Raw genomic sequence first — 288,358 nt, 5'->3', positions numbered from 1 at the left:
AAAAGTACCTGTTACGGAATAAATTTTATACATTGAAGGATTACTTAGCTAAAACAGAGTAGGGGTTTGATAAAAAAAATGTTATACAAATAAATAATAATAATGATTATAAAATATCCAAAATTAGACTTTATATTTTTTTCCTTCTGTTTTCCTTTCTAGAAACACTTATCCCCAAGCTATGCATAGCACAATACTAACACCTCTTTCTGCATTCAACATCTCACTCATTATGGAGAGATGTTGACTCAGTTCTTCAGGATAGCAAATGGAAAGATGCGGTACAGAAAATGTGTGTGTGTGTGTGTGACTGTAGTGAGCGAAGTCTTATGAAACAATGAGTGTATAGTGCATGCAGTGACTGATAATGAGATATGAGTGAACAGTATGGCATTACATTATTTAATAAGTTATTTGTAAAAACGTTTTGTATACCAGGAGTAAATCTAATTATTGTCTCTAACTAGAAGTCTTTAAATACATGTGTATAAAAATAGCTTATTTTAAATTGATCTAAATTTTTAAATACTATGACATGCTGCATGTCTTTGTAAAAAGAGATCTACGGATGAATAAACCTGCTACTACTATAACTACTGCTACTACTACTACTCTTATTCTATTGCAACCGTGCAAAAGAAACGGGAACACAACGTTGTGAACGAAACTTAACGGGAAAAAATTATTTAGCAAGATATACGGCACGTAGTGCGTTTTTCAAATAGGTAAATAGTCGATACCGGTCTTAAAAGAAGATATTAGTAATAAATCGCTGAAAAGACTTAAATAAATACAGTTTTAGTGAAAAAAATTCTGCCTTCATGAATGCAATAACCACTATGAAGAAGATTATTTTTAACGCTCTACGAAAAACGGTAGCATTTTCTCCTTTCCCAGACTCAAAATTTCTTTTAGACACTTGTTTCAGCTATTGGCTGCAGTCGCAATTTGGAGAGACGCACTAGAATTTCGGTCACACGAGGTGGAGACGGAATTACTTATTCACAGCATTTTAAGCGTTTTTCTTGGAAAATGTACCAACTATGCCTCAGTGATTTTGCGAGGCGTATCACAAATATTTTGGTGTAAATTCAGCATCACCCTACTCACTCACCAAAGATCTTTGCCAACTGTGTGGGAATTCCACATTTCTCCATTTATCATTTGCTTATGAACTATACTCCTTCTTTCAATCTTCGAAACCCTAGTCATAATCTTTTGTGTAAATCTTCCTCCAGTTTCCGCACTTCTAAGCTATTCTATGTGCCATTCAGTTTTTCATTCTAATTTTTCCATTCACTAGTAGTTCCTCGTTTTCCTGTAGCTTTCTTCTCATTTTTTTCTTCTGTTCACCATATTGTATTAGAACTGTCCTGCTGACAATCCACTTGATTTACTCCACGCTTCAATAAATGATATTGCTTCTTTCTTTCTACTTCTACCTATCTCTCACATCATATATCTTTGAAATCCAAGCAGTTTTCCTTTACATGTTTGTTTCCTAACTTGGTTATGAAGAGTTTAAAATATTCTCTGCCCTACTTCCATGATTAAATTTTTCCTACTCCAGTTTCTTCCGTATTCTCAACATTCTTAAAATAACCTACTGACGCCAACTGCACTCTACAGCATAACAATAAGGTCAATAATAACGGATAGAAATGTCGATAACATTAGAAATCGATTCAAAAACCAAGAATGTTGGAATATAATGTTACATGACTCACGAACTCCAAAAAGTCAAACATAACACGCATTTGAAGTGGCCCACGGTTTGTGATAAACAAATTATTCACAAATTGAATAATAACTGGAGGTGTAACTGAAAAGGGAGCTCTATGGTAGTTTCGAGTGTAAACTTGTTATTGAAATTAAAACTGAGATCGCAAAAGTTAGTGTTGTATCCTTTCATCTGTGCTTTAAGATCCTTCCTCAGTGTGTCAACATGGCAACAGTACATGACTTATGTTGTGTGGCCGAAGAATTGTACCACGTGAAGAAGTAGACATTACATCCTATTTATTTAGTCACTCGTGCTTTCATCCATCTTTCAAACACGATGCAAATGGTTATACAAAGAATTAAACCTTTACTTTTCTTAACTCGTCATCATTGTTAGATGATATCTGAGGTTTCACGCACTGTGACTTAAGGTTAAGTGGCAGCTTTTCCACACAAATCTTCACACAACATACCTCATAACTCGTAACCTTTGGTTCAGGGTGTTCGATCTCTTGCATTGTGTCATAACTGCAAACAATACTCAGTACTTCTAGTGACTGGCCAACTAACTGCTTCTTTTCTTCCTTTCTTTTATTCTGGCGAGAGCATTGTTATTTCTCTGCAGAGTTTAAAGCCTCCAAGCTGACTGAGGCGACATAAAAGTTTACCTAGCGGGGCCAGGAGAGGCCATAACTATGTTCAATGTTAAGGGCTGACTTTCAGTGCAGGTAATCCAAAGTGAAATTCACTTGCCCAGATCTCCTTTTAGGAGAGATGAAAATGTAAGCTAAGTGCAGCCTTTCAGAGATGCCGCAACGCGACAATCACTGTTTGCCTCAGCAGCAATAGCACAGAAAAACGTTCGTTTTAAATCCATCTTCTGATGGGTTCACAGTGTTTGTTTTTTTGGAGCGCATCCTTTCTTGTGTGCGTCTGTATGAAAGCCATCGGTTTGTCACGTTCATAATTGGCCTAAGCAATAAGAGAGGTTTTCTGGTTCCTTCCTCATACCGTGACACGTTCGTTAATAATAGCAAAATACACAGGAGTAGAAGCTTGTCTGATTTATTTACAAAATTATTATTGAATGGGAGTCGCAATGGCTGCTGCTATTGACCCGCCAAATTCCTACTGTGGCAGAAATAAAGAAGTTTCAGAGTTCTGTGACTGAGAACACATGCCGCTGGGAATTGATTAGTGAACACACACCTTGCGGGATCCGGTGTTTGAAGATTAAAGACTTGCCGCCATCGAGACTTGCTATTATATAGAAGGACGTCTTCACTTTAATACTGTGTATAGAGGGTGAGCTCAACTTCAAATTTACAGCCATTACTGCTCCTGTCTTCCACTTTCACATTGTATGAGTGTACTAAGAATGTACCTGTGTCACAACTACTGCTTAAGTAGGGAATCAGTGTTAGTTAACTCCCATCAGGGGCTAACTGCAAAATTTTAACCTTATGCAGCCATCTGGTTGTTTCCATCGTGCCTTTAGGCTATCTTATTGGTATTCATACTTATTTTTATGAGTTCCTCCTTTAATCCACTAATCACTGTTGCAGTCATTGGCCATATCCAAGATTTATTCTCATAATTACATTTTTATCTTGTGTACCCTTCTGTACCAAGGTTAGTTTTCACAATTACAATCCTTTGACTATTTAATAATAGTGAATTTGATTACCCCAGAGAGTAATTTATATGCTGAAGGTTTTGATAATAAACCTGATTTTTATAGTTACCACTTGTTCCTCTCATAGATAGATGATCCCTCCTCTCATTAGTAATGGGTGGCTGTAATTCATGTACAGCTATTCATCGAAATCCAATCTGGGCTATAATTATCACATGACAATGAAACTTGGTCGATAAGCTAATGCATTAATGCAGAACCAATTTATAATGGAAAATATTATTTCCAATTTTGGCTACCAGGTGCAAATCTGGTGCCGTACAGCATCTTTTCGATCTCTCCGGTGCTTATATTGTACAAACTGTGTAAGCAGTGCTTAATAATAAAATCACTTTTATGCCTAGAGCTTCTGTAAAGTTTGAAAGGTTGGAGACGGATACTGGCAGAAGTAAAGCTGTGAGTACCGGGCGTGAGTCGTGCTTCGGTCGCTCAGTTGGTAGAGCACTTGCCCGCGAAAGGCAAAGGCCCCGAGTTCGAGTCTCGGTCGGGCACACAGTTTTAATCTGCCGGGAAGTTTCATATCAGCGCACACTCCGCTGCAGAGTGAAGGTCTCATTCTGGCACTTTTATGCCTTTCTCACTTGTTTGATCCATTCTGTCAACGTCTTGTTCCTAATTCATTGCATATGGAAACATCTCTATAGATCTTTCTTGCATTCACAGAGCCAGATTTTCACCTTGTGGCCAAAAACTGAATAATGTTTTTCATCTTGAATCGGTTCTGCATTAACACGTTATATGTCTACCATGTTTCGCTGCCATACGATAATTACAACCTACACTGGATCTCTGTGAGTAGCTGCACTTTAATTATAACCACCTCGTCTACAGAAGTATGGTGTTTCATATTTTCATGCTTGACTGGGCCAACCCCATTAATTATCATGCCATAAAATGTTTCCATTTGTGTGACATTGTCGTATCCAAATATTTTCATGATATTATGGAAACCTTCCCTTCTCAGTAGGTGACAGGAATCAGACTGTAGCAACTTACGGGTAAAATAAACGGATCAAATGGCACCTCACATTACCCTTATTATTTCAAAGATCCACATTAGTTGGCAGTGTACTAGGTGGCCTATTCCCTGGTAGTATATGTAACTAGACAGAGGTAGTATAAAACTAGGACATACTGAAATGAAGTGGCTGATTGGACCATATGCATCCAGAATGTATGTGTGTATAGTTTTAATCAGGTCATAAACTATTTGAGCTGATCGTGCATTGCAAAACTCGTGCTTAGCCATTACCAATGAAGAATTGATAGCAGAGAGGGCTTTGCCTCCACGGAATGAGATTTTTGACCATTTAAACGGTTTGACTTGATGACTGCATGACACAAAGCTTTACGCCTCGTCTAGGCCCGTCAGCACCGACATTGGACTGTTGATGACTGGAAACATTTTGCCTGGTCGGACGAGACTCGTTTCAAATTGCGTCGAACGGATGGCCGTGTACGGGTATGGAGACAACCTCATAAATCCACGGACCCTGTATGTGAAGCTGGTGGACCCTCTGTAATGGTGTGGGGTGTGTGCAGTTGGAGTGATATGGGATCTTTGATACGTCTAGATACTACACTGACAGGTGACACTTAACATACGCATCCTGTCTGATCACCTGCATCCATTTATGTCCATTGTGTATTCAGACGGATTTGGAAAATTCCAGCAGGATAATTCGACACCCACACGTCCAGAATTGCTACAGAGTGGCTCGAGGAACACTCTTCTGAGTTTAAACACTTTCGCTGACCACCAAGCTCCCCAGGCATAAACATTATTGAGCATACCTGTCACGCCTTGCAACGTGCTGTTCAGAGGAGATTCCACCTCCTCGTACACTTGTGAATTTATGGATAGCCCTGAAGGATTCAAAGGCTCAGTTCCATTCAGCATTACTTAGACTTCTGCGTGCCCACGGGGACCCTACTAGGTAGGCCTACAAGTTTTTTGACTTTTCAGTTGTATATTTCAAGCCACATTTACAAACCAAAGCAACATCAGCTCTGCGGCTGAAATATTAATCTTACACTTCATAAAAAGTCAAAATCGGTGAATTTGTAACAGCACGGAGATGAAAGCAATCACTGACGCAATAACCGTCTTCGGCGCATTTAGTGATAGCAACTATTGTGTGCCTGTTCCACTCTGCGGAACCATGCGGTTGGCTACCTACATGCGGAGTTATGTAAGTAACCACTCTCAAAGAAATCTCGCTACGTAAACGTAATCTTCATAACAGGAAATAAACTGAGTTGATCCAACCCTCCCCTTATGCACTGCAGCATGTGCTGAGTAGCGTGGAACTCTACGAAACACAATCAGCTTTATCAGGTTACCTTCCATTCAGAAAACTGTTACACTCAAAGACTGTTGTTGACTTGTAAATTATAGATTGCAGCGATCAGTCGTACTTTTTAAATTTTATTGCGCAGATCTAGATTTCAACTAGAAGCTAGCCATTCTCAATGCACTTATTTTCGCTCAACCGACCAACATGCATTACATGCACTGAGCGAAAATAATACTGCACTGAGAACGGCCAGCTTCTAGCCGGAATCTAGATCTGCACAATAAAATTTGAAAAGGATGACTGATCGCTCAAATCTATAATTTACAGTCATATTTCTTGTCAGAGGCAGAATCACAGCTAAAGTGTCTTTATCTATACCGCATCAAATCGAGACAAGGAATGTCTACGAGTAATGGCGAACTATTGTCGAACTAGCAAGACCGATGTTCCTCATGCGCGAACGAGTACAGACTGTCGAGAGCAAAACTCACTCGCCAGAAACTGAAGTTTGTCACAGTACAAGAGGTTGCTAAAGAACTGTTATCGAAATATGGAAACTACAGCGGGTAAGATCTCATGGATTATGGCAAATATAAACAAAAAGAGAAAATCTACTGTGGAGAAATGAAAGTTGTAACAGACGTCTCTTAATATGTAAGGGTAACAGAAAATATGGCAACATGTATAGGTACATTAGCATTACACCAACAGTGGGAACGCTGTGTGATGGAAATACAATCCTGGAAATGGAAAAAAGAACACATTGACACCGGTGTGTCAGATCCACCATACTTGCTCCGGACACTGCGAGAGGGCTGTACAAGCAATGATCACACGCACGGCACAGCGGACACACCAGGAACCGCGGTGTTGGCCGTCGAACGGCGCTAGCTGCGCAGCATTTGTGCACCGCCGCCGTCAGTGTCAGCCAGTTTGCCATGGCATACGGAGCTCCATCGCAGTCTTTAACACTGGTAGCATGCCGCGACAGCGTGGACGTGAACCGTATGTGCAGTTGACGGACTTTGAGCGAGGGCGTATAGTGGGCATGCGGGAGGCCGGGTGGACGTACCGCCGAATTGCTCAACACGTGGGGCGTGAGGTCTCCACAGTACATCGATGTTGTCGCCAGTGGTCGGCGGAAGGTACATGTGCCCGTCGACTTGGGACCGGACCGCAGCGACGCACGGATGCACGCCAAGACCGTAGGATACTACGCAGTGCCATAGGGGACCGCACGGCCACTTCCCAGCAAATTAGGGACACTGTTGCTCCTGGGGTATCGGCGAGGACCATTCGCAACCGTCTCCGTGAAGCTGGGCTACGGTCCCGCACACCGTTAGGCCGTCTTTCGCTCACGCCCCAACATCGTGCAGCCCGCCTCCAGTGGTGTCGCGACAGGCGTGAATGGAGGGACGAATGGAGACGTGTCGTCTTCAGCGATGAGAGTCGCTTCTGCCTTGGTGCCAATGATGGTCGTATGCGTGTTTGCCGCCGTGCAGGTGAGCGCCACAATCAGGACTGCATACGATCGAGGCACACAGGGCCAACACCCGGCATCATGGTGTGGGGAGCGATCCCCTACACTGGCCGTACACCTCTGGTGATCGTCGAGGGGACACTGAATAGTGCACGGTACATCCAAACCGTCATCGAGCCCATCGTTCTATCATTCCTAAACCGGCAATGGAACTTGCTGTTCCAACAGGACAATGCACGTCCGCATGTATCCCGTGCCACCCAACGTGCTCTAGAAGGTGTAAGTCAACTACCCTGGCCAGCAAGATCTCCGGATCTGTCCCACATTGAGCATGTTTGGGACTGGATGAAGCGTCGTCTCACGCGGTCTGCACGTCCAGCACGAACGCTGGTCCAACTGAGGCGCCAGGTGGAAATGGCATGACAAGCTGTTCCACAGGACTACATCCAGCATCTCTACGATCGTCTCCATGGGAGAATAGCAGCCCGCATTGCTGCGAAAGGTGGATATACACTGCACTTGTGCCGACATTGTGCATGCTCTGTTGCCTGTGTCTATGTGCCTGTGGTTTTGTCAGTGTGATCATGTGATGTATCTGACCCCAGGAATGTGTCAATAAAGTTTCCCCTTCCTGGGACAATGAATTCACGGTGTTCTTATTTCAATTTCCTGGAGTGTATAAAAGATAATTTGAGGAATGAAATTATAACAGGGGAGAACAGAGTGACTTCACAACAGGTCGACAGTTTGTAGATAACACATTTACTATAAAAGAGGCAACTAAAAAAAGAGCCAATCCAGGAATCGCACGTATTACTTTCGTAGGATCACAAAAATCGTGACACCGCACCAATAAAGAATGTATTTTTACATCCTGAAAATAGCACCTCCCCTCTCTCCTCTAAAGAAGACGTATTTTAGTGCTGTCAAAAATAATTAAGAGTGGTTAGAGACAAGAATTAAAAAAACAAAGCCGCGCGGGATTACCCGAGCGATCTAGGGTGCTACAGTCATGGACTGTGCGGCTGGTCCGGCAGAGGTTCGAGTCCTCCCTCGGGCATGGGTGTGTGTGTTTGTCCTTAGGATAATTTAGGTTAATTAGTGTGTAAGGGACTGATGACCTTATCGGTTAAGTTCCATAAGATTTCACACACATTTGAACATTTTTTGTGAGAAAGAAAAATCACCTGACTAATAAGACTAACCAAAGGCCTTAAGATGGTTATGTATAACACCTATGTTTACATATTATCTAAACAAAATTCTTAAGCACGGATGGAAAGATGTGGAGGAATGAGCCTAGATATAGATGAGGGGTAAATATTAAGTTTTCTATTCATCGACGATCAAATAATCTTGGCTGCAGATGACCTACAGGAGGTGCATAATGGCTAAGCAGGGATGGCTAGAGGAAAGGGGTAAGATAGATACTACCTTCAGGAAAATTAAAGAGACCTTTCGTGAAAAGAGAACCACTTGTACGAATATTAAGAGCTCAGATGGAAACTCAGTTCTAAGCAAAGAAGGGAAAGCAGAAAGGTGGAACGAGTATATAGAGGGTCTATTCAAGGGCGATGTACTTGAGGACAATATTATGGAAAGGGAAGACTATGTAGATTAAGATGAAATGGGAGATACGATACTGCGTGAAGAGTTTGACAGAGCACTGAAAGACCTAAGTCGAAACAAGGCCCCGGGAGTAGACAACATTCCATTAGAACTACTGAAGGCCTTGGAAGAGCAAGTCGTGACAAAACTCTACCATCTGGTGAGCAAGATGTGTGAGACAGGCGAAATACCCTCAGACTTCAAGAACAATGTAATAATTCCAATCCTAAACAAAGCAGGTGTTGACAGATGTGAAAATTACTGAACTATCAGTTTAATAAGTCACGGCTGCAAAATACTAACGCGAATTCTTTACAGACGAATAGAAAAACTAGCAGAAGCCGACCTCGGGGAAGATCAGTTTGGATACCGTAGGAATATTGGAACACGTGAGGCAATACTCACCCTACGACTTACTTAGAAACTAGATTAAGGAAAGGCAAACCTACGTTTCTAGCATTTGTAGACTTAGAGAAAGCTTTTGACAATGTTGACTGGAATACTCTCTTTCGAATTCTGAAGGTGGTAGGGGTAAAATACAGGGAGCGAAAGGCTATTTACAGTATGTATAGAAACCAAATGGCAATCATAAGAGTTGAGGGGCATGAAACGGAAGCAGTGTTTGGGAAGGGAGTGAGACAGGGTTGTAGCGTATCCCCGATGTTATTCAATATCTATATTGAGCAAGAAGTGAAGAAAACAAAAGAAAATTTCGGAGTAGGTATTAAAATCCATGGAGAAGAAATAAAAACTTTGAGGTTCGCCGATGACATCGTAATTCAGTCAGAGACATCAAAGGACTTGGAAGAGCAGTTGAACGGAATGGACAGTGTCTTGAAAGGAGGGTATAAGATGAACATCAACAAAAGCAAAACGAGGATAATGGAATGAAGTCGAATTAGGTCGGGTCATGCTGAGGGAATTATATTAGGAAATGAGACACTTAAAGTAGTAAAGGAGATTTGCTATTTGGGTAGCAAAATAACTGATGATGGTCGAAGTAGAGAGGATATAAAATGTAGACTGGCAATGGCAAGGAAAGCGTTTCTGAAGAAGAGAAATTTGTTAACATCGAGTATAGATTTAAGTGTCAGGAAGTCATTTCTGAAAGTATTTGTATGGAGTGTTGCCATGTATGGAAGTGAAACATGGACGATAAATAGTTTGGACAAGAAGAGAATAGAAGCTTTCGAAATGTGGTGCTACAGAAGAATGCTGAAGATTAGATGGGTAGATCACATAACTAATGAGGAGGTATTGACTAGAGTTGGGGAGAAGAGGAGCTTGTGGCACAACTTGACTAGAAGAAGGGATCGGTTGGTAGGACATGTTCTGAGGCATCAAGGGATCACCAATTTAGTAATGGAAGGCAGCGTAGAGGGTAAAAATCGTTAGGGAGACCAAGAGATGAATACACCAAGCAGGTTCAGAAGGATGTAGGTTGTAGTAGGTACTGGGAGATGAAGAAGCTTGCACAGGATAGAGTAACATGGAGAGCTGCATCAAACCAGTCTCAGGACTGAAGAGCGCAACAACAACAACAACAACATGATTATCATATAGAATACGTGATGTAAAATGTCTTAGAAACATATAGTAAGGCCGAACCAACAATAAATTTGTTTCTGAAACATGTAATTATGAAAAATGGACAAATTACTGATGCATGACGAAAATATAAATATTTGGGAGTCAGAATCCCAGATCAGAATTGTAGTAAAAAAGAAATATGGCAGAGGACAACACAAGGTAAACAATGAATAAGGTTGATTTCTTTCTTTGGTCAGATAAAATCGACAAAATGACAAAAAATATTATGTGAGACAATAACATAAAGCATTTCTTTGTTTGGAGGGAAACCTAGAAAATGACATAACAAGATGGAAGAATACCTAAGACCACTGTGCCGCGAACAACCTATGTAACGGCGCACTCGATTCCCCGCTTCACCCAGTACTTCGTGCAAGAACGGGTCATGGGTCCCAGTCTCTCCAGAGACCCGAGTCTTGAAGGAAGATCGACAGAGCCGCCTGGAAACGGAACGGATAGCTTCGAGGCAGCAAGGCAGTGGGGTTACCGGCATTAATACTAGGTGAGGCCTGCTGTTAGCGTGACGCATTGATTGGCTGGAGAAGCAGACGGAGTCTGCCTTTTTACGTCCAGAAGGTACGTCAGCTGGGAATCGGAAGCGTTTGCGGAAGAATGATTTTCCTACAGATGAGTGGAAGGCTCTGCCTAGCACTGAACTGTACCATTCCGTTCTGTTGATGTCTGGGTCTGTGTCTACATAATTGCCAAGGTTCTGAAGTGACGAAACACAGTAGGGCCGCTGTTTGGCTCGTAATCTGCGGAGCAGCGTTTTGTGTAGGCGTGCTGTGTTTTGAAGAAACGATGCAAGGCCCTGAGGGTAAGCGATAATGAGGATTGTTTAAGAACTGCCCTTAGTGATAATCTCATTCACGTTGCTTTTCCTTCTAATTTAATGATAACTGATGAGAGTTTGGTTATGGTGTAACTTTATATATATTGCAACGTGGGACGCACGCTTAAGAATACTTCAACTCAATAAAAACAATGCAATCATTACCAATGAAACAAAAACTCTGGCTTTTAATTTCCAACAGATTTTATTTAATAACTGCATGACAACAGCAAACAGCTGTTACCCAAAAAAATATTTATATATAATTGCCCTAGAATTTAAAACATTGCTACGGGCGTCAAAGCCCCCCCCCCCCCCCCATCCTCCAAACAATAAGTAAATTTAAAACCCTCTTTACATAACTCTTAAGAACCATGCAAATAATAAATGGTTTACTGAGAAAAACTCCCATAAAGGCAGGACACCTTTCAAAATATATCAGCAGAAACAACTCACAATTTCTCTTTCTGAATAAGATATTAAAAGCCCAGTACGATGAAAGGCATCGTTCAGGTATTACAAAACTTCAGTGACAAGTAATGGCACATCAGAAGTACGGGAAAACTACAACTCATATCAAGCCTAAATGAAAGCTGAGAGGAACGGTAAAGAAAGCAAGACTGCCGCCACGGCGTCACCAGGAACAAATAATAAGATATTCAGTTTAAATTCACCGATGAACTGGAATCTACTAATAAACTCAGCGACCCCGCTATCGGTTGCAATTCAAACTGGCCTCCGCCAAGACGTCGTTCCTTAATTAAACGACCAGCTAGAACGGAAGACGCGCATCATCGATTATACCACTGAAACACCAATATGAAACCACACAGAAACTGGGCACTAGCCAGTTCGAAAGAAGAATAAAATTACTCTTTGCAGCCACATTAAATTTCCTGCAGTCACTGTCTACAACAACAGTACACACTCCCTTTACACACGAACCAAGATACATAATGGTTCAAATGGCTCTGAGCACTATGGGACTCAACATCTGAGGTCGTCAGTCCCATAGAACTTAGAACTACTTAAACCTAACTAACCTAAGGACATCACACACATCCATGCCCGAGGCAGGATTCGAACCTGTGACCGTTGCGGTCTCGCGGTTCCCAAGATACATAAAAGTTCACCATGCGAACACTGCAGAATGTGCAGAAAGAGAACACGTACTCTGATTTACAATCCTAAAAAATAATTACATGCAAGAAGAAAAACAATGTCATAATCTCTTAATTTTACCAAAGAATGCCACCATAGGTAACCAGTGTCCAATAAGTTCTGCACCAGTGGTCAATACGAAACAGATAACACGGACATCCAAACACTATGATAGTCTTGAACTGCAAACAGCACGAAATTCAGTGAACATATATCCAGCAGAACTTTAAGAACCTGAATAATTCCAAACGTTTGATTCTGTAGCGTATACGCTTGCAGGCTGAGCCACTTTCACATGTTCACATCGTTTACCAACACAGGCTAGACCACCGCCCTCTCACAAGACCCAGTACACACTCACCGACCGCATGCAACTCTCCTTCTGCAGCTCCACTGCCTACCTGACGGAAAGACGCAGAGCACACGCGAAGAACGCCTGCCGACAGACAACACAGCCGTGGGCCAACCAATCGACCGAAACCAGCCCTCACCACAGCGTCGTGCGGTTAAGTTGCCGAAAAGCCACCAAAGAGGAAAACAACGTTCACGCGATACAGAGTCGATCGCAGAGATCTTAAATGAATACAGAGAAGCGACTGGCTCCAACGGCGCCCCGTATCATATTAGGTAAAGATCTTCCCTTTATGTAATCGCTTGTGCTCTCTTAAGGTTTTCATTATTCTTTCGGGGCGAGAGCTTATTTTCCTGAATTTATCTCTTTAAATCAGGTGTTAAGTCATTTTAAAATCTGAGCCCAAAACTCATAGTTTTTCCTCTTTTAAGCGTGCAATCTGGTAGGTGCATGGTTCATCATTGTTCACAAATTGAACTACAGTTGGTCCACGCTTGCACAACACCTAGCCGAACTTCACTCTCACCCAAATTCTGGGCCACATGGCACAAATTGATTTTTTGACAGTAAATTGTAGAGTTTTCAGGCGATCGAAGTCCCTAAATAGAGAAATCAGGAAGTTGATGAAAACTCCCAAGTACACCACCGAGGAGCGGTAAGGACACGTGATGAGTTTACGGGATGAACGATGGTTGAAAAAAGCATTGTGTAGGCAACTCCGTACAAGGAAAAAGATGAACACCCTCTGCAAAATGGAAACGTCGAGGATATTCAAAAGAATAAATTTGAAAGATAGTTTTTAGAAGGATCGAGAGCACTGAGTACGAGATTTCAAGAGCCGTCTACGAGAGGACTGCGGAACTGGATCAGAGATGGGTCGCGTCTTCTGCATAAACGGCCTTGCGCACTAACAGTTGGGAGGATGAACCCCTCCCTCCCCCCCCCCTTCCCCCGAAGAAGGACAGAAGGACTCACAGAAAAGTGCTACCTCTATGTCTGCTGTTTACGTGAAGCGATAAACGCCAATTTCCTGTGCCGCGAAATCGATATTCAAGGCTCTTTTTAGCTGAACATCAAGTAATTTGTCCACCATAAATTATGTCTCAACGATGTGTATTTTTTTTGTTTTCTTCTGCTTTTGCCATGCATTATCTGACATGACTAACACATATAGTCAGCCCATTTTGCTGCACATTGCTCTCCAGCTGACTTTCATTATTCAATTATGTGTCTTTTTAATTTTTTATTCTTTTTTGTTTTTGCCCTAAACTCACTGATATGAGTTAGACAAAGACCCATTTTCTTGTTTACTAGTGTCATATTTATTCTCTCATTATAGTTAGTTTTCATATGATATTCATCACTTCCTTTTACATACAATTTTGCTTAATGTTGATTCTACTTATTTGTGCAATCATGAGATATTTAAATTTCATTCCTCTGGTAAATGTCTTCTTGTTTTGTCAATCAAATTCAGTTTTCAGTTTTAAAATAAGATTGACTTAAACTCTGGGACCTGGCTCACAGAAACAAATGCTTAACTTGTAAACTGTCAGCCGTAAGTTACTAATGGTGGTTGTTTGTTTGATCGTTTGCCTACTTGCTTGTTTGCCCATTTGTCTACTTGCTTGTTAGCTTATTCTTGTATTGTTTGCTCTTTTTTCTTTGAATGTCGATCATAGTTAGCTCTGTCTATGTTCTTTTTCTGCAAAAATTTTACAGATTCTGCGTCGGCATCGTGGTTAAAGACTGCTTGGATGTGTCCTTGCATGGCAAAACCACTCCCTGCACAGCCTTTTCTCCGAGATGTGTATGTGATGAAGGGTCTCTATATGAGCCTCTTCATCATTTTGTTTATCATTTAACTTAATGAACCCCCCCCCCCCTCTGGCACCTCAATTCTGGGCGCAAACTGTAAAATACATAAATTAGAGACTCAGCAGCTGAGTGTGTGTAGAGTGGCCACAAGCTATATTACCTTTATTTCACATCACAATTTACTAAGATTTTTGGTAATTATCGGAGCCCCGCACGCATATTCAATACATCTATGTGCAGTATGTCAGTACACACACCTGATGAATAAAAAACATGAATGAGGCTGTACAAGGTAAACTTCAGAATCTAGATCTGTGGGAGTAAAAGTAGTCTGCTACTGTGGCAGAATACTCAACCCAATAAAGCCGGCCGGAGTGGCCAAGCGGTTCTAGACGCTTCAGTCTGGAACCGCGCACCCGCTGCGGTCGTAGGTTCGAATCCTGCCTCGGGCATGGATGTATGTGATGTCCTTAGGTGAGTTAGGTTTAAGTAGTTCTGAGTTCTAGGGGACTGGTGACCTCAGGTGTTAAGTCCCATAGTGCTCAGAGCCATTTGAAACCAACCTTATAAAGCACGTCTCAGGTAGCAAAGAGGTTTCTTTTTGCGTTGGACGAAGCGCTTAAACAGGTTGGCACCAAACAATAGGGAGCTCTCCAGGCACCTCCGTAAGAACGGAGCACGTGGGTTCCAAAACTGTTCGCTGAGCAGTGTTCTGGGAGACGCGAGATGGGCGACATCGACTAAATGTGCCTATTCATAGTTGAGTAATTACCTAATTTTTGTAGAATTCAGCTCGAGTCAAAATTAGCATCCTACTCTCATCGCTCATGGCTCGTTGACCGGAATACGGAATTTTTCAGGTTAATTTCGGAACGATATAACCAGCTGCTCTTGGCCACGCATGCAAGCCATTGTTCTGCTCTACCTCTGTTCATATATACGGGATCGTGATGAATCTTCTTAGTTCAGTCTGATTTACTCCGTTCTTGATCTCACGAGTACAGTATAATTGAACAATTTTCTGAAACTTCGCTAACTTAGATCTCGGTTCATAATCTAGTTTCCACGAATCTTTGTCGTCTCAGCACTAATTAAATACGGATCTGACTGCCGTAAGTCATCAGATCGTTTCTCACAATAGTATATCCCGTCCAACTGCTTAGTTATTCTGAATTTTAGCACTCACTTTACTCATAATTTCTGTTTGTGACGATCAAGCGTTTGCGGATTGCGAGAGTCGTTACAAGTCACAGTTACTGATTCTCGGTGTACAACTTGCAAATTAGTTTCAAATCCTCTTCTATGGTGCAACGATTGACAACTTATTGTTATCGTTCTATTCTTGTTCACTTGTTTCGTGCACTCAATCTAAGGGAACCGTTTGCCAACTACGTGCACGCTGGCGAAGTTTTTCTTCATTATTATGTATGTCCTGAATTTCTATTATACGTATGTGTATATGTGCGTGAATGTCGCGATTGAAAGATTCCTCTGACCTTTCCATAATTAATAACTGATGATAAGTCGTGATGGGGTCTCCAAGATGCAGTTAGTTTTAAATGTGACTTAGTAATTCAGCCTAGAGTGTTATGAACAACAGTAACCGTCACTAATTTATTAGTTGTTTAGGTTATTATTTTGTTCAGTTGTCCTTGAATAAATGAAATATATTTACCACAGCGCATGCTTACGTTTTGCCAAGCAAACGTCCATTTTATGTTCTACTGTCCATTGTGCAACAGATAAATATGGACAAGTTATTTATTTAATATTTATTCAGCTATCTTCACTGTGCAGATTATTCACCGACAGATACTCTTCAGAAGGTCGCTGTTTTGTCTTGATCTTCAGTCTGAAGACTGTTTTGATGCAACTCTCCTGTACAAGTCCCTTTATCCCTGTATAACTACTGCAAACTGAACCTGTTTACTGTAGTCACGAATTCAGTATTTCTTCATTAGTTATACGATATACTCTCATAATCTGCGGCATTCTTCTGTAGCACACACTCCCAAATTTTCTCTTCTCTTCTTGTCTGTACTGTTTATTGTGTGTATTTCGTTCTTGTACCAGGCGACACTACAGACAAATACTTTCAGAGAAGATTCTCTAACATTTAACCCTGGTAGTACCAACATATTTTCCATAACAAGTACTTTCAAGTGGTGAGGTACTTTATTACCACCTCAAAAAATATAAAAATTGCGGAGTTCTTTAATTATAGCTAAATTTTATTCACAACATATTTTTTAAAAAGTATATCGGTGTGAAATAATGGTCCTAAGCTTGAGTAATTAGAGTACGAAAATTGGTGTGAAAAGCCACGTCTACTTCTAAGACTCAATTTTTAAATTATGTTTAGCTGAAAAATCAGAACAGTTGCGGAATCTGGTATAAGGAATCACTAAAAACAACTTTTTTTCAACATTTATAAATATAAAGTACATGAGTAGATTACGATATTGGTACTGAGAGCGTTAAATTTGTATTCAGTGTTAACGAACTTATCATGCTTTATCTTGCTATTGGGTGTTTGCATCGTATATTTTCGTCGATTGTTTTTCTACTCCAGGGGCAACCTTAATGTACTACTTTCAGCGTCTTATTTCTTAATCTACGAATATTTCCCTCAGCTTCGCCTGATATGAGTCGACTACAGTCCATTGCCCTTGTTTTACAGTTGTTGATATTGATTTTGTAAGGTTAAAGTTCTTATTTCTTCTCACTGAACTCCAATTCCATTTTTAAATTTCTCTTCCATTCTTATTGCTTCTCTTTCTGTAGATTAAGTAAGTTGCAGAAACGCATCTCTATACTGAATTCTCCTTTCATGTCCTCCGACTACAGTCTGTTGTAAGTATAAGTTACCAAAATATTTTCGTTCTCTGTATCTTATACTTGATGTCTTCAGAATTTCAAACAATGCATTCCAGTCAATATTGTAAAACTCTTTGCCGTCCGCGGTGGCCGAGCGGTTCAAGGCGCTTCAGTCCGGAACCGCGCGACTGCTACGGTCGCAGGTTCGAATCCTGCCTGGGGCATGGATGTGTGTGATGTTCTTAGGTTGGTTAGGTTTCTGTAGTTCTAAGTTCTTGGGGACTGATTACCTTAGAAGTTAAGTCCCATAGTGCTCAGAGCCTATCATTTTTGTTAAAAGCTTTCTTGCACTCTACATTACTCAACGTATGTAGTCTTTCCTAGAGCGTAAAACCCGGCGCCATGTTTCAAATAGCATCAAACTGGCAGGAACCAATAATGTATTAACAGTCGTTCCTTAGGTGTTGCTACTGCTTTAATAGCACAGTGTTTGCTATTTTGTAATCGCTGACGTAGTAGCTAAGACACTGTCTTGATATAGTTGACAGACAATGTGCTATCATAGTAATCTCTAAATGAAATTTATTTGTTTTGCTACGTACGAAAGGAGGATAATTGTTCTCAACAGAACGAAGGGATTTGGCGCATACTGAAGAGAGCTGAATCACCGTTCAAGTACAAAACTCCTGGCATAATAGCGAAACACGGAATCAGCGTTCTTTACCAGTAACGCAGGGTCCCGTAACTGCCGTCAATGGGCGGTAGCAAACTGCGTGCTTTTTTAGGTGGTAGGGAGGGGGTGGATGGGGGCAGGGGGAGGCGACCGCATTCATTACAGAGGACCCGGTGCGGTAGCCTTTCACATCCGGTAGCTTTATTTGGAACAGCACGCGTTTTAAACGCAACCAGTTAATGTTTGGCAAATATCGCTCTTCTAAATAAATGAGCGTTAATCTGCGTAGCGAACAATCGATTCGAGCCACAATCACGATCAAGGCGAGTGCCTGATTAGCTGCCTATTAGTTGCTCGTTGACAAATACGTCGCGGCCCCTCATCACACAACCCGATTACCCCCTGATTACCTGTTTGTTTCCGAGGGGCCTTGACAGAGGGTATTCTCGAAATTGAAGCCGTCCATTCATTCAGAACAGAAAGGAAGCATTCGGTTAGAGTGTTAGAGAATCTCGAATCCAATAGGTGTTCCAAATTATTGGAAAATCCCATTCATGTAGCACCGAGAGATTTTACTGTTCCAGATGAACCTAGGCGCTATCGCAGTTGTGACAGGAATAGGGTTACCAAAATACACGTCTCACAGCGAACATCAGTGTGACAGTGCAATACGGATATTAACAGTGTCTTATCTTCCTCGTTCTAACTATAAATTAGTCATTTGTTACAAGTCTCTTTATTCGTTTTATAGCTTTACACACCTGTTTCGCCCTTTACATTGCAAAAATCTCCAGTGAGGTTAAATGGATATTCCCTTATAAAGTTTATAGCCCGTTAAAGGATGTATTAGGTTCAACTAAGAATTATCACGTGTTCAAATCTTCTTTTGGGCGTCCTTGATTCTGTTTTGTTTGTGGCTGTATATCAAATATTACGAATGCAAAACACATGAGACACGTTCAATATACTACGATATGTTTTATTCAAGTAGCTGGTTTTTGGCTGTCAGGCAATTTTTGTGTAGAAAGATGTTCTTGAATATAGATAAATAGACCTGTCTACGAATTTTGTGAGACAGATTTTAAACTAGGTATATCCATCGGGTATCTCATTTTGGTTGTCAAGGATGACACTTATTAACTTTCTGTGTAAATTAAAGTGAGAAGAATTATTTTGTGAAAAATGTAAAGTACAAACTATCTGTCTCAAATAAAATTTATGACCAGTGATTGAATGAACTCGACAAATTGCAACAGTTCCTCGGAGAAGAGCAAGTAAATTGAGCAAAAACTACAGTAAACACGTTTCAAGAGCCTGACTGAAAAACGTAATTACTCTCCTAAGAAGTGTAATCTGTAGCTAAACACGCGATGAGACAAAAGTGTTCAATGACACAACTGTAATGATGGAAAGTAAAACTATAAGGGAAGTGAATCCACAGTAACTCAAATGAGTAAAGTATGGGACAGACATATAAGTAAGATGGGCAATTTTAAAAAAGCGTTTCAGAATTTGAGCAGATAGTTGGTCTTCAAAAGGTTGGGTACAAAATGAGTTGCCACAAAATGGAGGCAAATTTCAGACTTAAAAAGAAATATCTACAACACAAAATGCTTTTCGAGATACCCAAAATAGAGGCACTGAAATGCATTAATCAAACGAGAGTGTCTTTCTGGTACTGAAACACTAATTTGAACACAGAGACGTTGAAAAATCGAAAAAAGGGATAACAAAAATAGTCAGGAAACTTTTAGGTCCAAATTACAGTACAGAAGGAATATACACATTAAGAGCAAATAAAGAAACTGAAAAGTATGCCAACATTTATTCAGATATGACAGACACAGGCTAAAATTCTATTGGCATATTAAAAAGAACGAAACCAACCATTTGACAGCCCTGGAATTCTACGACAATCGCAGTGAAGCGGAAATTGAAACTATAAAATGGGCCCGTGCTGGAAATCAAGACCTGAAAGCGGCTGCAATAACACAAGTTCATATGAAAGACAGAAAAATGTTCGGTCAGGAGATTCACGACTGGACAATTGCACTGGCAGAAAAATGCGAACATGTAACAACTTGTTCTTACGAGCGGGAAAGAAATCATTCCGCGAGAGTGAAAATAGTATGGAAAAAAAGAAAAAAACAAAAGGTAACTCTGAAAAATGCCCGTTGCTCTACAACGCGTGGTACAGTAAGATCCAACGGTGAATGGTAGTAACTATAAAAATAATCGATACAAATATAAATGTAAATAATTATGGAATATTCCGTCAGTTCTTGGAGGAACACAGACATATTAATAACTGGAATACAAATTATCAATGCTACAAAATAATATTTGTTTAATAGTTCGTTATGAAGCGGGTTTCGGCTTCTTAGGCCATTGTCAGATAACTTAATACTAAACGGAGTGTCCAACAATTTCAGCGAGAACTCACACTGTACAAAGATATGTGACATTTTGTGATTATGTCGATACAAAACACAAGCATAAATACCTAAATAGACAGTGAACAAATAAATCTTATACTACAATATATTCAAATATTAAAAATACGTGAATGTACAAACCAAGAATGTTTTGCAAGGGAGTAATGTCATAGGCTGCTATGTCACACGGAAATACTGGTGAATGTGACGAACAGACCGCATTAAGGGAGGAAGAGAAGTCTATGGAATGTCAGTGTGGAACAACTACAACAACCTTATTACCTAACGATGAGAGAATTAGTAACTGGCTGCTACTTTCATAGGGGTGAGTAATGGAACTATGTTTGGTCATTAAGGACTAGGTCAGGATTCTTTGATTGATGTTTACTAACAGCCAGAATTTCAAGAACTGTTAGTTTCTTTCCTTTAGTTCCTTTATGGCAAGCATCACATTTGACATAATACAAAAGACATTCATTCGCAGCATGTCAGCAAATGTGGAATTTTTCTATATATCCCAATCAGTTCTTGAGATGGAATCTTACCTTTACTGTTGAACGGAAGGTGGGCAGCAGTATTCGTAGCGTAAAAAGCTGGACTAAATTTCCTAAGATTTAGTTTCCTGGCAAGAACCCGCGAAGTCGTACCCACATGCAGCATGGGGTCCTCACAATCTCTAAGTGAACCATACATAGGGGGAGGGGGGGGGGGGTTGTAGTATATTCCCAGAGTCATCATTTAACACCGCTGCTTGAAACTTTGTTAGTATTCTCGGAATACTTTATGTCTCTCTTCAAGAGTCTTCCAGTTCAGTTCCTTCAGTATCTCTGTGACACTCTACCATGGATCAAACAAGCCTGAGATCATTCGTGCTGTCCTTGTCTATATGCGTTCAATACTCCCTGTTACTCCTATTTGGTAACCGTTCCATTCGCTTGAGCAGTATTCTAGAACCGGTCGCTGGAGTGATTTGCAAGCAATCCCCTGTACTTCCCAGTATTCTACCAATAAACAGATAAACCGAAGTCTACCACCGGCTTTAGTCATAACTCAGCCTATATTCCTACAACGTGTTAGATCCAGGTATTTGTGTGAGTTGCCCTATTCCAACAGCGACTCATTAATATTATAGTCACAGAATACTACGTTTTTTTGTCTTGTGAAGTGCACAGTTTTACATGTCTGACAATTTAAAGCAAATTGTCAGTCTTTGCAGCACTTCGAAATCTTACCAGGATCTGACTGAATATTTATGCAGCTTCTTTCAGGCGGTACTTCATCATAGATACCTGCATCGTCTGCAGTAAGCTGGATATTACTATTAATATTGTACAAGGTAATTGACATACAACATGAAAAGCAAGAGAATTTCCCTGGGACATACCTGAAGTTATCTCTACGCACATCAAAAAAAAGTTTTGCATCACCCCAGTTGCCAAAAGTCCTGAAGAAAGATGGTGACTGTGGATATTGTATTACAGATACAGTCCCTTTGACTGTTCAGAGATGTCACTAAACCCGCCCAAACCTGTAAACAACCATGAATGAGCAGAGTCTATTAGACGGAAGGAGTCCGACAGCCGATCAGTTACAGTCATTCCATCAGGAAGGAGGTACACGGTTCGTGTTGTCTGTAGTTCAACCACGCCTAAACGGCCAATATGGTGGGTAGATCGCGTCCGCATTGTTACTTTGTGCCAGCAACGGCTCTCAACACGGAAAGACCGTCCACGGTGGCCGTGCGGTTCTAGGCGCTGCTGTCCGGAACCGCGGGACTGCTACATCTACATCTACATGACTACTCTGCAATTCACATTTAAGTGCTTGGCAGAGGGTTCATCGAACCACAATCATACTATCTCTCTACTATTCCACTCTCGAACAGCGAGCGGGAAAAACGAACACCTAAACCTTTCTGTTCGAGCTCTGATTTCTCTTATTTTATTTTGATGATCATTCCTACCTATGTAGGTTGGGCTCAACAAAATATTTTCGCATTCGGAAGAGAAAGTTGGTGACTGAAATTTCGTAAAAAGGTCTCGCCGCGAAGAAAAACGTCTATGCTGTAATGACTTCCATCCCAACTCGTGTATCATATCTGCCGCACTCTCTCCCCTATAACGCGATAATACAAAACGAGCTGCCCTTTTTTGCACCCTTTCGATATCCTCCGTCAATACCACCTGGTAAGGACGAACGAGTGTAGCGTAAGCTGTCTCTTTAGTGGACTTGTTACATCTTCTAAGTGTCCTGCCAATGAAACGCAACCTTTGGCTCGCCTTCCCGACAATATTATCTATGTGGTCCTTCCAACTGAAGTTATTCGTAATTTTAACACCCAGGTACTTAGTTGAATTGACAGCCTTGAGAATTGTACTATTTATCGAGTAATCGAATTCCAACGGATTTCTTTTGGAACTCATGTGGATCATCTCACACTTTTCGTTATTTAGCGTCAACTGCCACCTGACACACCATACAGCAATCTTTTCTAAATCGCTTTGCAACTGATACTGGTCTTCGGATGACCTTACTAGACGGTAAATTACAGCATCATCTGCGAACAATCTAAGAGAACTGCTCAGATTGTCACCCAGGTCATTTATATAGATCAGGAACAGTAGAGGTTCCAGGACGCTTCCCTGGGGAACACCTGATATCACTTCAGTTTTACTCGATGATTTGCCGTCTATTACTACGAACTGCGACCTTCCTGACAGGAAATCACGAATCCAGTCGCACAACTGAGACGATACCCCATAGCTCCGCAGCTTGATTAGAAGTCGCTTGTGAGGAACGGTGTCAAAAGCTTTCCGGAAATCTAGAAATACGGAATCAACTTGAGATCCCCTGTCGATAGCGGCCATTACTTCGTACGAATAAAGAGCTAGCTGCGTTGCACAAGAGCGATGTTTTCTGAAGCCATGCTGATTACGTGTCAATAGATCGTTCCCTTCGAGGTGATTCATAGTGTTTGAATACAGTATATGCTCCAAAACCCTACTGCAAACCGACGTCAATGATATAGGTCTGTAGTTAAATGAATTACTCCTACTACCCTTCTTGAACACTAGTGCGACCTGCGCAATTTTCCAATCTGTAGGTACAGATCTATCGGTGAGCGAGCGGTTGTATATGAGTGCTAAGTAGGGAGCTATAGTATCAGCGTAATCTGAAAGGAACCCAATCGGTATAAAATCTGGACCTGAAGACTTGCCCGTATCAAGCGATTTGAGTTGCTTCGCAACCCCTAAGGTATCTACTTCTAAGAAACTCATGCTAGCAGATGTTCGTGTTTCAAATTCTGGAATATTCCATTCGTCTTCCCTGGTGAAGGAATTACGGAAAACTGCGTTCAATAACTCCGCTTTAGCGGCACAGTCGTCGATAACAGTACCATCGGCACTGCGCAGCGAAGGTATTGACTGCGTCTTGCCGCTTGTGTACTTTACATACGACCAGAATTTCTTCGGATTTTCTACCAAATTTCGAGACAATGTTTCGTTGTGGAACCTATTAAAGGCATCTCGCATCGAAGTACGTGCCAAATTTCGCGCGTCTGTAAATTTTAGCCCATCTTCGGGATTTCGCGTTCTTCTGAACTTCGCATGCTTTTTCCGTTGCCTCTGCAACAGCGTTCGGACCTTTTTTGTGTACCACGGGGGATCCGTTCCATCTCTTACCAATTTATGAGGTATGAATATCTCAATTGCTGTTGCTACTATATCTGTGAATTTGAGCCACATCTCGTCTACATTCGCATAGTCAGTTCGGAAGGAATGGAAATTGTCTTTTAGGAAGGCTTCTAGTGGCACTTTATCCGCTTTTTTAAATAAAATTATTTTGCGTTTGTTTCTGATGGATTTGGAAGAAATGGTATTGAGCCTAGCTACAATGACCTTGTGATCACTAATCCCTGTATCAGTCATGATGCTCTCTATCAGCTCTGGATTGTTTGTGGCCAAGAGGTCAAGTGTGTTTTCGCAACCATTTACAATTCGCGTGGGTTCGTGGACTAACTGCTCGAAATAATTTTCGGAGAATGCATTTAGGACAATCTCGGAAGACGTTTTCTGCCTACCACCGGTTTTGAACAAGTATTTTTGCCAACATACCGAGGGTAGGTTGAAGTCCCCACCAACTATAACCGTATGAGTGGGGTATTTATTTGTTACGAGACTCAAACTTTCTCTGAACTGTTCCGCAACTGTATGATCGGAGTCTGGGGGTTGGTAGAAGGAGCCAGTTATTAACTTAATTCGGCTGTTAAGTATAACCTCCACCCACACCAATTCGCACGGAGTATCTACTTCGACTTCACTACAAGATAAACCACTACTGACAGACACAAACACTCCACCACCAATTCTGCCTAATCTATCTCTCCTGAACACCGTCTGAGACTTCGTAAAAATTTCTGCAGAACTTATTTCAGTCGCAGGTTCGAATCCTGCCTCGGACATGGATGTGTGTGATGTCCTTAGGTTACTTAGGTTTAAGTAGTTCTAAGTTCTAGGGGACTGATGACCTCAGATGTTAAGTCCCATAATGCTCAGAGCCATTTTTTGAACAAGGAAAGTGTCCAGGTGTCTCCGAGTGAACCAAAGCGATGTTGTTCGGACATGGAGGAGATACAGAGAGATTATGTAGGAAAGTTAATGTAACTGCAATAGAGAGTTTTTTAAACCTTGTCCAGGAACAAGATTGGCAGGATGTTTATATTTCCTGTAGAATATGGTTCAAATGGCTCTGAACACTATGGGACTTAACAGCTGTTTTCATCAGTCCCCTGGAACTTAGAACTACTTAAACCTAACTAACCTAATGACATAACACACACCCATGCCCGAGGCAGGATTCGAACCTGCGACTGTAGCAGTTGCGCGGTTCCGGACTGGGTGTGTAGAACCGCTGGGCCACGGCGGCCGGCAAACAAACTAAGAGCCTACGGAATACCAGACCAGCTGTGTGACTGGATTGAAGAGTTTTTAGCAAACAGAACCCAGCATGTTTTCCTCAATGGAGAGATGTGTACAGACGTTAAAGTAGAGTCTTATGGGACCATTGCTTTTCACAGTATATATAAATGGCCTAGTGTCAGAAGTTCCATGCGGTTTTCGCGGATGGTGCTGTACTATACAGAGAAGTTGCAGCATTAGAAAATTGCAGCGAAATGCAGGAAGATCTGCAGCGGACAGGCACTTGGTGCAGGGAGTGGCAACTGACCCTTAACATAGACAAATGTAATGTTTTGCGAATACATAGAAAGAAAGATCCTTTATTGTATGATTATATGATTGCGGAACAGACACTGGTAGCAGTTACTTCTGTAAAATATCTGAGAGTAAGCGTGCGGAACGATTTGAATTTGAATGATCATACATAATTAATTGTTGGTAAGGCCGGTACCATGTTGAGATTCATTGGGAGAGTCCGTAGAAAATGTAGTCCATCAACAAAGGAGGTTGCTTACAAAACACTCGTTCGACCTGTACTTGAGTATTGCTCATCAGTGTGGAATCCATACCAGGTGGGGTTACCAGAGGAGATAGAGAATATTCAAAGAAAAGCGGCGCGTTTCGTCACATGGTTATTTGGTAAGCGTGATATCGTTACGAAGATGTTTAGCAACCTCAAGTGGCAGAATCTGCAAGAGAGGCGGTCTGCATCGCGGTGTAGCTTGCTGTCCATGTTTCGAAAGGGTGCGTTTCTGGATGAGGTATCGGATATATTTCTTCCCCCTACTTATATCTCCTTAGGAGATCACGAATGTAAAATTAGAGGGATTCGAGTGCGCACGGAGGCTTTCCGGCAGTCGTTCTTTCCGCGAACCATACAGGAAAGGGAGGTAATGACAGTGGCACGTAAAGTGCCCTCGGCCACACACCGTTGGGTGGCTTGCGGAGTATAAATGAAGATGTAGATGTAGATGTCGAACAAAGCGGGGATGATATCAAAATGTTAGAAGTAGCCACAATAAAGTTACAGTAGCCCATTACAAACAGTATTGTAAGGCGCTTAAAATGTTATTAGGAAGGCAAAGAGTATGTGGTATGTAAATATAATAGCTGATTCACAGGATAAAATTAAAACCATATGGTCATTTGTTAAGGAAGTGTCTGGTCAGCAGCACAAGGTCGACGATATAGTCAGTTCGTCTGAACATTGCTGGTGAAGTAAATAAAAATTTAGTTTCTACAGGGAATCAAATAATTCTCTTGGCAAATGCCGTTTCGAGATTGATGTCTCAAACACTCCTCTGTGATACAGACAAGGGAGAGATTGAGTCAATAATTAAATAACTGAAGACTGAGGAATCTCATGGATATGTTGGCGTGCCCAGAAGAATATTAAAACACTGGTCTGCACATGTTAACCCTGTATTTAGCCGTATTTGTAAGTTTTTCTTTTAGGAATGGCCAGATTCCTGAACGAGTAGAGTACTCAGTAGTAAAGGCGCTTTATAGAAAGGGAGAAAGGGTTAATGTAGACAATTCTATACCTATTTCTACGCCGACAGTGTTTTCTAATATTATTGAAAAGGATGTGTATGTCAGGATAATTTCTCATTTTATATCACACGATTTGGTATCAAATGTACAGTTCAGCTTTAGAAGTTGTTTAACAACTCAAAATGCTATTCTATTTTTGGATGGTTTAAACAAAAGGTTTCGAACCCTAGGCATATTTTTTTATTTAACTAAGATGTTTGAATTTGCTGATCACAAAATATTACTTCAGACGTTGGACCATTAAGGAATACAGAGGGCAGCTCACAATTGGTTCACCTCTTACTTTACCTACAGACAGCAAAAGGTCATTATTCACAGTGTTGAGAATGGCTGTGATGTGGGGTCTGAATGCGGTACAGCAAAATGGTGAGTGCCCCAGGGATCAGTGTTGGGCCCACTCCTGTTCCTTATTTATACAAACGATATGCTCTCTAGTATTACGTGTAACTCTCAAATATTTCTGTTTGCTGATGACACTAGCTTGGTAGTAAAGGATGTTGTGTGCAACAATGGCTCAGTTTCACATAGTGCTTTTCATCACGTAATAAGTTCATGGCCTGAAGAAAATAAACTAACGCTAAATCACAGTAAGACGTCTGTTTACAGTTTCTAACACACAATTCAACAAAACGTGGCGTTTTAATTTCAAAGAATGGGCATATGATTAGTGAAACTGAACAGTTCGAATTTCTAGGTGTTCAGATAGAATGTAAACTGTCGCGGAATGCCTATGTTCAGGATCTTGTTCAAAGACTCAATGCTGCCATTTTCACTGTTATAAAGGTATCTGAAGTGAGTGATCGAGACGAAAATTAGTCTACTTTGTTTATTTTCATTCGCTTATGTCGTTTGGTGTTTTATTTTGGGTTACCTCTTCCCATTCTAAAAGGATATTTTTGCGGTTCGGGCAATAAGTGGTGTAACCTCTTGTCGACACCTGTTCGCGAGTCTGAGTGATTTAAGATTGGCCTCGCAATGTGTATATTCCTTAGTGTCATGTCTTGTTTACAGTATTAGTTTATTCCTAAGATAAGCAACTTTCACTCAGTTAGTACTCGGCAGAAATCAAACCTGTATTTGGATCGGACTTCCTTAACTCTTGTGCAGAAAGTGTACGGTATACTGCAGCATCCTATTTTAATAAGCTACCACTCGAATTCTAAAACCTTAGCAGCAATCCACGCACATTCAAATCGAAACTAAAGAGTTTCCTCATGGGTCACTTCTTCTATTCTGTCGAAGATGTCCTTGAAAAATGAAGCTGATTCTTGTTGTTTTATTGATTGCGTTTACTTAGACTTGTGGATTGACTTTTTTCGGATTTGAAATTTTTTTTATCTGTTATTACTTTTATGTTATAACTTCATGTACTGACACCTTCCATGACCTTGGAGATTTTCTCTTAAATTTGGTCCGACGGAACTTCACGTGTAAATAAATTTAAAAAAAAGGGACTGTCGATGACATGCCTCGCTCTGACCGCCCAAGGGCTATTACTGCAGTGGATGACCGCTACCTACGGATTATGGCTCCGAGGAACCCTGACAGCACCGCCGCCATATTGAATAATGCTTTTGGTGCAGCCTCAGGACGTCGTGTTAAGACTCAAACTGTGCGCAATAGGCTGCATGACGACTTAACTTCACTCCCGACGTCCATGTCTAGGTCCATTTTTGCAACCCCGACGCTATGCAGCACGGTACAGAAGGCCCCAACAACATGCCGAATAGACAGCTCTGGATCGGAATCACTTTTCCACCAATGAGTGTCGCATATGCATTCAACCAGAAAATCGTCGGAGACGTGTTTGGAGGAAACCGGTCAAGCTGAACGTCTTAGACATACTGTCCAGCGATGAAGCAAGATGGAGGTTCCTTGCTGTTTTGGGGGGACATTGTGTGGGGCCGACGTACGCCGCTGGTAGTCATGGAAGGCACCGTAACGGCTGTACGATACGTGAATGCCATCGTCTGACCGATAGTGCAACCATATCGGTAGCATATTGACGAAGCATTCGTCTTCATGGACAACAATTCGCGCCCCCATCGTTCTCATCTTATGAATGACTTGCTTCATGATAAGGACATCGCTCGAATAGAGTAGCGAGCATGTACTCCAGAGAAGGACAATATCGAACATGCCCGCGATAGATTGAAAAAGTCTGTTTATGGACGACGTGACCTACCAACCACTCTGAGAGGTCTACGCCGTATCGCCTTTGAGGAGTGAGACAATGTGGACCAACAGTGCCTTGTTGAACTTGTGGATAGCATGGCACGACGCATACAGGTGCATCAATGCAAGAGGACGTGCTACTTGGTATTAGAGGTTCCGTTGTGTACAGCAATCTGGACCACCCCCTCTGAAGGTCTCGCTGTATAATGGTACAACATGTTGTGTGTGATTTTCATGAGCACTAAAAAGGGCGGAAATGATGTTTGTGTTGATCACTATTCCAGTTTTCTGTACAGGTTCAGGAACTCTCAGAACTGAGGTGATGCAAAACATTTTTTGATTTGTGTGCATATGAAGATGGCTCTTCATCCAAGATAACATGGTGCGTGCTCCCTGTAAAAATTCCTCAATCCAGTCGCAAATTCCCTTGAGTCCCCATATGATTATATTTTTGATAATAAGCGCAGGTGTGGTACCGAGTCAAATGCGTTTCGGAAATCGAGGAACTCTGCATCTACCTGACTCCCTTGATCCAAGGCTTTTAGTATGTCATGTGAGAAAAGTGCGAGTTGGGTTTCTCATTATCGATATTTTTGGAACCCATGCTGGTTGAAACTGAGGAGGTCATTCTGTTCATGGTACCCCATTATGACTGAGCTCAGAATATGTTCTCAGATTCTACAACAAATAGATGTCAAGGATAGTGGACGGTAGTTTTGTGCATCACCCTGTTAGAGGGGTGTGACATGTGCTTTTTTCCGAATGAATGGGCCGATTTTGTTGTTCTAGGCGACTCTTGTCAAAAAAAGTTAGAAAAGTAGCAAACTCAGCCACAAATTCAGTATAGAAACTGATAGGGATTCCATCAAACCCTGGAGCTTTGTTCAATTTCAACGATTTCAGCTGTTTCTTAACATCACTGACACTAGTAGTTATTTCACTCATCTTTTAAGTCACACGACGATTAAATTGGGACAATTCTCCTGGGTTTTCCTTTGTAAAGGAATGTATGAAAACGAAGTTAAGAATTTCAGCTTTTGCTTTTCTACCCTCAATTTCAGTTCTTGTCTCACTCGCTAACGCATTTCATTTGGAATCTCGCTATCTGTATTCCTATGCTTTGTTTTACAGCTATTTTGCAGCAGTCTTTGTTTCTTTACAAGCTTCTTTACAGTTGCATCCCATGGAGGTTCCCTCCCATTATGAACTGTTTTTCTGGGTACATATCTAACTAGCGGGTGGTCAACTGTTTTTATAGACTGGAGCCGTTGTTCCTTTACATACTTTGCCCTCTGCTGAAAGTTTCCAGTTCCTCATTGAGATATATCACACTACTGATTTTCATGTAGTTTACTGAACATCTATATCTTTTAGCTTGTTTTAGTTGTTCTCTGTACATTGGTAAGACTTTTTACCACAACCGCATCATGGTCACTGATACCAGTATCGATATGGACATCTTCAAAGAGGTCAGGTCATTAGATCCAATCTATTTCCATTATGGGTAGAGTTCCTGACTACCTGTTCTAGGTAGTTTTCAGAGAAAGCAGTTCGTAATGTTTCACTGGAAGTCGTACCACACCCACCACTAAAAAAATTGTAATTTTGCCAAATAATTGTTGGATGATTAAAATATCGATTACATACAGCCGAACTGAGGTTTTTCTCTAAGGTTTTTGCTTACATCAGGAGATGGGTCTATTGGGCGATAGAAGGGTCCAATTACCATTTTATGCCCACCCTTGATACTGAATCTCACATGCAGCTTCAACATTTCTATCTCGGATAGGAGGATTTGAGTTTTTTGCCTTCTGCGATAAATACACCACCTCCATTCCCATTTGCCTGCCATTTCGATATACATGTAGTTTCCCCAAAACGTCACTGCTATCAATTTTAGGTTTCAACCAGCTGTCTGTACCTAATATTATGTGAGCTTCAATGCTGTTCAAGGGCGCTTTCTAACTCTGGCACTTCGTTGTGAATGCTTTGCCAGTTAACCAATAATATTTTAACACTGTCAACTTTGGGGGCATTTCTTTCGATCTTACAGTGATACTTCTGGGTTTCCTACAGCTATCGTTATCCGGATTGGATGGACAGTCGTCTAAGCTTCACAGCCTTTGTGTGCACCCAAACTCACTCAGCTACCTGAATAGCAGTCTCTGACGTGTAGTGCACATTCATGGGGACCATATAGTTCTCAACCCCATGGAGCAAGTCCGGGATGTTGCAGCCTAATTTGACACAGAACCTTTTAAGTCTCTGATTCAGTCCCTCCAATCGTCTCAGATCGAAAGGGCCACCATCGTTTCTGGCGGCATTGCCACCAATAGTGAGCTTCGTTGAAACTCCATGCAGAAGACTGGTCTTTTAAACTTTCTCTGCCAGTCGCTGGAATGACCTTAGTATGACCTCGGAGCCCAGACGACAGGCATCATTTGTTCCAACGTGCCCCGCAATCAGCAACTTGTTCCACTCTGTTCCCTCAATGGCTGCTGGAATAGCCTTTTCAAGACGTTGAATGAGGCCTCTGGGTATACACACTGAGTGCACTGCTGTCCTTTCTTCTCCCTTGCTGCCATTTCCCTAAGGGCTACCATAATTCGCTCTACGTTTGAACTGTCGCCTACTAATAGACCCTACCCTTTTGCATGTTCCTCCTCTTGACACCGGACGAATAGGTTTCCCCAAAACAGCTGACGTGAGTACCACTAGATAAGTTTCATTTGGGTCCCACTGGTTAAGTTTCATTTTCAATGAAAGGCAGCACCTCAAACTTGTTGGCTAGGGGTCGGTGCTACCCACTGAGTCCTCCGTGACCGCCGTCCACTCAGTACAGGACGGCTAGATTTACCGTTGAGACGCCACTCACAGTCAAGTGGACGAGTAATGACAGATCCTGTACCTTCTACAGGGGAAACAGGATCCACAGCAGAGGACAGTGCTTGAGTTATCTCTGGCGCGGGTCGCAGGTACACGACTGTAGGGAGCTCTTCCATCACGGCGATTCGCAGGAGCTTCCAATCGTTTGACAATACTCAGGGCGATTTCCAGCTGCTTACGAACGTCAACCAACTCATCCCGTGTTCGAGGACATCTTTCACAGTGGGGCTGCATTTTGTGTGGTGCAATGTAGTACAATGTAGTGAACAAATAGCTTTAAGTCCGCTGATTATGCTTTAATCGGTTAAGCTAGAAATTTGCTAATTCCCTAACAAGATTTCTATTAACGTAACACGAAAATTTGTTGTAAAATTATCGGTTCCCAAAAACTTTTTGAGATTAATTATAGTTGTTAGCAAACTCAAGAACAGAGTAGTTTATGATTAGTGTAAATAATACATATAGGGCTACCTCTCTTTATGGGAAAACCAGATGTAACACAATATGTCAGATACATTATCTACTACAGAATCTAAACCACTAACTCTGATTTACGGCAAATTATTCGTAGATTGTGTAAAGAAGAATGGTAACTTCCAAAGATTCTCAAAAACGCGCGTTTATTTGCGGTGATATACAACGAAATTCAGGGGTGAAGGATTCCTTTACAGTAAATGTGAACGACGAACGCTGATTTTCTACAAAGTTAGTTTCGTATCCAAAACACTCCTACAGGTAACTTGCAAAGCATAGTTTTGTAAGCGTCCGAAAGTAATCAAAAATAAAGTGCTTCTTTATTAAATATACAATGAAATTAGAGAACGGTTGTTTTGAACGAGGGTAGACCTACTGTTCTCAAAAATTTTAAAAGAGCGCAACTAAGTTCAAGCCTACAATTGACGATAACAGTAGTCGCGAATGTTCGAAATTTCACAATATAACACAATAGAAACTGGTATTGATACAGTTAATGAAAGACTGAGTGAAAGCAACGCGATCAGTAAAATATGTTCGAATCTAGAACTTCAAATTGGCACACGAATCTTGTACATACGGTCTCACAGAAAGGAAAATTCCGAAGTCGGCTTTTATACTTAAATAAACGTGCGTATATGGTAGGGATGTTTTACTTCGCTGTTTCTGTGCATGCTTATATACTGGCATGCCGAAGAAGAACACTGCAGCGTGAGTTTATCTCGCTCAAAATCGATAAAATGTGCACAGCGCCAACGAAGGACATTTACTGCCTCTTGCAGCTACCAATGCAGTCTTCTTTCAGCTGAGTACGTTGTCAACTGGTGTAGGACTATAACCATCGCTGCACGCTATTTCGTTAATTAGCTTCAATTCATTTTCAAAATCTGATTTGGTTTGTGGTATAGATAGTAGGCGGTGAACAACCGAGTGGAAGACTGTGTGTTTGTGTGTAATGGGATACTGAGGACTGGCTGGTGTTACTGTGTCTGATTAGGATACTTTCCTGCGTATTTTAAACAAATGCTGTTGCTTACAGAAGTCATTGGGGGATTTGATAATCTCCTCCCAACTCCACTGTAAACTTGATTTCACTGTGGTATGAATTCAAATGTCGAACAAATTTATTTATTTCTCTGGTGGTACCCTTACACAAGCACTGTACAATATACACATACTTAGTCCAATGTTGTATTTTCGAACATAGAGGCTCTTTATCTGTAAATCTTTAATCAAAATCATCCATGAACATTTCAGCTAATAAGGGCTCAGTGGGGACCCAATTGCTGACTGACTAACTGACTGACTGACTGTATAGGACCTGTTTCCAACCTCATATTTTCTGTTAAAAAATGGTTCAAATGTCTCTGAGCACTATGGGACTTAACTTCTGGGGTCATCAGTCCCCTACAACTTAGAACTACTTAAACTGAACTAACCTAAGTACATCACAAACATCCATTCCTGAGGCAGGATTCGAAACTGCGACCGTAGCGGTCTCGCGATTCCAGGCTGTAGCGCCTAGAACCGCTCGGCCACTCCAGCCGGCTACATTGTCTGTCTCCACTGGATTTGTTCTTGTATTATGTAACCAGTCTGTTAAAATTTCCATTGCATCTGCCACCGGAATATTAGAAAATAGGCTGATGACACCAAACGATACTAGTTTTGCACTAAGTGGAATGGGTACATCTTTAGTTTTTCGCTAATGCAAGTGATTAGGTATTCCCAGTCTTAGCCTACCCCCATGAACAATGGACCTTGCCGTTAGTGGGGAGGCTTGCGTGCCTCAGCGATACAGATGGCCGTACCGTGGGTGCAATCACAACGGAGGGGTATCTGTTGAGAGGCCAGACAAACATGTGGTTCCTGAAGAGGGGAAGCAGCCTTTTCAGTAGTTTCAGGGGCAACAGTTTGGATGACTGACTGACCTGGCCTTGCAACATTAACCAAAACGGCCTTGCTGTGCTGGTACTGCGAACGGCTGAAAGCAAGGGGAAACTACAGCCGTAATTTTTCCCGAGGGCATGCAGATTTACTGTATGGATAAATGATGATGGGGTCCTCTTGGGTAAAATATTCCGGAAGTAAAATAGTCCCCCATTCGGATCTCCGGGCGGGGACTACACAAGAGGACGTCGATATCAGGAGAAAGAAAACTGGCGTTGTACGGATCGGAGCGTGGAATGTAAGATCCCTTAATCGGGGAGGTAGGCTACAAAATTTAAAAAGGGAAATGGATATGTTGAAGTTAGATATAGTGGAAATTAGTGAAGTTCGGTGGCAGGAGGAACAAGACTTTTCGTTAGATGAATACAGGGTTATAAATACAAAATCAAATAGCGGTACTGTAGGAGTAGCTTTAATAATGAATAGGAAAATAGGAGTGCGGGTAAGCTACTACAAACTGCTTAGTGAACGCATTATTGTGGCCAAGATAGACGCGAAGCCCACGCCTACTACAGTAGTAGAAGTTTATATGTCATCTAGTTCTGCAGATGATGAAGAAATTGATGAAATGTATGATGAGATAAAAGACATTATTCATGTAGTGAAGGGAGACGAAAATTTAATAGTCATGGGTGACTGGAATTCTAGAGTAGGAAAAGGGAGAGCAGGAAATATAGTGGGTGAATATGGATTGGGGAACAGAAATGGAAGAGGGAGCCGTCTGGTAGAATTTTGCACAGAACATAACTTAATAATAGTTAACACTTGGTTCAAGAAGGTTGTATACATGGGAGAATCCTGGAGATACTAGAAGCTATCAGATAGGTTATATAATGGTAAGACAGAGATTTAGGAACCAGGTTTTAAATAGTAAGACATTTCCAGCGGCAGATGTGGACTATGACTACAATCTATTGGTTATGAACTGTAGATTAAAACTGAAGAAACAGCAAAAAGGTGGGAATTTAAGGAGATGGGACCTGGATAAACTGAAAGAACCAAAGGTTGTACAGAATTTCTGGGAGAGCATAAGGGAACAATTGACAGGAATGGGGGAAAGAAATACAATAGAAGAAGAATGGGTAGCTCTGAGAGATGAAGTAGTGAAGGCAGCAGAGGATCAAGTAGGTAAAAAGACGAAAGCTAGTAGAAATCCTTGGGTAACAGAAGAAATACTGAATTTAATTGATAAAAGGCAAAAATACAAAAACGCTGTGAATGAAGGAGGCAAAAAGGAATACAAACGTCTTTGAAATGAGATCGACAGGAAGCGCAAAATGGCCAAGCAGGGATGGCTAGAGGACAAATGTAAGGATGTAGAGGCTTATCTCACTAGGGGTAAGATAGATACTGCCTACAGGAAAATTAGAGAGACCTTTGGAGAAAAGAGAACCACTTGTACGAACATCAAGAGCTGAGAGGAAACCCAGTTCTAAGCAAAGAAGGGAAAGCACAAAGGTGGAAGGAGTATATAGAGGGTCTATACAAGGGCGATGTACTTGAGGACAATATTATGGAAAGGGAAGAGGATGTAGATGAAGATGAATGGGAGATACGATACTGCGTGAAGAGTTTGACAGAACACTGAATGACCTGAGTCGAAACAAGGTCCCGGGAGCAGACAACATTCCATTAGAACTACTGACGGTCTTGGGAGAGCCAGCCCTGACAAGATGAGCAAGATGTATGAGACAGGCGAAATACCCTAAGACTTCAAGAAGAATATAATAATTCCATTCTCAAAGAAAGCAGGTGTTGAAAGATGTGAAAATTACCGAACTATCAGTTTAATAAGTCACAGATGCAAAATACTAACGCGAATTCTTTACAGACGAATGGAAAAACCTGTAGAAGCCGACCTCGGGGAAGATCAGTTCGGATTCCGCAGAAATGTTGGAACACGTGCGGCAATACTGACCCTATGACTTATCTTGGAAAATAGATTAAGGAAAGGCAAACCTACTTTTCTAGCATTTGTAGACTTAGAGAAAGCTTTTGACAATGTTGACTGGAATATTCTCTTTCAAATTATAAAGGTGACAGGGGTAAAATACAGGGAGCGAAAGGCTATTTACAATTTGTACAGAAAGCAGATGGCAGTCGAGGGGCATGAAAGGGAAGCAGCGGTTGGGAAGGGAGTGAGACATGGTTGTAGCCTGTGCCCGATGTTATTCAATTAAAGGAAACAAAAGAAAAAATCGGAGTAGGTATTAAAGTCCACGGAGAAGAAATAAAAACGTTGAGGTTCGCCGAGGACATTGTAATTCTGTCAGAGACAGCAAAGGGCTTGGAAGAGCTGTTGAACGGAATGGACAGTGTCTTGAAAGGAGGATATAAGATGAACATCCAACAAAAGCAAAACCAGGATAATGGAATGTAGTCGAATTAAGTCGGCTGATGCTGAGGGAATTAGATTCGGAAATGAGACACTTACAGTAGTAAAGTAGTTTGGCTATTTGGGGAGCAAAATAACTGATGATCGTCGAAGTAGAGAGGATATAAAATGTAGACAGGCAATGGCAAGGAAAGCGTTTCTGAAGAAGAGAAATTTGTTAACATCGAGTATAGATTTAAGTGTCAGGAAGTCGTTTCTGAAAGTATTTGTATGAAGTGTTGCCATGTATGGAAGTGAAACATGGACGATAAATATTTTGGACAATAAGAGAATAGAAGCATTCGAAATGTGGTGCTACAGAAGAATGCTGTAGATTAGATGGGTAGATCACATAATTAATGAGGAGGTATTGAATAGACTTGGGGAGAAGAGGGGTTTGTGGCACAGCTTGACTAGAAGACAGGATCGGTTGGTAGGACATGTTCTGAAGCATCAAGGGATCACCAATTTAGTATTGGAGGGCAGCGTGGAGGGTAAAAATTGTAGAGGGAGACCAAGTGATGAATACAGTAAACAGACTCAGAAGGATGTAGGTTGCAGTAAATAGTAAGTATGGGGAGATGAAGAAGCTTGCACATGATAGAGTAGCATGGAGAGCTGCATCAAACCAGTCTCAGGACTGAAGACAACAACAAAAACAGATGAAATTTAGTGTTTGCTTTAATTAGTGAATTCAACTCTTCTGCACGTTTATGGCGATGTGCTGAAATTGAAGGCATTACAGGTCTTATTGGAACACCTATTTTGTGAAGCTTAGGTAACCCATACAATTTATGTTCCGGTTCACAACGAACTATTATTGTGGACCATTAATAGCATTTATATAAATGAATTTTTCACATATAAATTTGAAAAGCTATTACCGAAAATCACCAAAAGGTCTTGATCTACTTCATATTTTTACACAATATTTAAATGAACATTCGGGCGGACATGGGCTTTCAAATTGGATTCAAAAACAAAGAACAGATTTCAGTTCTTTATTACAGAAAATTATGAGAGGTAGACACACACTGCGCATATTACTGGATAGAGGAAGGTTCAAAGATTCTCGTTCTCACAGACACTATACTGTACACTCAACATGAGCACTATGTGTTTCTCGAGAAACATCGATACGGCAGTCCTCTCTTTCCACACAAGAAATCAATAGGCCCTTTTTTGTTGAATCGACGGCTTCAACAATTAGAATTCTCAGTTCTTTAAGAAAGGTGGGACAAAGACTCTGTCTTTTATGTTCCCTCAGAAAAGTGTGAGGTCTGCTGACCTGGGAGGCCAAAACCAATGAACAAGCTCTTGTTGTTCACCTCTTCCAGTGTTGTAAAGATGTCACTGTACCTCACCGTGAAAGCGTGGCTGGGCGTATCGTGCGTCAAAATGAAATTATTGGAGTCTTAGGGAATTCGAGGAAACAACCAGTTTTGCAGCATGTTGAAGTATATCGCTTTTGTCACCGTTTCCTTCGCAAAAAGGAATGTGTATGAACTCTGAATAGAAACGGTACAAAAAACATTCATTTTCGATTAGTCTCCATAATTCGTCCGGGAAAATGAGTCGTTAGGAAAAAGTGTCCACTGCCACATCCCTGAGAGCTGAAATGCAAAATGCTACCTTCTCCTATGGCAGCGAGGAAGCAATTGATGCACTAACGGTGAGGCTTCATATGCAGGAGTCGTTTTAGAACACGCCACACCGTTCTCTGACGAGATTGCAGTTCTTGGCCAACCCGTCTTGCCGAGTTCCTAGGATTCCTAGGATTCAGATACTCTCGACCTTTTCATCAGAAGTAGGTGGCCGACAAGTGCTCTTCTCTTTGCATATGCAGCCACGTTCCAAGAATTTTGTATACGTCATAAAACTTCTTGTGCACGAACGGCTTCTTGTTGAATCGCAGGCGGAATGCACGTTGCAATTGAACAGTGGTTTGACTTCGTGCAAATTGCAACACATAAAATGATTTTTCTTGTGGTGTAGTCGCCATGTTGCTACAAACAAACTGGGTCAGAACTTTGAAACTTCCTCTATGCAGTGACGCGGGCAATTTGTTTCTATCTTTTATGGTTTACCTCTAACAAACAACTGAAATCTGTTCTTTCTTTTTGAATCACCCAGTATATGTTAGTAGGAATGTTATATCTATGGCTAGTCGGATTATGATTAGAATACTACTGTAGAAACTGAATTTACAATAACAATAAACAACGCTTAACATCAGCAACGGGGGGGGGGGGGGGGGGGGGGTAGAGGAGATCGACAGAGGGGTGCGAGAAAATAGACAGAAACGGAAAAGGAGGAGATGGAGAGAGAGGAGGTGGAGGCTGGACATTGAACGGGGAGAGGAGGTGATGGACAGAGAGGGGAGGGGAGGTGGCAGGGGAGAAGGAGAGAGGGGGAGAGGAATATGACAGAGAAAGAGGAGGAGGAGAAGATGGATGGAGTAACGAGGAGAAAGAGGGGGTAATAAGAGATGGAAAAAGTGAGACAGAGAGGGGGAGAGAGAGAGAGAGAGAGAGAGAGAGAGAGAGGAGAAAATGGACGAGAGAGTAGAGAAGAAGAGGTGACGAATAGAGGGAAGATGGAGAAGATGAAGAAAGAGAAGGGGAGGAGAAATTCCCAAACATATCATAAACATCGACATTCTAACATCGACTTCTAATAAATCCCGAGAACAGGAACGCCTGGAGACTGGTTGAAGCAGTCAATTGGTTTGAAAGGCTCTGAGCACTATGGGACTTAACAGCTGAGGTCATCAGTCCCATAGAACCTAACTAACCCAAGGACATCACGCACATCCATGCCCGAGGCAGGATTCGAACCTGCGACCATAGCGGTCGCGCGGTTCCACACTGAAGCGCCTAGAACCGCTCGGCCACCACGGCCGACTTGAAGCAGTCTTATAAATAGTGAAACTAGAGTATTCGTGGTAGTACATAAGAGTAAAGCTTAATAGGAAAAAAGAAAGTAATTACATTTTTTTTGAGAGATATTTACCTGACTGAGGGCATAGATATTCTTTCGGTAACCGCTTATTCTTCTCCAGAAATATTAAATGAACATCTGCAGTCAATTAAAATGTTTAATCATTTTAAGCGCAGTAACTTTTCCGTTCTGGGTGTCCAAAGATTGTCGATTCCATAATGAATTGTTAAAGTGGTCAGTGTTTCCTGTGTACGAAAATAAAGAGGAAGCGGGATTTTTTTCCGTTCTAGAAGTGGAGCACAGCACAGATCGAGTAGTGGCCGGCTATACAGAGAAACGCAATCATCTGCAAAGAGAAAGCGTTCGTTCGCTGGCCAGCGTCAGCGCAGAGAGAAGCCCACGGGCAGTGTTATTTGCTTTCAATATTTTGGCATTAAATTACGCAAAAACGGAAGACTTGTCCGTCGGAATTATTGGTATTTCGTGTCCCTGCACTCAAATTTTCCTTTTGATATCCAATATTCCTTCTGTTTATTGGGGGGGGGGGGTTATTTTGATGCGGCAGAGTCAATGGCCTGCGGTTTAACACGAGAACAGACTGAAATATTAATTTAACTCGCAGTGGTAGTTGAATAACGTTCTGATTTTCAGTACGATTATAAAGGGACAGCAGCTGGTATCGAGACTGCTTTCGCCCCCACGCCATAATGCTTCACGTGAAAATCTATCATTTGTGCTTCGGTCCGATTTGGGTACCTAATTATCTTAACCTTTAGGTAAATTTCGCCAGGAAAGAGATGTTCTATCAAGATTCGCATAAATCCACATATAAATGTGCTCTAGTCTGAATGAAAGGCCGTGATTTAGAGACGCCGTCTCCAAGGCGCTCTCGAGAAAGCAATTTCGTCTCGGCAGCAGTGAGCTGCGTCTTATCTAAAGACCCCAAGTCCGTTTCATTAAATCGCCTCATCGCCGACTCAACGGCAAATGCTTTCAACCCTTATTAAGCTGATTCTCCCTTTCAGATAGCGTCAGGAGGTACATTAGTATTTTTATCGAGATTGGATCAGGTATAGAATGAACGACTTTGCGACCCATTCAGCGCGCTACATAACGAAAGCTGCCTGTCATTTGAATACGATAAGCAAGTTATTTAGCGACTTTTTTCATTCATGCAAAGAACATCGTCCACCATCAAACTAGTGTGATCCCTTTTTAGTTTGATTTTCGTAATTGATTAGTGTCGAGTTCGTAAAACTATTAGGTTGGTGCGTAAGTTCATAACTTTTCTGTTTTGCATTTTGGTATTCCAATTGCTATGGGTTTATTCATCGATTGTAATTTTTTTCTATTTCACTATTGCTATTTGAGTTTACGGGTTATCATTTTGTTGTTTGGAGAAAGTGAGTGAAGCTGTGGACGCTAGAAAATGGAGTGCCAAGTAGAGAAATCTAAACATTTCCGACATATTCTTCTGAGTCCAGTAGAGGGGTGACAGCTGCACAGGCAGCCAGAAGCATTTGCACCATGCATGGGTATTATGCCAATGGGTAGAGCACGGTAAGAAAATGGTTTGACGTCAGTGACTCTCCACGTTCAGGAAGACCTTCGGGATTTGATGAAGATCTTTTAAACGCATTAATCCACAATTACCTGCTCAGTGTACTTGGTAATTGGCAAATGTGATGAACTGTGATGATTCCACCATCGTACGACATTTGCATGCAATGTGGAGGGTTCAAAAATCGATTGTAGGAGTACCACATGTCGTAAGCAAATATTACAAAAAGTCAATGTGCATCTCTGCTTGCTCGTCATCAGTTGACTCGTGAACAAAGCCGACCATTCCTATCCTATAGCGTTACTGGCGACGGGGTATGCTAGCTTCATGCTAACATAAGGAAAAGAAACTAGTGGGTGAGACCAAAAGAAGCAGAAACTCCCTTAACAAAGACCTGCGGGCATCCACGAAACATGTTATACATCTGTTCGAACAGCCAGTGTAGTGTACTAAGAACTGCTTTCCCGAGGTGTAACCATCGCTGCTGACACTCAACAACAAATGAGACGTCTTGCAGACGCAGTGCAAGAGCAACAAGCAGGAAGAATGGCTGAAGTGATTTTACACTACGATAACGCCCACCCGCAGTCTGCTAGACTAACAAAAACCACTATACAAGAGATGGGCTGAGGAGTCATTTTGCATCCACCTTAGTCACTTGATCTTGCGCCCTCAGATTTTCACCTTCCGCTCTCTATAGAACAACCTTCAAGGAAAATGTGCTCCTAAGGTGGCTCGATGATTTCTTCGCCTCGGAACCACGAGACTTCTACAGTCACGGAATCGGAAAGTTACCCCAGTCTATTTAATGTGTACTTGTTGTGTTCATGATACCTGCAGAAAAACGCTACGAACTTGCGCACCAATCCAAAATAAAACCAATTATTTGAAGCTAACCACAGCAGAATCGTAGCAACTCCCTCAAAAGCGTACACTGGAGGATTTGTAACGCTATACATGGTATAGAACTGGTGCCCGGTTGTCATATGTATATGAGATAATCAGCTCTACAAGAAATGCAATAAGATCGATCTACACGGGGACGTGAGAGAAAGATAGGTGTTTGTGCGCGTCTATGACCACACCGTGAATGAGATTGCCCAGTTTGGTGTCGTATGAACACGAACTATCCGACGTGTCTAGAAGGAATGATGTACCACACTGAGTCATATAATACACTCTTGGAAATGGAAAAAAGAACACATTGACACCGGTGTGTCAGACCCACCATACTTGCTCCGGACACTGCGAGAGGGCTGTACAAGCAATGATCACACGCACGGCACAGCGGACACACCAGGAACCGCGGTGTTGGCTGTCGAATGGCGCTAGCTGCGCAGCATTTGTGCACCGCCGCCGTCAGTGTCAGCCAGTTTGCCGTGGCATACGGAGCTCCATCGCAGTCTTTAACACTGGTAGCATGCCGCGACAGCGTGGACGTGAACCGTATGTGCAGTTGACGGACTTTGAGCGAGGGCGTATAGTGGGCATGCGGGAGGCCGGGTGGACGTACCGCCGAATTGCTCAACACGTGGGGCGTGAGGTCTCCACAGTACATCGATGTTGTCGCCAGTGGTCGGCGGAAGGTGCACGCGCCCGTCGACGTGTGACCAGACCGCAGCGACGCACGGATGCACGCCAAGACCGTAGGATCCTACGCAGTGCCGTAGGGGACCGCACCGCCACTTCCCAGCAAATTAGGGACACTGTTGCTCCTGGGGTATCGGCGAGGACCATTCGCAACCGTTTCCATGAAGCTGGGCTACGGTCCCGCACACCGTTAGGCCGTCTTCCGCTCACGCCCCAACATCGTGTAGCCAGCCTCCAGTGGTGTCGCGACAGGCGTGAATAGAGGGACGAATGGAGACGTTTCGTCTTCAGCGATGAGAGTCGCTTCTGCCTTGGTGCCAATGATGGTCGTATGGGTGTTTATCGCCGTGCAGGTGAGCGCCACAATCAGGACTGCATACGACCGAGGCACACAGGGCCAACACCCGGCATCATGGTGTGGGGAGCGATCTCCTACACTGGCCGTACACCTCTGGTGATCGTCGAGGGGACACTGAATAGTGCACGGTACATCCAAACCGTCATCGAACCCATCGTTCTACCATTCCTAGACCGGCAAGGGAACTTGCTGTTCCATCAGGACAATGCACGTCCGCATGTATCCCGTGCCATCCAACGTGCTCTAGAAGGTGTAAGTCAACTACCCTGGCCAGCAAGATCTCCGGATCTGTCCCCCATTGAGCATGTTTGGGACTGGATGAAGCGTCGTCTCACGCGGTCTGCACGTCCAGCACGAACGCTGGTCCAACTGAGGCACCAGGTGGAAATGACATGGCAAGTCGTTCCACAGGACTACATCCAGCATCTCTACGATCGTCTCCATGGGAGAATAGCAGCCTGCATTGCTGCGAAAGGTGGATATACACTGTACTAGTGCTGACATTGTGCATGCTCTGTTGCCTGTGTCTATGTGCCTGTGGTTCTGTCAGTGTGATCATGTGATGTATCTGACCCCAGGAATGTGTCAATAAAGTTTCCCCTTCCTGGGACAATGAATTCACGGTGTTCTTATTTCAATTTCCAGGAGTGTATGTCGTAAGGTCAGTGGTCGTAGACAGATCCTAAGTGACAGACAACACAGACAGGGTCACACGTTATCAATAACATCCAGTTTTAATCCCGACCGGAACTGTGATTGAATACAGGTCCATTTCAAATGAATTTTCGGGCCAACTTTGCGAAGGGAACGGCATGCATAATTATATACAGTCCAGTGACCACTACCTGTGTCCGACGTCAAAGTGAAATAATCATTCACTGATGGCAGCTGGCAGAACTATCAGTGGAAGATACATAGGCTGGAAACGTGTCGGGGTGGGGTGGTGGGGGGTTGGGGGGGGGGGGGGCGGAGGAACAGTGCAGTCGTTATGTGGAAATGGGGCGATTTATCTGACCTCTGAAGGGGTATTGTGGTACTGTCCTGAGATTATGGTGCCACACTATAATCGGCAATGCACATCGACATAACAAACATTAGCGACAGTTAGCAATGACGTCTGCAAAGACTTATGAGAGGCGCCTCTGAAAACCACACCTCCCCTCTCAGTACTGCATCATCCTTTTACTGAGGTCAGTATAGAGCTGAAAGAGCTCTGTCTCAGTTCCTGACGTAGTCTGGAAGAATCAGCCTCACAGTGTAGGACCAAGGTGTTGTTAAAGTTTTTGATGAACATGTACTTTAGTAAATGTTGAATGTTATATCTCAAGAGAACAGTTCGTTGACAGTGCATCAAGCGATGCCTTTCTAGTCAGTTACAGCTGTAAATTATCCAATAATCCTGTGGTAAAGAAGTGTGTCAGAACGTGAGTAATGCTTTTATTCATCAGTGTAATAAACTGAACAAATAATTCGCTCCTTCTGGTTTGATGAGCCTTCTCCCAGAGAAGTGTTAGACTTCACAATTACGGTAAAACGAAATTAGTTTCGCTAGGTCACAACAAATGGCGACGACGACTGGAACTTCATCTATTCCATCTTCCTGCCTATACATGAGTTGCACACGTTTTTCTTGCTATTCCTGCCGCACGTTCTCTTGTATTTGTGTATGTACTATTTTACATCAAGTCAGAGCAGCCACGGGGAAGGTCTCCAACCGAAACTGCACAGTTGAGTCGCAGCAGAATGAGCACCTGCTGCTCACTGTCAGCCATTTGACGTCACTTTTCAACAAAGAAGCAGCATCGATGCCGGTAGCTGCTCCACAATCTCGCCTATACCATAACCCGGTCTTAGAATGGGCGGACTAAAGGCCGCAATTAGAGGAACACTCTACCACTTACAAAATACTACTTATGGAGCACAGTTTACACTTTTTTTCCCGCGTTGGTCCTGCGGTTTCTCATCTCTGTTTGAAACTGTGCAAACTGTTCTTGAAAAAAGTCATGTACGATGATCTTGTGAACTTGCTAAGCGAATACCGTGACAATGAAGTTAATGTAGAAGCCGCACAGTTAAAATTTTTTCGTCTGAAGCGGGAGCCTGCTCAGACAGTCAGACGTCTCGCCAGACCAAACAAGAGCAGTTAAAGTGTTCACGTGGAAGTAATATAGTGAAATCATGTTACTTGATGGTATCACTCAAAATGTATCACATGCATACGTTCATACTGTAATTCTCATATTGACAGTCACTAATTTAAAAACGATGGGCAAGAAATTCTAGTCCTTGGCACGTCTAGTTCGCCAGAAACGTTCCAGGAAGTGACAAAGTGTGTACCATTCCATGTACTCATTTCCAAAAACTGTGCAGACATATTTGGGATAGTTTCACTTGATTTTTTCAACTTCATTCAGAGCTATGTGTTACAAATCAGTGCTTCTGTGCCTGAGCCAGCGTTTCAGACTTGTGTAGTAAGTACAAGGAACTTTTAGAACCAAGCAGAGGTGAGAAGAACGACTTTGAAGCGCACCTCACTCTGAAGAACAATGTACAATTTTTTCGCGGATGACTTGTCATTAATGCAATATATGAGCAAGTCATTCAGGAATTACAAAGACGGCTAGACAAAGGGGTTATGCAGCCTATTTCTGGGAAGCAATGGGCATCATCCTTGGTCATTCTGAAGAAGCCTTCAGGTACTTTTGCGTAGGTATGTTGACTTTAAGGCAACAGTAAACACTCAAACAGTAGTGAATTCTCTTCCTCCTGCACGTCCAGAGGAACTGATGGAGAGACTGGGATAGCTTTCGGAGAGACATTACGTACAGTTACCACTGGACAAACAGTTCAAGCAATACTTTGCGATAAACAATCACTTTGGTTTGTTCCAGTTTCAAAGACTACCTTTTGGAAGTGCTTCAGCTCCTCGAATTTTTCGGCGATTCCTGCAATGGCGGAAGCCCCTTCTTGCGCTAACTATCGGATGATATTTTCGTCACAGGCTGCGGAACGTTTAGGAAAATTAGACTCTTTATTTCAGTTTGTTTCTGCAGCTGGCTTAAAGTCCAACAAGGAAAACTCCTTCTTCCAGGGAGACCTGAACTATTTAGGTCACGTAACAAATGCTCAGGGTATACACACCTACACACATCAAAAACAGTTTTGCATCACCCCGGTTCCCAGAACTACCGAAGACAGACGTTGACTGTGGATATTGTATCACAGACACAATCCCTCTGACTGTTCAGAGATGTCATAACACCAGCCCAAACATGTCAACAACCACAACCGAAAGTTCAACCATATCGGCAGCATATTGGCATTCGTCTTCGTGGACGACAATTCCTTCTCCTAACTTGCGCATCTTACGAATGACTTCCTTCCGGATAAGGACATCGCTCGTGGCCAGCATGTTCTCCCGACATGAACACTATCGAACATGCCTGGGATAGATTGAAAAGTGGTGTTTATGGACGACGTGACCTACCAACCACTCTGAGCGATCCACGCCGAATCGCCGTTGAGGAGTGTCAGAATTTGGACCAACAGTGCCTTGATTAACTAGTAGATAGTATGCCACGACCAATACAGATATGCATCAATGCAGGAGGACGTGCTACTGTGCGTTAGAGGTACCGGTGTGTACAGCAATCTGGAACACAACCTCTGAAGGTCTCGGTGTATGGCAGTGTAACATGCAGTGCGTGGTTTTCATGAGCAATAGAAAGGGCGGAAACGATGTTTATGTTGATCTCCATTCCAATTTTCTGTACAGGTTTAGGAATTCTCGGAACCCAGCTGATGCTAAAATTTTTTTGATATGTGCACATTGCACTTGACTGTGATCACACACCTGCAGGTGCCTCGAATCAGTCATGGGTAAGCTGACCAATAACATAAAATTTATTCCTAACGCTACTTAGACTGCTGCTCTTCTTAAGCGACTGCACTGGAAAAATGTTCTCTTTCTGTGGTGCAAAGGATACCCGAACGCATTTCACTAACTGAAAGAAGCATTGATAAGACGTTAGTATTTGATTCACCTTGAGCCAGTTAAGCCTGTCGTATTAGCTGTTGATGTATCTTCACATGGGTTTGGAGCAGTGATCTCCCTTAGAATTGGTTCTTATGAGAGACCTACATCTGTCTCCTCAACAACCTTTAACAAACTACAATATAACTACAGTCATCTTGAGGAAGAGACGCTAGTAGTTATTTATGGTGTTGAAATTCCACTAGCCTTAGTGTGGTCAGAATTTCTATTTGCAGACAGATTATTCGCCACTCACGATCTTGTTCAATCTTTGCAAGCCTATTCTACCGCAGACAACACAACAATTACAACTGATGTTGTCTAATTATCAGTATGTGTTGTTGTACAAGCCACTGCCCACCATTCGAAAGCTGATATGTTGCGTTGGTTGCCTGTCGGTACCGATAAAGCGTTCGATATGTCTGAAGAATCACGTTTACAAAGCGATTTCAAGACACTGAATGTCTTAAAAATTTTCCTCTTGACTTTCAGTACGTTGCCACAGCAACTGCTTCTGATGCAGCTCTTCAGGTTGTTTTGCAATATGTGCACTACGGGTGGCTAGGCAGTTGGTGTGACGCAATTTTTCGCATCATCATGTGTTTTCTACGTGGTTGTGTATTCTGCTATTGCATAGAAAGAAGAATGATGGATGGCCTGCGGTTCCTTAACCCCTGCAGCAGAAAGTTATACCTTTATTACACCACTACACCACAGTCACTGGGGCAAAGTTTGCACAAAGCACTCTCCCGCCATGATTGTACTCGGCAGGGCATGGATGCTCAGAGTGAATAAATGACAGCTCACTGCAATGTCTGTGCTGCTTTCTAAGTGGCCACGGCCATCTGGACCAAAATTCACGTCAGCCGATTTCCAACACTTCTGTGCTGCCAGCGGTGTGCACCATGTGACCACTACACCTTTCCATTCAGAGTCTACTGGTGAAGGTGAATGGTTTGTTCCACCAATAAAATGTCGCACGTAGAACCTCCGTTCCTCGTAGACATGGGACCAGGCATTGAAATTTTTTCTGGCAGAATTGTTACACAGTGGAATGTATCATTTTCTGTTATCTCCTCCTTGGAAACAATTCATTCCGCAGGTTCGGAGCAAATTTCAACTGCAGGATGAAATCTTTTACAAAATCTTTGGCAACAAACAGGCCTAGGAACGAGCAGTCATTACCAAAGCGATCGAACACTTGTAAGAGGTCCATAATTAAAGAATTTATTGCTAGCGCAGTCGAGCAGATGTAATTTCGATGGATTGCTCACGCGCTGCCTGCGACATGTAAGCTATAAGAGAATCTGAGACCAAAGAGCAGTGTTGACTGCAGTAGGAACTGTGTGGCAGTAGCAGTAAGTAGTTGCTAGCAGTCTGGTGTATCGTGTTGGCTGGGCCGGTCGTGTGGAGCGATGGCGGAGCCTGAGCGTTGTAGGATAAGGTAAAAGCAGTCTCGCGCATATGTAGTATTGTTATATCAAGTCCCATGTAAATGTTTTTAAAAAAAATCGTTTAATAAGAATATTTCTGATAAAAAGTAACTTTTGACAATCATTCATTTCAATTTAAAGAATTTACTAATTTCTCCGATCCTTGGTCATCCCGATTATTGAAAAGAAAAATCAGTTCTTTCCTTTTATATAAGACAAATCTATCGGCCAGCATTGCACTTAGCTGCAATTTCTTATAGGAGCAGATATATACGCGTTATTCGGCGACCTAATTAAGGTAAGATTTTTCAGTTTATTCAGAATGATGTATCAGGGCCATAACGCAGCACTGCTGACGTCCAAAATTTACCAGGTTAAATTTACTATCAATTATTGAAAGGTTATAAGTGAGCGACAATTTTATTGAGAGGTTTGTCACATTATATTATTGGTAGGTTACGGAATTTATCTGTGAGAGGTTACGCTGAATGCTATAAATAATTATAATTCTTACTGTTGGGAGGTTACGGAAATTATTTTTGTGTGGAGGTTACACAATTCTCATCTGTCGTTCATTGTTCTCCTAGGTTACTGGGGCTCTATCAGAACCAGCTACACCTCACGTACGAGTATGTCAGTGACTCTACCGAGGAATTGTTTTCCACAGATTCAGCACATGGCTGGTGCCCTCATTTGAGTTTCAGCCATCGCTCCACCACTCGCAGCCCCTGTGGTGCCCATGCTGCCACCGCCACTGAAGGCAACCATGTCAACGGTGTCCGCTTTCGTCCGCTACCCAAACAAATGCGCCGCCCACAGATAGTCAACGCACCATTTCGGAAGATCCTCTGGCCGTCCAGCCGACTCGACCACAGTGTCTTCGTTTCTAGATGTGGGTGTGCATTATGCGGCAGGCTTTTTATGCTGGTGCTCCCGGTAGCCCTCGTGGTGGATACCATGGGATGGGCTTGGCCATGTTATCCTCCCCCCCCACTCATCTACAATGTGCATTCAGCCTCCCTCCCCTCTCCTACCCCCACCATAATCATTTGATTTGCATCCACCTTACACGATGTCAGTGCGGTGGTATGACGAGGGAGGGGGGGGGGGGTGGTGGTGGATTTGGTACCATCCTGTGAACGCAGAGCTCACCAGACTCGGGAACCAGGAACACACTTCGATACCGCAGACATTAGCGAGGGATCGCTGCAAACCGTAGCAACATACGACATCTTCACTCTGAACACTGCAGCAACCTTGTACTGAGATCAACATAGAGCCATGCACACAAAACTCTTCCCCAAATCGGGACCTCAACTGAAGGAGTCAACATGATAGTGCAGGGCCAACAAGTTGTTCAAGCTTCTGATGGACTTCTACTTTAGCAAGTGTTGACCACAATGCGTCAGGAGAACAGACTGTGAATTATTGCATCAGGTGATGCTTCACAGTTGTAAATCATCCAACATTTCCTTGGAAAAGAAATACTTCAGAGTTAAGTAAATTCTTTGTTCATTAACGTAATACAGTATAGTATTTCAGATGCTCTGGTTCGATGAGTCTTCACCCATAAAGAACCAACAGTTATGGCCAGACTAAAATAGGTTTGTCAGGTCACAACAGACATTATTATTGGCTTTCAGGCCAAAGATGGAAGCATTTCCAAAACCACGAAATTTGCGACCTGTTCATCTGCTGCTGTGGTCGAAGTACACTATGCGTGGCAAAATGGGTTTATCGGAGACTGACGCCGAGACAACTGGTGCATCATAGGCCATAGATAAAGAGAGGTGAACGACGGTTGCAGACATGTATACGGACGAACAGATGGGCAACTGCTGAGCAACTGACCCCTGAGATGAACCAAGGGGCTACTAACACCGTCTCCTCAACAACCATTCAACGAAAGCTGCTGTACATGGGTCCCCAGAGAAAGCTGCTACTTCATGTACTTTTAACGACTGCTGTTCATCGGCAACGAAAGCTGGAAAGTACACGCCCATACCGCAACTGGACGTCCACTAAGAGGCGACAGGTGGCCTTTTCAGATGAATCACGTATCACGTTCCATCGGCCTGAATCGTTTCAAGGCAGACGTCCTATAATAACTGTCCAATGGTCAAACCGGGGGAGGGACCGTTATGGTCTTATGGTCTGGGGAATGTTTTATTGGCATTCAGTGGGTGATCTCGCAATTGTGGAAGGCACAATGGATCAACACAAGCATTCCTTTACCCTTGGGGACCATTTCCACCCCAATATGCAGTTCGTTTCCCCTCAGCACGATGGGATCTACCAACAGAACAATGAAACGTGTCAAATAGCTCGCCACGTATGAGAGTGATTTGAAGAGCACCATGATCTGTTGAGCGTACTCCCCTGGCCAATACCCGAATTTAAGCCCAGTCGAAAATCTGTAGGACCACCTCTATCGGGCTACTCGCACCATGGACCCTCAACTGAGAAACCTACCGCTGCTGCCTATGGCACTGTAGTCAGCATGGCACCACATCACTGTCATTACCTTCGAGAACATCAATGATTCTCTTCCTACATGTCTCGAAACGGTTCGCGCTGCAAGAGGTGGTTATTAAGGCTTTTGGTTTATGAGTGTAATGCATGTAGTCTAGCGTCTCACAAGAGTTCATTGCTCACAGTACCACACAAACTACACCTCTTCTAGTAGCCACACAACTCAGAAACTGGACAGTGACTCACAGGGTGTAATGTAGTCTCACTATTCGCAGTTCTGCCTTTTCTTCAACGATGCAAAGAGTTGAGTGCCTTGACAATCTAATGAGAAGTTTAGCTCGCAATGTGTAATGAGGTAATTGAGGATGAGTTTGTAATGTTTTGTTGGTATTATTCGCAGTGTGACTTGGACCCACTCATTCAGGTTGCAATGATGATGAGTATGCTCGGGACACTCGCGCTTTCCAAGATAACTACAGCTGTTCTTATATGTCTACATGCTTACGACCCATATTTGACGAAACCTTAGTCACTCTTCTGCTCCAACTGGCCCATTAAGTCGTAGATTTTAAATCCACGAAAGTATCTCGGACTACCGGGAACTGCGGGTGAAACGTAGCAGCCGACAGACCTGCAATTTGGTAGATCTATAGCATCTAATAACCAAAAATTGGCTCCAACTTGCTATGTACACCTGCAGAAGATAGCGTGCATCCATACTCACCAAACTGAGGCGATATTTCATGATGGATCAGGTGCTGGATAGTATTAACGTGACGCCACTTTGGCGGTTCTGATTCATTGGGCTCTTGTGCGCATCTGCTAGCAGTATTTTCTAATATTTCGTTCACGCTTAGTTTTTTTGTTGTTGGAAACAGCTGATACCTTCTTCTGTCATATGTCCTATACCAGTGTCGTTTCGTTTTAAGTAAAAATTATTCCGTGATTTCCTATATGTTTTAACTAGTCTTGGGACATAAGTCTTCTGACTGATTTGAAGCTGCTTGCTTCAAGCTCAGCTGTACCACCCTCTCATCGCAGCGTAGTACTTCTACCGAACTTCCTCAGCTGCATGTGGGCTGTATTCCAGTTTGTTTACTACAGCCGGCCGGTGTGGCCGAGCGGTTCTGGGCGCTACAGTCTGGAACCGCGCGACCACTACGGTCGCAGGTTCGAATCCTGCCTCGGGCATGGGTGTGTGTGATGTCCTTAGGTTAGTTAGGTTGAAGTAGTTCTAAGTTCTAGGGGACTGGTGACCTCAGATGTTATGTCCCATAGTGCTGAAAGCCATTTGAACAATTTTGTTTACTACAGTCTTTACCCTTTACAGTAACCTCGATTCCCAACGATTCCCTGATAATTAACTAGCCTTGTATTATCTTCTCCTTCTCTAGCTCAGTGGTCAGAGCGACTGAATGCCACGCTGGGCCAGAGTGCGATTCGCAGCTGTGCGGAGATTTTATCCGCTTGGGGACTGGCTGTTGTTTTGTGCTGATTATCATCTCATCATCACTGACACGTAAGTCGCCAAATTAACATCAAATAAAAATACTTGCACTAGGCGGTCTAGCAAGTCCATGTTGTTTCTCCTGGTCAGTAACGTCATACAATCATTTAATTTCATTCTTTGCATTTTTCTTATGAGGGTGCTCAGTATGTTTACTTCATAGCCGATTCTGCTGCAAGACGTCTAGTTTCTTATCAGTCCATCTGACTGTCAAATCCTACTACAGTGTAACAATGGTCTTGGGGTAGTGTCTTTGATAAGTAATCAAAACGTTATTGATCCCAGGTTTGAAACACGCCATCGCTTAAATTTTCATTAATAATCATCATTGGCGGTCACAAACTTCCATCATAAGAAGTCACCATCATTCTGCCTATGGCCACGTCAAAGAGGGCGGAGGGGCGGACAAAGGTTCAGGGCACTCTCTTGTCCTTGGGGTGGGAAACTGCCACTAAAGACGGAAGAATCAGCACTGATCAACGGCATGAGGATGTAGAAGGCAATGGAAACCACTGCATTAAAGACAATGTAGTGGGTGGAGACGCTAAATGTAGAGAATGGGTTGCCAGGAGGTGTCGAACTTGACGATAACTTTCGAAGACATTTAACATTTTGGCTACAGTGCCCTCATTCCTCTTGGTCTGCGTCACAGTGCCCCTCAATGCTGAGGAAGCACCATAGCAGCCCATGTAATGCAATGCTGTGTCGAGCCAGCCTTGTGCAGCCATAGAATTGTGACGGCATCAGGATGCCGCAGTTGACTCGGCGGACTGCGTCCCTGCCGACTCAGCTATCCCATCCTTGTTGCCTACGCACCGCTTCGAGGAGCCACCAAGTGACCCACTGACAACTGCATGATGGTCCACGCCATGTTCCCTCGCCAGCGTGGCTTACGACACGGTGATGACAAGCACGTGTGATCCGCAGCCGAATCTGCGATCTTCTCCTCGGGATGTCTCAGCCGTGTGTTGGAAGCCAGGACGACTGCCTGTGGTAGTTGAGCTGTGGAAAGGCCCCCTGCCGGCTGGCTGGCTATGGACCCCATGTCTGCCTCAGGGGGTCGGACCAACGACCCACCGTAGACTGGAACGCTGGCGCCCCATCTGCTGCTGTGTGTAGCCAGTGGTGTGAGACGCCCTGCCGTCCAAGACAGCTGCTACACTTGAATGAATCTCGTTAGAAAACGGCACCTATTTATACTCCGCTGTGCACCTCTGTTTTGCCAAGTACGCCGCTTCCTGTCGCGTACACATAACACGCTAAATTGGCCAGTGGTCCCTTCTGCCTGTGACTTGCGCCATGCAAACTGCTGTGTGTGCCATCTCCAACAGTTCTACGCCCCTCTGGCCTCTATTTGCCTTCACATCTGCTGATATGCGTAACTCACTCCAATCCGGCCCGCACGTGGGTGTAACTTTCCCTATCCTAAACGGTGGTGCCACTACATTACTCCCATCTTCAGAAAGACTCAGTCAACGTGTTGACCCTTAACTAGCTCTTAACTTGTTTGGGTCGGCACCTATGGCATATTTCCTTACTACTGGAAACCTTAAATGGGGTTTAGTGCCCTCTTAAAGCCATGACATGAACCCAAACGTAAAAATTCCTTACTGAACGACCACTGCTCGATCAACCCCTTACCTACACATCTCACGCCCTTGGTATCAAATCCACTGGGACTCGGACTACCCTCGGATCCCTCTGGGAATTGGCTCTCCACCTGATCAGAAAGAAAACAATACATAGCAAAGTTAAGGCTGCGATGACACTGGCACAGAGGTGCTCAAATTATTTGTTTTTTGCCGTTGCCTTTCCCTACACTCAGCGACATGTTGAACGAGCTGTTTGGCTGACATGCACCCCCTTGCTCTAAAATGAACTGGTTTACAGATCTCAACAGACCTGGCTACAGAGTCTGATACAACAAGGTCAGATTCTGCCTTTGAAGAACTCTAAAGTGGCTTCTGGCCTGTACAGCTGTGGCTGCGTAACACTCAATTTCGTGACTCCTGAAATTGACGCTGGCAGTTGGAAAGTTGGTCCTGTTATGTTACACTTAGTTCCATTGATTAAAATTCCACTCCCATCGAGCTTTGTACGTTTCACTTATGCAAATACTCCCCGCTCAAAACAACTTGCTACTATTACCAAATTATCGTAGGTGGAGAAGATCCAATGCATTCCGACCGGTTTAAAGCTCAATTTTGGCTCCACGTTGTCCCTTGGACAGTCTATTCCTTTCCTCCTGGCTAAAATAACTGCACCGTGCATGTGTCCCATATTTGTAGCGTCACAGATTTTCCTCCAACATTCACTATTTTTGATACAAACTCAACACCGATTGTGTGACTACTTTCTTCCTTAAATTTACGAAGAACTGGTGCAATAAAGACAACTTCCCTGACTAAGCACTGTTGATAACTAAAATTTAAACAGGAAATCGTACGACTCTGACATCGTTCAACACCTATTTATTACGTCTTTGCGTCAAAATGTATTCATACGCACCTATTTCTCCAGAACTGCATTCAATTTCTCCTCCAACAACACCCCACATACGTCAGACGCTACACTTCCCTTTTCAGTGACCTGAGGACAGGGATCACCGTCACTCTTCCCACCTCTTTAAAGAAACTGTTGCCCTTAGCAGGCTCACAATACTCGAAAACACATACAACACATAAATACACAATGCCTAATGAATCTACTCAAACCCAATGATACATAACAAGAAAAAAAACTACAAATACTCTACTTCCTAGATCACAAAGCATACGGTAGTTCATGCTGTACTCTATCATCCTGGTTTTCTCTGCGCTTAGCGCCTCTCTTCACTCTCCCTTTCTTCCTCTTTCCTTCCTGTGACACGCCTGGAATCACAGCCAGGCAACCCTTAAATGGCCGTAACATCCCAATGTGTACTGTCGTCGTTCTAGTTGCCAGCTGAAGCTTAAAATTAAGGAAGGGATGTGGTTTCAACTACTTGGTATGGCCCTTGATACCTAGTAACGAGCTTCTTCGTTTTCCCTTTTGGTGTATAGGGGCTAGATAATATTACCCAATGTCCCACTTTATACTGCGGTAAAATTCCTTTTCGCCTTACTGCGTCTTCCTGCCTTTCCAAAGCCTTTGTATTCGGCTTTTGTACCCGTTTGCAAACATCCCGAATTGTCCTTCCGGATTGACGTACAGATTCATCAGTCCTTCCTTTCTGTAGCTTCACTAATTCAAACGGTGACGGCATTTCATATGGAGACAAACCGGTATTTGTATGGACTTTTGAATTGTATGCGCATACAATATGCCTCAAATACTCGTCCCACTGATGGTGATAAGAATCCATATAAAAACTCAGCATCTTCCAGATTGTTCTGTGTACCTGTTCTGTCGATCCGTTCGCCTGTGGATGCAACGTGATCGTCCTCAACTTCTTTGCGTTCAACAATCTACTCATTTCTTTCATTAAATCCGACATGAAGTTGGTCCCTTGGTCAGTAATTATTGTCTCCGGTAGACCAAACTTCAAAATCCCGTTGTTTACTAACGCTTGCGCGGCCATTGCTGCCTGTTGATTTGGCATAGCCACCATCTCCACATACCTAGAAAAATGATGTATTACTGTGAGAACGAATCTGTTCCCCATGGTGGTCACGTAAAAGGTCCTAAGACATCAATCCCCAGCATAGAGAATGGACATGTCGCTTCTGGCAATCGTTGTAGCTGTATCTGTTTCCGAGTCAAATCTGCTCTCTGCGCACATGGTATACAATTCTTGACATACTGATCCACATCTCCTTTCCTACCTCTCCACCAATACCTCACTGCCACTCTCTTATTCGTCGCTCTACACCCTCCATGCCCAGATAACACGTGATCATGTGCTTCGTTTGAAACCTCATCCTTCAACTTCGCTGGCACTACTACCCATGGCCCTGACTTCGTTTCCCTGCACGGAAGACCGTAGTACATATTAAATTGTGGCTGTGTCCGATACAATTTACAATCTTTGTCCGCGTCCTGTAATTTTCCATATTGTTAAGTCATAACCTGTGGCTTCTACTACTGCCACTGTCCTGCTTAGTGCTTCCGCATTACTGGTTTCCTTCCCAGGTTTGTGCACCACCTCGTAGGCGAATTCACTAAGCTCACAGTCCATCGAGCAAGTTTAGTGGACGGATCCTTGAACCCCAACAACCACTTCAATGCAGGCTGATATGTCATTACCCGAAATCTTCTTCCATATAAATAACATTTAAAATATATGATTCCATAGATTACGCTAAGCATCTCCCTCTCAGCTGTTCAGTAATTCCTCTCTGCTGCCTAGACGCATAGGCTACAGGATGTTCTTTCCCATCAGTTTCTTGACTAAGAACAAACCCTAATGCTTGATTCGATGCATCGCAAGCTAGTATAAACTCCTTTTCAATATCAGAAAACACAAGAACTGTAGTTGATGTTAACACTTCTTTCAGCTTGTCAAACGCTTTCTCACACTCTTCTGTCCACTCAAATTTCACACCCTTCCGTAACAATCGCGTCAACGGCTGTGCTAATTCTGCAAAACCCTTCACGAACTTTTTATAGAAATTGCAAATTCCGATGAATGACTGCACTTCCTTGACTGTTTTCGGTTCGTGAAAATCCCTTACAGCTTGTACCAACCTCGGATCTGCTGCCACTCCGTCCTTACTGATAATATGATCCAAATATTTTACTTCTTCTAATGCGAAATGACACTTCTCCAGACTCAACATCAAACAAGCTGCTCTTAACCTCATAAAGACTTCCCTTAACTGCTGTTTGTGTTGCGCCATACTACCTGAAAACACTTTAATGTGATCCAAAAAGTCCAGACACTGCTGTGGGTTCAAACCCCTCACGACACTGCCTAGCAACGTTTCCGGAGCTTTTTCCAAACCGAATGGCATTCTGATGTACTGGTAATGGCTTCCAGGAGTAGAGAACGCAGTTTTTGGACGATCCTTTGGAGCCACCTCTAACAGATGATAACCACTTGTCAAATCGATCGTAGAAAAGTACTGGCACTGTCCTAAGTGTTCCAAAGTCTCCGATATGTTTGGAATGGGGTATGCGTCCGTTACTGTCTTATTATTGACGTATCGGTAGTCACAACAGAATCCGTATTTCTTAGTTACATTCGTAGACTTTCCAGGCACAACGACAATGCCCGCTCCCCAGCAACTATTACTATGCTGTATAATGACGTCTGCTAGTTGCTGATCAATGAAATCCTTCACAATCGGCTGCAATACCTCGGTATTCTGTGTGGTTTACGGTAAACAGGTGCTTCATTCCCTGTTGGTATCCTATGTTGAACTAATTCAGTTGCTGGTAACGGCGCTTGTGGAAACAACAATAATTCTTCCATATGCTCGATTTCTCCTCCTGCCAATTGCTTAATTTTGTCACGCAATGCTGTTCTACCAGCAGTTAGTGGTTGATCGCTTTACCTACCTCTCTAACACCAGTCTTCGTCATCTGGCACATCCAAATTTGCTACTAAAACTCCTTTCCTCAAATTCGCGTCTATAGCGCTAAAATTATCCACGTTCACGGTAACTACTCGCCCGTCGTTCCGCTCCGCTACGCGTACAACACAACGTTTCACAAAACAGCCCAACGGACGCAAAACTTCATTACCCTCCAATGGTTCAATAACATATTCTGTGCCCACAGCTAGATTTGGCTCCACACTTACCCAAAGCGACTTTCTGGTGCTACTAGACACACACTAAAGCGAATTAAGCCTTAATGCTAATGTACGCAGTTCAATTGGTTTGTTCATAACATTGAACGTCCCTCGCGACAGCTCTGCATTGACAACAGTTTTCCCTAGCTGAAATAACATTCCACGAAGTTCCACAGTTCGTTGTCCAAGGTCAATTTTGACATGATGTTGATGCAAGAAATCCACTCCTAGGATTATGTCGTAACCCTCGCTTACCCATGGTAGTACCTCCATGCATGCGTTAAATCGGACTTTTTCTATTCTAAGTTCAACTTTCACCGACCCCAAAGACGTAACCTCTGCATCCCCCACTCCACGCATCCTATAACGTGGTGGGTCTAACTTCCTTCGTCCCCATTATATTCCTAGTAGACATTGACACAAGCGCCCCCGTGTCCGACAAAATCTTAAGCCTTTTAGTTGCTACAGATACTACCACTGAACATTCATCCTCTGCATATGTATTTGTAGCATTGAAATTAAACGGGAGCTCCCTTAGATGGGTCTTGGCCCCCCCCTCTTCCGTTTAACGATTGTCCAGCTCTCCTATTTCCACTTCACCATCCTCCACGCTGCAGATTTTCACAACTTCCTCTATTCCTTGGTGAATGAGTACATCGCCTCTGCACATGTCCCGTATGACCATATTTATAACATTTTTTACTCGCTGTAAACAGTGTTTGCCTCTCGCGTACACCTGTTCAAATGGTTCAAATGGCTCTGAGCACATGGGACTTAACATCTGAGGTCATCAGTCCCCTAGAACTTGGAACTACCTAAACCTAACTAGCCTAAGGACATCACACACACCCATGCCCGAAGCAGTATTCGAACCTGCGACCGTAGCAGTCGCGTGGTACCAGACTGAAGCACGTAGAACCGCTCAGCCACTCCGGCCGGAGTGCCACTGTTGCCATGTCTATTTCCTCATATTGAGTTGCCATCTGAATGGCTGAACACAAATCTTTCAGAGCCCCTTCACGCACTTTCCGTGACATACGCACCGGTAACCCTCTCTAAAATAAATCAAGTGCCATTTTCTCGGGATCCTGCAACAGAACACAGTTCGCCTCATCGCTCTGACCCAACTCGTAAGGATATTCATTAATTTCCCTTATCCTGTCCTCAAATTTCTCTATCGTCCCCCATGTCTCTTTGACATTGTGCTTAACTTCTCTCTAAAGTACCGAGAGCTATTCTTTTTTTGTACCTTTCTAAAAGCCCTTCCTTTAACTGCTTAAACTGTCCTGCCTTCCTAAAGGCCTTAGAAAGCCTTACATATGTCTTCACTTCACCCGTTAATCTGATCTTGGCTACATGTAACAACTGCTCATCAGACCAACTATTCACCATAGCTGAAATCTTGAAGTCCTCCACAAACGAACGCACATCCTCAGATGCAATGCCAGAAAACGGAATAATCAAACTCTTGGCAGCTGTATCAATTTGCTGCACCCTAGGCAACAGCTGATCAGATGAGGTTACTGCCCAAATACACTAACACTTACTCTGACAACAACAATACTATGGCCACACAGAACATCTACAATGTGGCTTGCCAGGAGACGTACACACACACACAAAAAGGCAAGAAAACATACAATACTCAAAAGAAAACTAGTAAAAACTCACCACATCTTGCGACCTACCATTCACCACAGCTGAAATTTCGAAGTCCTCCACAAACGAACGCACATCCTCAGATGCCAGGCCAGAAAACGGAATAATCAAAGGTCGTACTGTACAAACGACGTCTGCTATTCTGACACCAAATGTAGTGGGTGGAGACACCAAATGTAGTGGATGGGTTGCCAGCAGGTGCCGTATTAACACTCGGCGAGAACTTTCCAAGAGATCTATTGTTCGTTAGCTACAGTGCCCTCGTTCCTCTTGATCTATGTCAAAGGGCCTCACAATGCTGAGGAAGCACCCCAGCGGCCTGTGTAATGCAATGCTGTGTCGAGCCGGCCTTGTACAGCCGTGGAATTGTGACGGCTGCAGTTGAATCGGCAGTCTGCATCCCTGATGACTCAGATGTCATTGTCCTCGTTACCTCCGCACCGCTCTGAGGAGCCACCAAGCGGCCAGTTGGCAACTGCAAGATGGTCTGTACCTCTGTTGCACTGTGTGCTTGGTACTGAGATAGAATCTGTTACAGATACTGTTCGTTAGAGTGAGAAATATCTAGCAGTGGCAAGAGGGAATTGTAGGTATTGGCTTAATACCATAATCCTTAGTCACATCACTTTCTAAATTCGGTGATAAGGTAGATTTTATTAAGAGCTCACCTCCAGTTTCTGTCTGTTAATATACACCTCTTAATCACTGTCTGTATTCAATGTCGCAGTATTTGTGTTGAAGACCATTTCATTTAGAGACGTAACCATACAAGGATTTATAAAGCGTCTATAGTTTCTAACATAGATATTGTTAGCGATACTTGTGTGCACCTGTAGAAACAAGACAGCATTTTGTGGAAGGATGACAGCAACATGGTCGTTGCCATCGAATTTACGGTCGCTCATAAGACGATCACATCTCTCTTCCCAAGACACAGGTAACACTGGCAAGAAACATAAATTAGCCATTTCCATCCGTCATGGACTTTCACTCACTATTGTTTGGTACCACCAGCATTCAGTTACTGGTAAAGTCTCCTACCTAGCAGGAGATGTGTGGTAGATTCCCTGTGATTGGCAGGCTTATAAAGATTGTGTTTGGGTGTTAAGTTACTGTGATCATTGTTCCCAAATGTGCAAAGAAAATGACTATATCCAATTGTAAGGGATTTATGAATTTGCCGTGAGAGATTGCGATTTCAATGCACCGATAACTATAAAGGGGAGCGAAGGATTGTATGTGGAAAATTATGTCCAGTCACAACAGGGGAATAGATATCGATATTTCCAGAGCCGCAGCCAGCAGGAGGCGGTATTTCCGATACTTTGCTCAATGTTGAATGTCATCGGATTGGGGATGCAATCGTAATATTTAATTATTACAGCGATATATAAGTCGCTTCCTAGACCTTTTGATGTGCAGGGCAGATGGTGAAGGTAGCATGTGGCCACAACAAATGGGCATTTCCAGTGTAAGGATCTCGCGAGTGGTGGGTACAAAGGAAAGCTCCACCTGGCCGGCAGTCAGTTCTTGCCAGCAGCTGCAGGGGCAAGTCCCGGCAGTGGAACCTTCTGGACAGCTGAATGGCGAGATAATACTTAGTACGTGCTGGCCTGTCTCTGCAGTCGCGTGTGTTGCTTGTATTTTCTGTGGAAAATTGAGCGTTTCAGTATCTAGTGTTGGTGCTAAACGTGTTGATAAAATCTGTACTCTCACCAGTCGAATCATCTCTGGAGTGGTGCACTGTGCATACAAGCTATCCACAACTGTGGCTGTTTTCTCTGAGTGTTGACACCAGTGATGCACGAGGAAGAAGAAGCCCGATTAAGGACTGTTATAGACACGGTCAGCAGATAAATATTCATGGCGGAAGAAGATGATTATAACCAAGGACATCAGAAGTAAGTTTAAGTTAAACGGACTCAAAGGAAAGAAACTATAAAAATCGAAAATTTGGGCATTAATTTAAAATAATTGAGTTCTATTAATCTCTTTATTTATTTACCCTTCATTATTATTGCTATTTATATGTATATCTACATAAATTTGCCACTTGTGGAACTGACATTGAGATGAAGCACGGAAGAAAAGAAAACTGCCGTGGTTTTGCACAAATAATAATTGTTAATCAAACAACACAATTGGCTACCTCACACAAATTACAAAAATACGTCCTCTCTACTCGAGAACTAAAGAGAGAGTCTCTCTATTAAACGACAAAAAAATTGAATGGAATTTTCATCTTTTGTTATTCGCCTTCCGGCGTAGCAAATTATATCTTCATCGGTGGCTACAGCGGCCGCGCTAATGATTATTACCATTGGTTTTAAACTTTTTTCTTAGCTTGTTGGGCATTTTCCGTAAGTACCTATACACGTCCTACCGCTTAACATGGTAATGCGGACGCACTTTGATGTCTTCCGATTGTCCGTGATACAGACTTTGACGTTTCTGCTGCATATTGTTGTCACATCGATGCTCACGATTCTGAATTGCTTGAATCTTTTCCTCTGAACTATAAGACAATTGCCCGGATCACGGAAGCTGATTCAGATTTGAAAATTTTGGTAAAATACTTTCGCACATCTTGGCTCGCTCAACGCATAGCATAAAGAACTCTGTAGTGTGTCGATATTTTGCACCTCGGCATAGCCTCGCTTTACAGCAAAATGTGATTCTTGTTCAAAATGACAGTGGACACTCTGATGTGTTGATCTCCAAAGCAAAAATAAGTGTTGCAGTTATTTCACCCAGGATACTGGGGGATTGTCCGTACGAAACAGTTTGCGCGTCGACACTGTACCTGGCGGGGTATGGACACCCGAATAGAACAAATGGCGTCACAGTGTCCCTCACGCGCGGAAAATCAGTCCTCTTCGCCACAAAAATTTTCTGCTTGGCCTACGTCGCAATCACCACGGCAATGTGTGCACATAGACTTCGCGGACCTCTTTGGATCATTCGTTGACTGATTGTGGCAAATTCTTATAGCAAGTTTCCTTTTTCTGTGCTAGTGAACAAAACTACGCCACGTAGCACAGTTCAGGCGTTGTCCCCTATCTTTTGCTTCGAATGTTTGCCTAAAGTCACAGTATCGGGCAACGGCCCTCAGTTCAAGTCAAATGAATCTGAAGCATTCTGTAAACGCAGTGGCACACCGCATCTTACTAGTTCACCGTTCCATTCACAGTCAAACGGCGAAGTGGAACGTTTCGTCACAACCTTCAAGCTGCAGATGGCCAAACTTCGCACCGCCCACACCAGGGTTTAAACATTGTAACTGTTTCTCGCCTCGTATCGTTCACATCCAGAAGATGGACCATCGCCGGTGGAATTGTTTCACGGTCGCTGTCATCGAATACTGCTCCACCCTCCTCGGGATCCGGCACCGCATGATATTGTGTTTTTCAGGTTTTTAGCGGCAGCAGACGATGATCGCAACGTGAGATCTTTCGTCGAATTTTCGCTTGCATGTATCTCATGTCAGGCCCAGACAGATTGCAGCGCCGACATCACAGTCAAATTCGTCACTGTCATGTGCACGGCAATCCTTCTGTATCTCTTCTCACAGATTTATGGACCCCGAGTACAGAGCGGCCACAGCAGCCGCCAGAGGGTGTCATCACAACACCACGGAATGACCCCATGGAGACGGAGCCTTAGCCTCCTCCGCCTCCCCTCGTCCTACCGATGGAGCTGGATCCGCCCACGCCACAGCAGCCGACGCCTTCTACATCTTGGTATGGACCTCAGGAGGTGAACGTATACCCTTCGGGCGTTTTCCGGGGACGTTTCCACCAGAGCAAAGGCCCGGCGGTGGAGTACGACCAGAAGACTGACGTCCCTTGTGGCCACAGCTTCACGGTCCATCAGAGTATCCACGCTCGTGCCTCTGCTCTCCCCCCACCCCTCCCCCGCGCAATATACGACGACGGTCCGTTGCTTGGATGGTGGTGGGGAGGGGAGAAGGGGGGAGGGGGGAGGAGGGAGAGGAAAGGGAGGAGGGGGGATTTTTACGATGTAAAGCCAGCGCGGCACGCCAGTCGGGAACGACAGAGAGGAGATGGTTGTGAGGTCAGCCAATCGTACGCTGACCGACCTCCCTCCAGGACAACTACGCGACAGCAGCGGCCCCTATGTGAAAACGACATAAGCGCCGTCCCCGACTGGTGGCAGCCAGTTTGATAGCAGCTTCAACGTTAGCCACTTCGTTAGCTGACGCATCGCAGCTTTTTCATTTGCGATCTCTATGTAGCACAGTCAGAGATTAGCAGTCACTGCAGTTCAGTTGACAGACTCTCTGCGTAATTGCACTTTTGGATGATCATGTATAAAGGACTACAAGAATTCGCAGATCAAAATTGTAATAAAACTCATTAATACGAGTTGTTTGATTGTTTTTGTAGCGAACCGAGTCTGCAGGATTCCTAGACACAACAATTCTTCATTCGGTTCTGTTTCACCTGTAGAGGGTGGTCCACGAGTAATGATCAGTATTCAGAGATATGACAAGAACGCTAAATTGAAGCAAAAAAATTCATGCTGATGTATGCCTTACTCAGAACGATTTCCGAGATAGAACGCATTTAATGTAGAACGGTATTTTTTTCTGTATTATTCAGTACACTGTAAGATTCACACAAGAGCAAATGTGCAACATTTACTGAACATCATAGCGTAGGTTTGAACCACTATCAATAGAAACATATGCGTTTTGACAGTTTCTGCTCTCAGTAATATCGTACACTTCACAGTGCAGCTGTTGTACAATTCGCAACAAATATTCGAATATCACACCATCAACATTTCATTTCTGCGCCCGCATCTCGTGGTCGTGCGGTAGCGTTCTCGCTTTCCACGCCCGGGTTCCCGGGTTCGATTCCCGGCGGGGTCAGTGATTTTCTCTGCCTCGTGATGGCTGGATGTTGTGTGATGTCCTTAGGTTAGTTAGGTTTAAGTAGTTCTAAGTTCTAGGGGACTGATGACCATAGATGTTAAGTCCCATAGTGCTCAGAGTCATTCATTTCTGCGCTCTTGGGAGAACACGTTGTATCACTTGTGTGAGTGCCTCTGCACGTTCCCTAATAAGGACAGCAGAGTGCATTATAAGGCCAAGCAGTTCCTCTCGTTTCCTTTGTAGATTTCAGACTTCATCCAACCCTATAAACTAAAATCTAATGCCATAAGGTTTGGCGATCTTGGTGATGTATTACCGTGACCAACTCAGCGATTTGGTTAACTGAAGTTGAGATTTTCCCTCACACACCTGGTAAACTGAGGAGGGACTCGGCATGCTCGAAGTGCATTGCAGTCTCCGTGGCAAAAAGAAAATCCTCAAGGTATTCTAGGAATGAATTTATGAATTACCGAAAAAATTCAAGCAAATCTGTAGAGACATTCGTTCGTGTGAAACAAATAGACCTATCAACATGTTACCGATCATGCGACATCAAACTTTGATTAAAAAACGAACTCGGAAATTGGTGTCATTGTATGGTGTGGATTTTTCCAGCGACCGTGGTTGATTGTGACATGTGTTGTTGTTCCATTCTGTGTAAACTTAACCTCATGCGTGAATAGTACGGTGGATTGTCATTAAACCAGTGGCAAAAGTCTTGTGGCATTGACCAAGATGAAAATTGTTAACACGCTATAACTGAAATGGTAACAAGTTTTCCGCGTGTAATGTTCGCCATGCACGTGTTTGTGGGACTATGATACGTGCAGGAAGTCGCCGTAAGCTGCTACTAGGATTACGCTGCACCATTTCAACAATGTGTTGGTGTTTCTGCACAGGTTGTTGAACTATACGTTCAGAAGAAAAATGGGAACATGGAAGAATGCCTGTTTCACACAGTGTAATGAAAACTCTGGTAAACAACCTATATCCAGGAATTCGAAGTGTCGCAAATCGCCGATGACATTCTTCGGCAGCAGCAGGACTGCCATCGCAGAAGATGTAAACAGCACCATATCAGCATATCCTACATCAGTGAAGATTTGTGGAATTGTAGCCACCGCGTGTACAAACACAGTTTAAAAATACTTCTCAGATACTCTCACAGTCCCTCGCACTATTTCACTTAGAACACACCATAGACAATGGCGAGTTCAAGAAGCTAATTTAGTGGCAGAAAGACATGCGTTGGGTTAGAAAAGAACGTCAAAGACGCCGGGTGGGTATGACAGTAGCCCAAAAACAAATACACGTTATATGTATTCTGGCTCGGAAACAATTCTGAGTAGGGCATTTGTCCATATGACATTTTAATGCAATCACGCGTTCCGGTTGTATTCCTAAATATTGACTATACCTCCTGGGACACCCCGTATACTTTTCCTACAACGCCGCGGGTCCGTAACGAGACCAGGCGGTGTTCAGTCTCGCGATCGACAGCTGTCATGATAGCTGAGACTATCAGTCTCTGTGCGGTACTGACAAACCGTTCACTTACAGAAAGCTAATAAATTCAATCCATACATAAATACTGCAAAATGAGATTTCGGAATTTGTCTGGTGCAAATGTTTCTCAAATTAGCAAACGCTACGACACTACTCGGGCAACGGCCTCGCCGCAGTGGCAACACCGACTGCCTCCACATTATCAAAGTTATGCGCAGCCCGGCTGGGCTAGCACTTGGATGGGTGACCATCCAGTCTGACGAGCGCTGATGGCAACCTGAGTGCACTCAGCGCTTGTGAGGCAAACTGAGGAGCTACTTGATTGAGAAGTAGAGGCTCCAGTCTTGTAAACCGACATACGGCCGTGAGAGCGGTGTGCGGACCACATCCCCCTCCATCTGCGCAGCCAATGACACCTGTGGGCTGAGGATGACAGAGCAACCGGTTGGTATCGTTGGGCCTTCATGGCTTCTTCGAGCGGAGTTAACTCCGACACAAATATGGTTGAATTTACGGTCAGTGAGTTCGTGGTCTAAAGCTCGTTCCTTACATAGTTGCCAAGACACACTAAACCCTGTGAAAAATGTGTGTGTGGAGGTGTGTGTGTGTGTGTGTGTGTGTGTGTGTGTGTGTGTGTGTGTGTGTGTGTGTGTGTGTGTATTATAATGTACTTTATCATCGTTCTGGTCTTGGAAATACGGAACCACTTTCTGCTATTTTCTTGCTAAATCTATCCATAACTGTGTTTTCACCAATAAATGTTATTTTTTCATAGATACGCTCATATTCAATTCATCATCAAGATAATGACAGTTATGAGAGATAATTCTTTCTGTCTTCTTAGAGGAAACTACAGTACTTCACCTATCTGTTAGGTCATGTTGACTTGAGTTTTCGGGATTTCCTTAAATCCCTTCAGCATAACAATTTATTAAACAACTTCGTATTCCATACGCTGACCTTCGTCATTCAGCTTGTGTTTCATCTCTCGAAACAGCGACTGAAGTCCAGGCACCAATTTTAATCCCTTCTTAATGAAGCTATGTATTGAGATGCACATTTTTGTTGTTTATTTCATGTATACACCGTAATGAACATTTTATGACAAATTAAAACTTTGTGCCGGCCCGGGACTCTAACCTTTACCCTTGCCTTTGACAGAAAATGTTTTTACAGCCACTAATAAATACGCTACTGCACTCGTATTCAGGAGCAGAGGGGTTGAAATACCCAACCGGGTATCCAAGATTCGATTTTTTGTTGGTTAGTTAAAATGATTAAAGCAGCTTTTGACCGATTCAAGATTGTGCTCTATTTATAATGGTTCAAATGGCTCCAAGCAATATGAGACTTAACATCTGAGGTCATCGGTTCCCTAGACTTGGAGAACTACTTTAACCAAACTAACGTAAGGACAGCAGACACATCCAAGCCCGAGGCAGGATTCGAACCTGCGACCGTAGCACGCTCACGTTTCAGACTGATCTATTTCTTATGATTTCATCGCAAAACAGAACTGTAGACCCTGAGATGCATATGTCACAGCGAGGAAATAGTGACCTGCTACTAAGACATAAGCACTTTCTACTAGGTCATAACCGCACATGCGTGATCAAAAACATTGCATTTCATGTGAAGTGAGAAGTTAACATTATGTCCAAGAGCAACATTTTAGGACAATTAATACAGAATCATCTGATTTACAACCTAAAAATTTATTTAAAGTGTTGTATGTAATGAAGATGCTCTAATAATAATGTATGATAGACTGAGTATTTCTTCTACTGTGATGAAAACAAACATTAATTATAAAGCACTAATGTATGTATATACAAAACACAATTAGGAAATAATCAGACATCTTGTATTAAACTTACAGATACAACATTGTTATAACGTGGAAAAGACATTTGTAACTAATTTTGTAATAAAGTAGCATTTTCAGGTGAGTGTTCAAAAACTGTGTAGCTATATTCAGCGGAGGCCACTTGGTGCTTTATCTGTCAATGCTCGTATGTTTGGTCACGATCTGAACTGTTCTTGCGTACAATAAATTTCAATGGAGCAATAGTTGAGTAGAACCTAATTTCCTCCGATACAGAGACACTTGTTTTCTGCTGTATTAAGAATATATTTTAAGTTTATTATATTATGTTTTTATTTTTGCACTTTGTGTCGGTCGACAATGAAGCTATGAAAAAAAGTTACGACTACGACTGCGTGATTCCCATATTTTAAATTGTGTACCGAAAAAAAAATATTGAATTGCGAACTTTTACTTCAATTGTGAAGTGATGTTCGTGTCAATAAGTGGATGAAATGCAATGAAGATTACATAAAAACTGGATGATGCCAGGGAGAAAGTTTGTGTTTGTTTAGGGGGAGGGGAGGACACGGGATGAGTACCAGTGATGCTTCTTACGCCATTGAGACAATCCCTGGTGTGGAAAGAAATTTTAACTTGTCATACATTTTGAAAACATTTAGCGCTTTTCAATGGCAAACAGACTTGGCGAGGTTGCTGAGTTCACCTGACTGACAGGACGAAGCATATAGAATATTTAATTCACCAGCAGAAGGCGCCAGTGGGTTGAACTTGCATTAGAGGGTGAAATGACACACACACACACACACACACACACACACACACACACACACAGGAAGGACATCTGCAAGGAGCGTAGCATGGCGAGGCGCGACGCGCCGGGCTAACGTAATTAAGGCGTTAAATGAACGGTGACAAATACGATCGGTGCCGGCAATTCCAATTACGGCGATAATTAACTTTGGGCGATAAGCACAGTGAAGGCGCGTGTTTAGTCTGCTAATGGAATTAGGCGCTGGCGCGGCGGCGGCAGTGTACTGCCTGCAGTGGCTGCCCCGGCGCTCTTTGTGTCCTGCGGGTCCCACCCTCTGGCCGTTCTCTTCTGGCACTCCTCGGCCGCTGCTGGTGTTTTTAATCCGGAATCAGCCAGAAGGACGCCCTCTGGGCGTGACTGAATCTGGGGATCGGTTTTCAGTCCTATTATGGGACCAATTCTTAACACAGCCTGTTGTTTGAACAAATCACAAAATGTAGCAAGCATGCACATTGTGTGGAAAACACATCGTGTTCGCATCCCGACCCACACACTGCGGCACCTCCTCTTCTGATGAAAGAGTGACGTCAGCCACAACAGGGAATCCAAATAATTCGATGACGACAATCAAAAATGTTTGCCGGACCAGGACTCATACCCGAATTTCCCATTTTATGAGAGCGTTTGCCTCAACCACTTCAGCTATCCGAGCATGCTTCTCATTAAACTCAAATTCCCAGCTTGTCTCGTCACACAAGATCTGTAGCGCCCCATTGTCCAGTGTCTAAATTTCTCGCAGTATTAGGCGCGATTATCGCAAGAGGTTGGAATTATTTCAATGCCCTCATGTAGTTAACATTGTTATTTCTCGTTAATCATGTGGAATCTTAAATGTAGCAACTACCTCTATCTCAACAAAAAAACGTGACACTTAGGTAGCATTTTTGAGATGCAAAGCTTGTCAAAAATGGTTCAAATGGCTCTGAGCACTATGGGATTTAATTGCTAAGATCATCAGTCCCCTAGAACTTAAAACTACTTAAACCTAACTAACCTAAGGACATCACACACATCCATGCCCGAGGCAGGATCGAACCTGCCACCGTAGCGGCCGCACGGTTCCAGACTGTAGCGCCTAGAACCGCTCAGCCACTCCTCAGAGCTTGTCACATGCTCCCGTGTGATAGTACCTCCATGTACATAGATATTCTGCTAGTTGCTGGCAAGCTTCCGCGTGAGTTCGAAACGCTCTAATTTTACCTTCATGGTTTGACTGATTGTTGGAGGAACGTACGCCCTCGCAATTTCAACAGTGTTCCACAGAGCGATACTCTATATCTGTCTTCTAGCTTCTGTTACTGTAGGTGGATAAGCATTTCGGCGACGGTTTCGTCCTTGCTAAACGAAGCTGTGACGAAACGCTCTGATCTTCTTCAGATTTTCTGTTTCCTCTATCGATCGTATGTGATAGAATGTCTGTTACTGGGTGACGAGTGTTACATGAGACTCGATGTACCCATGCAACGGTCTGAACAGGAAAAAGACTTCTCGAAATGCCTTTTAGGTACCAGATGTAGTCTCTAATACCGTTAAACGCGAGAGGGAGGAATAGATTAAAATGCAGGTCTTATTTCTAGTAATTCATCAACCTTCTGACTGGCCTGATGTTGTCTTGGATCGTTTCCTTTCTTATGATTCTTTTCATCTCTTCGTAACTACTTCAGGAAGTAAAAATAAGGTTAATTACAAGGTAAAATCTTTGACATGCAGCCACTGACCGGTCTCTACGTAACTACTACAAACATTAAAAAGGAAAAGGTAAAACATGAATTCTGTGACACGCAGCCTGTGACCAGGCTTTTGGCCTGATTGTGTGTAGAGAACAGCTTTTCCTTGATGCTGTACTGGGAAAGTACTAACCTATCGTTCCAGGTGAATTTTACACTCAGGAAGGATCCCCCATGTTCATTTGCCTACAGGACTACATGGGATCTGCTGTCTTCCTGGCAAGACTGAAACGAGTCAAATCTTAGTCCATACCTGGGATTATAGCTGGAACGTATAGAGCCAGTGCCAATTGCAAAATCCCACTGCAAAACAAGCCCACAATACACACAGTGTCCTCTATAGGATGTGTCAGAAATGCTGTGGCAAACATCGAGGGGTTGTAGAGGGTGTCCTGATGGACAAATCAAGGACAGGAACTCGTGTCCAGAAATATCATCCAGCGGCACTACGGATCGTCGAAGTTATAGGCAACAGCGCCTGTCACTATTCCACCCCTCCAGCAGCAAAACTTTTTTTTCAGTGATCGCGACTGTCACGATCGCCAGTGGAGTAGATATCGCTAGGCTTGTGTTGAAAGGCCTTTCCCATAAATGCGATACTCTGTCGCCTTGATTGATGACAGTTTTGGATACAGGTTTCCATTGGCAGTTTATTTTTCTCATGTATATCGAAAGACGTTGGACATTTTATAAGGTTCCAGGAATGAGATAAACGGAGGGTGGAATCACGTGCCTGAATTCGTCATCCACTGAGGCAACAAAGCATAGCATTTTCTGGAGACAAGGCCTTTCTACACAGCGCTAGTGACATCTTCTTCACTGGCGGTCGTGGCAGTGAGTCGCAGTCATTGGCTAACAAACAACATTCTGAGGCGTTCCGCCTATGGCCCGCCACGTACAAAGCCACATTCGCTGCCGAAGGGGTAGCCCAGTGACAGGCTCCGGCGCCTATAACTCCGACAATGTTGGATGATATTTGCTGAAGCGGGTTCTTGCCCTCAATTTAGCCTCAAGAAATTCTCTACGACCAGTCGAAGACTGTCGCCACATTTCTGCAACACAGTGTATACTTGTATTGTTTTTCATTTCTAGTCTCTGTCTACCTTCACTACTTTATCGCTATAGTACTCCTTATAGCGCCAAGTTAATTTCTCCTGCATACCGTATCAAATGTGCCACCAATACATCTCTACTCTGACAAATAGTTGTTCAGTTACATGGAGTGTCTGAAATAGGCTTTTATAGAAAAGATGTGAAACAAGTCATTCATACTCAGTCACAGTGGTTTCTAGTCCTGTTACACAACCAAAGACAAACTAAAATCGTCTTCTTTGTACAGGCTACCATTTCTTAAATAAATATTCGTCCATAGATTAAAAGGAGTTGTCCAGGAGGACTTATTTTTCATTAAATTTCAAACTTACTTTCCTACCTGTCAAATATTTTATGCTTAAGGGCTAATCGCCAAAAACATTTGTTGATGCACATTGAACTCTTTTCTGAGCCTCTGACAGCCTTAGTAATGGGCAATGAAGGTCATATTCTCCTCTAGTGTTATGCACATGGACTTCGCTATTCTTCTCAAACTGTGGTGCAATATTTAACACGAATTTCACAAGCGAATATGCGCCACCACATATTATATTAACTTTCCCTTTTGTGCAATAAATACTTCTTTGTAACTCATTAATTACCCCAGAAAATTATTCCATAAGACGTTATTGAGTAGATAAATGTAAAACACGTCCGAAGGATGATTCGTTTGTTTAAAAAAAATGGCAATTATGCAAAGAACAAAAGCAGATGAACTTGACAGTCTGAGAATTTTAATGGTATGTGACAGTGTGAGAATCTTAGTGGTATGTATCTTCCAGCTGAAGTTTTCATCAGTGCGAACGCCCAAAATTTGGAGCATTCTACCTCGTTTACTGAGTCCTGTTCATGTGGGACATCAGTTGTTGGAATTACTATTTGTTGCACAGACCTGAGTATAGCATGTTTTCTCATAAAACAGGGAGAGTTTAATTTTGACGTCTTCTGTTTGTGTGGAGTTGTGTCTCATTGTTTATTATCATTGACACAACACTGGCATCAATTTCTGGCCAACTACTGCCCCCTCCCTCCAAGTATACAAACAGTTCCTCCAGCAGCAAACAGTAAACAAAAAGTCCTATATTAATCTATACTAATCTATTTATTTTATTGTAATAATTTTCTGCGTGCATAAACGCATAAAGATGCCCAGAAAATGCTCGAAACATGCTGAGTTATTTTAAATTAGACGTAAGGCAAAGAAAAATCGCAGCAAAAACACAAATAAATAATTAATAAATAACTTTCATTGCTTTCTCTCGGATGGGATTTATTAGGACCCAAAATTAAAACTTTGTGATTTATCCCCATTTATCCCCATTTTTCTCCTTCCCACATTGTTCGAATTATTCAGCACGACTTTTGTATTCTGTTCGTTAAGTATGATTCAAATCAGTTTTGTTTAAAACTATTAGTTCATAAGAAAGTAACAGACGCCCTTAAAGGTCTCAAAAAGTACCAACTGACGACATTTTATTATTTAAGGGTTGTAATGTCTGGTGAGTTAATGTATCAATAGCATTCCGAGTTGAGATACGCTTTTGGAATCGAACCGGTGACAAGCTAAATAAATTGTTTCCACTTAATTGTAAAACTACTTTTGAATACTACCGAGACTGCTACCCAGCAGCAGGACTCTTATCTTTCTACTTGATTTTTTTTTTTTACTAACGTAGCTTCATAGAAGTTCCTATGCATCAGTTTTGTTTACAGCTGATTGAGACTCTTCTCCTATTCCGGATAACAATTCAAACTGCTAACAGGAATTCCAAAAGTGATTTCTGAGGTTTTCACCTATTGCTTCTTACTTGTTGTCTTTTCCCAGTTCCCAGTGTCTCTTTCCCCCGCCAACCTATCTAATTCAAACAACCCCATTTGTAACTCTGCCTGAAGGTTACACATCTCTCTTGCCTGTTTCATGATTCTCTTGTCTCTCTTGGGAGAAGCTTACATGATACTTAACTGGCCTCTCTGCTGCTTTCGTCTCAGCCTACTGTCCCGTTCTTCCCGTGCCAAATAACCTACGGCAAAGATTCACATTCATCATAAATGAGGCTAGTTTTACAATAAACAATACAACATTAAAACACACTTAAAATGCGATACAGTAAGAACTAGTGAAGATTTATTCTCCCATGAGCTGTGCAGGCAAATATTACACTGCAGATGGAAATGAATATGGGGAGGTAAATACCACACAGATATTCACTCAATGTAAGTTTTAAATCGCAAAGTACACGAAAGGAATGAAAATTTTTTAAAAAAGCACTGTATTTTTAACAACGTTAGACACCATCCGGAAATTATGAGTTCCGCACTGCCGATGAAAATGTCAGGGCGCTTAGAGAGTGCGAACGAGCGCCACAACGTACTTTTCGTGTTGAGCACTTTTTCGTTTCGTACTTCAGCTAGTTCTTTTAAATTTTAACGTTCTCCGACAGCGCTACATTTCTGATTTGCAGTGGCCCACGTTTCACTTGCATCTGCTTCTGTCGGACGCTTCGGGAACTTCCATCTGAGGTGCAAATCAATATATAAACCAATAGTACTATTGTATTGAATTTTTTCCTCTTCCGGAAGTCTAATTCTTTCGTTTCTTCCTTTACCGTATAGTTAAAACATACTAGTCATCGCATTGGTCTTCGACGTATTTACCATGTTCTGTGCTACGTGTGCTATGTGCTGTGCATTCTTTTCAACATGTCTTCCTTTTCTTTGCTATCCTTTGCTTTTGTGCTTTATTTCTCTCTCAAATTTTCCTCTCACTTCCTTCATAGCTTCTTCTATCAACAAGTTGAACAGTGATGCTAAGAGGCTATCGCCTTGCTTGTAATACCATTGTTGTTACTCCGACCTGGATTTTGTTGATGGTGTAGATCACACTCTACTTAAATCTTCTAAGAGATGTTAAAACGATCATATCTGTCTCCCTGATGTTGGTACCACGACTCGGTTTATGTTTGTTTTATGAGAGTATGTTGCGTCTGCAAACATCTGGTGTGCTCTACAATATGCTCTCACTGTAAAGAAGAAATATGTGTGTAATCTCTACTTTTTCCACAATGGATATAAACGTAAATTATATGAACACACCGTGCTGCCACTAACATGTAATAACTCAGCAGAGAATGTGTACCCCACAAAAACTTGTTGACTAAATATAAATTGAGACGCCACATCTGTTCTGTCAAATTCGACTTAACACGGAAAGCGTCCAATCCGAGAGGATGCATTCACTCAAATATCTGTCAGCTAGCTTATTTCCTTTCACCTGACTGATATAAATCACAAGATAAACAGCCACCACTCACTAATACTCACTGACACACACACAAAAAAAAAGAATAGACCGATATATATATATATATATATATATATATATATATATATATATATATATATATATAAGTAGATGTATCACTTTTTCTGTAACCAGAAAAAGCGAACTGGATAAGTTTGCTGATGTTTGTTGACAGATTAATGTAGCAAAAGCTCAAATCATTTGTAACAACGAAATATCAATTATTGTGTGTAATAGTGGCGCCCAACGATCTGAATCCTAACTGAAGTTAGGTTAATATTAATACTCATTAGCACTTGAATACAGGAAGATTATTGGCACCTACATATGTAGTCTAACTCATAGTAACTGTGAACCAAACGAAATCTTCTGTTACGTTTCCAAATAAGATCTAGCTTTAATTTTGTTTATTTGAGTACATTGCAATCTTCTTTAATCTATGTGTGGAGGCAAAGAAAGGAAAGGAAGAGAAATGCGCAGTAGAATTACGCAGTACGTTCCTTTGAAACCAGAGTGGGTGGGGCATGTCGCCATCTAAAACAGCCCAAAACATTAGCAGACTACAGTTAACGTTTGCTTCTTGTACATTGGGTATGTCGTGTGCACGTAGGAACTGTTTTAAATATTGAAAATTACAGTGCTTACACGAATTACCTAGCGACATGAAGACAATTTGGTACGATTTTCTATTCCTTAATGCGCATATGCTCCATTAATACAAAATATTTGGCCTCATTAATGTAACTTGTTTTTGTTGATATATTTCGAATAACCAAGAAGAGAAGGAACTGATGTGAAAAGCATGCTTTCGTAATCCATTTCATTTCATTTTTACCTGACAGGTAATCGACATCAAACGAAACCAATCCTTGTTTGATTACTACTACTGCTTCTTGTTCGTTATATTTCAGCTTTCAACTCGCATACATAATATTTTAATGTACACATTTGCACAAAGAAAAAAAAAACTTACCCACTTGTTCAAATGGTTCAAATGGCTCTGAGCACTATGGGACTCAACTGCTGTGGTCATTAGTCCCCTAGAACTTAGAACTACTTAAACCTAACTAACCTAAGGACATCACACACATCCACGCCCGAGGCAGGATTCGAACCTGCGACCGTAGCAGTCGCACGGTTCCGGACTGCGCGCCTAGAACCGCGAGACCACCGCGGCCGGCTTACCCACTTGTCCTTTGCTAGCCGATAAACGTGCGCTGTAAGTGAAGACACAAGGCATTCTGTAGTAACTTTTGCATGTCAACGAAGTGAACAATTATTCAAATGTCAAAATAAAAAAGGACTGCATAGAGGTGAACCTCCATGAAGAATAGAGTTCTTGTTTACTTAGGCAGTCACTCCATTAGTTTCACTGTAATTTACAAAGCCTCTTACTTTGAAATTTTGCTTATAATGCGTTATTCAATGTGGAACCAGTAGTAGAAATTTAAAGGGTAAAAAACTATAGAATATTTTAACCATTTTCCAGCTTTGTGGAACACTACAAATGTGATTAAGGGAATGGTATCAAAAGCTTATACCGCATAAAATGAATGTTTTGCTTTAACATATACATATGTCTTTCTTTTTTTAGTAGTGATAGCCAAATCTGTGAAATATTTAGGCTTACATTTCCATCAGTAGCCTGTTTACTTCTTTTCCAGGAATATTTTTCGCTAATAATCCTGTCCCTCAGGAACAACCAAACATAGCACAACTGGAATGTAGGTCTACTTCCATCATCTGCTTGATTTTCCCTTAGAATTAAAGTTGTATGTTTTCAGAATATAGAAACCTAGACCATGCTTTATGACATACAAATAGTTAATTGGTTAGCCAGTTTCATGTTGCATGCATTATTTGCATGATAAAACGTAAATATGTGGAACGAGTTGTTATATATTGACATTGATTTCTTTTTTTGTAAATATGGCCTATTGCTGATCATTTATAAGTTTTTTTTCATTTCTTAATTAAAGGAAAACACATGTTACTTAGTAATTCATACCTATCACCCTTTACACAATACAGTAACACGTAATCTTCTGTAGAACAGAAGGAGTTATCAAACAGAAACATTTTCAGTTTAGTTTCAAATTTTATTTGTCAGGTATTTTATATCAGGGGTTAGTGATTAAAACTTTTGGTTGGAGCATTATTAACCCCTGTTTGAGCTACAGACACCCTGCATGTTTCATAATGAACAATGAATGTCTTTTTTTCTTCAGATATTGTAATTACATACATCATTGTTCCCAAGAAAGTGGAGTGAACTATTTACAACAAACTTCTTAAGGGAATAACTATACTGTAAAATGGATGGATTGCTACTCAACACACTGAGCAGGAGGCAGGCATGACGAAATGAGTGTTCATATAAGTTATCAGCCATATTCTTCTTTAGAGAGAGAGAGAGAGAGAGAGAGAGAGAGAGAGAGAGAAGCATACATACACATTCATACAATCATACTCACAAAACTCACACATTATGATCTGTGTCTCCATCTGTTCTAGCCAGAGTTATTTTTTAATGGTAATGAAATGTGAAAAATAAATAATTATCGGCAGGAGAAATTTAGAGTGTGGTTACATAGCCATGTATTCTGCAGAAACGACACTGTTGGCACAGTGGGGCTCGTCTGTTGGAGCGTTTGCAATTTGGAAGGCAATGAAAAAATACAAGGAAGAAGGGAAAGAATGGACTATAAATAAGGTAAGGAAAACGTAAAGTTAAATGATAGAAATAAAACCACTACAATTAAAGTAAGCAGTGCAACCATAATTCATGTACCTGAAAGACAATATTGCTTGAACCACTCCTCCTACAAATGAAATGTTATTCCTTTAAAGTGTAAAGTGTAAAGAAGTGTAAAAAATGTGAAGTAGAGAAGACAATAGTTAATTTTTATCCACACATATATACAAAGGATATCCATTCACATATTTGTTAAGTGCAGGATAAAACATACCATAAAATCTGTATGAAACTAATAGAATTCTTTGTGTTTGTGGAAAATATATTACAGCTAAATATCATAATAATCATTTAAAATAAATTTGAAGTGATGATTATTCTAAAATATTGTTACCTATGAATAATGATGAATTGGTTAATTCAACAAAAAATGTATTGGTTGTCAAAAAATTTAAGAATGTAGTTGTTTTTATTGAAATCCTCCACCTAGGAGCAAGCACTCAAGCAGATGTAAGACTTCTCTTCAGCATTATTATAAGCAACAATGAAAGTTAAATAAAATTAATAGAAGTACGAATGATGAACAATAAACAGGATGTGAAAACGTATAGGCTGTCCAAAAATTGAAGACTTTCGTTGGTATTACTTTGACCGTACATGTAGGTACAAGCTCCCAAGTAGATGCAAGAGTTTCAAGTAGAAGATAGGCAAAAAGGATAGTATGTAAGTATGGAAAAGAAATAGTTAAAATGTGCTCAAAAACATTTACTGACAGTGAAGCACATAAAATTGACTGAAAAATAAATTATGTATACTCTCATTTATTCAAAAGTCTAATGTATTTAATTCTTAATAAGTGGTGGAGAGTTTGACAGAATTCATGGTCACTCAACTTTGTGATTTTGGAGAAGGAATAATTTACAAGTATATATCAGATTTAAAAACGATGATTTAATTAATATTGCTTTGGTACAAGTAAAAGTAGCTGGAGCAAAACAAATACTGTTTAATGATGTCATAGTTGTCTTTGACGTGGTTGTAAAAAAAAAAAAGGTTTGAAAAGTGAGGTGATTAACAATATGAATGAAAAATGGATGACCTTTATCAAAAGTCTTTAACAATAAGTCCAGAAACATCTAATATGGGATGTAATTTAGTAGAGATGAGAGAATGCAGTTGGCTAAGCTCAGCAGAGTATAAAAAATTTAATAAATTGAAACGGTTACCTGAAACTGTTGAATCATTGAATGCAAGAGATGCTTTTTGTGGAGGCTGAACAAATGCCATAAAATTAAGAGCTATTGCTGATGGTGTTAACACAACATTAAGACATGATGATGTATGCAGTATTTATTCAACTGTACTATATTATGAGTATTATCCCAAGTAACATGAAACCAAGATATATAGGCCAGAATATTATAATAAAGTGGAATGGATTTATAAAAAATAAAGTATTGGCAACTAGTACGATTTAGTTTTACCAGTAAAAATGAATACTGATAAAAATGAAAAACTGTTGTTTCCTTTGGGTACGAAATGTGCAGATTTTATAAATTGAGCGAGACTCTATGAAAATAAAATTAGAAGCCAGTCGACATAATTTTGAAACTGATGAAGAGTATATCAATACAGTTAAAGAAAAATCGGATATTGGCTGAAATCCTGATAGAAAAAGGAAAATCCAGGAAAATGAGCTATTGTTAAGATATGTCTTAATTCATGATGGGGGAATTTTGGGCAGTGGGAAAATTGGAGTGAAACTGAATATGTTATAAGTTTACAACAATTTTGTGAGATACTATTGGATGACTATTTAGATAACATTCATATTAATTTTATTAATGATAATATAGTTCAAATGAAACATACTTTCAAGGATTATTACATGGGAAACAACACAGCTACAAATATTTTTATAGCTGCATTCACCATATCGAATGTTAGGCTAGAGGGACGTCAGGGGGAAGTATCGCCACGGAGAACCTTGAGGTATTAATGTGGTGACCCTAAAGTTTTGGGCTACTTCAGATGGCTGCTGTCGACTTCAAGTTTGTGACATAATGACAACTCCCTTTTCCCTTTACCTCTATTAATTTATGTCTCCAATACGTGAAGCGTGTACTCTGTATCTGACGCTCATCGCAGATCTGCAAGATGGCGGTAGCAAACATCATTATTATGAAAACAATGACCAAACCGTAAATAAAAATTTACGGCTGCCTCATCACATCGATTAAAGGGAGAACTCACAAAAGAAACAAACTTTAACTGTTTTTCTGACTGGATACTGAACTGTATCTAATCTAGAAACGTATGCAATTATATTTCACCTTAACAATGGTGACAGGCTAAGATATCTAGCTGAAGGATTATTATGCCACTCCAAACCAAACGATGGAAGTTCGGCCCTCACACTTCTGAACACAGTATAAATATAAACGTTAGTTCAGTGTTCAGAATGAGTTCAGTAAAATTTCCATTCATCACTAATTTGAAACAACAGAGCTTGCATTTTGTACCATGAAGAAGAAGCACAGTTGGGGGTGCACTGTAAATGACAATGAAACAATGTTCTCCAAATTTTTCTTCTTTTAAAAACTTCTAAAATAACTGTTGTTTTCACAAACCGACCGACTTCTGCGAAAATTGCAACACACTCGCAACTTCCCACCTTCATTCATCTTGCTCATCAGTTATCTCGTCGTTCATATAACTTTTACAAAGACATAATTTTTTGCTGCTGGACCTAAGCGACCAGAATATACAGCTACATGGCAGGTGATATTATAGCTCAAAATAGTAATACTAATTGACATAACACTTTCTCGGGAGAAGAAAGATACGTCACTATTGGCAGTGTGGCCTGTTGATTTGTGACAATACAGCAGTATGCATAATGGAGTAACACTGGCTCAGTATGCTTTATAAGAAAGAAGTGTACTAAAGAGGCTCGTGCAAACTGCAAAACAGGCCATTTCGGCAGATTCCACATTCAAATGACAATCACAAATCGCATTGATGTTAAGATGATACAGTACAGAAGCAGGCATGACATTATCTGCTCTAGGGTTGCCATCTTCAATTGGAGCCAAAACTTGACAAGTTTATTATTATTATTACTAATACTATATTACTGTTATTATTATTATCATCATTATTGTATTACTGCTATTATTATTATCATTCAGAACACATTACACAATATTTACATTATATCTGCTGCAATAGGAAGCATGCATTTATTTAAATGGCCGCGGTCAGCCGTCTTCAGGCTGCTGCCTCGGAGTGTAGCGGCAGTGGGGAGTCTGGTGCGTCGCAAGGTACACCCCAGGTGTTACATGCTTCACCCACTGTCCCTGCTGTCGAGACATCTTCGCGGGTACCGGGCGCGGTTGGGCCACCCTCTCCCCAAGGGGAATGGCGGATTCAGCGGCGTTCGCGGCGCACGAGGCGGAGGGTCAATGTGGAGGCTGGCCGTGCGGCATCGCCCGCTCTGCCTGTGAGTGGACATGTGGCTGCTCCTTCAGCAAGGTCCGAGCAGGCACACGGGGGGAGGTGTTTATTAGTTATTGGCAGCTCCAACGTTAGGCGGGTGATGGAGCCCCTTAGGGAAATAGCGAAAAGGTCGGGGAAGAAGGCCAGTGTTCACTCTGTCTGCTTGCCGGGGGGTCTCATCCGAGATGTGGAGGAGGCCCTACCGGCGGCGATAGAGAGCACTGGGTGCACCCGACTGCAAATTGTTGCTCATGTCAGCACCAGTGACTCCTGCCGTCTGGGTTCAGAGGTCATCCTCAGTTCGTACAGGCGGTTGGCGGAGTTGGTGAAGGCGGAAAGCCTCGCTCGCGGGGTGGAATCAGAGCTAACTATTTGTAGTATCGTTCCCAGAACCGATCGCGGTCCTCTGGTTTGGAGCCGAGTGGAAGGCTTAAACCAGAGGCTCAGACGATTCTGCGGAGAGCTGGGGTGCAAATTTCTCGACCTCCGCTATCGGGTGGAGAAATGTAGGGTCCCCCTGAATAGGTCAGGCGTGCACTACACGCCGGAAGCGGCTACGAGGGTAGCGGAGTACGTGTGGGGTGCACATGGGGTTTTTTTAGGTAAGAGAATTCCCTCCCTAGGCCCGACAAGACGCCTCCTGAGACGCGGCAAACAATATTAATGTGCTAATAGTAAACTGCAGGAGCGTCTATAGAACGGTCCCAGAACTGCTCTCATTAATAAACGGTCACAACGCCCATATAGTACTAGGGACAGAAATTTGGCTGAAACCACATGTAAACAGTAATGAAATCCTAAACTCAGATTGGAATGTATACCGCAGAGACAGGCTGGACAGTGAAGGGGGAGGCGTGTTTATAGCGATAAGAAGCGCAATAGTATCGAAGGAAATTGACGGAGATTCGAATTGTGAAATGATTTGGGTGAAGGTCACGGTTAAAGCAGGCTCAGACATGGTAATTGGATGTATCTATAGGCCCCCGGACTCAGCAGCTGTTGTGGCTCAGAACCTAAAGAATAATTTGGAAAATATTTCGAGTACATTTCCCCACCACGTTATAGTTCTGGGTGGAGATTTTAATTTGCCGGATATAGACTGGGAGACTCAGACGTTCATAACGGGTGGCAGGGACAAAGAATCCAGTGAAATATTTTTAAGTGCTTTATCTGAAAACTACCTTGAGCAGTTAAACAGAGAACCGACTCGTGGCGATTACATATTAGACCTTCTGGTGACAAACAGACCCGAACTATTTGAATCAGTTAATGCAGAACAGGGAATCAGCGATCATACTGCATCGATGATTTCAGCCGTAAATAGAAATATTAAAAAAGGTATGAAGATTTTTCTGTTTAGCAAAAGTGACGAAAAGCAGATCACAGAGTACCTGACGACTCAACACAAAAGTTTTGTCTCAAGCACAGATAGTGTTGAGGATCAGTGGACAAAGTTCAAAACCATCGTTCAATATGCGTTAGATGAGTATGTGCCAAGCAAGATCGTAAGAGATGGGAAAGAGCCACCGTGGTACAACAACCGAGTTAGAAAACTGCTGCGGAAGCAAAGGGAACTTCACAGCAAACATAAACATAGCCAAAGCCTTGCAGACAAACAAAAAATACGCGAAGCGAAATGTAGTGTGAGGAGGGCTATGCGAGAGGCTTTCAATGAATTCGAAAGTAAAGTTCTATGTACTGACTTGGCAGAAAATCCTAAGAAATTTTGGTCCTATGTCACAGCGGTAGGTGGATCAAAACAAAATGTCCAGACACTCTGTGACCAAAATGGTACTGAAACAGAGGATGACAGACTAAAGGCCGAAATACTAAATGTCTTCTTCCAAAGCTGTTTCACAGAGGAAGACTGCAGTGTGCTTCCTTCTCTAGATTGTCGCACAGTTGAAAAAATGGTAGATATTGAAATAGACGACAGAGGGATAGAGAAACAATTAAAATCGCTCAAAAGAGGAAAGGCCGCTGGTCCTGATGGAATACCAGTTCGATTTTACACAGAGTACGCGAAGGAACTTGCCCCCCTTCTTGCAGCGGTGTACCGTAGGTCTCTAGAAGAGCGTAGCGTTCCAAAGGATTGGAAAAGGGCACAGGTCATCCCCGTTTTCAAGAAGGGACGTCGAACAGATGTGCAGAACTATAGACCTATATCTCTAACGTCGATCAGTTGTAGAATTTTGGAACACGTATTATGTTCGAGTATAATGTCTTTTCTGGAGACTAGAAATCTTCTCTGTAGGAATCAGCATGGGTTTCGAAAAAGACGGTCGTGTGAAACCCAACTCTCGCTATTCGTCCACGAGACTCAGAGGGCCTTAGACACGGGTTCACAGGTAGATGCCGTGTTTCTTGACTTCCGCAAGGCGTTTGACACATTTCCCCACAGTCGTTTAATGAACAAAGTAAGAGCATACGGACTATCAGATCAATTGTGTGATTGGATTGAAGAGTTCCTAGATAACAGAACGCAGCATGTCATTCTCAATGGAGAGAAGTCTTCCGAAGTAAGAGTGATTTCAGGTGTGCCGCAGGGGAGTGTCATAGGAACGTTGCTATTCACAGTATACATAAATGACCTGGTGGATGACATCGGAAGTTCACTGAGGCTTTTTGCAGATGATGCTGTGGTGTATCGAGAGGTTGCAACAATGGAAAATTGTACTGAAATGCAGGTGGATCTGCAGCGAATTGACGCATGGTGCACGGAATGGCAATTGAATCTCAATGTAGATAAGTGTAATGTGATGAGAATACATAGAAAGATAGGTCCCTTATCATTTAGCTACAGAATAGCAGGTGAGCAACTGGAAGCAGTTAATTCCATAAATTATCTGGGAGTACGCATTAGGAGTGATATAAAATGGAATGAACATATAAAGTTGATCGTCGGTAAAGCAGATGCCAGACTGAGATTCATTGGAAGAATCCTAAGGAAATGCAATCCGACAACAAAGGAAGTAGGTTACAGTACGCTTGTGCGCCCACTGCTTGAATACTGCTCAGCAGTGTGGGATCCGCTCCACACAGGATTGATAGAAGAGATAGAGAAGATCCAACGGAGAGCAGCGCGCTTCGTTACAGGATCATTTAGTAATCGCGAAAGCGTTACGGAGATGATAGATAAACTCCAGTGGAAGGCTCTGCAGGAGAGACGCTCAGTAGCTCGGTACGGGCTTTTGTTAAAGTTTTGAGAACATATCTTCACCGAAGAATCAAGCAGTATATTGCTCCCTCCTACGTATATCTCGCGAAGAGACCATGAGGATAAAATCAGAGAGATTAGAGCCCACACAGAAGCATACCTACAATCCTTCTTTCCACGTACAATACAAGACTGGAATAGAAGGGAGAACCGATAGAGGTACTCAGGGTACCCTCCGCCACACACTGTCAGGTGGCTTGCGGGGTATGGATGTAGATGTAGCTGTAGATGTAACATAATACTCATTGTTAATATTGCGAATCCAGTCATTTCTGCAAGCGTCTAGTTTCTTTGGTAGTTATATCTTGATGTTATATTTCTTTTCTGACTTCATTATTTTAATTTCTTTCCTGTATGCAGTGATTAAAATTCATAAATAGTTTGGATTTCACCTAATTCAGTTTCAGCCCATTTCTTTCATTGCTCCAGATATCTATGACACTGAAAATCCGCTCTACAAACGCCTTGGACGGTGGCACTGCTAGCACATATTGAACAAGTTTCAGCAAATTACGCGCTTTGCATCTTTTAAAAAATGTCATGAATTTGTTTGGAATGTTTGAGTTTGGTAAGTCCTTAATGAATGGCAAGATGTCATTCAGTACACATGTTTCTGAAAATGATTCATCGTCGATATTTTTGTTGAAATAATCTATAACTTTCATTATGTTCTTCATTTTAAGGGGATCTTCAAGATTTAACTCAAAGCCTAGGTTGAAAATTGAATCTTCATTGAAGTCAAACCATTTTTCTCGATATTCCAGAATCTTAGTATTGACTTGCTGAACTTATCTGACAAATGTTCCTTGTTGATATTGCGGACACTCTTCAGTTCTTGGAATACATTGAATGTAAAGAAATTTTTTTTTGGTTATTAATAATTTCTGTTTGCAACTTCAGCAATACAGAATATATTTCTTTTATCGGTATATAATGGCTTTCTGCGTGTTTTGTGGTTGAATTAAATAAATGTAGAACATTGTGTACAAAATAAATTTAAATCTCTGGGTGTGTTACTTCATCGTCCACTTCACTGTCGTTTTCGTGGGCTACAAAAGTCCAAATAAGTTTTTGCAGTATTGTCTTCACTGTGGCTTAGAAAACAGGACTTCAGCAACCGCCAGTTCTGGAGAAATCTATCCACAATAGAAAAAAAAGAGTCGAAAAGCGTGTAGGATCACGCTGGAATAGTGCAGAGTACTCCGTAGAAACTCAAAGAAGTTCTCCAGTTTATTCATTCTCTTCACACACGAAGAAAACTCGTTAAATACCTTAACCACTAACGATTCAACATCGAATGACAGTAGATTTAATCCTTGTTTCGCAGGATTGTGCAAAATATGCAGATGACAAAGTCCTGCAATGAGATGTGGTGCTTCAAACATTTTTATCAATTCCACGAAAACAGACTGGTATTTCCCATAATTGACGGAACATTGTCCGCAACGTAAGCAGCTACTTTCGATCCTGAAAGACCAGTCTTAATTGTGTTCTCTTTAAGCTTCTTGTCTATAGAAGCTGATGTTTCATCAGCGTCTTTGTAAAGATCTATGAAAGCCGAAGCCGTTCCCAGTTTTTGGTCGAAGTACCGGATAGCAACTCGAAATAATTTCATATTTCTTTTATTTGATGCATCAAATTCAATTGAGATTGGATTTGTAATAACTTTTTTCAGACTTCGTTGCAGATAATGTGGAGCCAATTCATTCTGTACTGTAGTTTCATTTTTAGTCCGTCCAGAGCGAATTTTGGATAATAGTTTCGAATCTTGAAGCAAAAAGTGAGATAGGAGAGCATTTCCACAGTCTTGTGAACGGTATCTGTGGTGATATTTCACTGCATAATATTGTGCTGTGCACCGAAACCATCAGGAGATTTGGTATGTTTAGAGCTCGTGCCTTGTGGTATCTAGTGTAGTACCTCTTTGCCAGAGAGGCTTCTGATGCGAATGTGATCCTCGAGCAAGCGTACGACGGGCAACGACCGGAGTCTTGAGTTAGCAGCAGCACGAGAGAGGTGTCGAGGGCGCCATCTGCTGCGAACTGTCCGTGTGTGTTGTGGAAAACGACTTGGCCACACCTGGGGTGACAATGCGGCCTGGTTGTAGTTGAGAGCCGTTGTTTGAGAAGCTGTAATTTGGAAAGGAGCTACCCTTTTGTATGCAAGAGCGCTTCGGTTGCAAAATACTGGTGTTACCCGAAGGAGATCGGCGGTTAAAGCAACGGCTGACGGATTGTGCAGCCGTCACTGTACTGGCCCTCCTCCCTGATTGCACTGACACACGAGTATTGGGTAACTCCATGTGAAGCCGAGTAACCTTGTTTCTGAGTACTTGCCTGTCTGCGTGTATTACTTGTTCATCTCGCAAAACTGAGTCTGCTCTTGTGGTGCGCCATTATTTCCACTATTTCGTGCAGTCGTTCATTTGTTTGTAATTGTTCATGTTACAAGGTTGTCATTGAGTGGGCCTTGGTGGGGACCATTATTGTACAATGTGTGGGACCAGTTGTAAAGGATTAATTTTTAAGGTCTTATCATGCCAATTTTAGGATGTGTGCAATGAATTGCCAAGAAGTGTGTGCAAGACTGACGTGTGAAATAAAATAAGAAGGCAAAATTGCGGTTTTGGAAACCCACGTAGGCAGCGGATGAATTCTAATGCTGCATGTTTGTTCTTGAGTTGCGTTATTACCTTTTGTAACTGAATAATTCACACCTCTAAATTTGGCGTTCATCTGAAGAAGCAAATTTTAAACTGTTGCACAGAAAGAGGAGTGTAGAAAACTCGTGATAAGGAGGTACAGCGCAATTTTTTGTGCATTTCAGGTGCTTTGGTTGAACGTGATTTACCATAATTTCGTTTTTAGGTTTAATTGCTGTTAGCTTGTTATAAATTTGTTTGAAGCTTCTTACATGCATTTTGAAATAGCCTTGGGCATTTTAAAGTTCAATCACAAATGGGTATCGAGCTTGAGTTGAAATTTTTAATTGATTTTATAATTGCTTTGGGCTCAAAGATAATGTTTTATAATAACTGTCTAGTAAGAAATTTGTTTTAAAGGATGTCTGAATTCATGTTAGCCCAGCATCTTACCCTTCCTTCACAGCTACTACCATATCACATATGTTAATACTAGCTTCGTTCCTGGCACTTCCTCTTCCTGACTAGTTCGCACTGACAAAATTAAAACTTTGAAGATTGATTTTATTTTAAAAAAGAAAAAAATCTTAAAATTCGTTATTTCTTAAATTGTTCGTAATTCAGGCCCTAAACCGTTAGTTGTTCGATGTGTCGTTTGGCTTTCAGCCGAGGATTCAGGTGAAGCCCGTTTAATAATGCTTTCAGTCATGTTTATTATTTAAAGGATAATTTTTTATAATAAGGAAGGGGTTTACTTTAAATTGTTTGTCTGACTTGTTGTTCAGAGCTTCAGCCGTTGTTTCAAATTTGTTTGTGGCCTTCAGCTGTGCAGTAAGTTAATACTTCTTTAATTGGGCTTTCGGCAGTTCTGTTGTAAGTTTAAAAAGACATTTCTTGGTTGAAAAAATTTATTAATGTGTTTTAACAGTAGTTGTCCTTCAGACGTTTAGTCCAGGACTTCAGTCGCAAATTGTTTTAAATTGCATGTTTTTTTGTAAAGGAAAACAAATTTTACCTTTTTTTAAATTGCTTCTGATTTATAAGTCAGGCCTTCAGCTGTTCTTGTTTTTGGTGTGGTTTTGGGCCTTCAGCCCAAAAAGCAACTCAGGTTCTTTAACTATGCCTTCAGCCATATTGTTTAGTTGTGATCTTTAAAAAAATCAATATGTAAATGACTAGCTCTCAGAAAAATAAAGTTATTTGTTTGACTGGGGAAGACACAGTAACTGTTTACGGCCCCATCAACAATCATAACCTCTCCTGTGCGCTCTCATAGTGCCTACGGACCTGATTTCAAAATTAAATGCAGAAGACACGTGCCTGCTTCTGGAAACCTTTGCTATACAGTCTCTCTATACAGATTATGCTTACTTCGAGGTGCAGAATATCTGTCCTCGGGGTAGTTCTTAGCAGTATCTTTTTCGTGCTTTTAGACTCTCTTATTTCGCTGTATTTAGGGCTTTCTGCCCTGCCTCAATATTTCAGACCTTATTATATGCCACACGAGTTTTACCACCCTCCTCTCGAGATATTCAATGCAAGCACTTGGAAATGTTTAGTGCATAAATGTTTATCTAGTTGGATAAAATTAACGCTTTTGTGCTGTGAATAGATTTTTTTATACTATCTCCTGGTACACAAGAGAGTATATCCCACTGCCCTTGACGTCCTCCTTGCTCTTCCACCACTTCCCAACCCCCTCCCTCTCTCCCTTTTTCTGCAGTTGTGATAAAATACATGTCTTCTGTAGATTCTCCCTGTTCGGATTCACTAAGGCCATTACTTTTGTGTTTTCTCAGTGTTCACAAATGGCGTAACCAGGCCTTTAGAGAATTAAATGTCTTTTTTTAATAGTTAAAGGCCAGTCTCTTTACAAAGCACCAAGTACTTTAACGTCCGTATGGACAATACGGGAGACTGAAGATTATTTATCTGAATTGAAACCACAAATTTCTGTAATCAGAAACATTTATTATATATTACACATCGCATTTCATTCGAATTCATGTTAATGAAGAAGACATGACTAAAGGTCTTGCCGAAGTTGTAACACCGGTTCCCGTCAGATGACCGAAGTTAAAGCCTGTCGGGCTTTATTAGCACTTGGTTGGGTAACCATCAGGGTCTTTCGAGCGCTGTTGACAAGCGGGTTGCATTCAGCCCTTGTGAGGCCCACTGAGGAGCTACCTGACTGCTTAATAGCTGCTCCGGTCAGGAAAACAGACAACGGATTGGAGGGCGGTGTGCTGACCACATGCACCTAATTATCCGCATCCAGTGATGTTTATTGGCTGAGGGTGACACAGCAGTTAGTCGGTACCACTGGGCCTTCCGAGGCCTGTTCGGACAAAGTAATAAGACATATATGTAAAGTAGGCAGAACTTTTAGGTAACACGTGGTACTGTATTTCACTGGTCAGAAGCTGCTTTTCTAGTCACACTTACATCACCTACACAATTTTTACCGTGAACTAAGCACAGATACTGTATAGCGGTGCCCAGCTGAATGCGAATAGGGCATATTGGCCATGGAGGCGCGGATCACTAGTTGAAAGCTTTGAGGAGTCCAAGGCAGTATGAATGTGACTCGTGTTGCTGCTTGAATGGTCCAGACATTTGTGTGGTAATGAGTTGAGCGTGTGTATTACTGGAACACATGGATGACTCAAGCGATTGATGAGATGGATGCATATGATTTGTACAGGTTTCCGACTGTGGCGTGCCTGGAACAGCTTTTTTACTCCTATGGTAAACGTGATACAGTGTACACATGAAAATAACTACTTGTGTCGATAGAACGAATGAATTAACTGTTGAAGAGAAAGAAAGAAATTAGACGTACTTAAAAATTTTTTAGCTTCGGGTCTAGCATACATCTTCATCGATACTGAGAGAAATGAGGCTTCTGTTTTGAATCATGAATTTCTGACATCTAAATGCCTCTAGTTTCATATTTACAGAATGCTACTACGAGAATGTGTCATAATAATTAATTATTAACATCTATTTTATAATCAAACATGGTTGTTTCCGCTTGTGGATGTTAAACAATTATGTATTTTGGTTTATTGTGATTGTAGTTTCGAACATCACTCCGTATCTTCAGGCAGCAGTCTCCAGTCTCAAATGAAATTCACGCGGGCATAAATACAGCCACTAGTTCAAACATGAAGCGCCTACGAACGATGTAGAGATCATCAGGCACAACAATAATCATAAAACTATATAAAAATCTCGACAATAAATATATGTTACCTTAATGTGGTCCCGCTCGACAGCTGGGCAACAAACGTGACTTAAGGTACTCTCAGCAAGCGTTGGTTCCTAGATGCTATGAAAAAAGATATTTCCAGTGATCTATTTGTTAACTATTACGAAAGAAGATGGTGTTCCAGTGATCCAAACAAGCCGATGAACTCGCATTATTCCTTGTCTTGTGTGAACATTAAACTCATGACGTTTAATATATTGTGGTAGTTACTCGTACCCGTAGACTGTTATCTTGCAAAATCGAGATTATTATAGTATAACTGTAAAGTTCTGATGAATTTCTGTGCTCAGGAAAACAAAAATTTTCTGTCACGATCAAAAATAAAATGAATATTTCGTAGAGTGGCTTTTGGTGTTTTAGGTCCTAACAGTGTTCCTTTGAAAGCAGCCACGCGCTGAACTGCGAAACAAATATTTGTCTTGTGATTTACGGGCAGCAGTTGCGATTAAACTGATGAAAAAGTTAGTGACAAATAGAGAGACGATCTTGCACAGCTGAAGAAAGACCATTCATCAGAGTACGCCGATGACATTCTAGAGGTTTAAATCACATGTTTTCCGTGGGAAGCTTCGACTATTCGAACGGCGTATGTCGAAGGACGGCGTTTTAGGCCGTATATCACGGCTGGGCTATTTTTTACTGTCGTGTTTTGACAAATGTTTAAGTCTCCCTTCAAATTTTGCCCTCTCTCTCTTGTCATGGCTTTGTCTGGAACATGGAGGTATCCACTTTCTCGAACTGCCCTTTAATATGTAACGAAGAAGTTACTCAAGTTACAAATAAGGATAATTTTTGTCATTATTTAATTTTTGTTATAGTTCTTTTTTAAATCTCCACTGTATTTTCTTTTACCTCATGAATGACATATTTCCGTGAAACGACACCCATGGCGGTACTTCTCGTCGTCTCTCTCTAAAATCTTCGTGGCTAGCAGGATGTGCAAACAGAATTAATTGCAATTCTATTCTTGAAACTGAGGGTAACTAAATGAGTTAGAGGAATAGCAACACCTTGGAATAGAATACGAACCGTGGTGAAATTCTTAGTTTTCTCTTACGTAAAGCGCTGCAAGAAGTATTTTCTAAATAATTGACAGAAACAACCGGACCAACAGGGAAAGAGCTCACAGCATTTTAAATCTACGTTTTCATTACTTGAAAACAACTTGCAAGTCGTAATTACAAGAATAACCATACAAGAAGGTATTGTATTAAATGTGAGATCTCAAATGTTTACTGTAGTAAGCAATCGTGTCGGAAAGAAAATACTGTGATGCAGTCTTTAAGGAACTGATCGGTCATAAAATCACTTTCCGGAAAGACTTATTCAGATCTTACTTATGTTTCTTAAATTACTTAACATTAGTGATAAAGACCTCATATTCTCTTTCCCAGACTCATCGGAACGAGTAGCCGTTGGTAATGGCGATGAATTGTGGTTTATTTGATTTATGCCTATATTATACGCCAACGATCATATGCAGAACTCTATAACCACTGACGAACTAGCGCATTCACAACTTCCCTGTAGAGGTTGAAACAGCAAATTCAATTCACTCAAAATACATCCAGCATGACTAAATAAATCAAGGTGCTGTTTTTGTTAGGGTACAACAGATAACACAAAGAATTTTATAACGTACCCTAGAAGACGCCGCCCGTGTTACCGAGCGGTTCTAGGCACTTCAGTCCGGAACCGCGCTACTGTTACGGTTGCAGGTTCGAATCCTGCCTCGGGCGTGGATGTGTGTGATGTCCTTAGGGTAGTTAGGTTTAAGCAGTTCTAAGTTCTAGGGGACTGATGACCTCAGATGTCAGATGTTAAGTCCCATAGTGCTCAGAGCCATATGACCCATATGAACCCTAGCAGACGAACTTTTAGAATGTTTTCCTAAAAACCCATGTCACTGAGCTGCATTAGCTGGCTTTTATTACTACTACAGTCTTTCGGCCGAACGCTATCATCTGGTACAGGAATGACTTAAAATATTTTATTTGTCATGAATATTTCTAGATGATGGCTTACGGCCGAAACCGGTAGTACCAATAAAATCCAGATCATGCAGTTCAGTGTCATGAGTTTTTCGAAACATATATCGACTGCTGAAAATTGCTCGAAAAGAAAAATACGAATATTTTTCTAATAGTTGGGAAATATGGAATACAGTATTTTTCATCCGCCGAGAGGTCGTCCTAAGCGTGGGGCGCCTGATCAGAATGTTCCCATGATGCTTTGTAGCGAGTCAAGTTCGTCTCCAGACATCGTGTGAGTTACGACCCAGAAAAATTGTTGCATAGTCCGACAAAATTTTTGGAGATAAGTTTTCAAAAATATGAAATAATTATTGTAAATGTACAGTACCAGTTAAAAGTGTGTGATTTATTAAGCAAAATAGCAGATCGTACCGTAATCGTAATGTAAGATTTTTTCTGTGAATACAGCGCGTTCTTTTGGCGTGGTGTGAAGTCCACGATGACGTGCCGGACGATGAGGAATACTTGGTACTCCATAAAACACACCTTCACCATCTTGGTACTGGAAACGCAGATTCGATTTGTGACTTACGAGAAAAGATGAAATTGAAAGGAATCACCTCTAATACATAAACAATTGTTTCAGACCCTAGTTTTGAAATTAATAAACTTAACAGATATGCTGCATGTTATCGAATCAAATTACATTTTTCTGATGCTGGTAAGTAATTCTTGGAACATTGTATATTTATATCAAGCTCAGAATCGTATTTTACGCACATAAAATACATTCCTTCCAGAAATATACACGACTATCTGCGTTCTTCATATATCTCAACTATTCCATATTAGCCTCCAATAACAACGTTTTTTTAAAGCTTTAGCTCGTAAATTTTTAATATCAATAAGATAAATACAAAAACACATATTGCCAAATAATTGCAGTTTTTTACAAAATGTGTTCCAGCTCCAACAATGCCTTAGATTTGTAGATGCAACTACAACAGTAAATGGCTTTCCGTAATACCAGAATTTCAACCATTTTTTAAACGTTTATAGCCACGCGAATTATGACACTGCCTTACTTTTTTTCGTTGTCATTTTGTGGTCTAACTGGCCGGTCGCGGTGGTCTCGCGGTTCAGGCTCTCAGTCCGGAACCGCGTGACTGCTACGGTCGCAGGTTCGAATCCTGCCTCGGGCATGGATGTGTGTGATGTCCTTAGGTTAGTTAGGTTTAAGTAGTTCTAAGTTCTAGGGGACTGATGACCACAGATGTTAAGTCCCATAGTGCTCAGAGCCATTTGAACCATTTTTTTTTTTGGTGATCTAACTGCATACTTTTCTGTGACACTGAAGACTCATCGAAGAGGGCTGTGGGTATAAAAACATGTGAAACTGGATGAAATAGTAACGAGATAGTCGTCTTCCACGCCATCGTCCCATCTTCAGCAGAAGACGTCCAGAACATCTGTACGGCTGTATTAAATGTAAACAAACGCATAACTCAGGTACGATGTGCGTGTTTACTTGTGCTTTAAAAAACTGAAGGAACACTAGGGTTTAGCTTCGTTTTGACATCGAGGTCATTAAAAACGGAGCACAAGCTTGGATTATTGCAAGGATGGGGAGAGAAATCGGTCGTGCCTTTTCAATAGCAATTTGTCTACAATGAAATAGGAAAACCACGGAAAGCCTAAATCTGGACGGTGGGAGGCGGATCTGAACCATAGGCCTCCCGAATGCGAGACCAGTCTGCTAACGATTGCGCGAACTCGCTCCGTTCATGCGTTTGAAGTACATTCGCGTGTGTCTTACTGTTGTAACCATCAGACAGCTTGTTTGTGAAGGTATTAAAACTTCTAGGGTATTAGAAAAATTAAACATGGTTTACGTTTACGGAGGATGTCACTGACTGTTGAAGCAGCGGTGCGGTTGTATTCTGATAGCAGTCTGCATCTACATCATACTCTGCAAGCCACCTAATGGTGTGTGGCAAAGGGCACTTTCTGTACCACTGAGTCCAACCCTGTTCCAATGTTGCGGGTGGGAAGAACGATTGTCAGTAAGCATCTGTATTGGTTTTAACTTCTCAAATTTTTTCCTCATTGTCATTACGCGAGACATATATGGCGGAAGTAATATGTTATCCGACTCTTCCGCGAAAGTGCTCTCTCTAAATTTCAGTAGTAAATCTCTCTGCAATACACAACACTTCTATTGCAACGTCTGCTAATGGAGTTTGTTGAGCATCTCCGTAACGTTCTCGCGACGACTTAACGATCCTCTGACGAAACGTGCCGCTCTTCGTTGGATCTCTCCATCTCTTCTATCAGTCCTACCAGGTAGGAAAGCCAGGTGGATAAACAACACTCACGAATGGGTCGAACAAGTGCTTTATAAGCCATTTGCTTCCATCTGTCCTGATAGTGCCTAGTCCATGCGATCTGTCTTTGCGAACCACACAATGGCTCTGAGTACTGTGGGATTTAACATCTGTGGTCATCAGTCCCCTAAAGCTTAGACCTACTTAAACCTAACCAACCTAAGAACATCACACTCATCCATGCCCGAGGCAGGATCGAACCTGCGACCGTAGCGGCCGCACGGTTCCAGACTGTAGCGCATAGAACCGCTCAGTCACCGCTGCCGGCCAAAATAATTCAATAAACTGGAAGTGTGAAGATTAAATACTGTCAGCGAAATAGGTCGGCAACTGATGAAGGAAACGAAGCTGACATTTAAGCAGCGGTGAATCACAATCCACATAACACTACGAAACAGCTTGAAAATGCATGAGGGTGAACCAAAGGAATGTTCTGTGAATATTATGTTCCAACGTATATCAGACTTTCTGCAATCCATTCCATCGACAGCTTCTTGTCAGAGTCTTTACGTGTAATTATAGGCCATATAAACAGCACATTTTCGAAATTCTTGAAGTCATCGCTTGGAAAATAAAGAATAGCTGACATGCTGACCAGACGCAACATGCCTGGACACTTCTTATTTTATTTCCTGGAAACAGGACTACGAAAGAAGAACAAAACTACATATTCTAATTGCCGTGAAGCCTACCAAGGAATACAAGATATCAATCAAGCGTTAGACTGACAGTTAAAAGAATGTTCAACAGGTTCAGCACAAATTATTCTCTCTTAGCCCGCAGCATAGCATATGCCTTGCAAGTGTACCACAATTATAATTGCTAATTTCCACACGTTTTATACACTCCTGGAAATTGAAATAAGAACACCGTGAATTCATTGTCCCAGGAAGGGGAAACTTTATGGACACATTCCTGGGGTCAGATACATCACATGATCACACTGACAGAACCACAGGCACATAGACACAGGCAACAGAGCATGCACAATGTCGGCACTAGTATAGTGTATATCCACCTTTCGCAGCAATTCAGGCTGCTATTCTCCCATGGAGACGATCGTAGAGATGCTGGATGTAGTCCTGTGGAACGGCTTGCCATGCCATTTCCACCTGGCGCCTCAGTTGGACCAGCGTTCGTGCTGGACGTGCAGACCGCGTGAGACGACGCTTCATCCGGTCCCAAACATGCTCAATGGGGGACAGATCCGGAGATCTTGCTGGCCAGGGTAGTTGACTTACACCTTCTAGAGCACGTAGGGTGGCACGGGATTCATATGGACGTGCATTGTCCTGTTGGAACAGCAAGTTCCCTTGCCGGTCTAGGAATGGTAGAACGATGGGTTCGATGACGGTTTGGATGTACCGTGCACTATTCAGTGTCCCCTCGACGATCACCAGAGGTGTACGGCCAGTGTAGGAGATCGCTCCCCACACCATGATGGCGGGTGTTGGCCCTGTGTGCCTCGGTCGTATGCAGTCCTGATTGTGGCGCTCACCTGCACGGCGCCAAACACGCATACGACCATCATTGGCACCAAGGCAGAAGCGACTCTCATCGCTGAAGACGACACGTCTCTATTCGTCCCTCCATTCACGCCTGTCGCGACACCACTGGAGGCGGGCTGCACGATGTTGGCGCGTGAGCGGAAGACGGCCTAACGGTGTGCGGGACCGTAGCCCAGCTTCATGGAGCCGGTTGCGAATGGTCCTCGCCGATACCCCAGGAGCAACCGTGTCCCTAATTTGCTGGGAAGTGGCGGTGCGGTCCCCTACGGCACTGCGTAGGATCCTACGGTCTTGGCGTGCATCTGTGCGCCGCTGCGGTCCGGTCCCAGGTCGACGGGCACGTGCACCTTCCGCCGACCACTGGCGACAACATCGATGTACTGTGGAGACCTCACGCCCCACGTGTTGAGCAATTCGGCGGTACGTCCACCAGGCCTCCCGCATGCCCACTATACGCACTCGCTCAAAGTCCGTCAACTGCACATACGGTTCACGTCCACGCTGTCGCGGCATGCTACCAGTGTTAAAGACTGCGATGGAGCTCCGTATGCCACGGCAAACTGGCTGACACTGACGGCGGCGGTGCACAAATGCCGCGCAGCTAGCGCCATTCGACGGCCAACACCGCGGTTCCTGGTGTGTCCGCTGTGCCGTGCGTGTGATCATTGCTTGTACAGCCCTCTCGCAGTGTCCGGAGCAAGTATGGTGGGTCTGACACAGCGGTGTCAATGTGTTCTTTTTTCCATTTCCAGGAGTGTATTAGCAATAGGCCTATTTCGGCATTATTGTCATCTTCAGACTACCTGCAACCAAATACGCTTTGCTAAAAGTTCCAACATTATAATATTCCCACATAGCAAATTAATTACTGCCTCAAAAAGTACTACAACTATAACAAACAGTTCACAATAAAAAATTCATGCCCTCTAGGAAATAAAATTAAAAGCATTAAAATACAACAGAATGATAAATTTGTTTCCTCTGACATTAATAATTTATGTACAAACATTCGATGACAACGTACTACAATAGAGGAAGCTGCCTGTGACAGGTATACAAGAAATTATGTAGGAACTATAGCTGACATCTTCCTAAACACTTTAGAGGCAAAATTCTACAAAGAAAACAATATACTATTTCATGTATGTTGATGATACTCTGTAACTAATAGACGGATCCAACACTCACATACAACAGTTACTTAAAATGCCGAATGAAGCACACGCAAAAATAAAATACGCATTGAAACCTGAAACCAATAAAACTACAAACGTTTTTGGCTCGACTATCAAAAATAGTAATAGTAACGGTGAGCACGGATTTGGAATATACTGGAAACACACAACGTCAGACAACATTATTAACTCAAAGTCTTGCCAACCAATAGCACACAAATACGCTCAATTATTAACAGAATCTATCCTTAGAACATACAGTCATAAAAAAGCAACTGGCAGTCCTCACATACGTAGCTCAACAAAACAACTTTGTTCCAGCATAGTGATAAAACTATACGACAAACGCCATAAGTAACGTAAAATTATCGAAAGAAATACCGTCAGAACAAAAGTTCAAATACATGCTACAAACTTCAATTGGACAAATATCCAATGCACTGAACTCATTACTAAAGAAGGCAATAGTTAAATTCGCGTACAGAAACAAACACAACCTCAAAACACTAGTCCATTCCGATAAAGCAAAAAGACCCAACCAGGCATATATAAAATAAACTATGAAAACCGTACTAAATTCTACACAGGACATACAGGCAGAAACTTAGAAATTAGGTGCAGAGAATACACAAGAATTAGGGAGACAAACTAATCCATGTTCTTCAACCATTTAAAAATAGAAAATCATTTAGCTGATCACACGACTAACGAAATGAAAATCTCACTTATAACACGAAAGGGATTTAAAATGAACGTTCCGGAAGGAATCTAAATCTCTGTACACTCACAGACAGACCATGATAAAATATTAAACGAAGAAACGGACCTAAAAGAAAAATTTTCTACCTAACGTTCTTGAAATTATGCAGCTCGGTTCAGGTTAGTCGTAATAAAATAGAGCCACACACACACACACACACACACACACACACACACACACACACACACACACACACATATATATATATATATATATATATATATATATATATATATATATATATACATAAACCATGGAGGTAAAGAAAAGGGAGGTGGCACTACAGACTTGCGCTGTACGTTGTTTTGAAGGGAGAGTGGGAAGGACGTGCCACCATTTTAAGTAGCCCAAACAGTAGCAAACTGTTATTTGCGATTGCTTCTTGTTGATTATTTCTGTCATGTAGGCGCCACAAGTATTTTGAATACTAAAATTTATAGATCTTACATGAATAACATTGTCAGGAAGGCAATTTCGTAAATTTTTCTGTTCTTGAGTGCGTATTTGCTCTAGCAATATGACACATTTGGGCTCGTTGACGTAACGTGTTTTTTGCTGCTATAATTCGGATAGCAACAAAGAGAGGGAAGTGATGTGAAAATCGTGCTTCTGCAAACTATTTCATTCCCCTTCTACTATATTTGCATCGATAGCAAATGAAACTCGAACTCCAAAACCAGCGCTTCTTTGTTTACTGGTATCGGTACTGCTCCTTGTTCTTTACATTTTCTGTCTTCAACTCATATGCAAAATATTTTTAGTGTTCACAAAAAACTTACCTACAAGTTCTTTGTTAACCCATAAAAGACTGCAGTGAGAAAAGAAGTAGGGCATCGTATCTTCTGCATGTCAACAAAGTGAATGAAACGTCAAAAAAAGGAAAAAAATAAAGAAAAAGAAACCAGAATTGCATATAGGTATACCTCCATGCAGACTAGATTTCTTGTTTTATTAGACTGTCAGTGCATTACTCTCATAGTAGTTTACCCAACTTCTCACTTTGAAATCTTACCTATTATGCATCATTCAGTATGTGGTCGATAATAGCAACTTACGCTATTAAAAAAAAGAAAAAATTAAAATCATCCAGTATTGTGGAATGCTATAAATGAGTTGAAGGCAATGGTCTCAAAGGCTTAAGACCCCTGAAAATAAATATTTTGCTTTAACACGTATCTGATTTACTTTTTAGTAATGACAGCCTAATCTGTGTAAAATGTAATCCTACCTTTCCAACAATAGATTGTTGCTTCTTTTCCTGGAATACTTCTCGCCAGTAACTCAATCAGTTTTTCAGGAATAACCAAACATATCACAACTGAAATGTAAGACTACTTTGATTATCAGCTTGATTTTACTTTCAGACTTGATTCTGAGATTTTCAAAATATATAAGTATCTACCACACTTTGTGATATACCTATAGTTAGTTACTTAGTTCCATGTAAATCATAATGATCTGGAACGAGTCGTTGTATACTCACATCATTTTCTTTTGTAAATATGCCTAAATCTAGATAATTTTTTTAGTTTTAACGTTTTTTTAATTAAAAAGAGACATGTAATTCCTACCCATTACCACTTACACATTACAGTAATAGATCATCTTCCACGGAATGGGAGGACGTATCAAAAACAAACGTTTTCAGTTTAGTTTTACATTTTACTTTGATGTGTGTCAGGGATTTTATGTCAATGTGTAAGTGATAAAAAAATTTTGGTTACAGCGTTATGAAGCCCTGTTCGTGGTACAGACAACCTTAATGTGACGTAATGAATGTCATTTTTTTCTTCTGGTGTTGTAATTAGGTACATCGTCCGCCCCAATAGCTGAACGGTCAGCGCATTGGTATGCCACGCACAGGGGCCCGGGTTCGATTCCCGGCTGGGGTGGGAGATTTTCTCTCCTCACACGCCTGGGAACTCCTGACCACTGACGCCATGCCATCATTTCATTTCATTATGTACATCTTTGCTCTTATTGGAGTGCAGTGGCTTATTTACAACAAAATTCATGAGGGAATAACTATACTGTGAAACGGATAGATTGCTACTCATACGCTAAGCACAAGGCAGGCAGGACGAAAAGAAAGTGTTCACATAACTTCTCAGCCACAGCCTTCTTCATGAACACGAAACTCACACGCACATGACTGCTGTCTCCGTCTGTTCTAGCCATAATCTTTTTTTTTAAAGCGGAGGAAATGTGAATAATGAATAATATTTATCGGCGAGAGGAATTCAGTGAACGAGGTGAGCCCCAAAAACCAGCGCGGTTACGCCCTAGTCGTGTGTTGTGCTGGGACGAGACCGTAGAAACAGTGTGGCTCGGATGCCGGAGTGTGTGCGATTTGGAAGGCAATGAAGACACAAGAGAGAAGAGAAACAACGGACACTGAGTAAGATAACGAAAATCTAAAGTCAAATGACAGTAATAAAATCACTACAATAAAAGTAAACAGTGCAACGATAATTAACGAATACAAAAGAAAATATTGCTTGAACTGCTCCAGTTACGAATGAAATGTGATTCCATTAAACTTTAGGTTACGTTCGGATTGATTAGTACACCTGTAAACAACGCAGGCTGGCATTTTTTATGGAAAAACTACTTCCACACACAATCAAAGCACCCAACACGATCGAATCTGGACACGAGCACGTCAAAGTGACGTCAGGGGGAAGTGTCCCCGCGATGAACTATGGAGGTATGAATACGATGAACCTAATGTTTTGGGCTAGTTAAGATGGCGGACATCGGTTTCAAGTTTGTGGCGTAGTTACACCACCTTTTTTATCTCCGTGGCAAAAACAAAGATAATTACGATTACACAGAAAAAATGAATAAACAAATTTTAACCATACGACATCGCTGAGTTAGCTGTCAATCGTAATTGTTAAAACCATAACAGTATTTACAAGCGCTGAAAGATATAGCTTACGTTAGGGAACAACAGATACTAATAGAGAAAATTAAGTGAAATATTTAAACATCTGGTTGCAGTTGGAAACTCCATATATAAGACAAAGACAGCGCCAGGATGCAGTATAGAAGTAACTAAGAACTAGCACACAGTAAAACGAAATTGCAGTTAAAATGTTGCAACTGTTAACGAAGCGTAATTGGTTGCAGAAAGCTTGAAGATGGCGATAATGCCGAAATAGGCATATTGATAACGTAAAGCGTCTAGCAGTTAGCGATTATAACAACATTCTAGTACATTACCGTTTTCGCAAGTTTTAACGTAGGTTATCTACAATAAGAAGCCTCCCGCTGTCATACTTTGCCTGCCACACTTGACAATTTCACGCTGTAAGATGGCGCTAAAAGCCAGCTGCAGTATCCAAAAGGTAGTTCTCGTTAAACATAGGATAAAAATTCACAATAATAAAAATAGCTGAACAGATAATTTCAGATTTAACACAGGACATGTAAAACGGCAAAATTTTCAGACCTATGAATAAATATTTACAAAAATCCGTAATTATCCAGTAAAAGCTAGTTTTAATAACCATTGAACAGTGCAGAAATCAGATTACCATAAAATACAAACTAATTATAGTAGACACGTATTAAACGCAATGGCAGTGATTTTCGTCTCTAAAAATCACATCAAGTACGCAACTACAGTTAGACCGCACTAGCATTTGCAGGTTCGAAACCTAAATTTAGCCAAGGTTTATCTTCTGCACCAAGACACCGGCAGTAAATGAGCAAAAAGCTGAAAGTGAATGTTTCAGCCGTCTCCTTACCAAATTGTTTGTCTTCAGTGGTGCAATGGACGAAGCCGCCAGCAGCCAGTTTCTCAGACGCGCCTCGCCTATGTTACCAGCCCGACCCTTCAGGTTACAGTCATTTCTTCTGAAAATGCAGCGCAGCCTGCGAGCCTCTTCCAACGAGCAGGTCCGAACAGCTGGTCTCAACGCAGACGATCGCAGTGTGGCCGCCTGTACTGGTCAACTGCAGCACGAGCACTCGCATGCACTTTCAGGGGGAACACAGACTGACAAGTGATCCCAAGACGGCACAAACTTGCGCAGACTTGCCCACTCCAGAGGGACACCATAACAGTTGTTACTAGTTTATAGAGTCCGAGATATGATGCGGGTAAAATCTCTATCGACAGTAGCCGATACACGGATCAAAGCTGTGTAAAACGAAACACTGATAACAGCTGAAGGCATGAAATACCGTATTATTGCGTATCGATATGCTCAGATGAAATCCAACGTCAGTATGGTCAACGTGGAATCAGTTTATAATATCAGTACGAAGGTCAACATTTTAAGCACTTCATACGACAGTCATATTAATAAAAACGTATCTGCTTTTGTTTGTTGCAGTATGAGTAGATCTTTGTGAAAACTCTTCTCCTGCTGGTAGGACAGTGCTTTACATGTTGTTGTCTCCGACGGCTTTTTCAATGCTACGGTTAAAAGTTGTCATTGTCATAATTCTGCAGCTATAAACGCCACAACTACTTTCGTACGTCAATAATTTGCCATATTGTATTGCTATAATGAGATAAAAGTAATTATTTAGAAAGTGAAGGGAGACAAAGTTTCATAGTTGGGGGGGGGGGCTGGAATTCGATAGTAGGAAAAGGAAGAGATGGAAACGTAGTAGGTGAATATGGAATGGGGGTAAGAAATGAAAGAGGAAGTCGCGTGGTAGAATTTTGCACAGAGCACAACTTAATCATAGCTGACAAACTGCTTATTTGCTTCTGTCTCGGGTTCTTCGGCCGACGTTCGTGTGATGTCAGCAAAATCATCACACGAACGTCGGCCGAAGAACCCGAGACAGAAGCAAATAAGCAGTTTGTCAACAAGTGGCCACGAAAGTCTTAACAATTTTAATCATAGCTAACACTTGGTTCAAGAATCATGGAAGAAGGTTATATACATGGACGAGGCCTGGAGATACTGGAAAGTTTCAGATAGGTTATGTAATGGTAAGACAGAGATTTAGGAACCACGTTTTAGAATTGTAAGACATTTTCAGGGGCAGTTGTGGACTCTGACCACAATCTATTAGTTATGAACTGTAGATTAAAATTGAAGAAACTGGAGAAAGGTGGGAATTTAGGGTGATGGGATCTGGATAAACTGACAGAACCAGAGTTTTAGGGAGATCATTAGAGAACGATTGACAGGAACTTGCAGTAAACATCTTATACATTACGGGTATCTTGTACATCACAAGCAGAAGTTTGTAAAATAGAAGAATCAAAGCATTGTTCAAATTAATGACAGCTGTTGCCCCCACAGACGTTTGTAAGATAATTTATAAGTTTCCTTTGAAATAAATTTTCATCTTCTTTAACTATTTGTATTCACATTCTGTCAAATCCGTGAGCTTTAGTTTCTTCTTTCCTTAAAACTCTGTAGGCAATAAATCTGAAATTATTTCCAAAATGCCTTTACTTTCCTTATCAGCTGTCAGCGTTACCGATTCATCATGTGAGTCATAGATACATTTCAGGAAATATTTTATCATTCGTACAGTTTTCCTTCTCTGGTCTGTTACTCTACCATGTATTGTCCTAACTGGTGAAATGTGGTCTTTTGTATTTTTCGTACTATTTACCTTTCGTACACGTTTCTTATCATACTGTTATTGTGTCTCCTCCTGTCTTTCGCTGTGTAACTTCCATTTTCCTAACTGCTGAACTTGTCGCTTAATTTACTGTATTACTCTTTCTCGTAATGCTTTTCACAGCTTTTCCTGAAATATTATTATCTGATATCACTTCAAGTCGCTTACTCTATCATTTTTGCGACGGGCTCCTGTGAGTCAAAGGTAAGTGTAACAACTTATTTCAATTTTTTTAATGGTATGTTTCCTTTATGTAATTCTACCGAATTTATTCGTGTAATACGATTCATTTTAACCACCTTATACTCAAAACCTACTGAAGATTTTACGTTCGAGGAACTGGAAATCTTTTACTTATCGTTTAGGATACTAGTACCTAAATCAATAAACAGGGATCTGGTAATCCAAAAATAGTTCAAATGCCTCTGAGCACTATGGGTCTTAACTTCTGAGGTCATCAGTTCCCTAGAATTTAGAACTACTTAAACCTAACTAACTTAAGGACATCACACACATCCATGCCCGAGGCAGGATTCGAACCTGCGACCGTAGCGGTCGCGCGGTGCCAGACTGAAGCGCCTGGAACCGCTCGGCCACTACGGCCGGCACTGGTAAGCCTTTGGTTGACATTACATAATAGCTTACTGCTCCAGTTAAGAAAAGTTGTTGATAAAATTCTTTCCTGGTCATTACTGTTGAACATAAACACTAGTGATCGTTTCACAGAGCATAAATGATAATGCTTGTCTGGGGATAAACTACACAAATAACGTACTGCTTTCTGCCTCGCAGCGTTTCAAATGTTGTAGCTTTATTGATTTAGAGTCGGAGAAAAATGAGCATCTTTTTATCCTTCTGCTCTCTGCTGTCCACGCAATTTAAGGCACCGTTTGTGGATGCCGTATTTCTACTAAATACTGTCGAAGTTTTTTGAATCAGCAGCGGTTCCTTTCAGAACCATGAATTTTCGTATCCTCATTACGGTAAGGTGAGAAACGATGTTTTTGTTTTCGTGATCAGTGTTGATCACGTACACTCAGGTATATCAGAGTTTCTCTCACAATACATAAATTGTAGCACGATGCAAACTAACATTCTGCTCAGTATTTCGCCACATAAAATAACTGCACTTCAGCAGAATGTACTCATATTAATAGCAAGATAGCAAACTCACATTTTTATGAAAAAGCAGAAAATAGGTAATTTTTTTTAGCATTTCGTGCTTCATTCGCTTGAAACGGACCCTTTATTAGAGTATTTTGTTGTCGGTCTGTCTGTCTGTGCGACTGTTAAAAACCCTTTCTCTCAGGAATGGGCAGACGTATCAAGTTGAAATTTGTATCAGGTATTAAGGTCTGCGGCCGCTTGGAGGTTTAATCAAAAGATATGGCATTTATGTCATATACTTTGATACACGCAGACTCACTCATTATAACCTGAAAGGTGCTTCCCGTTGAACTAGAATCATGCAATTTGGCAAGAAGCAAGGTTTCACAGTACAAATAACGCTTTAGGAATTATTTTCTTATTCACAATTAGTGGATTAACACGTCCAGTACTTGAAAACTAAAGGGAAATACCCACAAATTGTTAATCTGTAATGACAATACATTAACAAAATTCTAATTTGTTATTCGACTGTCGGGCCTATTGTTAAGACCACTTTTTCTCAAGAACGGTTTGACGTAGCATGTTCAAATTTATGTTTAATACTAAGGCTACTGTCCCTTGGCGGGGCAAAAATTTAATCTTATAAGTCAGTGCAATTTAAAGATACGGCCACTTAATTCATATATTTTGTACACGCGAAGTCATTCACCAAAACCTATATTCTGCGTTGACCTGGGATCATGATATTTGGCGAGAACCAAGGTTTCACTGTAAAAGCAAAGGAAAATATACGATAATTGTTAATAGGGAATTAAATTGCATCGTTCTGCCTGTATTTTTGTTAGACACCTTTTTCTCAGGAATCGATAGATGAATACCTTGCTTGTATCGATATCGATAACAGGCAAAAATCTTCAAGATTCTCGATCGCCGAGCTGGACGAACCATCTACACACATAATTAGGTTCGTGCGGTTCGGGAGTCCTACTCGCACTTATCTAGGTATTTTTTAATGAATTGAGGTTTTGGTTCAATAGCATAGAAGCTTAAAAATGTGAGGACGCAAGTTTTTTTTATTGATCCAATAGTTTCCGTGAAATTAAAGCGAGAAATACATGAAAGTCAATTTTTATATAAAAAAAATTAAACAAGGTCTGCTTCAGTGTTCGGGACGATCTTCGCATGAGAATACGGCAGATCTGTTGGCGACCCAGAAGACGTCGTCACCTCAGGCGTCCACGTCCTCGCTGACTTCCACAAGTATTTGGTAGCAGCCCACCAGCTCTTCAGTCCCCTGCTTCAGCTGGATGATTAAGCGGTAGGTGCCGTATGGGAGCGACGGCATATTGTCCAACTCCAGCAGGGGCTTCCACTCGTTCACTGTGTAGTTGCCCTGGAAGTCGCAAGTGCTGGTTAGGCGCCGCTGCTAACTGAAGAAGTTTATACAGGCTGAACTAATGAACTTCCGTCCCTGAGCACCTGAATTGTAAGTGTGCGCTGCTTAATGTGGTAATTATCGATTAAGCGAAGGAAGGGATTCTACGCATAAGATTCCTTCTTGCTAGTTATATCTACTTATTGCATCACGACCATCGTATTCACTCACTTTCTCTTATTCAGAATTCGGTTTTCCATAATGAATATGAGCCAAGAGCAATGAATGCATATCCATATTAGCTCCTATAAGAAATCATCGTAACTTAACGCCAAAGACTTAATTGTACTGAAAAATGTGGAATTTCGTTCTTCTACTGTTTTACAACACCAAAATCGATACAGAACTCACTCTTGTTCTCCTTCGTGTTAGAGTTTCCAAATGGAAAGGTACTATACCTTTTGCTATCATAAGTTTTAACGAAATAAACTAACTGCTTAGAAATGTAGCATATTTTATTTAAATTTTTGTAATCAGCACCACACTCCGCTAATCTGTAAACCTGAATGTATTTCAGTCTGTCAATTACTGGAAGTGATCGGTCTGGTTTCAACGTACATCATCCTTGTCCATGGTTTATAATTTTAAGAAAGTCTGAGCATTATTGCTATTACCAGGCAAGTCATATTTTGCCCTGAAACTAAGCACAAAACGGTGTTTTGTGACGCCATGTTTTCCGCTCTCCAACAACGAATTCTGTGCCTAAGGATTCAGTTTCATAAAGATAACAGGTATTTAATCAGTTCAAGATAACTTATTAAGCAGGAGAATTTTATTTCAAGTAATTAACTATAAAACCTACATTTTAATGATTTTGTTACTCTCTTGGTATCGTAGATATGATGCTAACTTGTTTCGTGACCATTTTACTTCTGATTCTAAAGCATGTTTAGAAACCCCAGCTACCCTCAGTTGCTTATACATAACCAATTCTGTTGTCTTACGACATAAAATAATTATGAATTTGCCACTTGTGAGGCAATGTTTCGAAATAACTCAGAGGGAATATGTATGTGGCCAACATCTTAGGATCTTAAGAGTTTTGATGGTTTTTCGTGAAGGTTCAGAGAAGTATGTATAGTGGCTTGTTTCAATAAACAATTAGGTTCGAAGACTTTTCTTGTAAAATGACCACACCAAGTTGTTTAATGTTATTATTCCATTATTTTGCAACTAGGGTCGACATAAACAATTATTTTCAAGCATGACTCAAAATTTTTTAAGTTTTTTAACTGTCAAAATTTTTATTTGTTTTTAAATTTTTTATAGTGAATACCACATGACTTTTTAGACACACAGGCATGTGATATTCACTACAAAAATTTCAAAGATCTTAAAAGCTCTACCAGAAGACTATCTTCAGAGTGAAGCTAATTGAAGAATGATAAAATAATAAATTTTGACTGCTTCAACAAGAATATGTCTTTTATACAAGCTGTGTCGTACAATATTGATTTGATAGGTATGAAGAGTTTCGTGGGAATTACATGATTTTTAATTTTGAGCTGCGACACTTGAACCGCTGACCATTATAATCGCAGCACCAGGAAATATAACAAATAACGAAATTATCTTTCTTATACTCACTCTGTAAGAAAGACAACCTAATGGATCCGAACAAGTAGAATGGGATCCACATGTTATCAGATGCTTATCAGCTACTCCCTAAAGCCCTGTTGAGGAGAGCTGAAGAACAGTCGGATCATCTCATTGAAGAATGTCGAGCTCCTTTCCGTAAAAGCAGTCTTGAGTAGAACGGAAGATATTCAACCTCAAGAGCATTCTGAGAACTAGAGCTATAACAAGCCCGAATACAGCACTAATTCTCATCGATTTGAAAAAAGTATGTGACTAAAGGGGCGAACAAACTTTATTTACGGTTGTAAAGGAATTAGGAACAGATAGAGAAACGAAGGAAATCATAAAACAAAACCTGAGATACCATACCTAAATTAGGTTTTCCTGGGAAATCTCTGAGCCCGTTGAAATATAGACAGCAGGCAGACAAGGAGACGAATTATTCCAGTTCTCTTCACCATTGGAGCGGAGCAAACAATGAAAATCTGGAAAGATATTCTGAAACTGGAAGGAACAAAAAGAATATGTTTTGAAAGAAAGGAAATATCTTAGAAAACAGGTGTCACTTTTGAAGATGACCTGGCCTTTTGAGCCAGAAATTTAAAGGATGAGCGAAGATTGCTGGACATCTTGCATGAAATCGCAGGAAAAACGTGTCTCAATGCCTCAAGGAAGCGCCATAAAATTAGTCTGACACAAAACACTCTGACACGGAACAGCTGCAAAAACCGAGCGATTTCCTTCAGAACCAAAACGAGGCACAGTAATTCAGTTTTGAAAAAGGAAGAACTCTATGCTTCCAAGCGTGCAGGCTAAAATGAAAACGAAGAGATGGAAGAACTTTAAAAACATGAAAGTAAGATTTTCAGGAAAATTATGGGCTCCAAAAAAATAGTGACGTGTAAATATATGGTCTCTGTTCTTTTGGACATGTCCACAAATCAGACACCACATATACAGGCTGAAGAAAAATTCGCTCACCCGGACTTGGCAGCGCGATTCCTCACATACACGCAATACAAAAACGTCTGTCACAAAATTTCGTCTTGCGCATATTTCTGGTAGTAAATGGACGTTAAAGACTGGTAGTCGGGGAAAACTGTAATCACATTTAGGATAACTACCTCTGTCAACAGATAGAGCAGTGCTGTGCACTGGACGCAGTGAAGAGCGTTTTGGGTTAGAACGCAGGAGGTCAAGGGTTCTATTCTTGGTCGAGGTTATTTTGTAGTAACTCTTAACTGATGAAAGGAGAAAATACAAAAATCCAGGAAACACAGGAAAAAGGGAATACTGACGTTTAAAAATGAGATGGAAGTAAAATCCAAAATAGCAAAGGCGGAATGACTGAAAGAGAAATGTAAAGCTATTGAAGCATGCATGACTTTGGGAAACATGGATCCCAGGTCCAAAGAAATTAAACAGACATTTGGAGGAGAGAGAAGGAACTGTATGAACGTCAAAAGCTCGATGACAAACCAGTCCTAAGCAACAAGATTGAGAGGAGGGTGATGGTGGCAAGAGAAGAATTTGAGATATTCCTTGGAACAGAGATCCCTGGCAGAGCCTGCCATGAAGAAATATTCGACCCGATGTCCTAGATATATTTGATAGCGAAATACCCTCAGACTTCAAGAAATCGAATTGAAAGAGTGCAGGTGCTGAATGAGTGAATATTATTGGACCATCAGTTCAGTAAGCCATAGATGCAAAAACAATAACACTAACTCTTTAAAGAATAGTCCGAAACAATTGGCTAAAGCGTAACACTGATTTTATTCAATCTCTACACTGAGCAATCTAAGAAGGACAGCAAGCAGAAATTTTAAAAGGGAACTGATGTTGAGCGAGAAGAAATTAAAATATGGAGGTTTGCTGATGACACCTAATGCTGTCTGGAAGGGATTAGGTAGAAGAATTGAACGTAATGCATAACCTCTAGAAATGAGGTTGTAAGATGAACATGAATAAAAGTAAAACAAGGACAATGAAGTGTAGTCGAATAAAATCAGGCGGTTCTGACGGAATTATATTATGAAATGAGATGCTAAAAGCAGTAATCATTTTTGTTACGCTGGTGTGCAAAACGTATGGATTGAAGTAACTATCACATGAAGTGTCCCAGACAAGCAACATAACTGGATCAAACTTGGAACATATAGAGAAAGAATTGCTAACAATAGTACATAAGTGAACTGAAAGAAATATTCAGTGACACGAACAGAAATATCACTTTTATAAATAGAAATTAATCACACAGGAATCCCCATGATTTATTATGATCCCGTGAGAATTTAAAATATCGGGAGATGGTTCTCAGTTGGGTGTGTGATCACCACTGACGCCAGTGAGTGCTCCACAACGTCTCCCGTGCTGGTCGCAAGTTGGTAAAGAGTTCTGGTGGTGGGTCGTTCTAGTCTTCCGCCAGCGCAATAGACATTTGCTGGATGGTCGTTGGTGCATGTACACGTGATGCAGTACCTCTGCTACAAGCATTCCACAAGTGTTCGATGGGATTTAATTTGGGGAGCTGACAGGCCACTTTATATCCCATCGTCTCCAGTGCTTCTCCATTTGCGCTGTTCGATGCGGTCAAGCATCCCCTTTTACGTCTAAATCTACGTCTACATTTATATCGATACTTCACAATCCACCTAACGACGTGTGGCGGAGGGTAACCCGTACTATTACAAGTCATTGTCTTTCCTTTTCCATTCTCAAACAGAACGAGGGAACAGTACCGTTTATATGCATCCATATGGGCCCTAATTTCTCATATCTTATCTTCCCCATGAGCCATGTACCATGCCGTTGGTGGGGAGGCTTGCGTGCCTCAGCGATACAGATGGCAGTACCGTAGGTGCAACCACAACGGAGGGGTATGTGTTGAGAGGCCAGACAAATGTGTGGTTCCTGAAGAGGGGCAGCAGCCTTTTCAGTAGTTGCAGGGGCAACTGTCTGGATGACTGACTGACCTGGCCTTGCAACATTAACCAAAACCACCTTGCTGTGCTGGTACTGCAAACGGCTGAAAGCAAGAGGAAACTACGGCAGTAATTTTTCCGGAGGGCATGAAGCTCTACTGTATGGATAAATGATGATGGTGTCCTCTTGGGTAAAATATTCCGGAGGTAAAATAGTCCCCCATTCGGATCTCCGGGCAGGGACTATTCAAGAGGACGTCGTTATCAGGAAAAAGAAAACTGGCGTTCTACGGATCGGAGCGTGGAACGTCAGATCCCTTAACTGGGGAGGTAGTTTAGAAAATTTAAAAAGGGAAGTGGATAGGTTAAAGTTAGATATAGTGTTGATTAGCGAAGTTCGATGGCAGGAGGAACAAGTCTTTTGGCGAGGTGAATATAGGGTTATAAACACGAAATCAAATAGGGGTAATGCAGGAGTAGGATTAATAATGAATAAAAAAATATGTTTGTGGGTAAACTACTACAAACAGCATAGTGAACGCATTATTGTGGCGCAGATAGACACGAAACCCACGCCTACTACAGTAGTAGAAGTTTATATGCCAACTAGCTCTGCAGATGATGAAGAAATTGAAGAAATGTATGATGAGATAAAAGAAATTATTCAGGTAGTGAAGGGAGACAAAAAATTTTATAGTCATGGATGACTGGAATTCGAGAGTAGGAAAAGGAAGAGAAGGAAACATAGTAGGTGACTATGGATTGGGGCTAAGAAATGAAAGAGGAAGTCGCCTGGTAGAGTTTTGCACAGAGCATACCTTAATCATAGCTAACACTTGGTTCAAGAATCATGAAAGAAGGTTGTGTACAAAGAAGAATTCTGGAGATACTAAAATGTATCAGATAGATTATATAATGGTAAGACAGAGATTTAGGAACCAGGTTTTAAATTGTAAGACATTTCCAGGGGAAGATGTGGACTCTGACCACAATATATTGGTTATGAACTGTAGATTAAAACTGAAGAAACTGCAAAAACGTGGGAATTTAAGGAGATGGGACCTGGATAAACTGAAAGAACCAGGGGTTGTACAGAGTTTCAGGGAGAGCATAAGGGAACAATTGACAGGAATGGGAGAAAGAAGTACAGTAGAAGAAGAATGGGTAGTTCTGAGGCATGAAGAAGTGAAGGCAGCAGAGGATAATGTAGGTAAAACGACGAGGGCTAGTAGAACCTCTTGGGTAACATAATAAATATTGAATTTAACTGATGAAAGGAGAAAATATAAAAATGCAGTAAATGAAGCAGGCAAAAAGTAATACAAACGTCTCAAAAATGAGATCGACAGGAGTGCAAAATGTCTAAGCAGGGATGGATAGAGTACAAATGTAAGGATGTAGAGGTGCATGTCACTAGGGGTAAGATAGATCCTGCCTACAGGAAAATTAAAGAGACCTTTGGATAAAAGAGAACCACTTGTATGAATATCAAGAGCTCAGATGGAAACTCAGTTCTAAGCAAAGAAGGGAAAGCAGAAAGGTGGGAGGAGTATATAGAGGGTCTATATAAGGGCGATGTACTTGGGGACAATATTATGGAAATGGAAGAGGATGTAGATGAATGTGAAATGGGAGATACGATACTACGTGAAGAGTTTGACAAAGCACTGCAAGACCTGAGTAGACAATATTCCATTAGGACTACTGACGGCCTTCGCAGAGCCAGTCATGACAAAACTCTACCATCTGGTGAGCAAGATGTATGAGACGGACGAAATACCCTCAGACTTCAAGAAGAATATAATAATCCCTATGCCAAAGAAAGCAGGTGTAGACAGATGTGAAAATTACCGAACCATCAGTTTAGTAAGTCACAGCTGTAAAATACCAACGCGAATTCTTTACAGGCGAATGGAAAAACTGGTAGAAGCCGACCTCGGGGCAGATCAGTTTGGATTCCGTAGAAATGTTAGAACACGTGAGGCAATACTGACCTTACGACTTATCTTAGAGACCGAGCGAGGTGGCGCAGTGGTTAGCACACTGGACTCGCATTCGGGAGGACGACGGTTCAATCCCGTCTCCGGCCATCCTGATTTAGGTTTTCCGTGATTTCCCGAAATCGTTTCAGCAAATGCCGGGATGGTTCCTTTGAAAAGGGCACCACCGATTTCCTTCCCAATCCTTCCCTAACCCGAGCTTGGACTCCGTCTCTAATGACCTCGTTGTCGACGGGACGTTAAACACTAACCACCACCACCACTTATCCTAGAAGAAAGATTAAGGAAAGGCAAACCTACGTTTCTAGCATTTGTAAACTTAGAGAAAGGTTTTGACAATGTTGACTGGAATACTTTCTTTCAAATTCTAAAGGTGACAGGGGTAAAATACAGGGAGCAAAAGAATATTTACAATTTGTACAGAAACCAATTGGCAGTTATAAGAGTCGAGGGGCATGAAAGGGAGGCATTGGTTGGGAAGGGAGTTAGACAGCGTTGTAGCCTCTCCCCGATGTTATTCAATATCTATATTGAGCAAGTAGTAAAGGAAACAAAAGAAAAAGTCGGAGTAGGTATTAAAATCCACGGAGGAGAAATAAAAAACTTTGAGGTTCGCCGATGACATTGTAATTCTATCACAGACAGCATGGGACTTGGAAGAGCAGTTGAACGGAATGGACCATGAAAGGAGGATATAAGATGAACATCAACAAAAGCAAAACGAGTATAATGGGATGTGGTCAAATAAAGTCGGATGATGCTGAGGGAATTAGATTAGGAAATGAGACACTTAAAGTAGTAAAGGAGTTTTGCTATTTGGGAAACAAAATAACTGATGATGGTCGAAGTAGAGAAGATATAAAAAGTAGATTGGCAATGCCAAGGAAAGCGTTTCTGAAGAAGAGAAATTTGTTGACATTGGGTATAGATTTAAGTGTCAGGAAGTCGTTTCAGAAAGTATTTGTATGGAGTGTACCCATGTATGGAAGTGAAACATGGACGATAAATAATTTGGAGAATAAGAGAATAGAAGCATTCGAAATGTGGTGCTACAGAAGAATGCTGAACATTAGATGGGTAGATCACGTAACTAATGAGGAGGTATTGAATAGAATTGGGGAGAAGAGGATTATGTGACACAAGTTGACAAAAAGGAGGGACCGGTTACTAGGACGTATTCTGAGGCATCAAGGGATCACAAATTTAGCATCGGAGGGCAGCGTGGAGGGTAAAAATCGTAGAGGGAGACCAAGAGATGAATACACTAAGCAGATTAAAAAGGATGTGGGTTGCAGTAGGTACTGGGAGATGAAGAAGCTTGCACAGGATAGTGTAGCTTGGAGAGCTGCATCAAACCAGTCTCAGGACTGAAGACCACAACATCAATCTTCGTGGACGCGCAATACATGTTGGAAGCAACAGAATCGGCCTGCAGTCAGCTTCAAATGCCAGTTCTCCACATTTTCTCAACGTTGTTCTTTGAAAATAATGTCGCCTTGCTTCCAGGGATTCCCATTTGAGTTCCCTATGCATCTCCGTTACACTAGCGTGTTGATCGAACCTACTAGTAATAAATCTAGCAGCCCGCCTCTGAATTGTTTCGATGGCTTCCTTTAATCTGACCTGATAAGGATCTCAAACACTCGAGCAGTACTCTAGAACAGGTCGCACTAGCGTCCTACATGCGGTCTGCTTTACAGATGAACCATACTTTCACAGAATTCTCCCAATAAACCGAGGTCGACCGTTCGCATTTCCTGCCACCATTCTCACATGCTGGTTCCGTTTCATATCGCTTTGGAACGTTACCCCCAGGTATTTAAATGATTGTGTCAAGGAGGACACTACTAATGCTGTGCCCTACTCATTCGCATTAACTTACATTTTTATACATTTAGTGCTAGATGTCATTCATCACACCGGCAAGAAATTTTCTCTAAGCCGCCCTGTATCCTCCTACAGTAACTCAGTTTCGACATCTTTCCGTACAGCACAGCATTATCAGCACTGCTGGCCGCCCTTTCCGCCAAATCATTTATGTGTGTAGAGAATAACAGTGGTCCTCTCGCACTTCCCTGAGGCACTCCTGACGATACCCTTCTCTCTGATGAACACTCGCAGTCGAGAACAACATACTGGATTCTATAACTTAACAAGGTCTTCGAGCAACTTATATATCTATGAATCTATTCCAGGATCGTAGTATTTTTAACAACCTGCAATGGGGCACCGTGTCAACGCTCTCCGGAAACTTAGAAATACAGAATCTACCTGATGCCCTGCAACCATAGTTTTGAAGTATATCACGTGAGAAAAGGGCAAACTGAGTTTCGCACAAGCGGTGCTTTCTAAACCCATATTGATTGGTGCCGATAAACTTCTGGGCCTCAAGAAAATTACATTTGAACTGAGAATATTTCAAGGATTCTTCAGCGAACCCAAATTACGGATGGTGGTCTTTAATTTCTGGGGTCCGTGCTTCTGCCTTGCTTATACACAGTAGCCACTTGCGCTTTGTATCAGTCGTTTGGGGCTTTTCGCTGGGCAAGAGATTCGCGATAAATGCAAGCTAAGTATGGGTCCATTACCGTAGAGTTGTCTTTGAAAAACCGAATTGAAATTCCTGTCGTACGTTTTTCTTCCATTAAAATGAATTTACGGTCGAATGCACCCTGAAAAGGCGCAAATTGGGAAGGAGTACAATGTCACAGTAAGGCAGACTGGTGAGTGTATTCTGAGATTTGGAGGTCAGTACGTCCTTGCAACATTATGCCTGTCCAGTCCATAACTCATGGGCCATCAAAACAATCATATTAGACAATGTTCCTGGATGCATTATGTATCAATCTATGGCGAGAGGTTACGACACACATTCATAAGAAACGTACCGTAAGCTTTCCCTCAGAACATTCGTGAATGGAACAGGACAGGAAACTGCTAATATTGGTACCAATTACCTTCCACCATGCACTGTACTTTGGTTGTGGAATACATACCTAGTCCCAAAAGTTGTTGGAAAGTAACGGCTAGTGTTTTCTGGAATTTTCTACAATCGTGAGAATGTCAGCAGAGAATATTACGCTTCACTACTTACGATAGTGAAGCAATATGTTTCCCTCTTACATAAATGACTTCAGAGGGGATAATGCTCTTCCCTCACCCATCTTTCAGGATTGCGATGGTTATCTTCCATCACAAGTCTCGATGAGTTGTGGCAAAACTGCATTATCTTTGCTTCGTAGCGCTTCCACATCCGTCGCATACACCGGAATTTGCTCCCACTGATTAATTTTTGATAATGGCTTTGAAGAAATGGGAAGGTGAATAGAGGTGTGTATTGATTCACAATACGACTATACTAAAGTAGATTAGATAGCAACATATTAGTTAAGTGACTAGTGCGACAGAATGTTGATCCTAAGGGCCGGAGTTCGATTCTCGTCCGGGGGGGTGGGGGTGGGGAGATTTTATACGCTTAGAGAGTGGGTGTTGTGTTGTAATAATCATCATTATTTCATCCCCATCGACGCGCAAGTCACCGAAGTGGCGTCAACTCGAAAGACTTACACCCGGCGGTCTAACCGACGGGAGGCCCTAGTCACACGACATTTTTAATCATATCTTATACCTTGTGGTTTCTTTATCAAACAGTGGACCTGTTGACTGCCCCTCGTACATTTACTATACATATTCTTATCTCAGGAATTGTAAATGCGTTAATTATCCTGCCCTGGGCCCCATTGTGATGGTAATGCTTGTGTCCATCTAATTCTTACCATTACCGATGTAGACCGCAATTCAGGTATTTCCTTACTGACTCCTTAAAGCTCGCTCCGATGAGGATTGCTACCTGACTCCTTCTTATACGGAAGGAATTTTTTTATATTGAAGGAAAGTAAATCCTTTATGCCTTTAAAGCCTTCATTGTCCTACGGAACGCACACTCTTCGTCTGGGTCTTCGATTGCACCAACATCTACTCCTCTCTCCTCCCGAACAGGCCATGAAGGCTCAACGGTACCGACCGGCCGCCGTATCATCCATAGTCCAGAGGCATCACTGGATGCAGATACGGAGGGGAATGTGGTCAGCACACCGCTGTCCCGGCCGTTTGGCAGTTTCAGAGACCGGAGCCGCTACTTCTCAATCAAGTAGCTCCTCAGTTTGCCTCACAAGGGCTGAGTGCACCCCGCTTGCCAAGAGCACTCGGCAGGCCGGATGGTCACCCATCCAAGTGATAGCCCAGACCGACAGCGCTTAACTGCGGTGATCTAACGGGAACCCGTGTTACCACTACGGCAAGGCCGTTGGCACTAACCACAACGCAGCCGCCGATTCGGACGCAGAATACAATTGGTAAGGCAATCTCTGCTAAGGAATTACACTCACATTCTCTGTTTTTGTTTGGTTTACCATCGGTCTCTCCCACGTATGCGTTTAGGAGCGGTGGGGGTAGGGGTGGTGGGGTGGTGGGTGGGGGTAGAGGGACAGGTGTTGTGGCTATCAGTGACACAAAGCGACACATTATAATTAAAAAGAATGAACATTTACATATGGCACTTTATGTATAACCGCCGCAAAGGTGTTAAAACCTTATTGCCCTGGAACTACTTTCTTAAGTATGTCACTATTGGGAGACTTCAGAAATTTAAATGGGTTTGCACCACAAGGTCATAATTTTAACAATATCAGTGTACGTCAGTGAAGTGCTGTCAAAGGGTAAGGCACGAATAATAAATACAGAACCCAGCTATTGGTTGAATTTGTGCCAATAATTTGTAGCTCTGATAATCGTATGAAATCAAAGAGAAAGAAAATAAAGTACCACGGAAGAGAATGATTTATCTGTGTGGTGCGGGCAGGATTTTGGTACTATAATCACGTAAGTAATTTTAATGTAGACAATGTTTCTCTAATCGAGGAATTTTACTAACATAGGAAATACATAATTAATTGTTGGTGTTCATGTTTTTGTATCTTGAGCTCAGAATGTTCTGTTGCGTTTAAATAAAAGTCAGACCCTGTACCAAGTTAAGTAGATTATTTGCTATTCATTGTCTTGTACGAGTATTTAAAGCTCAGAATGTTCTATAGTGTTTAAATGAAGGCCAGACCATGCAAGACTTCAAGAATCCTCATTCTGTACTTACAGGCTGTATGGGACATTCATCTGGTACTCCAGCCGCTTTCATTAGGGACTTCCAAAATTCTGGGCTGAAGCTTTTGATGGCATGGCAGATGTCGTCATTTGAATAACTGTACACGTTGCTCCAGCCCATGCTGCCTTGTCTGAGGACCTCTGTTTCTGCCTGAAAGAGATTAATTACCGATCAGTGTCCTCTGCCACCACAATAAATTTCTAGGAAATCTGAAACTGTAGACAAATCTTGTGCAGGAAGTCTCTGGACAAAGGAGAAATATTAATGTAATTCTGTCCAGATAAATTCGTTCCTTGTGTTTCATACTGATAAACAACCAGGTGTATTTTGATATAAATTGCTTCTAAACCGCCTACTTTCGTTAGTACTTAAGAAAGAAACGATTACTCTTACATGATTTTCTCACTCTAAAAAGTTAGTGCTGCAAACCATTGTTTCGTGTTTCCGCAGACTCTCTGAACTTATGAGGCAACTACGCTGACGGAAACGATGACTCGGCCTCCCGCGCTAAGTCTTCATTGCTGTTGTTGTGGTCTTCAGTCCTGAGACTCTTTGAACTTAGGAGGCAACTACGCTGACGGAAACGATGACTCGGCCTCCCGCGCTAAGTCTTCATTGCTGTTGTTGTGGTCTTCAGTCCTGAGACTGGTTTGATGCAGCTCTCCATGTTACTCTATCCTGTGCAAGCTTCTTCACATCACAGTACTTACTGCAACCTACATCCTTATGAACCTGCTTTGTGTATTCCTCTCTTGGTCTCCCTCTACGATTTTTACCCTCCACGCTGCCCTCCAATACTAAATTGGTGACCCATTGATGCCTCAGAACATGTTCTACCAACCGATCCTGTCTTATAGTCAAGTTGTGCCACAAACTCCTCTTCTCCCCAATTCTGTTCAATACCTCCTCATTAGTTATGTGATCTACCCATCTTAATCTTCAGCATTCTTCTGTAGAACCATATTTCCAAAGCTTCTATTCTCTTCTTGTCAAAACTATTTATCGTCCATGTTTCACTTCCATACATGGCTACATTCCATACAAATACTTTCAGAAACTACTTCCTGACACTTAAATCTATACTCAATGTTAACAAATTTCTCTTCTTCAGAAACGCTTTCCTTGCCATTGTCAGACTACATTTTACAATCATCAGTTATTTTGCTCCCCAAATAGCAAAATTCCTTTACTACTTTAAGTGTCTCATTTCCTAATCGAATTCCTTTAACATCACCCGACTTAAATCGACTACATTCCTTTATCCTAGTTTTGCTTATGTTGATGTTCATCTTATATCCTCCTTTCAAGACACTGTTCATTCCGTTCAACTGCTCTTCCAGGTCCCTTGCTGTCTCTGATAGAATTACAATGTCATCAGCAAACCTCAAAGTTTTTATTTCTTCTCCATGGATTTTAATACCGACTCAGAATTTTCCTTTTGTTTCCTTTTCTGCTTGTTCAATATACAGATTGAATAACATTGGGGAAAGGCTACAACCCTGTCAGACTCCCTTTCCAACCACTGCTTCCCTTTCATGTCATTCGACTCTTATAACTGCCGTCTGGTTTCTGTACAAATTGTAAATAGCTTTCGCTCCCTGTTTTACCCTTGTCACCTTCAGAATTTGAAATAGAGTCTTCATTATATTTATTAAAACTGTACATAATTCATCTTATGTCTTTGTTACTTGCTCGTATTTGCTTTCGTCTTGCTTTTGTTACATTTACAGCCAATACACTTCCGTGAACTGCCGAACAAACTGGAAATATTATTGTTGGTGGTCTGTTTTTAAGTGTAACTTTTCTAAATCAAGCGAAGACAAGATTACCGAACATAAGAAAGGTCTGTGCTCCTTATCAGATTTCTCTTTTATAAGGTGCATTTACAGTGATTTAATTCCTTATACTCTGTTCTGATATCACGGCGAATGTAGGCCGCAAAATTTATGATTTTGTACGGCAGATGGGATAACTGTTGTTGTGGGATCTGCTTAACATAGTAAGCGATGTAGAGAAGCAATAAGAGAATGGTGCATTAAGAGGACCAGAACCCGGAACTTCTGAAAGAAAAGAAAAAATTTAATGAAATAAACAAAAGTAAGAGAAATCCAATAAAAATTATTAATGGGAACGTAATTCTAACAACTTGTTGTTTAGGAGATGCTGAACTTTGAAACGTAAGCCCTATTGCTGGCGCCATTCTCTAAATATTATCTTTGTCTTAACGCCTAGATCTGATTCTGAATGTCACACGTTTAAAAATCAGATAATATAGATCGAGTCTTTAACGTCGCTGGGAGAAGTAACACGGTACTATTTGAGGTAATAGAAAGCAAATGGATATTGAGAAGATCACATAGCCCTTGAACAGTTGTAACTGATTATTCTGATCCGTATGATGGTGCAACAAAATGAGGTGCGACAAGAGGCTGAAGTATCAGGAAGTAGTGACTCAAAGTGAAAGTCACCGTTTTAGTTACTCATTTGGGAAAATTTTAGGTTGTACGACAAAATGTTGGTGTAAATTGAACCTTCACCTTGTAATTGAACAGTTAGCGGCTGAGTAATGCGTTAGACCTATTGTACCCTTCCTCAGTTACAAGCATTTCCTGACATGACACTGGACCTCATCTGTGATCCAGAGCTTATCCACAAATACGTTGTTGTCAGTGATGTCCGTCTTTGTCAGTAAGAAGAAACTAATCCTATGTTGTTCTTATTCTTTTGCAGTACTCGTATAATTGGCAACATGATCGTCGGGTACGGCTGAACCGATACCAAAAATTCGTCGGCCATCAAACTGAACGAAGGGCTCAGGAGCAATGAAAAGGGTCTACTACCTTCAAGATTTTGTACGGAGCGTCAACCTCTTGCTGAAATACATCAGTTTCTATTTCAGAGTCGTGTGTGTTTTCAGAACTTGAGATTTCATTGTGCGTTTCGAAAGTACCGAATCATGCCAGATCATTAAAAATGTCAAACGTTTCTCATTTATATGCGTATTTCTATTACACTCACCTCTACGCCTACATTTCCAGAAGATTTCACGACAATATGTATGACTCATCTCACTGGCAGTCAGTTACTGCTTTCATTTAATGCCCTTAGTAAAATAATTTCCAATAGACGTTTCAGAAGAAGGACAGGCTGAGATTGTATGTCTTGTTCCTGTCTATCGTTCCTCTGCTCGCTTCTCCGTTTTATCAGAGGAGCGTTATTTTCCTCAGATGCGTTAATTATTTAAGAGATGTTATTAAATGCAAGTTAAATGTCTTGTTGCTGAAATGCTAGATAGATATTTTACCTTCTTGTTGCCCATAAGATGGAAATGAAAGCTACAGAACAGGTTTTAGAGATAATTAGAAAAAACTTAAATATTTCACGAAGAAATAAGGTAAAGCATTCCATTACGAAATTTCGACACTCTTCATGTCGGCAGAGATACAAACGATAAAGAAGTCTTTTTAGAGCTTCAAGAATTTTGGCACATTTGTCGCCAGGCTCAACCATACACATTATTCACCGGCTGTTTTACGGTCACTATATGTTTAGAAATTAGTAAGTCCGGTATTTCAGAATATTTTCACAGTAGCACGTTTTGAACGTATTGAAGACATTTGTACCACAACGTAAGCATATCATTTGATATCATGCAGTCATATCTTACGAAAGGACGTTTCTTACTATCATTTTTCTTTTGAACTTTTCACTTACAGAAATCTTTAGCTTCCTCTTTAGCCATGGAACTTACCATGTAGTTAGCAAGATTTAGCTGTTTCAGGCATGAAATCAATCTGTGCATCGCACGAAGTTTGCTGGAGGAAAATATAGTCTGTCAGTGAGACGAAAAGTTCTTAGGTCCTAATTCCATATTCGAAAAAAGTGACGACTCTCTAAGCAGTTAGTCTCATATAAATCCTGACTATCTTTCTCTTGCATCCATAAAAACTGACAGTCAAACGTCTCTTGATTGTTTAAAAGATATGCGTTGTATTCAAATATTCAATTACAACAAACGACTGAAGTTCATTTTAAGCAATTAACCAATTTACTCACTGTTAATCCTACTCCGAAAGGGTACTTGAAGAACAGGTGTCCTTCGAACAACATGTCGGATGCGTCTCGGCGACGATAGACGTCAAACACCATCTCTGCGGTTCCTTGTTCTTCGCAGCTGCCCACTTCTTTGACGTCAATTGAGTAAGATCCCTGCAGAAAGATAATGGATTGTCAGTAAATACAATTGGAAAAAGAGTATTAAGGCATCATTTATTAAACAAAAAGCCAGCCGTTGTGGCCGAACGGTTCTAGGCGCTTCAGTCCGGAACCGCGCTGCTGCTACGGTCGCAAGTTTGAATCGTGCCTCGGGCATGGATGTGTGTGCTGTCGCTACGTTAGTTAGGTTTAAGTAGTTTTAAGTCTAGGGGACTCATGACCTCAGATTTTGAGTCCCATAGTGCTCAGAGACATTTGAAACATTTATTAAACTAAACAATGAACTAAAATGTTGCAGGACGAAATAAAGTGCATAAGCAGTTGATATTTTCGGTTTATGATTGTGCTAACCCCTGGAGAACAACGACATGGTAACAAAAGTAATCTTCAGTCTAAGGCGGGATTAGAAGCCAGAACTGGTAAGGCCTGCTGTAAGTCCAAACTATGAGTGCTATGATTATCTCTGATTAGGGCTAACAGTCAAAACTGCAGCCTTAGTTCTAGGTTGGTTGGTTGTTTGGGAAAGGAGACCAGACAGCGTGGTCATCGGTCTCATCGGATTAGGGAAGGATGGGGAAGGAAGTCGGCCGTGCCCGTTCAGAGGAACCATCCCGGTATTTGCCTGGAGTGATTTGGGGAAATCACGGAAAACCTAAATCAGGATGGCCGGACGCGGGATTTAACCGTCGTCCTCCCGAATGAGAGTCCAGTGTCTAACCACTGCGCCACCTCGCTCGGTCGTTTGTTCTAGGAGGTCAGAAATGGAGCAGTGAAGCTGAAAAATCGCAAGAAGGGGCGGTGGTCAAAAATCAGTGCAATGGGAACGCTTCTGAAGCACATATGACTTGTTAACACCGGAGTGCTTAAATGGCTTGATATTTGGAAGTAGTTGTTTTGAACTAAAAATCCTTAGAAGCGTATGCGCTGGGACTTCGTGACGTGCTTCTGTATAACACGACAGCACTGTGAGAACATCCAAAATGATGAATGTAGCAAAAATAAGGTGTTGAATTCATATGAAGAGCATACGTCATGGCACTTTAAGAAGTGATGCCATAAACATTGGACATCTGTTGACACTATGAGAGTACAGACAAATGGAAAGCTGGCTTTACGGAGTTTGTTCAGTGATGTTACAGTCGAGTTAACATCCGGGATGGTATCGAAAGAATAGCCAATATCGCTGAGTAGTACTTTAAGTAGGTATTGTTGAGAATTGCTGGAAGATTCCGTATGGTTATTTGATCAATTTATTCGGTATACATCATACTTTCAGAGAGTATTTCCTCATGATAGAGAAGCTGAAAATATGATCTCGCTACATCGGTTTCTGAGAACAACTGTCTTGCGGTAGAACAGCTCTTTCGGGAAAGTCAAGAGATATATAACGACGCTGTATTACATATTGACAGTTGTCTTGAAATCTCAGCAGAATATGCAGCACAGAAACAAATGGAACTGTTCCACAACTGGAAGGTGTACCTCGCTGTACAAGTAATCTCGATTATCACTAACTATGTCAGCGTGTGGAATATAAAGTGCCTTACTAAATCCTGGATGTCTCCGGAACGAAAAGAACATGTGAGCCGTGAATCTTCAGTGTTTCCAGTGTACCAACAGATCACTGTCACGTAGACATAAATTAATGAAAATCACGATATCTCGTATCAAATCAATATCTCAAAAATCTCAATTCATCAAATAAGTATGTGCGAAAATGTTGAGAGCATCACTTTCAAACACCACTTACAACTTGATGCGGCACCTGACCGGTTTTATGGGGAACATGGCTTCCACACAAGTGTGATCAAAATTAATAACCGGTACGACTCTAGTTTTGTGGATTTTCAGCTGATATAACCATTGTTTCTTAACGATGCTTCGTACGTAAACAAAATCTTCCATGAAACGGCTGCAACAGTTTGCAGTTTTTGTAAACACTATTCGGATAGTTGTAAATATTTTAAAAGCCGTTGGCATAAAGCTACAGTATTAATCGAGCCTATAACGGTTGAAATGCGCAGCGTTGTAGTATTCGCAGAACGCGTGCACGTTCAAATTGCATCGTAGTCGCATGTGGATAGTGGTTTATCGCTGCTGAGGTATGAGTTGCGTTTCTCTCACCAGTAGCTGCTCTTTTTCTTGGAATATTATATTATTCACACTTACAGTTTCGAAAGACAGTATTGAAAATAACTTAAAAGCAAACGTCGTATGGCATTATTGGTTGGGATATCCCACTGGGTGGTTACAGCCGCCTGTCGGAAAGCTTGATGTTGCTCACCACACATCCGCCTCTTTTCTTGCGGACGTGTGATGGATGTGTTGAATGTGTAGTTGTAGAGTGTAGGTGAGTATAATAGGTAAGTGCATCGTGTAGTTTTATGTTTATGTTACACGATGAAGTGAGCAGGCAGAGGATGGAATCCGCTGGCAGCACGTAGTGTATTCCTGTCGAATAGCATCTAGGGGACTACCGAACTTAGCGTTTCATGCAGCGGACGGACCACCGTCAACAGTTCCATATGCCATCACTTTAAGAGACGCTCCGAGATGCCTGGAATCAGGAACTTTACGCCAACAGCTCTTCTCCCCTTGCAGACCTCTGTGGTGAATTGTTAAATGAGGGTCGCTTGTTTAAGTACCCTTCCAGCTTTTGGACGTGGGTGTTAATTCGAAGTGGTATCCAAAAAAACCCAAAATTTGTATGTTGCTCCAAAATGTTTACGGATTCAGTGAAATACCGTTAGGCGCCTCTCCATACAGCAGTGTGGTAAGTCGTTACGAGCTAAGTGATTTGGTTAGCTGTTGGTGAGCATGTTTCAACAGTATAGTGTCCATGATTTGCGTTTTTGCAACAGCTCATATGAAAAAGTAGAGTGTTGGTATAAAGTTTCGATTTACACCTGCGAAAACCGCTGCATAAAATCTTCAACAAGCTTGTGAAGACAACACACTACGTTTTATACAGACGTACCACTGGGATGACTGCTATAATATTTTCGAAAACGGTCGAATGCGACTGACGATGGTGGCCGTTCCAGCCCGTAGTCAAATGGTATCAAACCAGAAAATATTTAGAAAGTGAGGGATCTGATTGTACTAGATCGCAGACACAGGGTCCAAGATGTCTGCACTGCATTGGTGATGAGTTATGGTACATTTTAACATGAAAGGGATTTCAGTGAAGATGTACTACGACTAATTCAAGATGTCCAGAAGCAACATCGCTTGGAAGCCTGTAGATATAGTGATTCAAGGCAATATAGACGTACTTTCAAAGGTACTCACGGTTGACGAAAGGGGGTACTACGGCTACGACACTGAAACCAAGCAGCAATCGTTATAGTGAAAGAATCCACTTTTACGTCGGTCAGAAGAAGCTATACAAGAGTAACATTAAGTCCTTATTAACCCTAGAACCACCAAGGTATTTTAGGTTACACGGAGCACCAACCAAGGGCAAATTTTGCCCGTGTTACAATAAGTTGTAAATCTTGTAATTCGTTGTAACATGTATTTATTTTATGTAATTCTGTTTCCATTGAGATATTAGTTTAACAGGAAATAGTGGCAACATAATTGAAAGCTTAATTTTAACACTCATAGGGTGAATATAACAACGAAGAATGGTAAAATCGTGGTCAATGAAAGTTCGTGTAAACAAGATAAGAAGGTTTGTAATTGAATACGAAGGTTGTCTAAAGTTTCTATGCACTCTTTGACCTATTAACTGTATAATACAACTTTGTCATGGAGAGAAAGTTTCAAATAAAGAAATGAAAACACTTGCTAAAATACATGTTATTGTACATTGAAAACTCCTTCCATTTAGGGACATTCATCTTGATCAGTGTGTATGAGTTAACTGCAGCTATTTCAAGTATGTTGTAGAACATTGACAATGGCCATCTTCTCGTACACCTTTTCGTAGAGTATGTCCTAACCATTTGATCTACTGCATCCACTCCGCCCTTAATGGAATTATAGTAGAGGATTATGTATGTTTTCTTTTTTGGTGTATCAACTTCTACTCCTGCGTGACGATGTTGTGTAGGCAACATCAACAGATTTGTCTTTGGTTTTTACTTTGTGATGCAAGAGACAATTGTTACTGGCGGCTTCTTGGAAGATGAGTTTGTGAATGCGTATTTGGAGGAATACAGCTCTCTGCCTGCTGTCGTCTTTGGTTCCTGCGGTAAATGTTTTCTGTTTGATTTGAGTATCCCAACCAATGTCAGTTTGTAGTCTTGATAGAGAATGTCCGCCAACTCCACAGAAGTGTAGAAGCTTGTCAGTTGTGACATTGTAGCCTGTATTGTTTATTGGCTCCACCAGTCTCTTCAGAATCTCAAAAGGACCTCGTTCACTGGCAGGTCTACTGTATTTTCTAGCATACATTTTTATTTTTATTATGTATCGTTCAGTTACACTACAAAGCATTCTGGCTAATACTCCATATTATCCAGGTTTGTCTTTGAGGAAAACTTTGAAAGGACAACAACGACCTCTGAAAAGACACAACATTTCATCAATTGTATTGTCAGGTCCACTTCTGAAGTACCGTAGAAATATTCCATTCATTACTTCACGCGGCGGCGCAAATTTGTCACGTACACGTCTTCCTGACTGGTGCCTTTATCATCAAAGCGAATAATTTTCAATAGTTGAAATTCTCTTGTCTTACTCATAGCTCCTCTATAAATCGCTCTTTCCACTAAATTTGACCATAAATCAGATAAAGAAATATTGGTGTCCTGGTAAACTTCCATTACAGCTAAAATTCCCATCAATGCATATATTTCAGAATCGCTAACGGGAGAAACGATTTGTCTTCCAGCTTCTTCATTTGTATGGTCAAGTATTTTCCGTACTAATTCAGGAGTGAAATTTTTTTAAAAAGTTTCGCATATGCTTGTTACTTTCCCAGCACTGGGTATTCCTAGACATTCACGGACTATGTTACCAAAATACCTTTTACTATGTCTCAGAGCTTCTGCAAGATACACTCTGCCAAAACTTGTAACATATATATTTGGAGCGTTACCTGCATGGTTTGTTTCTTCTACATTGTCGTCCGCTTCTTCACTGGAATCCTTTTCTACTTCTGTATGAACTGACTCAAAATCACTTAAATCTGATAATTCGTCGTCGAGTAACAGTTCTTTAAGAACTTCTGCGTCGTTCAAGCCTCTATAAGTCATCCTACAAATTCGACTTTACAATAAAGGCGTCGCTCTACTGTGACAAACTGCTAATAGTAATAATGACAAGTCTAAAATCAACAATGAAAGTGAAACTGAAGAATTAGATGTTCAACAAACCACTCATGTTCGAGGTTTGCAACTCAATAAAAGAAAGAAAAACGTACTGGCAAATTTTGCCCATGCTTGGTGGCTGTAGAGAAGATAATAAGAATTATGGTCGCGTGGAGTACCAACCCCGGGCAAAATGTGCCCTACGGCGTAAAATTTCCATTTTGTTCTTGCTGTTATAAAAATTTAACCATAGAAACGTACAGCATAGTGTATTATAAGGTAACAGACAAATAGAAAAAGACCCAAAAACATAGAAGAATATTTGCCATGACATTTAAAAAAATAAAAATCTACGGGTAATTTTTGCCTGTGCTTGGTGTTTATAGTGTTAATCTATTCTTTTACAATGACGGGATTGTTGGTAAAGATTTTGTCCCTTCTAGTCTACATCTACATCTACAAGGATACTCTGCCAATCACACTCAAATTCCTGGGAGAGGGTTCATCGAACCATCTTCAGAATAATTCTTTTTTATTCCACCCTACGACATTCGCGGAAAAAACGAACACGTATGTCTTTCTGTGCGAGCTCTGATTTTCCTTATTTTATTATGATGATCGTTTCTCCCTACTTATGTCGGCTTCAACAAAATATTTTCACATTCGGAGAAGGTTGGCGACTGGAAGAAGGAAGATTCCACCGCATCGCGAAACGCTTTTTTTTATAAAGACGTCCACCTCAAATTCTGTATCATGTCTGTGACACCATCTCCTCAATTTCTCGAAAATACAAAACGTGCTGCACTTCTCTGAACTTTCTCGGTGTATTCCGTTAATACTGTCTGGTAAGAACCCATACCGCGCAGCAATACTCCAACAGAGGACGGACAAGTGTAGTGTAGCCAGTCCGTTTAGTAGACCTGTCGCATCACCTAAGTGTTGTGCCAATAAAAAGCAGTCTCTCTTTCATCTTCCCTAAACACATTCTGTGGGTTCTTTCCCATTTCAGATGTTCTTTATTGTAATTCCTAGGTATTTAGTTGAATTGATTTATCGTGTAGGCGAAGTTTATCGGACTCCTTTTAGCACTCATATAAATGACCTTACACATGTCATTACTTAGGGTCAATTGCTAATTTTCGCACCATATAGACACCTTTTCTAAATCTTTTCGCAACTTATTTGATCTTCTGATAACTCTGCTAGACTTAAACGACAGCAGAAGCTGCAAACAACTTAAGGCAGCGCTCCGATTTTCTAATAAAATCGTTAAATGAAGTGATTGTAATTAAAGTTAAACTTTCAAAACGATGTAGAAATAACACCACTGGTCAGAATAACGTCAAATTGCAACGGAACATTATCGGAGACGGGGGAACCGTACGGCCGAAGAAAAAAATAGTGTGAAAATCGATCAATAGATGGTGCTTTGTGCGTCAGAACACATAAATAGCCGGCCGCGGTGGCCGTGCGGTGCTAGGCGCTGCAGTCCGGAACCGCGGGACTGCTACGGTCGCAGGTTCGAATCCTGCCTAGGGCATGGATGTGTGTGATGTCCTTAGGTTAGTTAGGTTTAAGTAGTTCTAAGTTTTGGGGACTAATGACCTAAGATGTTAGGTCCCATAGTGCTCAGAGCCATTTGAACCATTTTTTTGAACACATAAATAAAAACACCTTTCATGCGCACTACGCACTGAAGTTGGTATAAATACGCCATATACAAGGCTTTTCCTCCTTTCACGGTTGCGACGTTCGACATGACTGTCTCAATGCAGGATCGCGCTCTGCTTGTAAAGCTGTATTAGAAGAACGATGACTGTGCACACGTCACTCTGCTGACGCTCCACACACTGAAGGATTTTAAAAAAAGGCGTTGGTCCGATGGCTGCAGCGTATCTGGAGAAAATGATTCGGAAATTCGAAAAGACAGGTTCTTTTGGTGTGCAAGCTCGTAGAGAGAGGAAACGAATTGATTCCACGTCAGTAGAAGCAATGACCACAGCAATGCTGGAGGAGCCGAGTGGTGGTGTGCAAACGTGTAGTGCACGGAGAATTGCCCAAGCATTGGACATACCCAGGAGCACGGTGCGTAAAATCCTACGAAACATCCTTCTTTGTTATCCATTCAAAATTACGCACGTGCAAGAGTTGCTTCCTGTTCATGTGCCCGCAAGAGAGACCTTTCCTTTAGAATTTCTTCCCCGCATGAAAGTGGACAGTGATTGGCCGTGGAAGATTTTGTGGACAGACGAAGCCCACTCCAATCTGACAGGACATGTCAATAAACAAAATTGTCGGATACGGGCAACGGAAAACCCACCATTTCATCCTGAAATGGTCACTGTGTGGTACGGGTTTACGGCATCATTTATCATAGGGCCGTATTTTTTCGAAGAGATAGGTGATTCCGGTCCTGTTACCTGTACCGTCACTGGTAAGCGCTATGAGTGTCATTTGCGCTACCATGTCATTTTAACTCTTCAAAAGCGTGGATGTGTGGGGGGATCATTTTTATGCTTGATGGCGCACCTCCGCACATTGGAAATCCAGTTAAGCATTTGCTGAAGCATCACTCGGAATTATCAGCCACCATTTCCCTACAGCCTGGCCGTCCCGATCACATGATCTTAATCCGTGTGACTTGTGGCTGTGGGGCTATCTGAAAGATGTTGTGTTCTGTGTTCCGATAGTAAACTTAGCTGCACTGAAGACACGCATTGCGCAACATGTTCTGAACGTGACCCCGGAAACACTTCGATCGGTTAAGGAACATGCTTTTTCTCGATTTCAACTTGTTGCAGAAAACGGTGGACAACATATCGAATATATTTTGCATCAGTCACACGGAAATTAATAATCCGATTCGATTTTGATTCATGCTTTTATGCGGTTTTTGGCCTCGGGATAATTAAAACCGATTTTTCCCATCCGATGTGAAATTACCTTGCCGTGGTGGATGGGCTTACGCAACTAACAGTATCACATCTTTACGCCCATGGAAAGTGAATAGTACAATTTTTTTTAACGTCAAACGTTCACCACAGGCATTGTTGTATGATTCATTTGTCATTTTGAGTCGACCACTGTTAAATTATGATGCTTACAGTGCCATCTATTGCTAAATTTTATAACTATTTACTTTTATTCTGCCATACGTTTTCCCCCTTCTCTGATAATATTCCGTTGCAATTTGACGTCATTCTGACCAGTGATGTTCTTTTTATAGCAGTTTGAAAGTTTCATTATAATCACCCTGTAGATAAGGAACAGCAGAGGCCCTATAACACAACCTTGGCGAACGCCGGAAATCATTTATGTTTTATTCGATGACCTCCAGTCAGTTGCTACGAACTGTGAACTCTCTGGCAGGAAATCATGCATCCAATTGCGTAACTGTGATGATATTCCACAAGCAGATTATTTGACTGCAAGCCACTTGTGAAATATAGTGTTAAATGCATTCTGGAAATATAAAAATAACGATATCCATTGTCGGTGGCACTCGAAACTTCGTGATAATCAATTTGCATTAGGGAAGTTAAATTCTACCACAGAGTCAGTTCTGTAATGTGATTGAGAATACAAATAAGACAAAAATATCAAGAGTTGCATGTGGTTAGATGTAATCAGCTGTACCACTACGGTTTAAGGCGTCTGACAGAGGACACGAGGAGAAAATACTTTCACAGATGCGATAAATGATATTTTATATACAAGACAATGTACGACTTCATATACGCGCAACATTATTAGTAATTGTTTTAATTAAAAACATAATGACAATTATTATCACAAGACTTGGTCCCATGTGAATTCTTCGCCTTATCCGTGATGAAGATCAAAACTCTTCATCTCAGAGTAGCATATGCAACCTACGTTTTCAATTATTTGCTGAATGTATTCCAATTTCTGCTTTCAACAACAGTTTTCGACCTCTATAGCTCCCCCTAATAACGTGTAAGTCATTCCCTTGTGTTTTAACAGATGTGCTGCTATCCAGTCACTTCTCCATGTCAATGTTTTCCTCATGCTCAGTTCCTTTCCAATTTTGGACAGAACATCTTGTTCCTTACCTTATCAGTCCACTAAGCTTCAACATTCGCCTGTAGCACCACATCTCAAATGCTTCGATTATCTTCTCTTCCGGTTTTCCTACAGTCCGTGTTCCACTGCCGTACAACGCTGTACTCCAAACGTACATTCTCAGAAATTTCTTCCCCAAATTAGGGCCTATATTTAATAATAATATATTTCTCTTGGCCAGGAATGCCCTATTTGCCAGTGCTAGTCTGCTTTTGATGTCCTCCTTGCTCCTTCCGGCCGGCCGAGGTGGCCGAGCGGTTCTAGGCGCTACTGTCTGGCACCGTGCGACCTCTACGGTCGCAAGTTCGAATCGTGCCTCAGGCATGGATGTGTGGATGTCCTTACGTTAGTTAGGTTTATGTAGTCCTAAGTTCTATGGTACTGATGACTTCAGAAGTTAAGTCCCATAGTGCTCAGAGCCATTTGAACCATTTTTGCTCCTTCCGTCATTGGTTATTTAGCTGCCTATATAGACTACTTAAAATCTTCTACTTCGAGACCATCAATCCTGACGTTACGTTTGTTGCAGTTCTCATTTCTGCTACTTCTAATTACTTTCGCCTTTCTTCGACTTACTCTCACTCTGTGTTCTGTACCCGTTACATTGTTCGTTCTATTTAGCAGATCATGTAATTCTTCTTCACTTTCACTCAGGATAGCAATGTCATCAACTAATCGTATCATTGATATCCTTTCACCTTGAATTATAATTCCACTCCTGAACCTTTCTTTAATTGAAACTTCGATGTAGAGACCGAGCAGTAGGGGAGAAAGACTACATCCCCGTCTTACGCCCTTTTTAATTCGAGTACTTTGATCTTGGTCGTCCATTCTTATTACTCCCTCTTAGCTCTTGTGCATATTGTATATTATCCGCCTCTCCCTGTAGCTTACCCCTATTTTGGTCAGAAGTCCGGAAGTCTTGCATCATTTTACATTCTCGAACCCTTTTTTCCAGATCGATGAACACATTTTTTTGTCTTGCTTCAATTATCAAGGGCAACGACCTTCCCACAGTGGACACACCGGTTCCCATCAGATCACCGAATTTAAGTGCTTTCGGGTGTGGCCGGCACGTGGATGGGTGACCACCCGGGCTGCCATGCCCTGTTGCCATTTTTCGGGGTGCACTCAGCCTCGTGATGCCAATTGAGGAGCTACCTATCCGCATCCTCAGCTGAAGATGATACGGCGGTCGGATGGTCCCGATGGGCTACTTGTAGCCTGAAGACGGCGTGCTCTCCATAATCAGCCGCAACAGTTGGATTGTTCTCTGGTGTCTTTATCTTTCCTTAAGCCAAACTGATAGTCATCTAACACATCCTCACTTTTCTTTTCCATTTTTCTGTAAATTATTTTTGTAGGTAATTTTGATGCATGATCTGTTAAGTTGATTGTGCGTTAGTTCTCGCACTTGTCAGTTCGTTCAGTCTACAGAATTTTTTGTTTGATATTTTTCTGAAAGTCAGATGGTATGTCGCCAGAGGCATACATTCTACACACCAACGGAATATTGGAAATTATGACGGAATATCATCTATCTCTTCTATCTTATATAATCTTCCGCCCTCCAAAGCTCTTTTAAATTCTGGTTCTAATACTTGATCGACTCTCTCTTCTAAATCGACTCCTGTTTCTTCTTCTACTACATGAGACAAATCTTCCCCCTCAAAGAGGCCTTCAGTGTACTCTTTCTACCTATTCGCTCTGCATTTAACAGTGGAATTGCCGTTGCACTCTTAATGTTACCACCCTTGCTTTTAATTTCACAGAATGTTGGCTTAACTTTCCTATATTCTGGGTCAGTCTCTCCGACAACCACTTCTTTTTTTGATTTATTCACATTTTTCATGCAGCAATTTCGTCCTAGCTTCCTTGCACTTCCCATTGATTTCATTCCTCAGTATCTTTTATTTCTGTATTGCTGATTTTTCCTGAACATTTTTTACTTTCTTCTTTCATCGATAAACTGAAGTACTTCTTCTGTTATGCAAGGTTTCTTCATAGTTACCTTCCAGATTGATGAATCCTATTTTTTTGTCTTGTACAAAGGTACCTATATTTTTCTTCCTAACTTCAGTGATTTTCTCTTTTTAGAAATGTCACTTCTCTTCAACTGTACTGTCTACTGAGCAATTTTTTGTTGCTGTATCTATATCTTTATTCTTTGATACTTCTCTATCCAACTTCTTTCCATATTGATTCTTCTGACTAATCTCTTAAACTTCAGTCTACTGCTCTCCTGCAGTCTACTACATAATGATCTGACTATTTATCTGCTCCTGGGTACAACTTACAGCCCAGTATCTGATTTCCAATCTCTGTCTGGCTATGATGTAATCTGACTGAAATTTTGCCGTATCACTCGCCCACTTCCAAGTATACCCCGTCCTCTTGTGATTCTTGAACAGAGTATTCGCTACTACAACTGAAATTTATTACAGAACTCAGTTAGCCATTCTCCTCCCTCTTTTTCCTTGTCCTGAGCCAGTATTCTCCTGTAACCTGTTCTTCTGCTTCTTCCCCTACAACTGCATTCTAGTCTCCCATGAGTATTAGATTTCCATCTCCGTTTGTGTACTGTATTACTCTTTCAAGATCATCGTGTACTTTCCCTATCTCCTCATCTTCAGCTTGCGACGTCGGCATGTATATCTGAACTATGTTGTCGGTGTTGGTTTGCTTTCGATTCCGATGAGAACAGCCCTATCACTGAACTGTTCATAGTAACACATTCTTTGCACTATCTTACTATTCATAATGATTCCCACTCCGGTTATGGCATTTTCTGCTGCGTTGATATTACTCTGTACTCATCTGACCAGAAATCCTATTCGTCTTTCCATTTCACTTCACTGAGCCTTTGAATCTGACTTTTCAGTTTTTCTAGCTTCCCTACTACGCTCAAGCTTCGCACATTCCACGCCCCGACTCATAGAATGTTATCCTTTCGTTGGTTATTCAATCTTGATTTCATCGTCACCGCCCCTTTGGCTGTTCCGCAACGGAGATCAGTATAGGGGACTATTTCGGAATTATTTACAAATGGAGAGATTACAGGCAACATGCGCTGTGGATACACATTATGTGTCTTCAGTGCAATGATTTCCATTGTCTTCTGCAGCATTATGCCATTGACCATTGCTAATTCTTTCCCACCCCAAGGACAAGAGAGTGCTCTGAACCTCTGTCCGCTCCTCTGCTCTCTTTAACAAGGCCATTGGCAGAATGAGGGAACGTCTTATGCTGGAAGTCTTCGGCCTCAAATGCTTATTATTAATAAAAATTTAAGTCGTTGTAATTCGAACCCGGGACCGAGAACATTTTGATTATCAATCAAAGACGCTACCTCAAGAACATAGGTGCAACTTGATACACTATATGGTACTAAATAGCTTATCAAAGAAATACTTCCTATATGAATTTCGGAAGTGATAGAAACGTTGGGATCAGTGCATTCGCTATCAGGGGGATTACTTCAAATATGATGGTGCAGAATAATCTATGACAGTTGACACATATCGTCAGACTTTCGGAAAAATATCGTCCACACAATCCCGAAGACAGGAAGTGAAAATAAATGCGAGAATTAGGCATCCATTGCTCAGAATAATTATATACCACATAATGTGGCATGAAACGGGAATGTGTCAGATGACAATCAATTTCGCACTAGGAAAGACAAAAGTCACCAGATAGGCAGTTCTGATGTTGCACTTAACAATACAAACAAGATTCAAGAAAAATAAAGAATTTTATCGATCCATAAAATGCATTCTATGTGTCGAAGAAGCAATTACGGAAATACGAGGTTAAAGGTGAAAGGATACTATAATCAGGTTTGCTGATGGAACTGCTTTTTTCAGTGGAAGTGAGGACGGTTGTAATGAAATAAAAAGTTTTACGTGTGTAGAATATGAATTGCTATTAAACTGTAGAAATACGAAAATAATGGGGGTTAGCACAAGAGGGAGCACTGATAAATTTAACGTAAAAATTATGCACCAGTAAGTAGATGAAGTGAAAGAGTTCTAGTACCTTGGAAGCAAAATTGCACATGATGGACGGAGCAAGAATGACATGAAAAGGACACTACCACAGGGAAAAAGGCATTTCTGGCTAAAAGAAATCTATTAGTATCAAATAACGCCTTAATTTGAGGACAGAATTTCTGAGAATGTATGGCTTGAAAACAATATTATGTCAAAGTCAGTCACGAACTCTGGAAAAACCGTAAAAGAAGCTAATCGAAGTGGTTGAATCGTTGTGCAAAGAAAGGAAGTTGAAAATTTTGTGAAGTTTGTAGTCTGACTGAATTTTGTGCTGGAATTCAACAATTATAATTTAATTTTGTTTGCACATCAGTCGGGAATTTGAAAATTAAATAAAGGAATTAAGAACACCATCAATAAGAATCCAATTAGATTATCACACAAATTAATTTTGGGAAACAAAAGTGTTATGGATCACGGCTGTAAATACTTCAAACGTCACTATTAGTAGTGAAATAAAATAAAAATACGTCCATTATTCACCAAATGAAATCCTCACTCTCGTTACTAAGGCTTTTATTATTTTATTCCTTATTATTTTAAATAGTGGCGACTAAGAGACCAAACAAACTGGCTGGCGGACATCTGCACCGCAAACCATTCGTTTGTCAAGCGATGGCTGGGCTGTTGGTGCAGCTAAATTAACCCTTGAGTCAGCTCGCTGTATATCTGAGCGACATGAATATTTCATAGCTGGATGTCCAGTGTTAGTGCAGTAACTCTCAGAAGCAAACTCTCGTCAAGCCCATCACCGAAATACTTACGACTCTAGCGTCTCCCATTGAAATCTCACCAAAAGGTAACTCCTTTTCCAGTCTCAAAAGGAAATCTCCCACACCAGGACATCTCCCCAACAGCTTCCTGTAGATATATCTACCCAGGCATGACCATGTATGGGACACGTCAGCTCATGCTCTTCTTATGGGTAATCAAATTACATTGCAACATCCTTGTTAACTGTTGCACCGCAACATCACATACAAATCTCAACAACGTTATTCCTAGAAGGCATTCTCTTGCTTGGCAGATTTACCCATTAAGTGTTTATGTCCCGAGACCTGTGAACGCGTCCCTTAGTCCCCTCTGATTTCAAAAGGTCCATTAAATCAACAGACATCTTCTAATAACATACGCGTGGGTCGACGACCGGTCCGCAACCTGCTCTGGTACGCCATGCAACTTTTCTCGATCCCGTACTGCACAGGTCGCCATCTCTGGAGACAAATGGCTAATGTGCCTGGGTGGTAGATTGAATGTACCATCTAGCTCATATATTACAACTAATAGGAAATGCCGTTCCCCTCAGAATATGTGAGGAAACGAGTGTGTAGAAAATACTGACAAGGACAGGATGATGGGACATCAGAGAGTAGCTCTAATATTTTCAGAGGCAGTTAAAGAGAGTAAGATTTGCAGGGAAAGACAAAATTGGAAGATATCCTACAAGTAACTGAAGGCGTTGAATGTAAGCTATTCGAAGATGAAGAGGGTCATACAATAAAGAAAGCCGTACCGGACCGCATCATAACACGCCATTTGACTGAAGACCGACTAAAAAAACGGAATTTAATGAACGTAAACTCTGTCCACAGGCCCTGGTCGGTCAATTGGTTCCGACCGACCGTAGTGTCATCCTCTGCCAGTAGTGTCACGGAGTGCGGTATGCAGAGGTGTGGGGTCACCACACCGCTCAATTAACGTCACAACGCTTCGTGCACCTCCTTGTACAACCAAGAAAAAATCCCTGGCAGTACGGGGAATCTAACGCATGTCCTCTCCATGGAAGACAGTCACGCTCACAGCTCAGGTATGTGGCCGTAATAAATTTAACTACTATGTTGTGAGATCTTTTGTTAGCTTCTTATATGCTTTTACTCTGTTACCATATTTGCGTGTATGTCTTCACTATAAACGAACTCCGTGTATATCATCACTGTAAATGAAAAGATAAGAAAAATATGTAGAAATCCATAGATAAAAGATTGAATGTATGTATATTTGTGTGTGTGTGTGTGTGTGTGTGTGTGTGTGTGTGTGTGTGTGTGTGTGTGTGTATGATCCACATATCCTCGTAACCCACTGAAGCGATTCCAAACTAACTTGGTACACAATCCCTTTCACTTTCTATGGTCGCAGGTTGGAATGCTGCCTCGAGCATGGATGTGTGTGATATCCATAAGTTTGTTAGGTTTAAGTATTTCTAAGTTCTAGGGGACTGATGACCTCATATGTTAAGTACTATAATGCTCAGTGCCATTTGAACCATTTTCGCTTTGACTTTAAAACCTACCTATCCTCGTTCACGAGATGTGACGTCATAAACAATGAGACGCGTGAAAACTGCACAACGGTGCAGTTTATTTTAAATTTATTGCTTCTTTCCCAGTAACTCTATTCGCAATACATTTTGCAGACAGGATCTAGATACGCCGCTGAAGGTACCTAGAAAATTATCTTATTGTATTATATATAGACCAGAAGGTATGGCGTCATAAATACTGAGATTGACGAAAAAGAGCCACATGATGTATGACGTTTAAATTTATTATTCCGTTCCTACTAACTCTATTCGCATTCTACTTCGCTGAATGTACCTACACCAAAGTATCACTGTACGACACATATTACCTCATAAACACAATTTAAAAACCGGCTTATTATGCGTGAAGCTTTAATATATTTATTCTTTATTGCTAAGACACACCTGCAGTCGAGTCACCTTAACAAAATCTCTGACACCTGGAAACGCTTCCAACTGCGAACAGCAATTGAATTTAGGCGAGAACGATAGGCGTCTATAGAGCTATGAAGAGGCGTTGCCACGGAGACACTTAGAAAATAGCATTTTAGGTACGCGAAGCAGCAGCGCGCAGCGTACAGAAACCGACTGGGATCATGTTTCCTACTTCGGATTCTGTAATTATATACATTCGTGAGCTATGCATATTTCTTTGTACGACTATTTCATTATTTCAGTGACGTTTCATCGAAAACATGGATATAATTTTTTTTACACTTCACTAGAACACAGTTAATTTTTTATTCTCGTTTCTAACACAAAACTGCCAAAATGGATACCCGGGCAGTGCCGGGTTTCTCAGCAATTAATTAAAAAGAAAGGAAAAGATAATAGTAGTGCGCAGTTTGCAAAATGAGAGATGGTGAAAATACCGATATGAAGGAAATGGCTCTGATGGTGTGCAGATAAATGTCAATTCTGAAATAAAAGAAAAAAGAAAAGAAGATAGTTTGATTCGTCATACTTGTCTATACGTACCATAGCTTTGACGCTGGAGATGGCCAGCACCAGCCGACTTCGGGACACCACCAGCAGCAGTAACGCTGGGAGCAGCAGCGGCAGCGGAAGCAGAGTCGCCATCTGGGCAGAGTGCACGGCCGCTGTGTCTGTATCGGCGATATAGCTGCGCCCCGGGGATTTATGTGGCCAGCCGCGACTACCCGAGCGCCGACATCGCTTCCTGTTGTCCGGCCCTCATTAGCGCACTGCTTTGTGCGCCGTCATGGACCGTACTCCTGCTTCTCCTAGATACGAATCTGTTACAAATGACCCGTGCGGAAGTCAGCGCAGCAGATAACATCTACAGCAAATTACACCAAGTGGTGACAAAAAGACCACTGTTTAGCTGTTTTGTCACGATGTTTAACGAGGAATGGAATCTGGCCGGCCTCTGTCTCCTCTCATTTCCCACAGCGACACACTAATACGTGAAATGTTCCTCGTGGGTGCATTCGTCACAAAGAGTGAGTTTCACGTTAGCCGAACGCTACGTCCTGTTTCAAACACTAGGTCGTGTTGCGCAGTACTACAGTTTTGATAATTATTCTGTGGGAGACGCCTGTTCGCTTTCTCATGTGCCGGAAGGAAACTGTCTGCTGAAAAGGAAATTTAGAAAAACATAAAACACTAATCTTCATAAAGGTATCCATATTATAAAGAAACATTGGTTTTGCCAATTGATGGTATTGTACAAGCATCGCTGTAAAAGCCATGGCCCTTTTTTGCATCTAAAACGGTATTGAATTAAAAAATTGCGAAATACGCAAATGGGACGTTAGTTCAGATGTAAACATTACATGTATGGAGGTGGAGAACCACCACAGAGATATAACACGAGAAAAAAGGCGAAAAGAAGTTTGTTGCTGCAAACTTGTTTTACTGTCAAGCGCAATAGTACGCAATAGTACATTACAAACTACGTGCATTCCAGGGCATCAGGAGTCTCCCCCAACATCCACAGTATCGTGCAGTGACGCTAGATGGCTGTCCTTACCAGGGGAGCGTAGAGACTTGTTATGCGTTGTGCATGCATGTTCGATTTAGTTGTATATCATTTTCAGTACATAATTAGCGTTTGCGATTTTTAATACGAGTTGAAATAATGAAGCGTTTTGTGATGAAGTCGGTAGGCCTACATGTTTGAAGTAAACACGTTAGTAATTGTACAGTATCGTTTTTGACATCTGTAATTCGTTCTGGAGACGTTCGCAAACGATGCCAGGTTGTGCTTCATTTGGTTGTTCCAATAGAGGCGAATGTGGATTTCGCATGTTAGCATTTCCACGCAATGAAGAAAGACGAAAGCACTGGGCAGTCGCAGTCAACAGGGCTGACATAAATCAAACAGGAGCCTTGTGGAAATCACCCAAGTACTCTTATCTGTGCGAAGTAAGTTGTTTTTGCTTTTTACTACTTATAAAACAACTTGCAATATACATAGTTAAATTTTAAAACAGACCTGTAAATTGGCTGTATGAAAATTATTATACCACGTTATTCTTAGAAACAAAGGCATTTAACGAATGATTTCGCCATATTGTCTTGTGCTCTTGATTCGGTGAGTGTGTACTCCACTACTCCACTACTGGCCATTCAAAAGTCCCGCCCGCAGTTTGACAGAAAAATGGCCACCGTATCGTCCGGTTGGCCACTCTCTCCCTATACAGGCTCTCTAGGGGAGCGAAGCTTGAAGAGAGACCACGGTGTGAGTTGAGCAACCGTTCAGGATGAAAGTTACCCGATTTGAATAGCGCTCTTACTCAAAGACTGCAGTCGAGCGTGGAAGGACTATGCGACAATGCCACGGGGACCTCGTGGAGTAGTAGGAAATGCTGTTCTACCGTACCGGACGCTTGATCGGTGGGTAGATGCACTCTAGGTGTGACAGAGCTGCAACGGCCGACACGCACCGACCAGGGGGCCTGTCAGTATGCGTGTGGACTCTGCTCGTCCCAAGATCGTCCAACGCCTGGAGCAAGACAGAAGATGGACGCTGCAGCAATTACAGCGCCGTACTGGCATTGAAAAGGCAACAATCTACAGGATTTCACGTGACGACCTACACATGCATGTAAGTTGCTGCATAGTAAGTGCCTCACATACTAAGTGAAGTGGAGAAGTGGCGCACGTTACGAAACTTCTCGTGTGCATCTAGCACGTTACCAGGAGGAAGGCGACAATATATTTGCGACAATCGTCGCCATAGATGAATTCTGGGCCAACATCCATGAGCCAGAACTGAAACGCCAGTCCGCGGAGTAGCGTCATTCAGGTTCACCACGCAAGCAGAAATCTGTCGCAATCCCTCTCCTGTCAAGTTAACAGTCATCATAGCCTATGACATTAGAGTAGTGATTTTGTGCCGTTTCGGACCACATGGACAAACTATTAATCCACCGTACTAATGCCACACTTTCCTGCAACGACATCTGCGGCGGGAGAAACGACCTGAACGTCTACACGATGCATTTAATTCTTCAGGGGAGCACGAGAGCCCATACGGCAGCTTGTGTGTGGAATCTGCTCGCGCAGTGGGGATAGCAAGTACTGGAGCATCCACCATATTCGTCATACTTACCACCTTGCGATTATGACCTACACCAAAACTGAAAGAGACATTGTATGGAACGCACTTTCGAACACATTGCGATTCGGTCATGGTGAGAGCACGGATATTCAGCATCTTCCATATCGTTGGCAGTTTGTGATGGATTCGTTGGGAGACTATTTCGAGGGACTATAAGTTGTCGCAGGTCCGTGTTCCTGCCCTGTACGTACTGTTGGGCATTGCTGCAATTGACAGTAAAATACGTTAGAAAGCACAAACTTTGTTTCTTCTACTTTTCTCGTTCTGTATCTTTGCGGCAGTGTGTTTGTTTTCATCGATCACGTTTTTGTTAATCGTGACTTTGCGTTCTTTTGGTGATACTTAAATAGAAACTATCACCATCTGACACACATACTCGTACCCATGTGTCTAACTGAGAAGTAAAATACCAACTGTCCTAGATTAAGCTATAATGTGCTCCCAGAATGAAATATTTGCATATACCTTTTCACTCCACATTTCACCCCCTTAAGGACTGAATTTCCAAAAACAAAGAGGTACACATATTTTTTTTTTTAAATTTCTAGCAGAGAAACCAGAAACATATTTTCATAGCTCTAGCTTCAAAATTGCTTGCATAAGGAAATATTTCCATAAAAAATTTCATCACTTATATCACCCCCCTGGCGGTTGAATTTGCAGGAACAGTGAAACACGTATGGTTTTGAGAATAAGGTACCAACGGAAGTACAGCTGTGAGGACGGGGCGTTAGTTGTGCTTGGGTAGCACAGTTGGTAGAGCACTTACCCGCGAAAAGCAAAGGTCCCGAGTTCGAGTCTCGGTCTGGCACACAGTTTTAATCTGCCAGGAAGTTTCACGTATGGTTTTATTTCTCACTTGGAAGCCAAATTCAAATTTTCAGAGATTTCGCTTTAAAAAAGGTTTCATAATGAAAGAGTTTCGTAAAACTTCACTCCCATAGCGATTAAATTTCCAAAAATGCTGAAACGGGTATTTCTTTATTTCTGGACGAGAAACTAAATAGCAATTTTCGTAGGTCTAGTTTCAAAATTGTCATAATAGCGACATACTTTTAAAAAACACCCTTGTTTCAGCCTGTTTATACGACGCCTACAATATAACATCAACATCTTCTATAAATTTAAAGTTTGTATCTCTAGTGGTTCGGACTGAGCGATGATGTATGTCAGTCAGGACACACAAAGCAACAGCAGCCACAGGGAACGAAACAAAAGACGTCAGCGTCTCGCAACATCAAAACAAAGTACATGAGATGTATGTGCGACTATGCAACATGAAAAAGAAGATGCTTTACATCCAGGCTCAGTGAAGCGCAATGATCTAAATATCGAGCCATTATGTGCAAAAAAACATTTATGAATGAAGTAGGAAGCGAGTAATCGTGAATATTGGTTGTAATTTAATACATTTACATCTATCTGCCTGACTCTGCAGTTCACACCTACACTCATGCTCATAAATTAAGTATTATTGAAGTATGTAGTGCCACACAACGTGGCATTACTCAAAACTGGCTCTAATAGCGTAGGCACATAGGGAGCACACACGATACAGATCTGTAAGTCCACGGTATTGGTGATAAGTTGAGGAAACCGTGACGAAACACATGTGCTACAAAACGCTACTGTTTCTTGCGCGTGTACCCCGACGTTAATATGGGATATGATTACCATGCATACGTACACAGACCGCAAAAAGGGTTGGCATACTGTGGATCAGGTGGTTGAGCAGCTGCTGGGATATCCCATTCTTGCACCAGTGCCTGTCGGAGGTACTGAAGTGTCGTAGGGGTTTGAAGACGTCGACCGAGAGCATCCCAGACGTGTTCGATGGGGTTTAGGTCTGTAGAACAAGGTCACTCCATTCGCCTGATATCTTCTGTTTCAAGGTACCCCTTCACGATGGAAGCTCAGGAGGAAGGTGGGACCCAATGCACCTCTGAAAAGCCGGACACACTGGTGCAAAATGACGTACTGATACACTTGGCCTGTTACAGTTCCTCTGTCAAAGACATGCAGGGGTGTATGTGCACCAATCATAATCCCACCCCACACCAACAAACCACGACCTTCATACATGTCCCTTTCAAGTACATTGAGGGATTGGTATGTGGTTCCTGGTTCACACCAGATGAAAACCCGGCGAGAATTTCTGTTCAGACTTTACCTTGGCTCGTCCGTGTACATAACCTGGGACCAATGTTCCAATGACCATGTACTGTGTACTTTTAACCGGGCTTTACGGGCTCTCCTGTGACCGGAGTCAGTGGAATGCACCTTGCAAGTCTCCGGACGAATAAACTATGTCTGTTCAGTAGTCTGTGGACAGTGTGTCTGGAGACAACGGTTCCAGCAACTGCGGTAAGGGCCCGAACAAGGCTACCTGCAGTTCCCCGTGGCCGTCTGCGGGCACTGATGGTGAGATATCGGTCTTCTTGTGATGTTGTACACTGTGGACGTCACGTACTGTAGCGCCTGGACACGTTTCCTACCTGCTGGAATCGTTCCCATAATCTTGAGATCACACTTTGTGGCACACGGAGGGCCTGTGCTACGACCTGCTGTGTCTGCCCATCCTCCAATCACCCTAGTATACTACCCCTCATAACGTCATCAATATGTGTTCTTTGAGCTATTTTCAACGCACATTCACCATTAGCATGTCTGAAAACGTCTGCACACTTACTCGCTGGACCATACTCTGACATGCAGAAACACACCTCATCGTATATGGATTGCTGCCAGCGCTACCGTGCGACGGCCGCAGGTCAAATGCACCGCATGGTCATACTCTAAGGTGATCTATACCCTCAAACCGCCCACCAGAGCGTTGTTTCACTATGTGGCAGCATTAGTCTTAATTTATGAGCATGAGTGTACATGTCTGGCGGAGGCTTCATCAAACTACCTTCAAGTATTTCTCTTCCGTTCCACTCTCGAATAGCGCTCGGGAAAAACGAATACAAATCTTTCTGTCTGAGCTATAAAATCTCTTATTATACTGGAAACTGATCATTTCCTTACATGTTTTGACTGATTGAGTTGTTTTTCGTATGTCACCAGTTGTATGAAAATTTGGTAAATATTGGGAATTGACTGTTTAACTTCATAGGGTCTTGCATCCTCGTTTGGTGGTACACAGCGTTTTCTTCTGTTTTGTCATTGTACAGTTGTCTAGAGTATGGTCAATGACCGAAACGGTAGTAATAAGCAAGTATTAAAAGGCAATATTGTGTCATGTATTTTATGAGGTATGTACCACGCTCTTACAGGCAATCACAACACAACATGCAAGTTTAGTTACACAATGCACATAACTGAAGTAAGTGAAGTTTGGAGCTGCAATCATGTTTCTCAATAGATGTATTCCGTAAAATATTGTTTCAATATTCACCCAAGTGAAAATCAAGTTAAGGAACGAAGTTTTCAACAGACTAAAGGAGTACTTTGATAAGAAATTTCTAAAATCTGTGCTAGAAGTGAAGTGTAGACGGGAAGCTGCTCTTAATAAAAGCCTGTCTATAGCTCACTTATTTTTAGTGAAAATGTTAAATGGGCAAATATTGAATTTGTGTATGAAATAGTTGTTTTGTTGACTAGCAGAAACAATCCCTCAGTGTGAGACATAATAAAAAGATAGACAATTAGATTTTACAGCAGTGCTCCCATACTTAAAATCACGTATCAGATATTAAGTTTTATGGTAGAGTGATGAAGTTGATGGATATACACTCCTGGAAATGGAAAAAAGAACACATTGACACCGGTGTGTCAGACCCACCATACTTGCTCCGGACACTGCGAGAGGGCTGTACAAGCAATGATCACACGCACGGCACAGCCGACACACCAGGAACCGCGGTGTTGGCCTTCGAATGGCGCTAGCTGCGCAGCATTTGTGCACCGCCGCCGTCAGTGTCAGCCAGTTTGCCGTGGCATACGGAGCTCCATCGCAGTCTTTAACACTGGTAGCATGCCGCGACAGCGTGGACGTGAACCGTATGTGCAGTTGACGGACTTTGAGCGAGGGCGTATAATGGGCATGTGGGAGCCGGGTGGACGTACCGCCAAATTGCTCCTCACGTGGGGCGTGAGGTCTCCACAGTACATCGATGTTGTCCCCAGTGGTCGGCGGAAGGTGCACGTGCCCGTCGACCTGGGACCGGACCGCAGCGACGCACGGATGCACGCCAAGAACGTAGGATCGTACGCAGTGCCGTAGGGGACCGCACCGCCACTTCCCAGCAAATTAGGGACACTGTTGCTCCTGGGGTATCGGCGAGGACCATTCGCAACCGTCTCCATGAAGCTGGGCTACGGTCCCGCACACCGTTAGGCCGTCTTCCGCTCACGCCCCAACATCGTGCAGCCCGCTTCCAGTGGCGACAGGCGTGAATGGAGGGACGAATGGAGACGTGTCGTCTTCAGCGATGAGAGTCGCTTCTGCCTTGGTGCCAATGATGGTCGTATGCGTGTTTGGCGCCGTGCAGGTGAGTGCCACAAGCAGGACTGCATACGGCAGAGGCACACAGGGCCAACACCCGGCATCATGGTGTGGGGAGCGATCGCCTACACTGGCCGTACGCCTGTGGTGATCGTCGAGGGGACACTGAATAGTGCACGGTACATCCAAACCGTCATCGAACCCATCGTTCTACCATTCCTAGACCGGCAAGGGAACTTGCTGTTCCAACAGGACAGTGCACGTCCATATGAATCCCGTGCCACCCAACGTGCTCTAGAAGGTGTAAGTCAACTACCCTGGCCAGCAAGGTTTCCGGATCTGTCCCCCATTGAGCATGTTTGGGACTGGATGAAGCGTCGTCTCACGCGGTGTGCACGTCCAGCACGAACGCTGGTCCAACTGAGGCGCCAGGTGGAAATGGCATGGCAAGCCGTTCCACAGGACTACATTCAGCGTCTCTACGACCGTCTCCATGGGAGAATAGCAGCCTGCATTGCTGCGAAAGGTGGATATACACTGTACTAGTGCCGACATTGTGCATGCTCTGTTGCCTGTGTCTATGTGCCTGTGGTTCTGTCAGTGTGATCATGTGATGTATCTGACCCCAAGAATGTGTCAATCATGTTTCCCCTTCCTGGGACAATGAATTCACGGTGTTCTTATTTCAATTTCCAGGAGTGTAGTTTTTTCCAACAAAGAGGTTAGAATATTACAAAACGGTATGAAATGCTGTTTATGTCCCAGAGTAAACAGCAACAATACTTAAACTGAGAGTTCACTGGCACAGAAAATTTATGATAATATAAATATAAGATAGGGAAATTCTTGATGCAGCTTATGCAAGAGAACAAGAGACACAAATTTAATACTTGCAAGTATCATATTGTAGAAAGCATTAATAGTAAACTTGTTGGGGGCAAGCTTCAGTCCCAGAGTCAGATAAAGGCATTTCTTGGCCATTACGTATAACCAGAGTTATCTTAATTAGACTGAAATTCTAGATGCAATTTATGTCCCTAGAGATACATTCAAAAAAACTTAAAAGAAAAATAAATGACATAAAATTTATATTCACTCAAGCTCAAATACTAGTTGTCCTTTGATGAACCCACAATCGTCCAAGCTCAGGATCCAATCAAAAATCCATATAAATGGCATACATTTCAAGTAAACTGTGAACTACATTGGTAGCACAGGCTATCTACTTTGCCACAAACGTAAGAAATTAAGAAGAACTACGTTATCCAGGAAAAATGTATAATTAAAAATACCAGTGAGTTAGCAGATATCCATTTCCCAGATAATACTATTTTATGCCCCTTTGATATGCTAAATTTGTATACAAATGAACCAGCTGATGAATCTATTGAGCTGATTAGAAAAACCCTTATGCAACTGCAGAAAGTAAATGTCTTATAAATCATGGCGCTAAGTGTGTGCCTGGGCCATAATTACTTCGCCTTAAGTGGAGAGTATTACAAGCAACCTTACCGCCTTGCCATACAATGCTGTCTGCTAGACAACCCTGCTACTATCTTCTTGGATAGCACTGAACATTGAACACACAATACAATGTAATAACTCTGAGGTCATTGAAAATAATTTATTGTTGAAGGTATGTAGACGGCACTAGCATTTTAATACATGGTGACATTAATGATGTCCACAACTTGTTGAGTTATTTGATGATGTATATCCATCTTTGAAATATGTAACTGAAATTGAAGACGATAGTGGGATGAATTTTCGTGATCTAGGAATAGAAATATATTATGGCAAGCATCAGTTGAATATTTCCAGGGAATTGGAATCTATTAGTACAGTTATAAATAATGACAGCAGTTACCCAACCATGTACAAGCATGACTTCTACCCCTCCAAGTTAGACTGGATTATCAGACTGCAAGTGAAGCTGTACTTGAATTCTTGAGACAGAAATGGGTATTACGGTATCGATAGCTATGATGCCGCGGCGTAGGTGCAAGTTCTTGGGTTGGCACTACAACAGACACCGACGATAGCGTCCTCTAGCCGGCGCTGTGGAGCTCTACCAGCTCCGCTCTAGATTCTACCCATTTGATCATGAGAAGACGGCCAGGACACTTCGGTTCAGTTTCGCTTCATATAGAGACTTTCACTGAGGAATACGTAGGTGCGAAGTCTTAGACCCGACGTAAGTAGTGCAAAGTCTCTACATAAAGCAAAACTGAAGCGAAGTGTCCCGGCCGTCTTCTCTTGATCAAATTGGTAGAATCTGGAATGGAGCTCGTAGAGTTCCCAGCGCCTGCTAGAGGACGATGTCGTCGGTGTCTGTCATAGTGCCAAGCCAAGAACTTGCACCTACGCTTTGGCATCGTAGCTATCGACACCACAGGTATAGCCAGCAAATTGTGGACAAATGATGCAGAAAAAAAAAAAAAAAAAAAAAGATGAAATCCAAAGAGGAGACAGATAAATATGAAACAAATTTGAAGTAAATGAGAGACGAAAACGAAGTATGCTATCCTTCCATATTGTGGGGACATTTAAGATAAGATTAAACAGCTGTCTAAGAAAAGTGATATTATTTAGTGTCGTTTCAGGCTGACAACAGCTTGGGGAAAAACTACAACACAATACTGAACATATGCCTATTTATTATCACTTTGAAATAAGCAGCCGGCCGGTGTGGTCGAGCGGTTCTAGATTCTTCAGTCTGGAACCGCGCGACCGCTACGGTCGCAGGTTCGAATCCTGCCTCGGGCATGGATGTGTGTGATGTCCTTAGGTTGGTTAGCTTTAAGTAGTTTTAAGTTCTAGGGGACTGATGACCTCAGCTGTTAAGTCCCATAGTGCTCAGAGCCATTTGAACCATTTTTTTTTTTTTTGAAATTGGTAGGATCATGTGTCTACAGTATAACAGAAAGTAATATTGGTGAGACAGGGAGGAAATTAAGGAAAAGATTAACAAAACATTCATACCATAGAAAATACATCCACTTGAGGCACACATCTGAAAACACACAAGCACATCCTTGGGAATATTTCTGACCAAATGGAATTGCTACACAAATGAGATAGGCGTGTGAGTATGAGTCATTTAGAGGAGACAGAGATTTATGATAATATGGTTACAGGGTCCAGAAAGAATAATTCACGATCACAGACCTAAGTAAGAAAATCTATCTCAATAAGTTTATTGATGTTTTCAAAAGTATAAGGGGTGATCAAAAGTTATCCCATGCATAGGAAGGACAGTGCCGAATCGGTTTGTGAATCAGGTAAATCAACATGAGCACTGAGGCAATCATTCCACTGATACAAGAAGTTGAAGAAAGGCACTTGTTAAAACAATGCTGTGTCTTGCTGTGTGAAGACGTTCGTAACCTGCTTGCTCTACAGCCTCGTCCGACAGAAATCATCGAATCTCCAATGGCTTTTTTAAGGGCCTGAAGATGTGATAATCGCATTAGGAGAGATTAGGACTATACAGCAAGTGCATGGGTGTCTCCCAGTTGGGGTAACTTCTGTTTAACTCTGAGGTCGATTAGCACCTTGTGTTTAACGCGACCACCACGAATTTTGATGCACCATTCAACAATGGAGGTTTTCCATAGACGTGCAGAACCGTACTCATTCTTCATTATCTGATGGATGTCTACCAGTGTTTTTTCTTTCGCAAATAAAAGAAGATCAACAGTACGTTTGTTTTATTTTGATCCTATGTGGCAATAACGTCACCATAGTTCACATTTCCACATTTACCGCACACATGTCAAAAAGCCACGAATACCACATTAATCCCTTGGCTACATGTTGGTGCTTGTACACCCGCATTTGAGTCGTGCTACGTTGTAATGCCCTCGAACGACAACTTCTTGATCGCGCTTTATATCCATTGTGTGTCACAATTCAGCCAACGGACCTGCCGCAGTGGTGACACCGGTTCCCGGGAGACCACGGCAGTTAAGCGATGTCGGGCTGGGCTAAAACTTGGATGGGTGACGATCCGTTCTGCCGAGCGCTGTTGGCAATGTGGGATGCACTCAGCCCTTGTGAGGCAAACTGAGGACCTACTTGACTGAGAACTATCGGCCAGGAGAGCGGTGCACTGACCACATGCCCCTCCATATCTGCATCTAGTGGCACGTATGAGCTGAGGATGACACGGCGTCCTGTCGGTACCTTTGGGCCTTCATGGCCTGTTAGGGAGGAGATTTTTCCTTTTTCTTTTCTTTTTTTGGTTTCACAATTCATTTTACATACTTTTAGAGGTTTTAGAGAGGACTTAGTAGATCAAGTTATGCATAGGAACCCATTCCGGAAACGTCATCCAACGCCGTCACAGAGCGTCAGAGTTAAAGGCATCGCCACATGTAAATGCATGTATATACAGAGTGATTCCCTGATGATAGTACAAACTTTCAATGATCACGGAGAAGGATAAATATATCAGTCAGAGGTAAGGGTACCTGTACCGGAAACGAATGAGTCGAAAATTGCAAACGAAAACCTTTCTGGAACCTCTGACAGTGGAATAGATGTACTGGCACTGTTGTTGCTAAGATTGTAGGGTAGGTTACTTTAAGAGGTGGTAATATTGACCAAGACAAGAGAAACTGTCTAATTACCATGGGCTAAAACTGCTTACCTGAGGAGCTATGGGCTTGTGTTAGACACATCTCCCCTATTGAACAAGTGATCACAGCTCTTAATGCATGCGTTTTATAGCTAATGTTTAGTAGACATGTTTTCTTTTTTGGTCCATACTACCACCTCTGAAAGTTGACTATCCTACAATCTTAGCAACAACAGTACCGGTACATGTATCCCACTGTCAAATGTTTCAGAACGGTTTACTCTTATAACTACAGAAACGTTGATCTCAAGGAGACGGATCCTTACCTCAGATAGGAACATTTATGCTTCTCCAACATCCTTGACAGTTTGTAACATCATCAAGGAGTCATCCAGTGTATACGTATATTTATTGGCGCCAGCACTTATAACTTTGACACTGCGTTGCGTCGTTGGCCGACGTTTCCGGTCAAGGTTTCCTATGTAAAACTTGATCAACTATGACCCCTCTACAATCCTCTAAAATTGTTTAACATTAATTGTGAATATCGTGTGTCATATGACTCTCATGTGTGGCCATGAGAAATATTAAAAAAGTAGGTTTGCCTTTTGATATCCTATAACCTTTATTATATTTCTGCTAAGTTATTCCCCTCCCCCTCCCTATCCAGCGTCGCCCCAATTACTTCTCTGTACTTATACTTTGCTTGCTCCAGTAAGGTATTTTTCTATGATTACGAATTTATGTGTTGCTGGATAACTTGTGGCAGATACAACTGATAATGGGCTATCTCCACTTACAGTGTTGTACATCATGCTATTACATTACCTTAGACTATTCTGAATCTTATATGAAGGTTCACAAGAATATAGTATTCCTGTTTTTGTTCTTTTAGCTTTATCATTACACTATCGTAATACATAAGGATTCATAAAGCGTTATTTTTGTTTTAGACAACCGTACTGTGATAAGTTTCAGTCGACTTGAATTATAAATATCTTTCTTAGGTCACACTCTGTTTAGCTGAAGTACCTTTGAACTTTGCCCTGGGTCAGTCTATTTTGTGTTGTTGTTATGCTGGTTTTTGGTTTACTTCTGTACATGTGGACTAATTATTTTCATTTCCAGTAATGACAGCAGTGCTGTTTCGCCTTTTCACCCCCCTTACCACCTCTCATCTGCCACCTGCCCCCTATTTTCTTATGTATTTAGGAAACTGATTAAGGTATTACTAAACTATGAATGTACTCATGTATTCTCTGAAGCGCTGCCTCATAAATTGATGTGTTTTAACATACACTCCTGGAAATGGAAAAAAGAACACATTGAAACCGGTGTGTCAGACCCACCATACTTGCTCCGGACACTGCGAGAGGGCTGTACAAGCAATGATCACACGCACGGCACAGCGTACACACCAGGAACCGCGGTGTTGGCCGTCGAATGGCGCTAGCTGCGCAGCATTTGTGCACCGCTGCCGTCAGTGTCAGCCAGTTTGCCGTGGCATACGGAGCTCCATCGCAGTCTTTAACACTGGTAGCATGCCGCGACAGCGTGGACGTGAACCGTATGTGCAGCTGACGGACTTTGAGCGAGGGCGTATAGTGGGCATGCGGGAGGCCGGGTGGACGTACCGCCGAATTGCTCAACACGTGGGGCGTGAGGTCTCCACAGTACATCGATGTTGTCGCCAGTGGTCGGCGGAAGGTACACGTGCCCGTCGACCTGGGACCGGACCGCAGCGACGCACGGATGCACGCCAAGACTGTAGGATCCTACGCACTGCCGCAGGGGACCGCACCGCCACTTCCCAGCAAATTAGGGACACTGTTCCTCCTGGGGTATCGGCGAGGACCATTCGCAACCGTCTCCATGAAGCTGGGCTACGGTCCCGCACACCGTTAGGCCGTCTTCCGCTCACGCCCCAACATCGTGCAGCCCGCCTCCAGTGGTGTCGCGACAGGCGTGAGTGAAGGGACGAATGGAGACGTGTCGTCTTCAGCGATGAGAGTCGCTTCTGCCTTGGTGCCAATGATAGTCGTATGCGTGTTTGGCGCCGTGCAGGTGAGCGCCACAATCAGGACTGCATACGACCGAGGCACACAGGGCCAACACCCGGCATCATGGTGTGGGGAGCGATCTCCTACACTGGCCGTACACCTCTGGTGATCGTCGAGGGGACACTGAATAGTGCACGGTACATCCAAATCGTCATCGAACCCATCGTTCAACCATTCCTAGACCAGCAAGGTAACTTGCTGTTCCAACAGGACAATGCACGTCCGCATGTATCCCGTGCCTCCCAACGTGCTCTACGAGGTGTAAGTCAACTACCCTGGCCAGCAAGATCTCCGGATCTGTCCCCCATTGAGTATGTTTGGGACTGGATGAAGCGTCGTCTCACGCGGTCTGCACGTCCAGCACGAACGCTGGTCCAACTGAGGCGCCAGGTGGAAATGGCATGGCAAGCCGTTCCACAGGACTACATCCAGAATCTCTACGATCGTCTCCATGGGAGAATAGCAGCCTGCATTGCTGCGAAAGGTAGATATACACTGGACTAGTGCCGACATTGTGCATGCTCTGTTGCCTGTGTCTATGTGCCTGTGGTTCTGTCAGTGTGATCATGTGATGTATCTGACCCCAGGAATGTGTCAATAAAGTTTCCCCTTCCTGGGACAATGAATTCACGGTGTCCTTATTTCAATTTCCAGGAGTGTATATTCCCTGAAACTGTGTTACTCTAAAATAAATTTATTATGATTCGATTACTAAACTTCCTTTACAAGAGTATGTACTCAAGAAATAGACATCAGATTTGCTACTATATTTATTCCTCAAAAGATTTTAATGATATGGGACTTATGTACAATCAGTTAATGGAGATCCATTAATGAGCTAGATTTTCATATTTTCTTGAAAAATGATTTATGAGTTCGTGTAATTTATTGCATGGACGGTGACTTCCATTTCATTTTCTTTATTTTTTTCTTTATCTATATTAGTTAATAGTTTTAATTCATTATGATGTAGAATTTTAAACATAGTTTTTTATTAATAATCTATGAGTTTTGCGAAGGTAATCTGATTCTTAAAGTACATAAGAATATAATGTAATAACTTTTCTGCATTACAGTTGTTCCCATTTTTCATTGTCTTTTAGTGCATAATTCATGAACTCTGGATTCATGTCCTAGACAACCATAATGCTACAAGTTTTTGCTCCATATAAACACTCACCTCAACTGCTGAACGTGTTACTGTGACTGCTTCTGTGATGGAGAGGAATGCCAGCCCCATATCGAATCTGCCCAGAAAATGAATAATGAGGGGTTAGTGTGTTGGTAGGTCTGGATCTTGGTTTCAGGCCATTCCCCACATCCCAACAGGTGCATACTGGGCTGCTTCCCGTGTTACTTTTCAGATACAAACTCAAAACACTTTCTTACACTAGCACACTGAATTTGCTCCACGTGCAGTTAAACTGAATTTACCGTGCTTTCGTTCTTAGGGTTGTAAAAGACATTGATTAACTCAGCTGTTTGTCCTCCTTAAATACTTACTAAGCATCAACAGCAGCAGGATCTGTCATAAATATGTATCTTAGATCGTAGTGTATACAGGTGAATTATATAAGGACTTTGTATAATATAATGCTCTCTGTGTTTATTTTGGTGTTTAGTATGTGTTTCCATTTACAAGCGGTTCTCCTTTTATCTTATCGTTGTGAACATGGAGTAATACCCCAATGCCGACCTTCCCCCAATCCCTAACCTCTTGCCTTGTTGTTTTTTAATATGGTTACTAGTTCTGGATAACAGCCTGTTTCCATATGGGAACGTGTACAGGCTCCACTGTCTAAATTTAGTGCTGTGTTATTGTTGTGCAGTAGTGTTATTATTAATGTAAGTGTGTCTTTGCGGTGAACGTTGAGAGTGCCTCGATTTATGTGGTGTTTTGATTTAATTGTTTAGTTTGTTTTGTTTTTATGACTCTGGATTTTCTTATTTAATTTCATTATAAGAGAGTCTTTGTACCCATTGTTTTTTGCAGTTTGTTTCATTACGTCTAGGTTTTTATTGTAGTTGTGTTTCTATAGTGGCGCTGTGTTTAATCTGAGGAGTATGTATTTGTGAGCTGCTAGGATTTGGCATTGTGCGTCATTTGATGATTTGTGTAGTGTTGTGTCTGTAGTGATGTTTTCCCTGTAAACATTAAATAAGTGTTTGTTATTGTTCTTTGTCGTAGATGTAACTAGAATGTTATTTGCCCTGCTTGTTGTTTCACTAAATTGATCTTTATATTTTGGTGTACCTTGTTTATCTTTGTTTTTAGTAATTATGTCTTGCTTTCTTCTCATCCATCAAGAATACAATGTCATCCATGTATCTCCACCAGTATATCAGATACATTATTTGAAATCAATATAGCTGTATATGGAATGTATATGTCCTTAATCTGGTTTATTAGTTCCTGTGTGTTTTTCATTGTTCTTTCATTTTGTGTTTTGTACAGTTGTGCTAGACTTTTAACATACATCTGGCAAGGATGTGTTTGGGTCCATTTGTGTAATTTACACCTCGTATTATTGATGTGTTTACTTTATAAATTTTTTCGTTCTTCCACAATTTTGGAGTATTAAGTTTCAAATGTGTCATTTGACTGTTTCGCCTGTCAACAAGTGAATTTTCTACAGTCTTCAGCACATTTTTCATTTTTGAGTTGGGTCTTTTTATTGGGTCTGACTGGTTATTTTTATTTTATTTTGTGTAAAAAATTATTAAGCTTTGTCATTATACTGTTCTTTGTTTGCGATACTCTCCTTGTCTTCCTTGGTCATGATCTTGTTTTCTCCGCGCAATTTTTTCTCTAATAGTATCGAGAGTTTTATATTCTGTGGTCATCTCTCTCATTTCATTGTGTTCAAATCTTTTACATCTGTTTTTTTATTTCTTTGCCTAATTTCAATAAATAATCTTCAAAAACTACAAGAAAACTTTAAATTCAAAAGGCAATCTCAGAAAGGAAACGACCAAAGAAACATCACAATAAAACGTTATTTAAGCTAATATAACGAATAGTAGGTACATTGGAAACTGGCTAGCCATCACAACAACAGCATCGAATGAAACAGTCAACACATCCACTTACGATCGCCCTCCACAGTACCATAGTAAAGTAATTCTGACAAAGTCGTAACAAAAATCAAGACATATCTTTCCCCGGCTAGGGAATAAAAGACACGATACTCTCACTCACCGCATAACATCCTTTTTTTTAAAATTATGTAATCATCCAGCACAAATGCCCGTATGGACAGTTAGTAAGGAAACAGCTGAAAGATTTGATGTTAAGTAAGCAGTACGGTTTTACAAAGAGTACTTTGAAGTTTTGGTATCTTACGGTGTCATACTCCCTTTATTGCGAATCTCTCGGCCAGAGAAAACTCCAGAGTGATTGGGAAAAAAAACGCAGGTGACACCTGTATGTAAGAAGGGTAAAAGAACGGACTCGCAAAACTACAGACCAATATCGTTAACTTCGGTCTGTTGCAGGATCCTTGAACATATTCTCAGTTCGAATGTAATAAATTTAGTTGAGAAGAATAAGCTTCAGTCCCCAAATCAGCAAAGTTTTAGAAAGCAACGCTCGGCAAATCTCAGCTTGCCCTTTTCTCACATGAAATCCAGCTAACTATGGGTGATGGGTAACAGATTTCCATAAAGCGTTTGATAAGGTGTCATACTCCATACTGTCAACGCAGGTACAAGTATACAGAATAGGTTGCCATATATGTCGGTGGCTCGAAGACTTCTTAAGTAACAGATCCCAGTATGAGGCGAGTGTTCATCAGAGACAAGGATGTGGCCACGAGTGTCCCATGGAAGTATGATAGGACCGCAGCAAATGATCTGGCTGCTGTTTGCTGATGATTCTGTGGTTTACGGGAATGTGTCGTAGTTGAGGAACTGTAGGAGGATACAAGACGACTTTGACAAAATGTCTAGTTAGTATGAAGAATGGCAACTACCTCTAATTGTAGAAAAAATGTAAGTTCATGCGCATCAATAGGAGAAACAAGCAGATAACATTCGAGTACAGCGTTTGTAGTGTGCTGTTTGACACAATCATGTTGATTAAATATCGAGACGTAACGTTCCATAGCAGTATGAAAGAAATGAGCACGTAAGGATTGCATTACAGAAGGAAAATGGCGAAGTTTGGTTTATTCGGAGAATTGTGGACTTCTGTGGTTCATCCGTAAAGGGGACTGCGTGTAGGACACTAATGCGATCCATTATTGTGTACTGTCCGACTGTTTGGGGTCCGCACCAGGAGAGATTAAAAGAGAACTTTGAAGCAGTTCAGAGGCGGGCAGCTGGATTTGTTGCCGGTAGGTTCGAACATCACCCAAGTGTAACGGAGATGCTTCGGGAACTCAGATGTGAATCGTTAAGTGTTAGGTGGCGTTCATTTCGCGGAGCATTATTGACAAAATTCAGAGAACCGAAATTTGAGGCTGACTGCAAAACGACTCTACTGCCGCCAACGTAATTTCTCTTAAGGACCACGAAGATAAGACACTAGTAATGAGGACTCGTGAGGAGGCATATAGTTACTCGTTTTTCCCCTTGCCCTGTTTGCGAGTGGTACAAAAAAAGCACATAACTAGTAGTGGTTCAGGGTACCCTCCACCATGCAGCATATGGTGGCTTGCGGTTTATGTATGCAAATTAGATAACAGTTCTGAAGAACTACATGACACACCGCAAAGAGTTGCGCATGAAATTTCGTTATTGAACAACTAGTTTCGGTCCATAGACTCTCATCAGGCTCAGAAATAATACATCCTAGTAGGCAATAAAATCAAATTCGTCAAATAATAAAATCCAAGAATTCATTACTGTTAAACAGTAAAAGGTATATCGTCTATGATAAAAGTGTACCAAGCAGTGCACTCATTCATATTGCATTAGCAGCTTCTCCTTTTAAGGCCTACAGCCCGCTACCCACTTTTCGGTGTGTGGCGGAGGGTACTTTGTGTGCCAGTGTCACGTCCTCGTTTTCCTGTTCTAATCGCTTATGGTTCACAGGAGGAACTATTGCTGGTAAGCCTTCGTGTTGGGGTCGAATCTTCTTAATGTCTTCATGGTCTTTTCGATACGTAGAAGGAAGCAATATAGTGGTTGACTCTTCTAGAACACACGCTCTTAGAACTTTAAAAGCGAGCAAGATCGTGATGCAGAACGCCTCAGTTGCATCATCTGCCACTAGTGTTGGCTTAGCGTCTTCTTGATACTTTCGCGCTTACTAAATGAACCTGTAACGAGACGTCCTGCTCATCTTTGTATCTTCTCTGTTTCTTCTAACAATTCTTTCTGGTACGGATCCCACACTGACGAGCAATATCTAAGTATTGGTCGAAGAAGGCTTTTTCTCTTTTCTCCCTGAGGATTCTACAATGACTCTCAGTCTGGCATCTACGCCCTATTAATTTTATGTCGTCATTCCACTTCAAACTGGTACGTAAGCAAACTAATAGATACGAGGATTATTCGGAATGTGAAGAACGATCGGTCACGAAATGGAAACCTCTGTGAAAATCCGCCAAGTAGGAGGACCCACTGAGAGGCTTCGCCTTAATGAAAGCAGCCCACCTAACATAACTGCCACACACTTCCTTCTTCACGGCAACTCTCAGCCGCACTCTACAGGGGCAGTGAAGACGCTCCCGAAGCCTTTTCGATGGGAAGGGTTCGATCACCCACAACACAGCCCTAATTGCCTCGTCGTGAGTGTCATCTCTGTTCACATGAAACGCTGGATACGAAGACACTTGGGCGCAGTCTATGCGCTATAGACCAGCGTATAGAATTATTGGAAAACACAGGCGGCTGCCTTCTATGACAATGGTGTTGGAAATTTTGTATAACGCTCCGGCAAATGCTTAAGTCGGAACGGCGAGTATGTAAAGAAGTACCTGTAAGGTGTAGCTAAATGTGCAAATAAAACAGTTTTGATTTTCACTTTTGTTTCCATTTCGCGACCGATCTTTCCTTACTTTCCGAACAACCCTCGTATTTTATAGAAGTTATGTCTTCCAGTGATTGTTCGGAAAATGTGTAATATCCAAGGAAGTCCCTTTCTGTCTATATATATAGAGTACATCACATTTGTTTATGTTTAGGTTTAACTGCCGCTCTTTGCACAACGCGTCGATCACTTGCAGGTCCTCCTGCGTTTCACTACAGTTTGCGAATTCCCCGTATACAGCATAAATGCATCGGCGAGTTGTCTATTAGGTAATTCATGTATACTGTGAAAGGAAATGTTCCTGTTATCCTCCCCCGGTGTACGCGAGAAGTTACTTTTGCGTCTGCAACTTTCTGTCTTCGAACCAATCCCACCGTTGGCCTTATAATTCGTACGCTCGTATTTTGTTCGTCAAGCAGCAGTGGGAAACTGTATCGAACGCTTTGTGGAAGTCGAGGAACACGACTTCTACCCGCGTGTCGGTATTTACTGCTCTCTGGATCTCAAGGGCGAACAGAGTGAGATGCGTTTGACACAATCGTAGTTTCCGGGACCCATGATGATTGCTACTGCTTTCTGGGTGTCATGGACGAACGGAGTGAGCTGGGTTTCACACAATTGTAGTTTTCGGTACCCATAATGATTCCTACTCCGGAGATTTTCAGTCTTCAGAAATGTCATATTACGCGAGTTTCACAATTCTGTAGTAGACCGACGACTGGGATACAAGCCAATAGTCTGGTGCGGCTGGTCGACTAACTTTCTCGAAAACCTCCTCTAGAAACCAAAGATATGCTGCTGCTAGAAGAAAAACAAGTTTACTCGTATACTCTGTGTAAAATGGAATTGGTATTCCGTCGTGTCCAGTAGCCTTTCTTTTGTCTAGTGATATCAGCTGCTTTTCTATCACTTGACCACTTGTTTCAATATCTATCACTTTGTCATTCGCATGACTATTTAAAGGAGGTATTTCAGCACGATCTTCCTCTCGGCAACGTTTTTTATTTCGTATTTTCTGTGTCATCCTATGTTTCAGTGTCATTACGGTCACATAGTGTCTGGATAGGTTTACTGATTTAACATAAGACTAAACCTTTTTAGAAATTTCCCCCCCTCCCCCCTTACATTAATTTGCTTTCCGTTGATTTATTTACGTCTCCGTTTAAGTGGCATAACATTTCATGCTCTGTCCGCTTGGATCACAAATACCTTTTTCTGATGGCGACATCCTTATGAAGAGTTATCCCTTCCTGGATATTTCATTCAGGAAGCCATTATCATCAAACGACACGGCAGTGCTGTACATCCGTCCATAAATATCAAGGTCTGTTTTTCTGTTGCCTTTCCTATGTACTGGTGTGACCTACGCAACTTTCTAGTTATGAGGTGTGGTTATTTCGTTCAGGGAGCTGTCTTTATGATTGCTGAATATGGAGGTATTACCTCAGTATACTCCGAGCAGGACCTAGTTTGCACAGGAAGGCTTCAGTAAGTGGTTTATGCTTCATTACACCGACTGTATCTGCTTCTATGACGACGTGGTGAAAAGCAATGCCTCCGAATTTCTTACGTGAAATCGCTCATGGCTTTTTAAATGAAGCAAGCGTTATTAGCTTTTTACATAATTATTGTTCGTGTCTACATATTTATATCTCAATGTCGTCAACACGATGATGAATATATTTTTATCAATGAGAGACCTTCTGGTTTCCGAAATTCCTTCACCAGGGAAGACGAATGGAATATTCCAGAATTTGAAACACGAACAGCTGCCAGCATGAGTTTCTTAGAAGTAGACACCTTAGGTGCTGCGAAGCAACTCAAATCGCTTGATACGGGCAAGTCTTCAGATCCAGATTGTATACCTATTAGGTTCCTTTCAGATTACGCTGATACTATAGCTCCCTACTTAGCAATCATATACAACCGCTCGCTCACCAATAGATCTGTACCTACAGATTGGAAAATTATGCAGGTCGCACCAGTGTTTAAGAAGGGTAGCAGGCGTAATCCATCAAACTACAGACCTGTATCATTGACGTCGGTTTGCAGTAGGGTTTTGGAGCATATACTGTATTCAAACATTATGAATCACCTCGCAAGGAACGACCTATTGATACGTAATCAGCATGGTTACAGAAAACATCGTTCTTGTGCAACTCTTTATTCGCACGAAGTAATGGCCGCTATCGACAGGGGATCTCAGGTTGATTCCGTATTTCTGGATTTCCGGAAAGCTTTTGACACCGTTCCGCACAAGCGAGTTCTAATCAAGCTGTGGGCCTATGGGGTATCGTCTCAGTTGTGCGACTGGATTCGTGATTTCCTGTCAGGAAGGTCGCAGTTAGTAGTAACAGACAGCAAATCATCGAGTAAAACCGAAGTGATATCAGGTGTTCGCCAGGGAAGCGTCCTGGGACCTCTGCTGTTCCTGATCTATATAAATGACCTGGGTGACAATCTGAGAAGTTCTCTTAGGTTGTTCGCAGATGATGCTGTATTTTACCGTCTAGTAAGGTCATCCGAAGACCAGTATCAGTTGCAAAGCGGTTTAGAAAAGATTGCTGTATGGTGTGGCAGGTGGCAGTTGAAGCTAAATAACGAAAAGTGTGAGGTGATCCACATGAGTTCCAAAAGAAATCCGTTAGAATTCGATTACTCGAATTCTCAAGCTGTCAATTCAACTAAGTACCTGGGTGTTAAAATTACGAACAACTTCAGTTGGAAAGGCCACATAGATAATATTGTGGGGAAGGCGAGCCAAAGGTTGCGTTTCATTGTCAGGACACTTAGAAGATGCAGCAAGTGCACTAAAGAGATAGCTTACACTACACTTGTTCGTCCTCTGTTAGAATATTGTTGCGCCGTGTGGGATCCTTACCAGGTGGGATTGACGGAGGACATCGATAGGGTGCAAAAAAGGGTAGCTCGTTTTGTATTATCACGTAATAGGGGAGAGAATGTGGCAGAGATGATACGCGAGTTGGGATGCACATCATTAAAGCAAAGACGTTTTTCGACGCGGCGAGATCTATTTACGAAATTTCAGTCACCAACTTTCTCTTCCGAATGCGAAAATATTTTGTTGAGCCCAACCTACATAGATAGGAATGATTATCAAAATAAAATAAGATAAATCAGAGCTCGAACAGAAAGATTTAGTTATTCGTTTTTCCCGCGCGCTGTTCGGGAGTGGAATGGTAGAGAGACAGTATGATTGTGGTTCGGTGAACCCTCTGCCAAGCACTTAAATGTGAATTGCAGAGTAGTCATGTAGATGTAGATGTTCCCTCACAGTAGAATGTTTGACTTTGTTCACGAAGTCGCAATCTCACCTCTGCTTGCAGCGCTTCATCACTAACAAAGTGAAATCCTCGAAGGTCTCCTTTAAGTTTTGGAAACAGATGGAAGTCGGATGAGGCCAAATTAAGACTTCATAAAGAATGAGCAAAGACGGTGTTCCCAAGACGTCGAACAGTTGCAGATGTCACATAATTGTCATGCTGAAGGAGACGGCGCTCTGTGCGTGGACGAACTCTATGAATTCGACATTTGATCACAGCACGCTGTTTCTCACGCAAAAACGTTATACATCGCCATTTTACACGGTAGAATTCGGAGCACTCTAGTAGTAGAGGGTTGCAAATATATGGACGTGAAGAATTAAGATGGAGAATGTTTATAATGTTTTTTATTTGAAAAGCTTTAAGAGCTTTCACACAAAAAAATTAGAAGTCATTACTTTTCAACACGTCCTCTCGAATTATCCATATTGGTAGCTGTTCTACAATCTATTTTTTTTTTTTTTTAGAAATTGGTCTTCATCTTCTCCGGTAAAGGAATTTTACAAAAACATGTTTAGTAACTCCGCTGTCATGTAACGTTACCATGACTACCCCGAAGTTTCTGTAGGTTCCACTTTCTGATCACGAGGCAGTGAATGAAAAACGGCCACGAGCAGTTGTACTTTTTGAAGACAACTAGCAAGACACACCTAACAGGTTACCTGTCTACGATTCAGCTTTTCTACAGCCACAGCGCCAGTCACCGGCTTGTTACCAAAAATGCCAAATCTTATTTGGAAATTGTGTTGCTCTTATAAGAAGCCACTGAGCATGGTAGTAAGTGTTGGACTTTAACCTCAGACTGATTATTTAGCAGAGGACTTCATCATTATGTTGTGAATGGTATAGCAGTTAATGTTTCTTAACTCAAGTCAGACTGGTAAACTAAGTTTCGGGACTGTTATGTATACTACTCAAATACAATTTTCCAAAATCTTCATGATTTGTGATTTTTGATCACAAATCTCTTCCTCAATACTCTTTTTACTATAGGTCTGCCTCCAACCGTGAATGGGACGATACGTCTTGTGGAAGCTGTTCGGTTTGTCATCTATAGTTTAGGAAATTCACGCATTGACACTTTAAGGGAAGTTTTACTATTGTTTGGTTAAAAAATCGTTTTTTAATTGCATTTTTTGCATCGATAAAAGTGTTTTAAATCCACCACTAAAAAGGTTTTTCCGAATACGGAACGGAAATGTTTGTTATTCGCGGTTGAACAAACAAATGCACCTGTCTGAAATCGGCCTTTGTCAAGCACCAGTTTTTTCTTTCGGAGAACGAGTTATTGTACCGTTGCTTGGGAGGAAACACACAAAATTAAAATGAGAGTTTGAACGCGTATGTTTGGAAGTTAGCTCACAAGCATTAGCATTCTGTTGTGAAGACTGTAGAGATTGCGACTTTCCTGGCAGTGAGTAGCTTCACCGAAGGGTATTCAGCAATTTTGAAGACTATGACAACGATGGACGTCACCCTGGCACTCTATTCAAAGCAGTTCGCCAAGCATTCAGAAGACCACCGGATTCAAGCGGCCGAAAACCGCTAGTCACCGGCCGTACGAGCGGCTCTGACTCAGGAGGCTCTGAATCAGCACAGGATGGCCCAGATCGAGCACAACGCTCTCTATGAGGAAGCGGAAGGATTAGTTTATATACTCGGAATAGCAGATTCAGCGCAAGTTACATATTGTTGTATTTATATGTAGTCAAAACTTCAAAGGCGTTTATCTCGATTTTTTTACCGCGATTAGCATGATTATTTGTTTCCCACGAAGCTAACTAAATTGTCTAGGAGTTGTATCACTTTTATTCCGATCCATCGACTATAAATATTTTTACTCGACCAACGAAGTCCTAAAAATGATGAAAAGACCCTTTTCTTGAAATGGCAGCCATTTTGTTTCCTATGGTCCAAATAACCTAAGCGAGGTACAACTCCTGAAGAATCTTATATACTTCGCTAACGTCAACTCAATTTGGATTTCAAAACCAGCCGGCTGACCTGTGACATACCGCGCGTGGAGGTCTATATCGAAATTTTGTTTCGTTCCGACGGCACTTCCGCCTTTGCTCTTCGACATTTGCGATCGAAATCCGGTTTTTAGAGGATTTATCAATAAAAATTTTGACCAAATTTGACATTGATATCTATAACATATCCCGAGAAAAAAATTCTCAAAGAACATGCTTTTCTCGGGCCAAAGATAGTAACCTCCCCTTAAGGAAAGAAGAGCTGTCAGCATGGAAAGTTGCCTGGCGAAATGACGTGCGCCACAGCGATGTTACTCGAAAAGTGAAGAATTATTTTGAGACAAAAAAATTCAAGATGTATCTTCTTAGAGGCCGGCATCAGTGATGAAAACCTTCTGATGACTGCTACTTACAAATTATTACTCGTAGGTACTCCGTAAAGAATACAACACAACCACGGGCTGCCATTTTGGAGGCAACTGGGAGGGTAGTGTCTATACAGACAGCACGCAACTGCTTTCAAACGATCAACTTGGCCTCCAGGAGACCATTACGAAAGCCCCCTCTCCCAGCACAGTGGTGTACGAAGAAAAATGATAAGGGGCCGCTTGGAATTAAATGTGGATAGATGACGCCAAGTTCTGTTTACCGACGACTGCAAAGTTTGTCTGACTCCTGATGTCCGTACAACAGTGTGGAAGTCTGTCAGGTACCAATGCACTCATCACGGACGCAAGCAGATGGAGAGGCACGTTTATAGCCAGTATCACGTACAGACGCTTGACGTCCATCGCCGCTGTCGAGGGTAGTATGAAGATGAACTGTATCGTTGCATAAACCTCCGACCCATTCTCCAGGCCTACAGTGACGATTGCAAACGATGAGTTCATCTTCTGAGGTGAAAATGCAGGAGTACATCACGCCCGCGTTCCTCTAGTAAGCAGACATGAGACAAATGGAGTAGTCAGAGTAAGTAGTGGCGAGAGCCTAATGAACATGCTTGGGAGCATTTCGCAGTATGTCGTAACAGAAGCCTTGCCTATACACTGCATGAACTCGGAAGCGCCGCCTGATTCCGGGTGAGAGATGCGGCTATTACCTTGAGGCTTGCGGCAGACGCAGCTAAATGCTCCATTGTAAAGCATGGAGAGCGGTTGGTCGAGTCTGCGGCTGCAGCGACAAGTGGGACGCCTCAGCCGTGCTGCTACACCGCTGAGAGAGCAAGCAGTCCAGCCGCGACTGCAGCTCACAATACACTGCTGTTACCAAACCACTGACTGACAATGTCTGCTATATAGTGTCAGTTACATTTGTAGAAGATGAAAAATTAGTGGAAATTGTGTCCAGATTTATTATTGAGAACTTAAGGCAGATGCATGATGACAGTGATTTTTCGGAAGAATAGCAACATCTGTCAAAAAACTGAGACTACATTTGAGCAAAGAAGCGAAAGTGATGTCACACAAGAACTGAAAAATCGCAACGAACTTTTTCAGAGTTTTCAATCGGCACGTTAAGCATCCCAGACTATTAATAACAACAAATCCTTATTATCGCCAAATGTGAATTCTACTGACAGCCATGGAACTAAGTATAACTGATTTTGCATAATCTGACAGTTTTCATGGTATCACACCAAGAGAAGTGTTAAATAAACCTCTTTATTCCTGAATTTTCTTACCATAGTGTTATGATCAATTTTTCTTTGCCGGCCGAAGTGACCGAGCGTTTCTAGGCGCTACAGTCTGGAAACGCGCGACCGATAAGGTTGCAGGTTCGAATCCTGCCTCGGGCATGGATGTTTGTGATGCCCTTAGGTTAGTTAGGTTTACGTAGTTCTAAGTTCTAGGGGACTGATGACCTCAGAATTTAAGCCCCATAGTGCTTAGAGCCATTTGAATCATTATTTTGAATTTTTCTTCAGGTGTTATTGGATACAAATATCAGTTTGATGAGCCCTTGTGAGATATAATTGATCATGTACAGGGCGTAACTAAACTGTACAGTATTTAACTTCAAGCACTCATAGATTTTTTTCTTGTCCTTTAGTAAATTATGCATGATAAATCTCAAAAGGATCCTTAGTCAGGATGGGATGTGTTTCAGCTTTACCATTGTGTAACGTCTTCCGCCGATAACTCTAAAACCAAATTGCGATCACTCATTTTGAGAAACATGCATCTGCTTGTATGAACCGCTAACGGTTGAAGAAGCTAAGAAAAATAACGCGCAGCAGGTTAACTGCACGTGGCACGAACAGGCAACATGCTAGGTGACCATGCACTCAAATAAAGTTCTTCAGCCTCTATTTTCTGCATCCCGTAGCAGATGTGGCTTTCGTTCCAGTTTTAAAAGTAGTTTTGGTATGTCAGCTACATTTAGTATCATCTAAAGTGAACCAAACGTAAAGGAACCAGCGAACAAAGTTTTTACTGCAGATCCTTCACATTTAGTGACGTGGGTTTCTTGGAAGTTAAATATCTGAGAAACTACGACCAGTATTGAAAAAACAATTCATCATCAAGCTGTGACGTGAAGTTATAAGATACAAAAACATCAAGACTGTGTACCAATAATTTCGTTAGAATCTAACGAGGAATATTATACAGTGAAGGAAAATACCTAGCAGAAAGAAGAGGTTTTTAATTTTTTAAAGAAAACGGAGAACCTACACATAAAAATTAACTCTATGATAACGTAGTTTCGCTTCATTTAGATGCAATATATTGTACAGCAAGAAACTTGAGTAAAAAACCCATTCCCTCACATATTACTATCAGCCGCAGGCCTCGCCAATTCATGCTACCCGCTCATAATGCGTCTGCCGTGAGCGTTAGTCGCACTGCGACGACTGTCTCTCTGGAACCGCGTCTTCACAGTAGCGAAATTTGTGTGCTGCCTGCCAATGATGAGTCAATGTACAGGGTGTAGCAACGGAATGGTTAATGTTACTTAGCAGCTGAATTTCATTTCATAGATGAGCACTTTTGAACAGATTTCTTTCATTTTGGTTATTGTTTATGATTTACTTCACTTATTCGAAAAAAGTGTAAGGCTTATGTTCCAGTTTCTACTCCCTTTGAATCTGTTCCCACACGCGTTTGCAGGTGTACAGCTGATGCTAAGCCTTTCTTGAGCAGACTGTGTCATACATTATGAACTTTGATTGAAACTAAATGGTTTTGTATTAAAATACAGTACATACAACTCGTGGTGAAAATTAACTACTTATTCTCTTTGTCACGACAGCTACACAATTGTTTTTAATGTTGCTTATTAAACAATGGATACCATAACATAGAGAACAGATTTGATTTTTGATGGTATCCGCCTTTGGCAAATACGATTACAATATATTCATCTTCTGCAGACATACTTCGTTGCAGTTACAGCATCATCAGAGATTTTTTTTCTTTTTCTTTTTTTAATTTTCTGTCTTTTACGACGTGATTTGGATTCTCGGATTCGAATGTTTCACATTACAGCTGTTTTCCTTTCACAGTTCCCCAGAAAAAAATTATAGACTCTGAACATAGGTTATCAGAAAAAGCACAGCATGTCGCAACAAGAAAGAAAATAAGAAAAACCATTGATGGAGCTGTAACTTTAGCGAAACACGTCTCGATAAAAGAAGAAAAAAAATGTTGTGTGTTTATGGAGGATTCTATACAAAAATAAATTAATTTGTAAACAAACACGCACACAAGATCTTCAACCTCAATCTGAGGAGAATAGATCACTATTCTCCGTAAAAAGTGTGAATCAGCTGACGTCTTCTTGTGGCAAGATGGGAGGTGTAAGAATACAAAGATTGTTATAGAATTCAGTTCCGTGACGAATTTCCTTTCTCAGTTTCTCCTGGATAACTATGACAATGAAAAACTTTTGAAAGTCGTTTATGTTCAGTAAATGAATCATTAGATATCACAAAAATATTGTGATTCTGTCATTATTCACTCATAGTGGTGAAGTTCTTCGGACCGATGTATACTACACATGTATTGTCGCTCCTCATCAAAGCGGGTTAGTCTTCGAAGAATTTGGGAAGTAGAAAGTACTGAGACGCTGAAATCCTGGATCAGTCTCTTGTACTGGTCGTCTGGAAACGATTAGTATTTATGATTGAAATGACGTTTAAACAACCGTTATTTTTTGTGCGCAAGAATAGGGGGAAAAGCCGGCCGTTGTGGCCGAGCGGTTCTAGGCCCTTCAGTCTGGAACCGCGCGACCGCTACGGTGGCAGATTCGAATGCTGCCTTGGGCATGGATGTGTGTGATGTCCTTAGGTTAGTTAGGTTTAAGTAGTTCTAAGTTCTAGCGAACTGATGACCAAAGAAACCAAAGAAATTAAGTCCCATAGTGCTCAGAGCCATTTGAACCATATGAACCATAGGGGGAAAATTAATTATTTGACTCTGATGTATGTGAAAAGCAGTATCGATATAGCAGGATTATCTGTTGTTTTAGAAAAATGAAACAATAGAAATAGATTTTCAGAATTATCTTAGTTTTGTTCGGATATACGTATGACAGACGTAGCTGGAGACATATGCACTTTGTAACATACTTCAGGTAAGTATATGTTCTTATTTGTAACCAAACCACTCATTTCAGTAGCGGCAGTATCCCTACATGTGTGAAAATTTAATTGTAAGTTTTTTTTAGTGATTAATAACGTACGGTACAGCGCGAACTATAATTTGTACTGGCCGCCATTTGCAAGAGGGCAGATTCTTGTCCAAATTAAAGCAATATTAAATGACGTAAGCAAAAATGGAGAGGGTTTACAAACAATTTTTGAGTACACATGCTAAATGAAAGCTAATTTCATTCATTTTGCAAAGAGGAGCATGGATATTAAACATTCTTATTGTTGCCGCTTCACAGTTATTTTTTGTTCAAGTGCAAATATTTACACAGTTACGAAAGTTATAAGATTTGAATTAATGATAAGTGTACGATATATCTAAATGTAAACGACCAAGCTGCTTCACACTAATTTGTTCCTAATTTATTTTACGTATATACCGACATTCCAAGGTGGTTTATTTATCGGGAAATTGGATACAGAAAGACTTAACAATGTAAAAAATAATAATACTCGCTCGTAATAAGAAGTTGTAGTGAATATGTTGTGTGTAGCCTCATGTGAACTTAAGAAGTATATTAACAGCACAAGTATACACACGCACACACACAACATACACAAACACACACACACACACACACACACACACACACACAAAACAATACCTACACCCTAAGATGCGTTCCGATGGTTCGGAGCAGGCCGCTGGTGGCCGAGCGGGTCTAGGCGCTTAAGTCTGGAACCGCGCGACCGCTACGGTCGCAGGTTCGTATCCTGCCTCGGGCATGGATGTGTGTGATGTTCTTAGGTTAGTTAGGTTTAAGTAGTTCTAAGTTCTAGGGGACAGATGACCTCCTCAGATGTTAAGTTCCATAGTGCTCAGAGCCATTTGAACCATTTGATGGTTCGGAGGTACTTTCTTATCAAAATCGAACTGTCTGACCCAGAATCTCAATGTGTTATAACGTTTTAATCTGTACGAATGTCTCGTCATCTACGAATGTTAAATGGCATGAGATAAAGATAATTCAGTGCACTCATTCATTATGGAAATCGGGAACCTGGGACTGAATAATTGGTATTAACCGATTTGGAACTACAAACGTTTTTCGCGAAAGAGTTTTAATTTACATCGCATAACCGTAAAAAAAAAGAAAATAGGCAAAGTGATTCCTTTTAAATATCGAGCATAGTCATTTTTACAAACTGTTAAATATTATATTACAGAATTCATTACAGAAGTGTATGGCTTTACACGGTAATGCACTTCTGCTTTATTTTTTTTTTTTTTATCGAGACATTCGATGTTAACAGACGAGTCCTAGGCTGCGCCTGCCGCCATGTCTCCCTGTGCGACGAGAAGTCCCACGGCGGTGGCGACGCCGCCGCTACTCGGGCCTGGGGCTGTCCACCTCGACGACGATGTTGAAGCGGCCCAACAGGTGCGTGGCGTTCTTCAGGGAGACCGCCAGGCGGAACTCCCCCGGCGGCAGGCGGCGACTCACGTTGCTGAGCCTCAGCTCGCAGTTGTCCAGCGTGTACACGCCCTGGCAACACACCAGGACCGCGCCGATTACACAACGAGTCAGCATGTCATCTATTTCAACACACTCCTCGTACACGTCACAAGACACGACTATATAATGCTGCTGATTGTTGGGACTGCATCTCATGTCCTAAATTCCTACTGTCGATTATTATTCATTGTTCCCATTTGTTCCCCTTTAAAAAACATTCTGGCTAGAACAGCCGGAGACATCGGTCACTTGTGTGTGTAAGTTCTGTGTGCATGGTTGTATCAATGTGTGTGAGTGCTTTTCTTAGGTTTTGGCTGAAAACTTACGTGAACACACTTTTCGTCGGGCCTGGTTGCTGCTCGGTGTGCCAGTAGCAATCTAACCGTTTCACAGTACAGTTATTCTCTCATGAAATGTGTTGTAAATAATCTACTGAATTTCAACTGGAATAATGATTTACATAATCACAATACCAGAATAAAAAAAACATTTATTACGCCACATTAAGGTTGTCTGTAGCGAAAACAGTGGTTCACGATACTGCAACTATAAGTTTTGATCACTTACCCACTGGCAAAAAATGCATGAGAGACTACAACGTAAAATATGAAACTAAACTAAAAACATATCTCTTTGACAATTCCTCCTATTCCAAAACAGATTGTGTATTAGTGTAATGTGTGAATCGTGATGAGCAGGAATTACGACCAACAATTGTGTCTTTAATTAAAAAACAAAAAATTATTAAACGACCAGAATTTACAAAAAAAATTGATTTCAACATATAATGACTCGTTCCATGTCATTATGATTTATCATGCATATGATACATCGAACATGAAAGCAACTAAGTAGTCAAACAGAGGAAGTAGAAGTACATTCCAATGTTGATACGTTTGGTTATTCCTGAAAAACTGACAGAGTTACTGGCGAGAAATGTTCCGAGAAAAGAAGCAAATAGGCTACTGATGGAAAGGTAGATCTACATATTGTACAGGTCAGGCTACAACTATTAAAAAATGACTTAGATACATGTTAAAACCATATATCCATTTAGCGGTGTCTAAGTGTTTGAGGTTGTACCCTTAATCACTTTTATGGCATTGCACAATGCTGGAACATTTTAAAAAATTAATCGTTTTTTACCCCGTGAACTGCAGCTATTGACCACACACTGAATAATGCACCATAGGTAAGATTTCAAAGTGATAATATGTGCATTGAGACATATGCACAGGCGATGTAATAAAACGAGAACTGCTCTATATGGCGGAGTGCATCTATGCAGTTCTGTTTTGTTGACATTTCAATAATCGTTCACTTTGTTGACAGGCACAAGATACGAAAGCATCCCTTCCTTTTTTCCTCCCTGCACGGATTTATAGGATAAGAAAGCACCATTAACTAAGTTTCTTGCAAACGTGAACATTAAAAATGTTGTGAATACGAACTGAAAGCTGAAAGTGTAACGAAAAAAAAAGCAGTATCAGTTTGCAAACAAGCATTGGTTTCGGATTTCCAGCTGCATTTGCTATCGACACAAATACAGTAAAGTGGAATTAAATATATTACGAAAGCATGTTTCATGCGTCACCTCCTTCTCTTCTTAGTTATTCGAAATACATCGACAAAAAAGAAGTTAGATGAATAAGGCCAAATGTTTTGTACGTACAGTCGGAATTTTAGTTGTAAATCGTTGTAGTTGCGCTGGAAAAGTCCCTGAGCTTCAAGCGCTAATAGAAAGCACAGAAGCTGATATCGTTATAGGTACAGAAAGCTGGCTAAAGCCTGAAATAAGTTCTGCAGAAATTTTTACGAAGTCTCAGACGGTGTTCAGGAAAGATAGATTAGGCGGAATTGGTGGTGGAGTGTTTCTGTCTGTCAGTAGTGGTTTATCTTGTAGTGAAGTCGAAGTAGATACTCCGTGCGAATTAGTGTGGGTGGAGGTTATACTTAACAGCCGAATTAAGTTAATAATTGGCTCCTTCTACTGACCCCCAGACTCCGATGATACAGTTGCGGAACAGTTCAGAGAAAGTTTGAGTCTCGTAACAAATAAATACCCCTCTCATACGGTTACAGTTGCTGGGGACTTCAACCTACCCTCGGTATGTTGGCAAAAATACTTGTTCAAAACCGGTGGTAGGCAGAAAACGTCTTCCGAGATTGTCCTAAATGCATTCTCCGAAAATTATTTCGAGCAGTTAGTCCTCGAACCCACGCGAATTGTAAATGGTTGCGAAAACACACTTGACCTCTTGGCCACAAACAATCCAGAGCTGATAGAGAGCATCATGGCTGATACAGGGATTAGTGATCACAAGGTCATTGTAGCTAGGCTCAATACCATTTCTTCCAAATCCATCAGAAATAAACACAAAATAATTTTATTTAAAAAAGCGGATAAAGTGCCACTAGAAGCCTTCCTAAAAGACAATTTCCATTCCTTCCGAACTGACTATGCGAATGTAGACGAGATGTGGCTCAAATTCAAAGATATAGTAGCAACAGCAATTGAGATATTCATACCTCATAAATTGGTAAGAGATGGAACGGATCCCCCGTGGTACACAAAAAAGGTCCGAACGCTGTTGCAGAGGCAACGGAAAAAGCACGCGAAGTTCAGAAGAACGCGAAATTCCGAAGATGGGCTAAAATTTACAGACGCGCGAAATTTGGCACGTACTTCGATGCGAGATGCCTTTAATAGGTTCCACAACGAAACATTGTCTCGAAATTTGGTAGAAAATCCGAAGAAATTCTGGTCGTATGTAAAGTACACAAGCGGAAAGACGCAGTGAATACCTTCGCTGCGCAGTGCCGATGGTACTGTTAACGACGACTGTGCCGCTAAAGCGGAGTTATTGAACGCAGTTTTCCGAAATTCCTTCACCAGGGAAGACGAATGGAATATTCCAGAATTTGAAACACGAACATCTGCTAGCATGAGTTTCTTAGAAGTAGATACCTTAGGGGTTGCGAAGCAACTCAAATCGCTTGATACGGGCAAGTCTTCAGGTCCAGATTGTATTCCGATTAGGTTCCTTTCAGATTACACTGATACTATAGCTCCCTACTTAGCACTCATATACAACCGCTCGCTCACCGATAGATCTCTACCTACAGATTGGAAAATTGCGCAGGTCGCACCAGTGTTTAAGAAGGGTAGTAGGAGTAATCCATTTAACTACAGACCTATATCATTGACGTCGGTTTGCAGTAGGGTTTTGGAGCATATACTGTATTCAAACATTATGAATCACCTCGAAGGGAACGATCTATTGACACGTAATCAGCATGGCTTCAGAAAACATCGCTCTTGTGCAACGCAGCTAGCTCTTTATTCGCACGAAGTAATGGCCGCTATCGACAGGGGATCTCAAGTTGATTCCGTATTTCTAGATTTCCGGAAAGCTTTTGACACCGTTCCTCACAAGCGACTTCTAATCAAGCTGCGGAGCTATGGGGTATCGTCTCAGTTGTGCGACTGGATTCGTGATTTCCTGTCAGGAAGGTCGCAGTTCGTAGTAATAGACGGCAAATCATCGAGTAAAACTGAAGTGATATCAGGTGTTCCCCAGGGAAGCGTCCTGGGACCTCTACTGTTCCTGATCTATATAAATGACCTGGGTGACAATCTGAGCAGTTCTCTTAGACTGTTCGCAGATGATGCTGTAATTTACCGTCTAGTAAGGTCATCCGAAGACCAGTATCAGCTGCAAAGCGATTTAGAAAAGATTGCTGTATGGTGTGTCAGGTGGCAGTTGACGCTAAATAACGAAAAGTGTGAGATGATCCACATGAGTTCCAAAAGAAATCCGTTGGAATTCGATTACTCGATAAATAGTACAATTCTCAAGGCTGTCAATTCAAGTAAGTACCTGGGTGTTAAAATTACGAACAACTTCAGTTGGAAGGACCACATAGATAATATTGTCGGGAAGGCGAGCCAAAGGTTGCGTTTCATTGGCAGGACACTTAGAAGATGCAACAAGTCCACTAAAGAGACAGCTTACACTACACTCGTTCGTCCTCTGTTAGAATATTGCTGCGCGGTGTGGGATCCTTACCAGGTGGGAATGACGGAGGACATCGAGAGGGTGCAAAGAAGGGCAGCTCGTTTTGTATTATCGCGTTATAGGGGAGAGAGTGTGGCAGATATGATACACGAGTTGGGATGGAAGTCATTACAGCATAGACGTTTTTCGTCGCGGCGAGACCTTTTTCGAAATTTCAGTCACCAACTTTCTCTTCCGAATGCGAAAATATTTTGTTGAGCCCAGCCTACATAGGTAGGAATGATCATCAAAATAAAATAAGAGAAATCAGAGCTCGAACAGAGAGGTTTAGGTGTTCGTTTTTCCCGCTCGCTGTTCGGGAGTGGAATAGTAGAGAGATAGTATGATTGTGGTTCGATGAACCCTCTGCCAAGCACTTAAATGTGAATTGCAGAGTAGTCATGTAGATGTAGATGTATTATTAGAGCAAATACGCATTTAAGAACAGAAAAATGAGCAAGAAGCAATCGTAAACAGCAGTCTGCCAATGTTTTGGGCTGATAAATTGGCGGCAGACCCTGCCCACACTGGTTCCAAAACAACATACAGCGTAAGTGTACAGCACCACGTCCCTTCTTTTTTTTTTACCTCCATGACCATTACGGTCTAGCCGCCGTCTCCATTTCAATTTTTTTTCGCTCCATGGTTGACGTCGGAGACCATATTGTTATCTGTGGTTGACGTTATCGTTTTGGGCAGTATGTATGATGTTCTTAATCAATATGTCTTTGGTTATGAATTCAATGATATTTTGTATGAAATAGTTAGGTTATAAATCCGTTCATTCATTTAAAATCTCAACAGGGCGCTGTATTGTGTGTACAGAGATACCAATTTCTTCAAGTACGTTCATATTAAATTTTCTATTAATATGCAATTTTTTTTATTGTTAACTCTATTCGTTCTGCGTTGTGAAGAGTTGTTGAAGAGTATACATGGACTATTTTCAATAATTCCCGAGTGCCTCGACACCTTACAGTGAAGTGCGTCTTCTCTGACCAATTTCAAATTTATTCCAATACTGACATTCGATTTTGTATGTGCCTTGGTTTTTCTGTATTGGTAATTTTGTATGCCTCAGTGAAGTCTCCGCTCGATGTTGTTTTGATTCTGTACGCGAATAGCATACTTGTGTTCTTCATTAGTGCCTTTAATTTGTTTGATATCGTATCTAAATTTTATGTCCTTCTGGATTTTTGGTTGGGTAGGTGCAGTTTTTCTTTTGTACATCTGCGTCACTACGTCTGGTTTGAAACAGTTTTGTAGTAGTATATATCCTAATGTATCGAGTTCTTTTTGTACGTTAGTTTGGTTTAGTGGTAGATTTTGTATTCTGTGCATCAGGTCGTGGAAGTATGCGTTCCTGTGTGCCTTTAGGTGGTATGAATTAGCATGTATAATGTTGTCAGCTGTTGCGTGCTTTCTAAAAATATCTAAAAGTGTGAATTATTGTTAGTGATCGCGAGTCAAAGAAATTAATCGATTTGTTCGTTTCTGTTTCAGTGGTGAAGTGCATTACTACTGATTTTATTTAGTGCTTGATGGATATGTCGGAGCCCCGGCTCATCTCCATATATAACAGCAAGGGTGTTATCCAAAAGAACTCGATACATTACGATATATATTACAATAAAATGATTTGAACAGAGATATGTACTGGAAATACACAAAAGGAAAGCAATACCTACACAACCAAAAATTCACAATGAGATTAAATTATCCAGAGTAACACAAACAAGACTAAAACAACATACATTCCTATTACATATTTAGGAACAATATCTGGCAAATTAAACACACTAATGTTGAACACAAGTATCCAACAACAGTATCCAGCGTAGAATTCACTCAGGAGAAACAAAAATACCTATATTCACAAACCCAGACATATACAAAATCGAATGCCAGGATTGTAATACATTTTACAGGGGACTGACAGGGCCCAGGTTCAGTATAAGACACCAAGAGTAGACGAGAATTAACAAATACAATCCATCTACCTCCTTCAGCCACATAAAGATCGATACATACAACGCAGAACGAATGGAGTCAGGAAAGAAAAATGTACACTTATTACCTAAAGGTTTAACAATGAGCGTACTTGAAGGTATAGAAATACACACATACAATGCAATGTCCTGTTGTAATTTCAAATGAACGGAGCCATTCCATACAAAATGTTATTGAATTCCTAATCGAAGGTAACTATCATCAGACAGATCAAATACAAAGATCATAGATACAGAGCCAAAATGATTACATCAACACACGAAAGAAACTGTTGAAGTAAATAAAAAGTAGTTAGCTGTCATTACGTCACAAATTCTAAGCCGACGTCCGCCATCTTACAAAGCCCAAACATCCAGGCACTCCGGGATGATGATGGCTTTGAAACAGAGGATGACACGCGTAAAGCTGAAGTACTAAACACCTTTTTCCAAAGCTGTTTCACAGAGGACGATCGCACTGCAGTTCCTTCTCTAAATCCTCGCACAAACGAAAAAATGGGGGACATCGAAATAAGTGTCCAAGGAATAGAAAAGCAACTGAAATCACTCAGTACAGGAAAGTCCACTGGACCTGACGGAATACTAATTCGATTCTACACAGAGTACGCGAAAGAACTTGCCCCCCTTCTAACAGCCGTGTACCGCAAGTCTCTAGAGGAACGGAAGGTTCCAAATGATTGGAAAAGAGCACAGGTAGCCCCAGTCTTCAAGAAGGGTCGTCGAGCAGATGTGCAAAACTATAGACCTATATATTTTACGTCGATCTGTTGTAGAATTTTAGAACATGTTTTTTTTGCTCGAGTATCATGTCGTTTTTGGAAACCCAGAATCTACTCTGTAGGAATCAACATGGATTCGGGAAACAGCGATCGTGTAAGACCCAACTCCCTTTATTTGTTCATGAGACTCAGAAATTATTAGATACAGGCTCCCAGGTAGATGCTATTTTCCTAGACTTCCGGAAGGCGTCCGATACAGTTCCGTACTGTCGCCTGATAAACAAAGTAAGAGCATACAGAATATCAGACCAGCTGTTTGGCTGGATTGAAGAGATTTTAGCATACAGAACACAGCATGTTGTTGTCAATGGAGAGACGTCTACAGACTTTAAAGTAACCTCTGGCGTGCCACAGGGGAGTGTTATGGGACCATTGCTTTTCACAATACATATAAATGACCTAGTAGATAGTGTCGGAAGTTCCATGCGGCTTTTCGCGGATGATGCTGTAGTATACAGAGAAGTTGCAGCATTAGAAAATAGTAGCGAAATGCAGGAAGATCTGCAGCGGATAGGCACTTGGTGCACGGAGTGGCAACTGACCCTTAACATAGACAAATGTAATGTATTGCGAATACATAGAAAGAAGGATCATTTACTGTATGATTATATGATTGCGGAACAAGCACTGGTAGCAGTTACTTCTGTAAAATATCTGGGAGTATGCGTGCGGAACGATTTGAAGTTGAATGATCATATGAAATTAATTGTTGGTAAGGCGGGTACCAGGTTGAGATTCATTGGGAGAGTCCTTAGAAAATGTAGTCCATCAACAAAGGAGGTGGCTTACAAAACACTCGTTCGACCTATACTTGAGTATTGCTTATCAATGTGGGATCCATACCAGGTCGGGTTGACGGAGGAGATAGAGAAGATCCAAAGAAGAGCGGCGCGTTTTGTCACAAGGTTATTTGGTAACCGTGATAGCGTTACGGAGATGTTTAGCAAACTCAAGTGGCAGACTCTGCAAGAGAGGCGCTCTGCATCGCGGTGTAGCTTGCTCGCCAGGTTTCGAGAGGGTGCGTTTCTGGCTGAGGTATCGAATATACTGCTTCCCCCTACTTATACCTCCCGTGGAGATCACGAATGTAAAATTAGAGAGATTCGAGCGCGCACGGAGGCTTTCAGTCGTTCTTCCCGCGAACTATACGCGACTGTAACAGAAAAGGGAGGTAATGACAGTGATACGTAAAGTGCCCTCCGCCACACAAAGTTGGGTGGCTTGCGGAGTATGAATGTAGATGTAGGTGTAGATTACGTTGATTACCTTTATGAATCGATGGTCCACCGCGCTGATACTTCCCTTCACGCACAGCGACGCGCTCCTCCCCAGTTTCGAACATGTTAGGTGCTTTCACTGTGTACAGACGCAGTTGTTTCATAAAACATGCCAGCTTGCGTCATTTACCGGTGTAGCTACTAAAACATTTGATCGTGCTCTGAAGTTCAAAGGAACCGTATTACTTTCGGAAGTCTAGCAGTTCAAGCAATATTTCCTTTTCTATACATTGATCATTGTTGCACTGCTTACCTTTATTGTAGTTTGATTCGTGTCATTTGACTTAAGTTTTTCCTTTACCCTACCTAGTGTCCGTTCTTTTTCTTCATCCTGGGTTTTTCATTTCCTTCCAAATCGGAAACGTTGCGACATCCGAGCCATACTGTATCAACGGTCTCGTCCCTTCACAATGCAAGGCTACGTAACAGCGCAGATTGTTGGGACAGCGTCTCATGTCCTAAATTCCTTCCGCCGATAATTATTCATTGTTCACGTTTCCTCCTTACAATATCAGAATAAAAACAATGACATTCATTACGCCACATTGTCTGTAGCACAAAGAGGGGTTCACAGCGCTGCAGCCAAAAGTTTTGATAGCTTGACCATTAGTATAAAATGCCTGGCAGTGAGTAAAGTAGTAAATTTCGGAATTAAAATGACAACGTTTCTTTTTGATAACGCCTCATATTCCGTAGAAGACTATTTCCTGTTTTTTTGTATTTCAATGTGTAGATGGCGATGGGTGGAAATCACACATAACTGTCTATCTTTTGTTAAAAAAAGGAAAGGATTAAGAAATGATTAGCATCGAGACATATTTACAAAAAAAAAGTCGATGTCACTATAAAGTGACTCGCCCCACATATTTTGATTTAGCATACAAATGATGCATTAGACAAGAAACTAACTAACTACACTCCTGGAAATTGAAATAAGAACACCGTGAATTCATTGCCCCAGGAAGGGGAAACTTTATTGGCACATTCCTGGGGTCAGATACATCACATGATCACACTGACAGAACCACAAGCACATAGACACAGGCAACAGAGCATGCACAATGTCGGCCCTACTACAGTGTATATCCACCTTTCGCAGCAATGCAGGCTGCTATTCTCCCATGGAGACGATCGTAGAGATGCTGGATGTAGTCCTGTGGAACGGCTTGCCATGCCATTTCCACCTGGCGCCTCAGTTGGACCAGCGTTCGTGCTGGACGTGCAGACCGCGTGAGACGACGCTTCATCCAGTCCCAAACATGCTCAATGGGGGACAGATCCAAAGTTCTTGCTGGCCAGGGTAGTTGACTTACACCTTCTAGAGCACGTTGGGTGGCACGGGATACATGCGGACGTGCATTGTCCTGTTGGAACAGCAAGTTCCCTTGCCGGTCTAGGAATGGTAGAACGATGGGTTCGATGACGGTTTGGATGTACCGTGCACTATTCAGTGTCCCCTCGACGATCACCAGAGGTGTACGGCCAGTGTAGGAGATCGCTCCCCACACCATGATGCCGGGTGTTGGCCCTGTGTGCCTAGGTCGTATGCAGTCCTGATTGTGGCGCTCACCTGCACGGCGCCAAACACGCATACGACCATCATTGGCACCAAGGCAGAAGCGACTCTCCTCGCTGAAGACGACACGTCTCCATTCGTCCCTCCATTCACGCCTGTCGCGATACCACTGGAGGCGGGCTGCACGATGTTGGGGCGTGAGCGGAAGACGGCCTAACGGTGTGCGGGACCGTAGCCCAGCTTCATGGAGACGGTTGGACAGGTTAGGCTACCACTACTAAAAAATGACTTAAATGCATGTTAAACAAAACATCCATTTTACGGGACATTTTTAATATCATTCTCTTGATTACATTAATAGCGTAGCACAATGCTGGAACATGTTTAAAATATTATATCATTTTTCTGTCTTTTAAGTTGTGATTATTGGCCACACACTGAATGAGGCATCATTGGTAAGATTGCAAAGTGAGAATATGTGTAAACTACAATGAGGCTAATGCACCGACAGTCTAGTAAAATAACTCTTTTCTGCATGGAGGTATACCTCTGTGCAGTTTAGTTTCTTTGACATTTCACTTTCTTGACATGCACGAGATACGACAGGGTGCCTTGTTTATTTTCTCGCTACACGTATTTATTGGCTAACAAAGAACACGTAGATAAGTTTTGTGCAAACGTAAACATTACAAATGTTGTACGTGGGAGTTGACAGCTGAAAGTGTAGCGAACGGGAAGCAGTAGCAGTAAGCAGACAAACATTGGTTATGGATTTGCAGCTTCATTTGGTATCGATAGAAATACAATAAGGTAGAACGAAATGCATTATGAAAGCATCGTTTTCACAGCACATCCTTCTCTTCTTGCTTATTCGAAACATATCAACAAAAAACAAGTTACTTTATCAATGCCAAATGTGTGATATTACTAGAGCAAATACTCATTCAAGAACAGAAAATCGTTCGAAATGCACTTGCTTGTGCTACGTTATTTATGTAAGCGTTGAAACTATTACTATTTAAAACATCTGTTGCGCGCACACCATAGAAATAAGGAAAAGAAGCAATCATAAACAGTAGTCTGCTAATGTTTGGGCTATTTAAGATGGCGGCAAGGTCCACCTACTCTAAGACGCCAACTCCGTTCTTTCTTTACCGTGTTAACTGTAACCATTTAGCATCTCTGGCTAACTGTCACTGATGCAATCTGTCAAATCTGACGATGAAATCGAAGGATAAAATTTACAAGAAAGGGCGACTAACAACAGGAGCAAACTACAAAGTGGCTTATAGCAAAAGAGTGCTAAATTCATACCATGTTGTAATATAGTACAGAGTGACAGCGACCACTGAGGACACATAAACGTTAAGTACCAAATTTGTATATCCAAAAACATGATTAACCAACACTGTGATAAAAAAAAAAATGTAACTTTCGCAGATGGTCTGCACATTGCAGTCTAGCCAAAATGAATCCATCCCAATAAATACATCATTAAACTACTATAGCAACACTCTTGAGGTTATTACGAGGACCGTCTTTTTTCAACCTCCGATAGGCTGTAAATAAAAGAAAAGTTCATAGATAACGATTATTTTATTACAAAATAAATTGTTCACTTATGTTTACTTTTCAACATAATCAGTGGGAGGCTAAGACATTTATTGTACCTGTGGACAAGCATTGCAATAACCTCTTCAAAAAATGTTGCCACCTATAATTTCAAATGCGCATTCATGTTGTTTCTAAGATCTTTGTTGATTTGAAAGTGCTGACCTCGTAGCCACGTCTTTAGTTCAAGGGAAAGGTGAGAGTCGCTGGGTGCTAGGTCCGGACTCTATGGCGGATGATAGAAAATGTCCCACTGATATTGTTCAACGAGACGTTGGATTGTGCCAGCAGTATTTGGTCGAGCGTTGTCATGGATCAACACAATTCCTGAAGTCAGCATTCCTCTTGGTTTGTTATGAATGGCTCTCTGCGAAAGTCATAAGTTTTAAAAATAAGCAGCTGCACTGATAGTGGTTCTGCATCGACTCTACAAGCACTACAACTTTTTGGTCCCAAAACACGGTATGCATAACCTTTCTGTCGTTGAATGTTTGTTTGATTTTTTTATTTGTTTAGTAAATTTGTATGCATCTATTGCTGTGATTGCCGTTTTGTTTCCGGTGTGTGGTATTGAATCCAAGGTTCATCTTTAGTAAAAATTGATTTCAAGAAGTTCTCTCCATCATAATGACTGCCAAGGAAATTCAAAGATGACGCCATTTGGTGACTTTTGTGGGTATCTGTCAACATTTTTGGAACCTAACGACCACAAAGTTTTTTGTAGCCTAAATGTTCAATAACGATAGAGTGTACATCTTGAAACTTTCGGAATTTTCATAGAGAAAGCAGTTATAGTGAGCCTACCATTTTCTCTAGCCATTCTGTCAACTCGTTCAACAAGGTTGGCTGTAACGACAGACTTACAGGCCATTTCAGCCTACTTTGAACTTTCGGCACCATTCACGCACAACACCATCAGCCATTAAGTAATCATCGAACACTCAGATCATTCTCCGATGAACTTATGCGGCACTATTCCCTACTGCTTGCAGAAACCGAATTACACTTCGTAATTCACACTTGGAGGGAGCAAAAACGATGGTAGCCATGTTTACTTATCTGTAGTACAACGCAGACGGCTGCCTTGAGGTCGGCAATGGCGGTGTGTGTGGTGCGAGAGTTGTGCAGTAACCTACAGTGCATGTACACGTTCTGCCGCTACTCATGTACGACATGTATCCTCATATAATCTATGTATGCCTGCTGCTTAATTACTGCAGTGGCTAGAGTTTGCGTTATGGTATTGGAGTTCAGTTGCAGGAGCAGGGGTGTTCTTTTGTTTTCTGATTTTGATTTGTGCATTAATACTGTAGTACACTGTTTCTCAAATGATTCACATTCTTCAACTCCAAGTTTTTTGCAATGAAATGAATACCCCTAGCTGCATACAGGCGTCGGTATAAGTCAACGGGGACAGGTGAAAATGTGTGCCCCAACTGGGACTCGAACACCGAATCTCATGCTTACATGGCAGACGCTTTATCCATCTGAGCCACTGAGGGCACAGAGGATAGTGTGATTGCAGGGACTCATCTCTGTCACGCCTACCGTGAGACCCACATTCGCAACTTATTGTCCCGCACTATATTCATAGTGCCCCTGCCCATTATACTCATTAATCGCGGCTTTTTGCCGATTCCCGTAAGAGTGCGGGCACTGTTTGTGCATCTGCACAGAAGAAGATAGTCAAATGGCCGGTGAGCCTTATATATATATATATATATATATATATATATATATATATATATATATATATATATATATATATATATATGTGTGTGTGTGTGTGTGTGTGTGTGTGTGTTTGAAACGGCAATACAAACTAAACGAGCAGCGATAGAAATTCAACGTTTGTTGCTATATGTTTGGAACAACAGTACGTTTTCAGGCGGACAAACTTTCGAAATTACAGTAGTTACAATTGTCAACAACAGATGGCGCTGCGGTCTGGGAAACTCTATAGTACGATATTTTCCACATATCCACCATGCGTAGCAATAATATGGCGTAGTCTCTGAATGAAATTACCCGAAACCTTTGACAACGTGTCTGGCGGAATGGCTTCACATGCAGATGAGATGTACTGCTTCAGCTGTTCAATTGTTTCTGGATTCTGGCGGTACACCTGGTCTTTCAAGTGTCCCCACAGAAAGAAGTCACAGGGGTTCATGTCTGGCGAATAGGGAGGCCAATCCACGCCGCCTCCTGTATATTTAGGATAGCTCAAAGCAATCACACGATCATCGAAATATTCATTCAGGAAATTAAAGACGTCGGCCGTGCGATGTGGCCGGGCACCATCTTGCATAAACCACGAGGTGTTCGCAGTGTCGTCTAAGGCAGTTTGTACCACCAAAAATTCACGAAGAATGTAGCGTATTGCAGTAATCGTTTCGGATCTGAAAAATGGGCCAATGATTCCTTTGGAAGAAATGGCGGCCCAGACCAGTACTTTTTGAGGATGCAGGGACGATGGGACTGCAACATGGGGCTTTTCGGTTCCACATATGCGCCAGTTCTGTTTATTGACGAAGCCGTCCAGGTAAAAATAAGCTTCGTCAGTAAACCAAATACTGCACACATGTATATCGCCGTCATCAATCCTGTGCACTCTACCGTTAGCGAATGTCTCTCGTGCAGCAATGGTAGCGGCGTGCCCTCTGTGGTCGCCGTACGCGGTCGCCCTACCTTTCCAGTACGTTCATCCGTCACATTCCCAGTCCGTTGAAATTTTTCAAACAGATCCTTTATTGTATCGCTTTTCGGTCCTTTGGTTACATTAAACCTCCGTTGAAAACTTCGTCTTGTTGCAACAACACTGTGTTCTAGGCGGCGGAATTCCAACACCAGAAAAATCCTCTGTTCTAAGGAATAAAACATGTTGTCCACAGCACACTTGCACTTTGTGAACAGCACACGCTTACAGCAGAAAGACGACGTACAGAATAGCGCACCCACAGACTGCGTTGTCTTCTATATCTTTCACATCACTTGTAGCGCCATCTGTTGTTGAAAATTGTAACTACCGTAATTACGAAAGTTTGTCCGCCTGAAAATGTACTGTTGTCCCAAGCATACTGCAACAAACGGTGTACTTCTATCGCTGCTCGTTTAGTTTTTATTACCGTTTCAAAAATACCGGTCATTTTTGAAACACCCTGTATATGTTGTTGTTGTCTTCAGTCCTGAGACTGGTTTGATGCAGCTCTCCATGCTACTCTATCCTGTGCAAGTTGCTTCATCACCCAGTACCTACTGCAACCTACATCCATTTGAATCTGCTTAGTGTATTCATCTCTTGGTCTCCCTCTATGATTTTTACCCTCCACGCTGCCCTCCAATGCTAAATTTGTGATCCCTTGATGCCTCAAAACATGTCCGACCAACCGATCCCTTCTTCTAGTCAAGTTGTGCCACAAACTTCTCTACTCCCCAATCCTATTCAATACCTCCTCATTAGTTACGTGATCTACCCATCTAATTTTCAGCATTCTTCTGTAGCACCACATTTTGAAAGCTTCTATTCTCTTCTTGTCCAAACTAGTTATCGTCCATGTTTCACTTCCATACATGGCTACCACTCCAAACAAATACTTTCAGAAACGACTTTCTGATATATAAATCTATATTCGATGTTAACAAATTTCTCTTCTTCAAAAACGCTTTCCTTGCCATTGCCAATCGACATTTTATATCCTCTCTACTTCGACCATCATCAGTTATTTTACTTCCTAAATAGCAAAACTCCTTTACTACTTTAAGTTTCTCATTTCCTAATCTAATTCCGTCAGCATCACCCGATTTAATTTGACTACATTCCATTATCCTCGTTTTGCTTTGGTTGATGTTCATCTTATATCCTCTTTTCAAGACACTCTCCATTCCATTCAACTGCTCTTCCAAGTCCTTTGCCGTCTCTGACAGAATTACAATGTCATCGGCGAACCTCAAATTTTTTACTTCTTCTCCATGAATTTTAATACCTACTCCAAATTTTTCCTTTGTTTCCTTTACTGCTTGCTCAATATACAGATTGAATAACGTCGGGCAGAGGCTACAACCCTGTCTCACTCCTTTCCCAATCACTGCTTCCCTTTCATGCCCCTCTACTCTAATAACTGCCATCTGGTTTCTGTACAAATTGTAAATAGCCTTTCGCTCCCTGTATTTTACCCCTGCCACCTTCAGAATTTGAAAGAGAGTATTCCAGTCAACATTGTCAAAAGCTTTCTCTAAGTCTACAAATGCTAGAACCGTAGGTTTGCCTTTTCTTAATCTTTCTTCTAAGTAAGTCGTAAGGTCAGTATTGCCTCACGTGTTCCAACATTTCTGCGGAATCCAAACTGATCCTCCCCGAGGTCCGCATCTAACAGTTTCTCCATTCGTCTGTAAAGAATTCGCGTTAGTATTTTGCAGCTGTGACTTATTAAACTGATAGTTCGGTAATTTTCACATCTGTCAACACCTGCTTTCTTTGGGATTGGAATTATTATATTCTTGAAGTCTGAGGGTACTTCACCTGTCTCATACATCTTGCTCACCAGCTGGTAGAGTTTTGTCATGACTGGCTCTCCCAAGGCCGTCAGTAGTTCTAATGGAATGTTGTCTACTCCGGGGGCCTTCTTTCGACTCAGTTTTCAGTGCTCTGTCAAACTCTTCACGCAGTATCTTACCTCCCATTTCGTCTTCATCTACATGCTCTTCCATTTCCATAATATTGTCCTCAAGTACATCGCCCTTGTATAAACCTTCTATATACTCCTTCCACCTTTCTGCCTTCCCTTCTGTGCTTAGAACTGGGTTGCCATCTGAGCTCTTGATATTCATACACATGGTTCTCTTCTCTCCAAAGGTCTCTTTAATTTTCCTGTAGGCAGTATCTATCTTACCCCTAGTGAGATAAGCTTCTACATCCTTACATTTGTCCTCTAGCCATCCCTGCTTAGCCATTTTGCACTTCCTGTCAATCTCATTTTTGAGACGTTTGTATTCCTTTTTGCCTGCTTCATTTACTGCATTTTTATCTTTTCCCCTTTCATCAATTACATTTAATATTTTCTCTGTTACCCAAGGATTTCTAGCATCCCTCGTCTTTTTACCTACTTTATCCTCTGCTGCCTTCACTACTTCATCCCTCAGAGCTACCCATTATTCTTCTACTGTGTTTCTTTTCCCCATTGCTGTCAATTGTTCCCTTATGCTCTCCTTGAAACTCTGTACAACCTCTGGTTCTTTCAGTTTACCCAGATCCCATGTCCTTAAATTCCCACCTTTTTGCAGTTTCTTCAGTTTTAACCTACAGGTCATAACCAATAGATTGTGGTCAGAGTCCACATCTGCCCCTGGAAATGTCCTACAATTTAAAACCTGATTCCTAAATCTCTGTCTTACCATTATATAATCTATCTGATACCTTTTAGCCTATATATATATATATATATATATATATATATATATATATATATATATATATATATATATATGTGTGTGTGTGTTTATTAATGTAGAAAATAATTATTACTGGTCAGACACGTCATGAATATTCATAATCTTTAAACATTATTTCTCAGTGAACATAAATGACTTCAAAATTTATCACCGGTGGAATGTTAATCGCACATAGTATAATGAGTAAGTGGCCAATTTTTTCTTATTTCTTTCTTTTACGTTGGGAAGAGGTATGACTGAAGAAATTGATGGTAATGCTGATAATGGATCGTTTGGCATGGACTTACATAGTACGCTGAAGAGGAAAGTATACACGTTTCATGGCAAATTACACTGAGCAACACAATTAAAAGGCCATTTCTTTGACATCTCGTAATTGTCTCCTCCTGAAACGCAGAGTTTTTAGATATCTGTCTTGTCAGCGATGCTTATTTCTTCTGAAATGGTGTAATAGCACGGAACCCTGCAACGTCACCCTCGATGTCAACACTTTAAACGTAAAGGTGTCAACACATGCTGGAAAAAAGGTGCCAGTGCTCGAATGTTACTGTGAGGTTAATGGTGGTTTAATGACGTCTTATTGGCAGAAAAATTCACCACGAATATCCTCAACACCAGAACGTACGTGACACACCCTGTGCAGACCATTACATTCCCCCTTACCCACATTAACCCATTTGCTCTTCCGCGATGGAGGTCAGAACCGCGATGTCCAGCGTAGGTATGACGAAAGGACAAGGAAAACATTTCAGAGACCCTGCCGATCCTTAACGACACGAAAAAGCCTCATGGGGATTGCATAAGACGCGTCACTGAAAACACCGCCTCTCTTAGGTCGTGTCAGAGGCTGTCAAGAGCGTTTTGCTGTTGCTCATCGCACTGCGAACTGCCGTTCTGGACCGCAAAATGTGTGGGAACAAAGGCCAAAGGAAAGAGATGTTTTCATTGATGTCGTTTATGCCATGCTCTGAGGCCTTTTGGCATCGATACCAAGCACCGTTTTGTCTGCAATATTTTCTTTGGCCACCTGTAACAAAATTGCATGATTTCGACGCTAGGCGTCGTGGTTCCGATCTAGATCGTAGAGGGTCAAAAGAAGGGGTGAAATGTGGGTAGGCGTGATGTGACGACCTGCCGAGCGGTGTGATGAAATTTGGTGCCAATGTGTCACCATTAACCCACCTTACATCTCACATTAACTTCTTAGCTCTGGTTCTTTTTTACCGCATTTGTCGGCGTTGCCGAGCCCGCCTTTGTCGTCGAAGAACGCCATACTTTTACGCCATTACAGAGGAAGGTTGAAGGCACATTTGAACCAAATTTCAAACTTCTGTGTCATAATACGAGACAACTGGGGAGCATCGAAATAGTAGTCCTTTAACTGTTTTCCTTAGTATACGCATTTAAAAGTGGAATAATGAGAAATATTCATTAATTCTATGAGTGTTCCATAAGACTTGCTTTGATTGCAATATAACTATGACGAAGCCTGATAGCTTACCACGCAGTCTACAATCATAAAATAATTAGATCCATCTCTTCCTTGTCCACTATCACACTGAATTTCATCTGTTGCGAAGCCATCGTACAACTGCCTCATGATCCAGTATCGAGAATGTTAAGCACCAGTTGTCAAATGTATGATATTTTTCTACATGTTTCGGGAATACGTTATCCCTTATCAAGTACAACAAGGAACCAAATCAATACATCGCAAAACTACATATACAGACAACAATGTAAATATCGAAGTCGTCTTGTAGCACGACATACCTCAAAATTTCTTTGTCGTTGGTCAGCCTAAAAAATAATGCTAGTAGGTAAGATGCGGTGTAAAATACAAATCTTTTCGTGAAGACCTCATGTAGACGTATAATACAGTGACAACGTTCTGCTGTAAACTAAAGACAGTGAACTTCACCTACATACGTTAGTACCATGTTGCAAGGCATATGTCACAGCTCCAACAGTACTACTGTCTGCCGCAAAATGACTAACAGGACAGAGTAAAACCTGTGCCGCTAAGTAGAGTGAGATGTTGTCTGCTTCTGAAGGAGGATGTCGCTAAAGTGTGGCCAGGAATGCCGTCTGGACGCTCCTCTCTTCTAATTTAAAACTGTCACGCATTCCCCTTGTTTTATAGCAGTTGGTAATGGGACAACGTAATCACGAAACACTTGGCAGCATTAACAAACAATTGACAACTAGTGCGTAACATTCTCCATTTGCAGTCGTGCCCTACATTTTCATCATGCTATTTCAATGAATCGATTAAAATTCTCGTCAGTGATGAGCACTGATTCGAAATGAGCCCGGATGACCAGCGAAGATGTCTTTGAAGATACGCTGAACAGTGGTGGGATACCAGCCTGACAGTCGCCCGATATATATCCCAACAACCGGGAATGATAGTCTGAGGTGCCATTTCATTTCGCAGCGGGGCCTCTTTGGATATCATTCGAGCCACCCTACAACATAGCGGTACGTCGCCGAAATTCTACGCCCCGTTTTGTTGCCCTTCGTGGCACGTAGTTCTGGGCTTACATTTCAGAAAGATAATGTCCATTCGCACACTGCGAGAGTGTCTACTGGTTGTCTTCGTGCTTGTCAAATCCTAACTGGCCAGCAAGGTCGCCGGATAACTCCCGAATTAACAACGTTCAGAGCATTACGGACAAGACCCTCTCACTAGCTCGGGAATTTGATGAGCTGACGCTTGTAATACACTCCTGGAAATGGAAAAAAAGATCACATTGACACCGGTGTGTCACACCCACCATACTTGCTCCGGACACTGCGAGAGGGCTGTACAAGCAATGATCACACGCACGGCACAGTGGACACACCAGGAACTGCGGTGTTGGCCTTCGAATGGCGCTAGCTGCGCAGCATTTGTGCACCGCCGCCGTCAGTGTCAGCCAGTTTGCCGTGGCATACGGAGCTCCATCGCAGTCTTTAACACTGGTAGCATGCCGCGACAGCGTGGACGTGAACCGTATGTGCAGTTGACGGACTTTGAGCGAGGGTGTATAGTGGGCATGCGGGAGGCCGGATGGACGTACCGCCGAATTGCTCAACACGTGGGGCGTGTGGTCTCCACAGTACATCGATGTTGTCGCCAATGGTCGGAGGAAAGTGCCCGTGCCCGTCGACCTGGGACCGGACCGCAGCGACGCACGGATGCACGCCAAGACCGTATGATCCTACGCAGTGCCGTAGGGGACCGCACCGCCACTTCCCAGCAAATTATTGACACTGTTGCTCCTGGGGTATCGGCGAGGACCATTCGCAACCGTCTTCATGAAGCTGGGCTACGGTCCCGCACACCGTTGGGCCGTCTTCCGCTCACGCCCCAACATCGTGCAGCCGCCTCCAGTGGTGACGCGACAGGCGTGAATGGAGGGACGAATGGAGACGTGTCGTCTTCAGCGATGAGAGTCGCTTCTGCCTTGGTGCCAATGATGGTCGTATGCGTGTTTGGCGCCGTGCAAGTGAGCGCCACAATCAGGACTGCATACGACCGAGGCACACAGGGCCAACACCCGGCATCATGGTGTGGGGAGCGATCTCCTACACTGGCCGTACACCTCTGGTGATCGTCGAGGGGACACTGAATAGTGCACGGTACATCCAAACCGTTATCGAACCCATCGTTCTACCATTCCTAGACCGGCAAGGGAACTTGCTGTTCCAACAGGACAATGCACGTCCGCATGTATCCCGTGCCACCCAACGTGCTCTAGAAGGTGTAAGTCAATTACCCTGGCCAGCAAGATCTCCGGATCTGTCCCCCATTGAGAATGTTTGGGACTGGATGAAGCGTCGTCTCACGCGGTCTGCACGTCCAGCACGAACGCTGGTCCAACTGAGGAGCCAGGTGGAAATGGCATGGCAAGCCGTTCCACAGGACTACATCCAGCATCTCTACGATCGTCTCCATGGGAGAATAGCAGCCTGCATTGCTGCGAAAGGTGGATATACACTGTACTAGTGCCGACATTGTGCATGCTGTGTTGCCTGTGTCTATGTGTCTGTGGTTCTGTCAGTGTGATCATGTGAGGTATCTGACCCCAGGAATGTGTCAATCAAGTTTCCCCTTCCTGGGACAATGAATTCACGGTGTTCTTATTTCAATTTCCAGGAGTGTAGAATTTGGTACGATATCCTTCAGGAGGATATCCAACTCAGTCATTCAGTGTCAAGCCGAATAACTGCTTGTATTAGCGTTATTGGTGGACCAACGCGTTACTCACTTGTTCATTTTATGTCACTCTTCCTCTTGAATAAATCATCATATTATTCTGAAATTGTAAACTTTCGTTTGTCTGTACATGTACATCAGATCTACCGATTTCCGTCTCATTCTGGTAATTCCCTTGGTAAGACGTTTTCTTGTCTTATAGTGTATTCTATACGTCGTAAACATGTTGCAGTTACATCTAAACTGGCTCACCTTACTCGATCAGATTTATAGCCCTCTTACTTCCATGATAACGTTTCTCTTAGTTTTCAGTGGGCAAAGTAAGTTCAACGCTAGCTATACAAGGGATACGCTACTAACAGAAAATACATATGTAATTCTATCCACTCCACTGTCCTATTTTTTAAGTAGAGCTTCGTGGATGGTTTATACACACTTTCTTCGAGAACTATCGCCTGGAAAATTACGAAGTGAGCTAGTGCTTGTTCAAAGTAATTTCTACTGGCACGGAAAAGTTAACTTATGTGGAATTAGGCTAGCCGGAATTTTATCATTTGTAAGTAATAACGATATAGTACTTACCTAGATGAAGAGAGTCCTTTAAACGCAAGGTAATACGCCTTATAGAGGAAACGACTTTTATGCAGGAAGGTCATTGATGAATACCTGATGGAAGTTGAAAGAAGGAAGATGAAGTTTAACGTCCCATAAACATCTAGGTCTTTATAGACTGCGTACAAACTCGGAATGTTTTAAGGAAGGGGCAGGAAATCTGCCGTGCTCTTTCAAAGGAAAAATCTCGAAATTTGTCTGGAGCGAATTAAGAAAAATTCGGAATATCTGAATCTGGATGATCGGATGCGGATTTGAAGCATCATCCTCCCGAATACTCCGAGACCAGTGTACTAATCACGGCACCACCCCGCGCGGTCGTCGACTTTGAGCTAATTAGTGACATCACAATAGGATAAACACGTCAAAGAAACACCTGGCACTGGTATGATTAAATTAATAGAAACTATAGAAAACTTAAATCAAGCCAATTAGCCGTGCGTATTTACTACCGTACCTAATGAAACTATCTCCAGTGTCTCGACCGCTGCAATACCTTACCCGGCGAATAGACTACTGCAGTTATAAGAAAGAAAGAAACAAGCTCATCGTCCAGGCCTGGAAAGTCCAAGTAATGTCTACCGGCCACCGTGTCAACCTCTGCCTTTGTATTGTCATGAGGATGCTGCTATGGAGGGACACGTGGTCAGCACACCGCTGTTCCGGGCGATTTTCAGACCGTTCAAGCCAAGGAGCTGCTACTGTTCGGCTAGGAAGCTCCTCAACTGACATCATGAGGGTGATTGCAACCCCTACCAGCCCTCCAAACAAGGAAAAAGCCTCGGAAGTACCGGGAATCGAACAAGGGTTCTGTGGAGGCGGACATAACGTATAATGAGGAGAACAATATTTATACATTAATTACCTTCGGGTAAGCACCATAGCAGTGGATAACATCTGAAACGTAATTATTGTTTATTTTGAACAGTAGACAGTTTCGGTTGCTGTATTGTGGTCAGGCGGTAGGTGCTAGTAACAGACGATAGTTACACCACAATATTGAAAAAAAATTGGGAGAATTACTATTTACCAGTATAGCGAATAGGCAAAAGTTACTTTACAGGCACGAGGATAGGCCAGCAAGTTTTTCAGCTAAAAGCCAGCAGGCAATAAGTCATATACACTCCTGGAAATTGAAATGTCGGCACTAGTACAGTGTATATCCACCTTTCGCAGCAATGCAGGCTGCTATTCTCCCATGGAGACGATCGTAGAGATGCTGGATGTAGTCCTGTGGAACGGCTTGCCATGCCATTTCCACCTGGAGCCTCAGTTGGACCAGCGTTCGAGCTGGACGTGCAGACCCCGTGAGACGACGCTTCATTCAGTCCCAAACATGCTCAATGGGGGACAGATCCGGAGATCTTGCTGGCCAGGGTAGTTGACTTACACCTTCTAGAGCACGTTGGGTGGCACGGGATACATGCGGACGTGAATTGTCCTGTTGGAACAGAAAGTTCCCTTGCCGGTCTAGGAATGGTAGAACGATTGGTTCGATGACGGTTTGGATGTACCGTGCACTATTCAGTGTCCCCTCGACGATCACCAGAGGTGTACGGCCAGTGTAGGAGATCGCTCCCCACACCATGATGGCGGGTGTTGGCCCTGTGTGCCTCGGTCGTATGCAGTCCTGATTGTGGCGCTCACCTGCACGGCGCCAAACACGCATAAGACCATCATAGGCACCAAGGCAGAAGCGACTCTCATCGCTGTCGCGACACCACTGGAGGCGGGCTGCACGATGTTGGGGCGTGTGTGTGACCGTAGCCCAGCTTCATGGACACGGTTGCGAATGGTCCTCGCCAATACCCCAGGAGCAACAGTGTCCCTAATTTGCTGGGAAGTGGCGGTGCGGTCCCCTACGGCACTGCGTAGGATCCTACGGTCTTGGCGTGCATCCGTGCGTCACTGCGGTCCGGTCCCAGGTCGACGGGCACGTGCACCTTCCGCCGACCACTGGCGACAACATCGATGTACTGTGGAGACCTCACGCCCCACGTGTTGAGCAATTCGGCGGTACGTCCACCTGGCCTCCCGCATGCCCACTATACGCCCTCGCTCAAAGTCCGTCAACTGCACATACGGTTCACGTCCACGCTGTCGCGGCATGCTACCAGTGTTAAAGACTGCGATGGAGCGCCGTATTCCACGGCAAACTGGCTGACACTGCGGCGGCCGTGCACAAATGCTGCGCAGCTAGCGCCATTCGACGGCCAACACCGCGGTTCCTGGTGTGTCCGCTGTGCCGTGCGTGTGATCATTGCTTGTACAGCCCTCTCGCAGTGTCCGGAGCAAGTATGGTGGGTCTGACACACCGGTGTCAGTGTGTTCTTTTTTCCATTTCCAGGAGTGTATTTTCTCTTCCCCCACCGCATAGTTTTAATGGAGATAGTATGTCATTATTTTACCTTCAATAGGCCGTTATTGTCACTTACCAGAGTAGAGAAGAAAAAACAGTGGAAACCGGGACACTATGCCACTTAAAATTTCTGTTACCATCCGGTACCTGTAGACATGAGTCACGTGGAAGTGCTGAGTTTTTAGAAGGAGCACTAATATCTTACCGCAGGCACCGGACAGACCTCTTCGATGCCCATGCACTCGGATATGGACCGTCCGAAGCTGGGGACTATCCCCAGGAAGCCGCGGCACGCGTCAGCGATGCGGTGGATGTGGAACGTGCGGCCCCACTCACTAGGACGGTCCATCCAACGCGATATCTCTGTCACCGCCTGTGGAGAAAGTGAGTGTAACTGGTTAAGTGTTGTTTAATAAACCTGCAATTTGTTCATCCTAGGTCTGCCAAACAATCTATAGATCTTAACATGTTAAAGTGATTTAGTTGATATGAATTGCTATACATGTCGAACGCTACGTAACTGACTGTCCAATATGAGGCACAAAAAATAATTACACTATGTATAACTTTCTTGTCAGCTTTATACTGGGAAACATCTACACTACTGTTTGTGGAAATTGCAGCACCGAGAAGCAAACGCATGAATTCAATTCATTTAATACCATAGGTTAGGTACATGACAAGCAGCAAATGATTGCCTTTTCAAATCTGTACATGTCCTTTGAGGCCTACTACTAAGTACGTCGTGTTGCCATCACGCGCTGCAAATAGAGCTGCTATACGCCGTGGCATTGAATCAGTAAGGTTCTGAATACGTTCCTGACGGATTTCCCTCCACGCAGTTTGAATCCGAGCCCATAAATCTGTGACATCATTTACTGGAGGAACGTGACGCACCCGCTGCCGACCAAACCATATCCCAGACATGTCTGGTGAACGTCCAGGCCACGGAAGCAATGGTACCCGTCGCTCTTCGAAGTAGGCCTCCACATCCCTCGCAATATGTGGTCGGGCATTGTCCTGTTGAAATATGGACTTTGGAGATGCCTGAATCAGAGGGAGTACCTCAGGCTCCACAACCTCTGTTAAGTACCGGTTGCTGTTCAAAGTGCCCGCAATACGTACGAAGTGAGATCGGTTCTTTCAACCAATGTCGACCCAAACCATCACACCTGGTACTTGTCCGCTCCGCCGCTCCACAATGCAGCCCTCCTGGTTGCTCTCATCACGGCACCGCCGGACATGTATGCGGCCATCACTATAGGACACAAAAGATTACATGTTGCCACTCAGCACCCCAGTGACGGTGTTCACTTCCCCATTGTAGTCGGACGAGCTTGTGGTTTCTGGACAATGGAAGCCGACGTAATGGCATGTGTGCAACCAGTCCATCCGGGAGCAGATAGCGACGAACCGTTGATGCAGACAAGTTCACACCTGTTGCAGTGCTCCAGCGACGAGCCAACCCTGTGGATGACGCTGTATGGTCCGTAATGGCCATGCGGACAAGATGAAGGTCATCCTATGCTGCGCTCATAATCCGTAGTGCAGTTCCCGCTCGTCACTGCATACGATCTTCCTCTATCCACTGCTTCCACGCACGCATCACTGTCGCAGCAGCATGCCTTGGGAGATCCGAAATGAAATGTTATGTGGCTAGGACATTCCGTCGGACAGACCTTTCGCCGGGTGCAAGTCTTTCGATTTGAAGCCACTTCGGCAACTTGCGCGTCGATGGGGATGAAACGATGATGATTAGGACAACGCAACACCCAGTCCCTGAGCGGAGAATATCTCCGACCCAGCCGGGAATCGAACCCAGGCCCTTAGAACTGACATTCCGCCGCGCTGACCACTCAGCTACCGGGGCCAGACAGAGCCGAAATGTCACGTTATGAGAACCCCGTTACCCGGAGACCGATCATTCTGTCCCGTTCGAACTCGCTTACATGCTGATCCGGCACGGTAGCCCAGTGTGTTCGGGTAGAGGGTTTAGCTGCCCTCTACATAAAAAAACTGAGTAAACGGATTAACGAGCAACATGAATGAGTGTCTTGGAAGTCCGCCACAAACAAATTCAACGAACAATATAGAAAAAAAGAGATAAAAAATATGGCTCCCTTTGACGTCGACGAGGCATACTGGCACTCACTGTATTGTTTCCGCCTTGTGTGAGAGCTCTGCACCGACTACACTTCGCGCAACACCAACCCTGTCGGAAAGACACGAGAGGGCTCTACGTGAACCACATCTCGCTACAAAACGTATCACGTATTGCGTGCACACCCGTCGCCACTTCCACCAAGTGTGGCGGTATTCGGATAATTCCTTCTCGGTATTGCAATTTTCAGAAACGATAGTGTATATTTCAGTTACCATGTACTTATCTCTTAGCGATGCTAGGATATTTGCTCCTTTCTCATTTGATTTTCTATCCTAGGCAACCTTTGCTTCTAACTTCCTTCTGTACAGTTCATATTTTCTCTTTCACCATATCAAACCATTCTCTAGTTCTGTTTTACAGCTTCTGTCATCTCCCGTGGCCCGTTCGTATGCACTTCAGGGTAGTCAAAATTGTCAAAAGCTAGTCAAATTCAGCTGGTTTCTTCTGGAAGCAAGGCAGTCTCAGATAATGTGGAAAACAGTTTTGTTGCCATCAGCGTTTCCGTTCATCAGTGATATAGAATTCATTTTCTGTGAGAGACCTGATTGTGATAAGAGGGTAATATCTTGATGTTAGCCTTTTTCGCTCTTCAGGAAATACATCTATCAATAATGGAAGGTCTGTGTTATTAGAAATGTTCTGGTATTCAAGTGGTAGGGTGCTCTTCCGTCTGGTATCAAGAGGTGGAATGTGGCTCGAGACAGCGAACCAGTACGTGGGCGTACATCGTACTGACCTACTACAAAGGGGTATGACCTCGTGTTCTCCGTCTATCTTTTCTACATGTGGACTATTTAAGCCCAACAGACGCACAGACTCTATTGTTGAGTATACCAATACGAGTTCTGATAGCCGAAGAGTGTCTGCGCAACGAGTGCCGCATAGTTTATGGAAATTTGTGGCCCCTGCTAGTGAGATTAACAGATGTTAGTGCAAGGTGCTCCTTAAAAGAAAGAGTCCCATCTAACGTGATCCCAACGTATTTTGGATACACGTTATGATGAAGTTTGTCTCCCTCAAAACAGGCATCGAGGGCTCTGTGTGGCCATCCGGAGTGGCCGAGAGGGTCTAGGCGCTACAGTCTGGAACCGCGCTACTGCTACGATCGCAGGTTCGAATCCTGCCTCGTGCATGGATGTGTGTGATTTCCTTAGGTTAGTTAGCTTTAAATAGTTCTAAGGTCTAGGGGACTGATGACCTCAGCAGTTAAGTCCCATTGTGCTCAGAGCCATTTGAACCATTTGGCTCTGTGTGCCAATCTACTGAACAGGTGAAAACATAAATCTTCTGTTTCATTTGCGTTTGGAAATACTTCCACTTAAGTAAATGCTGGTCAGAAGTTAGGATTTCTTGAGAGGGGCAAGAACGGATACTTTTGAACAGCTAGTGTCTTTTACTGTAAGTACTGTAAATGTCTTTCCAGCTAACAAGTTGTGAATTAATGTTTTTCCGTCTGCATGGAGCAAGTAACAATAATTTATAAAGCAGTCCTTGTCTCATACGCTCCAATTAGATCAGCGAACGGAACTGAAGTTTACTTCTTCACTTGGTATCCCTCTTCAGTAAATATTGTTAAATATGAGAACTGAATAGCTCAGTTCCTTCCTGTTCGGAATCCAGCTTGCTCAACAGGCAGCTTCTGAAGAGGTCACTGGAGTGGCCAGATTGTATAGTCGTTCAAGGAATTTATAAATAGTACTCAATTGTGTCACTGGGTGATAGGTCTGAGGCAGATAAAATGCTTTACAGGGCTTTGGTATTTCTATAGTTTTGACTGTTTCATTTTTTGTGGGACTGAACCAGATATCTTAACGTCAGAGAAGAAATCTGGCGCGCGAGTGGGGTAGCCGCGCGGTCAGGGAGCCTTGCCACGGTTCGCGCAGCTTCCCCCCGTCGGAGGTTCGAATCCTCCCTCGGACATAGGTGTGTGTGTTGTCCTTAGCGAAAGTTACTTTAAGTTAGATTAAGCAGTGTGTGAGCCTAGGGACCGATGACGTCGGCAGTTTGGTCCCAAAGGAACTTACCACAAATTTCCAAAATTTCCAAAAAATCGTAGTTACCATTATTCGGAAGAAATTCTGCTAAGTTTCATCGTTCATGGTGCCTTTTATAGTTTTAAGAACACCAGCAATTTTAGGTACAGAGGAAATTCTTCTGATGTATTGCATGTGAGGCAACAGCCTTGCCGTAGTGGATACATCGGTTCATGTCAGATCACCGATATTACGCGCTGTCGGGCGTGGCCGGCACTTGTATGGGTGTCCATCCGGGCGGCCATGTGCTGTTGCTATTTTTCGGGGTGCACTCAGCCTAGTGATTCCAATTGAGGAGCTACTCGACCGAATAATAGCGCCTCCGGTCACAGAAAACCATCATTACGACTGGGAGAGTGGTGTGCTGACCACACGCCCCTCCTATTCCTTTCCTCAACTGAGGATGACAGGGCGGTCGGATGGTCCGGATGGGCCACTTGTGGCCTGATGACGGGCTGCTATCATGTATGAGTTTTATCCCATGGCGCTCTTGATGTGGACAGTAAATGTGACGCAATCCTATTAGCTAATATATGAGTGTTGTTCCTTACTTATATTTGTTTCCATCCAACTTATGATCGTGCACCTCTACCTTATGTTTGGACACTGAATGACTCAAGAAGCATGTAGAAAAGCAAGGAAACCACTCAGAAAGACGGTTGGAAACAAAATTAAAATATGGAACAACACTCACATATCATCTAATAGGATTGCATCACATTTACTGTTCACATCAAAAGCACCAAAGGATAAAGCTCATACAGGATACATCAGACCCAAACCTACATTACTCAAGAACAATTTAAAGCAAATTACAACCTCATGTATCAGCTAATAAGATTGCACTCACTAATTCTGCGTAGTCAAGTATGCCAGTCTTAGACAATTTTGGAAGTCTTTCAAAATTTTTTATTTCTTGAAATTTCTATTATGATACTTCCTTTTGTTGATTTCTTTTAGTTTCGTCCTACTGTTCCTCAAAGTAGAGCAGTGTGTAAGCTTATATTAATTGCAATTTAAGTCATATGTAGCTTCAACAACTCAGTCTTAGAGATTTGTTACTATTATATTCGAGTATTATGAAGAATTAGTTTAAACAGATTGTTTTACTGTAGGGCACCACCATCCCAAGAATATTTCACACAACAGGGAATAAAGAGCCAAAAACTCATTTAAACATGGACAAATGTGCATCTTGATGTGAACAGTCGTCTAAAGATGAACCTGTCTGTTCGAATCCGATTAGGAAGCTGTTTGTACAAATGGCTGGAGGCCTTTGGAAAGTTTTGACCTAAATCTTGTTATCTTTTGCATGAACTCCTCCATCACTATTTGTGAAAAGTGTGTTTTCCAGTTACGTGAAGTCAAATTTCTCTGGATCTGCTTTTTTTCCCCATAACTGAGAAGAATGCCTCGCACCTGTTCCAGCTACAAACTCCAATCACCTTCACCACTATTTATACCTTACATTTCATTACCGGTGTCCACACTAGTCTCCAATTCCACATAACTATTAACTTATTTTATCGTTAGAAAGTGTTCATAAAGTTTCTTATATTGGGAAGAAGTTTTTAATATGTTGGATATTATCATAACTTGTTACTATCACCATTCCTGTTAACAATCTGCGTATGCAGCTGTTAGGCAATGTCGACAGAGTGAATATTATCTTCAGGTTCTCTTGGCAGAAATTTATCGTTCTCTCCGTTGCACATCATTCATCATTCCATCGATCTTAGTCTGCCCGCTTCGGCCACTGTTCCTATAAACAAAACGTTAACACTCGCTCCTCTTCTTAGTCCCCGTCTGAGGGCAAATTTAAGGAGTGTGCTTAATATTTTGCGACTGTAGACTAATGCAGAGGGTTTCATTTTCTGTGTACAAAATGGTTCAGATGACTCTGAGCACTATGGGACTTAACTCTTAAGGTCATCAGTCCCCTAGCACTTAGAATTACTTAAACCTAACTAACCTAAGGACATCACACACATCTATGCCCGAGGCAGGATTCGAACCTGCGACCGTAGCGGTCGCGCGGTTCCAAACTGTAGCGCCTAGAACCGCTTGGCCACCGCGGCCGGCTTCTGTGTACACTCTATTTATTTATTAAAATGGTGTTCAGGAGCGTCTGAAGTTCCATTTCGTTGATCTTTATTGATTCCTGCAGGTTCAAGGAATAGATCTAATCTTCCAAGCAAGGGCGGTTTCTGAAATTACAATTTCTTGGATAGTACAAATTTTTTTTCTTAAAAGAAAGAAAAATATTTAACTAAAAGAAGAACGTTTAAATCACCTGGATATTGTCACAATAAAATTAGTAACTGGTTTATAAACAGCCGTTGTATTAGGTGATGGGTTCCAGTGTGTTGAAAGTGGATTTCGAGAAATATGCTAATATGATATGAGTACAAGTATGCAGACACATCAAACGACGGTTTATGCTCGCAGGCGCATAAAGAGTGAAAAAAAGATAGGTGGGTTCTCCAGAACTAAAGTGTAAACCAAAATTTCATTGCATTATGCACGGAGGTGACGAAAGGTATGGGATAGTGACACGCACATATACAGGTGGCGGTAATGTCGTGTACACGAATTATAAAAGGAATTGCATTGGCGGAGCTGTCATTTGTACTCAGGTAATTCATGTCAAAAGTGTTCCGACTTTATTATGGTCACACAACGGGAATTAACATGATTGGTGCTAAATGAATAGGACATTCAATTTGGAAAACGTTAAGGAATTGAATATTCCGAGATCCACAGTGTCAATAGTGTGTCGAGAATAACAGATGCCAGGCATTACCTCTCACCACGGAATATCGATGGCCGACGGCCTTCATTTAACGACCGAGAGCAACTGCGTTTTCGTAGAGTTGTCAGTGCTAACAGACAAGCAACACAGAGTGAAATAACAGGAGATACGAATGTGGGACATGCGACAGACGTATCCGTTAGGACAGATCGGCGAAATTTTGCGTTAATGGTCTGTGGCAGAAGACGAGCAGGGCGAGTACATTTGGTAACAGCACGGCGTCACCGGGAACACTTGTCGTGGGCTAGTCGCCATGTCGGTTGCACCCTAGACGACTGGGAAACCGTAATCTGGTCAGATGAGTCCAGATTTCAGTTGGTAAGAGCCGATGGTGCATTCGAGTGTGGCACAGACGTCGGTAAGTTACGGATCCAGGTGAACAAGGCAACGTTCAAGCTGGCGGTGGCTACATAATAGTGTCGACTGTGTTTACGTGGAATGGACTGGGTCTTCTTGTTCAACTAAACCGATCATTGACTGGAGGTGGTTATTTTCGGCTACTTGAAGCCCATTCGCAGTCAATCATGGATTTCATGCTCCTAAACAACGATGGAATTTATACGTATGACAATGCGCTTTTTCACAGGGCCACAATTTTTCGTGGTTGGTTTGAAGAATATTCTGTACAGTTTGAGTGAATTATTTGGCCACGTAGAGCGCACGACATGAATCAAATCGGTCATGTATGGGATATAATTGATAGGTCAACTTGTGAACAAAATCCTGCAACGGCATCACTTTCCAATTTACGGCCTGTACAGAGGCTCAATATTTCTGCATGGGACTTCCAATAACATCTTGAGTCGATACCATGTCGAGATGCCGCACTACAAAATGCAGGAGGAGGTCCTACACGACATTAGATGCATTCCATTAGTTTTGTCGCCTCAGTGTGTCTCATTACGTTCCTTGTTGTTGTTGTTGTGGTCTTCAGTCCTGAGACTGGTTTGATGCAGCTCTCCATGCTACTCTATCCTGTGCAAGCTTCTTCATCTCCCAGTACCTACTACAACCTACATCCTTCTGAACCTGCTTGGTGCATTCATCTCTTGGTCTCCATAACGATTTTTACCCTCTACGCTGCCTTCCATTACTAAATTGGTGATCCCTTGATGCCTCAGAACATGTCCTACCAACCGATCCCTTCTTCTAGTCAAGTTGTGCCACGAGCTCCTCGTCTCCCCAACTCTAGTCAATACCTCCTCATTAGTTATGTGATCTACCCATCTAATCTTCAGCATTCATCTGTAGCACCACATTTCGAAAGCTTCTATTCCCTTCTTGTCCAAACTATTTATCGTCCATGTTTCACTTCCATACATGGCAACACTCCATACAAATACTTTCTGAAACTACTTCCTGACACTTAAATCTATACTCGATTTTAAGGAATTTCTCTTCTTCAGAAACGCTTTCCTTGCCATTGCCAGTCTACATTTTATATCCTCTCTACTTCGACCATCGTCAGTTATTTTGCTCCCCAAATAGCAAAGCTCCTTTACTATTTTAAGTGTCTCATTTCTTAATCCAATTCCCTCAGCATCACCCGACTTAATTCGACTACATTCCGTTATCCTCGTTTTGCTTTTGTTGATGTTCTTCTTATATCCTCCTTTCAAGGCACTGTCCATTCCGTTCAACAACTCTACCAAGCTCTTTGCTGTCTCTGACAGAATTACATTGTCATCGGCGAATCTCAACGTTTTTATTTCTTCTCCATGGATTTTAATACCTACTCCGAATTTTTCTTTTGTTTCCTTTGCTGCATGCTCAATATACAGATTGAATAACGTCGGGGGGAGACTACAACCCTGTCTCACTCCCTTCCCAACCACTGCTTCCCTTTCATGTCCCTCTACTCTTATAACTGCCATCTGGTTTCTGTACGAATTGTAAGTAGCCTTTCGCTCCCTGTATTTTACTCCTGCCTCCTTAAGAATTTGAAATAGAGTATTCCAGTCAGTCAAAAGCTTTCTCTAAGTCTACAAATGCTAGAAATGTAGGTTTACCTTTCCTTAATCTATCTTCTAAGATAAGTCGTAGGGTCAGTATTGCCTCACGCGTTCCAGTATTTCTACGGAATCCAAACTGATGTTCCCCGAGGTCCGATTCTACTAGTTTTTCCATTCGTCTGTAAAGAATTCGCGTTAGTATTTTGCCGCTGTGACTTATTAAACTGATAGTTCGGTAATTTTCACATCTGTCAACACCTGCTTTTATTGGGGTTGCAATTATTATATTCTTCTTGAAGTCTGAGGGTATTTCGCCTGTCTCATAGGTCTTGCTCACCAGATGATGGTAGAGTTTTGTCAGAACTGGCTCTCCCAAGGCTGTGAGTAGTGCTGATGGAGTGTTGTCTACTCCTGGGGCATCGTTTCGACTTAGGTCTTTCAGAGCTGAGTCAAACTCTTCACGCAGTATCCTATCTCCCATTTCATCTTCATCTACGTCCTCTTCCATTTCCATAATATTGTCCGCACCTGCACCTTGCTGTCCAGCGGCCGCTTCAAGACGATGCTGCCCGAGAAGAGGCCGCCGTGCTGGGTGACCGCGAAGCGCAGCTCGTCCGTGCCGCGGTCCTCACACTCCGAGAAGCTCTTCAGCTGCAGCGTCTGCTTCTGCTGAAACTAGGGCCCAGGTACGTGATTATCCAGAGAACCATAAACCATACATAACACTGGCTGTGAATGACGTCATTCTATCGAAAGTAACGTGTAAGTCAAGTTACTCGGGGCACAAAGTGGTTTCTGTCATTAGGTGCTATGGGAAGCTGATGTAACAGTTACAGTTTATCTCATTTACAGCTGAAATCAAGAACTGGTCTTAACAAGAAAATTCCTTTAATTCTGCTACTTATGTAGTATTACAGATAACCTAATTTCTCTGAACTTACGAAATTTAATGTGATTGTTATCGTTTTAACGTGTGTGACCAGCTGAAAAGCATCGACAGTTCAATTTACATTCGACAGAATTGTCTTTCTTCAGTGAGTACTTGTTTTTATTGCACTGTGAGTCTTTTAGTTCTTCACTATCAAGGGCAAAAGACAAAATATTAATTCCACTTCAAGAATGTGTATGAATAGTTTATTAGGCTTTTATAAGAAATTAAATCCGTTATATCCGTAATGTCTGCTTTTACACAAAAAAGCGTTTATATTTTCATTTTTGCACCACGTAGTGATGCCGATGTGTAATGTTACTATCGTGATACTTTAATGGTATCTTTTTTGATTTAAACAGAAATCATAAGTTATGGAAGCACAATTTGTGTAAAGCTAGATATTACGGTTGTAAAAGAATTTAATTTCTTAGAAATATATAATAAAACAATTTCACGGGTATTTTTGAGGAATGGTCAGAAAGTTAATAGTGTCTGGCAAAAGTATTTTGTCTTCTGCTCCTCTTGCAGCACTGAACTAAAAAACTCGTAGCGCAGCACAAACGAGTATTTACTGAAGAAATGTAATTCCACTCTTTGTAAAATGGACTGTCAATACTGCCACATGTAGAAACGATATCCATCACATTAATACCAGGAATTTTAGAGAACTCGGGTTACCTGTACCACTACATTTGCAGCAATAATATATCATGTTCTTTTATTCTTGAAATCAGTGCTAGGTTTTAGCTTCAACTGAGAAAAACTGCAACTGTCGGAACTACTTCACATAGCACGTAATGACAGAAACTAAGCTTGCTGCCCGAGGTCACACGACTTCACACGGGAACTGTTTAATCTGACATGTCAAAACCTGTCCAATTTTTTTCGTACAGGAATAATATACGGAAAGAAACACTATGTCAGTATTTTAACTGCTAAGACACGCTACAATTTTTTTTAAAAAATGTTTAAATTTTCAACATTAGTAGCTCGCCAGGTGGCTGGAGAAATTTACACTCCTGCCATAGATGTAGGAGAAAGAGTGCGAGCAACACAAAGAGCACATATTCTTGGTTGACTGCACATTGATAAACAGATAACACGGCACAACGCGACAATAATTTTTGAGTCAAATTGCAGTTTACGTTGATAGTTTCTCTGACACAATTGTTCACAGTTACTCTTCGATCGAATATGCGACTCGTTTAATACCCGTAATAATTAGCCGTTGCCTTTGTGATATCGCTAAGTGTTAACTGTGGAGATTGAATCAATTTTCTTTGTGATATCTTCGTATACTCTTGCTAATAGCATCTGCCTTTGTGCAGATTCTAGAGTTTCATAATAATGCGAAATCCAATTAATATCTTCATACTGCCAAAGGTGAAGTATAAAGAACGTGGTATACAGTGGAAATCACATACTTCTCCCAAAGACCTACATGTGTGTTATTTATTAGTTAATTTCTTGAATATCCATTCGAATGATGTCTATATTTCGTTAGAAATTGTGGAAACAATAGCGGAAACAAGAAATAACCCTGCCATTACGTCAACTGTGGTTAGAACGCTGTTTGTTGTGCTAATTTAAGTCCAGAGCAAAAATAGATTACCTTACAAGTCAAAAGAAAACATGTAGGCCTACAATAATACGTTTCACTGAGGAAGTACAGGCTATAAATGTTTGGGTTAAAGTATGAGGGAGGAAAGGCTTATGCAAAAGCAATGTGCAAAGCCGGTTTCGTTTAGTAACATCCAAACATGAATTGTATATAGGGAAAAAGGTTTTACACGAAGTACGAAACAAGTCCCTAAATGAAACGCGCACAAGTGTGAAAGAAAAACTGTTGTTGTTGTTGTTGTCTTCAGTCCTGAGACTGGTTTGATGCACCTCTCCATGCTACTCTATCCTGTGCAAGCTTCTTCATCTCGCAGTACCTACTGCAACCTACATCCTTCTGAATCTGCTTAGTGTATTCATCTCTTGGTCTCCCTCTACGATTTTCACCCTCCACGCTGCCCTCCAATACTAACTAGGTGATCCCTTGATGCCTCAGAACATGTCCTACCAACCGATCCCTTCTTCTGGTCAAGTTGTGCCAGAAACTCCTCTTCTCCCCAATACTATTCAATACTTCCTCATTAGTTATGTGATCTACCCATCTAAAGTTCATCATTCTTCTGTATCACCACATTTCGAAAACTTCTATTCTCTTCTTGTCCAAACTAGTTATCGTCCATGTTTCACTTCCATACATGGCAACACTCCATACAAATAGTTTCAGAAATGACTTCCTGACACATAAATCTATACTCGATGTTAACAAATTTCTCTTCTTCAGAAACGCTTTCCTTGCCATTGCCAGTCTACATTTTATATCCTCTCTACTTCGACCATCATCAGTTACTTTGCTCCCCAAATAGCAAAACTCCTTTACTACTTTAAGTGTCTCATTTCCTAATCTAATTCCCTCAGCATCACCCGACTTAATTCGACTACTTTCCATTATCCTCGTTTTGCTTTTGTTGATGTTTCAAGACACTCTCCATTCCGTTCAATTGCTCTTCTAAGTCCTTTGCTGTCTCTAATAGAATTAAAATGTCATCGGCGAACCTCAAAGTTTTTATTTCCTCTCCGAATTTTTCTTTTGTTTTCTTTACTGCCTGCTCAATATACAGATTGAATAACATCGGGGAGAGGCTGCATCACTGTCTTACTCCCTTCCCAACCACTGCTTCCCTTTCATGTCCCTCGACTCTTATAACTGCCATCTGGTTTCTGTACAAATTGTAAATAGCCTTTCGCTCCCTGTATTTTACCCCTGCCACCTTTAAAATTTGAAAGAGAGTATTCCAGTCAACATTGTCAAAAGCTTTCTCTAAGTCTACAAATGCTAGAAACGTAGGTTTGCTTTTCCTTAATCTTTCTTCTAAGATAAGTCGTAAGGTCAGTGTTGCCTCACGTGTTCCAGTAATTCTACGGAATCCAGACTGATCTTCCCCGAGGCTTCTACTAGTTTTTCCATTCGTCTGTAAAGAATTCGAGTTAGTATTTTGAAGCTGTGGCTTATTAAACTGATTGTTCGGTAATTTTCACATCTGTCAACACCTGCTTTCTTTGGGAATGGAATTATTATATTCTTCTTGAAGTCTGAGGGTATTTCGCCTGTTTCATACATCTTGCTCACCAGATGGTACAGTTTTGTCAGGACTGGCTCTCCAAGGCAGTCAGTAGTTCCAATGGAATGTTGTCTACTCCGGGGGCCTTGTTTCGACTCAGGTCTTTCAGTGCTCTGTCAAACTCTTCACGCGTATCGTATCTCCCATTTCATTTTCACCTACATTCTCTTCCATTTCCATAATATTGTCCTGAAGTACATCGCACTTGTATAGACCCTCTATATACTCCTTCCACCTTTCTGCTTTCCCTTCTTTGCTTAGAACTGGGTGTCCATCTGAGCTCTTGCTATTCATACAAGTGGCTCTGTTTTCTCCAAAGGTCTCTTTAATTTTCCTGTAGGCAGTATCTGTCTTACCCCTAGTGAGATAAGCCTCTACATCCTTACATTTGTCCTCTAGCCATTCCTGCTTAGCCATTTTGCACTTCCTGTCGATTTCATTTTTGAGACGTTTGTGTTCCTTTTTGCCTGCTTCATTTACTGCATTTTTATATTTTCTCTTTTCATCAATTAAATTCAATATTTCTTCTGTTACCCAAGGATTTCTACTAGGCCTCGTCTTTTTACCTACTTGATCCTCTGCTGCCTTCACTACTTTATCCCTCAGAGCTACCCATTCTTCTTCTACTGTACTTCTTTCCCCCATTCCCTTATGCTCTCCCTGAAACTCTGTACAACCTCTGGTTTAGTCAGTTCATCCAGCTCCCATCTCCTTAAATTCCCAACTTCTTGCAATTTCTTCAGTTTTAATCTACAGTTCATAACCAATAGATTGTGGTCGGAGTCCACATCTCCCCTGGAAATGTCTTACAATTTAAAACCTGGCTCCTAAATCTCTGTCTTACCTTTATATAATGTATCTGATACCTTCTAGTATCTTCAGTATTCTTCCGTGTATACAGCCTTCTTTTATGATTCTTGAACCAAGTGTTGATTAAGTTATGCTCTGTGCAAAATTCTGCCAGGCGGCGTCCTCTTTCATTTCTTACCCCCAATCCATATTCACCTACTATGTTTCCTTCTCTCTCTATTCCTACTCTCGAATTCCAGTCACCCATGACTATTAAATTTTCATCTCCCTTCACTACACTGAATAATTACTTTTATCTGATCATATATTTCATCAAATTCTTCATCATCTGCAGAGCTAATTGGCATATAAACTTGTACTACTATAGTGGGCGTGGGCTTTATGTCTATCTTGGCCACTATAATGCGTTCACTATGCTGTTTGTAGTAGTTTACCCGCACTCCTATTTTTTCATTTATTATTATACCTTCTCCTTTATTACCCCTATTTGATTTTGTATTTATAAACCCTGTATTCACCTGACCAAAAGTCTTGTTCCTCCTGCCACCGAATGTCACTAATTCCCACTATATCTAACTTTAACCTATCCATTTCCCTTTTTAAAGTTTTTAACATTCATATGAATACCAATCGTATTTGACTTCTAAGAGGCCTTCGACAGAATAACCGGAACAAAAATATGGAGCTCACTGAAAAATTTTGGAATTCCCAAGAAAAAAATTGCTCTTATCAGGAGCGTGTATGAAAACTACACGTGCTAGGTTCAACATCAAGGTCTTCTTTCAGACTCTGTACAATCTCTGGTTCTTTCAGTTTATCCATGTCTTATCTCCTTAAATTCCCACCTTTTTTCCAGTTTCTTCAGTTTTAATCTACAGTTCATAACCAATAGATTGTGGTCAGAGTCCACATCTGCCCCTGGAAATTTCTTACAATTTAATACTTGGTTCCTAAACCTCTGTCTTACCATTATATAATCTATCTGATACCTTTTAGTAACGCCCGGGTTCTTCCATGTATACAACCTCCTTTCATGATTCTGAAACCAAGTGTTAGCTATGATTAAGTTGTGCTTTGTGCAAAATTCTACCAGGCAGCTTCCTCTTTCATTACTTAGCCCCAATCAATTTTCACCTACTCCGTTTCATTCTCTCCCTTTTCCTACACTCGAATTTCAGTCACCCATGACTATTAAATTTTCGTCTCCCTTCACTATCTGAATAATTTCTTTTATTTCATCATACATTTCTTCAATTTCTTCGTCATCTGTAGAGCTAGTTGGCATATCAACTTGTAGTACTGTAGTAGATGTGGGCTTCGTATCTATCTTGGCCACAATAATGCGTTCACTATGCTGTTTGTAATAGCTTACCCGCATTCCTATTTTCCTACTCATTATTAAACCTACTCCTGCATTACCGCTATTTGTGTTTGTGTTTGTAACCCTTTAGTCACCTGACCAGAGGTCTGGTTCTTCCTACCCACCGAACTTCTCTAATTCCCACGATATCTAACTTTAACCTATCCATTTCCCTTTTTAAATTTTTTAGCCTACTTGCCCGATTAAGGGATCTGACATTCCACGCTCCGATCCGTAGAACGCCAGTTTTCTTTCCCCTGATAACAACATCCTCTTGAGTAGTCCCCGCCCGGAGATCCGAATGAGGAACTATTTTACCTCCGCAATATTTTACCCACGAGGACGCCATCATCATTTAATCATACAGTAAAGCTGCATGCCCTCGGGAAAAATTACGGCCGTAGTTTCCCCTTGCTTTCAGCCTTTCGCAGTACCAGCACAGCAAGGCTGTTTTGGTTATTGTTACAAGGCCAGATCAGTCAATCATCCAGACTTTTGCCCTTGCAACTACTGAAAAAGATGCTGCCCCTCTTCAGGAACCACACGTTTGTGTGGCCTCTCAACAGATACCCCACCGTTGTGGTTGTACCAACGGTATGGCTATCTGTATCGCTTATCGCTGAGGCACACAAGCCTCCCCACCAACGACAAGGTCCATGGTTCATGGGGGGGGGGGGGGGGGGGGGGGGGAAGAAAAATTATCCGAAAGATTTACAACTGTTCGTGAGAGTCAGTGCACTGTAACCGATGGTGATCAGCGTGACTGGACGCTCTGAACTGCAAGTGAGATGAACATCAGTGATTTTCAAGTTTTTTTGAACAGCTTAAACAAATTCAGGGAATTATATCGGAAATAAAGTATCAAAATTACGAAGTTTACCTCAAGTAAACCTGTAGCGGAGGTACTATTAATGTGCAATACTATAGAGAAATTCGGAATTGACGTGAAGACGAAGCTTCTTGTTACACCCTGAAATACTGTGTATAAAGACAATCAGTCAGATTTCGTGCAACAACTGCTTTTAAACCGAACTTCATCATTATTAGCGAAACAAGACAGAGTCTATTTGTAGTCGGTGAATGCTATGACACATCAATACATAACAATGGCAGTGATAAGGATCCATGGATTCCTGTTTCTTTAGATTTACATCTTTCTTCAGCAACTTGTTTAGTTGCAAAAGTCTTGTAATGGACGTAGTAAAACCTGAAAAATTAGAGAGAAAAGGTTTCAATATTGCATCCGATACATGTTCTTACTATTTGCAGAAAATGATTCGTTGCTTCTGTCGGACTCTTGGTCTTGACTTTACAATACCCTGTCTTTAGGAGGACAACGAAAAGGCGTCATTATCAACATGTTAAAGGAGTAGGCCTTTTGGCGCGTTCCGTCTGAGAAGTGTCTAAGCCATCTCTTTAAGAGCGTCCAAAGTTCCGCTTCCCATTTGGGTTACATTGCGTTGCCGGTTTAGTTGTTCTACCATAATACATACGTCAGACATAGTCTTTCCAGTTGCCAGTATTTTTCAATTACATTTGTAATATATTCAACATTTAGTTCTTGTCTAATATCGGTATTTCTTTTGTGGTCTAACAATGAGTATCCCTCTAAAAGCAGAGGAACTTCGTCTCTTATGACTCGACAGTTAGTATAAGTTCGATTCCATCCGGAGCTAACAGTGTGATTCAGCCTCCCTGTAAAGATATTTCTCTATGTTTTGAAGAATTTTTGAGAATATAGGCGGAAAACATGATTTCCTATAGCTCTTTGTTATTTCTGGTTTATTAGAGGACCGGCATTGTTAAACTTCAGACCTTTGTGAATTGCAAGTTTGAATCACCACGTATTACGCCTTTGATCAAGTGTGCATGGTTCGTAGAATACTACCCAAAACAATGCGACAACCACTTCTTCCTCCATACCAGTTTTGTCTAAATAAAACTAGCAGTTACTGGAAGTGCCTGGAAGTATTAATTTTTTTATTGGGTGTGCCTGCTGTAAGGAAAATCTTTGTTTACGCCATCCAAGACACACTTCGCACTTTTGTGACGACCATAAGAAATAACGAAGGAACTGTTTCACTGTTAATAAACTATATATTATTCAAAAATTATCATAAGAACTGTGCTACAGAAACTGTTAAAAAATGTCTTATGTCTACAAATTAAAGTCCCGATTGATAGAAGTTAGCCGTAATGTAACATCATACATTGCCATGATTTTCTTTTCTCTACTAGTCACTTGTATAACAATTACACCTGCAACAGCATGCATGAACAGCAGTTAATAACCTGAGGCAGTTCTTATGTGGTATCAGTGCTCGAAACTGACGCATGAGCACTTTGGTCATCGCGCCACGTCCTCTTGTCACGGCTGCCTATGCGTATTCGCCGATCCAAGTGATCGACGAGAACGGCTGCACAAGAATCACTGTTATAAGCGGCTCTTCTTGTAGAAAACTGAGTAACTTTACATTTTTTAAAATACTTTTTCCTTAGCAACTAAAATTCCGATAATGTGTTTGTATTCTCGCTATGTGAAAAATTTCAGTTCACCTTTCCACATGTCGGACTGGACTATTCCTTGTTAGATGGTGGTTTCAAATCTCAACACGGCAAAGATAGGAACATGCACGGGCTATATTAATTCTGGTATATGCAGAAAAATCCATTTTTTCTTTATAATTTTTTTCATTATTTCGTCCCTTCCAAACTGCAATGGTACAATATTCCTGTCCTAAGTCACAAACGTTTCTGTTAACACAAACATTTCAAAACATTAAAGAATATGACATATTTACTTGGTATTAAAACTATTAAATTATGAGTACACATTGACGTTACTTTAGATAAAACTGATGAAACACTTGACGGAAACGGGTAGATGTTTTGAAAAGTATATTAGCGCTAGTGATATAGTCTGCACAGAGATGCCACATGGGTTCGAGTACCGCCCTCTGTCGCAGACATGCCACGCTAAGCTCAGTCACTGTAAAGACATCAAGTGAAGACAAAATGTGAAAGCAAGTTGACTGATTTCTTCTTGGTGGGGACCACGGACTCGATAAATTTAAAGAAGTGTTATTTCTACCACGTTGTTCGTTAAAATGTGTACTTGCAGTAGTACACTGATTGGCCTACAGAGCACAGACACATCCTCCTCGTTAGTTTATATCAAATATCGTGTGTTGTATGCATGCTTTCTGGTTGTTCATTCTGACGTCGAATCCAATGACGACCACACTACATGAAGTTGTGCTTACAGTGAGACATTTTGATCTACGTGGTCTTCCAGGAGGAATGGTCAGTGTTCGTGGATATAACAGAAAAGACCAATCGAAGCAAATAAAGTCTGGTAAAAGTGGGTTGTAATATACATTACTGAAGAGCGATGAGCGCTTATTCGTTTTTGTTACTGTGAAACACATCTCTTCAACTTATCGAGCACTCCTAGCGCTTAACGTATGCCAGACAATTATTTCTGGTTTTGATCGATAATACTACCTTCCAAAATATAGAATGCAAAGGGTTCGTGGTAGAGATGTGTTTTACAGTATCGAAGATGAGGAAGTACTCATAGCGCCTAAGGTATGATATGTAGATCCCATGTTTTTTTTGTTGTTTTTTTTCTGCGAATGATTGGTCTTGTCATATCCCTGAATATTCCGGTCGTATCTTTGCATACCTGCATTTCTTTAAGGACGCGGTGTATATATATATATATATATATATATATATATATATATATATATATATATATATATACTCCTGGAAATGGAAAAAAGAACACATTGACACCGGTGTGTCAGACCCACCATACTTGCTCCGGACACTGCGAGAGGGCTGTACAAGCAATGATCACACGCACGGCACAGCGGACACACCAGGAACCGCGGTGTTGACCGTCGAATGGCGCTAGCTGCGCACCATTTGTGCACCGCCGCCGTCAGTGTCAGCCAGTTTGCCGTGGCATACGGAGCTCCATCGCAGTCTTTAACACTGGTAGCATGCCGCGACAGCGTGGACGTGAACCGTATGTGCAGTTGACGGACTTTGAGCGAGGGCGTATAGTGGGCATGCGGGAGGCCGGGTGGACGTACCGCCGAATTGCTCAACACGTGGGGCGTGAGGTCTCCACAGTACATCGATGTTGTCGCCAGTGGTCGGCGGAAGGTGCACGTGCCCGTCGACCTGGGACCGCACCGCAGCACGCACGGATGCACGCCAAGACCGTAGGATCCTACGCAGTGCCGTAGGGGACCGCACCGCCACTTCCCAGCAAATTAGGGACACTGTTGCTCCTGGGGTATCGGCGAGGACCATTCGCAACCGTCTCCATGAAGCTGGGCTACGGTCCCACACACCGTTAGGCCGTCTTCCGCTCACGCCCCAACATCGTGCAGCCCGACTCCAGTGGTGTCGCGACAGGCGTGAATGGAGGGACGAATGGAGACGTGTCGTCTTCAGCGATGAGAGTCGCTTCTGCCTTGGTGCGAATGATGGTCGTATGCGTGTTTGGCGCCGTGCAGGTGAGCGCCACAATCAGGACTGCATACGACCGAGGCACACAGGGCCAACACCCGGCATCATGGTGTGGGGAGCGATCTCCTACACTGGCAGTACACCTCTGGTGATCGTCGAAGGGACACTGAATAGTGCACAGTACATCCAAACCGTCATCGAACCCATCGTTCTACCATTCCTAGACCGGCAAGGGAACTTGGTGTTCCAACAGGACAATGCACGTCCGATGTATTCCGTGCCACCCAACGTGCTCTAGAAGGTGTAAGTCAACTACCCTGGCCAGCAAGATCTCCGGATCTGTCCCCCATTGAGCATGTTCGGGACTAGAAGATGCGTCGTCTCACGCGGTCTGCACGTCCAGCACGAACGCTGGTCCAACTGAGGCGCCAGGTGGAAATGGCATGGCAAGCCGTTCCACAGGACTACGTCCAGCATCTCTACGATCGTATCCATGGGAGAATAGCAGCCTGCATTGCTGCGAAAGGAGGATATACACTGTATTAGTGCCGACATTGTGCATGCTCTGTTGCCTGTGTCTATGTTCCTGTGGTTCTGTCAGTGTGATCGTGTGATGTATCTGACCCCAGGAATATATATATATATATATATATATATATATATTGAAAGTATGTCTGGATCCCCTGTTCTCTGCAAAGGGCAGAACATCTGAATTATCTGAATTCCTGCTAGTACGAGGTACGACGGAGGTTCATGTGCGACACAAATGGATGGAAGGGAATTGCCTGCTACCGTAGCACGGAATGACCACTTGCTATTTCGGACTTTCCTTCAAAGCGCGGACACGGCTGTTTAACACTAGATGACTACCAGCGATGTGATGCCCCCTCGCCGACAATTAAAACTGTGCGTTGCTGGCTGCACTGGTGGAATTCACTGGGTAGCGTTGGCTTTCATCGTGCGGAAACGAACAACCACCTCATATTGAAGTAGACAACTGAACGCAGTTGCTTGCGTGCCGATTGGCGGAATGTAGATTTTGCGGACTATTCCAGCTTCAAGTTGCTCCGCAGTGACGCTTTTATAAGTGTTGGACGACATTGTGGTGAGTGCAGTCTAATATACGGACTGATGAACTGCTTAGCAAACAAAAGCAAAATGTTGCAGTTTGGGTCAACATCCGATACAACATGCAATTTCAACTCGTACATATTTCCACATGACAATGCATGGACACGTGTATCATGGGATGTATATGTAACCTTCGCAAATGATTGGAGACCAATGTCTCCCACATGCAAATTCGCCCTACACGTTACCCGTTGAACAGACCTATATGGAATATCATTAGTAGATTCTTTGTGCAATGCTGTACTCCAGCTAGAGACGTTTCCACTTGGCCAACTCTCATACAAATCGAATGGAGGAAGGTTATCAGGAAGAGATCGTTCTTGATACGACGTTTACAGTCAGTGAGTAAGTACGTCAGGGCTTCAAAGTGCTCTGAAATTTCAGAAATCCTAAATTTCGGTGCATTTTCATGTAGGAGGTGTGGTCACAAAATACAGTGAACTGTTTTATTACAGATAAGTTAATAAGAATACATGGAATTTGTTTTAATCTCCTTCAAAATACTGTCTGTGGCTAGAAATGCACTTATCCCAACTCTGAATCCCTGACTGGAAGCATTTCCGGAAGGCATGTTTTAGAAGAGCGTTAAGCTGCTCTCTAGTGAGCATGTCAGTGTCTGGAATTGCGTCAAAACGGTTTTCCTTAATTTCGGTTTTAATTTTTGGGAAGAGCAAGAAGTCATACGGTGTTAAGTCTGTTAAGACGTATGTGGCCATACAGGTACACCTTTCTGGCCAAAAACGTGCGAATGAGAAGCAAAGTGTGGCACGGCGCCTTGCCGTGATGAAGAGGGAAGCCATTGGGCCATCTTTCTTCTTACATTGTTTCTCAAAGATTGTAGCACGCCCTTTTACAATTTTACGTTTACGATTGGTTCCCTGGGAACAAACTCTGATCACACTGCGTCCTAAATATCGAAATAGGAAACGACGACCATGACTTTGATATTTGATTTTAAACGACGTTCCTTTTACAGGACGAGGAGATTCACTGGTTTTCCGTTGGGAACTCTCTCATCATAGAGACATACCTATAGAAACGAGGTTCATTTCCAGTACAACGCTCGACATGAAGTCTGGGTACGAATGAAGCCGATCCTTAAACTTCGTGAAAACTGACACATGATTTTCCTTCTGTTCATCAGCTTCTAGTGGGCGCGCTACTTACCCCTCTGTCTGTAAGGTAAGCGACAAAGTTTACTTAGCTCTCGGCCGAATTCACTAACTCAATTAAAATCAAGGGCGAATTAAAATATCACTCCCCCTGTAAGTATTTTTGTTTCTTACTGTTAGGTGCACTCGTGATCTAGGGGTAGTCGGTACAGTAGCTCAGCATGTTCGGTCAGAGGGACAGCTGCCCTTTGTAATAAAAAGCAGCTGGCGGCGGAAGGCTTCTGGCATAAGAAGTCACTCCTCATTCAGCCGACCGCCTTGTTAAAGAAGGCAAACGAGCGAACGGAGATTCAGGGCACTCTTTTGCCCTTGGCTTAGGAAACTGCCCCTAAAGGCGAAAGAATCCACAGAAGGCAATGGAAATCACTGTATGAAGGGCACATAATATGTATCCACATGACATTTGACCTGTAATTGACATCATGTGTCACGATGATTTTTCCTTTGGCAAAAGATTCATGAACAGTCCATGGTAGTCCCGCATTCGGATACCCGATTTCTGGGAGGAGACCGCCAATGGATGGGGGATGGGAGAGGAGGATGACCATAATAAAAACATCGAATGACCAACAAAAGGGTAATATTCTACGAGTTGGGACGTGGAATGTCAAAAGTTTGAACGTGGTAGGGAAGCTACAAAATCTGGAAAGGGAAATGATACAGTTGGGGTCAGTGAAGTGTAATGCCAGGGAGACAAGGATTTCTGGTCAGATGAGTATACGGGTATACCAACAGCAACAGAAAATAGTGTAACGTATGTAGGATTCTATATGAATAGGAAGGTTTGGCAGAGAGAGTGTTACTGTGAACATTTCATTGAAAGGGTTCTTCTTATCAGAAGCGACAGAAAACCAACAACGACGACGATAGTTCAGGTATACATGCCCATGTCACGAGCTGAGCGTGAAACTATGTAGAGAAAATGTATGAGGATATTGAAAGGGTAATACAGTACATAAAGGGATATGAAAATCTAATAGTCAAGGAGGACTAGACTGAAGTGGTAGGAGAAGGAGTACAAGATACGGTTATCAGAGAATATGGGCTTGGGACAGGCAATGAGAGGGAGAAAAGACTAACTGAGTTCTGTAATAAATCTCATCTAGTAACAGCGAATTCCCTTTTCAAGATTCACAAGAGGAGGACGTGTACTTGGAAAAGGCCGGGAAGATAACATCATGGTCAGGCAGAGATTCCGAAATCAGATACTGTAGCAGATACAGGCTCACATCACAACGTAGTAGTGATGAAGAGTAGGCTGAGGTTTAAGAGATTAGTCAGGAAGAAACAATACACAAAGAAGTGGGATAAGGAAGTACTAGGGAGTGACGAGATGCGCTTGGCGTTCTCTAAGGTTATAGATACAGCAGTAATGAATAGCTCAAAAGGCAGCAAACTTGAAGAAATGTTCGAATGTTTGTGAATTCCTAAGGGACCAAAATGCCGAGGCAATTGGTTCCTCGACTAACACACTACTTAAACTATATGAAAGTAACTTATGTCAAGAACAACACACACATCCATGCCCGAGGGAGGACTCGATACTCTGGCGGGAGAGGTTGTACAATTCGTGACATGGCGCCTCAAACCGCGCTGCCACTCCAAGAGGAATGGACATCTCAGAAAGGGCAATCACAGAAGTAGAATAGACAAAACAGGTATAAAGATAGTAACTGAGAAGAAACCATGGGTAACAAAAGCAATACTTCAGTTGATCAGTTGATCGACGAAAACAGCAGGTACAAAAATATTCAGGGAAATTCAGGAACACACTATTACAGGTCACTGAAGAATGAAATAAGTAGGAAATGCAGGGAAGTTAAGACGAAATGGCTACATGAAAAATGTGAAGAAATAGAAAAGTAAATGATTGTCAGAAGGACTGACTCACCATACAGAGAAGTCAAAACAACCGACGCTGAAACTAAAGGCAGGGGCGGTAACAATGAGAGTGCAATCAGAATACCAATGTTAAATACATAGCGGATAGGTGGAAAGAATACATTGAAGACCTCTTTGATGGAGAGAAATTGTGTGATGACGCTCTGGAGAACTTAAAATCAAATAAGGCAGGAGGGATAGATAATATTCCATCATAGTTTCTAAAATCGCTGGGGAAAGTGGCAACAAAATGACTTTTGACGTAGGTGTGTAGAATTTATGAATCTTGTGATCATCCGGCTTTCATAAAAACATTAACTACACAATTCCAAAGATTGCAAGAGCCGACCAATTCGAGAATTATCAAACAAACAGTTTAAAGGCTCATGTATCCGAGTTGCTGCTGATTCTGTTGTTAGTTGCTAGATGCATATTGTATAAATTACTTCTGAGAATCATAGGCCGACCGAATACTGCATTCGGGCCATAGTTTAGCGACCACTGCTACTAAGGATATTTTCGGTCACCAGTAGCGACGTATACGCGAGAACAAAACGTGTTCGATAACTCTTAACAGACTGACGTCAATCATGCAAATATACGGAAGTGTGCTCCTGTTCGACCAACCTCCTTGAAAGCATTACGATGGTAGAATACCTGCACATCGGGTGCTATAACAAGAACACATTACAGATTGTTTCATACACATAAGGTCATGCTTAGTTTTCGTTCAAAAGTTGTGTTCAAGATACAATGAAGAACCAAAGAAACTAGTACACCAGCCTATTATCGGGTATGGTCCCCGCGAGCACATAGAAGTGCCGCAACATGACACGGCATGGACTCAACTAATATCTGGATGGAATAAACACGATGAATCCCGTAGGGATGTCCATAGACCCATAAGAGTACGAAGGCTTGGTGATCTCTTCTGAACAGCACGTTGCATGACATCCCAGATATGCTCCATAGTGTCCATGTCTGGGGGGTTTGCTTATCAACGGAAGTGTTTAAACTCAAAAGAGTGTTCCTGGAACCACTCTGTAGCAGTTCTGGACGTATGAGGTGTCGCACTTTCCTGCGGAAATTGGGCAAGTCCGTCGGAATGCACAATGGACGTGAATGGATACAGGTGATCAGACAGGATGCGTACGTATGTGTCACTGTCACAGTCGTATCTAGACGCATCAGGTGTACCATATCAGTCCAACTGCACACGCCCCACACCATTACAGAGCCTCCATTAGCTTGAACAGTCGCTTGCTGACACGCAGGGTCCAGACTGCCTCCATTCGCTCGATACAATTTGAAACGAGACTCGTCCAACCGAGCAACATGTTTCCAGTCGTCAACAGTCCATTGTCGGTGTTGGCGGGCCTAGGCGAAGCGTAAAGCGTTGTGTCGTGCAGTCATCAAGGGTACACAACTGGGCCATCGGTTCCGAAAGCCGATATCGATGATGTTTCGTTGAATGGTTCTCACGGTGGCGCTTATTGATGGCCCAGCATTGAAATCTGCAGCAATTTGTGGAAGGGTTGCCCTTCTGTCACGTCGAACGATTCTCTTCAGTCGTCGTTGGTCCCGTACTTGCAGGATCATTTTTCGACCACAGCGATGTCAGAATTTTTATTATTTTTTTCGTGCTCCTGATATTCACCGTACACTCGTGAAACTGTCGTACGGAAAAATCCCCACTTCATCGCTGCGTCGGAGATGCTGCGTCACATCGTTCAACCTCACTTAAATCTTGATAACCTGCCTTCCTAGCAGCAGTAACCGATCTACAAACTGCACCAGTCACTTGTCTTTTAGAGGCATTGCCAACGGCAACGCCGTATTCTGCCTGTTTACGTATCTCTGCATTGGAATACGCATGCCTATAACAGTTTCTTTAGCGTTTAAGTGTTTAAGAAATATATTCATTTCCTGCAGTTATGTGGAGAGAGATAAATTACCAGAGGAGTATACTTATCACCATAATCAGAATAAACACAGTGAATTGTAAAATAGTAGCAGAGAGTGTCGTTGTGAGACAGGACGTATTGTGAAGCGGTTGTAAATATTAATACTTCTACACATTTAAGTGCTGTATAATATTGTGAAGCCATTTCTAGGATATTTTAAGTACTCAGCCAAAATGTTTTGTGCTGAGTAAAAGTCTGTGTGATTTTAAAACAAGTTACATAACGTATGGGCAGTGAAGCCACACTTCGTCAGTCGTGGACCGCCTTGTACCTCACCTCGAAGCGTCAGGTTTTTCTCATCGCTGAACACGTTATATTTGCAAATGCACTGAGTCTCTAAAATGGTAATTTGTATTAGTTGTGACATATAGTATTTTTAACTTGTATCTGGTCTGATGGTGGTTTTTCGTAATTTAATTTCACTTTCTGATTGGTGGTATGCAGTACAGCAACTACGTAATAAATAGAGTACTGAACGCAGTATTGACAAGATTTACGCGGCTGCAACACTTTCAAATGAGAAAACAATACTTGTTTCTTGGTACATGACCATGTTGCAACCTGAAACAGTTTTTCAGATTTCGAAGGACTTAACTATTCGGCTTTTCCCTGATATCGGAGTCATCAATAATGTGTGCCGAAACTAAGACTGACTCATGTTTATCTCTCAGCTTACCACAAACAGTGCGTCTTAAAATGGTTCGTCAACTGGGAAGTTGAGAACGGTTTTGATTAACAAAAATGAATAAGATATCGTTTGAAAATAGTTAACACATAAGATTCATGCAAACGCTGTATGTGGTTTACATAGTAAGCTATAATAAATCTTCTAAAACACTCACCCGCTCACTTCTCTCAACTGCCAGTTCCCTGATGTTAGTGGCACTCCCATGTGTTTTTAACAACGTATCAGTAATTCTGCCCTTGAAACCGGATATTAAAAGATTGTAGGTACGGATCAAAAGTATTCGTGGGATACTTAGGAGATGAGAAACTGGAAACGTATTTGATTTCAGGCGTTGCAAGATGCGATGTATGGCACCTGCGTCGTAAAAGGAGCAACCTGTTTATTCAGCAGTAGGTGACAGATACAAGAGCGCCAGAGGCAACTACCACTGCTTACTGTAGACAAACACTGCGTGCGAAGACCACACTGGACGATAGAAAGCAGATATATCTTTATAAGCTTCTGGGCGGTGCCTTTTGCGTGACGTAATGGTCTTTCTTTTTTTGTTTTTTTTTTTTTTTTTTATAGCATTGAAGTCTTTTCGATATCATGTGACGGCACTGTGATCGATTCTTCCGACTGCACTCCACGAGTTTCTACCAGCTCGAATCTTATTTACAACTTATTTAAAGATGAAAAATTTGGAGAATTAGACTTCATCCTCCATAAAACGGCACTTGGTCCCGCAGTAATATTACAAAAGTGCTATAAGTGGCAGCCACACGAAAGCGAGACATGGAAAAAAGTCAGTAAACTGTTATTTCATACCTGGGTAATCGTAACTGTTCATACATTTACTCCATTGTGAAACAAAGGTGCCAAAGCATTTGAGGGAAAATGTTCTTGGTTGAGTACGGAACTATGATTGTACCCAGGAGTGAATCTATTCTTCCGAAGAAAATCAATAGCCATGAAAGTGTTTCACCTGGGCACCAAACATGTGGAAATCGCATGAGCAGAAAGCGAGGCTGTACGAGGACGTGTGAGGGCTTCCCAGCGAAACTTCTGAAGCACACTCGAACAGCCTTGGTAACATGTGAGCCCTGAAGTGAGACGATCATGGTCGTCGATTTGCTTCGGATGCGGAGATGCACGACTAGGTGAAATCACAGTTCCGAAGGCAACCACAAACAGTTTTCCTTGAAGGGATTGACGACGTTAACAGTTATCGCTATTAGTTTTAAAATAATAAACTGTTTAATTTCTGTTCCATCAGCCTGTTGTCGTTTGACTTCTCCTTATACACGTCTTGCCGACATACACTCCTGGAAATTGAAATAAGAACACCATGTATTCATTGTCCCAGGAAGGGGGAACTTTATTGACACATTCCTGGGGTCAGATACATCACATGATCACACTGACAGAACCACAGGCACATAGACACAGGCAACAGAGCATGCACAATGTCGGCACTAGTACAGTGTATATCCACCTTTCGCAGCAATGCAGGCTGCTATTCTCCCATGGAGACGATCGTATAGATGCTGGATGTAGTCCTGTGGAACGGCTTGCCATGCCATTTCCACCTGGCGCCTCAGTTGGACCAGCGTTCGTGCTGGACGTGCAGACCGCGTGAGACGAAGCTTCATCCAGTCCCAAACATGCTCAATGGGGGACAGATCCGGAGATCTTGCTGGCCAGGGTAGTTGACTTACACCTTCTAGAGCACGCTGGGTGGCACGGGATACATACGGACGTGCATTGTCCTGTTGGAACAGCAAGTTCCCTTGCCGGTCTAGGAATGGTAGAACGATGGGTTCGATGACGGTTTGGATGTACCGTGCGCTATTCAGTGTCCCCTCGACGATCACCAGAGGTGTACGGCCAGTGTAGGAGATCGCTCCCCACACCATGATGCCGGGTGTTGGCCCTGTGTGCCTCGGTCGTATGCAGTCCTGATTGTGGCGCTCACCTCCACGGTGCCAAACACACATACGACCATCATTGGCACCAAGGCAGAAGCGACTCTCATCGCTGAAGACGACATGTCTCCATTCGTCCCTCCATTCACGCCTGTCGCGACACCACTGGAGGCGGGCTGCACGATGTTGGGGCGTGAGCGGAAGACGGCCTAACGGTGTGCGGGACCGTAGCCCAGCTTCATGGAGATGGTTGCGAATGGTCCTCGCCGATACCCCAGGAGCAACAGTGTCCCTAATTTGCTGGGAAGTGGCGGTGCGGTCCCCTACGGCACTGCGTAGGATCCTACGGTCTTGGCGTGCTTCCGTGCGTCGCTGCGGTCCGGTCCCAGGTCGACGGGCACGTGCACCTTCCGCCGACCACTGGCGACAACATCGATGTACTGTGGAGACCTCACGCCCCACGTGTTGAGAAATTCGGTGGTACGTCCTCCCGGCCTCCCACATGCCCACTATACGCCCTCGCTCAAAGTCCGTCAACTGCACATACGGTTCACGTCCACGCTGTCGCGGCATGCTACCAGTGTTAAAGACTGCGATGGAGCTCCGTATGCAACGGCAAACTGGCTGACACTGACGGCGGCGGTGCACAAATTCTGCGCAGCTAGCGCCATTCGACGGCCAACACCGCGGTTCCTGGTGTGTCCGCTGTGCCATGCGTGTGATCATTGCTTGTACAGCCCTCTCGCAGTGTCCGGAGCAAGTATGGTGGGTCTGACACACCGGTGTCAATGTGTTCTTTTTTCCATTTCCAGGAGTGTATTTGTTCTTCATCTAAATTGCGTCCATGCACCACAAATAATGAGGGTACTTGACTATATTATCTGTGAACTAATTTAAGAACTCGTCTGTTAATACGAATGTCCTCAATCTGTAGTTTGTTCGAGTGCACTTCTAATTTTTATCCGCTTAGTATTCGTCGAAATCTCACTGAATGCAAATTGTGTAGCATGTTTAAGTCTTGGTGCGAATGATAATTTTTTTAACAGTTTTCTTGTAATGTGCTGCGACTGAAATGAGGCCATGCGTCTGTATGCTGCTCTTCTGGAGAGTACTTCGGATGTTGATGTAGCATTCTCAACACCGACGTTTGATGAGATTCCCGATTGTCGCGCAATTTTTCTGCTACTAATGTGGGGATTAGCCGCGACAGCTGCTAAAACACCTACTTGGGCATCATCATTTGTTGCAGGTCGTGGTTGACGTTTCACATTTCCAGATGCGTTACTGCGCTCCACTTGTAATGAGAATAAGACTTGAAATTTGGGAATTTTCAAATCGTTTCATTTAGAGCTTTTTCGTCGAAGTAACACCTTCGGTTATTCCCAGGTATGAAAAAAAATCTGTTTATCCCTTTCGTTGAAATTCGGCACAGCGATACGCTGTTTGTCAGTCGTCACTAAAGACGTCTCGTGGGACAAAGCCTCATACTAAATTACGCTTCGGTGTCATAGAGTCTGCACCAGATATGCAGAGGAAGAGAATTTAAAATACCTTGTATAAAATAGTAGAAAACTGGATATATCAAACGTTCTAAGTGGCAAGTCTCACATTTGTCAATTTAAAAAGATAAAAATAAAAGAAAAACGGTAAAGTGCGCGTAGGACTCGCTCGTTGAAGGTCCCATGCAAACCTTACGTATCTAGTTAGTTCATCAAGTGAGTTTGCTCTCTTACGGTGTCTAATGACTACTGAGGTCACTGAGATGGAGAACCAGCCATTGGGTGGCAGCACAATGTACCTAATATGAAAAACATATTTGGGGGGGGGGGGGGTGTCCGGATACTTTTGATCACATAGTAGATTTGACATAAACTTCTATAAATTTCACTTCCACACCTCTACCAGTTACTGGGAATAACGGGTTTTAACAGACAGACGGAAAACAAATGGTAAAAAAAAAAAGCTTTTTATGTGATATAGCTACAAATTACAATCTTCGCATTTTTTTTCTGTACTTGTACCGAATAACCTTGCTTCTTGCCAAATTTCGTGGTTCTAAGTCTATGAAGTACCCTGTAGGATTTGATGAGTGGATCCACGGGTGATATAAATGGCTGTATTGTTTGATTGCATTGAATTAGAAGCTTGAAGTTCTTATACCACCAAGAGAGGCTAGAGCGTAGTATATAGCATAAATAATATGTAAATTGATACTGAACCCTAAAACAATTTATCTCTTTTTGTACATAACATTAGACGTATCCAAATATTTGAGGTGGCTTTATGATACCATATAACTATTCTGCCCACCTAATCATTGAAAAAAGTAGGAAGACAAGCTACAAAATAAATGATTTATGAAGTTCATTTAACTGACTGAGTCTTAAGCGTTTGAAAGGACGTTTTTCATTCAAGTGGAATTAATACTGTAGCATTACAATTCACGTCTGGTAACACAGGTACAGAAATATAGAGGTAGCGTTTTAACTGGTGGAACTGTAGTCAATAAAACCTAATTCTCGTATCTTAAATTGTTTACAAGAGAATAACAAAATAAAATTCAAGAAAAAAGAGTGTCAGTACGTAGTTCTGTTACCTGTACAACCCTATTTTTCAAAATAGATGTTGCAATGTTTACACTAGAACTCACCGTGATAGTAAGGGAAAAATGGAAACATCGTCAACAGATCTTTCTGTCTTGTAATTGATCATCACAGCTGGTCTTTCTGATGATGCAGGGCATGGCATTCATCTGCCAGAGTCTTTTCTCTTTTTTCCATTCTTCTGTTTCAGAGTAAGAATTTTTAGAACTCTTAATGAGAAATGAGTATGAGTCACTTTGCTGACACTGCATTTGGAGACCTTACACGCCTGCGTTGACAACAATGTTTCAGCAACAGCTTTAAAGTCAAATAAGTCTGCTGTATGTACTGAAATTACTTGGAATGGGTTCATAGCTGCAGCTGACTCAACAGTCTTACGTAAATCTTGTTGCGCGCTATAATTCGGAGTCCTCTAGCGGCAGAGGTTTGCTAAGTTGCGTCGGTGAAGCGCGAATATTAAACAGAGTAAGAGAGAAGGAGATAGAGGCAGAGAGACAGAGAAATAAAAAAAAATAAACTAGTAGCATTACTTTTCAACATGCCCTCGTGAAAAGGAAAAAAGAAACTTGTTTTACGGGCACAAGGTCGTGGTCAAAGGCATATTCTCTATTAACGTTTCGTCTTCCAGTGTCGGAGACATCGTCAGAAACTTGAACAATCTATAAAGCAGTTTCAGTCTCAAATAAGCTCAGCAAGCCGAACTGTTTACATGTATCCACGCAAGTGCCCGTTCGTGACGTCAACAGACAGCTGTCTAAATCACGGGGTCGCGCCAACGTACTCGTAAGTTATGGAGCTAGTAGTCGGGAAGTATTTGGCACTAAGACACACTAGTTTATATCATTTTTCTTTTCTCTTAAGGTCTTTTTTCTGTTTTCGAATTTCTGATGCCTCTCCGTATATACTAGCAAAGTAATGATTAGATTTTGCTGAAACCACAGTTTCAGATAAATTAATTTGATGGTTCCCTGGTCGCAGTGCTTGATATATTACTGCTGACAGCACCGGAAGACGATACTTTAGAATTATGTCTTGGATCATGGCCTTAATGCCCATAAAACAAATATCAGCAAAGACGCAAATATTTGACGTGAAACTCTTCAAGCAATGGCTACTCCTGTCGCCAGTGCTATTCAAAATGTATGCAGATATTAGTCTCGGCAAATGGTGACGTAAATATTAGTTTATAGAATCAGAGATTGCAGATACAACGTCTTTGCTCCATTACTAGTTTGCTGATGACCCAATCATCGTAATACAAGCTGGAAAGGACGCAAATTACACAGGGTATTAAGGGTAAGTGCAGATATTTCTATTGATAATTGAGAACAGCAAGCACCACCACATTACATCAGTATTTACTTCGTTTGCAGACTAATAATTATAGCTTTTACGAGTATTGTGCTTTTAGGTTGGTTAGTACCTCCAAGTACGCCTGGCGCAAGCAAGCCTGAAATACATGAAATGTATTCTCAGTTGCAAATGAGGACAACCATCAGCTGTATAATGGAACCCGGATTTTCCGCTTATCGCCGTAAGCGGGAAATTGAGTCCCTGTCCGGCACAAATTTTCATTGTCGTCATTCCATTATACAGCTGATGGTTGTCCATATCAGCAACTGAAAATACATTTCATGTGTCTCATAACAGCTGTAGTCACCGCTGTGCCTTGTTCGAAGGAACGCTGCATCGTAATTAAGAACTACACAGACACTGCAATTTCACAACCCATCAATGTTTATTATGTGATTCCGCAACAGAAAGAGGTTCCTGCTCAATGGTCGGAAGATGACCAGAGTAGTGGTCCAAACCGGTCACCTTGATAAATAAATCGTGATCAAGACTGTTTTTAATAGTAAAAATCAATGTTTATTTTCTCCTGGACAGCAAGTGAACTATTGAAGTGAGGACGTGTGAAGGCAAAACAGACAGTCTGTACTGACAGATCGAGCCCACTTCGCAGCGCACTTACGATTATGCACTAAACATTAGGTAGTAAATTATGTTATGTTTGAGGAAAGACTGTTAGCCAGAGATGATGATGATGATGTTTTGCTTGTGGGGCGCACAACTGCGCGGTCTTCAGCGCCCGTGCAAAGACCCAATTATTGCACAGTCCAATTTTTTTTTACACTGTCCCATCTAGCCACTGTCACGAATGATGATGATGATGAGGACAACGCAAATACCCCTGCTCCGGGGCAGAAAAAATCCCCAACCCGGCCGGTAATCGAACCTGGGACCCCGTGATCCAGATGCAAATTAGCCGCAGAGGGAAAACAGATAACACAATGAAGTGGGTACTTATTAAGGAATCCTTCAAATGATCTGGATGAACAGTACATGTAGGGGGAAAAATCAGAAAAGGTTGAGAATATTTGCCTCCTGGCGTCAATTTTAGGAAAAGAGGGAAATTAAGATTTAGAATTAATAAAAAATTTAGTTATGGAAACGGGATCATTGGGGTACTCAGTTCAGTATAAAGAGTGGAAGTGTGAGACAGAGAACAACGGGACTCATATTCATGTCGATAATAGAGAGTATAGTCCTTTATGGAGCAGAGACATGTACAACAAATCAGAGAAACGTAAACAGACTGAATGTATTAATGATGAATATCCGGAGAATATTAGCGGGAATCTCAAGGAAAGAGCAAGAAAGCAACACGAAAAATAATGGAAGTGGAAGAAGTAATATGTAATGTAATGGATCAAAGATAATTACGGCGGACGGACAAGTAAGAATAATGGGGTAAAGAATAACACAAAAATGATACAGGAGCGAGAAATCAGGGGGAAAAAGAGACGAAGAATCCCTTGGTCCAAAATGTGCAGATAACAATGAGAAGATCTGATGCAGATGAAGACCGTACAAAAGATCGAAATACCTGCAGCTAAATTTTGAGGAAATTGTGTTGAAAACATATGTAATAAGTTTCTAGTGTATTGGTATACTGTTGAAGAGAAATCTCTGTAATGAGGAAATCTCACTAGATAAAAATAATAATACAATGTTTGTGCAGAAAGCGATATTGTGGTAATTTTTTTTATGTAGACTGTAGTTCTTCAAGGTATTTTCGCTTCTGGTGGGAGACAAATGTTGAAATGCGATTCTCTCGGCACACCGCTTATGAACCAGTCTCTAACTGTTTGAGATTGTTGAAATGCTTTTGTGGTGTATTACTGAAATGGTTCATTTTTGTTTAAATTTAATCAAGAAGAGGATATCAGTGTTTATATATATTCAGCTGATTGTTCCCTCAGTACGTTGGATTACAGTATCTAATTATTGCTAGCGTCGAAAAATCTGCTGTGTTATTCGATTCAGCTGCCTAAAGTGATTAAGCGCTTTCTCTCTGTTACCACTCTTTTCCCGGGAGAGGAAATAACTTTTTACTGCTGCTTACCAGCACATTCTTTATTTCAGAAAATGTACAGGAGTATTAGACTCTGTTGAAAATCGACCGAATTGATATTATTATTGTCACTTCTGTTTTCAGTATTTAGCGTACAGAAATATTGTGTTCCTAAATCATTTGAATAGTGTTACAATTTCATCGCAGTCATAAATTCTCCAATGTTACCATCTATAATTTATGTTTTTTTTATCATTTCGTGCTCTTCTTTATTTATGGTTGTTTTCTTCTTGTGTAATATCAATTTAAGCTGATGCACAATTTTTAATTTTAATCTTGACCGACGTTTCCACCTCGTACAGCATTTAATGCGCCTGCTTCTCAGTTTTTGATCCCCTAGATAAATCTTTCTTTGATCTCTAAACCCACGAAGAACGCAATCTTCCACGAATTTTATTTAGTGATCCACGGATCCTGTAACTTTACAGGTGTGTTCTAAACCGAAAATAGAAAAGTGAAGAAAAAGTCCTTTACTTTGCGGGACTAACGGTCTGTCTTGCGAACCATTCGAAACACATATCGCGAACTCACTCGAATAATGTTATTTTCTTCTTTCTACACCCATGAAACACACGGAGACTCCCCAGTAGTACTTGCTGGATCATAATCGTATTTTTTTGAAACACGTACAACAAAGAACATTATTTTCATGCTGCAACAATATGTATGTAGTCCTTTTAAAAAAGTGCATAACACAAATGCTGACTTGTGCTGTATTTTATTCACCGACCGGTTTAAGTGAAAGACTATGCTCACGTTAGTCAAAATGTGATTACAAATCCAGCACTAGATATAATACATCTCACTAAAACACAAAGCACATAGTGAATTTCAAAAAGTATAGCTCCAATACACGGGGCTGTTTGAGAGGCAGGCGCTGATTTAGTCCAATATATTGTAGTCTAAGTAAAGTCAACTACAAATACTGGAACTGTGGAAACCTATTTCCTTGAGCATCCTCACATTGCTCGGAAGGTAAACAGTTTGTCGTGGGAGACCGTGTTTAAGAAACAAAGCGTGTAAAGGCTTCTGCCATTTTACTCGCCTCTCCGCTGCAGAGGGCCTTCATTATCCAGGAGTAGTTACTTACTTCTGTCGATATTGTATACTTTTCTGAAGTGATGATAAAGAGCGTTACGTCAGTGATTAGGTTTCTGACATTAACATTACTCTCCCGGGAGACACTATAAAATGAAACGTAGCTCCATCGTCTGGTGGCTGGGTATACATCCTCGGAGGATATTGGAGGCTATGCCGTTGATACACTTAGCACCAGAAGAGGCACCTTAGCCGAAGAACCGTTGATGCAGCAACCATGCAAAATAAGTTTTATGTACGTGAGAAAGGTGGGCTCTATAAGTCTGACAAAGTCAACTTATCTTTGACAGTAAACTACGGAAACAATGTCACCTGGCTTAGAAACAGCGAAGATACGTTCCCTACTACAGCGCCTGTAACATAGTCAGGAATATTTTCAATTACGAAAACACTAAACACAGGTATCTTGTGTTGGTTCCAGAGGAGGTAAAGCACGTAAGATATGTGGAAACAACCAGGAAGAGAAGACAGCCGAAAAGCATTCCTTTGAAACTGGATCGATTTTGGTTAAAGTCAAAACAACTAAAGAACGAATTAAAGAAAGTCATGGTAATCGCACAAATAAGATGAATAAGAAACCTAAGGGAAACAAAAGTGTTGCTCTAGGCATGAAAATATGTTGGTGTTGGCGCACGACAGTGAAATCTTTAGTACCCGTACTAAAATTTCACAAGACGAGTGTGGATAGAAGCCGCAAAATAGTAAATCTTCAACGGCACTTAAAAACAGAAAGACGCTCTAAAAATACGCGTGCAGTCACACACACACTCGTGCGCGCGTGCACACACACACGCACACACACGAAACATCTCGCATTTCGTCAAATGAAGGTACTGAAAATAATTAAAATGTATAGCTGATTGCTGGAATACGAGGATGAGCAAGCTACTCTGAACACCCTAGAATCTCCAGTGTAAAAGAATAGCGTCGAGTCCACACACTTCACTTCACTTTAAGATCTTTACCACTCTCGTTTCGTCGTCAGCTGGCATAAACAGCAAATCTGTATCTTAACTTGCTTCCGCCCTCATGTCAGGATTACATCAACAACAACATGATGATATAGCCTGGAGTGGGTATGAAAAGAGTACATGTTGTAGTTAACTACTTTGGTGCATGACAAGCGGTCATCAAAAACAGTAATAAGTTCTAACCCACCCGAGTAATTGTGACAGTAAAGTTGAGAACGGATGAAGATAATCTGTTAATGTGACTGTCATTTGCAATTAGAAAAAAGTCGAGACTAAAAAAAGTCTATAAAATTCTATGAAAGAGTACGAACACGTCATCCGGCGACTATATGAATTAATAAAGTGTTGCCGAATCTCCAGTTACATCAGGTAGGTGCATAGCCACAAGTTTTCATCGCTTTCACTCGTACTTCTCGGTCATGAAATCGATGACCTCCTCCGTATATAGCCTTGATGGCAGCTGTGACGTCAGTGGTGCTCTGTACATTGTTAAATAAGGCAATGGCTTCGTCCAGCTCCCGCTGCATGTCGAAATAGCCTTGTCCCGAACTGTCACTGAAGTACAAGCTACCGTCTTCATTAATTTCGGTCACCTCTTTTATTACAGGAGCTCGTTGTCTGGCACAGTCTTTATCGAGTGCAATACTGTGTTCGTCGGCAAATCATATGCTACCACTGCTGACGTGTGTGGGTATTCGTTGTGTTCTTTTTTTCGTTATATTCCAGAGGTAATAGTGGTCAAATCGTATAACTTGCAAAGTTTCGTTCATATTGATCACATTTTTGAGCCCCTGTGGGAAATATGGTACAGAAATATAATGAATATATAAAAATAAAAATGTCCTGCCAGTGATAAGGAAACTTTCATTCTTAAATGCATATACTTTTATACAGGGTGATTGTTTACACCGTGCACAAACTATAGGGACTGATCGTTCAGAGGATACGGAACAAAAAAGGTCTAATGAACTTTTGTCCGGAAATGCATTATTTCCATGCTAGACACCATTAATTCAATCATACTTTGTTACAGTGAATGCGACCTAATACGCTCTGTGCCATGCAGCCTCAGTCACAGTATGCATGGTTTCCTCCAAGAGGGTGGTAATGTTCTTCATACGTCATGCCCAAGCACCTTCTGCTGCCATAGTCATTGATAATGTTGTGTCCGATTCACTTCTCTCGCTGACTTACCTTCTAGCGGATGTGATACGGCGTTGTACACGTATTCGAAGCAAGAACTTGCCGACATGGTGTTTAGTAACGGAAAGGCCAGTGGCTAGGGGCGGCGGGCAGTAACTTTGTAAGAGGCGACCTATCGCCGGCGATAACAACCACAGCATTCAAACTTTGGAACAATGTTTTGCCATTTGGAAGTACGTACACAAAATTTTCGGACATCAGACTTGGAGGGAAATCTATTTAACACTGTGGAGGTGACCGCCATGTCAGTACCAGACATTTGGCCAGCCAGTAGAGGGTAAGCCAGACGACCGTGTGGAAAATTCTCCATGACACTTGTTACTGCCCGTATCACTGACAGCGTGTGCAGGGTTTACTGACGACAGACTTTCCACATAGGGAGAAGTTTTTTCTTCACCAGGCAACCGCGATTCCAGGATTTGTGTCATCCATCCCATTCACACATGAGGCCACCTTTACGAGGAGTGTTATCTTCTACTTTCATAAGTGTCATTTGTGGGATAGTATGCAGAACCCGATTGGTACGTGACAGAATATTAGCAACTACCGGTGAGGTGGCCAAGCGATCCTAGGAGCTATACTTTGGAAACGCGCGACCGCTAAAGAAGCTTTGGAGAAGCGCCAGTGAAACAGTAGTCAGGAAAAGTAACATTTGGAGTGTGAACTGTTTGGAACGTCTTGCTTTAGAAACGAGGAACGTAATAAAAGGACAAATAATAATACATCGAGTTTTCAATTATCATTTCCATCACTAATGCTCATAAGTATCGTAATGCATTTGCTGTGAACATAGCATCGGAACTTAATTCTCAAGAACTACTATTTTCCACGTTCTATCTAGAATGGTATTCTAAAAAGGAGATAGACGGTACGATTTGTCCAACCATAGACAGCGCTCTCTCTGGAGAGAGTACTCTGTGTTTAAGAATAAGTTTGTAGAATGGAGCTGTGTACCGGTAATTCGGCGTTTGCCAAAACCATTCCAACCATCAGCGTAAGAGAAGCTGTCACAGACATTGCGCACCATTTGGACGACATCTTCTGTCGCTGTGGAGGTCCAGTCGTCTGGTCCAATATGAGTCCTGGAACACAAGAAATATCTGTGACAAAACTGCTTGCTAATGATGATTAAAAGTTTCAGGACAAGGAGAATATGAGGACTGCCCTCTGAAAACTTCGCATCATACAGTAATCACTTGGAGTCCTGGTACAGCGGTTTAATTGGTCACGGAGGAATTCTTCAACCTCATTCAGTTGAACTACAGCTTTATTCCCAACGACCTCGCTGTTGCTGAGACGTTAACGTATAACTCCCCTCCATTTTCATTCCGTTTAGGGATCACTAGAGATGGAGGATTAGCTCGTCTTGGACGAAGTTGGGGAAAGAAATTCCCCTAGTCTTCGGTGAATAAACAGTTATGGCATTCACTTTAAGTGACAGAAAGATAATCTTGCTCCTTCGTACTGCGAAAGCTGTGTCTCACAACTGCGCGTCTTCGCCTAGCATTGGAACTGCAGTCTTATGCGAAACACACCTGAGGAATGTCAACATTGGTGAAGTGCAATAAACAATTTTAGCGTCACCGTACCTGATCTGTGGGAGAAGTTTGCAATTTTGCACACGAAAGCGCACTAAGAACTCGACTACATATAGATCAAATAATGTCATTACGTTTTTTGGTATGAACCACGTCACAAGACATTCTGTACAAAATGTGTTCTGAGTATGACATTCTACTGTAGTACTAACATTCGAGAGCTGAAATTATTCTTTCTGCAGATGATTGCGTTCAAGATAACCGACAGTACTATTGTCTGGTTGAACACTGTTAAAAAACGATGCCAGTAGGAGTGATTGTCCACAAAATGATTTCTGTTGGAACGTTTTTGTCCTTGTCTTTCTCCAACCATTTACTGGAGCAATAAAAACTTACAAGGGGATAGCAGGATCCCCGTACTGGGGCTAGTCAGGAGGATGACGTCATTAGGCAAAACAAACTGAATGTTCTTCCAGTCGGTGCGTGGAATGTTACATACCTTAATCTGGTAAGTAGTGTAATGTATCATGTTTCTATTCATGAGTTTCCGTCAACCAGAATTATTAGAGCTGGTGCAGCAGTGATCTTTCGCGCACTGTCAAATTGTTCACATGGTTATCATCTTTGATTCGCATTGATTATTATGAATAAAGATGAAATTGTTTCCGGGCTCTATAAAAACCAACGAACAACCAATTGTGAAATACACTGAAGCGCTAAAGAGTCTGGTGTAGGCATGAATATTCAAGTAGAGAGATATGTAAACAGGCAGAATACGGCGCTGCGTTCGGCAACGTCAATATAAGACAAGTGACTGGCGCAGTTTTTAGATCGGTGACTGCTGATACAGTGGTAGCTTATCAAGATTTAAGTAAGTTTGAACGTGTTGTTATAATCAGTGCACGAACGATTGCACAGAGCATCTCTGAGGTAGCGCTAGAGTGGGGATTTTCGACTACACCAATTTCACGAGTGTACAGTGAATATCAGGAATCCGGTAAAACATCAAACCTCCGACATCCTGCGGCCGGAAAAAGATCCTGCAAGAACGGGACCAACTACGACTGAGCCGGCAGGAGTGGCCGAGTGGTTCTAGGCGTTACAGTCAGGAACCGCGCGACCGCTGCGGTCGCAGGTTCGAATCCTGCCTCGGGCATGGATGTGTGTGATGTCATTAGGTTAGTTAGTTTAAGTAGTTCTAAGTTCTAGAGGACTGATGACCTCAGAAATTAAGTCCCATGGTGTTCAGAGCCATTTGAGCCAACCAACAATCGTTCAATGTTACAGAAGTCAAAGTCTTCCGCAGATTGCTGCAGATTTAAATGCTGGGCCATCAAAAAGTGTGAGCGTGAGAACCATTCAACGAAACATTATTGAATGGGCTTTCGGAGTTGAAACCTCAGTCGTGTTGATGACTGCACGACAACAAAGCTTTACGCTTCGCTTAGGCCCACCAACACCGACATTAGGCTGTTGATGATGGGAAACATGTTGCTCCGTTGGATTAGTCTCATTTCAAGCGGATGGACATGTGTGGGTATGGAGACAACTTCATGACCCCATGGATACACCTGAATCCATTCATTGTGCATTCCGACGGACTTGGGCAATTCCAGCAGGACAAAATGACACCATACACGTCCAGAATTGCTAACGAGTGGCTCCAGGAACACTCTTCTGGGTATAACACTTCCGCTGGCCACCACATAACCCAGACATGAACTTTGTATCAGGGATGCCTCCTCGTACTCTTACGGATTTATGGACAGCGCTGAGGGATTCATGGTGTCAGTTCCCTTGACCACTACTTCAGACATTAGTCGAGTCCGTCCGTCGTAAGTCCTGTTGCGGCACTTCTGCGTGTTCGCTGTGGCTCTACATGATGTTAGGCAGGTGTACCAGTTTCTTTCGCTCTTCCGTGTATATTCTGGCTAGAGTATGTCATTTGCCAATTATAATTAACTGTGTGATATATGATTCAGGAGTAAAAAATGTCTCGCCTGACAAACATGGCGAGGCTTAAAATAATTTTGAACTATCGAATTATAATTAAAAGCTGAGAATAAATTGGATTTGCAATCTTGTCATGAAATCTTTGCGTGGCGTACTAGCAGTTAATGACAAGCACCAGAATCTGTCTCAGGTGACGAGTAGTTCCTACAAATTTCGACAAATTACGCTGATGGTAAATGTCTCATTGGCGCGATTTGCACGTCACACAGATATTTACCAGCCACCGACTCTGACTTTCATGGTACATTCCAACATAATTACTTGAAGTAGACTATAACAACGAAGACAAACAAACAATCCAAAAATATTGTTAGGTTGGAAAATTATAGTGAAATCCCTGAGCTAGCAGGACATAGCGGATGCGGTTATATTCGTGGAAAAGGGCCAAAATAAGTTACTGTCAGTTGCAGTCAACATATAAACTTTATTTGTTAAGACACACAGTCACACATGCAAGAATCAAAAACTCTCAAGGTTTTAACGACAGACCTCCTTTGATTTAATTTAGATAGGCTGAAGGCCACATAGAGAAGGCCTAATCAAGGAACTGAGGTACAGGAGTCCTTGTGGAGGTTTCACTTCTTTAGAATTTTTTTTTTTTATCTTCAATATAAACAGGCTGAAATCCTTAGCTTAAGTTTTTCCCATAGAGCTCGGCTGACGGCCTCACATTAATCAAGAACAGTGTTACAGCTTAAGGCCGAGACAAAGATTATCAAAGTCTAATCTAAATAGGCTGAAAACTCGGCTGAAGGCCGCATATCAACAAAATAATTTAACGGCTTAAGGCCTTGGAAGAAGAGCTTTTAATTTGAAAAGCCTGAAGGCCTTCTCTTAAAATATTTCGTGTAAAACTCGGCTGAAGACCTCATACTAAAGAATAACAATCTTATGACTTAAGGGCAAGACAAGGATTTTGAATTTTTTAAATTAAGAGAGATTAAAACTCGGCTGTAGGCCACACACCACGTAGAAAACAATTTTTCAGCTTAAGGCCTAAAGGGATGAGTTTCTAAATTTCAACTAAAATAGGCTGAAGGCTTTATCCTAAAATGCTTCACATAACTCTCGGCTGAAGGCCATATACTTAACCCAAACAATCTCACGGCTTAAAGCCCAGACCAGAAATTTTCATTTAAGCTGGAAAACTCGGCTGAAGGCCGCATAAAAACCAGAAAATATTTCTTATGGCTTAATTTGATTTGAAAAGGCTGAAAACTTGGCTGAAGGCCATATACTAACTTGAAACCAATTTACGGCTTAAGGCCTACGCAGAAGGAATTTTCAATTTTAGTTTTGAAAGGCTGAAACCCGGCTGAAGGCCAGATACCAAACAAGAAACAATTTTTTTACGGCTTAAGACCTAAGAAGAAAGGCCTTGAAATTTTAATAAGCTAAAGCTCAGCTGAAGTCCACACGGAATACTTAAGTCCAAAAAGGAAATCACTGTAAAACACAAGAAGCAGCGCTTAGAAGTTTCCAAGTACTGGCCTCGGTAGGTAGCACTAATGCACGTTTAGGTGAGACAGGCAGCCAGACCGACAACCTCTTAATCGGAAGAAAACCCAACCGAAAGCCAGCCGACGAACCAGCCAACAAATCAGTTCTGCTCCACCCGACCAGCAAATAACAAGATGTCAATATCTCACTATTCTGTATACTGGTGCCCATTCCAGTCGAGTCAGAATAAAAGCCCACAACTACCAACAGCACCTCAGCTGTCGAACTACATACCTTGCTGGACAGCATTAACACGACAAGGAAAATACACTGCCAAAAACTATGTCAGTGACCAGGGCAGGTAACCGGAACGTCAATTGCCACAAGGCAGAAGATACCGCTGGTACACTTCATTATGAAGGAATGAATTAAATTAACTTAGTCACCACACAGGAAGACAGCTGCAATTCTAGGCGACTTCAATGCACACATGTTGTTGCTCGCAGGAATCTCCCAGAAAGCGACATCCAGGATCAAAGCAAGAGATGTGATAGCAGTTGAAGCTTGATAGTATGTGGGCGAAGAACTTCGTAGCTCTTGGAAGAAGCGCCTCACAACTCCAGCCGCGAGTGCACGCCGCCAGCGGCTCCGGCCTCACGACGCGCCAAGGAGATTTCCTCGCTGCTCTGCCCCAACCGACTGACAGCCTAGGTCCAGAAACGGTCAAAGGACCAAATACACGTCGGCCGACGAGACGACCGACCGAACGACCAACCAACGGTCGCTCCCGCTCCAGTCTCCTTCTGTTGGGCAGTTCAGGTGTGTCGCCAGAGGCCCATCCACGACTTCACTACTGCCGCATCCGGACTCAACTCCATAAACATGACGACCCAGAAATACTACCAGTCGCTCCAGAGATGGTACGACAGTGCACTTATCGAAAAGGGCTGCTGGTGTCACTCACGGCAGGTAAGGCAGGAAGTTAGTGACGCTAGTAAATGGAATTAGAAAACGAGGCAGCACTACAGTAAGAGAAGATGACAGACAATAAACGGCATGAACACGAGCAGAGCACGGCTCATACAGTACGTTAGAGAATTTAAAACGAGAAATGAGTAGCCTGAAGAAGACACAAAGGGAATTATGAAAGCGTTGCAACTAAAAGAACGGGACTTCTGTTCAGGTGTGTAAATCAAATATGAGTAATGTTGGAGTACGTTTAACAATGAATAAGGAAACTGGGAAGAAGATGAGTTATTAGGAACAGTATAGGGAACGTATTATTGTAGACGAGATAGATCCAAAGCTAACAATCGAAACAGTAGTACATGTTTATATGCTCTGTAGACCAAGAACGGATGGAAGATGCTAGGTGAGATAAAGTGAGTTATATAGGTCGTTAATAGAAACACAACTTTAATTGAGATAGGGGATTGAAATTTGATAGTAGAAAAAACTTGGAAAATTGCAGCGCTCTCTTTCTATAAATGTATATGCTGGTTACAATTGCCAGTAAGTGCTTTTCTTTTAAACTAGAGCCAAGCAATTCAGCTTTTTCTTTCTTTAAGCCCAGATCCCTAAACAAATCGTTAAGCTTGGTCTGAGAAAACAATTTGGACTGTAGACTTTCTGTGTTACAATGGAATTCATCATCATCTGGTTCATCTAAATCACATTGTACATCGGAAAATACTTCTGTTAGAATAGAAATTAAATCATCTGGTGGCTCAGGAACCGGGAAATCTACACCATGCCCTACTGGTCGGATGGCGGACGGAAGGTTAGCGTAGCTTATTACCTTACTGTTTTTCGAACTATGACAAGTAATATCAACACTGCAATAGTAGGAATCATTGGAATAATTTCTTGACTCCCTCCATATCATAGGACCAGCAAATCTAAAGGCTTTTTTTTTTCTTTTTGGGCCATTTTCTCAGAGCTTCAACACACACATAACATACCTTATGCAGCGCCCAAGATTTATCATGATCAAGTTTAGATCCAAGGTATGATACATAAACCTTTTCACAAAAACTGCACCGAGCGAGGTGGCGCAGTGGTTAGACACTGGACTCGCATTCGGGAGGACGACGGTCCAATCCCGCGTCCGGCCTTCCTGATTTAGGTTTTCCGTGATTTCCCTACATCACTCCAAGAAAATGCCGGGATGGTTCCTCTGAAAGGGCACGGCCGGGCTCGGCCGTGGTGGTCTAGCGGTTAAGGCGCTCAGTCCGGAATCGCGCGACTGCTGCGGTCGCAGGTTCGAATCCTGCCTCGGGCATAGATGTGTGTGATGTCCTTAAGTTAGTTAGGTTTAAGTAGTTCTAATTTCTAGGGGACTGATAACCACAGCAGTTAAGTCCCATAGTGCTCAGAGCCATTTGAACCATTTTTGGCACGGCCGACATCGTTCCCCATCTTTCCCTCATACGATGTGACCGATGACCTCGCTATCTGGTCTCCTTCCCCAAATAACCCAACCCAATCCACAAAAGCTGCAATGTTTAGCTGGTGTTTTTAATCACAAATTCACGACAAATATAACAAAAACTGTCAACAGATTTTTTACAACCACTATTAGACATTGTACTGAGCACATGTAATGGAAACAAGAAAGTGAGTTTAGGTTGACAGTATTCAAAAAACCATCTGTTTACACAAAAATAGAATCGACCTTTTTTTGCCATCAGGTGTTTTTCAGCAGTGCTACCAACGTCATCTACATTCATTACACCTCTTTTTTAAATTATTTTAACTATATACAAGCTGTTAAATTCTTTTAAAAATCGCTTAATTTAATAAATTTAACTGTAAAATGACAAGAAATGGTGGGTGATACAGTTTTTTAAGTATCATTTTTGTATTTATCACCCTAAAAAACATAATAACAAGGTATTTTCACCACTAAAGTTCTTCCATCTTTGGCCTGTGTTATCCAATAAATGCTCATGTCTTTAGAAACGGTATTCGAAAAATACACAATCCATCGCTAATGTTCTCATAAGAGAAACGATTTATTACTGTTTTAGATGATTTTGATGAATCTGCAAAATAATGGTCCTAACAAGGGTAACTCACTGCTTTGTCGTACCTCTTCATTCACAGCATTGCTAGAACATTTTACACATACCTAATGCACCTTGAAAATGTAGATGGCAAAAATGATTAACGCTATGCTTCAAAGATGAATTAATCTTCGTATCTCAATCTGTTTACATTAAACGATACAGGTGAGTCAAATGAAAGCGAGACAGGCGGTAAAAAAAATTATTAAACTGTTTATTATTTCAAAATAAATCGCCACAACTGAGACAAGGAGGTCAGTGCCTTCATGCAAAAATGTTTGTGGTTGCATAAGGAACCATGATAATACCCAGGCGTGCACTCTTCGTCCAAAGCAAAGCACCACGAATGCATGTCTTCAGGGCCCTAAAAACATATAAATCGCATGGAGAGAGACCGCACTGTAGGGAGGATGCGTAAGAGGTCCCCAAGGACACTTTGCACCATATCCGATTAAACTTGGCAACGAGCGGGCTCGCCCACAAGTTAGAAAGTTGTTTCGAGAATGATGTAGATGTTTTGTTTGAAAGCTAAGCGATTTATACATTTTTGGACCCCTGAAGAAAGGTATTCTTGTCCGTCGATTTTCTTCGGAAGATGAGGTGCCGATTAAGGTACAGTCACAGTTACATTGGCAACCGGAATCATTTTTTTCATGAAGGCACTGACCGTCTTGTCCCACGGTGGGATAAATGTACACACATCAAAAAAAGTTTTGCATCACCCCGGTTCCCAGAACTCCTGAAGATAGACGTTGACTGTGAATATTGTATCACAGACACAGTCCATTTAACTGTTCAGAGATGTCACTAAAACCACCCAAAGATGTAACAACCATCCACGAGCAGTGCCTATTAGACGGAGGGGGATCCAACAGCCGATCAGTTCCACTCAGTTCACTAGAAAAGAGGTACACGACTCGTATTGTCTATAATTCAACCATGCCTAGACGGTCAAAACCGCGGTTAGATAGCGTCCGCAATGTTACTTTGTGCCAGGGAGAGCTCTCAACAAGGGAAGTGTCCAGGCGTGTCGGAGTGAACCAAAGGCACGTTGTTCGGACAAGAAGGAGATATAGAAAGGCAGGAACGTCGATGACATGTCTCGCTCAGGCCGCCCAAGGGCTACTACTGCGTTGGATGACCGCTACCTACGGATTCTGGCTAGGAGAAACCCTGACAGTGACACCACCATGTTTAATAATGCTTTTCGTGCAGCCACAGGACGTCGTATTACAACTAAACTGTGAGCAAAAGGCTGCATGATGCGCAGTTTCATTCCTGACGTCCATGGCGAGGTCCATCATTGTAACCACGACTCCATGCAGCGCGGTACAGATGGGTCCAACAATATGCCGAATGGACCGCTCAGGATTGGCGTCACGTTCTCTTCACCCATGAGTGTCGAATATGCCTTCAACAAGACAATCGTCGGAGACATGTTTGGAGGAAAGCCGGTCAGGCTGAACGCCTTAGCCACTGTCCAGTGAGTGCAGCAAGGTGGAGGTTCCCTGGTGATTTGGGATGGCATTATACGGGGCCGACGTACGCCGCGGGTGGTCATGGAAGGTGCCGTAACGGTTGTACGATACGTGAATGCCATCCTCTGACCGATAGAGCAACCATATCGGCAGCAAACTGTCAAGGCATTCGTCTTCACGGACGACAATTCGCGTCTCCATCGTGCACATATTGTGAATGACTTCCTACAGGATAACGACATCGCTCGACTAGAATGGTCAGCATGTTCTCCAGACATGAATCCTATTGAACATGCCTGGGGTGGATTGAAAAGGGCTATTTATGGGCGCCGTTACCTACCAACCTGTGTGAGGGATCACGCCGAATCGCCGTTGAGGAGTGGAACAATGTGGACCAACAGTGCCAAGATTAACTTGTGGACAGTATTCCACGACGAGAACAGGCATGTGGAAGTGTCACATACAATGTTTGGTTTAGATGAGAGAAAAAAGGCGGCAATGACGTTTATGTCGAGCTCTATTCCAGTTTTCTGTACACGTCCCATAACTCTCGGAATCAAGGTGATGAAAAATTTCTTTCGATGTTTGTATTAACAGTTGTGGCGATTACGTTTGAAATGTTAAACAGATTTGTCTCATTTTCCTGTTACTGCTCCTTGTTGCTATAAATTGTAGCACTGTGGGGGAAAGGGGAGATTATTATGCCCATTCAGTCGGTCTACCTTCCACACATGCAGACGCACAGACACACACACACACACACACACACACACACACACACACACACACACAAACACCAGAAGACATGGGCTCATTACAGCGTACACACCATCAGCGAACATGTAAGTGATTAGAGTTGTAATACTGTGTGACAGGCAGAATTGTCACCAGAGTGCATTCGTGTTGTTCTTGTTTACTGTTGTTACCAGGCCTGGTAGGGTTATAAGGAGCGACATATGCTAGTCATCACTGTAAAGCACACAGAAGACATGTCTACATCTATATCCATCCTCTGCAATCCACCATACGGTGTGTGGTGGAGGATACCTCGTACCACAACTAGCCTCTTCTCTCCCTGTTCCACTCCCAAACAGAACGAGGGAAAAATGACTGCCTGTATGCCTCTGTACGAGCCCTAATCCCTCTTATCTTATCTTTGTGGTCTTTCCGCGAAATGTAAGTTGGCAGCAGTAAAATTGAACTGCAGTCAGCCTCAAATGCTGGTTCTCTGAATTTCCTCAGTAGCGATTCACGAAAAGAACGCCTCCTTGTCTCTAGAGACACCCACCCGAGTTCCTGAAGCATTTCCGTAACATTCGCGTGCTGATCAAACCTACCAGTAAAAATCTATCAGCCCGTCTCTGAATTGCTTCCATGTCCTTCCTCAACCCGACCTGATAGGGATCCCAAGCGCTCGAGCAGTACTCAAGAATAGGTCGTATCAGTGTTCTATAAGGGGTCTCCTTTACAGATGAACCACATCTTCCCAAAATTCTACCAATGAACCGAAGACGACTATCCGCCTTCCCCACAACTGCCATTACATGCTCGTCCCACTTCATATCACTCTGCAGTGTTACGCCCAAATATTTAAGCGACATGACTGTGTCAAGTGCTACACTACTAATGGAGTGTTTAAACATTGTAGGATACTTTTTCCTATTCATCTGCGTTAATTTACATTTATCTATATTTAGAGTTAGCTGCCATTCTTTACACCAATCACAAATCCTGTCCAAGTCATCTTGTATCCTCCTACAGTCACTCAAAGACGACACCTTCCCGTACACCACAGCATCATCAGCAAACAGAGGCACATGGCGATCCACCGTATCCAAAAGATCATTTATGTAGATAGAAAACAACAGCGGACCTATTACATTTCCCTGGGGCACTCCAGATGATACCCTCATCCCCGATGAACACTCACCACCATGGACAACGTACTGGATTCTATTACCTAAGAAGTCTTCGAGCCACTCACATACTTGGGAACCAATCCCATATGCTCGTACCTTAGTTAGGAGTCTGCTGTTTGGCTGTAGGGAAACAGCATACTCACGCCCAATAAAATTCACATCAGTCTTTCCATTGTGTGCCAGCCTAGTCCGCTGTAACTAGCTCTGACGTTATAAATGTTGGGCAATATTTTTTGATTATGAATCCCAGACAATCTCCTAATTCCTCAGAGCTTTAGGCTGTAGCTATAATTGTATTTCTCAGATGAAGTGGGCACTAGGAATTCTAGTTACAGGCTTCACGTTTTAATAATCACTTTCTGGTTGCCAATATTGAAGTTAGAGAGCCAGTGTTGAGAACGGCAAACAACAGCATATAAATAAATAATAGGAACATTTTTATAACAAATATTCCACCCACCACATCTGTTGCTAATCGGCCGGGAAAGACAAAACATTTAATATACAATTATTCCACCCGCCACCCCACATATGGTGCATCGTCCGGGAAATACAAAACATATATTCACAAATAATTCCACCCGTCGCCCCACATATGATGCATCGGCCAGGAAAGAAAGTGAGTAAAAGTGAAAGTGATTTTTAAATATTCGGATTCGGGAGTGAAATGCGACACACAACTGAGTAATAGAACAGTGATAGTGTTACGTGTGTAAGTGGACGACGCAATTGGATTAACAACGCATCTGGAATGACGGAGCTGGCACTGAGTCCAGCGGCGCTGCCGACATCGCGAGAAGCCAGTTTCGCCTCACCGCAGTCGTCCGCCTGAGCAACCGGAGCCCCGCCTGCAGTTGCGGCCACGCAAACACTCAGCAGCCGTCGAAGTGCCGTCTGCAGTTCAACGCGCCACGTCGCATCAGTAATCCTGGTACGCCGCGCCGGCAACGCCATACGTCGTGCAGAAGGAACTAAGTTAAGTGAAAAGCTGTTAAAAATTTTACTAACCTGCACTAAAAAAACGGTCGGCGACGGAACCGCGAAAAGAAACTGAGGTTAAACTTAAATCATAACCTATGTCTGTTGAGGGATCTGTAAATCCAGACAACGTTTCAAGTGTAAATATGCATGAAAATAGTAATGTTAAAGTGAAATATGAAGTGTTGTCTCCTGACAGTAGTGTGAAAAGGGGCAATGATTCAATAATAGAGACCCCTGTAGTAAAGCAGAAATCATAAATTGTTAATTTGTTGGATGATAGTTTCTCTGATGAATTAAAAATGAAACAGTCATCAGAAATGGTAGAGTTTAAGAAAGAGAAGTTAGATATTACTGATCAATCAGAAGTTTCATTTAGTTTTGATGATTCTGGTATTGGAGCTAGTTTTTCGTCACCTGAGTGTGATAAAAAGCTAGCTAATGAGCAACCCAAAGATACTGGGGCTATTGATTTAAATGTTATATTACAAGCAATAGTTACCAGTAATGCTGACTTAAAGTCTGAAATAACTGAGGTCAAAAGCAGTAATGCGAAAATGTCAGCCAGTAATGCTAAAATGACCGCTGAATTAAAGTCTGAAATAACTGAGGTCAAAAACAGTAATGCTGGATTAAAGTATGAGATTGTGGCCAGCCAAACTAATTTTAATAAGCGATTGGAGGCAATGGACAATACCTTCAAGGCTTGTTGCAATAAGTTGAAAGAGGATCTGGACAGTTTGAACTATAAAATTGATTACAACCATGAGGATATTAAGAAAAAGGTTGCTCAACAATTTTTTGAAATGTATAAAACAGTAAAATTCGAAGTTGCTGAGGTTCGCAAAGACTTCCAAATCGTAGTTGCGAAGCTGGAGCACAAGTTAACAGAAAAGATCGAGGCGAAATCTGAACTGTGCTCAGATAGGTTTAAAGATGTTAATATAAAAGTAAACATATATCAAGCAGAAGTAGATGCAATCAAAACTGATGCTACTCATCACGTAATAACAGAAATGGTAATAACACTAGTAGTAATTTTAAGATCGAGCAGAATGGCAATGTAAACATCAGAACAGTAAATGTTCGCCGTCCTAAGAGAGGTAGGAATTGGAGAAATAATTATCAGAACCAACAATGGAATCAAAATGATAGTAATTTTGTTCCGAACAAAATTATGCAGGTAAACAACAGTGCGGAAAGCAATGCTGTGCCAGGTAACTGTAATGGAAATGAAGGAAACCGTAGTACGCCGAGGGAGGAAAACTAGTTTCCGTCTATGAGGACACTGGTGCTCACCAGGCGGTTACTTTTCCTAAGCCAGTAATTACAGTAATTGGTAAGACAGATCAGGATACTTAGACTGAACATGTGGATGAGTGATCGGTAGCATCTAAGGATACAGCAGAATTAAAAAAATGGTTCAAATGGCTCTGAGCACTATGGGACTCAACTGCTGTGGTCATTAGTCCCCTAGAACTTAGAACTACTTAAACCTAACTAACCTAAGCACATCACACACATCCATGCCCGAGGCAGGATTCGAACCTGCGACCGTAGCAGTTGCACGGTTCCGGACTGCGCGCCTAGAACCGCGAGACCGCCGCGGCCGGCACAGCAGAATTATTAGATCACTCACAGTATTTAATAGAGACCGTGTTAGAGACACTTTCTAAGTGGGAAGAGGAAGAGAAGGCGCAGCAGTGTAACGGTAGGGAGGAACCACAAAACACTGCATTGTCAGGTGAAGAAGCAGAAGAAATTAATGCCTATATGTACGATGAGGATGATGTGCTCTTATCTAAAGTTCCTGTGCAGGATTTTGATACTGTACTAATAGATTTATGACAGGAGGTAAGTGAGAATGTAGAGGATAGCTTGTTTGGGGTCGATGAACCCAGTAGCTGTGACCAGTTGTCACTTGAGAAGGAACCCGACGATAATAGTGAAAGTGGTTTAGCTCTAACTAGTGTTATGCCCGGTCTGGAGGCGCAGAATCGTTCAGACTACAGTAATTTGGGTCATGTTCAGCAAACTAAATGTAATGAAGTCGTGCAGTGTTTCGGTTTGAAGTTAATAGTCCGACTGGAAAAGGCAGCTGGAAATGTAATTCAGGAAACCCCTACACACTTTGATATAATGTAATGAAAACAGATGTCGATCACTTTAGTTGGAGACAAATCCAAAAGGAACTATTGAATGAGTTTGAGGAACCACCTGTACAAACTAGAATCAGCCACCCTATAATAATAGTGAATATGTTGGGCATCAAAGTACGTTGCCTCTTAGACAGTGGAAGTGAGGTGAGTGCAATATCTCAGTCCTTATTTGATGCATACCTGGTAAAGACAAACTTACAGTAATGAGGCTATCAGGACTAAGAATAATTGGTACTACTGGCAAGGTGTAAAAAACGGTAAAGCAAGAAGTTTTGCTGCCCTTCGATATTAATGATAATTTAATTGATCATCCATGCTTAATCGTAAACAATCTCAGTATTGAGGTTTTAATTGGCATAGATTTTTTGTCGAAATTTCAGAGTGTTGTTGACTTTGAAAGAAACCAGTTAAAATTGGTCTTGCCGATAACCGGAGTAATTACGGTACCTTTTATTGATAAACATGTAGTTAGGCTAGAGTAACCTAAGAGTAAAAAGCTATTAGGTCTCAGGAACGTGATCGACCTAAAGAAGTTCATAGGTAGTAAATGAATTCTGTAGGGAGGAGGTTGTTCTGTAATCTCTACACAGTGTGGCAGCTGTGCAGTCCCAGCTGTGTGAGATATTTCCTTTCAGGTCTCACTCATTCTTTATCTTTCCTATCTACCAAAGTTTCGACTCCTTCTTTGCAATACTAAAATTTTCTGTCATGGCTATCAAGCCATGAGTTCTGTAACCATTCTATCCACCGATTAGTGAAGAAAATATCTAATGTGACAATCCTAACAGTGACATAAACAATGGAGAAGTATGATGTAATTAAGATACAAAGGTATTTGAGTAACAAGTATGTATAGAACCCTGGTAATATTATAAGTACACAGTTGTTGTTTTATTGGAAATGTTCCACCAACAGTAATTTAAAAAGATACACAAATTCGTGTACAAGCAGGATCTGAAATGGCAGTGAAACCTATTGTATGCTGTACAGCTTACTAATTAATAGTAGAAAGCACATTGTTTAGTGTTATGAAAAATATGCAGATGAGTTGTAAGAATGAACATACCTTGTGTAGCAAGGAATTGCAGTGTAATGGAAATGAACAGTGTTTGTGGTTGAGACGTGAAGGACACGCTCTTGAAATATTTATAAGGTTGGAGCTGGCTGTTATTTGGTGTAGTGTGTGACAGAACACACCTAAACGTATTGAGGTTATGAGTTGGAGGCGTAAATGCGACCATAGGTACCCTTATGTTAGATGAGACAGAGCAGCTAATGGTGTACTATAGGTTTAAGGAATTTAGCATTACGCTCGTCCATAATTACTTAATACACTTTAGTGGTAGGTCGAGAGAGACTACCTGTGGTTTCAGCGTCCGATCGAGTAGAAATGGATTGCCACGTGAGCAAAGTGATCAGCTGCAAAACACTACAGATATGAAATAAATGTGCTATCCTATGCGTTACATTTTTTTAATAGTGTGAGTGTTAAATAAGTACATACACTAGCAACATAATTGAGTAACATAATGGCAGACGTGAAACATTATTTATAGCTCAGCATAAATACACTTCGATGAAGTAAGTACATAATTACAGATGTGGAACTGACAAAGCAGCAGAGGACCAATAAGTGGATGTTGAAGTCTTCTACACGTAGTGTGTTTTGAACACTCATAACTGTACTATTACCACAAGTTACTCACATATACAAAGAAGCTGAGAAGACAACTACTAATCAAATATACTCATACTATCTCTAAGAATAAGGTAATCGAAGATGAGTCAGCTAAGTAAATAAAATACAAATGTATCAAGAATGTACCGAACATTGGTTCAGTGTTCTGGCCCAGAAATAATAAATTCAAAATTATATAGGATTTATGATTGTATGCCTTGGGCACAAATTTTCTCTAGTACCTGACTAACAGCGTTTTGAGCCATTTGTTTATCGATTTTATGACAGTTAAGTAACCGCAAGAGTAAAATTGGAAAAGTTCTATTAACTTTGTTCCAGTAACATATTGAAAGATAAAATGTATATATCCCCATTTCATTGTGACCCACCCTTAGATATTAAGTGAACAGAGTCTGAGGCACTCTTTTTGTTTGTTCTTCAGGACAAACCAGATGATGGCAGCCTGGTAGCTGCGTGAAAGCGTGGAGTGACTTGGACACAACTCACAGTGACCCCTCCCCTTTCCCATGTAATTTAGAGTGAACCTGAAGGACGCACACCATAGCAACTTCCCCTCCTCTACCCTTGTGAATGGAAGTGTGGAACGCCAGCCAAAGCGGCTACAACCACATGTGTAAAAATGAAATTGTCATGATTTGTGAAATTTTCTTTCAGGTTTAGAAAAGACTGCTAAGATATAATTATCTGTTTCTTTGACTTTGTGATTGTAAAAATGTATTTAATGGATTTAAGATTTTCATAATTTTACATATTTTATGTGTTTGTCTGTCTAAGGCAATATGTATGCCAAAGTGTTTCATTGATTTTGCTTAAATTTTGAGTGATAATGTTGCTTATTAGGCAGTGAACATGCCAGCAATTTAAATAATTGAAGTAGGTAATAAGTTTTCTTTTAATATTTCTATATGTTTACATTTCAATTTTAATTTTCATAGGCAGCTAAGCTGTTCTCTTGCTCCCTTTTTGTAATTAATTTTTTTCACACTTACATTCAAAAAGTTTGTCTCCTATGCCATAATCTCGTAGAACAGACAATAACTTCCTCCTAGGAACCCGGTCATATGCCTTTCTAGATCTATAAAGCATAGATAGAATTCCCTGTTCCACTCATAACACTTCTCCATTATTTGCAGTAAGCTAAAGATCTGGTCCTGACAACCTCTAAGAGGCATAAACCTACACTGATTTTCATCCAATTGGTCCTCAAATAATACTCGCACTTTCCTTTCAACAATACCTGAGAAGATTTTACTCACAACGCTGATTAAACAGATACCTTTGTAGTTGTTAAAATCTTTTCTGTTTCCATGTTTAAAGATTGATGTGATTACTGCTTTTGTCCAGTCTGATGGAACCTGTCCCGACTCCCAGGCCATTTCAATTATCCTGTGTAGCCATTTAAGACCTGACATTCCACTGTATTTGATGAGTTCCGACTTAATTTCATCCACTCCAGCTGCTTTGTTGCACTGCAACCTATTGACCATTTTCTTCACTTCCTCAAATGTGATCGTATTTCTGACATCATTCCTATCCCATTCTACCTCGAAATCTGAAACAATTACTGATCGTATTTTCACCTACATTGAGCAACTCTTCAAAATATTCCTTCCATCTGCCCAAGGCATCCACAGGATTCACCAGCAGTTTACCTGACCTGTCCAAAATACTTGTTATTTCCTTCTTACCTCCCATTCGAAGACTGCTAATTACACTCCAGAATGGTTTTCCAGCAGCTTGACCCATAGTCTCCAACCTGTTTACAGGTCTTCCCAAGATTTCTTCTTGGATGCTGCAATTATCAGTTTGGCTTTGTTTCTTTCTTCAACATAACTTTCTCTGTCTACCTGAGTTCGAGTATGATACACTTTCTTTTTCCTTTTACAGACTGTCTTGACTGTGTCATTCCACCAAGCAGTTTGCTTCTTCCTGCTTTTACACACTACTGTTCCAAGACATTCTTTAGCTACTTCTAGTACTGTGTCCCTGTACCTTGTCCATTCCTTTTCCGCCGGCTGCGGTGGTCTAGCGGTTCTAGGCACGCAGTCAGGAACCGCGCGACTGCTACGGTCGCAGGTTCGAATCCTGCCTCGGGCATGGATGTGTGTGATGTCTTTAGGTTAGTTAGGTTTAAGTAGTTCTAAGTTCTAGGGGACTGCTGACCAGAGTAGTTAAGTCCCATAGTGCTCAGAGCCATTTGAACCATTTTGAACCATTCCTTTTCCAATTTCTGTAATTGACTACATTCAACTAACTGGTACCTTTCTGAGATAGCTGTTATGTACTTGTGCCTGATTTCCTTATCCTAAAGTTTCTCCGTTCTTATCCTCCTACATATGGACCTGACCACCTGCACTTTTGGCCTCACAATCCCAATTTCACTGCAGATTAAATAATGATCTGTGTCATCAAAGAATCCCCTGAATACACGTGTGTCCCTCACAGCCTTCCTGAATTCCTGATCTGTTATTATATAGTCAATGACAGATCTGGTTCCCCTGCCTTCCCAAGTATACCGGTGAATGTTCTTATGTTTAAAAAAGGAGTTTGTGATTACTAAGCCCATACTGGCACAGAAATCCAAGAGTTGTTTCCCGTTCCTGTTGGCCTCCATATCCTCTCCAAATTTACCCATAATTTTTCATACCCTTCTGTTCGATTTCCAATCCTGGCGTTAAAATCACCCATGAGCAGAACACTGTCCTTGTCCTTTACTCTAACAACTACATCAATTAGTGCCTTATACAAACTATCCATCTTATCTTGATCTGTCCTATTTTCTTGCTAGACACTGTCAAATCTACCCATATCAGTCATTCGTTTACATACCTTATTGCAACTACGCTGGGTTCCATTTCTTTCCTGATGTAAAGCCCTATACCCCATTGTGCTATTCCTGCTTTGACTCCTGACAGGTCGACCTTGTATTCTCCCACTTCCTCTTCTTTCTCACCCCTTACCCGAATGTCACTAACAGCTAAAATGTCCAGCCCCATCTTACTTGCAGCCTCTGCCAGCTCTACCTTCTTCCCAGGGTAGCCCCCATTGATATTAATAGCTCCCCATCTCATTACCATTTGTTTGCCAAGTCGTATCTTAGAAGTCCCTGGTTTGTCCGTTAGAGGTGGAACTCCGTCACCTCCAAAGGTCAGAGGCATTTTGCTCTGATTGTTGCCAGCATCATATTTAAAGTACCAGGGAAGCAGGTTGCTAGCCTTATTTGCCCCCAGTCCCATTGGGTATTACCCCTAACGGTTGAGGGACTAAGCGGTGGATTTGGTAGTGTTTGCCGTATGAGCACAAAGGTGGCCATGACTCAGAATATGTCTGACATGCGCTGCCTTATTCCAAAGTAACTGGTATCCTGACTGTCGGGACCACTTACTTGGCTAATCATACATTGCCCGTGGTTCCTGAATTAGGACATGATTACAGGAACTCACACCATGAACCACAAGCAATTAAAGGTCTTTACATGGATAGTCAGGTATCAGTTAGAGTTGATGGTAAATTGAGTTCATGGTTCAGAGTAGTTTCAGGGGTAAGGCAAGGCTGCAACCTGTCGCCACTGTTGTTCATATTATTTATGGGTCATATGTTGAAAACAATAGACTGGCTGGGTGAGATTAAGACATGTGAACACAAAATAATCAGTCTTGCATATGCGGATGACTTAGTTGTGATGGCAGATTCGATTTAAAGTTTGCAAAGTAATAATTCAGAGCTAGATCATAAATGTAAGGACTATGGTATGAAGATTAGCATCTCCAAAACGAAAGTAATGCCAGTGGGAAAGAAATATAAACGGATTGAGTGCCAAATAGGAGGAACAAAGTTAGAACAGGTGGATGGTTTCAAGTACTTAGGATGCTTATTCTCACAGGATGGCAACATAGTGAAAGAACTGGAAGCGAGGTGTAGCAAAGATAATGCAGTGAGCGCTCAGCGACGATCTACTCTCTTCTGCACAAAGGAAGTCAGTGCCAAGACTAAGTTATCTGTGCACCGTTCAATCTTTCTACCAACTTTGTTGTATGGGAGCGTAAGCTGGGTGGATTCAGGTTACCTTATCAACAAGGTTGAGGTTACGGACATGAAAGTAGCTAGGATGATTGCAGGTAGTAGCAGATGGGAACAATGGCAGGAGGGTGTCCACAATGAGGAAATCAAAGAAAAACTGGGAATGAACTCTATAGATGTAGCAGTCACGATGAACAGGCTTAGATGGTGGGATCATGTTACACGCATGTGAGAAGAAAGGTTACCCAAGAGACTCATGGGTTCAGCAGTAGAGGGTAGGAGGAGTCGGGGCAGACCAAGGAGAAGGTACCTAGATTCGGTTAAGAATGATTTTGAAGTAATAGGTTTAACATCAGAAGAGGCACCAATGTTGGCACTGACTAGGGGATCATGGAGGAATTGTATAATGGGGCTATGCTCCAGACTGAACGCTGAAAGGCATAATCACTCTTAAATGATGATGATGATGATTACATTAAAAAAAATTAAGTAGAGGCTGATGTAGGGAAGCAGCATACTCACGCCTTATAAAATTCACATCAGTCTTTCCATTGTGTGCCAGCCTAGTCTGTTGTAACTAGCTGTGATGTCATAAATGTTGTGCAATACTTTAAAAATCAAGTAAATAACCTGAAACGTTTCTAGCATGTCAGGAGTAATACTAAATCAATATGTAGTGAATATCAGTTCAATAACTTTAACCATTTTCGAAATTTTGACATTCTTCTGTAAAAATCATTGGCGCAACAAAAAAGAGCTAGAAACTTAAAAGATTATATTTAGATTCCTTTTGCATTATAATTTAGTAGAAGCAGTATTCTGGATCTCACAAATTAAAATTTTAGTTGTAATTTATGATTTTTCGGGTTTTTGTCTTAGAAATTAAGGAAGCAAGACAGATTAAGTATGCGAATAAATAAGGCTAGGATGTTTAAATTTAAGTAGAAAGGAAATCCGCTATAATCATAAAGATGTAAGAAGTTTCAACTGAATAACTATAAAACTATAGCGATAGCATATCTCCAAAGAGCAAGTTCAGAGATAGTTTACTGCGTGTAGTGGAATTAAATTAATGCTCTCGCCCAAAATATTTGATTTAGCCACATCAGACTTTTATTATGATTACTTACCTGTATGCTAACTGCACATTTAAATTGGGAGCTTCATCAGCCATCAGCAAAGGAAGCAATGATTTATTCGATAACTTCAGTGGTGCATTACTAGCCCAGCCGCTACTTGGGAGAGTGGATTTGATCAGGTGTTCCCTTAGCCGACCGCACCGCGGCTTTATGTATAAGAACTCTGCGCAATAGAGGAAGGCCCCAGTTCTCTCCAGATGCTGATTAGCGCACCACCTGTGCCGGGTGTCGCATCGCATCTGTACCATTGCTATAAACAGCCTGGGATGCTGTAATAAGTTACTTGGGATACGATAACCATGAAATCGTTTTCGAGTGAAGTGTTAATTCTGGAATGACTTTAATGATCTGTCTTCAGTTTGCCTATGTCGTATTTTCGCGAGCCGCCGCTGGACGATTATTTAGCATGGCGTTTGATGAACATTATCATCGAATCATGGCGACCATTCACTTAAACATTTAATTTCAACAGTTGTAATTGCATCAGCGCTTAACACTCTGAACTGCTCTGGTAGTTGGATTGTGTGGCTTCTTTTTCGTCTGTGACTTTCAGAATATAGTGAACATTTTAGAGAGAATGGCTTTTTGATTATGAATCCCAGACAATCTCATAATTCCTCAGAGCTATAAGCTGTAGTTATAATTGTATTTCTCAGATAAAGTGGGCACTAGAAATTCTAATTACAGGCTTCACGTTTTGATCATCACTTTCTGGTTGCCCATACTGTAGTTAGAGAGCCAGTGTTGAGAACGGCAAACAACAGCATATAAATAAATAATAGGAACATTTTATAGCAAATATTCCACCCACCGCCCCACATATGTTGCTAATCGGCCGGTAAAGAGAAAACATTTAATATACAATTATTCCAACCGCCGCCCCACAGAGCTCTGAGTCAAACACTTTCCGGAAGTCAAGGACTATGGCATCTGTCTGATACCCTTCATCCATGGTTCGCAAGATATTGTGTGAAAAAAGGGCAAGTTGCGTTTCGCAGGAGCGATGCTTTCTAAAGCCGTGCTGTCTCAAGGAAATTCATTACATTCGAACTGAGAATATGTTCGAGAATCTTGCAACAAACCGATGTCAAGGATATTGGTCTGTAATTTTGAGGGTCCGTCCTTCTACCCTTCTTATAAACAGGCGTAACCTGCGCTTTTTTACGGTCGCTCGGGACTTTACGTTTGGCAAGAGATAAATGCAAGCTAAGTAAGGAACCAATGCAGTAGAGTACTCTCTCTAAAACCGAATTGGAATCCCATCAGGACCTGGCGATTTATTTATTTTCAACCCATTCAGCTGCTTCACAACCCCAGGGATGTCTATCACTATTTCTTCCATACGGGAATCTGTACGAGATTCACAATCACATTCTACTTCGACCTCAGGAGACACAATATTTTTGTCAACTGCAATGAAGACACCACCTACTACAGCATCTAATCTGTCTTTCCGAGACACGTTCAAACCCTCACTAAATATTTCAGAACTTCCTATCTCAGGACTCAGCCAGGTCTCAGTCCCGAGAATAATTTGCACACCACACGTTTCCTGGAGGGCAGTAAATTCAGGAACTTCATTCTGAACACTCTGAAAATTTACTGCTAATATCTTGATAGCTGAAGTGTCTTTACATTGAGTGCGTCCTGATTTCCCTGCCTTGTACTTTTGTCAGACAGCATTATCAGCAGCTGAAAGAGGTTGAAAGGGGCTCTTTGTGGGTCTTCAATTGGCCGATTTGCCGGCTGGTCAAATAGCACAATATTCAGCTTTGAGAACTGCTTGGGAATTGAGGGTAGGTATATTCGTCATCAAGGTGTCGGCAGTCCACGTGCGATCGCCACTAGGTGAGGTTGCCGTATTGTGCACCGAGGATATCCAACACCTTTACAGCTGCCCCTATAAACTGGTAACAAGTAAAGCACTCACTACAACAATTTGTGTTATTTCGCAGCATTGGTCAGCGACCAGCAGCAGCCAGAATAGGTAACTGCCATCCCATGTGTAGGGTGCCATTGAAAGCTCAACACAGATAGTTGCGTTCGGAGTGGTGCCGAGATGGGAAGGATGAATAGTGAATCAGCAGGACCCCAAATGACCATCGTCGGTGGGCAAGTAGACGACATGGGATAGGGTTGCAATAGTTTCTATGTTTCGGGGAGGCACAGCGGTGTTACTCCTGGTGCCATGATGTGAGGAGCCATCGAGGGTGATTACAGGTTACGGCTGATGGAGACTGAGAGAACTCTGACCATACAACGATATATCACGGTCATGCGCCCTCGTGTGTTACCTCGAATAAGAGGTTATCGTGGTGTCATTTTTCAGCATGACTATATTCATCTACACAGAGGACGTGTTTTTATGACCTTTCTGCATGATGGTGAGGCACTCCTGTGGCGAGAAAGATCATCATATCTGTCCCAGATAGGCCTGTCAGCTATTTTGGAGTGCAATAGTGTCGTGGCTATGGCAATTTACCTCTATGCCAGATGATCGAATATCAGATACTAGTCCAACCTTAAGTACCCTGCTCCTATGTTCAGTCATTGCGTAGCTGAATTACTTTTTCGTCTCTAATTGCCTAATTTATGCGAAATTTTCCCCTCTAGATCATTCTTCCGAGTGGTAACCGCTTAACGTTCAGAACTATCCGAATTATCTACGGCGTTCACCACGCTATAAACAATGGAAACTGAAACTCTGCTGCTAGTCTCAAGGAAACGAATGAAACAGGAGTTAGCTTTAAAAAAATTCTACTTCTACGAATTTGGGGAAGCATCACAACACAGTTATTTCCGTTTACTTAATTGTGGGTACTTCGTGGAACATAACTGCATGATGACACACTTTTCGGCACTTAGTTACCTAATTATTCATTTTTGTGACCTAGGTTTCGGGTTATTATCCCACTGTCTAGAATAACTGGCAAAGCTGTTGTGCATAATGGCACTTATGGAAAGTAATGTAGAATCATCAAAAAACTTTTCTGCTATTACCAAACACACAAAATAATAGTCAAAACCACAGAAGACTAAAATCAGAACATCAAAAGTCGGTTGTTTGTGAGAGACAAAATTAGATTCGGCAATCACGTTTCGCAGTAGCAAGCTATGGACAGTATGCTTATTCAATAACTGTTCAAGATGGGCGTTGTAGTGTCACTTTTTTAGTGAGTTGCAGTATGGTGTCTTGATATGGCCAAAACTGGTTCATTGTCAAATCCTGTTTTGTTGCATTGTGCCTCACTATAAAGCTATTTATTTATTGATTTTAGTCTTTTATGATTGTAATATTTTTTATTAGTAGTTAATTTCATTGATGCTTATGTTTGTGTTTGTACCATTATCCTTCAATTCAGTTATTCTGGTCGATCGAGGTGTAACTGCACAAAAACTAGACTGCAGAAATAAATTGGCTAAAGCAGACGTCAATTAGTGAGTGTAAAAGTTCTCCTCTGGCCAGATGTTTTTGTATGAACATTATATATTCTCCTTCATATTGCGTTGTTTAGACCTGGGTTAGGTATTTTCCACGAGAAAACAAAATTTCTTTAAAAAATAGTTGTACCAGCACACCACTTGAAATGAAAGCGAATAGTTCATTTATCTGTTTTATTTTACACGTCTAGTTACATCCGCCAGGCCAGCCGAGGGCGCTGTTGCATTGCTTCCTGGACTCGGGTAGGCGAGCGCGCCCGAGACTGTATCCGCCCGGCAGATTAACGTGAGGGCTGGCGCGCCAGTCAGGCTGGATGTTGTTTTTAGGCCATTTTCCACATCCCCCTACCTTGCTGGTCCCCACGTTCCTCCTGAGTTACATGACTCACAGACACTTGAAAACGTTCGCACTCTTTCTTGGCTTGCACTAGATGCAGGCAGCTGGGGTTCACTAATTCCGTCCCAGGGGGTACAGGGTGGCGACAAGAAGGGCTTCCAGTCACCCTCTAACATCGCCCAACCTATAGTAACAAGGCCGATCCCGCGTTGATGTAGGACAAAGGCCCAAGGCAAATGATGCATAATGTACACGTCTAGTTCCAAACGACGATATCGAAGAGCAAAGCTCCAAGGTCACTGCGTGATAGCACGTGTGATGAGAAAATTGTGTGTTCGGAAGCGCACACTTGCTTCGAGGTGAAAGCAGTAACTTCTGCAACTAGATTCGCAGATCAGGTATTTAATGCAGGTCAAATCTTTAATTATTCTTTTGGTTTTAATATTATGTTACACTTACTGGATAGATAACACGACACTATTGTTACTATCTTGTCAACTTTGGTACAGCTCTTTTGATTCCGCCATGGAGAGCTTTCAGAGTGAGATATGTTTTAGGATGTTTGCATCTATAAATACAACTATTAAAACCTAAATAATACCATACATGAGTGTGGTCATACCAATGGAAGAGAATTAAAAGTGTATATTATTTTTGAACATGTGGAATCGAAAGAACAGGGGACGGGGCGGAAGACGTTATTTTCTTCGAATGCATCACATCAGTGTGGTTTTAAAATAAAGATTTTAAGTAATTTCTATGCGTTACTGCAGAAATAATCATTGATGTGACTTGTGTCACACCCGTATTCGAATAAATTGATGCACACCATGTTTCAAAAAGGGGAACATTATGTCTAGTCTGTACTTAATATTTACACAAGTAACATAAAAGAGAAGAGACTTTCATTCACCCACTTACTGTGTGTACATAGACTACGGGAATTTTTACACGGGGAATGAAATTCATTGTACAAAACACTAGGAAATACAGTCATGCCAGCGCACTTATTCTTATAATAAGATAAGGACTTACTCTCTCAAACGCGAATCAACTACAAGCATTAACTAAGATGTTAGATAAGTGTGCCCATTTCAACCAGCACTTTTTGTCGCCAGTAATAATGCGGCTATAAAATTTTATCATAAAACGGTAAACTACATTTTTACGACCAACGACGTAAGTTTGTCAGCTAGACTGTTTACTGACGAGCAGGTCGTAATAGACAGCTATTAAAATAAAATACAGACTGTGGTACATAAATTGAACCGGATTGCCCATATACACAACATAATAATTTCCACGAGTAAAATTAAAAGTGATGACATTTGGAGAATTAGAAGCAACATCAAGAACTGCAGAAAATGAACAAATACTCGAATAAATAAGAGAATATAAAAGTCAGGAGAATCATATGAAGCACACAAATTCAGACGATGCTGAAGTGAAGTGTTGAAGATTTAATATTAAAACATAGGATACGAAAGGAATTCCTAGTCAACTTACACAGAGTGAAAGCTTTTCCGTCAACGTTGTGCGGGTATGAGGGATGGGCTGGAACGTCGGACTTAATAAGACAAATTGTGTCGTCTGTAGCCCTTCTCTTCTATCTAGCGAGATAATCGCTCCTGGAACATAAGAATAATATTGGCATTAGAGAAGAATCAAATGTGGATTAAGTTAAAGTGGACACATCATGTTCAAAATATGGAAGGCAAAAGAATTACAAAAAATACTTTTGAATATAATCCCATAAAAAAGCGAAATATTGGCGACAACTCAGAAAAGACGGACTGAACAGCTCTACGGCTTAACATGCCAACAGGTATAATGCTGATGCCGATAATGACGCCCTCAAATACATTTTATCTTGTCGTTGCTATAAACTGAAAAAAGATTTGTCCTGTGTCTACGACAGTACTGTTCTCTAATCATTTTCCTTATTAGCAGTTCGTGTCTTTCAGATGAGACATTCAGTTGTCTTGAACTGAATTTCCTTACTTATTTCGACAAAGCAACAATGCAGCTACAGCGTAGCGGGGTATCAGGACATTCGGCCGGTTGCCCTGGTAGCCTCGGAGCGTGACAACTGTGGAATGTAAGACGCCTTACGAAAGACACACGGCCTGCTTACGCTGCGCCACTATTGCGAATGCAGCAGACGAAACAGAGGTGTGTGGTGTGTGTGTGTGTATGTGTGTGTGTGTGTGTGTGTGTGTGTGTGTGTGCGCCTTGCACCGCCGTGCGCCAGGGACGACTACAATGCAGCGCTTACACAATGGGAAGCAGTTCCGTTGCAGCAGCCATTCTTCCAGAAATAGGCAATAGCCAACGTGCAGCTGTAATGGAAACGAGCCAGAGGCTTAATGCTGTCACCAGACGGACGCGTTGTATGCTACACAGAGACGAACATACGTTTTTAGCGCCCGGCTCCTGATTCTGTGCAGTCTTTTGAAAGCAAGATAAATCAGGTTACTGTGACCGTGACGTAACCATGATTTTGTTGTTTCTTGTCCCAATAATTTTTTGGAAATGACAAACATGTAGTCCAAAGCCAAAATAAAAATGTAACTAATTACTTCCCACTACTGAAACGTGGGATGCACGTATTACGAAATACCTTGAATATTATCTTAATTTATTTATCGAAGAACTCTTTCACATAGGCCTTAATAGCCTCTATTGACAAGCATAAAGAACTGTATAATGTTAAAGTTATAGTATGCTTAGGCAGCACCCGTGATCTAGGGAGAGTGTCTTTGATTAGTAAGCAAAATGTCCTCGGTCCCGAGTTCGAAACACGCCACCGTGTAAATTTTGATTAACAATCAGCACTGACGGCCGAAGAATTCCGGCATTAGAAGTCACCCTCATTCTGCCAACAGCCTTGTCAAAGAGGGCGGAAGAGGGGACAGAGGTTCAGTCAGGGCACTCTCTTATCTTAGGGGTGGGAAACTGCCCCTTAAGGCGGAAGAATCAACAACTATCAACGACATGAGGATGCAGAAGGCAATGGAAACCGCTACATTAGAGACACGTAATGTATATCAACAGGAAATGTGTAATTGATGAAGTGTCATGATGATGTCTCCATTGGCAAAAGATATCGGAATAGACCACCGTTTGGATCTCTGGGATGGGACTGGCAAGGGGAAGGTGACCATGAGAAAAGATTCGATAATCAACGAAAGGATAATGTTCTACGAGTCGGGGCGTGGGATGTCAGAAGCTTGAACGTGGTAGGTTTCAAATGGTTCAAATGGCTCTGAGCACTATGGGACTTAACATCTATGGTCATCAGTCCCCTAGAACTTAGAACTATTTAAACCTAACTAACCTAAGTACATCACACAACACCCAGCCATCACGAGGCAGAGAAAATCCTTGACCCCACTGGGAACCCGGGGATCCGGGCGTGGTAAGCGAGAACGCTACCGCACGACCATGAGATGCGGGCGAACGTGGTAGGAAACTAGAAAGTATGGAAAGGGAAACGCAAAGGCTCACTCTAAATATAGTAGGAGTCAGTGAAGTGAAGTGGAAAGAAGATAATGATTTCTGATCAGATGCTTATAGGGTAACTTCAACAGTAGCAGAAAATGGTAAAACAGTAGTAGGATTTGTTATGAACAGGACGATAGTGCAAGGAGTGTGTTACTGTGAACAGTTCAGTGACAGTGTTGTTCTTATGATAATCGACATCTAGCCAAGGCAGACAACGATAGCTCAGGTGCACATGCTGTCGTCGCAAGCTGAAATAAAGAGACAGAGAACGTATATGAGAATACTGAAAGGGTAATACAGTACGTAAAGCGAGATGAAAATTTAATAGTCACGGAGGACGGGAATGCAGCTGTAGGGGAATAAATAGAAGAAAAGGTTACAGGAGAATATGGACTTTGGACAAGGAATGAGACAGGAGAAAGACTAATTGAATTCTGTAATTAATTTCAACTAGTAGTATCGAATACTATGTTCAAGAATCACAAGAGGTTGAGGTATACTTGGAAAAGGCCGAGTGATAAGGGAAGATTTCAGTTAGATTACATCATGGTCAGACAGAGATTTCGATATCAGGTACTGAATTGTAAGGCATACCCAGGAGTAGGTATCGACTCAGACCACAATGCAATAGTGATGAAAAGTAGGCTGAAGCTTAAGAGACTGGTCAGGAAGAATCAATACGCAAAGAAGTGGCATACGGAAGTACTAAGGAATGACGAGATACGCTTGAGGTTCTCTAAGGGTATAGCTACGGCAATAAGCAATAGCCCAGTATGCAATACACTTGAAGAGGAATGGGCATCTCTAAAGAGGTCAGTCACAGAAATTGGAAAGAAGAACATAGGTACAAAGAAGGTAACTGCTAAGAAACCATGGGAAACAGAAGGAACACTTCAGCTGATCGATGAAAGAGGACGTACAAAAATCTTCCGGGGTACACGGGAATATTGAAATACAAGTCGCTGCGGAATGAAATAAATAGCAAGTGCAGGGAAGCAAAGACGAAATGGATACATGAAAAATGTGAAGAAATCGAAAAAGAAATGATTGACGGAAGGACAGACTCAGCATACAGGAAAGTCAAAACAGTCTTCGGTGACATTAAAAGCAGGGGTGGTAACATTAAGAGTGCTACGGAGATTCTGCTGTTAAATGTAGTGGAGAGAATTGATAGATGGAAGGAGTACAATGATGGCCTCTATGAACGAGAAGATATTTCTGATTTGATAGGAGAAGAATCAGGAATCGACTTAGAAGATATAGAGGATCCAGTATTAGAATCAGAATTTACAAGAGCTTTGGAGTACTTAAGCTCAAACAAGGCAGAAGGGATAGATAAAACTCGATCAAAATTTCTAATATTATTGGGGGAAGAGGCAACGAACATTCACTTCGTGTGCAGAATGTATAAGTCTGGCAACATCTGACTTTCGGAAGAAGATAATTCACACAATTTCGTAGACTGCAAGGACTGACAAGTACGCGAATTATCGCACATTCGGCTTAACAACTCATGCATCCAAATTGCTGACAAAAATAACACACAGAAGAATGGAACCGAAAACTTAGCATGTACTAAATGAAGATCAGTTTGGCTTCAGAAAAGGTAAAGAAACCAGAGGGGCATTTCTGACATTGCGGTTGGTAATGGAAGCAAGACTAAAGAAAAATCAAGACTCGTTCATAGGATTTGTAGACCTGGAAAAAGCGTTCGACAATGTAAAATGGTCCAAAATGTTCGAAATTCTGAGAAACATTGGGGTAAGTTGTAGGGAGAGATAGGTAATATACAATATGTACAAGAGCCAAGACGGAAAAAGAAGTGTGGTCGACTAAGAATGAAGAGCTCGGATTAAAATGGGTGTAAAACACAGATGTAGTCTTCCGCCTCTATTGTTCAATCTACACATCGAAGAAGCAATGATGGAAATAAAAGAAAGGTTCAGGAGTGGAATTAAAATTCAAGGTGAAAAGATATCACTGATACGATGTGATGACAGCATTGCTGTCCTGAGTGAAAGTGAAGACGAGTTACAGAATTTGCTGAAGGGAATCAACAACCTAATGAGTACAGAATATGGATTGAGAGTAAATCGACACGACAAAAGTAATGAGACGTAGCAGAAATGAGAACAGCTAGAAACTTAGCAGCAGGATTGATGGTCACGGCCAGCCGCTGTGGCCGAGTGGTTCTAGGCACTTCAGTCCAGAACCGCGCTACTGCTACGGTCGCAGGTTCGAATCCTGCTTCGGGCATGGACGTGTGTGATGTCCTTAGGTTAGTTAGTTTTAAGTAGTTCTAAGTCTAGGGGACTGATGTCCTCAGATGTTAAGTTCCATAGTGCTTTTGGAGCCATTTGAACCATTTGATGGTCATGAAGTGGATTTTCACTATGGAGCGGAGTGTGCGCTGATTGGAAACTTCCTGGCAGATTAAAACTGTGTGCCCGACCGAGACTCGAACTCGGGACCTTTGCCTTTCGCGGGCAAGTGCTCTACCATCTGAGCTACCCAAGCACGACTCACGCCCAGTACTCACAGCTTTACTTCTGCCCGTATCCGTCTCTTAACTTCCAAACTTTAGTTCTGCAAGGTCCGCAGGAGAGCTTCTTTAAAGTTTGGAAGGTAGGAGACGGATACTGGCAGAAGTAAAGCTGTGAGTACGGGGCGTGAGTCGTGCTTCGGTAGCTCAGATGGTAGAGCATTTTCCCGCGAAAGGCAAAGGTCCCGAGTTTGAGTCTCGGTCGGGCACACAGTTTTAATCTGCCAGGAAGTTTCATATCAGCGCACACTCCGCTGCAGAGTGAAAATCTCATTCTGGAAACATCCCCCAGGCTGTGGCTAAGCCATGTCTCCGCAATATCCTTTCTTTCAGGAGTGCTAGTTCTGCAAGGTTCGCAGGAGAGCTTCTGTAAAGTTTGGAAGATAGGAGACGGATACTGGTAGAAGTAAAGCTGTGAGTACCGGGCGTGAGTCGTGCTTCGGTAGCTCAGATGGTAGAGCACTTGCCCGCGGAAGGCAAAGGTCCCGAGTTTGAGTCTCGGTCGGGCACACAGTTTTAATCTGCCAGGAAGTTTCATTTCATAAATGTTTGCGTTGTGTAACTGATGGCGGAAAACGGGTACCAGCTCGGTATTTACCTAATTTAATGTGGGAAACACCCTAAAAACCACGTCCAAGCTGTTCCGTTCAAGAACTATCATCGTTGACCCGAGAGGCGGACTCAAGCCGGGACAGGCTTACTTCTAGGATTCGCGAAAGTGTCAAGTTAACGCCCTCGGCTATCTGGACGGGTTTAATCTTTGTCATATAGATTTTAAAATTCCTTGTTCTGCAGTTGACCGTGATCCCAGCACACCAGCTAACACAGCGACTGTGCGTAAGGAGTGTAATGGGGCACATTGGTCGAATGGCTCCACACAAGCCACATATTTCTGTACTCAACACTGAGCGACGCTTTATGTCATGTTAAGAGTGCCACTGGTGAGTGGGTGAACCAGAACGAGTTATTTCGAATGATGAGTCATGCTACATCCTACAGCAAGCCGATTGAAGGTTTTGAGTTTGGCGAGTGACTGGAGTATATTACCTGTCACCATGTCTAAGTAGCAACAGTGAAGTGCGGTTGTGATAGTGTTATAGTATGGGAGTGATTTTAGTGATTAGGGTGTGGTCCTCTTACTGAGCTTAAGAAAACACTAAATGCGACAGGATGTGAACACATATTATAGCGTTGTGTTTTACGTACAGTATTAGCAGGACACTGCACTCTGTTATAAAGCAGCAACTGTGAGGCATAGGTTTTTGAGAATAACATGCCTAAAAAGGTCTGACCTTCTTAGAGGGCCAGCTTTAACCCTTGTAATAAGATAAGACGTTGACTTCGCTCCAGATGCCTGCGTCCAACATCACTAATTCTGGTTGCTGTTGTTAGAGAAGAATGGGCTGCCACTCGTCTACAGACATTCTGCCCTCAGCAGAATTCAAACCACCGTAAATGCGAAGGGAGGACGCACACGCAATCATGCCCACTACTAATTGTCCGAACACTTGTGATGAGGTAGCGTATATGATGAAGAATTATTATAGTACCATCTGTAGAAAAAAGCTGCCAATATTAACAATATTCAGTAGGGGTGACCCAAAAAACTTTGTCGCTCTGTTGAACATGATTTCATATACCCCATTTGTTTCTCAACACACTTTCTACAAACCACTAGAAGTTGAAACTTCCTGGCAGATTAAAACTGTGTGCCAGGCCGAGACTCGAACTCGGGACCTTTGCCTTTCGCGGGCAGGTGGTCTACCAACTGAGCTGGGCTGACGAGTCTCGGAACGTCACACAGTTTTAATCTGCCACGAAGTTTCCTATCAGCGCACACTCCGCTGCAGAGTGAAAATCTCATTCTTGCACTAGAAGTTTATTGGTATCGTTTCGTTACAGATTATGGAAGATGAACAGTAGCACTCCTATCACACTATCTCGTGTAAGCTAGACGATGCTTTTGTATTTAATGATGTCCTCCTCCCCAACTCTCACTCTCCTGCCCTCCCCCTCCCCCCCTCCTCCGCCTGGTCATTAAAATTGCTACACCAAGAAGAAATGCTGATGATAAACGGGTATTCATTGAACAAATATATTATACTAGAACTGACATGTGCACACATTTTCACGCAATTTGGGTGCATAGATCCTGAGAAATCAGTACACAGAACAACTACCTCTCGCCGTAATAACGGCCTTGATACGCCTTGGTATTGAGGCAAACAGAGCTTGGATGACGTGTACAGGTGCAGCTGCCCATGCAGCTTCAACACTATACCACAGTTCATCAAGAGTAGTGACTGGCGTATTGTGACGAGCCAGGTGCTCGGCCACCATCGACCAGTCGTTTTCAATTGGTGAGATATTTGGAGATAGTGCTGGCCAGGGCAGTAGTCGAACATTTTCTGTATCCAGAAAGGCCCGTAACGGACCTGCAATATGGAGTCGTGCGTTATCCTGCCGAAATGTAGGATTTCGCAGGGATCGAATGAAGGGTAGAGCCACGGGTCGTAACACATCTGAAATGTAACGTCCACTGTTCAAAGTGTCATAATGAGAACAAGAGGTGACCGAGAAGTGTAACCAATGGCACCCAATATCATCACTCCGGGTGATACGCCAGTATGGCGATGACGCACGCTTCCAATGTGCGTTCACCGCGATGTCGCCAGACACGGATGCGACCATCATTATGCTGTAAACAGAACCTGGATTCTTCCGAAAAAACGACCTTTTGCCGTTCGTGCACCCAGGTTCATCGTTGAGTACACCACCGCAGGCGCTCCCGTCTATGATAAAGCGTCATGGGTAACCGCAGCCATGGTCTCCGACCTTATAGTCCATGATGCTGCAAACGTCGGCGCACTGTTCGTGCAGATGATTGTTGTATTGCAAATGTTCCCATCTGTTGACTCAGGGATCGAGACGTGGCTGCACGATCCGTTACAGTCATGCAGATAAGATGCCTGTGATCTCGACTACTAGTGCTACGAGACCGTTGGGATCCAGCACGGCTTTCCGTATTACCCTCCTGAACCCACCGATTCCATATTCTGCCAACAGTCATTGGATCTCGACCAACGCGAGCAGCAATGTCGCTGTACTATAAACCGCAATCGCAATAGGCTAAAATCTGACCCTTATCAAAGTCGGAAACGTGATGGTACGCATTCCTCCTCCTTACACGAGGCATCACAACAACGCTTCACCAGGCAACGGTGGTCAACTTCTTTTGTGGAGGAGAAATCTGTTGGAAACAATCCTCATGTCAGCACGTTGTTAAGTGTCTCCACCGGCGCCAAACTTGTGTGATTGCTCTGAAAAGCATATCACAGCATCTTCTTCCTGTCAGTTAAATTTCGCGTGTGTAGCACGTCATCTTCGTGGTGTAGCAATTGTAATCGCCAGTAGTGTATATAAATGAAACTAACAAGGGAAAAACCTCAGTCACGCTCAACCGATTCACTCCAAGTCTGGCACGTCACTTGTGCATATTCTCACCTTCCTTCAAACAGTTATATGGATGGTAACTATCGTAAAAACATTAGAAACATATTCACATCGGTAAGAACATCTAATGAATACTGTTACTTCCAAAGATTCGGGAGGAAACAGATTTGGTTGAAATTTGAAAATATTTATTTCGGGAGAATTACATTTGATGCATGCCACGCATACGATAATATAGAGTGTAAAACCGGTGTTCAAAATTGATGATGAATTGTGTTACCGATCATTATAATGTCGAAATGTTTGTAAAATTACCCGTGGGGATGCAGATGCAATATGTAACAGAGTGAGTAAAAGAGTGCTTGTAAGTAAGTCACGACCAAAATTTTAATTCTTCACTGGTGTAACTTGTTTGGAAAATATATTTCCCTTCATCAAAATTATTATCTAGAGATTTATGTACCTTATTAGCTCCCAGTTCGCATCAATTTCGACGCCGATAGAAACAAACGAAAACAAAACACTAATAAAAAGCTGCAGAATGCATCTAGGAATCGAATGTATCTTCTCCGCTCGTTCAGCCAGGCGACTTGGTCGCTTGACCAGCGCCGCGTTTCTTGAAGGGTGTTAACCTTGGGGGAACATAAGGAGCAGAGGCAGAAGCTTTTTTTCTCGATTTCTCGCAAAATATGCATTTGAACACACATAATATTTTGACAGAAAATGTTCAGTACTTTGAGTCGATTGCGTGTCATGAACATTAGAGATGGTTTCCTCGAAAACACGGGTAGGTATGGGAAGGGGTAGAGGGGAGAAGGGAACCAGTAAACTAAAATGCCTGACTCATTAACTTTAGATGGCACACTGTCGACCTTCCAAGAATAAGGCGAACCGGTTGGCCGCACCTGAGGCCTGCCCTTGAGAGTACTGTCGGCTAGAACGTCATCAGTCCGATCCCATAAGTTATGTTACTTCACTTGCACGTATTCTGTATACCGTTCTTGGGGAGGCTGTGAAACTGTATCCACACTTTCCTGGAACCAAAGAAACACGGAACCAACTTCAGATTCGTTACCTACCTCGTTCTGGATCTCTCACGTACCTGCAACCGAACTTACAGTGATGCTTGGGGAGAGGACTGTCGTTACATAATCTAATTACAGTCTACGCATCCGACGCATCCGACGCATTGTGAATATGGTGTTGGTTAGTTTAGTCCTTTGTCTAAAGCTGGTAAATTTTCTGCGTTATTTTTAAAAAATCTATTAGTCAAAGAACTCTATGTTTTTTTAATTTTTTAATTTTATTTTACGTTATCATATTCAAGACAACGGCAGTAAACCACGTATGTTCGCTTGTTATCAGACGATATAAGCACCTACCAATGAAAGGCTACTTCCACTAATTGCGTTGGCAATTACGTTATGCTGGCCGCTGTGGCCGAGTGGTTCTAGACGCTTCAGTCTGCTGTTGCAGGTTCGAATCCTGTCTCGGGCATGGATTTGTGTGATGTCATTACGATGGTTGGGTTTAAGTAGTTCTAAGTCTAGGGGACTGATGACCTTAGATGTTAGGTCCCATAGTGCTCATAGCCATTTGAACCAATTGCGTTATATATTAATTTAAATACTGCACTAAAACTCTTGAAAAATACTTTTGATAAGATCGAGGCAGTTTAAATACGAGTGTCATGATTTATTATCCAAATTCTGACATTAGGTTTACATTCGAAGCACACTTTTTGTTAAGATCGTGGCGGTTTAAATACGAGTGTCTACATTTATGATCCAACATCTGATATTAGGTTTACTTGCGAAGCACAGGATCCCAATCTATTTTCATTTTTTATTAAAACTCCCTTACCGTCTGACTTAACATTATACTAATGATTGCCACGAATCTTCTTAACAGGCTCACATCATATTTTTAATATACAGTGATGATGCTTATTGCAGTTTCCTCATTCCAGTTCACTTAACATTTCTAACTTTCGATTGAAGTACGACAACTGCTACTAAATTTGAAATGAGCATAGCTGAAACAGTTGGAAAAAAATGTAATAGTAATAAAAGGATTTTTCGTGTGCGGCTGTGTAAAAAAAGTATGACTTTTAACAATTTAGTCATAATATCTCACATTATACGAGCTTAACCCTGAAAGTGTACACCAGAGTTACACTGATACTGGAGTTTTTTGTTTATTACCACGCACGTTACACTTACACAGCCCACTGACACCGATGTAAATCCAGCACTGACTGGGACCTTCGGAGATATTGTTTAATTAATTTTACATAAATATTTTTCAAGGGTCATTATGACCCTGAAGTACACATTTTGCGTAACTGTTCCGTCGCTGAGTGTGAAGTTCACTTATGAGAAAAGAGCAACTACGAACAACATTTTAGTAACGGAAGATGCTATATGTGAAGCGTCGTTAGAAGAACTCAATCGCAAAAGTGACGCGATTTTCGTGATGAAAGTGGTACTGAAGCTGATGTTCCTGCAGCAGTTATGGACAATGGCGAAACTGATCAGTGTGGCGAATCGTCAGACAGAAACGAAGAAAATGCAGTTGTCCACATGAGCGCGTAAGGCTCAGGGTTCCAGTCATGCTTTTAGTTGCCGATAACATTATAGTTTATACTCCAAGAGTGTGCTAAATGAATGTGTGGGTTTATGAATATTTGAGGGAGCACCACAAAATATTCGTGTAATGTATGTATGTCGTTAAATGTATAGCATTTTCATCTAATGGAACTGTAAATAATCAATTTCAATTTCAAGTTTGTTCATTGAAAAGTTTCCATGACAGATTTCACTTGGTCTCGAGCTTTGCAGGCATTAACACAAACACTGACTGAAGACGTGCATGACAGAGGTGAATTAAATTAGTACTTGGGTGTCCAGTTTCAGTATAAAACGTTCCATTTTCAGGCAGTTTCTCCAATAGATAACTGCAGGCCACTGTGACCTTGTGTACACTTCGCGTGATATTTTCAGAGGTGTAGACTACCAGGGCTAAGTTTCAGTAGTTGTTCTACTGAATCTACTACCTGTAAGGCAAAAAAAGGGACAAATGATGAAAACAAAATGATTTAGGATTTAGATTTAAACTTGCCGCAATATAAAAATAAACGACTTCAATTTCTCCTAACAAGGCAATGGAATAATGGCTGCTTATTACTTAATACAGAGGCGGAAAACCAAGCCCCTTGTTCGTAATTACTGCACGATAGACAGCGCTGGCTAGAGGGTCGACCAGAATTTCCTGTTACAATTAAAAGGCGGAGAAAATTGCAAATTTAGCTTTCCGTCAACATTTAGGTGATTATAGTCGGACCATTATAGTTGTTGAATGTATAAACCTAAAGACCCGAGTAAAGCCTAATTTAGAATTCTTGCAACAGAGCTGACCCCAGTTCTCAAATTCCATTAGCATCTCACCAGTTTGATATACAAGAGGCGCACATGCTCCACTGCAACATTCTCGGAAGCTGTTAATGCATATATTCTGAGTATTTTGGCAACAGGGATCCGTGGTTTCGGGTGGCTTGTTACAGACTAATAGTGTAATTAAGAGCTATTGTCTTTTTTATCCCAATTACCTTCATTTCTAGGGAAATTTATCTAAAAGTTCGAAATACGATCTCACTATTGCACTAAAGAATCGTGTTTCTCTTAGGTATCTATGTAAAAGCGCTAAAATACTAAGAAAACTTTCCCATCGCTGAGGAAACAGCTTGGATTAGCGTCACTGTGATGCTCTTCCATTATACAGGGTGGTTCTTATCAACGTTTAGAAACTACCGAAGCGATGTTGATGAATGTGAGGCATGTAAATTAATAAGACACCCATGGCGTCGCAAATGTCGGAAAAAAACAGAAAGTGGATCACAAACGTTTAGCAAGTGAAGTCACCAGAAGTCGTACCTCGCAGTGGAGCCTATCGGTCTGTCTTACCTATCATCCCAACCAAGTCAAGTATTCACGCCCGTGTGGCTCGTGGCCTACGTGCGCGACTTTGGGTTCCAGTCTTGAGCAGACAATTTTCTTTTTTTCTTTTGCGTTGCGTTAGACAGTTACCTATATACATTGGCATAAAACATTATTTTACTAGCTAATACGGTAGCTCTTGGCTAGAGCTAAATATGAACTGGAATTGCATTACTATTTTTAGTCATCAGTCTTCTGATTGCTTTGATGCTGCCTGCCCGGAACTTGCATATACATCCTAAATTCCTTGCCCTATCTCTCAAGCCACCTTCTCATACCCCTTCCCTCTCCCTACATTTCCTCCTCCCCCATCTATCTTTGCATACCCTCCTCGCCACTACCTCTGTCCAATTCTTCTTCCCCTCTCTATGTCCATTTTCGTCTGAATTTTCAGTAGAGTGTTCTGGAAAAATCAGTAGTAAATTGGTCAAGAACTTTTCGAGATTTTCGGTAACAACATGTCCCCTTTATATATTAACCATGCATTTTTATGTTATATACATAAGTGTCAAACTGATGTTTTTTGTTATGAAAACTTGTGACATCAGAACTGTTGAACTGATCGCCAAATTCTTATTGTTTTCTTTGTCATACTAAATACACCATTACCATGCGCAGTTACGAACACCACAAAGAGAGAGAGAGAAAAACATCAAATAGGTAGAGCCGTTCTCAGCCGTTCTGGTCTTACAATTTATTTTAATTTCCTGATTTTCCGGTGGGTTTTCTAAAAATTTTCTTTCATACATACTTTTTCCTGACAGTTATGAAAATAACAAAGCCAAAAACCATCCAGTTCTGTGGAGCAGGTCTTAACTGATAATATTACAATCATGTGGCAACTGATATCAGTTTCCGATATTTCCGTTGGATTTTCCAAAACTTTTCTTTCATACAAAACTTGTGCTGACAAAAATGAACACAAAAAAGTAACCAAATTGGTCAAGACGTTCTCTGTTGATGATATGTGGCAATTTATTTTTATTTATACTTATTTACTGGTCTCGCGGACACCGTTGGTTAACTGCAGCGAGGACAATAATTTTTTCACATCCATGTTTTCAACAGATCACATTTACAAAAGGCGTTCGAAGACATAATCGCCCATGAGAGCACGGCCCCATACCGGCGAGTGTAGGATCGACAAACTCAATCGCTGCACATGCAGCGAGGTACGTCATCTACAGACGCAGTTGACTACGCTTCAATACACCAAGGTACGCGGGAAATAGCGCTGAACAACCTCCTAAGTTCTATGGGCAGAGTTTTCGTTCACCATGTGCTTACAGGGCGTTAGTCACGACGTCACAAATCTTCAGTGGTACAAGCATACCGATAACATATTATGCGGCTCTTTACTGTTAAGGGAACTGTGTTCCCCGACAACCTGCTAGTGCAGATCAATGTGCATCGCGCTAGGTCGAAAATAAATGGATGATTAGGATTTAACGTCCCGTTGACGGCTAGGTCATTAGAGACGGAGCACACGGTACAATGTTTCACAGATGGGAATGGAATCGGCGGTGCCGTTTCAAAGGAAACATCCGGCTGTTACCTGGAACAATGTAGGAAAATCACGGAAAACCTAAGTCTGGACGGCCGGACGCGGAATTGAAATTTCATCCTGCGAAATGCAGTGTGCTAACCACTGCGCCACCTCGCTCGGGCGCTAGCGAGAGAGACAGGGAGGCGAGTAAGATCCGCACCGAACTGTGGCCTCAATTCCCATGATAGTTTAACTACGGTTGGCCGGAGGCACATGCGAAGGCTGAGTATGGTTTGTAGCAATTTTCCATGTTCTTTAAGCGAGTAGTTGTCCGGTCCCCGATCTCAAGAAAGAAACGACAACGAAAAAAATGGAAAAATAATAATTTGAAAAAAGGAAACGAGAAAAGCGTTCTGTACTACGGCATGAATTTTAAGGAAATACAGAAACTTCATTTACTGATCCTTCCGTTATTTCTTGGTGGAACAGTTTCATATTTAAATTTGGCCACGCGGGATTAGCCGAGCGGTCTGAGGCGCTGCAGTCATGGACTGTGCTGCTGGTCCCGGAGGAGGTTCGAGTCCTCCCTCGGACATGGGTGTGTATGTTTGTCCTTAGGATAATTTATGTTAAGTAGTGTGTAATCGTAGGGACATATGACCTTAGCAGTTAATTCCCATAAGATTTAAAAAAAATTAAATTCGAATAACAAGCAACAAGGAAACAAGTCTACCGGACATAGCCATCCATTCTACAATAGGAACCTACAGGGAGAACGAAGATAAGAGTTTCTGCGACTACTGGTTTTCGGTTTATTAAGACATCTTCACGAACCAACTGAGAAGCGTGTGAAAGGGACATCAGTTCTTATGTAACCAAAAATTATAAGTAAAGATACTGTCAACTGTATAGAGCATTGAGCACCAAACTTTTTTTTGACGTTGAAATTATAGTTTAAACAATGATCAAAGTTAAGCACAATAAATAATTAAAGTACATAATATTAAAAGTTAAACGGCTCTTACATTACATTTTGTGAGGTCTTGAAATTGGCTGACAAACTGTTAAACTGAGCATTCTTCATTTATATCGTGCAACAAACATGTTTTTTAACATTATAAACTAAACTTTACGAAATGGACAGTATTATTCACAATGTTACAATATTACAGATTATATAATTGTGACGGCATAGTTTGTGAGGTCATGACATTGGATGAGATTTATCTCATTGAGTACCAATAACTTTTGTTGTGCAACAAACACGTTTTAGGTTGTAAATAATGTTTTTATGCAATGGGCAATATCAAACCAGTACATGTTTAAAATACACAGTAGTAAAATATTACAAGTTTTTTGTTGAAGATTATGGGTTAAGTATGGTAAGGAAAAGGAAATTGCCGAGTGGTTCTAGGCGCTTCAGTCTGGAACCGCGCAACCGCTACGGTCGCAGGTATGAATCCTGCCTTGGGCATGGATGTGTGTGATGTCCTTAGGCTAGTTAGATTTAAGTAGTTCTAAGTTCTAGGGGACTGATGACCTCAGATGTTAGGTCCCATAGTGCTCAGAGCCATTTGAACCATTTGAAGAGGAAATTAGATTGTGTTTCGATTTTGTATAGCAGTATGTGTCATTGATGCGGTTTGTAGGTATGCGGCTGGTTGATTGCACCATGTGAACCTGAAAAGTGGGGATGCGTTCAGCTGTAATTGATCATTTAGAACCAATTGGGGATTTTCAGGCACAGTTTTCTTCCTTTGTTGGCTATAGGTAGTACTTCCGCGTGGACTTGGTATTTATGTCCTTCCCTCAGCATGTTTTCGGCAAAGATGAGTCTGTAATCTCCAGTTGCTTTCGTGTTCAATCAGCCTAGTTGTTATCGTCCTGTTGTCTGATCAATATACTGTTTGTTACTGTCATTGCAAGTAATCCTGTAAACTCCACAGCAATTTAATAAATCCTAACCGGGTGTTCAGAAAGTAACTATGCAATGGCCTGTTGTGGTGTGCTAAGTAATGACTGATATGGTTGTCAATTATTAATACAACAATCAGCGTCTTGTGTGACATCATTGCGATCCAGGTTATCATGCTGACGATTGAACGAAGAGTGTTTCTTGTGGAGCATGTGTTCCGCAATGGAGCCAGGTTTATCTCAGCAGTTCCCAGGAGTGAAGATGCTTAATCGCAGTGCTATACGGGACCTCATCACCAAGTTTCGAGATACCGGAAGCGTTCGTAATGCTCCAAAGTTACGCAGGCCATTCACATCCACATCCGAAGAGAGGTGGTGGAGGTGCAAGACTTGATGCTGCAAAGTCCAAGGAAATCTGGGACTAGCTCAGCAGGCCAGCGTGTCCTTGGGTGCCGCTCACAAGATTCTCTGTCCATGTATCCATACAAAATGTCGATCGTGCATAAACTGAGAGACAGCGATCGCCCGGCGCGTGTGAACTTCTGCAACTGGTTTCTGTTCTGCAGGACAACGGTGAGGGGATTCTTTACACAATGTTATTCACTGATGAGGCATGGTTTCACTTCTCCGGTTACGGGAATAACGAGAATGTTCGTGTGTGGAATACGGAGAATCAGCATGAATTTAAGATTTCCCCACTGCAGGACCAAAATATTGGTGTTCGGTGCGCCAAGACTAGTAAACGCATCATTGGGCCGATCTTCTTTCAGGGACACCATAAATGCAGAACGGTACTGCACCTGCATTCTAGAGCCCTTCCTAGGTGAACTGAATGAGGACGAAATTAAGAATGCCTGGTTCCAACAGGATGGGGCGGCTGCACGTACCGCCCACAAGGCGATGAACATTCTAAAGGACATTTTCGGTGACCGCATCATCTCTGGATGACTCTGGCCTCCGCGTTCACCCGACTTGGCTGCACCGGATTACTGTCTATGGGGTACGTTGAAAGGAAAGGCCTGTGAAGGCAGTCCGCACATCATACAAGAACTCCGAGCAGCACTGACACGTCACATTCGGAACCGAGGCCCACGAGAAAGACAGGCAACGGCGCGTACATCACGAATGTAGTCCTGAAATCGCTCGGTCACTCAGCTCAGCAGACAAAATGCGTTTCTTAACCTGATAACTTGCAGCTGGGCGTGTAAGTACTAATGAGAATTGCATCTTACACTGGAATCTGCTATTATGAAGTCTTACTGATCAACACTAGCACAGCTAAATTTAATTGCGATCAATACTTGATATAAATGGTATAAGGGCTTGTTTATAGCATTTAGTTCAAAAATTGTTCAAATGGCTCTGACAACTATGGGACGTAACTTCTGAGGTCATCAGTCCCCTAGAACTCAGAACTACTTAAACCTAACTAACCTACGTACATCACACACATCCATGCCCGAGGCAGGATTCGAACCTGCGACCGTAGCGGTCTCGCGGTTCCAAACTGTAGCTCCTAGAAGCGCTCGGCCACCCTGGCCGACTAACATTTAGTCTCTTCTGCTTAACAGTACTCATTACATGCTGGAAGTGGTGCCTTATGTCACTGATAATCAATTTAGAATGATTTTATTTTATTGTACGCTAGTACAGCCGTAACAAATTATAAGTAGGCCCGTGGACTTCCCATCATTATAGAACCAATTACAGTAAGATCCCGCAATAGCGGATTCCAGTAGAAGATTCAGTTTTCGTTTGTACAGACACGCGTAGTTACGACTTAACACGTGTGGAAACGTAGTTTGTCTGCTGATTTGAGCGAGCGAGCGAGTGCAGGACTACCTTCGAGCCGGCCGCGGTGGTCTCGCGGTTCTAGGCGCGCAGTCCGGAACCGTGCGACTGCTACGGTCGTAGGTTCGAATCCTGCCTCGGGCATGGATGTGTGTGATGTCCTTAGGTTAGTTAGTTTGAAGTAGTTCTAAGTTCTAGGGGACTAATGACCACAGCAGTTGAGTCCCATAGTGCTCAGAGCCATTTGAACCATTTGAACTACCTTCGAGACGTACTCGCCGCGGCCTGTCGTTCTCGTAGGCCTCGGTTCGGAACATCACTCCGGATGTTCACGTCACATTCGGAAAATCACTTCGGATGTTCTGCCCAACGTCTTCAAGAACATGCAGAAACGTGTGCAATTGTGTTTTCAAGTTCAGGGGATAATTTCCAGCAACTCTTATAAGGTCCATTACTTTAATACGGTGCGTTATGAGCTGCAGAGTTACTTACTGAACACCCTGCAGAGTGTCCATTGCCTAATGTGTACTTTCAGCGTCAAGAAACAAGCCTGATGCACAACACTCTAAGTAAGTGACTGTATCTTTGCTCGGGGTCAGGGATTTTCTCTACCTCGTGAAGGCTGGGTGTTGTGTGCTGTCCTTAGGTTAGTTAGGACTAAGTAGTTCTAAGTTGTAGCGGACTGATGACCATAGATGTTAAGTCCCATAGTGCTCAGAGCGATTTGAACCATTTTTGTATCTTTGCTTAATTTTTTGGCTATCTAAGAGGCAGTGTCGCTTTCACTCGCTGGTCATTTGGCCTGTGTGGCCGAGCGCTTCTTGGCACTTCAGCTGGAACCCCGCTGCTGCTACAGTCGCAGGTTCGAATCCTGCCTCGGGCATGGATGTGTGTGATGTCCTTAGGTTAGTTAGGTTTAAGTAGTTCTATGTTCAACGGGACTGATAACCTCTGAAGTTAAGTCCCATAGTGCTGAGAGCCATTTGAACCATTTTGTTAAGTCACATAGTGCTCAGAGCCATTTGAACCACTTTTTGTTTCCTGAAAATGACCTAAGAAGCCGAAAACTAGTTCGAAAGAAACAAAATCAGCAGAACAAAAACAGCGTAATTGTTTTTCACCCTTAAAAAAAAGAGAGAAATTTGCTTGCTGCTACTGTTGAACAGTAACTTGGGTAATAAGAACGTGTACTGTAAGTGTCTAAATTAATGACCGTGTCGGCGTTCGTGGCACACTGATTTTTACAGCGAGGTATGGCACTTACCTGTGACTGGCGTGTCGCTGCGCTGTACGCAGGTGCGTGGTGCGTGTGTCAAGGAGCAGCGGAGCGGCTCATTCGGCGATGCGGTACGCGGAGGCGGCAGCAGGGCGGCTGTTTGCCAGCTGCCAGCCGCCTTTGAGGCGGGATTACAGGTGGCGCTGCTGACGGCGCCGCTGACGCTGCAGGCCGGCTCGCCTGCTGAGCCGAGCCCGGCCGCTGACGTCGCGGGCCGCGCAATCAGCTTAACGCGCCGCGCCGCGCCGCCTCTCTTGGCGCACGCCTCCCCTTCACGCACGGAGTGAGGCCGCACTGGGAGGGGAGTGGTCTCCATGCTTAACTCCGTGGGCAACTAATCTAAAAAATTAAAAGTAGTCGTCAGCAACCGAAGATCGGTTCTTACGTGACACTCCTTTCCTACGTATATTACAGGTGGTATGTCGTTGTCTTCCTCCGGACTTACTCAACAGGCCTTACGAGGGACCTACAAGGAGAACGAAGATAAAGAGTTTCTACGTCTACATCCACATAAGTACTCCACAAGCCAGCGCATGGTGCTTGGCGGAGGGTATCTTGCACCAGCACTAGGCATTTCCTGTGTTGTTCAATCGCAAACAGAGCGAGGGAAAACTTCCATCTATATGCCTCCGTCTCCTTCTTCTTCGTCTTGCAGATCATCTATACTGGCGCCGATTCTCCGCCACCCGTCGCCATCGTCTTCTGTGTATGCTTTTCTCAACGTTCACATTCCTTGCTTCCATTATCTCCTCCACATCGCCTTGCCAGTTGCGCCGTCGGCGACCACTTTTCTTGCGCTGGGGTGGTATTCATAGGAGCAACCATGTGGCATCTCGTCTTCAGTCACCCTATTCACATGCCCAAACCACGTTAGCAGGCTCTGTTGGACGTCGTCACAGATATCCCTATCCATTTTCATCCTTTGTTAGTTCACGTCGTTTCTTATCCTATCAATCGTAGTTCAGCTTGAGCTTCAGTCTTTTGCTAAGCTCTTGTCTGTAATCTTATACATTCTCTACTTCGCTGTTTTTCTTATCTTTTTGTTCTACGGAACAGAGTTTATAGCCATTGTTATGGCTCATCCTTTATTAATCCTACTAGTGGTTTCATCACTGCTTGTGCCTTCTTTAGTAAATAATACCCCAAGATATTTTGGCTCTTCCACAACTACTACTATTTCTCCAAATTACTAACAAATTTCCGCGCGGGGTTCGCCGAGCGGTTTGGGGCGCTGCAGTCATGGACTGTGCGGCTGGTCACGGCGGAGCCTGGAGTCCTACCTCGGGCATGGGAGTGTGTGTTTGTCCTTAGGATAAGTTCGATTACGTAGTGTTTAAGCTTAGGGACTGATGACCTTAGCAGTTAATTCCCATACGATTTCACACACATTTGAACATTTACATTTGAACAAACTGTATTCCTCTTTAGCTTTCTTATCACATGTCTTAGATCATCTTCATTTTTGCCTCGTACAATCTAGTCATCGCCCAAATACAAGCTAAATATCTTGCTGTCCTCTACTGCTACTCCACAAACTTGGCATTTTCTACTCCAAATCTGCAGGATAAAGCTTAAAGAAGGTCGGCGACAGCCCACATCCCTGCCGCGGACTCTTATTCACCGCAAATTCTTCTGACCAGCTATTACCAGTCCTCACTCTCTCTGTGTCATTTTCATACAATGCAAGTGGCTCCGTAAGAGCCCTAACTTCTCTTATCTTCGTGGTTTCTACGCGAAATATGTGTTGGCTGCAGTAGAATCGTTCTGCAGTCAGCTTCAAACGCCGGTTCTCTAAATTTTCTCAGCAAAGCAAGCAGCAATAAATGTAATAACTTATACCTAAACATGACAAAACCACAAGCAGAAAAAACAGTACACTAAAGACAACAACGCAGATAAGGGAAATGTATATTCACATCTAAAAGTCTATATAATTAAAGTGGTGCACCACAAAAACTTATTCTATGAAATAAATTACCAAGTACTTGAAAAGAAAATTATGTATGCAGTTACTGTTACTAGTCCCTTCTTATTGTTCTCTCCTTTCCAAGTGCTCCTTTTTTTGAAGAATGTGGATCATAAAATTATTATTTAACAGATCTGTTGACAGAAAGTTTTCACATTAGCAAATGCATTTAATTTAATTTTATAAAACCAATGCTGTAACACAGCTGGAAAACAGATATCAAATGAAATAAGCAATTGTGCAAAGCAAAGAATAAAAACATAATTCAATAGCTATGTGGAATTTCATAAGTCAGTAGAAGTTCTCTCAACTCTCGTAGAAAGACACTTGTCATAATCAGGTGTGCAGATATAAGAATGTTTCCAAGAAATGAGCGTATCGTATTTGCGGTGCATTCTACAAATGAATGTCAATAGCGAGGATAATGGCCTCTTTTCTTTTTCTCCACCTGTGCCTCTGAAAGGCACACACTAATGGCTTTTTTCCAGGTGGTTGTCGCCCAGCTGGGTGCCCACGACGCATGACGTGCAGGTGGTCACTTAACTTTCTTACCGAAATATTTACGACACCAGTTTCCGCTAGAGGGGCACTCTCATATAAAAAATATTCACAGGTCAAGAATTTGCGTTACAAATCTCTAGCAACAAAATCCTTAAAATATAACAGTGTCCAAAAAATTTTCACCAGCATAGTGATACATTCACGCATATACACACACTTCATAACTCTTAAAGTACGATTCTCGGTTTCCAACGTTCCTGTTTCACAAACTAGAGTCCCTAACCACTACTCATTATTCCTTACCTTATTCGTCGACACTTCTTCAATATTTCATCATAACAGATACGTAGCATAACCAAATAACTCATATAGCATCAGCTTATTGATCATAAACATACCGCAACAGCATTATACACATAGTCATCGTAATAATAACATCATAACACTTCAGTCAAATTCTCAAAATAAAAAAAAATAATTTCAAGGCCTAAAAAAAATCCTCTGCTCATGTCAAAAGTGTCATCTGCCTCAAACGTACTTTAAAAATCATGATCCCATACCAAATACATCATTCAAAGCCCTCATAGTATCGCAATGGTTCCGAAAAATTATGAACAGTTCACAAAGTACAGACAAAATACAATTTCATAAGTCTCAAGTCATCTTAATGTAATTATATCCCCAGGTGTTACAGATTACAGCAATGGAATGATATGTATCATGGAAAACCTTTGTATCATTGTACTTCAAATATCTTTAAAAATAAATGTTTAAGTACAAAATTAATCACTCAAATACGTGTATGGTAGCGCTAAACTGTGCGTCTTGTTGTAAGATAATCTCTGTGGAAGTGTCGTAGTTATCGTCCTCCGAAAGCTAAGTTCTGCAGAAGTCAATGTACTTACCTCATGATAAACAAAAATGCAATGCTTTGCGTATAGATATCGTAGTTACTACGCTTATTGCCGTGATGAAGTAACTACTGTACTGTAATGTATTGTTGTGCTACAGAAAAGGCTGTCTCATTGTAGCTATACCACAAAGTTACTACTAAAACATGTTTTCTTTTCCAGAAGAATTCCGAAAAACTGTGCAGATATAAAACAGATACACCGCAAAAGCACAATGTAAATTGTGTCACAAATTAGTAGCGTCGTGATATAATCGTGTAGCTATCATAGAAACCAAATGTTAAGTCATCTTTAATCTCACAGAAACTACTTCAAATAAAGAATGACTTTTCAACTAAACCAAAATGTTGCATTAAAATCTCATTAACAGTATATGTTCTAAGTATGTAAGCCTTATAGTCGTTACGTAATCGTGCAACTAACAAGCAAGAATGTACAAATAACAACAATGTGTCGTCTGTTCACTATAACAATGCATTCGTAATTTCTGTTTAAAAATGTTCCCTAGGTTCTAGACTGGATAGTTAACTTCAAAACATTGTTGCATGTTAACAGCTTCTTAGTGTGACAAAGCATACTAGAAATGTGAAGTGAAATGTTTTATGGAAAAGACAAAGTTAAAAAGCAGGTTATCTTTCAATAAACGGTTTTTCATGTGAAATATGGTGCAATCCTTTACTCTTCATAGTACTCAGAGTTTCAGTTTCAACGCAATTATCATGTGGTTACGTCGGTAAGGAACACTGGAATTTTTCTCAATGTTAGCGTCTATGTTATTTTTCTCTGAGCCAGCTGGCGCATGTGGCTGCCTGCGGTGCGAGTCATTGTCTGTCTCTTTGTCGGCGAGTGTCGTTATTGGGATTAGGAGACCTAACTTCAACAGATTCACCTTGACGAGAAGGCCCTGCCCTGTTTGAAGCCCCCCAGTTCTGATTGAATTCAGGTCTGTCGTTTTGTCGGTAGTTTACATAGTTTCTTGTTTGTCGGTCATGTGGTGGAGAATTTCTCCCTGAATTATCACTGCATGGTGGATCGTTGCGTCTGAAGTTATTCTGTAGCCTGTGATAATAATAGTTCTGGTTGCCATATTGTCTGTTTCTATGATTGTCTCTGTGATAGTCACTACTGCGGAGAGGTGATCATTCCCTGTAAATATTACTACTCTGCCAACAGTTGTCATACGGGTGGTGTCTGTTTTGGTCACGATTTGTGTTGTGAGAATAGCCTTGTCTTGTCCAGTTATTATTTCTTTCATCGCGGAATTGTTGTGTCCCTGTTTTCGCGTTCCGCGATTGTCAGTGTCAATTTCTAATTCTTGTAAGAGTCCCTGAAAAGCTTCAATGTCGTCTTTGCAACGGCCTGCCAAAATAATATGCCGTAAATGTTCAGGCAATTTGATTAAGCAAATGCGGATGAGTTCTGACGGGCTGTATGGGTTTGAAAGATACTGATTCTTATGTAACATGTCTTCAAAATATTTCAAAAGACTTGAAAATTCAGATTGTTCGAAATGTTTCATCATTATGATGCTATGTTTTACTCGGTCTTGTGTGGCTTGAGACCAATATGCTGAGAGGAAGGCATGGTAAAATTCTCCTTCACTGTGGCAATCGTGAATGACCGATCGCATTCTTACAGCTGGTTCATTTTCTAAGTAGCCACACATAAATTCTAATCTGTGCTCTAATGACCAGTTGGGGGCGGAAAACAGTGAGAAAATTGATGAAGCCACGCTTGTGGATGTATGTCGTTGCCAGAATTTTTAAATGTTTTGAATTTACGTGTAGTAATGAACAGCTTATAGTCAAAATCATCATGTCGGCGGGTCGCATGTCGGTCATTGTTTCGTCGTTTCGGCGGTTCCATCTCAAAATTCGGTGTACTTTGCCAATTTCTTTCATAATCTCCGAAGTGCCCTGTGTTATTATTTTGTGGCAGTTCCGTATTTTTATGTCCCTCTTCCCATATTGGAGTGCGAGTGTCTTCTGAAATACGTAATTCTTGTATTACCTGTGTCAGCTGATCTTGTACTTCCGGGATTTCTCTTTGGTGTTGCGTATTAATTTGATTCTGATTTTGTTTGAATTTCTTAATTTGTTCGAACACTTCTGTGTCATTAAAGACTACCGGTTTTTTGTCATCCAGATTATCATCTACCTTCGTAGACAAATTATTTAGCTGATCCGAAAGTTCAACTACTTTCTCTGATAATGAACTAATGTCCTCCATGTGTCTTTCTGAACCAATTTTCAGAGTATCCACTGTGTCCTTTAAGTTTTCTTGAGTTTTTGAAAGTTGCCTAACCGAATCGGTAGATGCAACTGGCAGAAGTAAAGCTGTGAGTACCGGGCGTGAGTCATGCTTAGGTGGCTCAGATGGTAGAGCACTTGCCCGCGAAAGGCAAAGGTCCTGAGTTCGAGTCTCGGTCGGGCACACAGTTTTAATCTGCCAGGAAGTTTCATATCAGCGCACACTCCGCTGCAGAGTGAAAATCTCATTCTGGAAACATCCCCCAGGCTGTGGCTAAGCCATGTCTCCGCTATATCCTTTCTGTCAGGAGTGCTAGTCCTGCAAGGTTCGCAGTAGAGCTTCTGTAAAGTTTGGAAGGTAGGAGACGAGGTACTGGCAGAAGTAAAGCTGTGAGTACCAGATGTGAGTCGTGCTTCGGTAGCTCAGATGGTAGAGCACTTGCCCGCGTAAGGCAAAGGTCCTGAGTTCGAGTCTCGGTCGGGCACACAGTTTTAATCTGCCAGGAAGTTTCATATCAGCGCACACTCCGCTGCAGAGTGAAAATCTCATTCTGAGTCAATTTTAGCTTGCAAGATCTCATGATTTTCATGAACAATAGTTTGCAGTTCTTTTATGGCTGTTTCGTGATTCTGTAATGCATTTTCATGCCGCGAAAAAATAGGTTGGAAATGCTCACAAATTTGTGTTTTTACGTCATTACAGACTTACAAGGGCGATGTACTTGAGGACAATATTATGGAAATAGAAGAGGATACGATACTGCGTGAAGAGTTTGACAGAGCACTGAAAGACCTGAGTCGAAACAAGGCCCCGGAGTAGACAACATTCCATTAGAACTACTGACGGCCTTGGGAGAGCCAGTCATGACAAAACTCTACCAGCTGGTGAGCAAGATGTATGAGACAGGCGAAATACCCTCAGACTTCAAGAAGAATATAATAATTCCAATCCCAAAGAAAGCAGGTGCTGACAGATGTGAAAATTACCGAACTATCAGTTTAATAAGCCACGGCTGTAAAATACTAACGCGAATTCTTTACAGACGAATGGAAAAACTGGTAGATGCAGACCTCGGGGAGGATCAGTTTGGATTCCGTCGAAATGTTGGAACACGTGAGGCAATACTGACCTTACGACTTATCTTACAAGAAAGATTAAGAAAAGGCAAACCTACGTTTCTAGCATTTGTAGACTTAGAGAAAGCTTTTGACAATGTTGACTGGAATACTCTTTTTCAAATTCTAAAGGTGGCAGTGGTAAAATACAGGGAGCGAAAGGCTATTTATAATTTGTACAGAAACCAGATGGCAGTAATAAGAGTCGAGGGGCATGAAAGGGAAGCAGTGGTTGGGAAAGGAGTGAGACAGGGTTGTAGCCTCTCCCCGATGTTATTCAATCTGTATATTGAGCAAGCAGTAAAGGAAACAAAAGAAAAATTTGGAGTAGGTATTAAAATTCATGGAGACGAAGTAAAAACTTTGAGGTTCGCCGATGACATTGTAATTCTGTCAGAGACGGCAAAGGACTTGGAAGAGCAGTTGAACGGAATGGACAGTGTCTTGAAAAGAGGATATAAGATGAACATTAACAAAAGCAAAACGAGGATAATGGAATGTAGTCAAATTAAATCGGGTGATGCTGAGGGAATTAGATTAGGAAATGAGACACTTAAAGTAGTAAAGGAGTTTTGCTATTTAGGAAGTAAAATAACTGATGATGGTCGAAGTAGAGAGGATATAAAATGTAGACTAGCAATGGCAAGGAAAGCGTTTCTGAAGAAGAGAAATTTGTTAACATCGAATATAGATTTATGTATCAGGAAGTCGTTTCTGAAAGTATTTGTTTGGAGTGTAGCCATGTATGGAAGTGAAACATGGACGATAACTAGTTTGGACAAGAAGAGAATAGAAGCTTTCGAAATGTGGTGCTACAGAAGAATACTGAAGATAAGGTGGATAGATCACGTAACTAATGAGGAGGTACTGAATAGGATTGGGGAGAAGAGACGTTTGTGGCACAACTTGACTAGAAGAAGGGATCGGTTGGTAGGACATGTTTTGAGGCATCAAGGGATCACAAATTTAGCATTGGAGGGCAGCGTGGAGGGTAAAAATCGTAGAGGGAGACCGAGAGATGAGTACACTAAGCAAATTCAGAAGGATGTAGGTTGCAGTAGGTACTGGGAGATGAAGCAGCTTGCACAGGATAGAGTAGCATGGAGAGCTGCATCAAACCAGTCTCAGGACTGAAGACAACAACAACAACACAGACTTTTTTACATTTCGATTCGATTTTATGTAATTCAGTAGTTAAATCTTCACGTGTTTGTTCAAGCGTATGTTCCACTGAGTCAAACTTTTGAAGCTTTTGTTCCATTGCGTCTAACTTTTGCTGTGTTTATCTCTGATGTTGTTCCATTGTGCCTAACTTTTGCAGCTTTTGCTGTGTTTGTCTCTGATTTTGTTCCATTGTGTCTAACTTTTGAAGCTTTTGCTGTGTTTGTCTCTGATTTTGTTCCATTGTGTCTAACTTTTGAAGATTTTGTCCCATTTGTTTCTGATTTTGTTCAAGCGTTGTGTCTAACTTTTGTAGCCTTTGTCCCATTTGTTGCATTAACTGTAATAACAGTGCACTGGTGTCTCAAACATGTTCCTCAGTGCTTTTCGACAGTGAAGTTTCACCGGCAACATTGACATTTTGACCAGAAGAAAATGTGTCATGACTTATTTTAGAAAATGGTGAGGACGCAAAATCTGAATCTACAGTATTTGCAAGATTGTGTCCTGTCATTCCCGATTCCTGAGGAGAGCTGTTGCCGACCGATCGATCGATAATGCTTCCCTGTTCACTACCTGTTTCACTGTCTACACCATTATTTGACGCCCGCCCCATTTCCCTATGCATAGTTACCAAATTACTACTTAGAATGTCTGTTAATTCATTACACAGTGGTGCTGGTAAGCTACGCTCGTCGTCACTATTATTTCTCAATTTACTTTGGAGCCTAGTGTTACGTTTTTCACACGCCATTATTGTCACAATATTTCACACGACAACACAGAAAACCAGAATTTGAAGAGCAAAGTAAGAGAACACATTAACGTAGCAGTGAAAATAATATCTAGTTAATTGCAAGTGTAGCTGCGAAATACTTCGTGCAAAACTACATGCATGCCACAACTGTTTTACTGTACAACAATGAAAGACTGCAACTACAAAGGAAATTCTCTCTATGATTACGCGCTAGCAATAAACAAAGGCTACACTAACTACACAAACTACAAGAAAATAATCAGAAGATTCCAGTGAGATATCCTCGATTAAGGGTCGACATATGACACGTCCCCTTTGAAAAATTATTCACGACTGTGCTTAAACTGACACACAATATTTTTAGCGCAACGCAATCTGATTTTCAATAATCCCTACAAAAGAATGGCTCTGACTAACATTAACCTATACCTTTCACAAATCATTTACCTCACCAAAATCTTCGTTACTCAAGCTACTGCAATACAGCGAGCGCCACTACTGCCAGGTAAATAAAAAATTCAAACTACTGAAGGCACTAACTACTGATAGGCATAGTTAGCAAATGAAAGATTTTAATACAGAACAAACAATGTATTTACCTTAATAGTCATACTATATATAGCAGTTCATGACATCCAGTCTTACAAATTTCAAAACTCCGCCATCTCTCTCCCCACGTCCACCACTGCTGGCGGCTCACCTACAACTGCGCAACGGTACGCGCTGTTAACATCCAGCTGCCCAACACTACAATGGCGAGTGTTACAATAATGCCAACCAGCCACTGACTGCACACAGCACAGCCAGTGATTTTTCATACAGAGCGCTACGTGGGGTTACCAATAAAAAAAAACCTAAACAGCCTACTTACACTATGCATTCCAAATCACAGACAAGTAAGAGATAAAATCCTAGGAGTGGCCAGGGATGCAGCTAGCGAAATCGGATTAGTTTTCTTGTTTTGCCTTTTTTATTTCAAAATTTTGTTTGTCGGACATCCTTACCTCCCTTTAAGACCTTTCCTATCGCTCAACTTATTTGGCTTCTTGTCCTGACTTTCATGTCTTTTATCTCCTTTGTTAGAACTTAAGAATTCTACTGCAACATCAAAGACATTAAATGTCGTAACTGTTTCTTTTGAGAACTGTAGCCTGGCACTTTAACATTGGACTACAGAGCCACACTCCTAAAGAATATGTATGGAAAACAAAAAAAAAGATTGCTCACACTATCTTCCAAAGGCATTCACAGTCTTCGACATATTGGTACAGGTTATTTTACTTTGATTTTTACTGGTGGACATGCGGCCGTAAGGGCGGCATAAAAAGAAGTAACAGAACAAAGCAAAGAAATCAGCTGGCACGCAGTGCGCCTTAGAAAGAAGCATCCCCTACATGAATAATCGCAAAATGTGGAGTCAGTTTTAATTTACGTATAGAACCGCAAAGTTTTTATTTTCAAAAGTATCATTTTACAAAGGTATACCTTTTGCAAGAACCCATGTACGATCTTAGGATACTTTTCAAAATTACCTTTAAGATCTTATAGAAGCCCACAAAAAAGCGATCAGATGACCTAGGAGAAAATGGTACAGTGTGAGATCAGTACGGTCCTTCCGCTGTGTGAGGTGAAGTGCCGTAGTCTCCACAAAATCGAGCAGTATAGTTGAAGCTGTATTGCATTTGTTGGAAAGCTGAGCACAAATAGCGCTTTGGCGTTGCGTTACCACCATCTTGACTCTATGCACGTTGGATAATTATTGAACCAACAAACAATCTGTACAACTAAGAGTCCTCCCAGCAACAAAATGAACTGGAAACGTAAAACTAGCCCCAATGTAAACTTTTAGTTTGGATGCGTAAGTTAAGATGTATCGCTTGTTTCATTCTTCTAGATATTTGGGGCGTGTTTTTCCTTATGTGCCTAAATAGATAGTTCAAGCCGCGCGTTGTGAGGCGTCTTGTCACGGTCCACGCAGCTCCCCCCGTCGGAGGTTCGAGTCCTCCCTCGGGCATGTGTGTGTGTGTGTGTGTGTGTGTGTGTGTGTAGTCCTAAGCGTAAGTTAGTTCAAGCTAGATTAAATAGTGTGTAGGCTTACGGACCGATGACCTCAGCAGTTTGGTCCCATAAAACCTTACCTCAAATTTCCAAATTTCTAAAAGTTCAAATGAGTCACTGTTGTACGTTGCCGATTCATTTGTTGCCGGTAGGGTCTCATCTCATTTTTCAAGAAGACGCGGCGCCATTCTACTGCTAACCTAATGTAAATGTATTTCTTAAAAACGAGCTGCCTCAAAGATGCTGTCTTATTGATGCCGCCCTTTAGTATCACTCTGCAAGATCGTCTGATTTGTCAAATTCAAGTGGCTCTGATCACCATGGGACTTAACTTCTGAGGTCATCAGTCAACTAGAACTTAGAACTACTTGAACGTAACTAACCTAAGGACATCACGCATATCCATGCCCCAGTTAAGATTCGAACCTGCGACCGTAGCGGTCGCGCGGTTCCAGACTGTAGCGCCTAGAACCGCTCGGCCACAACGGCCGGCTCTGATTTGTCAGTACATGATTATTTCCTTGTGCGTATTTCTGTAAGAAATCATCTAAGTGCCTAATTTTGAACACATTTGGTGAACTACGTCGTCGCCTAGTGGCTCCAGTGAGTTCAGCAACTCAAGAGCGCTCGCAAAAGTATGAAAAAGAGT

The 288,358-nt window shown here is 41.9% G+C and overlaps 2 protein-coding genes across 2 annotated transcripts; both read right to left on the bottom strand.

The window, feature by feature from the left end:
* Positions 1 to 106,163: 106,163 nt before the first annotated feature.
* Positions 106,164 to 139,278, bottom strand: LOC126267185 (uncharacterized). The gene is made up of 4 exons (XM_049972153.1): positions 139,091 to 139,278; positions 122,262 to 122,414; positions 118,197 to 118,355; positions 106,164 to 106,503 (listed from the first exon to the last, which is right to left on the bottom strand). The coding sequence occupies exons 1-4, from the start codon at positions 139,190 to 139,192 to the stop codon at positions 106,339 to 106,341; spliced, it is 579 nt and encodes a 192-aa protein (XP_049828110.1). The 5' UTR covers positions 139,193 to 139,278; the 3' UTR covers positions 106,164 to 106,338.
* Positions 139,279 to 169,768: 30,490 nt separating this feature from the next.
* LOC126268032 (uncharacterized) lies at positions 169,769 to 277,097 on the bottom strand. The gene is made up of 6 exons (XM_049973455.1): positions 276,979 to 277,097; positions 258,536 to 258,657; positions 232,758 to 232,885; positions 203,540 to 203,686; positions 194,256 to 194,423; positions 169,769 to 170,210 (listed from the first exon to the last, which is right to left on the bottom strand). The coding sequence occupies exons 3-6, from the start codon at positions 232,839 to 232,841 to the stop codon at positions 170,052 to 170,054; spliced, it is 558 nt and encodes a 185-aa protein (XP_049829412.1). The 5' UTR covers positions 232,842 to 232,885; positions 258,536 to 258,657; positions 276,979 to 277,097; the 3' UTR covers positions 169,769 to 170,051.
* Between the last annotated feature and the right edge of the window lie 11,261 nt (positions 277,098 to 288,358).

The sequence above is a fragment of the Schistocerca gregaria genome, chromosome 4 (assembly GCF_023897955.1).
Source record: "Schistocerca gregaria isolate iqSchGreg1 chromosome 4, iqSchGreg1.2, whole genome shotgun sequence".
NCBI classification, from domain to species: Eukaryota; Metazoa; Arthropoda; class Insecta; order Orthoptera; family Acrididae; genus Schistocerca; species Schistocerca gregaria.
The sequence above is the reverse complement of the archived record's forward strand: the minus strand, read 5'-3'. Positions and strand labels throughout refer to the sequence as shown.

Bases quoted from the DNA above. Each gene is read 5' to 3' on its own strand.
- LOC126267185 (XM_049972153.1), bottom strand. From the start codon at position 139,192: ATGGCGACTCTGCTTCCGCTGCCGCTGCTGCTCCCAGCGTTACTGCTG. The intron at 122,415-139,090 runs GTACGTATAGAC...ATCTTTCTGCAG, and splicing joins TCTCCAGCGTCAAAGCTATG to GGATCTTACTCAATTGACGT. The intron at 118,356-122,261 runs GTGAGTAAATTG...AATCTCTTTCAG, and splicing joins CTTTCGGAGTAGGATTAACA to GCAGAAACAGAGGTCCTCAG.
- LOC126268032 (XM_049973455.1), bottom strand. From the start codon at position 232,841: ATGTCGTCCAAATGGTGCGCAATGTCTGTGACAGCTTCTCTTACGCTG. The intron at 203,687-232,757 runs GTACACAGCTCC...CCTGGGCCCTAG, and splicing joins TGGCAAACGCCGAATTACCG to TTTCAGCAGAAGCAGACGCT. The intron at 194,424-203,539 runs GTGCGGACAATA...CTTTCTCCACAG, and splicing joins CGCTGGACAGCAAGGTGCAG to GCGGTGACAGAGATATCGCG.